The sequence below is a fragment of the Strigops habroptila genome, chromosome 12 (genome assembly GCF_004027225.2).
Source record: "Strigops habroptila isolate Jane chromosome 12, bStrHab1.2.pri, whole genome shotgun sequence".
Classification (NCBI taxonomy): domain Eukaryota; kingdom Metazoa; phylum Chordata; class Aves; order Psittaciformes; family Psittacidae; genus Strigops; species Strigops habroptila.
Genome location: NC_044288.2, coordinates 21,213,209 through 21,427,631, shown reverse-complemented (window position 1 = coordinate 21,427,631; position 214,423 = coordinate 21,213,209). Strand labels below are relative to the sequence as shown.

General features: G+C 47.1%; 5 protein-coding genes across 18 annotated transcripts; all 5 read right to left on the bottom strand.

Moving 5' to 3' along the window:
* Positions 1 to 31,558: 31,558 nt before the first annotated feature.
* Positions 31,559 to 183,168, bottom strand: LOC115615650 (protocadherin alpha-C2-like). 14 transcript variants are annotated; one of them, XM_030504058.1, is made up of 5 exons: positions 120,683 to 128,031; positions 63,702 to 63,760; positions 62,117 to 62,205; positions 35,223 to 35,324; positions 31,559 to 34,783 (listed from the first exon to the last, which is right to left on the bottom strand). In XM_030504058.1, the coding sequence occupies exons 1-5, from the start codon at positions 123,143 to 123,145 to the stop codon at positions 34,713 to 34,715; spliced, it is 2,784 nt and encodes a 927-aa protein (XP_030359918.1). In that variant the 5' UTR covers positions 123,146 to 128,031; the 3' UTR covers positions 31,559 to 34,712. The 14 variants fall into 14 exon arrangements, with proteins under 14 accessions (XP_030359918.1, XP_030359912.1, XP_030359919.1 ...); XM_030504052.1 differs by adding an exon at positions 114,657 to 116,759 and having other exon boundaries at positions 31,559 to 35,324; positions 122,789 to 128,028; XM_030504059.1 differs by lacking the exon at positions 120,683 to 128,031 and adding an exon at positions 114,657 to 117,234.
* On the bottom strand, positions 136,036 to 142,585 carry LOC115616024 (protocadherin alpha-3-like). The gene is given in 2 exon segments (XM_030504833.2): positions 136,036 to 137,212; positions 137,214 to 142,585. Coding segments are annotated over 2 exon segments (2,655 nt in total). The 5' UTR covers positions 138,692 to 142,585.
* LOC115615652 (protocadherin alpha-8-like) lies at positions 143,354 to 148,102 on the bottom strand. The gene is made up of 2 exons (XM_030504064.1): positions 144,116 to 148,102; positions 143,354 to 143,464 (listed from the first exon to the last, which is right to left on the bottom strand). Exons 1-2 carry the CDS (start codon positions 146,561 to 146,563, stop codon positions 143,354 to 143,356), a joined length of 2,559 nt encoding a protein of 852 aa, XP_030359924.1. The 5' UTR covers positions 146,564 to 148,102.
* A 2,449-nt stretch (positions 183,169 to 185,617) lies between the features above and the next one.
* LOC115616065 (protocadherin alpha-13-like) lies at positions 185,618 to 188,161 on the bottom strand. The gene has a single exon (XM_030504879.1). The coding sequence runs from the start codon at positions 188,159 to 188,161 to the stop codon at positions 185,618 to 185,620; it is 2,544 nt and encodes an 847-aa protein (XP_030360739.1).
* A 16,302-nt stretch (positions 188,162 to 204,463) lies between these two features.
* LOC115615642 (protocadherin-10-like) lies at positions 204,464 to 210,961 on the bottom strand. The gene is made up of 4 exons (XM_030504038.1): positions 208,475 to 210,961; positions 207,292 to 207,350; positions 207,099 to 207,187; positions 204,464 to 206,850 (listed from the first exon to the last, which is right to left on the bottom strand). The coding sequence occupies exons 1-4, from the start codon at positions 210,959 to 210,961 to the stop codon at positions 206,591 to 206,593; spliced, it is 2,895 nt and encodes a 964-aa protein (XP_030359898.1). The 3' UTR covers positions 204,464 to 206,590.
* Positions 210,962 to 214,423: the final 3,462 nt, after the last annotated feature.

Below are 214,423 nucleotides of genomic sequence, written 5' to 3'. Positions count from 1 at the left end.
CTGCCAGCAAATGTGCTTAACAAAGATGCAAACTATGGGCAGTTGTAGCAAGTATTGCTCATGTGTTGTGCATCACACTTCCTAGAAGCCAGACACACGATCGAGGCTTTTTCAGGCACAGGCTGGTTGTAGGAAGCTCAGAGTTTTGAATATTTTCTGTTTCACAAGGAGATCTCCAACTGTTGTATGTCCTCTCCTAAAGTAAACTGAAGAATCAATTCAGTATTAATAGTGCACGAACATCCACTGTCCCTTGGATCAACTGCAATGGATTTTCAAATAATATCTTCAAGAAGAGCGTGCAGGTATCACTCTCCAGGCAAAGCCAGATGTCCTCTTGATTCAGCAGCTCCTCTACTGTCAGGACTCCAGTGTTCTGATGGAGGCAGAAATGCTGCTTGTCCTCCTCAGGCAAAACAGGACCCACATTTCTTCCTCAGTAGTAGTACTTCCTTTCTACTAACATCACTTTCTGAGGTTGTCCGCTGTAAAATCTCCTCTGCATACCTTCCACATTTGACAAATAAAGGGAAATTCCCTGCTTCAAAAGTCTGAGTGAATTCATATGCCATTCGGCACTCTCCAGTCTCCAAAAATAATGCTGGACAGAAGATACCTGCCAGATGTCTACCCAAACCTTTTCCATCCTACATCTTCTGCAGACAATGAATTCTTACTCTCTTCTCTCTAGACATGACATTCTCAGTATCTCTCATTTAAAAATAAATCCTCTCAGCTTCAACACTTTGCTACTACAAATGCCTTTTGAAACCATCTCATCTTCATAAACTTTGTGTTTAGTGGGATACAATTTTTTCATCGTCAACCTCACTCCTAGGTCAAATATGCAGCAATTTTCTGCATAAATCCCTAGAACCATGTTTTTTCTTGTGTTATGAGCTCTCAAATGACCCATAAAGAACATTTTAATTTCTAGCTCTAAGATGATGTATTTTGTGGGGGAAAATGTCATCTACCAACCTTTTTATTTTCATGATCTTGTGTCCAATTTCTCTGAGACTCCTTTCCCAGTTCCCTGCAGTGGCTGTTTCAGTTGAGTAGGAGATAGATTCCATTGGAAAGTCACACCAAGAACAGTCAAGCAGCACAAGGTTGTCGGGCAATTCAAGTTCACTGTGTGTATAATCTTTGCTTTCTGTGTGCTTTTCATGAAGTAACAGAGAATAAGATGATTTTCTCAGTGGCATTTGGGTAGCCTTGAAAAAGAGACTTCAGGGTCAGAAGTGCCACACAGGCATTTCATGCATAAGGGCAAGAAACTTTCACCTTGTGAAAAAAAGTTTCTACAATTGGCTACCTGAAGATAATGATTAGAAGTGGTTTAAGGAAAATGGTCGAGTGATAAAACAAGAAAGTGAGAAACAGACAGACTGTATGCTGTTCTGAGCACAGAAATAGCACATTTGGTCTTCAATGGACAGGCCAGGAAAGAAAGGATACAGGGAAAGGTTGGCCTTGCACAGGCTAATGTTGAAAATCTGGCTGGTCACCTGAGGAGAGAAACAGAGATTCAGCTAGGAAGCAGATTTGAAAGGGAAGGAGAGAAAGGAAGAGAAGAAGGAGAGATAGCAATTGTTAGGGGAGGAAAAAAATGCTATGCCAGAGAGGCCAAGAGAGGACAAGCATGCTGTTTAGTTGACAAGGATGATCAGCGAGGGTAAGGACATGTAGGATCCATCCTCAAGGCAACTTAGGATGAGCTTGTTTGGTGTAGCATCTGTAAGAAAAGAATCAAAATGGGCTTTAGTAAATGGAAAGTGGGGTCCCATCGGCCAGAGTGAAAAGGGCAGTAGATGCAGTTTGAAGTCAAAGCATGTATCAAAAAGGAGCCAAAATAGACATAAAGAAGGAAGAAATGGAACACTTAGGCAGGAGAGGAAGCTAAGAGGAAGAAAGGTGGAGATAAAGTTCTTCAAGCATGTGCCTGTTCCTCCCCCATTCTTGGTGTCTGGTTTAGGACCTACATTTCCTCTTTTCCATATTTCTCCCTCAAAATGACTCTCTTTCAACTTGGAGCAATAAAATTATCAGAAGGTAGCAGCAAACCGAGAAAGAACCCTACTACCTCGGACAGTTTAACAGGATGAAGTGCCCAGAGAAAGCAAGCATCAGTGCCCTACTTCCTGTCTTCTGAGGTCAGGCTTGGCCCATCTTCAAACTAAGTTCTCAATCCTGTAACCCTTGGATGGCATGAACATATCGAGAAGGTGGAAACACCTGGCCCAGTGCTACCTTATGGGGAGATCAATGGAGAATTGATTCAAGCACAACTTCACAGCCAGCAAGATCACTGCCTGGAAGGAAAACAGAGCTTCTGAACTGAGGTTTTCACAGGAATCAAAGAGATCAAGGGTGTTGTCATGTTTACTCATGTCATAGGTGAACAGAGGAATAGGTCAAGATGAACGGATCACCCCCCACTTCATTCTTAGTGCTCTGAAGGCACAGTGACCAGTCCAGTGGTTAACTAACTGGACAGCACTGTTCATAAGCCAAATCCACCTAAATGGTAAGGGGTGTATAACCCCAGCATGAGAAATCTGGCCTATGCTTCACAGAAGTTGCAGAGATGTCCTGTTATGGGAGGGTACTTGGGAGAGCAAAGGCTTTTTTTTTTTAACATCCTCTGCCCTCAGCTGCAGATCCCTTCCTCTCACATTTCAGGAGCAACTTCAGACCAGGAACCCTGTGGGATCACAGAATGACCCTTGTGTCTCTGACACAGCTAAACCATTTCCAGAAATACGGGGTGACCAGTGAAATTCCTGGGGCATCTTTTAAACAATGTGGGGAATTCTAGGCTCTCAGTATCCTAACATACCTTTGTATCTTGACTATTTTATTTTTTGTTTACCTGTTTTATCTTGTCAAAGCTGAGCTGTGGAAATGCATCTTTCCATCAAATGATGTTTTGACATGCTTGGTACTGCTGACGAGCTACATGTAGGTACTCTGAAAGACAGGAGACTTAGGACAGAAAACATTCATCCTGTGAGGAGAAATCCAGAAAGGATTTGATCACTGTTTAGGCAACAGGCGTATGCTCATATCAGTATCACATTTACTAACAGACTGGACATGCTTGCTAAGAAGAACTGAACAGCAGCTTAAAAGTAGATGCACACACAGAGTTCCTAGTGAATAATTATAAAGTAAATAGACATGAAAGCAATGTATTTCACAGGTACTGCTGAAGGTGCATGACAGGTAATTTACTTTCCGAAGAGTTTATACCTGGACAGGTACAGCACATCTCTGATGCCAAGATTCTTCTACTGCTGGGTTCATAAATTGGGGGGGTGGGGGGTGGGGGTGGTGGTGGCAGAAAAGAGGGAAGGAAGCAAACCAAACAGGGAAAAAAACCAAACAAAACCTGAACGGTGGAAAAAAACCAAACAGGAAAAAACTATGAAGGAAAAGGGGAAAGAAGGGGAAAGAAAGAAGGGAAAAGAAGGATCAGTGGTGGGGAGGGCTATTAGAAAACGGTCAATGAGCACTGTCACATATGAAAATATTATCTGCTCAAGCCCAACCAACAAGGTGACGAGGCTGGGGCACCACTTGGGATCACTTCAACGCAGTTGTTTTGTCCAGCAGCAAGTCGGCCCCTGCTCAGAGCTCTGCCTAGGTAGGAAGGGGGAGCAGTGGGCGCGGAACCGCTGTGGCAATCCCTGCTCCGCGCCAGCTGAGGGCAGCCGCCGCCACGGAAACAGACCAACGGCGGCTCCGCCAGCCACGGGAAGGAGCCGCAGGAACCGGCTTGGAAACCGCCAGGCAGCTCCCCGGGCTCGGCTGGGCAAGGGACAGGCCCCCGAGAGAGGCAGGTCTCTATTATCTATCTATCTATCTATCTATCTATCTATCTATCTATCTATCTATCTATCTAGTCTACCTATCCATTTATCTATCCACCTATTTACCTACCCACCCATCCGTTATTTGTCTGTTTGTCTGTCTGTCTATCTATCCATCCATCCATCCCCATCAGCATCCTGGGGAGCTGGCTCCCGTTGTGCTTCTCAGTGCACTGGGGAAAGGAGCACACGCTCAGGCCCAGGGAAACAAGCTCAGATCAAGAGAGTTTTAGACTCAAAGCAGACGGCTGGAGGGAAGGGGGAGTTAAGAGGTCATTAGTGAGGTGGTGAGATTGTGAGTTGAACGCGGCAATCTGGACTGAGCTGGGTTTGGGAAGGGATATAGGTCATGGAGCAGCCATGGCGATCGGTTTATCCCTTGGGGTTCCTAGCGCTGGCTTTCTATCCTTCACACAAATCAAAAATGAAATTGCAGTAGTATTGAGCAGTGCACTGGTTTCGCCCAGCACTGGGAGTACAGGGCAAGTGAGGACAGCAGCCAGCTTAAACCCCGGGAATCAGGGATTGCTGGAGGAGACACCAGGGCTGAAGGATTTAACTTCCCTGTCAGGCCAGTGTATCTCCAATACCAAATATATTCATATAACTTTAAATATGCTCAAAGAATAGTGTCCAAATTCATTACTACATGCTTGTCTTGTGTTTTAGTCTTTACAGAAGACAAAGAAAGGGGGATACAGACACCTATTTAGAGAGACAGTTGTCAGGAGTTCATATATATATGCTATTCCTAATCACACATCTCAATTTGAAGCAAAATTCACAGGTTTGTCCATTACTGATTTATTAAAATACCCTAAAGAAAATACACCTTTTAAAGTTTAAGCCAAGATTTTAAAATAAGATTAGCGATGTGCAGGTATTCTATAAAGAAGTTCCAGCCAAGGCACGGTAAGCAAATCTGATTTTCAATAGGCAAGCATGTAATGCGCTGCTGTAAGCAAAATAGGTTTTGTCTCATGTTTACTTCTAAAAATACTTTGTGCAAAACTTTTTTGTGCCAGCACTTCACAGTATTTAATTTCTGCTGAAGATGAATTTATTATTTCATTTTACTTGGCCTATACAGTTTAGACAAGTTCTCTAAGGTATTTGAAATGCAAATGAGCCATGTGTTCTGTATTGTGTTAGAGGAAAATGAATTTGTACATGTCTAATTAGGCAGGTACATAACATTTTCACTGTTGAAAAGAAATACATATATAGAAAATGTGTCTTAACTTCACCAGTTTTTATGCGTGTAGTTAGGACTAGGCCTGAAGGCCCAAATGATTAGACTACTTAACAGGAAATTAAGGACAAAGTTTTTGAAGTGTAATCCTGAAAGCCCTGCTCTCTCTCCTGATCTCAGAGATACACTGCTGAGGAGCATTGGCTCTCTACCTCTAGAGTTCTGTAAGCCCACAATATTCTGCCTCTGCATGTGCAGATGTGTCCTGACATTACCAAGCACCTTGGGTTTTCCTTTGAGCGCCCACATGGGATTCAGAAGTTTGTGATCCCACGTCTGTCTTCCCAAAGGGATTTGGTTCACTTGGCGTTTAAAAGGACAGACTTTGTGCAGAGCCTATGCAAACTGCGGTGCTGCTAGGAAGAGTACAGTGCTTTCTTTTAAAACTCTAAAATGGAAAGGAATACTGTATGATTCCCTTTTTCTTTAATACCAGCTTATGGTTAAGGTTTCAAAGTTGAACTCTGCCTAAAAGGGTTCAAACTCACCTGTGGATATTGGATGACAGGAACTTTGGCATGGGGCTGGCTTGATTCTTAGCCTTCCTCTCAAAACATACATTATATTCATTTGCAGGCAGTAGCTAACAACTAAATCAGTATCTCTTTGCTTCATCATCATTTTCTTTCATCTACCTCATTCTGTTTCTTGATACATTAATTAAAGCAGCTAAAGAGAGAAATGCTCAAAAAAATTTCCCCAAACCTGGTACAACGTCATGGGCGACTCTTGGAGAGATGAAGAATTAATACAGACTGCTTGCGTGAATAAAAAGCATGTCCCTTAAGTTGAAGTTTCTAATTCCAAAACCAAGTTTAAATGTGTATCCTTTTGAACATATGGAAAGCCCCACTCTGTGCCCAATACACAATCATTTGCTACTCTGAGGGTAAAAACAGAATATATTTGGTACAGCAACAGAAACACAGAAATGTTCATTGTATTGTTGTTCAGTAGATGGAGTATGAGTTACTTTTACATAAAAAGCTAAACCAAGACTCCTGGCTATCCAGTCTCTTTGTTTATTGACACTTTCTAATAAAAGCACATAACAGAAAAACATCAGAGAAACTATTTGACAAACACTTTAAGCTGAACAGAATAAACCTGTATAGTGATTCTTGCTTTGTACATAACCTTTACTTATTCATACACATACCTCATGAGCAAAATAACAGAAAAATCAAGACGAATTGCACTGTTGAACTGCTCAGATAATGAAGTTCCAGTATCATGAGGATACAGCAAAAATTATCTTCAAGAAAGTCTTGCCTAACGGTGAACTACAGGAGAAGAATAATTGAAGAAAAGCAAATATGATAATAGTCTTTCAATACTTTTAATTTACATAGCATTCAGACAAGCCAATTGATGTTGCCTCTGTGAATCTGAGAATTTTAACTTGTTTGCTTTCCTCCTTGTCTCACTGATGGCTCAAATGCTCTCCAGCTTCAGAACAGTGAGACACAGCTGGCTGACAATACAGCTTCCACAAGGAAATATCCAGTGTGTCCCAATGTGTTGAAAAGGAGAAAACCAGTGAGGCCTAGTACCAACAATAAAAGGTGGATTATAGCAGCAGCTATGTTTTAAGACTGGGAAACCGATTCATTATCTTTCAAAACAACAAAATTGGCTTGTTTCTAGTTGAGGGAGAAAGTTACAAATCCTGAGGAACACAAAATAATCATACAGATCTATTAATCCTGGCAGCCTCTTCTAGGCAACTTCTGCTTTACATTGTCTTCAAGAACAGATAATTATTTTAGGAAACAGATAACAGATTCTGAAACATACTACTACCTTCTGCTGTTCAGAGGGGCCATCGAACTGTTGTCAAGTTTGTCAATAGTTTGAAATCTAGCTGTAACATTACCACAATGCACATACTGCACATAGCATATGGGAGCAGTTAGCATAATACTGGACATAAATTTTAGGCAGAGATACATGAACTATCACAACCCCGTCACAAGGTCAATACCAGTAAGTACAGTCTACTCAAAGAATCCCCCGAATTGAAGATGAATCGCATAATGCATCTTGCATTTGTTGTAGGAAATTTCTAGACCTTTAAAGAGAGCTTTGCTCTGTACTAAGATGATGATTAAGAGGTATAATGAAATGTTGTCCAGCAAAGAGAAGACACTTATAAATGCCAGGCAGATAACAAGCAATGGGTCCTAAAGAGAAATAAGAAGGAAATGTAAGAGATTGTCAGAACTGTGTTACCATAGGTGAATCAATGAAAACCCTAAAGCTTCCCCTAAGAATAAAATGCTGGAGCTGAAAGCAAACAGTGAAATCAGAAAACCTTTTTCCCAAAAAAGCCTCGAGCAAACAAAAAAACAAACAAACAAGCCAACCCCAAACCCCCAAGCTGGTATACCTACCAATTTACTTGAATATTCAAAAAGACTCGATATGCATGGTCAAATGAATTTCTTTAAAATGCCAAAGTACTGTTCTAACAAAAGCTCTTCATGCATCATTTGAAGTTTCACATCAAATTGGGGTGGGAGGGAAGGAAGAAGAGACCCTTCCTACCAGACAGATGTTTGCACTTGCCTCTGAAATAAAATGTGTGAAATTATACATAGTTAAGAATAAGATCAAGCTTGGAAAGTGATTCTTTTGTCACTAAATGAAACAGTGACAGACACTGAGGACCTTTCGGAGGACTGCAGGTACTGGTTTCCTAGCCCATGGAAACAAAATCCCGAGACTATTCTGAAGATTTCTGAATTGACATTGTAAACATCCCTAAATGTATGCATATCTATAACCAGAGCAGAAAATGCATTCGGAAGACCTTTCTTATGTACTTTTACAGGAAAACTGGAAATATAATTTTTAATGAGGTAGTAATTTCCTAGATTCTGAAGATCCTTTAGCTCCTTAGGACTTCATTTATCTAATTTTTGTTTGTTTCTTTCTTGTTACTTTTGCTATCAAAGTCAGCACACTGAGTGACATTCAGTGCTTCAGTAGAGGTCCCTGGTGCTATTCAAGCTGCAACACAGCACAATGTACCGTGTGTATATATATGCAGCATATAAGACACCTGGCCTTGTCTTCAGTGCCAGAAAGACATGGGTCTTGAACAGAGCTCTGTTACGTCTTTCAGTCATCAGTGGATGTTCTGGTTACTGTTGCATATAGTACTGGCTGCCAACCAGCAAGTAAAGGAATCAACTTGTTATTTCTAAAACACAATTATTGGACTTGGACACTAGGGTAAACACGTAGCAAAAGTCACAAGCAAGGGGAAAGCAGTGCTTTCAGCCAACGGAAAGCAGAAGTGAAAAAGTTAACCCAGCAATTCCTACTTACCTTAATTTCTACTAGAAAGTAGCACAAAAAAAAAAAAAAAAAAAAAAAATAAAGTAGCTACTAGAAAGTAGCAAAAAGTACAACCACCTAGATACTCCTGTCACTGTGTGGCAACAGTTTAAACTCTCATCACAAGTCTAATGAGCAGAGAACAGCTTAATGAAAAGCAGATTATGTCAAAGAGATTTGATATCTTTCTCTGACAAGATTACAAATATGAATGATAATGGAGACTGTAGTGCTGATATATAATCAGACTTTTGTAAGACTTATGGCTTTATGCTTCTAACATTCAGATAAAAAAGTAAAAACGAGCACTATGGAAAATCAGAATGGCACATATTGAACTGAATTTTTCAAGTTGATAGTCTCACTGCAATTAATGTGGGTGCATCAAATAATTGCAATTAGACTAGTAATGTCCTATAAAGACTTTCTTTTGTGCTTTTATATAATCTTTTACAATGATATAGAGATATGATAGTGTAAACATACATTTGTTCTTGCAAAGTTTTCAGATTATGTAAATATTGATAAACAAGAAAGCCAATGAGCAGTTCACAGAGTTGTGGAATGCTTGCTATGGCACACCAAGGCACTTTTTAATATAATAAAACGCAATGTTATTCCTGCAGGACCAAAGAATCATATGCAGAGTCCTGCCTCTAGACAGTGCTTCAGAAAATGTTGGCTGTGGAGAGATTGAAAATTTCTGTAGGCAATGTCTTGAACACCACTGGGAAAGCTAACACAACACATGCATTATTACAGATGAACACTAGATGAAAATACAGCATTTCTTTGATAGAAAAACATTGTTTTCTCCATGTGTGCACTTCAAAACTGTTGGTAGTTCACTGAGGGACAGTGAGAGTGATAACCGGTCTAGAGAACAAGACACAGAGACTGAAAGAACTCCAGTCTCCAACATACTATTGTGAAATTATAGGTGGTTTGATCAGACTCTGATGAACAGCTATCTATTATATGGCTCTTTAACCTAGCAAGGACATATGACATGTCCCTGTTAGGATTCAGAAGTTTAAAGGAATGAAAATACAGAATCAAGCACAATTTATAACAGCAAAAGGAAATGGCCAAGGCATATGGTGTATTACCTGTCATTTGATACCTTCATGTCAATAGGCAGGGTCTTTCTGCCTAAAGAGAGTTTGTAATTCTGTAACAACTCAGCAGTCCTGTTGCAGGAAGCAGTGAATACAAATAAGCAGCGTATGGCATGCACAGAGCACGTTAGTTGATCACAAAATTCATCCTGCATCTGCAAAATATATTCATCAGTATCTAACATGCTCCAGGTCAAAGATCATGTCCTCTGTATTTAGTCTCTCCACATTTGATTCCTAATCTATTAGCTTTCCTAACTATTAGCTTTCAAAATAATCTAATCTTTCAATTAACACTCAGATTCTCCAGGAATTACACTTTTGAACAATAGAATGAACCAAATTCAGCTTTTACTCTTCTTTGTGCCCCTCCTAAAGATAAAGAGAACTAGAGATTTTCACAGACATTACTGAAACAAGAAAGATAAAACAAAGTTCAAACTCTGTACCTTTGGAAACACACACAAGTCCCTTTCCTTCTGGTCAAAACAGCTGTGAGCATCAGATGTTGCTTCCTGTGAGTCCATTTCCCACAGGATTCTTTCAAATGACAGACTGATCTCTGGGCTATCCTTCAGGGACTGCATACATGTGTATTAAGCAGAATAAGTTGGCTTTTTTTTTTTTTGTTTGTTTGTTTTTGTCATTTTGTAAATACCTCTTTTCAATTCCGGTTGTCTTCTGAAGAGTAGACATCTTGCCGATCCCCTAGCTATATTTGGTTCTGCTTATATATATGCATATATTCCCCTTGAGATCTGTAGAGTCAGCTCTGCTCTGCCTGTTCCACAACACAAATATGAACTGAGACGTTAATGAAGATGCATCTGTGGGGCCAGATGCAGGCCTTTGTAATGGCTGTACCCAGCTCCTCCCCTGTCTGCCATTGTATATTCTCAATTTATGATCTTTCAGAAGATAAAAACAATGTGATGTGTTTTATTATCTTCCCTGTTGCACCTATTCACCAGACAGTGCAAACAGTCTGACTTCCACCAGAAATGGTGTTCCTTGGCAATAGAAAACATACATCCTGCTTATATTAGGAACATGTTTGATCTGAGCTCAGTCATAGAATCATATAATCATTTGGGTTGGAAGGGACCTCAAAGTTCATCTAGTTCCAAGCCCTTGCCAGGGGCAGGGACATCTTCCATTAGACCAAGTTGCTCCAAGCCTCATCCAGCCTGGCCTTGAACACTGCCTGGGACGGTGCAGCCACAGCTTCTCTGTGTAACCTGTGCCAGTCAGACAGTAAACACGGGATTCTGAAATTCTGCATTTACATCTTTGCTTTTAAAGTGAAATATGAGTTTAATCTGCCTTAACTGGAATAGGAAAGTCATGTCCTTTGTCACTACACCACCCACTCCCCTGGGCAGTGGGTCCCTATTTTCCTTAGCCTTCTTTTTTGTTGTCAGTGTACTTCTGGGAGCTTTCTTCTTGCCACATCATCATGCACTGGTTCCCACTCCAGCTCAGTGTCAGGTACACTAATGAGACCTCAGCATGGTCAAGCCATGTTTCTACATTCCTTTCAAACAGTCCATTCCCACTTTCACTGTGCAAATCCTGGTCATATTTGAGCTCGGTCAGGACCTTGCTGCACATTCACATTGGCTTCTGCAGTGCCTGCTTGACTTCCCATGGGTTGAAATGATGCTTTCTTGTGTTTTGAGGAGATTGTCCTTGCAAACCTATAGTCTGTCCTGGGTCCTTCTCGCTTCACTGGAGTATAAAGTTGGGTAGAAGTTTCTAGGGAATGTGATAGAGATGTGGGTAAAACTGGCTGGGATGTAGAGTGGTAACAAAACAGATTAAAGTTTGCTCCTTTGAAATGCTGTACAACCACAAATACATAAATCCTACCAAAAGGAAACAGGAGGGAGGATTTAATGTTACCGGTGCAAGCTGAAATATTTTATTACCTGGTCTTCCTCAAGGGTGGTATTTACAACTCCTACAAACTAGCCAGAAAGGATTGTTCTACTTGTAATGTCACCATCTGTATTCCTGTTTTATTCCTGTTCCGTAAGTTAAAGCATTTGTTGTTAAAAGGCATTTTGATAAGTGATAACACAAAAATGGGGGGAAACATGCCACTACGGATAGACAAACTTCAAATGTTGCTAGTTACTAGTTGGAATTTCAGCTGTTTGGACAAATGGTCATATTTTGTTTGTATTTGTAGCCACGGTCTATATGGCATTAACCCCAGAATATGGTTTATGGATAAATTCTGCTACCATAACATAGGTGCTTCTGCTAATAATTACTGCTTTGTCCAGCCCAAAGGAAAAGCAAATTCATAAACCATTTCTCAAAGTAATATAAAATTCATATAATCGTTATTTCTAGTTTAGGCAACACCCTTATTTATCATGTCAGTCCTGTAAATGTTCATTGCGTGAAGCACCTCTGAAATATCCTGATAAGTGGTGTATCATGCAGGCTGTTACCTTGGGTTTAGCTATTATAATCTAAGCTAAAAGGCAATGTACCCTGCAAGTCAACTTTGTCAAATTCTTACATCATTAGATGCTGCTTTGTTCATATATTTCGTTATACAATCCACTATAAATTAAAAAGACAAGAAGTTCAACTACAAGCCTGCAACTCTGTACTCTTTTTAAGTACCATGAACTTCTAGTAAGCTTCATATTTTCTAAGCAGCAGGCATGAAGTTTTTGTAATATTTTTAATTAACTACAGTTCCTAGACTCATCTGGAAATCTGACTAGTTTGTATTCTCTCTGTTTCTATAATATCCGTTTTATAATAAATGGATGGCTACATCACACAGGATAGCTCAAGTGCAACATCTTCATAAACTTAGCCAATTCAAAAAAATATTAACAACTGATAAAAGGGCTGAAGGAAATTAAATGTGAGGAAAGAGAGTTAAAAATATATAGCTTAGGGAGAAACAGATGACGAGGTGAGATATAAGTCTACAAAAATCAAAAGTGTATCAACAACGAAGCAAGAAATAGCAGAAGGACAGGGACACAAAATTAAGCGTGTGCACAAAACGACCGAGGGGAAGATGTAAATTGAATGCTAAGAAACTGTTGGGGTTTATTTACATATAGATCCCTGCAAGTCCAAACATAATGTCCATACAAAAGCACATTCTAAAATTGATTATAGTGGAATTTTTTGTGAATATTCTGGAGTAAAACTGAGAAATAGAGATCATGCAAGAGAACAATCAATCTTCTTGACCTACTCGATCATTTGCCTTCTAATACCTTTTCTCTAACTGCAAATTGTATTAGAAAAATATGAAGTTTACAGGGAAGTACCTAAAATTTAAGAGGATGTGTTGCAGTTACTGAACCAGATGAGCATTCCTAATATAAAAATTCCAGGTTTAGCCTCAGCTTTTGATTTATCCAGCTGTACAAATGTAAGGAAAGAATTATGAAGTTTGATCTGTCTTATAGTTTCACCTTGCATTATATGTGTCACATGTTAAATGGTTATCATAATGCAAAAGGAAGTTTGCACTACTGCCTTATTTTTATCATCAGCAAGTATAAAATATTTTTGAAGAAGTTTGGTTTTGACCAGACTGCAATGCTTTTGACCAAGAGGCCTGACTGTTCAGCAGTAACTACAATATCAGCACAACTGACAGCAGTGTAATGAGAAACAAGAATAGCCATGGGAATTACTAAAAAACATGCAGTCATTAAAACAAGCCACTTTTGCCAGGAACAGATGCTCTTATTTTAGAAAACAAAACCCACTGAAGGAAACTGGTATTTTGCCAGATCTGCTACTTAAAAAGAAAGAATGGAGAAAAAAAAGAATAAAAGGAAAAAATTAGAGCATTGGAAGATTAAGGAACTGTGCAAAATGGGAAAGCCTCCTTTGCAGAATCCCGAGGCAAATACCAAAAGAACTGGGGTAATATTAGCATATGTATTCAGTATGCTTCTGGAAGCAAGGAAATATTTAGAAATATTCAGTTGTAACACCTGTCTTTTATACTAAGGAAAATGTAAGAATAAAAAAGAATGCAGGAAGGGTAACAGAGGACACCACTAAGCCAAGACGGAGCAGGCCAGCTGGACTGTTATGATTTAATTAAGGAGAGTTTGACTCAGTGGGATTCACACATGGGGGATTATTCTTATCAAATCTGACAGAATTTTTCAGAGTGGTAACAAATATCACAGAGGGAAACTGTGGACATAAAAGTGATTTGACACTCTACTGCATCTTGTTAAATTAGGAAGTTAATGATTAGGGTATATACAGCATGAAAAGATTGCAAAAGGAAAAAACTGGCTCTGAAATGAAATATATGAAATAAAAAGATAAAGTGTAAATTAAATTTTAGTTACTCAGTTTCATCAAATTAAATGTATCAGCCTACTCCTAATATCTTTTGGTCAACTAGCCCTAGAGGCATAATATGCTGCTTTCAGCAAAATGTGAATTCCCATCTTCTACTAAAACTGCATGAATCGTACATTATCTCAATGTGACCAATTCCTTCTTTGATCCTGAACTTGTCTTTTCTTCTTAGGAGCTCACTGTCAAGCTGCTTTACTAGGAACGAGTTTTCTTATCCTTCCCAGAGCCACAGAACAGTTGAGATTAGAATGTACCCTCTGGAGATCTAGTTCAACCCACTGCCTAAAGCTGGGTAAGCTAAAGCAGTTGGGTTTTGAATACCTCCAAGAACGGAGACACCACAACCTCTCTGGACAACCTGTTCCAATGGTCAACTACTGTTATAGTATGAAAGTTTTTTCATTATACTTAGAACTGAATTTCATCTATTTCCATTCCTGCCTATTAATCTGTCAGTATCTATCTCTGTCTGCTTTACTCCCTCCAATCAGGTATTTGATTGATAAAATCCCCCCTGATCCTTCTCTCCTCTAGGGTAAGCTCTACCAACATTCTGAGCATCTCCTCATAACTGGTCTCCAGTTGAACTTCCTGCCTCTAGTCACAATGCTGTGGTCAAGCGTGGTAACTATCCCAGCTGTGGGGAAAGGACATACAATGGTGCATAAGTACACTGAGAACACACCAGTAGATATTCAAGTAGACACTATTTCTTCAGTAAAACCAGAGCCAACAGAAAGCCTTTTTACTGCTACATCTTTACAGTGCTGCTGTGTGGTACAGAGAGGAAATTAGTCAGTAGCTTCCATTTATGATTTAGAATGGTCAATATGCCAGGTTTTAACAAGAGGGAGCACACCCTATATTAAGCTGAATGCAAGAACTTAATTATAACCTAAAATACTGGTAATTTTTTCACACAACCCTCTCATGGATTCTATCATCTGAGGCTGTTTTACTACCCAGAAAGTAGTTCTACAGGAACTCCAGGTCACTACTTGTGGAAAAACTTCAGTGAATGCTTCTCAGTTCTAAAACTCATCTACCTGCTTGGCTTAAGAAAAACAAAGTTTCATGACGTTGCGCACAAAACTGTACTTCAGTTAACACTGAAGTAATTTGTGCAAGTACAAAATGTTTCTAGATAAAAGTTTGTTAAGGTTGAAGGCAGTCTCTCTAGATAATATCAACCAAATAACAAAGAATGTTAAAGAATTACTCGTTTATTTTACCAACAGTAATGTTTATAGCAATGTAATCTGTTACAAAGATAATTTTAAAATGAACTAATATTTGGAAGGAAATTAAATGCAGGCTTTGACAGTTATCTGTTCTGAAGATCAAAACTGGGGCCACACATATTGATTCTCTGTAATAACACTGAGTTCAGTTTGCAGAATGTCAGAGCTCAGTCTGGCAGCAAGAAAGCAACACATTCATCTCTGTCAGGCTGATATTGTGGTCATTTCATAGACAAAAAGGAAGATAGTGGGTTCTTCACAAAGAAAATGTAATAACAATGTACATTGTTAAGTAATGTTTGGAAAGTTTAGTCCTGCAGTTTCATAGACACTGTAATATATTTTAAAACTCACATGATAGTGTGACATTTACTCATATACATCGTAAGGTACATGTGTGCAGCACATAGCTGCATCATATAACACTGTGCCATTATTCCTCCTCAGGGAACAAGATTCAGAAATCCTTTTTCTGGAGTGATTTGTGAATGGAGGGAGGAAGCCAGAGGAGGAGTGCTTCCATGCCACAGGATTGTGATGCACCTCTATACCACAAATGCCTTCAGCTCATGATTAGTCCTTGAATATTTATGCATATGGAAGTATAGGTATTGCTCAACAGATCTGAAAAGGGGATTGTGCAGTACTGAGTGAAGGTCAAAAAGCAAATCCTACAGCTGATTAGTGCTGAAGATACCAAAGTAGACGTGTTTTCCTTTATGCCTGTCATGGACCATGTTACCCAATCCATGTGAGGAACCAGTCACAGCTCTCTAGTTGCGCTGGCTCACCCAGCCTAAGTCCTTAGCTCTGAAAGGAACTGGGATTTGGGAAGGAGATATATTAAACATAGGCTGAGAGAATAAAGCAACTAGATTTTATCTTTTTTTTCCCCCATCTCATATCTGGATATTGTGGTACCTCTCAATTCTGCTGGTATATCAGCATCTCTGAGCACTGTAAAAGCTGTGTAAATCTGTCTCACTCAGTATCTCACTGTAGCATATGCTGCTCTCAACCTTTTGGAACATGGACTCAGCCCATTTAACACTGGAATAGTTTTGCCAAGCCAGGCCAGGGCTTCCCTGCAGACCTACCTCAAGCTTATATCTTCAGGAATGTCAAATGAGTCAGCACTACCCCATCCCACAGTTGTACCATTTGACCTTTACTCAGAACTACACAGCTCCTCAGAACTGTACTGTTTCTGGGTCCTCCCCATTACTGCTCATTACATTTGTCTGTGACATATATACCATAGAGTCAAAATGCAGATGTGAAAAAAAACCCAAACCAAACCAAACCAACATTTTAGTCTCTGACTACACTATCTCTCTTTGAATAGCCCTTCTTTTTCCTCAAATCTTATGTCACCCCTCACACTGACCTCTAACACAGTCTGTGCCCAGAAAAGCTTTTCACTTCTCCAAAATGTCTTTATGCCTCAATTGCATATCAAGAACATTTATAAAGCCACCTCTTATTTTCCTTTACTTGAGAAAGCCTGTGTGCCTTTGTGTATGTGACTGAAAAGCATTGACCTTTCTTACTGCTAGTCACTTATCATAGACAGAGACTGAATTTATGCTGACTGGTGCCCCAGAAAGCAGATAAGGACAACCTAAAGGTAGACTTCAGTGAGTTGAAATTAAGATTCAACTCTTTCAGCTCTTAAACATAAATAAACTACAGTGAAACATCAAAAGGAAGGAAGATGTAGGCTTCTTTAAGTAAGAACAGAATGCCCTTGAGCAACAAAACGATGCAGAGTGAAGGAAGCATGAGCAGAAGAGAATGATTCACACGAGAGACATTGTGAACTGTGCAGTAAAAGGTGCTTATTGTGCACAGAAGCATCCAGTTACATGGGCACCAGAGGGCTTGGCTTACCCCACCGGGCTGTCACCCTTGATTACGGGAAACATAAGTGACAGTAAACGTACAGGGAAATCCCAGACTGCTCTGCCACAAAAAGACAGCACATAAAGGAGGGACTTGCATCATGGAAAGTGGTTAACCGGTAAGTTTTCTGTCCTTTGCATAGAAGTACAATTCCTAATACATCTTCTGTTGGCGATGATCCTGATAGGGCTTTTGATATTGACAAAACCCACTAACCACATTATATAGACAAAAATGGGAAAACTAATACAGTCTCTTCAAGGGTTAAACTCCTTAAAATCTCTGTTCTACCAAGCCAGCTTTGAAAATGTCAGAGGGTGTATAATCCAACTAAATTCCCATGTTTGCTACAGTGAGTGACATGGGGTTTTTTTGAGAAGATAAACAGGTATCTAGTATCTCTTACTGCTCTTCACCTTCAACTGGTTTTTCATCTACCTTTCACACTTTCAATCTCCTATTACAAATCCCTCTGTCACAGCATTGAGGTTTCCAGCCTGCTTTCTCTGTTTCCCTTTTGTTCAAAAGGGAGCTGTTTCTCTAAGCAAGAGTTGGCGTCTAGTTCCCGAACATGTTCTGCTGCTTTTGCTCGTGATGTTTCACAATTCTGCAAGATGTCTTTTGGTAGCATTATCTTTCTACTTTCCAAACTAGTTTTGTTCTTCAAATCTGGTCCATTCTGGGCTAAAGAACACAGCACTTCTTTTCGCATTTACTTCCTGGCCTACAGGATGTCTCTGTTAACTGTCTTCTAATATTCCTCTGTTTGTCTTCCTCCAGAAAAACTTTGTGAATCTTTGGCCTGGCCTCATCTTCTTTTATGAGTATGTTTTATTTTCCTGATACCATGTAGATCAAGTCACCTTTTAATGTCCTATTATTCCAGCTCTGACCTCTTCCTTCTCCCCTCCTCAACCTTGAAACTGACACTTAACTTTTCTGTGCTGAATTTGCAGATAAGCTTCAAAAAGCAACCTGGTGACACCCTAGAAATGGTCTAAATTAAATCGCCATAAGGTTCATAAGTAATAGACTCTGAAAAAAAATCAGTGCTTAACTACAGTTTACTGTCAATCTGCGACGACATTTCACGTATACTTCTACAGGAATCTGTCATGTACTCAACTCTACAAAACTGGTTTACTAGCACTTTATGTGCTGTTGTAATGCACAAAAAATCTTAGCTGATGCCAGACAGGGCAAAAGGTGAACCTTTTGGAATTCAAAAGAACTTTGCCAATTTGGGAGGAAGAGTCTGAAATAAGACAGAATTTCACAATGACACATTAAGAAAGGTACAGTCAGGAAGGTCAGAGCAAATACAAGCGAGCGAAATGGGGAATTAAATGAGTGAGTAGTACTGCAGAAAATATCTGGGGTTATAGTGGTTCACAGACTATTGAAATGCTACTTTCAAAAACCAGAAAATCTCATTCTCGGGTATACTGTCAGACACACTGTATGCAAGACAAGGGAGGTAATTATTCTGCTCTATTTGTTACCAGTGAGAGCTTGGTTCCTGCTTTGGGCACTGCAATTAAAGCAGCATGGATATAGAGAATACCTAACAGAGAGCAAGAAAAATAAGGTTTTTACCAAAAATCACTGTCTTTAAAGAAGAGTTCTTTAGATGATAAGGTGATTGAGAGAAGGCAAGAAGCGTCTTCCACTTTATCAAAGGTATTACAATAAGGACACTGATCAGTTGTTCTCCGTGTCCTCTGGAGGAGGGCAAGAAGTAATCTGCTTAATTTGCAGCTAAGAGGATTTAGGTTCCACACGAATTGAATAACTTGCTACTATAAGGATAGTTAAGCTCTGGAACAGGCTATCTGAAGAGGTAGTAGGATCCCCTCGATAAGAAGTTTTAAGAACAGTTTTGAATGATGTGTCAGGGATAAGAGCTGCATGTATTTAATATTCCAAGTAAGGCAGAAGATCATTTGGTCATCTCATATCTTTGATTGTGGTAATTATACCACTGTATGTGCACATATTCTATATGTAATGATACTGGACCAGGCTGTGCATCTGACCTCACATTGTAGAGCATCTTGGTTGCAGAGTTAGCAAGAATTCTTGTGAGAGACTTGCTAAAGTGCTTGGTAAATTATATCACTGAGTATATTCCAGCCATCTTTTATATAACTGGCTATTTACACACATGATGGCAAGGATCATTAGCAGCACTATTTGATGTCAGCTTTCCATTATGAACCAAAAAAGAATATGAAAGTAAATTATTATTTACTCTATGACCTTGTCAGCACATTGCTACAGTATTTGTGACACTGGACTTCTCTAATTTCTTGTATGTCAAAGAAAACTCAGAGAGTATATCATACCTATATTTTGAAGTGCAATGCTTTCACCTATCAATTTTTATCTATAAAGCTCAGTCGCTTGTGTCTTGTTTACCTTGGAAATCCTCTTTCTCCCCACATGACACTAAGAGAATTCTTAGTTACTGAGCTGCTTTAATACATAACAAGCTTTTCAAAGTGGAGGAAACTGTTAACCTGATATTTTCTTTTGGTCACCTGCATGTTGAATTCACCTCTTTCCTAGATAGGACAAGATGCAATGTTAGTCTTTCAACATATAATATGGTTAGTAGGTTTTATTACACTGAGCTTAGGAGCTTTAAACTTTGAAGAGGAATAAGGAATTCTGTAGATTTTTAAGAACACTAGGTTTGCTGGAGTTTTATGTTTCAAAAACGTTATAAAAGTGGCTAATTGTCTAAGACACGTGCTTGGAGTAGATTTAAATAAACAGAAAAAAAATATGCTTACGCTGAGCTGTGATAGTGATTTTATCATCTTTAATTTTCATCATCTTTCACTTGCCCATCTGTGGGACTGTCCTGGGTTCAGCTATAGCAGTCATTTTTCTCCTCCTTAGTAGCTGGTGCAGCGCTCTGTTTTTTAACTTTCAGCCTGGGAACAATGCTGATAACACCGATGTTTTTAGTTGTTGCTAAGTAATGTTTACTCCGACCAAGCCTCATGTCTCATGCTTTGCCAGAGAGGAGGGGAAGCCGGGAGGAAGCAGAGACAGGACACCTGACCCAAACTAGCCAAAGGGGTATTCCATACCACAGCACGTCATGCCCAGTATATAAACCAGGGGGAGTTACCCGGAAGGCCCAGATCACTGCTTGGGTCGCGCTGGGTATCGGTCAGTGGGTGGTGAGCAATTGTATCCTCTCCCCTTGTTATTTCACTAATCATTATTATCATTGGTGGTAGCAGTAGTGGTTTTGTATTATACCTTAGTTGCGGGACTGCTCTTATCTCAGCCCGTGGGAGTTACATTCTTTCAATTCTCATCCCCATCCCTCCGGGAGCAGGGGGAGGAAGAAGGGGGGGGAGTGAGCGAGTGGCTGCGTGGTTCCGAGTTACCGGCTGGGCTCAGACCACGACAAGGACTTTCATTGTGTCATGCCAGTAACATGCAGAGTTGTTAGAATTTAAAAAATATATTGCATGTTTTCTTTCCCAAGGATTAACAACTGCTTCAGCAACTCCTTTCAAAATCCCAGTTCTCACTTTTGTGCATTGCAGGTCCCTTATTTTAACAAGCAACAGTGATGCACGCAGTAAGGTGAGAAAACCGTGCTTCCAGCTAACGCCCGGTCTTGCAACTAGAAGACAAAAGTTGGGAGATAATGGGCAGGACGTAACATCTGCCAAATATTATTACAACAGGATGAAAATGCAAGAAAAGATTGTCCATGCAGACATAAGTAGATAGCTACTTATTGTAGCACAGATCTGTCAAAAAAACAAAACAAAACCGAACAAAAAAACACAGCACAAAAAACCCCCAAACCAAACTAGATCAAGACTTACGAAACAAAGCAGTCTGAACAGAAGCTATGAAAGACATCCCAGAACACCAGGCTGGCCCAAATATAAGCCAGCTTGATTGCTGTAGGAATTAATGACCGAGATACTCAGAAGTTTGTATACTAAACTCCATTGTTTTAAGCTTGTGAAAAGAAGTCTATCCTGTCAGCTGTTCTCACTCAAAGGCCTCAGACACCTAGCAGGAGCAAAGTAAATCAAAGTGCTTTTTCCCTACCACTGTAACAAAAAAACCTGCAAACCACCCTGGTAGCACAAAGACCACCAGCAAGCACGCATTGTCTTTAAACAATGCTAGGAGTCTCTGTGCTTTGCTCTTGGTGTAGATAGAGAAAGGATTCCTTTTAAGGACTAGCCAGTTAACCAACTGCCATTCCCTTTATTACATCAAGGAACAACTGCTTTGTTCTAATCCAAAAGTTTTCAATATTTACCTGGTATTTGAAGTTATTCATTCAGAGAAAAAAACAGCAGCAGCTCAGAAATAACAATGGGGTAAGTTTGAGTGTGTGCTCTTTACTCTTTTCCATAATAATAAGACCTAGTTCCATTGTATGTATATGATAGGACCGGAAGTACACACTAAGGTGTGCACAGGCCACAGTGGATCCACTTCATGAGTCTCGGGAAGGGCAGACTGGGACACTAGGCTTCAGGAGCTCAACTCTTCAGAGAATCCAAAGGTGCGCTACTAACATGGTGACAGACAGGGAGAGGAAAGGGGGCAGAAAATATTCTGACAGTACTTCTACTCTTTCATTAGCTGTACCTTCATGTGATGTTTACCATACACACATACCATTTGGATTTTAAGCCAATGAAGGCATACTGCATCATGTTCCCAAGTTGTCCAACAGGTCACGGAGATGGTGGTGGAGCTGGAATTTATGCAAAAGGAGTGTAACTTTTTTCCTTGAGTCAGCAACACACAGCTGGTGTAAACCACCCGTGTTTACTTCATGCCTTTAAAGGCATAATAATACATGCCTGGAGTCTTTCCTAGTCCTTGAATTCCAGCAACTGTCACCTTAAGTTTATTTATTCCCTTGTCTGGAAGCTATTTTAGTGCAAATGCAAGTATATACGCTCTGAGCAAGGCTCCTAAGAGCAGCCAATGTGACAGGTAAACTCCTACGTATGTGTATTATCTTCTTGCAACAGGCTAGAAACCAGTGCCAAATATTTTTCCTTTTAATGTATTTTTTGTTAATCCACGGCCTGTTGCTGTGTCCTTTAGCCCCACTGCTTCCCAAATCATTCCCTATTGCATAAAGCATTTGCCACAGCAGCTTAGAGTTTTAGGTGGTACTGGACTCACGGCAGCCAAAAGATCATGGGGAAGGAGTAGTACAGGACCTGTGCTAGAGATTCGATCTGTTACGGGTCTCCTTCACCTCAGTCTTTCATGTCTGTGTCTCTTGAGCTCCAGCCTGTTTGGTCAGCAATTGCTTTTGAGATCACACTGCCTCATTTCTGTATTTCTCATTGCTCCCTGAATGCATTGTAGTTTTCTGTCTCCCCTTATTGTGCAGACAATTACCCCTACAACCACTTCTCCAGCACTGTCTCTTTCTGTGCCTATTTGACTTAGATTATGAGCAAATGACCTTGAGAAGAGCCTGAACCTCATTCCATTTTCATCCCCCAGCATAAATTGCATTGCCATCATACCTTGCTCCCCAGAATAACAACCTATTAACCTTTTAATCAAGACAGAAACCTCCATTCCTCCTACACTCAAACAATACTCTGTTGGTATAAAAATTGGGTGTGTGGGTGTGTGAGGTTTAAGCAGGAAGAAGACTGGGAACACTAATTCAAGTAGGTAAAAAAAAAAAAAAAAAAAAATACAAAAAAACCCCACCACAACCCACCATAACATTTACTCTGGACTTATAACTAATCAATATCTACTTGACCTGACAAACCGGATTGCTTGGAGAAGAAAATTAAGAATAATAAATTAACAATCTTGCTGGGCTTTCTTCCTCCAAACCAAGATTTTAGTACCTTCCTATGTGAAGAGACAGAAGAGGAACTTCTGGCCAGACATGTTTCCAGGAGCAGACAACTCTAAAATCCAAAGCGTGAGATTCCTCTGTCAGAATGGAGATGTTTGTGGTGCAGACTGTCACCTTGGAACTCATTGACTGAGCTCTCTTTATAAGGAGACAGAAACAGGCCTTTCAAGGGTCACCTCATCTCACTCAAAGATAGGACAAATGAATAGAATTTCAGAAGAATTTATTTCCCTCCACTGAATATGAAAGGGGACTCAAAGATTAAATCAGATGCAGATATCTATGCTGCAGACTTGTCAGATTAGGTTAGGTGGGTCCCACTAGGTTTTCTAAGTCTTGCCCACATAATTCCCTATTTGTCCTATGTAACTTGAAATATATCAATACTAGATATAGTACTAAATATTAGATATTTGATTCACTACTGAGAATCAAATTTCTTAGTAGACCCCTTAGCATGTTATAATTGAGTACAACGGTACTAGTTAGGGAAACAGACTGCTGTGATGGGAGCATTTAAAAGACAGATAAATAAGAGCAGCTTTAAACTCTAAAATCAACTTCATTTGTTTGATATTAACAATATGCATAGTTAATGGCTGTTGGTACTTGTGATTAATAACCATCACCACATATTCAAATGAGTTATTTTAACAATCTTGTTCCAAATTAGCTGTAAATGTACAATACCACAGAAAAGATGCCATATAGTCAGAGCCAAGGGCTCCTACTCTTGATGATCTCAGTCTGGGTGAAAGTGATCGTTGTGAGAAAGAAGCTGGAATCAAAGGGGGAAAACTTTTCTTTACAACCCTAAATTCAATATTTTCCTCCATTTATATGTGTTTCAGTTTCCATACAGTTCTTAGCTGTTCACATGTGCACTGCAGCATGCTGGAAGGGAGGAGAGATGTACTTTCCCAGGCCTCTACATATGTCTTGGTCTGTTGCTTGGTTTTTGTTTTATGCTGGGATTTTGTGTGTGTTTTCTCTTCTTTAACCTCTTGATAAGCTGCTGCTGTTTCTGCTTCCCCACCACCTTATAGCAAAAGCAGACTTTTCCCAGCTTCCCAGGGTGTACCTTTTTAATCACCAAGGGCTGATCACAACTAGTCAACTCACTGCTCACACAATTCTGGGGACTCTGTTTCAACATGTGCCCATATTTTCCAGGCCTTCACTGCTATCTTATGTTTAAATTGTGTGTATAGCTAAAGACACTAGTTCAAGCTCAAGTTCACACACAAGTTCTTGTAACAAGCTGCTGCCAAACCTAATAGGCAGGGACTAGAGTCTGGCACAGTTAGTATAAAATGTAAGACCTCTTTCTAGCAATAACAATACTACTTTAATTAGGTACACCAGGTGCAAAAATCCTTATACACTGATAATTATATGAGTGTGCTCATGTTTGAATTCCAAACAAGCTGATGTTAATTATATCCTGCATATAGAGCTCCTACTTCCAAGGGTACAAGAGGCCTATGATTTGGCTGCAGCCACCTGCCAGGTCCAGAAGTTTTGAAAATTTAATTTGCTCTGGAAAAAGGGTCTCAAATGCCTTGTCCAAAAATACAGGTACTCATTACACTAATAAAGAAACTGTTGCCTTATTTACAACTTAGATGATTTCATCCTTCAAGCTGCTCTGTTTGAATGAGTGGATTACTCTATCTGTTTTTCAGTGAGACTTCTATGTTTGCTTTTTTAACAGACATAAAAACATAAGCGGTGATTTAAAAAAACATTACAGAAAAGAAGAAACAGACTAACCTGGAAAGTCTGAGAACAGCTAGCTGTGAATACAGCGCTCTTCAGCATAGTTTCACACATATGATTTAGAGTAAATTTATTTAGAACAATCTGTAACACCGGGGACTAAGTAAACCAGCATAATATCTCACATATTCAAATCCAAGGTATTTTCTCTCAGAAATGAATATTCAGAAATAGCCAAGATTTCTTACCTGCTGCTGGTCAGAAAAAAGAGCTTGAAAGGTAGGGTTCAGACTCTAGTCCCATATCCAGCTATGCAAGGTCCCATCTTAGAAAGGCCCTCTTAAAATTTTTCACAGTGAGAGAAAACAACTGATTTCTTGGATGAAATACCTTCCACCCAACAAGGACCATAACCAACACCAAATACTACTTGAAGCTTCTTCCAGAGGTAGTGCTCTCTTGGTAACAATTTCCTGATTCGACTGCAACACTGAATTATCTTCACAACACTTTGTCTTGTGACATCACGTAATTTCTCAGCACTTTTCTGGTGTGGTCTTCTAAAATATATTTTCTTAAATTCAGAATTTATCATCACCATGGTGGAAAGAAGCAGAATTTTTTAAAACATCAAAAGTTAACTGGAAAAGCCTTGTACTGTCTCTCTCTTCCATTTCTGGTATCGTCAGTGAAACCCCATTATGCCATCTAGGCGAGAGAACAAGCAATTTTGTATCTTTCACAAGCTGAATCAAACCGGATGTTTCTCAGCCTAACTGAAACACTTTAACTAATTGGTATCAATTCAAAGCACATGTAGCTCAGCTGTTTATCCTACTGCCTTTGTAGTTATCCTCTCAGCCCACGTGTTTTCTAATGTGATGTGTTTTCTCTGCAATATTGTTACCAGACTTAAAGAGAATAAGCAAAATTAAACAATTCCTTTTCTTTAAATCTAAGATTCTTTAAGGTTAGGTGAAAGCTCTTTCTTCTTCTTTTAAATTCTGCTCCCTTCCTCCTCCCCGACAAAATAGAAACTTCAAATGCAAAAATACTTCTTCCTCGTTGCAGTCAAAACTGCTGCTTGCCTAAAAGCAATTACAAAGGCAGAGATACAACTCCAGCTCACTCCTTGTCCCACAGCATGAAATGCTTGTTTAGGACTCAGCCCAAAGTCTGAGAGTGGCTGATGCTCTAGACATCTATTCAATCTGAACCCTTCCTGAAATCCTGGCCTTCTCTGGCACTGCCAGTCCGGAATGATAACTGGGGAATTGAATATCACAGGGTAACTTCTATTTTCTTCCTTCCCTCTCTTCCAAACAGTGATTTCAGAACCTAAATGGTTACAAGCACTTGTGTCTTATAAGAGGAGCAAACAAATTAATGTAACTTATTTATTTACTGAAAAAAGGGAATGGGGGGAGGAGAGGAAGGAAGACATTTAAGCATCTTCCTAATATTTAAATATTACAGCAAACACTCCCATCCCAGCACTTCACAATAAATTAGGAATTTAGCCTTGTGGCACAGCAAATAAGGAGGCATGCTTATGTGCACAGAGATTTACTCAAAGGATCCACAGCTGACAACACTCAACTCTAACAGACAAAGTCATCACTGGGCGAAAGCGAATTTTAAAAAAGGCAGAAAGAAGAGAAATTGAAAGAGCATATCCTCCAATGCAACAAGGAAACCCGAAAATCTTTTCCAACTGGAACAATACGGTTTCTTCAGGCCCCAACTCAGTGTCCCCATTGTCATTGCTAATAATGTGGGTTGGAGCAGGCTTTGATGAGGTGTAGCTGTTGCAGCGCTAACTGCCCATTAGATTTCGTGCTGCCTATCACTCAGTAATGTTTATTAGTCTTTTAAATGACGCTGCCTCCTATTGTTAGCTACTGAGCAACGTAGTCTCTAGCGCTTAGATGAAAGCTACAGGTGGAAAAGGAAAGCAAATTAACCCATCAGTATCCCACCACAAATCCAGCCTACCAGACCAAAGAGTTATTTACAGTACCCTAGTGCAAGAAGACATTGGGTGCCGAGGTGAGAGCGCTGTTCCAGAGCCTGGTGGTGACTGCAGGGATAAAAAGGATTTAAATAAAGGATTTATATTACGTGGTTTAGGATTGCACGTACCAGGAACTTCCCATTACAGAGATGAAGGCACTGTGAGCAGATATTTGCCATCGTTGCCTATTTTGGAGGACAACAATGTTGGAAGTTCAACCTCCCACTAGTAGAACTACAAATAGCTATTTTGTGGTTCAAGACCGTATTTCTCAGTAGAGAGTGTCTTACCTGTTTATTTATCTTTCAATTTTTAAGTGTTAAAAGTAGATCTTCACAAGCTTGAAAAATCATTCTTCCAGGATTCAAAAATCTAACAAAAAAACTTCAAGTTCATAACCAAAATATTGCTATCCTACACAAAAATGTTCAGATTTAGCTACTAGGTTCTTAAGATGTGGAACCTCTGAACACTGATCAGTAATGGTTTCTTCTCTCTTTTTTTGTAACCAAATTAGTCTTTTACATCTTTGTTAAGAGTATTTTTTCCACCTTCTCTATCCTCAGGGTTTTGACATGGAATAACCTTCTTTCCTAGTCTGAAATATATTGAGCTGTACATTAAAAGAAGTTCAGCTGCCCATTAAATGCCAGAATCTTTTGTAAAACAAGACATTATCTTTTTAAAAATTACATGAGTGAGAAGGGTATTAAATAAAGCATTAAAGGATTGAGTTCTAAAGTCACAGAATGAAAAACCTGGGTTAGTAAAATACATAAGATTTCTAACCTCAATCAAAACAATCAGTGCAGCTGAGCAATTCTTTTGCTCCCAAAGGTATTTGATTTTCAGATCAGCTGGTTAGGACAAAAAATAAACCACCTCAAAACCATCAAATGTGTATAAAATTGTGTTTCATTGTTCAGAATGGGATGTCCCACACAATAAACCCTGGCTGTGTATGGTCAGTGGGACTTCCTAATATTTTCCAACAGTGCTGGATTCTTAAGCAGGCAACTACCTAAAATTGCCAGTTCTGGACCATGTTTCTAACAGCAGCATGTCCTCATGCACTCATTTCTTTGTAGGATCTGGTATGGTAATTGCCTGCAGCAGAAACATACAAAGAACAGATGTTTTGTTATTAACATTGCTTAGGTGGAAAAGAAATAGTGCCTGTTATTGCCTCGAGTCTATGTGTGCCTTTTCTTAGCCATATTCACAGTGAATCACAATGAGCTTATATTGGGGGGAGGGGGGGGGAAGCAGTAATATGATCACAGTGACTTTGAGGGATGTATTTGAGGAAGAAGTTCATTTTTGCAACTGTAGCAGAACATGTCTTGTACTGACTGAGGAAACCAGTGTATGTAATGCTGCACTGCTTTCAAAACATGTCAGCAAAGGCAAATTTGCCCCCAGCTTTTATTGCGGCATGTTTCATTTCATTACTGTGAAAAGCTAGAGGCTGATAAAAGGCTTGGTGCCATTTGCCTACTGTATGATCAAATTCCTATTTTATTTCTGTGATTTCATGCTGGTCCTTGTCATACAGAAGGTGATCTTGACAGCACGTCTACATTTTGAAGGGGTTGTCCTAAGTCACTAGTCAGCCAGAGAAATGTGAACTGCACGTCTCCAAGAGCTGAAAATGGTGAAATGAAACAATTCTGCAGACACTGTGGCAGTGAGTGTTTCACCACAAAACTCTCTTGCTGTGGGGGTTTTGCTTTGTAATTTAATCAATGCAGAACTAACTGCACCATCAATATTGATCAGGCTGTGAAGGCTTTGCGCTATAGCACTGTAATATCCCATTACTTCCAGGTTGATTTGCATTAGCCTATGTGCATACTAATGAATGCCAGCACCTCCATGGCTTGGCAGGTTCACAGGGGAAGCCCAGCAGTGCACCATAAGGGCCTAAGCAAAGATACTTTATAGGAATTTTATTTTATTTTTTTTAGGTACAAGGAATTGGAGCAATCTAACTCACAGGTCAGCAGTTCCTGCAACAGCCAAAGAGCATATTTGACAGCTTTGCAGATGATACGGGCTATTTGTGAAAGCCTGCTCGACCCGGGGGGCCATTAGCAAGATCTATAAGCAGAATAGCCCCTCCGACCGAAAGTGCTTTTAGTGCCCTGGGTTGACCTGTCACACTTGAATCTCTTGTATCTTCTAAAGTTGTGGAAGAATTCACCCACATAACACTCCCAGCACTTTCTGGCTAATAAATGTCTCCTTGCTTGTGCTGCTGGACAGAATATGACCCTTTGTGACTAGCTCAGACCTCCTCTTGTGTGGGTGGAGGGAGCCTGAGGGTGAAAATAAAACTGGTTTCACCTTTTTGAGCCATTTACTCCCTGAAAACAGAGGGAAATACTTGTGCCCACCGGTTCTCAGTGCAGTCACCCTTCAGAGTAAGATGCAGCTTAACCTCAGGTTTGCATTTATATTGCAACTGCACTGTCCTGGGTTCAGCTACAGCAGTCATTTTTCTCCTCCTTAGTAGCTGGTGCAGTGCTGTGTTTTTTAACTTTCAGCCTGGGAACAATGCTGATAACACCGATGTTTTTAGTTGTTGCTAAGTAATGTTTACTCCGACCAAGCCTCATGTCTCATGCTTTGCCAGAGAGGAGGGGAAGCCGGGAGGAAGCAGAGACAGGACAGCTGACCCAAACTAGCCAAAGGGGTATTCCATACCACAGCACGTCATGCCCAGTATATAAACCAGGAGGAGTTACCCGGAAGGCCCAGATCACTGCTTGGGTCAGGCTGGGTATCGGTCAGTGGGTGGTGAGCAATTGTATCCTCTCCCCTTGTTATTTCACTAATCATTATTATCATTGGTGGTAGCAGTAGTGGTTTTGTATTATACCTTAGTTGCGGGACTGCTCTTATCTCAGCCCGTGGGAGTTACATTCTTTTGATTCTCCTCCCCATCCCTCTGGGAGTGGGGGGAGGAAGAAGGGGGGGGAGTGAGCTAGCAGCTGTGTGGTTCTGAGTTACTGGCTGGGCTCAAACCACGACATGCACTGAAGTAGATTAACAAAAGATTTCTACATGTGGCTTTGAGAGATCAAGGTACCTTTTCTGATGGTTGGTGGCGGCTTAAATTCAGTCCTACAGAGAACTTTTGTGAGTCTACAAGCGGCTGATCTAGCGCAATTTATACACCCTTGGGGTTAAGCAGCTCCGCTTTATACAGTAAACACCCATCAGGAGCTCCATGGATCGCTTCCTCAAATGTCAGTACCTAAATGTTGTTCCTTTTAGGCAGATAAACAGAATTTCATGATTTTAGGCTTGTCCCTTATCACCCCAGGTAAATTCCACACTGCAAAGGAGGGAGTTGAGAGCAAGTTCAGCAAAGTTAAGCCCCTTCACCCTGTCGTGATGCAGCCCTGGTGTCAGCTGAACCTGCCCACAGCTGAGGTTCACAGTGCCTAGGGAGGGCCAGGTTGACGTATTTGCTCCGGAGAGGGCCGGAGCCTCCTGTGCCAGCCCATAGGAATGAGCTTTTGGGTCCTCAATGATCCTAAGGTTGTTTATACCATAGCTGATGAAGGGGAAGGTAGACACCAGCCAGTAATGGCTTTGACAGTGTAGATAATCTGGGAGGAGGAATGGTGATACCTGAAAGGCCTTAAGTCCAGGTACAGAACTGATTTGGTTTGTGACTGCTCAGCACACCATTTCACAGATAGAGAGACTTCAGGTAGGATTCTTTAAACACTGATGGAAGGAAGTTCTTCAAGGCAGGGATTGCTTCCTGTTTTCCTAAAGGGGGGCTATAATACACTGAGGGCTTAGTTAGGACATAAGATTATACCTACACACATTTTCAGTCTAGCTTCCCCCAGAATCACACACATTTTTCCCACTGAGGCTGCATGAGTGGAATTTGAGTCCCAGAAAAGCTGAAGGGTTTACCTAACAGGAAAACTATTGCAGGATTAAAAGTCTAGGGTGGCCATGTGATTGATGTGTTTTAACAATTACTATGTCTTGTTGGGCTTCTTGTGCAGTGCCATTCCTGTAATTAATGGGCAAGGACTTCTAATTCTCCTTGATGTTGCTCAAAAGGTGCTGAGACGCTTGAAGCACACAAAATATCACCAAAAGAGCTGGAACAGGGCTGCCAGGGATATGGAAGGAAGACTGTACATGGTTTATTTTACCCAGTCGTTGACACAAACTTGGCTGGGTTAAAGCAAGTGAAGCCAATTGTATAAAAGAGTGACAGTAATTGACTTTACATTTGAAGAATCTAATTCCAGTTTGAGAACAGGTGATTTTACAAACACTGAAAACTCTAACTGAAGTGTTGGATGACATGAAGCAAGAACAATCATGGACTCATTTTGTGCCTAAATATGTTACATATAGATCAGAGAGCTAACATAGAAAAGTTTCCTAGAGGAAACACTATTTATAGGAACCTTGAGACTGTTAAGCCCTAGAACGTGCAGGTCTAACTTTTTGACCGGCCAACATGAATTATATATCCTATAGAAAAAGCACAGTTCTATAAAGGCAGCTTACTCACATTTCTCCCAGGGAGAAAGTCAATTAACCATGTAACAGCTTTTTCCAAAAATGGAAGCAGTTCTTGAAATGCATCAAATGAGTGAAGAAGAAGGGAAAATGAAAGATGAGCCTAAAAGATACCAAAGCTGACTGCAATTAAATCCATAATGGATTTTCATATATAAAATTTGGGAAATGCATTTGGGGTTCTATTTTCTTCCCCTTATGTAAGAACATTGGAAAACTTTAATTGGATCCTCCCCTGTGATGTTCAATGACCCAAATACTGAGCGAAAGAAACCTAATGTAAAGTAAGATATCTTTTTAATGTCAGTATGTAATTAATATACAACATAACTCAGACTTAATTGTTATAAAAGCCCAATAGTTTTGCTCACTGATCTTGTATGCATAAAAACCAGATTTCCAAAGACAATATACTCACAGAAAATACATGGATTCTGAGAGAAATAAATTTTTCAGGTGGTAAAAGGCGCCAGAACTGCAATTTCCTTCTTAACAAATTCTGCAGTGTACTTTGTCTTGCTCCTTTCATTGTCAGCAAGAGGATAAAAGAGACTTTTGTGTCTTAGTTCTTACTGGTCTTGGCCACCTCTGATTCTCAGTTCTCATTGTCACATAGTATTTAAGCAGCACCCCCCAAAACTGTGGCAGAATGTGCAAATTATGCCCCCTTCCTGACATCCAAATGGTTTGTGCCAAGGGTTTCTCCTCCTCTTGGACACCAAAACCAAGGACGTCAATGGTATAATTTATACACTAGTTTTGAAACAGCCAAATTTCACTTAAAACATCTCAGCATTCCAGTTGCACTATAGGGTTCAAATACAGAAAAATCTCTTAAAAATCTGGTGAGGTGCCTGATTCAGTCTTCTGAAAACACAGTGAATCTGTGTAATGTGTATTCTACTAGTGCGATCCAGCCTCCTTTTAAACTATGCCAGTAGGAGCATCTTCTCTCCTCTGAAAGTTTTTTCTCTGCTCTATCAAATCTCCATACTGGATTGCTTCTCTTCAGATATTCTGCTTTTGTCTACCAAGTTATGCAAGCATACAGTCCTCCAGCAGTAAACATTTGCAGCAAAGACAGTGCTGACAAATGCAGTTTTGTGTTAAAACAGGCAAATCAGACATACTGCAGCTCTTGGTTCATTTTGATAGAAACAAACCTTGGAAGATCAGCTGCATCAGGCCACTGATGAAAAATGAATCAGATTAGACTGTAGAGAGGAAAAGGCAAGCACTCAAAAAAAAAAAAAAGATATTCAACTGATGTCTAAAAAAAATAAAATATTAAAGATTCCTGTAAGAATTTAATCTTTGTGTTAGATTTTTGACAGAGGCATTGAGGAGAACTACTTTATGACAAGAACAAACCAAGGCTATCTTTCTGTGTGTTGAAGTTACCACCGTAACTCCAGTTTATGAACATTTTGGGATCAGTTGGATTAGTCGCCAAATAAAAAATTCAGTCTAAATGTACTTGCATAGCACGCTTGCATGAAAGAACAGCTCCCACCCCAAATTTTTTCCTCTTGGTTAGCCTTTAGAACTGAATCAAGGATTCTCTTTCTCAAGTATCATCTTTTTCATTGCCAGTAAACCAAGACTGGTAGCACAAGAAAACTCTAAATAGACCACATGAGGCCATTGGTGGTTCATGCTCTGAGATATGAGTTCTTTTATTAGAGCTTTACCTTCTGTGATGTTTTAAGAGTCGCTGCAGGTTCTTAAAAATGAATAAAAATTGTCCTATTCTGAACTGTCAGCAGTTTGGAAACTTAAAACATTCAGGACATGTCTCAAGAAATCCAGTTGTTCTCTTTGATCCTAGATTAAAGGGCCTATTAGAAATTTTAGAGCTATGTAGTTTCTTACACAGTTCCAATTATTACGACAGTTCAGCTTTATTCTGTGAATATACAATAATGTAGAAAACTCCTTGGAATTCCCTCATCAGCTATATGCTATTTAAAAATACATGTATTGTTTTTATATTAATATCCTCAACCACATTCAGCACTCCATTTATACCCTTAGGTTTAGTAATTCACAGAGCTTAAGCTTCACAGATTCTTACCAATAAATCCTCAAATGCATGCATAGCTTGATTTAAGAAAGATATTTTACTTGTGTTTCATACACAAAAAACTGATAAACAGTGGCTTAAAAAATTAACACTACTCCACTTTTCCACAAGTGTACAAAAAAGAAATAATGAATTTACATTCAACGGTAAAGCTTAATGTCCACTCTAATAATAGTTGCATTGACATTCACATACACAAGCACAGAATAAATATTTCAGGATTCTTATAAGAGCATACAGCATACATACAGTACTTGAATTTTACATAATGAGTGTTAATAGGGTCAGAAATTCATAATCTCATAGAAAAGTTAAACTAAAATCAGAAAAGGTTGTGTAGGAGGTAACACGAAGGTACTGCACAAAGCTAGCAAGTTAGTAAATCCATTTGTGTGAGGAGTTTGCTTCTGCTTCTTCATATTAGGACAGTTTGTTTGCAAAGGTGTATTCAAAGTGCAGATCAATGCAATAAAAAATTAAAAAAAAAAAGAGAAAAGATATTCTTGTATTTATTAATACATGCAAGAGGCAGCCCCCAAGTCACCCGACAGAATAAAGCTGTTATTGGCAAGTGGCCGATATAATACAGATGTTTCAGGCAATTTTTCTAAAGCACTTTAATAGCAGCAATTGTAACTTATAATGGCTCTAGATTGACTTCTGTTTGGGTTAAAGGGCATCATATTTCTTCAACATTTACAGCTATATTTCTTTATAAATAAATATCTCGAATAACAAATAGCATAGTTAACTTTTTTTTTTCCTCTCTCTTTTGCATAAGTGTCATGGAAAAACTCTGACCTTTTCAGAGACATAATGTGCAAAATAATGTTAGAGTGGAAATAGGGACACAGAGCTTCACAGTCAGTTACATTCCTGGGATGTCAGCCCAGCCCTTCTTACACTCTGAGGGCTAGCCATGCCAGGGTAATGCAGGGCTTCAAGGGACAATTGTCCCAATGGCTTCCTTGGTAAGAGATGAAATTTATGGTATCTTAAAGAGCTGTAAATGTGAGGTTTTATTTGCAGGGGTGTGCATAATACATCATGTATAAAACTCAGTATTTCCACACAGTGACTTCTCAAGATTTGAAAAGTCTGGTCATCTCCTTTCTGACATTTCCTCCCCAGCCTGAACATCTTTGAACATTTGTGTTCATTAGGTGTTTCCTCTGTTGCATATTTATCAGCTCTTCTTGCATTTTATAATCTGATCTCATATAATCTAGCTGACATCTGCACACAAATATTTCCAATCAGATAGAGGGTGCACAACATTAAAACTTTTAAACCTGTCCTGTAAGTGTCATCAAGACAGGAGCACAGGAACCACAGTGCAGAGTCCAACCTCTCACTGGCTGTACTGTGAAGATTCTCCTTTTCGGCGTAGGAGAAAGGAAACTTGTGTCTGCTTTTTAGATTCTGAAAACAAGCCAGAGTGGAGAAAAAGAGTTAACACCAGACTTAATAAAGCTTTTAAGACAAAACCTGTTAAGCAATTTAGACAGACACTGTGAAATTCCTGCTGATTTTCTCAAGTCTGTACATACAGGAAATTTGTTAACAGTAGGAAGAAGCTGGGAGTTGCTACATAGGAGAAATATGCCATTATTACAAAAACTGGCTAAATGGTTTCTTTCAGTATAAACCCCTCACTGGTCACTGTTCTCAGTGGTGCTGTTGCCCTTTTCTTTTTTCTCCTGAGTCTTGTTCCCCTTCTTCTTTTTCTTCTTTTTCTTGGTCTCCTCCTTCTTGCCAAAGGTTATGAAGTCACTTTTGTCAATTTGGCTGTTTGGTGGCTCCTGCCGGATGGAGATGATTGCAGGAGATCCTGGGATAATGAATTTGTCTGGCAACTCACCAGGACCACCTTGTTTGGGATTGCCCGGTCCAAATTTAAAGGTCCAGCTGTTGCTGTTCACACCAGCTCCCACTGGGGGGGACACCTCTCCCGCCTCAGGTTCTGAAAAAGTCAAAACAGCAAGAAAACCTTTAAACATCATTAAATACCAGCACTTGGTGAGTATCAGCTTCCTTTTCGAAAGCTATGGCTTTAGCCTGGTTTTAGCCAACTCTTGGTTGCCTGGCTACTCATCTGGATCTTATTGACTGGTTCTTGTCCAGGCTGCTCAATGCTAGCATGCACTGGCTCACTCCACATACTGCTGGGCCCAACACATTCTAGATCCCAAATTGTGCCTTGAAATACAGTTGTTTTCTATTTTTCTTTTGACTTTGAAGTGCATGGAATAAGAGATTGCTGGGATGCAGCCCACTGTAGTGTTTTATAGCGTGAGACACGCACAGGCATTGCATGGCGCAACGGTATGTTTGAGGATGTCTAATTTGTGGCAAGATGTTAAAAATGTCTCAGAAGTAAATCATAGTGCAATGAGTTCTGAAACTGGGAAAGTCTCCCCTATTATATTTATTTTTTCTTGTTGTAGTATCACAACATAAAGGCTGAAAAACACCAGACTGGTGACTAACTCTTGGTTCTTTAAATTGGTAGGTAGAATGGTAGATCACAATATTTTATACAGGCAAATCTAAAGTGAAGTCTGTCCCCAGCTTTAGGCTTGCAGTACAAAGCAAATTTTAATTTCACTCCCACAATTTTGACAAAACTGAGCTAATCAGATTGAAATATTTACGTATGTTGCCCTGACAAGGATAATTTCCTAGCATAATGAGATGCAACACAAATTAGGTTCTTCCATGAGAGAAAGTCTTAGAACCTGGCTGTTTTCTTTCTTCTTAAACTTTGAAAATTCTTTGTAATTTTCATAGCTCCCAATTTTAAATACAAATGGCAATACATTTTGAAGTATTTCAAGTGTTTGAAGACTTGTGATCAGGGGAAAGCTATATGTTTATGCATTGATGCTAAAGCCATCAAATCTGATGAAAATGCTCTTACCTACACTCTAAAAAGTGCAGTATCACAAACATAGGACCTGTCACACTAGTAACACTCCCAGCCACACATAAATTCTTGCAATACCACATAAACAATGCCAGTACCACTGATCTGATTAAATCTCAGCATCGTGTATTCTGCATGAGAGCTTTACAGTTGAAAACGTAAAGATATTTGGGGTAAAGAAGGAGGTGGGATCTGCATTGCTACAAGGAAAGGTTAAAAAACCAGCTGAGAGGGACTCTGTATCCCTTGGAAGAGTAGGCAAGAGCACAGAAAGGAGGAGAAGTCCTAGGTCTCCAACATTTTGCCAGACCAGAAGATGATATCCAGTAAACCTCAACTACTGACTGCTCTGTACCCCTGTAGTAGTAGTGGAGAATCCTGCATTTGCTTTAGCAGCCATTTAATGAAATGAGCAGCACCTCCCGTGCTACTTATTCTTTTATGATTCTTCATCTTCTATAATGTTGTTCATATATTTTATTTCATAACATAGAAAATTGTATGTCATGTTTGCAGAATTTCTTTTTCTTATATGTCAGCCACACAGTGAGGTAGCCCTTTTCTAAATTCAGCCATCAACGAAGTAGGCATCCACTCTGAACTGTCTAATTTAGTTCTTGTTGCAGTCTGTAAAGAGAGACAGAAGGCAGTCCAACCCACTTAGCTTAAAAGCCTGGTTTTAGATGCAGTGAGCTGTCTCTCCCCTCTCTGCTGGAGTTGGATTACCTTTGCTTCTTTACCTACAGATAAAACCCAGACAGCCAATTTAAACTAACCACTTTTGAATGGCTAGTGCGAAAGGAGCTGATTTCCACTCTCAGAAGCAAGCTAAGCAGCATCATGACTTGGGGGATGTTGTATTAATGTCCATGTCAGAGTATGTAAAAAAAAAAGAAGTTTGAAACTAATCTCTTTAATAGTGACAGCCACAAAAATCCTGTGCACCTATTTGCAAGATGAAGCCACTTTCTCAGCCCTAACCCCTTCACAGGATTTTCATTTAGGCAGGCATTTACATCTCCTGTTCAGAAATACCTGAGAAAGCTTAGCTGTATCGTTAAGATCCCACCATTTCCACCCCTTAAAAGGCTACATTTGAGTTATGACAGCACTGACACCAGTACAGTTTAGGTCTTCAGTGATACTCTGCTGCAAAACTCTAAAGCACAGGTCTGTCACTGAGATTCACAGCACTGTCTTTTCAGATGCAGCATTTGCAAATTCACTCAGTTGAAGGGTTGGCTTTTATCAGCTTGTAAAAACCATCCGAGGCAATGTATGATGCTGAGTGATAAGTACAAACAGTCTGAAATTGAGATGTCTTCTAAATTTGGGGCAAAATGCCTGCTCACAGAACACGTCATCAGTCAGTCCACAAATCAATATCTCATCAGGTTTGGGCTAAGTCTGCAGTTTCTACCTCGCTGACATTTTTCTCTCTTTTGGGGAGGCCATGTGTTTTTTCCCTGTCCGTGGCTAGCCCCACAGCTCCAATCTGGTGTTTACTAGGAACAGGTGGTGCTCACTTCCCATAATGTGAGCTGGCTATATATTCTGAGTGTCATGTACATCGTCTTTACCTCCTATGCCTCTGCTGCTTTCTTAAGGAACCTTTGTCAGAAGAAGGCTAACTCATGTTAGAACAGTTGTGTCCCTGCTCAAGGGGGAGAAGAGAAAAGCATTTCTGTGCAGGTCTGTCTCCCTGCAGAGGCATTTTTGACTGTGTGACATGCTTGGCCAAGACAGCAGCTTGCTTTACTCTGTTCCACCCCTCCCCACTCACCACTTTGTCGCTGTCTTTAAAAATTTGGTGGCTCATGGACTCAGTAGATCACTTAGACAAAAGCTTGCAATCAAAGCATCCATTATTATAAAGTTTAAAGGAAATCTTTTTCGATTATTTTTCTAGGCATCAGAACATGCCGACTAAAGCCTCTGTCAGACTATAACTACCTCATCAATAATCTATGACCCTTCTGTCCACAAGTCAGAACAGCAAAACACATTAATGAAATGAATTTATTTAAAACTGAGATTAGGCAATAAGCAGGAAGCAAATTGCAGAGAAAGCTAGTCATTAACCTGATTTCTCTTCCCTGCCTCCTCTGCTGATGCTGTACTGACTGCAGCTTCTGCCTCTGGCAGGCTTAATGAATATGCACCATTATAAAGAGTCTGACATTCTGCACTGATTCTGAAACAGCACATCAAATGCAAATAGTGTGCACTGAAAAAACCTCTGTGTCATTTGGAGGATCTCTGCGAACATTCTGGCTTCACTCATCATCCCTAAGCCTTTTTGGGATTAAAATGCCTACCTAATCTTTAAAAAAAAAAAAAACAACAAAAAAAAAAAAAACCACCAACAAAAAAACTCAACAAAAAAAAAAACACCCCACAAAACAAAACCACAACCAACAGCACAACAAAAAGATCAAATTCCATCATCAGCATGTTAAAATGACAGATACTGGACTGAAAGACAGAGAAATGATTCAGTCAGAACACAGTTGAACCATTTTAACTCTCAGTTTGCCAAACAATCCCAGTCATCTCTAAGGGCTAAGTCAATTTGGAGTCTGAAATTAAAAAATAAGTAAGTAATTCTCACTTTCTGCCCTTCCATCTATTTCACCTGTTCTGCAATAATGATTCAGAGACAGGAGGAATGAACTAAATGAAAACTTCTTCCCACCAAGGAGCCTGCAGCTTTAAACCATCACTTGGATTTAAAGCCAGTAACATTAAACAGGGTAATTATAGCACATATGTTGAGGGATATCCGTAAACCCCCACTACTCCCACATCCAGATACAAAGCAGGTGGCGGGTGTGGAGGTCAGTCTCAGGTTACTGTCTATGCTGATGTCGAAATTTAATTTAAATAGACATTATTTATCTCATTATAAGAAAACAATCTTACTGGGCTGTGTATTAAAGCAATTGTCTCAGCTACCAAATAGCTCTGCCAGCATATTCTGAGACGTGAAAGCAAAAATTGATTTGCTTGCTACCATAGCCTGCTGCAGCCAGAGCACAATGCAGGGGAAATGGCTTCCCACAGCGGCTGAAGAAGCAGAGTACAGTGTCTGCAGCTCCTCTCCTCTCTTTTCACTAAAAGAATGTTTTCCTCCCACAAAAACATCAACCTTCTCAGGTAACATCCTTCTAGTGCTATACTGGTGTCCAGTCCTGCTCCCTCCTCCACAGAATTTGCCTTAGAAAGCACCAGTTGGTACTTGCTCAGCACAAGCTTTAACCTTCTCCTTGCCAAACTGAGGACTAATCTGCTGTATCACTGAGACAGACTGCACAGACATCCAGATGCTCCATATCATTGTTCCAGATCTAATTGGATGCTGGACTCTGATGGATGCAGTATATGAATGTCTGTGTTGCAAACAGAGGTTGTTAGGGACAGACTATCCTGCTATGGACTATCCTGGTAGATGGATTTTTATTTGGGCATTTCACCATGTCTGCAGGCCCACAGTGATCTTTTTTAAGAGTTCATAGTTAGAAACAGACTCCCCCCTCAAAAAAAAAAAACCCCACAAAACAAAACAAAAAAACCCAACAAACCCCAAACAAAAATATCCACAAAATAAACAACAGATTATTTTAATTTTATAAATGCATTGTAAATATAGTGTGGGCAGCCAGAGCAGCAGCCATTCTGCCCTTGTTTTAATGCAAACAGTAAGGCAAAGGGCAGAAAATAGCACAGGAAAACTGCACTTGGTGTTGGTGGGACTGCTGTGCCCCTCAGTTCTTGTGAGGGAGAAAGGAGAGGTGATGTGGCGGGGATAATGTTCCCCTGAGGATATGCGTGGGGTGGATTGGCCTTGCTGGCACCCACCCACATCCACCAAAGACTTTTTTTTCCTTCATGTTAAACCAGGTGCTACTTCAATGCCCCAAACTGAACCAACTGGAGCAGCAAACAGCTGCCCAGGCTTCTGCTGAGGGCTGCTTTCAGGTGACACATTCGAAAAATGTGGACTTTCAGACAAATCTTTAAAACTGGGATGTCTGATTTGTGGCTCAAATTTCCCTCTGGATGTGACCAGGAGGGAGGTGGCATTCTGCTTCCAGCTGACTGGTGCTGTGCACGGGTGCTGCCTCTATTATATAAAGACATGAAATATTGCCAATAGAGCAAAAGACATTGCAGAAGACAAAGCTCTGAATGTCAGGAGGCCAGGAACAGCTCTGTGCACTGCTTAGTCTGTGTTATAGAAAGCCAATTCTGGTTACTGTGTTCTGTCAAATATAAATAAAAAATAATTTAATTCTTAAAGGCAAGCACTTTTATGTGAAAGACAACAGGCTCGCAGACCATCATAAATCCTGCTGTGAAGGTGAAAAGGAGGAAGCATTTCCTGGCTGCTGCTACAGCCTGTAGCAGTGTTCTCCAGGCAGCCAACCCCCCCTCCCCTCGATCTCTGCTGGGTGAGCTGTTGAACCGAGGCCAAGAGCACAGACGCGCTCCCTATCCGTCGCCTCCTGCCACTGGAGGCCACCCTGCTTCCACGGGGTGATCAGGGATCTGCAGCCACTACAGCGACCTTCTGTGTCAGCCCCCAGCTCGGAGGCTGGCTGAGTCTGCTTCCCCGAAGAAAGAAAATTTCAGGCTGGAGATTTCAGGTTACTTGAAGGGAAGACAGAAGGCAGGATTAGATGTTCTCCTAGCACTGGACCTCCTGCATAGTACTAGATTGTTTTTATTTCTGTCCATCTTGCAGAGTGAACACTCCTAAGAGAATTCAGGTGAATTCAGTCCCTTCTGCTCAACAAAACGGTTTACCAAGTACCAGTCTCTACAGCTGTGAAAACCTTCTGCAGGTAAACTTACCTTAGTCCATGTTACTGCTGGTGCATAAAGAGGAAAGAGCCCAGCATGGCTGCCAAAACCCAGCACCGGTAGGCAAAAGAGAATCCCCACTTTTTAACTGAGCACAATAGAAAGACAGTAACTATGGAAACTTGAAGCATCAATTTTAGTCTTTGGAAGCAGAAGCTAATTTTAACGAACTGATCGGATGCTTGAAGTGGTAGTGAAAGAAAAAGGGACATATTTATTTTGGTGCTCTAGAGGCATCTATTTTAAACATGAACGAACATGCGAGCTTCACCACTTTGAAAGAGTAGGATAATAATGGATCATGGACACCTAATGAAGAGTCTAAAGAGATAACTTTTTCTTTCTTTCTTTATCATCTATGTTTAGCTTACAGCTTCAACCATTCCTCTTGTATATGGCTCCCACTCCAGCAGCCCAAACCATTGTAATTTCCAGGCCAGATGACTACAGTGTGAAGCTTTCTAATTGAATTTTCCAAAGCTTCAGAGAGTGGAAAATGTCTCTCATAGGTTGAAGGTGGCTCCCTACTCTGAACTTCAGATCTGGAACCTGTTCTCTGGCTCCTTCTGGCTCTGATCACAAATAGAGAGATAATTTTACTGGTATTTTATGGATGAAAGCTGAAACTGGCTTTTTCTCTGTCTGGACCATAAAGGGGAAGAAAGAGTATTATTACTGTTTGATTTAGTTTGGTTCTGTTATCTTCAAGGCATTTCTTCATTTTAAAAGTAAACTACACCATACAGGTATATAAGTTGAATTTAGACCTACAAAATCCTTTAGCTCACCTACTCTGGCTAGATTATCACTGAAACTCTGCAAAATTCTCACCTTCCAAAAGCCAGTTGACCAAATACTAACTAACATCTATTTTGATTCTTGCCGATATGGCTGTTAGCCAGCAACCTGTCCTAAAAGAGGTGTGTGACTTTAACACCTTCCACAGGAAGGGGCTGCAAAACTGAAGACATCACGGGCCTCAAAACAGAGGCAGTTACAGCTCTCTTTCCCTTCCATAATATGTATGTCACATTAGCAGCTTCCTATCATCTCCTGTTAGGATCACATCCCTTTATTATTCCTTTTTACAGATATGGGATGAATGGAGCTAATGTTTCACATCAGCTAAAAAGGAATCTTAATTAAATGTGATGAGTAACTGCTAATACAATATGATAAGCCCCCTGGATACGCACGCTACACAATTTCTGTGGTTTTCAGAATTTTTTAAACATTCTCCAAGGACAAAATGGAGGTGACCTTGTGAACACTCCCCACATCCATTCCCCTACTACAGAAATAGCTTCACTCTTTCAAGTGGTTGAAGTGTCCACAGTTGGAGGATTTAGGTTGCAGGTAAATCCAGATGTTATGATCACTTAGTCATCTGGGTCTTCAACCCTTTAAAGCAGATTATTTTGGTACTGATGAGATGAACCAGACTGACTGCCCTGGAAGTCTGGACCTACTGTATCATGGTGCCAAGCCTTCTACCTTTTTGCCCTCCCCTGCAGCTAAAGATGACCTCTTTAAATTGAAAGCACAGTGCATGCTTGAACCATACGATGAAAAGTTTGCATTAGGTTTTCAACAGATGAGTAGTTCCTGTGTAGTTCTGCTGCATTTCAGGGATCTGTAGGCAATTCTGGATGGCTGTTAAAAGCCAACTGAAATGAGTTTATGAACATCTTAACTTGTTCAGTGCTTTATTCTACTTGGTTACATAAACTGAAATCACAAACTGATTCATGATGTGCTGCAAAGGCTATATAATGCTGAAATAAAATAAATTCAACAAAGAGATTACTTGAGAAGGGATAATTCTAATTGGACACTAGACGAAATTTTTTTACAATGAGACCAGCTATTGGAATCATCTCCCCGGGGAAGTAGTGGATTCCCCAACACTGGCTACTTTTAAGATTCAGCTGGGCAGCGCACTGGGCCGCCTAGTCTAGGTCATGCTTTGCCAGCAAAGGTTGGACCAGATGATCCTTGAGATCCCTTCCACCTTGTATTCTATGATAATTCACAATTATGGAATATTAAGGAATGGTTATTTGAATAAAGATGAGATCAAAGGTGGCAGTTGCTTGAAATGGGTGGCACCACAATGCAACAGTCATTTTGACAAAGTTACACATGCCTTTTGTGTCTTGTCTCTAGAACTACACTTCCTTAAATATTCATCAGATGGTAAGCATCAAGTCTCGGAGGCTTAACATATATGAAAAACAGGTAGAGCCATCTCTTAATTTTTGATCACTGTAACCTTTTCAAAATAGAGCCCTCAAAATCCCAGTTTAAGAGTTAGTATATGGCCTACTTTACATTTCAATTATTTAATTTTAATTTTATAGCCCCAGTCATGCTTTAAGCCAAGAATTGTTCTCAATGGAACAATTGGAGAAATGTCTCAGGCTCGTCCTTCCATGAAAATGATGCTTTACATTATACTCAGGAACTACTCATTTGCTAATGAACTTTCTTTCAAGAAGGGCATTGCTCAAACAGTTGTAGTAACATATCAGAAAATTATTTCTATAATATGCCTGCCACTTCACTTCTCTGAAGGAAGTATTAAAAATGGAAGAAATGGCTTCAAATGAACAAGAAGATAAAATTTGGGAAATGAATTATTACACATAAAGTGTAATGGATGTAAATGGATGTCTGAAAGCAAAGTAAGGAAAATTAACTTCATTTCTACATTATTGTTTAATGGAGGCTGACTTAGGAAAAAATCCTATCCTAATTAAATTTTAGAAAATTCACATTTCTCATAGCTGTGATTCCCTTAAATGAAAAGGCAGGGAGAAAATCAAGGACAGACTATATCTGGATTGATAGCACAGTTATTTTCCTTCCAGGAAATGTGTCATATGCCCAGGTAAGTAGGACAAGCTGTCAAAGAATAGAGAAACTTAAAAGATCTTAGTCCTTATAAAAGCTAAAAGGTGATGTTACTGCTTCTTAAATCCTTCACTTCAAAAGGAATTTTAAATTACCATCTGGTGGTATCTACATGTAGAATATTTAAAATATTTTAGCACTGAACTTTTCTGCTTTCCCACTGTATTTGTGTATATGTACATACATGTTAATATACAATTGGTTCATTTGTTTTGAATGTCTGTGATTGTTGAGGAGGTGACTGGCTTCTTAACTATTACATACAGGCTTTAGATGTAAGTGCACTCAGAACAATGCATAGAGCAAGTCCTTGCATAGAGCAAGTCACAAGGACCACTGTGAAGTGTCAGCCTCACATACACCAACCCATAATACAGACACTTCTCTGAACTGCTGGAGGCTGGGGCTGCAAGGCTCTTCTTCAGCAGAAAGAAAACCCATGACCAAGGTGTGTGCATTGATACATTCTCTGCATAAACTGTGGCCTGCTGATACCCACAGTAGTCCTTGCACAGAGGTGAAAAGACATAATGTAAAGGCAATATTTCTTTCAGAAACCATAGGCCAAATCAAATGCTTACACCTCAGGAACATTTTAAAGATTGATTTGAGTTGGAAACATGAGGTGAGACCACATTATTTGCAATTCCATGAGAGCCATATCCAACCAGAGCCTCTTGAACGAGTCTTTGTGCTTCTCAGGATAAGCCAGGCCCTCTCATGCCTCAAAACCCACCAGATTTCAGATTCTACTTTCCCAGCATCTTTCCTCAGTCACGTCACTAGCATGTCAGGTCATGGAGGGTTTGTTAGATTATCAATTCTGTATCTGGAATAATATCTTAATGGGTATTATGTCCTGGTCCATTTTAATCCACACAGATCACCCAAGTTCACAGAGTCATAATGTGTGGCGCAGGTCACGTATGTCAGATCACATGATGATTAAGCGCATATTTCTGCTATACCAGGGAACACTGTTCTCCCACTATTCATCCCACCTGGGGATGTGAGGCACCAGGCAAACCAACTCCCCCACCAGCTCTCCATATCTGTCAGCTGACTGCATTTGGTGTCTGACTTGGCAAGATTAGGAACTCTTCATTGCAAAGGTGTGAGACCAGCATGTGTCAGCAGGGGAGCAAAAAGCCAGAAGAACTTAATCCTCAGACTGTCCAACCTGACAGTTCCATAAAGGGGGATTTTTGTCAGCTACTTCAACATGTTCCCTCACTAGAAAGGGAATTCATCTTATGCCTTGTCCCACTAAGCACTAGGTGTAAATGGCTGCAATCCTTAAATTGCTTCATATTCTTTCTGAGATCCACAACCGCAACACTGAACCTAACTTAAACGTATTCCCTTTATACCAGACTTGAAGAAGAAATAGCTTGGGGTAGCCTTCAGAAACATAGTTTGTGACAACAAGGAGAAAAAAAGCTCTATTTATATCTCTTCCTGCTGACACATGGAATACCACACACTTCAGTCAAGCATACACATGCAGCTGCTCAGTGGCTGGAATTTCTGCGGTAGCTTAGAGACTGGAGGAAATGCAGTCAAAGCACATCTACTGTGTACCAAGGAGAAAAGACAGCAAAAGGATGCTTTAAAATGCTGTGCTTGATCTAGTTCGTTCTACTCACTAGAGAGGCACACAATCCTGAATTTTATATTCAAAAACATGGGCATATTTACTGAAACTAGCACTAATATTTAATACCTTTCTGTAAAAACAATATAATCATGCACACAGATCTTCAACGAGAAGCTATGGACAATTTTTGCATCAGCAATTATCCAATTTGCAACTCTAGTGAATCAACTCAGTGAACAGGCAAACAGATTTGTATCTCTGTGAATGAGCAAATATGCCAGTTGCTAAGAGCTGATGTGTCAGTCTTCAGGTGGGGACAATACCTGGACAATTATGCTCAATAGCAAATACTGACATGAGCCATATAGCCTTGGCTATAGCATTTGAGAGAAACAAATAGCAAAAATTAATTATGATGGCTTTACATTTTTTTTTTCCAGGGGCCAGAGCATTACCTTTGGCCCATAAATATTTTTTAGAGATACAAAAACAATTTAAAAAGAAAAAGGTGAGAGGGGAAGCCAACAATAGAGCAACAAAACATCTATTAGTGAATACTGAAAACAATGTGTTCATTGCTCAGCTGCTCTCTTCAGTGTCTCGGTCACTCACCAAAGTATAGCAAATGGTGCCAGGTGGTATGACTTTCCCCTTACTGAAGAAGCTGAGTTAATCTCATTGATCAAAGGCCACACTAGGACCAAAAGTCACCTGTTTGGACAACTGTGTCTGCAACTGCACTCAAACCTGCAGAACTTTCTTAATGCAAAACCCACTCTAAATAACTTAGGAATAAGTTCACACTCCCACAAAAGTCCTTCTCACTCCTGCCTGCAGCTTCGATTTAGTGTTTGTCTTCAAAAGCCAAAGTGAACCACCCATTTCCTGCCTCCTAATCCTCAACTATCACAAGCCTCTCTGCAGTTTCTCTGCTGTTCCTCCAGGTACTTCTGCTTTGGGCTCACTACAAAAGCTGCATTAAGAAAGAAAAACGCTGAGCAGGTGGCACTGCCATAGTTTAAAACACAGAGAATGGAATCAAGCTTTTTGCTTGTGGCTGTTGTCTTTTAATCACAACTAAATAATGAAAGCATAAACTGCAGCCTGAATTTTCTCATGTAGCTTTTTCTACCCATGTAGGACTTCTGTGTCTCTAGTCTTTGCACTGTGGGATCATGTCATGCCCATTCATTCTGCCAATTCTCAGAACATTTGTCACTTTATTCATCATCACTTTACTTATGTGATTTTTGTGAGAATCTCAGGTTTCACAGGGGAAAAACAACAAAATAACTTACTTTTGACTGCTAATGCACCAGAAAGAAAATAAAATGAAATAAATCTTTGGGTTAAAATAAAAAAAAAAGAAAAAAGAAAATATTTTAAAACAACCTCTACTTGAGGCTTAAGTTTTGAGTGTTTTGGATTGACAGCAAAAGACTGACCCAATGCAATATCACGGCCTGTTTCTCTATCCTGTTCTCTACATCATCCTCCTTTTAATAGCAGGTGCTTACCCTTATCCAGGCATCTGTGACCAACAGAATATAGCATGTATGTGCTACTGCTGTAGAGAAAGCAACTGCCTTTATAAATCTAACTCCAGACAACGAAGAGCTTGTGTCTGAGAATCACAGAATTGAGTAATCAATAATCATGGTCTGCAAGACAGAAAAATAGCTTCCGATGGCTGCCTTCAAAGTTGTCCACTAGTTTTTTGATTCTTTTTCAGTATTACAGTATTATGTTGCTTCCCTAAAGGCTGTGGGGACCAACAATGTTATCCTGCATAACTGTATCTGGCACTTGACCTGAATATGTTTCTCCAGATTAGGCAGTGACATTCTCATCTGGAAACTCTGTTTGTACATTCAAACTGTTGTCTCAGCACAAAGGTGTACTTGAGTTATTCCAAAAACCCAGTTGAATGTGTGCTAGGATGTACTGTCTGTAGCTCAAAAACTTTAGTGATTAGAATGATTTGGAAGCTTTCAACCTCCAGATTCCAGAATCGCTGCAACTTGCATCTCCCAGCCTATGTGTTATGAAGTGATGGGTCTCTGTGAAGTGATGGGAGGGACAAACCTCCACACCACAAATAACAATTACAACATCTTTTTCGCTAACTGCCAACCTCTGTAAAGAAGTAAAAGAATGATTAACACAGAAATAAGAAATAGCCAGTGGCTACTGGCTTCAATTCTTCCAGGTCAAAGATGAAACACAAGCAGGCCTGCAAAGGAGGTAGAAATTCCTACCCAGCACCTCTGCTCTGCAGTGAACAGGAGACCTTCCTGCCAGGTGCAACTGTTTGCCTGCTTTCACAAATACTAAATTTATCTCATCAACAAAATGTTCCCCTACCTTAATGCATGCTACATATTTTTCATAATTACCATCAGAATTGCACAGTCTCAGACCATGGGTTCTGTATGAAAAAAACCCTGCAACACTTAGTTGCTTTTGTTCCAAGTGAATAAAGACCATTCAAAACACAGACAATCCTCTCGTCTCCTCAGTTTCCCTGTGAAAGTAGAAGGACTTTGATACAGCCCAGAAGGCAAAAAACTCAGTATCTGCTCTAGAAGAATACCTATTCACCAGTTTCACTGAATATCTGAGCTGACCTTAACTATTAACCCAACATATGAAGTGAGTAATTGTGCACCCAAAAGCCAGGACCAAGGAGATCTAAAAATTCACAGTTCAGCAGCACTATACATTGAACATTGGCTTGACTATCACACCAAAACTGCTGCAGAAAATTATATTTATATGTTCACAAAAATTAATACCATAGAATTAATATAGCTCCACTTTTTAGTAATTACTCTGAAGCACAAAATGGCCAGTTCTCTCATCTTGTGCATGCTACATGATGGCTGCTGGACTTTTGTCAAGGGATTACTCTACATTTCAAGCCCCTTATCAAACGCTTCATTATTCTTGGACATAGCATATCTTTCATTGTTTGTGTTCTTGCTCAGAAAATGAAAGTCCTTATCTTCCTTTTCTCTTCATAATCTGTTACAATCAACTCTACAGCACAAACAGTTCTTGTTTTCTCCTTCTGCCACCATATTTTCACAAGGTTAATTCTCTACAAGCACAACAATCCTTTGATCTGAAGATGCAGTTCCAGGCATGTAGCCTATGTTATTCCTACCCCTTTTGTGCCAGTATTAGTTCCCATCAGCAGCTAACTGACTTGAAAATTAAGTCTATACAAGCCTTTTTCAGGCAGATCAGCTCCTCAAACTAGCTAACTCTCTAATCAGAGGAGAAACAATGCTGATTTGAGGACTGGAATTTGTGGCAAGAACTAAAAGAAGCAAACCCAAAAATCCCAGACTTAGACTAGTATAAACTGATATGGAACTACACAAAGCCCATCCATTTAGCCCACACAGCCTCCCTAAAATGCAGGCAAGCTCTTTCCTGCTACAAGCCCCATGACCTTCCCTGCCAGCTGCCTCCTTTTTCCTCAGAACACAAGCTGGGTAAGAGCATGGACGTGTCCTAAAGTTGAAAACTAACTCTTTTTTAAAATTAAAACTATTTGCAGTAAGTCTGCCACACAAGCAGGACTACAGACATCAGGACAGAGATCAGCTTCCTAGTGCTTCCTTCAAACCATTGCTTTGTGCGGCCTCTCTCCTCCCTCCACAACCTTGCTTAACCATCACCAAAAAAAGAAAAAAAGAAAAGGGAGAAATAGCAGTAAAAATCTGTCATGCTCACGCTATTGCTGTGCTTTACAAAGTAGGGATTTTTATTTTGGTTTCCTAGCAACTCTGCAGGCCAACTTGGCAGTGATTTTGTACAGAGCACTAGTTAACATAGGGTGCTGCAGCTCTTTTCGAAGACGTACTTTAGACTCTATAACTGCCTCTTTCTCTCCTTTAATGCACAAGCGGAGTGTGCACTAAGGCTGCCTGGAAGATTAGTATGAAGCAGGAAGAAACACCTATGTTTTACTTTTACCTACATTCCATCCTTTGATGATTTTTTACTTTACATGAAGAACCCTTAAACTACTACTTGATTAAAATTAATCAGGAGAAATGAACAAATGGAAAGGAGAATCTGCAGATTAGAGTGAAGTTATCATCAAGGATCTCTAACCAGTGCTGACCTCACGTCATAGCTATGAGAGACGCAGATGCAGTTTCTATAATGTCTGTTACAAACACTTGCCATCTGGGAATAGTAAAAAGAGAAATACCAGGCAAGCATAAGGAGGTTAATTATAAAACTTGATGAGGATTAAGCTTTTAAAAATATATTTGACATATAATTTGAAGATGCATAAAAATGCATCAAGAAATAAACACTCATAGCATCAGTACTCAAGGCTGGGAACGTATTTTCCACTGAGAACAGCTAGAAAACCAGCAGAAATGTTCCAAGCTTCCCATCATGCTATCTATCCAAGGAAAGATCAGAAGCTGACCTGCATGGATGTTCTCTGCATGACCCAATGGCCTCCCTGCTAGGGCTGCCAATTAGTTTCAGTTGCGATAGTGTTTTGTCTGATATGGCAAAATGCCAGTGGGGAACTGGATTAGGATCACCAAATTATTTTGCCTGTTAGCCCAGAAGTAAGTAGTTCTCTTTCCCATTAATGGGTCTTCTACAGGTTTAGCTGCAGTTTGGAAGTCTGCATACTGAGATGGATACACTGGTTTACAGTGTAAAACAACAGAAAGGGGCTTTGTTCTGTCTCCAAGCTTCACTGCTGGAAATAGTTTTACTATATAACTGCACCTGCACTCTTCAGAGGGACAAAGACAGGGATCCCAAGGGGACCACAGTGTGTGTGGTCCGTGTGAAACTCTGTAACTTTTTTTGCCCCCTTGGGAAATAAGTTCAATTAAAAGGAAAAGGTGATGTTCATCATGGTGCTTTATTTCTCCCAGCAGGAGTGAAGTCTGGGAATAACTGAGGCAGATAAACTGACGCTAATGTTATTCATTTATTTTAATTCTTCTGTTTCCACCTACACACGTGGGAAACTCTGCTACCTACTTAGCATAAAGTTGCAGCAAGATAATAATCTACAAAGAAAAGGTAATTTTTACTATGAAGAGACGACATTATTCATGACAAGTAGAGAGAACAAATCCCTTGGAAACCTAATGAGCAGTTTGGTGCTAACACACTCCTTCCGCCACAGTTGCCGGTTACTTTTTTGGGCTAGCACATCCTCTATATGTGACTCAATGCATTTGACTCCAGGCATTTGTAAAGGCTGCCTGCTTATACTGGCTGAGACGACAACAAGAGCAGTTAGAAATGGTATGGTGAACACTGAAGATAAAGAATTCAGTTACTGTAGTTATTAATTATGACCACTTAAACACCACTATGGGCATGCAAATTGATTTAGCACTAAAACAACAGCCTCTTGCTCCTGGGAGCATTCAGGATCATGGAAAACTAATACAGCATGAGATAGTGAAAAACTGAGAGCAGGAGTGAGGAGAATGTAATTTGCAACTACAGATCCTAAGATGTGTTTGATGTGTAATGCTCCTTGGTCTGCAAGCAGAGTTTGAAGGAAACCTGGGAGAGAAATTGTTCATTCTGCATTTTCCAGTATTATTATAATATTTTTAACACAGGTTTTGCCATTTTCACTGACTTCCTTTTTTCAAAACCCCTTTGATTTTAGTCTGTCTGACAATGTTCTGTTCTTCCTTTAAGCTCAACTACCATATTCCAATGATTATATGCAACAAAAATATCAGAAAATTGAATCAAGAGAACTAAAGACAACTTTCCTGATTGTTTTTGAGCTCAGTCTATGGTTTCTTGATTTCCAAGTGCCTCCCAATGTATGAAAAACCTGAATGTGGAAAAAATGCTGAAATGACTTGAAGATCAGAGCTTGCCTCTTCAAAACAATTAGATATTTCTTTTTCAAGGCTTGAATAACCTACCTAGAATAATAATGTACCTAGTGCCATAAGACCAGGCACTAGGCCAAGGAGGTGTGATTACAGGATAAGAAGATATAACCTAAGGCAAAATCCCTTGGCCAGCTCTAGTTATCACAGGGACAAACACAGAGAGAGAAGGGCAGAGGACTCTCTTGCCATTAATTGTCTAAGTGAGCCTAAGGAGATTAGCTGCACAATTAGATATTTAATCAGTGCCACTCCCAGCCCAGGCAGCAGCCTATCCTGTGTGTGCTTCATCATTATATGCCTCAGGTCTGACCTTTACACCAAGACTGAACTCACTTTGCAGCCCCCCACTTTGCAATCCCACCCCACTCCATGCAACAGGATAGCATGCACCTCCCAAGAGAGCCTTGGCACAGGACTTGCTTGCCAGTCAACAAATCTTACTTGCTTTTTCCACAGCTCCTTTTCTTAACAGTCAAAAAACAAGTCATGGGAGGCTGGCACAAGACAGAACCGGGCCACTAACAACAGGAAATGAAGCACTTGCTCAGTTCCTAGTAACAAATTCAATTAAAATATAAGCAATTCAATTTTATCATGTTCAAAACACTACCAGTGAATTCTGTTCTAGCTCCAGTCTCCTTAATAGCATTTGTTATGGGATGAACTGCTGCTGTTAACGATTTTACTCTGGTCTCTTGTTGGTATCTGATCCCAGCACTGCTTGCTGAGCTGGGGCGTGCAGCCTCAGGAGGCTGCACCCAGTCCCCCTTCTCTGAACCTGTCCTACCTACCTGTGCAACCAGAAGCAGCACACTATTTTTCTCAGCATAAGCACACAGAAACACTTTCCACAAGACCACAAAGGATTTGTGGTGGGTTTTTTTCCTTCCTGATCAACCCATTTATTTTGCTAGCTCTGTGTGCATGCTAAGAGGGGATGCTTTTAGAGATGGGTGACTGTAATTATACAAGACAAGAGCAGAGAAGCTGCACTCAGATTCATTCCCTCCACAGTCAGAGCCTTGGTTTTCTGAGAATTAAATCCCATAATGAAGGGATGCCTTTGCATGCTGCCATCACTGTTTTACATCTCTCATTACACCCTCTGAGTGCACACAAGTAATGACCGAATGAGTTCAGAGTTTAGCTCTCAAAGTAAATTCAGTATCTCTAGGTCAGTGTTACATAAATAGTCAGAATTGTTTTCCAGCACTGGAAAAACATGCACAGTATTGCAGCATTGCTTTCTCTCCTTTGTGCAGCCCAGTTCTATTCTGGCAGTGCCACTGAAGCAAAGAAAAGGCAAAGAGATCAGAGAGGTGCAAAAGAGAAACAGAATGGCCAAGAGGAATGTGAAGCAGCCTCTGCCTGCCTCTTTAAAAGCTGATAAAGCTCTGACATGGCAGGGAAAGAGCCTGTAAGCACCACAGTGAAACATGAAGGCTGCAACAATAATCCCATAGTGTTTTGGAAGCCCTGACCTAACGGGCTCTCCATGGCTCAGCAGCTGGAGCAGCACAAGGAAGGATGGCCCCCAAACAGGCTCACAGCTCTGTTATTCTTTGCTCACTCCTGCTCAGTGAGAGCATTTTGGGCCAGGCAAATGCTAATCCAGTCCTCAGCATTACCATAAAGCTCTCTGTGATAAGAATAATTCTAATTTTTCTGCACCTTGGTTTTTTTTCCTTTTTCAAACAGGATAATGATCATGTCCTTTCCCTTGTGTTCCCTGACTTTGTCTGCTCTGTTCATGTAAGTGGTAAGTTCCTTAAGGCAAGGCTTGTCTTTTGCTATTTGTATGGGCTTTGTATAGTGCCATTGGAGCTGAGAGGCACTGCCACACTACAACATTGCTAACAGACACTGAAGCAATGCCTGGTTACAAAAATAAACACATGAAAAATACATTCATGACCCTTGTGTACAGCAAAGTGCTACACAGAGGCAGACATCCATTAGGGGAAGATGTAACAACACAGAGTGGTCTGTACTCCCTCAACCTTTCTCCTTCCATGGCTTGCAATATAAATACATTCCAGATAAAAAACGTCTTAGAACTGCTTAGGAACTTCCTTATTTTATGCACCTATTTTCTATCAGATAGTGAATTATATATTGCAAAAGATAACTGGGTTGAAATTTCTCTGGGATCATAAATATCATAGGTTGTTCTGACATTTACTTGAACATATATTCTTTTTTTAAAAAACTAAAAAGAATAAATTTAAGCTCACAGCAGGAGAGAAAGAGAAGGGAAAAAACAAAATAAAAGAACAACAAAATCCACACATACAAAAGGGTGGCACAACATGGAGAAAATAAAGCAGCTGTAATCTCATGTGGAAACAATTTGATTACCACCAATTCCCTGAAGTACTGACCAGATAAACACTTGTTTTACTTGTAAGTTCTGACAAGTTCACAACCCAGGGTAGTACAGCTGCAAGTTGAACGATTTTTCTATTTATTGAAACCTCTGAGAAAATAATAGTGATGGGAATCAAAACCTATGTCTTCTGTGTAGCTACAGAACATTACCAGTAGGCACAAGACAAATTCACCGATAGTGGTACCAAGATCACAGAGGCACATGGCCAGAGCAAGTCTATTTTTTTGGTAAGGAGTGTTGTCCCTGACTGCCCCCTTTTGCTCAGTTACAGCATCATTTGGGGTATGTCTGGCTTCTAGGTGGTAGGTTAATCAGGGTGGGAAACCTGACAAACTAGCTGGAGGTTTTGGTGTTTGATTCAAAAGAGTTAAACTATTGGCGATTACATATGTAACAAAATTACCCATAATCAAAATCAGGTACTTTCTAAGACATGTTACTTTGTTTTTAAAACAAAGACTTAGTAACAGCTATTCAAATAAGAAACATTTTTTGGGTGCAACTGTAACTGCCATTTTGAGGAAGCAAAGAGATTATTCTAGGAAAGGATGAATTAAGCAGACAAGGAGTTACTGTCATTAAACTTTCTCCTAGCACCTAAATATAGAAGTTATAGTCATCTAAATGGCTTGTGTAAAATCTTTATCACTCCTTAAAATGACAAAGTCTTGAGCTGCCGTGGCTTTTATCCACAGTTTGGGAATATCTGCTTCATATTACTCAGTCACAGAAAACCAATAGCCTTTTGTCCCCATTACTCTTATTTTATTCCTGGGTTTGGAAATTTAGCAGGTCTCCTGCGTTATTAGTATCTCAACTGGAGCTATCAGTCTTGCATGAACCTTCAGGAAGTCTGCATTGGAACAATCATCCCATGTGGAGACCAGAATTTGGACTTGGTTATCACCACTTTGGCAAATAAAACAACTGGCTCCAAATAAAACCTGGCTCTAATCTACACAGAAGGCCTGCAAATGCACAGGGACTTGACTAAATGACAAGATGCACAAATGTGCATTTCTGCATTGCCTGGGGCTAATAAGAAAGGTTAATTCCTCTCACAGAGCTTTACAGCAGGTGGAATCAAGAATTCTCCACAGTATATGAAGACATAAACTCTTCCAAGACCATTCTCTTTCATAGTCAAAATGAAAACAAAGTCTTATTCAAATATATCACCACAAACAGACCACACGACTTTGAAGTTTCCAGAGTTAGCCTTTCTCAAATTCTGATGAGTCCTTTTTTCCCCCCCTTACACTGAATCTTCGAGGACTAAGGTTTCACACACTATTAAATCTCTCATCCATGTCATCTAATTTACTTGGTACACTCCACTGGAAAATAATGGACCCTGTGGTAAAGATCACAAATGCTATTTCAGGTCAGCCATGGGTTTTTCTTTTGCAGCCAAGAGGAAAATAACAAAATAACCGAAAGTAAATTTAACATTAGCCAAGTCATGACTGCAGTTTCTGTATAACACCGTATATCTTCCCCTCCTTTCTTTGCCCACTCAGCTGAACAGAAATCTAAACTAACCTATTCTTTTACCTAGTCCTGGCTACAAATATTGAAAGCCCAAACTGCTGGTTCAACTATAGTTTGCATGTGGTGAAGGGGAGGAGCTCCTGGTCAGAACAGTCATTAGCTTTTAAAAAGTAATAATCAGTGTATGTCAAGCTGCATCTCTCATAAAAATACTTCTTTTTTTGACATATTCTTTTGAAAAATCTTTCTGATTTAAAAATTGCTTTTCTTCAGCCCAATCAACATCTGAAATTCTCAGTGCTGTCCAGCTTCCTTCAGGCTGTCAGACATGAGAAACATTTAGCACAGAAAATTTAGTTCAGTATGAAATACTGAAAAGGTGATGTGTGGCCATCTACATTTAGGCATTCCTGGAATAACAATACAGAGGGTTGACAGTGGACAGATGAGCAGGAAGAGACCAGAGGCATTAGATGAAAGGAATAAACAAATTTTGATGATAAACAGAGGAGAGATTCATATTTGACAAACCAGACAAGTAACAGGGAAGAGGTGAAAATGGAGGAAAAAGAAGTGGAAAGCCAAAGAGCAGGAAGTATACAGGGAGTATCCTGGGAATAATGTGTACCGGGAGTATGTGCATTATGTTGAAAGTCTCAGCAAGAAGGAGGAATTAACTTGAGAATTCAATGACCAAGGTCAAAACATGAGATAAAAGAAAAGAGATTTAGCTTTATACAATCCTTGCAGATTATTTCTGCTTCAGCATAGTGTCATTGCTCTGCCTCTGCATGAGAAAGCTGGAACGATTTCCTTCTCTGCTGAGCTGGTAGAGATACTGCAGCTTGACATAATGATTTTAGTATGTTTTATGGGGATGATTTTTTCCATGATTACAAGAGGCTGTGAACCAAATCTCTGTGATACTTTACTAAGGAGGCTAAGGAACTAGTTAAATTGCTTATGACCTTCATTTTGGGGATATATTCAAAGACTAATTTTCATGAGTAACATGAATAATTTGGCTGTTCTGTATTCTCCCTATTTTTTCCTTTAAAATTATTACACATATCATCACAGTGTTTCTTAGATCACTTCAAGTACAGCTCTTAGGGCTGGTATTTTGATATGTAGGTATGTCTGGGTTTGAAAGTTGGAATTATGAAATTCCATTGAAAATTTGTTATTAAAATAAATAGAGAGGATATAGATGTGCACAGCTGCATTTTCTGGCTCCTTCCATCTTACATAGCTGCAGCATACTGCAACAAATCAAGATCACAGTTTTGTATTCTGGGTTGCTAATTACTTATTACCTTTTATAGCTTTAATCAATGAAGTGCTAAAGCTAAGACAGACTAGTGTTCTCTGCTGCTAGCTGTAAATTAACCTTTACCAGTCACTTTCAGCCCCTGCATATTCTTTGCAGTGACTGCTTGATGAGAGTCTATTAAACCATTTTTCTGGGAATAAGGAAGGTCATTTGAAGAAGGTGAATAGAAACTCACTGACATTTAGGAAGAAATTGTTCTCCATTTACAACCACAGCGTAAAGCTTTATCATATGAAATATGTTATACCTCAGGTCCCATAAATCTCAGAGTTATTTTCTTAGGCTCTTTCTCCTTAAACTGATTTTTTAGAAAAATACTTCAGAGGCTAAGAGCCCTGTGACAGTTCTGTGACCCCCTGTGAGCTTTTACTGGACTGTTAGGTCTGCTGAATTTCAAGAACAGTGAAAGAGTCAACCTGGTAAAAATAATAATTTATTCATTCTGTGGTGATGTTAAATGGACTCAAAAATGTGGACAGATCAAATGATTATTCCATGAAAAGAACACCTAACAGCAGTGTGGCTTTCTGTACCCCTCATCACAATCTATAACCCAATCTCAGTGTGCAGATCTTCTTTCCAGGGCCCCAGGCTCAGACACACAAGCATTCCTTTTCTTTTCTTCACAGCTTTCCCACAGTCATTCCATTTACAAGACGTTAACCCAAACCAGCAGTACAAAACTTACTGGGAAGACTGACTTTACTTTTCAGATAACTTTACTTATTTGCCATATTTATAGTTGCTTCTCATTTAATTTTCAGTATTTGTCACTTATTCTACAGCCCATGCCTCTTAACGGACCTCCTCTGCATCCCAGCTCACTGCAGCAGGAACCATCCTCTGAGAGCAATATAAATCTATTCCAGAGCAACTGCAGTTCCCAGCATAAAACCAGGAATGTCTGAGAGTATATGGGCATGGAATATCCCTAGCTAGCAAGACATGGGTAAAAAGGTCACAGCTAGGCTGGAGGAAGGAACAGCAGGAAAAACTGAAGAAGGAGAGGAAAGCTGTGATAGCTACAAACTTCAGAGGACGTTAGTTGAGAGTCAGACTTGGGGTGATGGGATGCAGGGAGCTATGCATCTTCTTATAAAGATTTTATATATACACAAACATATCCACAGAAAACATATATATACATGTACACACACATACAGTCCTCTTCAGACCCAGAGTTGATCTCTGGGTTCCTTGGTTATAATATTCCCCTGCCTTTTCAAGCAGCTATGAAACCCAGAGCTAACTTGTCTCTCCTGCTTATTTCCCTTAAGGAATAGCAGCCAATATTACTACTGCTGTTTACTTGGCCAGTTCAAAGGATAAACATATGCACCATGAATGTCTAGCATGGAGATTTGCCCATGCTGAGGTCAGTAGATTCTCACATGATATAATTGTTTTTTCCTAAGAGTGCTTTAAAAAACAGGGCTACCACGTCCTAATTACCCAGGAAAAGGAAACAAAAATGACAGATGTTACTTAGAAGTATGTTAGCACTGCAAAATCAGAAGCAGCAAATCAGTGTATTTTAGGATGGACTTCGCCTATACAACCTTAATTCAGCCCCTTGTGCATATTTATAAGGCTCAGCACTGAAATCCTAGCTTCCTTGAAGTCAGTGGGCTATTTGCTGTGGTCTTCAGAGATGCCAGTATTTCACCCATGGTCTTCACTTACATGCTTATAAATTTCAGATGTTGATTTTGTCATGAGTTTTTTTCCTCTTTTATTTACAGAGCTGTCTGAATTGCAGTATTTTTTTCCCCTCTTTATATATGGCCAGTGCCTTATTTACTGCACATATATAAAGTCTACACTGAACACAGGGTTTAAAATTCCTCTTGGCCATTTTTTCTCACAAAACCTTATCATTCTCCTGAGTCTTTCCATGTGCTATGAAAGCATCTTTAGATTGTTTTTGCGAAGCACTTACATTACCAGTCCTGCATTGTAAATTGGAATGAGAAGCAGAGTGAAATACACACAGATTTGCCTAATGCCCACAAATTCTAAGCTCTCAATTATGCATAGGTCTGATTTATTCAGAAATCAACAGTGTTGTGTGTTTAGAGCAAAGTTTCCGTTCATTTTAGTTTCTGTTATGAGCTCCCACCATTTCTGCAAATCAAACTCCATTTCTTTTGAAGTAGGCATCCAAAAAAGTAAAGTTCACTCAGATTAGCGGTCACCCACAGAAAGTTTGATCTAATTGCCAAAACTGTCAAAGGACACAGAGCAGAAACCAGAAATCTATCTGCATTTCCTGGACTCACCATATAGCATGAAGGGGACAAATGAGAGCTAAACATAATGCTACCCTCTCCCCAGAGGAAGTTTGAGCCTTCTTGGCCCACCTCACTTGGAAGCATCCTGACTACAAACCTCCAAACTTTTGGACTATTGGAAAATGCAAAGACAACTAAAAAATTCCAGATCAAAACTCACTGTTCCCTGCATGGGTGAAATATGCAATAAAGACAATAGGAGTGCTGTCAGTTAAATGAGGACCAGGTTTTGCTCAGGTAACACATATTTGCTGAAACATCATGTGATGTTCAAGTACAGCTATGCACTAGGAATCAAGGATTTACTGATTTAACACTTGACTTCTTCATCCTTCTTGAAGTTTTCCTATGACATCATCTTTGAATGCTCTCATTGATTAACTCTCTATCTCTGTGAGGCATCCTACCCGTGGCTTTTGTGGATTGTTAAATTAAATGAATGGTTTAGTGACAAACTGGTTGGGATTAATCCACTGACTAAAACAACTGCATGGAGAATGCATGCAGAGAAGGCTTGCAAGTGGTTTCTAGTAATCGGAAGTGGAGACCTCATCAGTATCCTGATGATAAGAGAGATAACAAATAGCTTATCTAGGAGCTGATCTTGACCCAGGTGCACTACTCCATTCATATGTAAGTGATATGTCAGGAGCAAATGCATTTGTTGACTCAGTCAACTGCAATTGACCATAATGAATTGAATCTCTTCTGAAAAGCATCAGTTGTGTATGTTAACCTGATGACAAATATTACAGGTCTTGAACCTAAGCCAGAAAAAGAAAGCAGCATTGAAAGAGATATTCGTGGGAAACTGCAGACAGGATTTTAAATATGATGCATAATGATGTACTTATGTAAATTAACACAATCATTAATCCTAACTGAGATTTCCCTATGAATTGCCTGTTTGCTATTAAGGATCAGGGATGTTTGTAGCTTTTGTTTAGAAACACTAGTTTTTTATCTGAAACTCTCTTAAAAAAGGACTTAAAAATCAGTGTTACGTCAGAGCCACAAATCCCTTGACGATGGGCAAAGACAAAATAAACGAGTCTTTATTGCCCAGGAAAAAAACCCTCAATTATAAGGAACCTGACTCACAAAAATTGGATTTAAAGGTAGCTGTAACTAGAGTGGGTATTCCATAATGCAGTTTTTATTAGTCACATCTTCCGGTATGGCAGAAATATGTCCTGTTGCTGAAGGTATTTCTTACAACCTGCTTGTATACATTACCTAGAAATAAAAACCATAAATACTGATCTGCAATGCTCAGTGCAAGGGCCAGAGTAAACAACCTTGGCATTTGGACTCTCCAGGTGCCCAGCTCCACAGGGCCTCCTGCCAGCTTCTCCTCTCACTATGCCTTACACTTTTCTCTACCCTACATAGCCCCAACATAGCGTGTGTGACAGGGGCGCATTCATCGCACAAGTGCCTCATTGCACGGTCCTGGAGGAGAAGAGCAACAAGAGCCAAGGGCTACTTGGCTCCTTACACAAAGAGATGTTCAGATTCCCAAAGTGAGTCTAAAATGATAAACCAAAAAGAATAGCAGAGAGGAGTCCAGGTAGTGGAACAGGGCTCTGGGACCCAAATGCCAGTGGACCTCCTCAGAAGGCAGGACCATCCTACCCTTGCATTTACATTCAGGTACTTAGAAATCTGCTTTACCAGCAAGCGAACATCTGGGTGAATACTTGCATCCATATTGAATTTGGTATAAGGTAATACACTAAGTGCTCAGTCAAGGATGATTAGTGCAGCTGAAAACCTGAGGGAACCCCTTTATAAAGGTTAAAGTGTACTTGTGGTGACATTTTCAAATGCAAGCTCAACAGTTACACACCCTTCGTAACGTGCACAAGCTGGTTCTTCCTGCAAAGCCTGCAACAGAAAGAAGAGCACACAAACCCCAGGTAATTGTAGCCTAGGGGCCCATTATATATTATATTAATTTCCAAATCTGTTTCTGCAGACAACCCTGCTGCAACACCAGTGCAGATTTTGCTGGGCACCATTAATTCCTGGCTATGCTGTAACTGTGATTGTAAATCCTGAAGTTGCTCCTCAGCCCTTTATCCAGGTAAAAATTCCATTAAAGCCACAAGAAAGTTTTGCACCAAGAAAGATGAAATATAGCAGCTCTCATATCATTTCTGCTGGAGACGCCACTTCTTGGCCTTTGACCTGCCTCTGTGATAGAAGTGTCACTCCTCATTTGAATTTCTGGAGGGCTTGCAATGCTCACAGAGCTGTCATACAGGGCTCACAGCCCTACACAGGACATCCACTAAGATGACAGATTAGTTTGGATGTGACTGAAACCGCTGACCACACCAGCAACTGGCTGCTCCATGATGTCTCTATTACTCCTGCTCCAGCATAAAAAGTGAGAATATTTTATTGCCTTCACTGCAGATTTTCTTAACTCAATGAAGACTTTTTGCCAATTCATGTTGACTGATGTGAAGTCATCAGTGACTGAGTAAATGAAGCTACACTCTAAAATGTGGGTTTGGTCATCTATTTTGACAAGCAAATAATAGTTTAGTTTTCATCATAGTGTATTAGTGAATGAAAATAGCTAGCAAAAAAAGAAAAAAAAAAGGAAAAGGTCTAATTTCACCACAGAAAATGAGAAGAGACATTCAAAAAGACTTAGTGGGTTTGTAAAAATAACAAAGGGAGAACTGAGAAGCTCCTACCCCAGTTTTACTGTTCTTTTGAAATGGAGGACAAACCAATTCTAGACTCAAGCATTTTTAATCTGAATACATACATAAGAACTGAAGCCCTACCATTATTCTATTACACAAACCAATAACTTCCAAAGGCAGAGTGAAAGCTGGGATCAAGGACTCTTATCTCCAGTGTTCATCTGAGACCGAGTACAGAAAAATATGTATTTTGTGCTTTACTATTCCACAGATTAATTTACAAGAACTTCACTGAGAGACACAAAACAGAAGAGAAACTAAGGTGGAAGCATCAGTTAACATTAGTTCCTCACATATGTTCTGAATTGTCATACCCTTACCTGTAGTAGCACTGGACACTGTTGGCCACTGTTGATCAGGCCCTCCTGGTCCTCCACGTAGGATTCCTGCCTCTTCCATATGCACAGCACTGAAGAAGCACATACCATCATTAGGTTATACAGATCCCTTCTGCCCTGGCTTTATAATATCTCCCTTTCTTACTAGTCTTCAAAAGTCATAGCCATTTGTAGTATTGCATGATGACAACAAATTCTGCTGGAGCATGGAGAATTAACTGTTTCGACTTGCACAAGTTATCTTTGATTATTTACTAAAACATAGTTGTGGCATAGTTTGTAAAAACAAACATACCTGCAGGACACTTTGCTTTCACTGACTGGAAATCACTAACAAGGAAGTTACACACCTTTTTTACTGTTACAAGCAAACGATAAAATGTTGGTGGGGTTAGTTCTAAGCTGCTGTCATTGCACTCCCAGACTGTTTATTCATTTTGAATAAAGCAGTCAGAGATTAAAAAAACCCCAACACAATAGCAGAAACATAAAAGAAAGAAACCAGTTTGCCCAACAGGCCACAGAATCAAGCTTGCTCTCACTTCCTTTCCTTCTGGTCCCTGAGGTTTAGGTTCCTTTGCACACAGCAGCCCAAAGTCAGCTGGAAAAGGCACACTGCCCTCACCCACATGAAGCACAGTCTAAGGGATGGACAGTCTGAATCTGAGCTTTGGACTTCAACCTTATTAAGACTCTTCAGCCCTGTGGATAATAGATAAAAGGTGATGACTACAGTCCCATTGCAACAACAATTTTGGGAAAAGCATCCTGCCCTTCATAGTGCTACCAGCAACTCCTGCAGCCCTATAATTGCATCTAGACCGATCAGGCAGTCTTACTAATCACATCAGATTACACCTGAACATAAAACTAGTTTTCCAATCTGCTCAGGCAGGGAGAGCAAAAATATTAACTTATTTAGGCTTTAGAAAAATAACTTTATTATAATTCTATTTTTCCAAGTGTCCTTAGTAGCAAATTACAGCAGAGACTGCTTGCCATGTTAGACAGAGGACACCATCCTCTAAAGAAATTTGGTCTAAAGAAACTCAGACACAGCCTCACTTTTCCTTTTTTGAAAATCCTTCTCATATCTTCAAAATACCCTTTAAACTGCATTAATCATCTTGATTGCACCATGTGGTTAATAAACTGCAGGAGCAGCACACTTTTATGGTAACGAGAAACAAGACAGAAAACACATCAGTGCTGCAGAGAGTCTATTGAAACGTATCAGTACTGGTGACTAAAGGGAGCTTTAAAGTAAACAAAAAGTATATAATCATAGTTAAATAATTCAATATTGTAGCAATTATACCTTGACAGTCAACATATCCAAAGGCAGGAAGAAAACACAAGAAAAGCACAGATCTATAGTAGTACAGTAACAACGCAAGATGCAGTCAGACTGAATCCATATTTGGAGACTGGAAGTGACAGCAGCAGAACTTGGTTGCCTTCCATCTCAGCATACAGCTATCCTCAGACCAGGGCATCAGAGGAGCCAGACAGCTTTGTCCTTTTCACAGAGCAAATTCCCCTTCATGTGGGGAAACACCATACATACCTTTGCATTCCTGCCCTCAGGGACGCAGAGTAGCGCCAGTCAGGATTAGGATGTTTTGGCTGTAGAAACAAAAGCCCAGGAGAACGTCGTTAATGTATGTTAAACATGTTGAAAAGGATATGCATCTGACTAATTTTGTCAGAAGAGTCCATCTGAAGCTAATTTTTGTGAACAATCTTTCTACGAACCTAGAGAAACTTTCAAATGGACACACAGAGAATGTCTCTGTAATAGAGAAACTTGTTTGCATGCCAAGGCCTTTGGCTAGAGATGATCTCTGTGGAATGACATTTAATGCTGGAAACTGGTGGACAGTCACTTCGTACATTTATCAACATTCTGGGCCTAGGAAAAAACCTACATCATAAATCCATAAAACATGTTGTTCGTTTTCCTGATAAGCTGAGGGAACTTGAGCTCCTGCACTGAATAGCATCTGTCTGAGGATATATAAAATGCAGCCCCCCATGAAGGGGACATGCAGGGCGGTCTGTCTGCTGTGAGGTTTCTGCTGGCATTCAGTGTACTGCAGAGGACTGCACTAGATTGTATCAGATTTCCAGACTGCAGCAAGTCTTTTATCAAAGGCAGACACCTCCTTTCATAATACCAAGAACCACTACATTTTCCGTATTCATGGAAGGGGAAAACAGCCAGCAATACCCTTTGACCAACAAACCTCAGCATATGCTGCAGTGCTGCAGAATGGTTTGCTAAATAAGGAGATAATGAAGAAATTCTCAGTTGTTCAAAAATTGCTCCAGAAAATCTTTTTTTTTGCATTGTCATGGGACCATCAAAACAATTTTCAACTCCAGCAAAGGAACGCAAGTTCAGGTCTCTTAAAATTAAGCCCTAAATGCACAACAAGGTTTTTTCTCAGAATTCTCAAGACATTATTCTGTAAGTGATATTGCAGCCACTGCTTAACTTCAGGCTCCTGAATTCAAAGAGAGAAATTATGTCCAGAAAACTAATGGACTACACTCATTCCTGGTGTCTTGTACAGTGCCAAACACACAAATAATATACGACAGTAATGGTTTAATTCTCTTAAGTTATTGGAGGCAGATCAGAAATGAATTTGGTCCCATTACTTGAAAGAGAAAAAGAAAGTGTTGAATGCTCTGAATTATTTAAAGCCAACTCTGTCTTTCCTCTTGAGGTTTGGGGTATGCTTTTCCCTGGATCAATAGGTTTTATTCAAACAAAAATGGAGCGATTACAACTTACACTATTACTCCATCACCATATTTCTTGGGCCCATCACCATTCAAGAGTGAGATGCTCTTGGATGATGTGCATCCTAGTATTCTTTATGGTCCAAGTTATGCAAAAAGGAGGAGGCTGCCATTTGCAACCACACATTAAACGTCTGTGCTAAGCAATTTCCTTCCCATCTAGCCCCCAGTTCCCTGGTACACTCAGGTTCTGCTGAGTTTAGCAGAAAGCGGCTTGACAAGGAGCCCGTTATGCATGGTTCCAGTATTTTCTGACTCATTCCATTTTGGGCCCAGTCCCGGAGATGTCAGAGCAACTCTGAAGTCAACCATGTAGTAATAGTCAATGAATGAGGATAGAAAATAATACACTGATCAGACCCACTTCCGAGTTTGACTTTCTTGACATATGAAGGGTGCTGACACCAGAAGATTTGGCTTTTCCTCTGCTGGGGTTTTTCTCACAGCAAAGGAATTGCTGGACTGAGGGTGGGAGGTTGTGCATTGTCTTTTTGCAATGGGACAGGTGCAGGTTAGTGATTTATACAGGTCTATAGGCACTGTGAGGAGGAGGAATCTTACCATGGTCCCAGGCAAAACACAGATGAAGTGAGATTACATGAAAGAGCTGGAAAAGTCTAACATGAGTTGGGTAGAAGTGAGAAAAGAGGAAAATGGTCACTTGCTCAAAGTATATAGATTTTTTTTGTTTTCAGCTGAGAGCTTTCCAGTTCTTGGCTAGAAGACAAAAATCTATGGGTTTTTTTGCAGTGGGAACTTTCAGACACCAGATCATAAATGGCTGATGATGGCAGGAGAAACTCATCAGTTAGGAATTCATCATTTCTTCACTTCACATGCATGGACCAACATTCATCATGTCAATATAACAGAAACAGCAGCAATTAGGAGATTGTGGTATTTTCAAGGGTTACTATCCACAAGCTGTGGCATCTTGTGGCTACTCACAGTTCTCTGCTTGCTACTACTCTTCAAGCAGGGCTGTAGTGCTGCTCCCAGAGGAGCAGAAGAAGGAAGGAGGAGACAGGATCATAAAAATATACTCTGGAGATGGAAAGATCTATTGTCACAGTTGACTTTTAGACCTTTGAGGGGCTGAGTTTTTGCTGTTGTTGTTTTTGGTTTTAACTGTGAAAAATTCAGTGTCTGGGACTTCTCTAATTTTTAAAGCCCTCACAGGAAGAACAGGAGGAACAGGAAGTTGGGTAGCAGCCTGCCTTTGTCCAGACCTATTCACATCCAGTTTTACCATGTGCACACTGCTTGACTGGGGACTTTTAGACCTCAGCCAGAGACACATGTATATCCCAGACTTGTGTTACAACAGGCTGACGTCCTGCGACTGGCAAAACTGGTGGAATTCCAATTTTGTCAGTGTAACTGGCTTCTCCTTTTGCTCTACTGTAGGCTGTAATTCTTTAAGATGTCTGTCATAAGATAACAGTTGTTTCAATACATCTTTAAATAACATTGGGCAATTAGGATCACGAAAGACAAAAAACCAGGACCAATAATAGAAGTGACAGCATAGCAGAGGCAGCAAACCTGCTCAGCAATATCTTTCCCCAGACCAGACACAGCAGTGTTGCTTTTTATACCCCCATCAGGCATTCACGGTCTGCCTGGTTGGGTTGGCTTATATATCTCTGGCTAAGAATAGTCCACCTTTACCAGACTACCCACTGAAACCTGCCAAATGAACATGTGCTGTCACCCAGTGCCATGACATGATATGGCCCATCTCAAAGTAGAAATGTGTCTTCAGCGCAGTCCCAAGTGACAGGAGTCTGCCCAGGAGCTGTCAATAGGCTCCTCTGCAAAGCCCTGTCACAGACTTTGCTGTGAGAAGTGTAGCTGTGTCATAAATCGACACCACCAGGACAAGGCACAGCTGGCCAGGAAGCATGAGTACAGAAAGGAAACCCAGAGAGGAACACAGACTTTGAAGTGTTCCAGACACTTCCCAGTTGCACTTTTCACACTCTATGTTACATCATGTTGATGAAAATATTATTGTTCCTTTTAGCTCCTTAGCTCCCAATTCACTACAAGACCCTGTTTATCATATGCCAATCCATTCTACTAACTTCAAGGTAATCTTAGCCTGCCATTTCCCTCAGAGACTTTTTGAGGCCATGTATTAAGTCCAGCGGTCCTGTTCTTACCACTCATCAGTTGAGGTGAGAAAAATCACACAATCCAGCACAGAAGTAATCAATCATTTCCTCTTTCTCCCATCACCTGCTTTTTCTGATTTTGTAACAGCTTATCATACTTGTGAGATAAGTCAAAATCTATCCAGGCACCTACAGAAGTGGCTGTCACCACACCAGGTGAACACCTCATGCCAACATTCCAGTCACCAAGGTTACATTCTGCCACCCACACAACCAGAAGCATTATGTAACTAGTAAGAAACAACCAACCCTACCACAAAATCTGATAAGCAAAGTGAATGTAATATAAAACGGAGCCACCTTAGTAGCAAACAAGCTCATGCAAAATTTCACACAGTTGTTTTCAAATGGCACAGAATGGGTTAATTTAAGAATCATTGCATTGGCTCATGGAGAATAAATTTAGTTTAAAGTACATTGTTACAAACATTTTGCTCAGTTCTCTTTTTTAGCTGACACTTCAACACAGTGAGGATTTGTCCCTGGAACAGAAGGAATTTCTAAAATTTGTTAATGTTGTCCTGTCATGAAAATCAATACAAAGGCTACCATTCACTTTAGCAGCTGCTAGAACAGGGCCTGCTAGAGGTAGAGAAGTGTGAACCGAATATTTGCAAACAGTTACCAGATGATAAGACTGCTAAAAACACCCCACTCCATTCCTATTTCCACACAAATGCACAACAGAATGATATAAGGTATATTTATCAAATACATCCGCTTTGAAGCAATAATAAAGGGCCTTTTAGAACCCCTGACCGCACGCAGCTCTGCTTGTTTTCCAATGAGTCACTACTAACAGATGTGGGGAAACAGAGCCTTCTGTTCCTGATTTCCTTCTGTAAATGTTTAGAATTAATTTGTTGTGGGGAACAAACTATTTATAGACTTAACATGTATTTATCATACAAGAAACCAGAATGGAAACTGGAAAAGGGTGTAATTCAGAAATCCAAATATTTTATCCCCAGCAGTGTTCATTTCCATTCCTAACTGAGACAACAAAGGTGAAGGGAAAAGGCAAGTGCTCCTGTAAAATATCTTTAATGAGAGCCAAGAGAAGAAAAACGCCTCTGCTAAAGATTGGATGCAAATTTCTGCTGGCACAGCAGAAAGCATCGAACCAAGAGCGTGACTGCACTGAACCACAGAGCGCTGTCCCTGCTTAGCAGAACAGGTTCAGATGCTGCTACTAAACAAAAGAACATACATTTATAGTTAACCTTTACAATGTCAGGAGGCTGGAGAATTTCTTAAAGGCTTAAGTTCTTGAACTGAGATTGTAAGATATTCCACCTTTAATACCTTTAAAGCCTCTGTGAGAAATCTCTTGGAAAGACTGCTCCAGACAATACTGTGGGTTTACTGGATTTAGACACTTAAAAATATGCGTGCATTTTAAAGCACTATCAAGATGTGCTCACCTCAAGTGTTGTTTTTTCCTGTATGTTCAGCAAGCTGGTTTTGAAGTGCAAAATACAAAGAAAGAGGCAGGAGCAGAGCAAACAGCCGTAAAACTCCAGTGAACCCAAGTGTTACTGTCACTAATGTGTAGCTTTTGTTTCACTTTCTGAAAAGTGCCTGTAGAACACCATGCAAATTTATCCCTGAACATCACATGAAACATCATATTTGTCAGCCAGATGTGCCACCACACAAAAAAGGGTACAAGGGAAGGTATAATAAGAAGAGTTTATATCTAGTTCTATGAAGTATCCAGGCTGCCCACTCATCATTAGCAATGTGCCAGGCTGCCTCCTGGGACAGAAAACTCCTGTTAAAACCTGTTGGCTTCATTGTTATTCCCTGCATTGAAGGGAAAAGCTTGTCATAAGATGCAAGACATAATGGGCAAGCTTAGCTGTAGAGTACATAAGAACAAGGCGGGAGAGTTGAAAAGACAAAGCAAGGACCAGGAACTACCCAGACATCGCTCAGCATCTTCACAGGCATATGAGAAAAAGGACTCCAGACTAAAGCACCAAAACCTTTCCTGAAAATGACAAATCACTGCTGCAGCAGTGCCCAGCAACAAAATCACATCTTCACACACCCTCTTCATAGCTGAGTGCACCCCCCTTTCAAAAGGCAGGAATCCAGGCTGCCCAAAACCTCACATGCACCAGCAACAAAGCCACAGTATTTTGCTCTCTCTATATGTTGCGTGACTGCTCAGCTGCAGCAGTTACCCAGCTGATGAGAGAATGATACCCATTAACCCTGTGTTCTCACCCTATCACCAGGCTCCTGCCAGCAATAACCATTTCTAAGGTTTTGAGTGCAGCTGTAAGCATCAGTACACTTCTTTTACAAAACACACTTGGTTTGAGAGATCCTTATAAACCTATAACTGACTGTACAGGCAGTACAGGATGTCTGCAGAAGCACAGGCCGTTTTGCATAAACAAGCTCCCATTCCACCTCCACAACACCAGCAGTACAAGTCAGAACACAAGAATCAGTGCTTCAACAGGTACAAAGAATTCCCCACCTAACCTTAATACACTGGGTTTCCCCTTCCACTGCTTCATTCTAATGACCCAATGAAGTCAGTCATGACTTAGTGTGAAGTAACTATTAACATCTTTGACTTTACTGGTAAATATGAAAAGGACTAAGACCTTATTGCACTGAGTGTTACTGAGATTAATTCCAAATAACTTTGAAATATTTTCTCTCTCACTCTACAAACAACATTTACACAATACTAGCCTTTGTGAAACTCTGCATACAATATGCAGGCATAGAAAGCCCATTCACCTTGTCCCACCCTCATCACTGATCAACTAATAGAAGATCAATTTCCAAAAACGGGAATAAAAAGGACCTATTCACATTATCCAAAAGTAACACATCTGCAATGAACTTTGTAAATCAATGTGAGGACAATGATGCTTGCTCTTATGGTTCACAGGTAAAGACATGAGCTTTTAAAGCCTGATTAAAAGTTCACTGTAACTAAAAGAAAAACAGTTCTCTAAAGATCTGCTAATACAAAGATCATTATTCTTAAAAAGTATCATTCAGTGTTGCTAAGCAATGGATGGCAGCTTCAGCACACATGCTAAGCTTGAAATAAGAGAAAGACATGATTTTATAGTATGTAATTAACTAGGAACTAGTAATTTGTGAATGCCATTACATTCACCCATTTTCTCATGTACTCCTGCTTTACATCTTCATAGTATATGCTACCACAGGACAACTTAAGAAGCAGAGACCTAAGAAAACAACTTGTGACGAGTAGAACTTGTCAGAAATTCACCTCTGTTTCAATCATGCAGATCTATTTGAATAATTGATTCCTCTTTTTGCTTCTAACCCCACACAGACAGGTATTCATTAGTTTGTCCTATATATCTCTTTACTTTCACACTTCAAGTTTGGGCTAGCTTTGCTGCTGCTGTACTGGTGTTCAAAACTTGCTAATTCATTGCATTCAATTGAGTGATTCCCAAAATGCAATAAGAATCTGTCTGTTAAATTACTTTCCTATTGGTCTTGCATACAAAGTGAAGCTATTTTCAACTATTGCTTCTCTTTTTTCCCCAGAAAAAGCAGATTCGGGGTGTGTGTTTCACTCTTCGATTCTTCAGCAGATATGCTTACACAGTATGTCTCACATTCCCTCCTATATCAAACAGATTCCAGGCATTTTGTCATACTCAGAAAGATTTTAAGGTACAAAACCTGTACTTTAAAAAAAAGAAAAATACTCCCCCCATACCCTGCCACTGTGACTTACAGAAAAACACTGCATGAATTTTAGATGGATTAATGTTGAATGGATGATCACTACTCTCTAAAAGCATGTTTATGGAAGACTTGCTAGTCCTTAAGATTTGTGCATGTTTGTGTAACTAAACAAGAGCTGCAAAAGATGCTAACATCTTCACAGGTAAAGAAATATAAAGAAATAAATGATATTTCTGTGGCAGAATACACAAGTCAGGCTCCTTTCTATCCCACCACAGTAACTCCCCTAGATTTCCCACGTCTGGAAACACAGCACACATTAGTGCACGAACCAATCTTATGCCTGCCACAATCATAGGACACAAACACACAGTAATCACACAATTTTCCTTTTGTGAACCAGAATTAGTCTCTTTTGTGAGTGCTTCTGGGTTTAGTTCCCATATATGTAAAAAGGAAACTATACAGAGCATGCAAACCACACACTGACTGCAGACTGCCTGTATGCTAGCATAACACAACCATTAATTCTTCACTGTGGGAAAATATTGAAAAGGTTAATATGCTGCTGGTCAAACCATAGGTATTTAAGAATTTTCAGTAGCAACCCAGCAGCTTAGAAGTTGTCACACTGTAACATAATGACAGGAACTTGCCATAATTCTCTACAAAGATGCCACTGCCCAGGAAGCATGAAATGCGGCATTGGGTAGAACAAACATTATCAAAGGAGGGACTGCAGTTTTCAGATAACTAAAACATGCCCATATTAGCATGCAAATCATATGTTATTGCAATGATCTAAATTCAACAGCTTTGTCTAGTTACAAAACCAGTGAAGTAGAAAACATCCATAACTGCCATAATCTATTGATTTCCAGCCTAATCACTTTTTCTTAATTTATATTTTCCTGCAACATTAGTTTCAGCATCCAAAATTTAAGACCACGTGTTATTCCCTAGAACGCTGTGGCAGCAGGCAATTTTAGATCTGTAAGAGAAAAGGGAAGGAGGCAACACTGCGTACAGCATACACTGCAAAAATGAAGTGAATCTCAAACAACACATACTGAACTTACCAAACAGACCTGAAAGCCCCAGTATTTACCTAGAAACAAAATGCATTGCACAGATTAGATTCATTAGAACCATGTTTCATAGCTCTGTGTGAGTGAGCCCGGAAGGGAATACACTTTAACCTGAGTTTTCCAATTTGAACCTCTGCTTACACACAGATTTGTTCAGAGCACTATGCTGACCATTTATCAATGTAGCCTCACCTCGTTAGGCGTAATGGAGTCATTTTTAAGTATGATCAGGTTTTGTGCGCTCTGCCCACTCTGTCCTGTCAGATGCCTCTCAGTCATGACTGCAGAGGGACCAGTAGTTCCTGTTGGGCCACAGGTATTGTAAAACATAAAAGTGTCACTTCCCGAGCCCGCTGTTAGGCATGCCTTATAACAGTAGGTCTTTGTGAGAGACCCATTGCCCCTCACTTCAATAAAATGGGGTTGTACTTTTAAACCATGAGGCAACCTAGCATCGATGTTGTTGTTGGCCTGCTTGTATAATTCAGCAGGGGACCGTTCTCTGACCCCACAGAACCCTCCACAGCATGAGTCCCCATACAGACTGTATCTGTAGCACTTGATAACAGTAAGCCCAATGATTGTGAAAAGGAAAACAAAGGAGATGGCGCTCAAAGCGATAATGAGATAAATAGTGATCTCTGAGTAATTGCTTGGACTTTTTAAGTGCCTTCTTTTATCAGGGATGATTTTGGAAACTCTATCCACCACAGCAACAGTGATGGCTACTGATGAGGACATCGGTGGTTCTCCATTGTCTCTCACCTCCACCGTCAGGTTGAAAGTAGGTGTGCTGTCCTCCCCCAGTTTGCGAGTAGTCCTAATCTCCCCAGTATGGAGCTCTACCCTGAACAAACCTGGATCTGAGGTTTGCACCAGGTGGAAGAACAACCAGGCATTTTGTCCTGAGTCCCCATCAATGGCTATAATTTTGGTTACCAAATATCCAGCATATGCCGAGCGTGGGATCATCTCCAGGGCTGCTGAAGTGTTGGTTGAGGTAGGATACAGAATCTGTGGAGCATGGTCATTCTCATCCACCACATAGATGTAGACAGTGACAGTGCTGCTCAGTGATGGAATCCCGGCATCCTGAGCCTGGACAACCACCTGGAATTCCCTTAGTGTCTCATAGTCAAAGGACCTGACAGCATACATGTTGCCACTATCAGATTTAATGGAAACATAGGAAGTTACAGGTAGCCCTTCAATCTCCCCATCTAGTAGAGAATAGGACACATAGGCATTTTCGGCAACATCTGGGTCAGTGGCTTTGATAGTGCACATAAAGGCTCCAAGGGGGTTGTTCTCAGGGATGTAAACTGAGTACACAGGTTCCTCAAAGCGTGGAGGATTATCATTGATGTCTGAGATCTCCACATAGATCACCTTCTGGGAGGAGAGAGGGGGGCTCCCAGAGTCAGTAGCTGTAACTGTGATGTTGTAGGCTGCTGCTTTCTCGTGGTCCAGATTGCCCTGGGTCACCAAGGTGTAGGAGTTCTTGAAAGAGTTCAGTGTGAAGGGGAGGCCTGGGGGAATACGTAGGCTCACCTGCTTGTTCAGCCCTGAGTCCTGATCAGTAACACTCATCAGGGCCACCACAGTTCCGGCCTTTGCATCCTCTGGAACTGGGCTGTACAGGGAGGTCAGGACCACCTCAGGAGCATTATCATTGGCATCCACAATGTTGACCAGCACCTTGCAGTGTCCAGCCATAGAGACAGGGCCCTGATCAGCAGCTTGCACATAGATCTCATAAGAGGATGCTTCTTCGTAGTCCAAAGTACCATTAACCCGCACCTCCCCTGAGTGTGGGTCCACACTAAAGAGCTGCCTCACCTTCTGTGGGGTGTAGCTGCCAAAGGAGTAGACCACTTCCCCATTAGAGCCCTCATCAGGGTCTGAGGCATTGAGTTTGACCACTAGCGTGCCAGGCAGGGCATTCTCCAGAAGGCTCACGGTGTAGGTGGAGCGGTCAAAGGTAGGTGGGTTGTCATTGGTATCCACAACACGCACAGAGATCTGGGCTGTACCGGACTTAGGGGGGTCCCCACCATCCACGGCAGTGAGCACCAGCTGCTCCAGGGCACTCTGCTCCCGGTCCAGTGGCTGCTGCAGCACAAGCTCCAGGAGCTTGCTGCCACTCTGGAAGCCTTTAAGGTCCAGGGCAAAGTGGCGGCTGGGGCTGAGCTGGTAGCTCTGCACAGAGTTGGTGCCCACATCAGGGTCCTGGGCACTCTCGATGTGGAAGCGGGCCCCAGGCATGGCAGACTCACTGATCTCCAGCCGGTAATCCTGGCGGGGGAAGCACGGTGCGTTGTCATTGATGTCCAGCACCTCCACCTCCACGTTGTGTACCTCAATGGGCTGCTCGATGACCAGCTCCAGGCTGAGGAAGCAGGTGGGGCTCAGCTCGCAGAGCGCCTCGCGGTCCATGCGCTCCCTCACCAACAGTGCCCCGCGGCCCAGCTCCAGCTCCAGGTACTGCCGGCCGGTGCCCGAAGTAAGCCTCGCTCCCCTCGCCGCCAGTCGCCGCGGATCCACGCCCAGGTCGCTCGCCACGCTGCCCACGAAGGCGCCGTGCGGCAGTTCCTCCCGCACCGAGTAGCGGAGCGGCCCGCCTGCCGCCCCCCCGGCGCACAGCCCCAGCAGCAGCAGGCCCAGCACCACCGCCCCGCCGCGGCTCCGCCGAGCAGCCGCCGCCATGGCCGGGGCGGGAGGGTGCCAGGGGGGAGCTGCCGGAGCCGCCTCGCTCCCTGGCCCGGCCTCACTCCCCGCCACCGCCCGGTCGCCTCATGCAAGCGGCGAGCAGTAGCCGCCGGCCGCCTCCGGCCCCGCCGCCACCCGGTCCATGCTCTCCAGCTGCCTGAGACGGCGGCTCCCAGGAGGAGGAAGAAGAGAAGGAGGAGAAGGAAGAAGGAGGAGGGACCGGGACTCGCCGGATCCGCTTTTTCCTGCTCCAGCTGCTGCGCGGGAGGAGGCGGGGGAGGCCGCTAAGCCGCGGCTGGCTCCGGTTCAGCACCTGAGTAGGGAACAGCGACACGGCTGCGGGCGGACCCGCCCCTCGCCCCGATGCCTGCCCCGGGCTCCCCGCTGCCGGCCCCGCCGCACCCCCTCACCCACGTGTTGCTGCCCCTCGGTGAGCCGGGCCCGTCGCTCCCGGCGGCCGCGGAATGTCGCCGCCGAACCGGGAGGGGGGCGGCTCCCGTGCCGCCGCCGCCGCTCGTCTCCGCCTCGGTTTCGCTGCTGAAGCTTCGGGGGCGCGGGGAGGAGCGGGGGAAGAGCCGCAAACCGCCTGCACTTCTGGACCTGCTGCTGCAGCGCTAAAGTACATCCGCTTGGGAGGGTTAAATCAGCGCAGGGCTCCGAAAAAAAACGGGCCTCCAGCCAGGTTTGGTGCCGTCTGTGTGTTGCTGCAGTATGTTTGACGACCTCTTTCTTGGAGACCTGCCCCTCTGCTCCCTCGGAGATTCATCCTTGCTGCCGCACCGTCCCTCTGCTCAACCTCTGCATGCCCCACGCCCCACTTCCACCTCCTGCCCCACTCGCCTGGTAGAATTCTGCAAGTCACACCCACGAGTTATGAGCATTTAAGGTGGGCTTCAGTTGCTCACCCAATGCAATACATGGGCTCAAGGGGATCAAGTGCAGCTGGAGAGAAGATACAACATGGTCTGTTTTCCAGTTACAGTTTTTTCCTTCTCTGCCCTTGTGATGGAGGATTGGCAAAAACCAGGGCCACACAGTTGAACAAACTCAGCGGCAAGGTGAGGGTGCTGCAGCTGCAATGAGTTTACCCCAATGCCACAAATCCCAGCAAAGACAATAAACTTAAGCATTCATTAATTTATACAACATCTAAGTCACTAAGCTGACATATTTAGTAAGACAAACCACAGAACAGAGTCTTCCAGGGGTGCAAAGATGTTGTACCTCTTATCCAGTGCAGAAAATGCTCCTCTGCTTAGTATTTCTTTCCCTGTTGGTTTTTTCCTTGCTGAACCCATAAAGTCTTTTGGAACGTCCAGTGAATCCTCTCTGGATTGGGCTGGTCTATCAATGGAGGAGGTGATCCCAACATTCAGCTAAAACCTCTTTCATTGCCCTTTGTGAGCCTGGGCACCCCTCACCATGTGGAATGACTTTTCAGAGCACAATCTTACACTACAAATCCCCAAACTTCTTATTATAACGTACCTGATGTACAAGCTCCAGAGAAAAACTGCCCTAATCCTCACTCAGCACTGCTGAGAATGATTACCAGTCTATCAGCATTTATCAGTGGCCACCATTATCAGAAGAGACAACAGTAAGAAAAGGATTACACCACTTATGTTTTGGCTGATAGGTTTATTTACTCCTCATCCCATTTTTGCATTCTAAATGTTTGCCCTCATATCAATTCTAATGCATCCAGTACTCCAGTGTCTGCAAATACTGCTGTGGAACCACCCAACCCTGTTTATCTTTTCAGCTAAGATGAATGTAGATCTGCACAGACCAAGAAGGACAGATAGAGATGCCAAGTGCCTAGAACACCTGGAAAACTGCCCATTTCATCCAGTTATCTAAACTGGAGCCAAACACTTTTTAAAAGAAATCAGCTTAAAAATTTTGGCTAGCTACAGAAATCAGCTAAAAATTTTGGCTTCAGATCACAATATTCACAGATTCAGAACAAAACACCCTGATAGCCTCACAAACCAACCAACCAACCCATCAAAAGCTACCCTGCTATAAAAAAGCACATATAGCAGCACTAATATACATGGACTATGCAGCTGTGTGTCAAAAAACCTTGCAGCTACCATGTGAAACAGAAGCCAGAAGGGGCACACCCTCAGTTTTCCAGACAATCAAATAGTTGTTTCATTCAGACAGTCCACAGGTCATCTCTGCCCCACACCTCCCATGTGCACAGCCAGAGAGTCCTCTAACAAACACACAACACACCAATAAAGGGCCAAAACCACAGCAACATTGGCAACACGTGTTGGTAGAGACCCTTCTGGAAACAGACAATGCCCACTCTAAGAGGTGGTGAGAAAACAAAGCTTGTCTCTGTAGGCAACACCTTTCTAGCCACAAGTTGATTTTACTTACAGTGTGGGAATGACAGCAATATCACATCCAGGGTTTTTTATTACCAGTGAGGAATCTTTCCCACTGTTCCTAGACCCCAATGAGTTACTTCTGGTCCAGGCTGTGCTCTAGAGCATTCCAGCTGGGTCCCCCAGTAAGGAAGGGCTGATGAACACTCAAATCCTGGCCCACCTCACTATTCACATGCTACCTAGGTTCGTCTTCCTCACTGTCTCTCTGTGGACAGCTAAGACTGTGCACATCCGAAGTTTTGCAAAGCACCACAAAATGTAAAACTGAAGAGATAACACACACATAAGTAACTGAGCCATTCTTGAGCATATTCCATAATATTTTCATTCCCATCAAACATGTTTCTAAAACTCAGCTTCTTAGAAAACTTGTCTCCTAATTTCAGAATCGTAAATCCCAGGATTGTCAGCTTCTTGCTTTTGTGTAAGTTTTAGAGCACCAACCAAATAAATAAGTGCTCTGATTTTCCTTTTACAAATTAATGCTGTAGCTTGGCTTTTTTACAGTAACACTGTACAAATGTAAAAGTCTTTCTCAAAACATTAGCTTTATACAATTTATGCTGACTACACTGGTTGTAAGTGATATACTGAAACTTGTTCTGTTCTGAGCAAATGTTCCCCGAGTCCCTTTAAATCTCTATAAAATTCATCCATGGCCACAATAATTTAGTTATTTCCTTCAGCTTCAGCGGTAATGCTGAGTCAGTCCTGCAGGCCTTGATTTTTAATTTGGGAAAAACTTCCATTGAGAAAACACTTCAGGATCTGGGCTGTAGTAATATTGATTTTTCTAGTGAAAGGCAAAAATTGAAACACAGAAAAACATAATTTCAGTTTTAACTGAATTGAGGCTTCAGGGCTTTCTTGTTTTCTTCTTTCACCAGTTTTGTTTTCCAGTAATTTCATCTAAGCATCAAATTTGAAACACCTTCAAAGCTCACTAAATAAAAAGGTACCGAATGGGTTCAGATCAATGCATATGAGCAGGAGAATCAGAATCTATCCCTGCTGCAAAACCAGCTGATAAAACATACCAGGCCCAAGTATCCATTTGCTGATAAACCTGATAACTCCTGAAGAGATTGAATACTGCCTGTACAGAGCATCCATATACACAGGCCTACTGGGCTTTGCTGACATATAAAAATTGCACCACTTTAATCAGCTTGGTTAGATTAAACAGTATGAGTCCTTTAATACGAGTACAAACATACTGGTGTAGCAAAGAATACACTGATTTTATCAAGTCCTGCAGAAGAAAATTAAGAATATATCATGAAACTGATACATGTCTATGCTAGAGATTGTAGTAACATAACTACTTTAGTATGAAAAGTCCTCACATTCCTATGCAAGTCTTCCTTGAAACAGTTCTACATATAGATATGCCTGAATTAGTAGCAGTTTCATGCAGTGCCACAGAAATATTTCTGTGCAGATATTTCTCTTGGCAGTGATACAATTACACACAGATATAGTTCTGTAGGTATTTAAGGTCTTGAAAAGTTCATTCATTTCAAATCACAACTGTACAAGGAATGGTTTTATATAACATTGTAACCAGAATCACCTAAATTTGCTTGAACAGCAATAAACCTGTGTTCAATTTGCTTTATTGCAGAACACTGCAGAGTCCTTCCTCTGGCTATTTCTGAGTCTCGGACAGCAAAAGGAGGAAGAAAGACATATTAGAGAACAGGAAGAAGTGAAAATACAACGCGTTAACTGAAGAACTCCAAGGTATTTCAACATATGAAGACATTTCGCTTCTTTGTAACTAATTTCACCTTCGGTAACTCACATCCCTTAAACATGATACCCAGCAACTCAGTGTCACAATGTAGCACCTCTCTGAGCTGGTAAGAAGTCACCAGCTCCAAGGATCAGGCTCTAGGTTTTTGCATGTATTCTTATCAGCATGTAGGTTTTTAGCAATAACGAGATTGCTGGTATACCATATAAATGCACACACCATTTCTGCCTACTGATAAAAGTGTGCAAAAAAATATGGAGACAAGTCTAGAGAATCCATATAGTTTAGCTGTTAACAAGCAGGTAAGCAGTGTCATTCTCTAGAAAAAACTAGATTTTCTCTATGTGCCTGCTTGCATGTGGTGCCTACAATTTGTCTGCCTTACTTAGAATTAAATCAAGTCCAGAGAAAAGGAACATCCATCAGTCACAGACCTGATTACCTCAACCCCAGTGGAAAACAATACCCGTAAACTCTAAGGGAATGACTCAAATTTGTGGAGTTTCTTATATACAGGTTTTTTTTCCAGTGAAATGGTGGACTGTAGCACCATCTTCTAGTCCATGGGTACTCATGAGACCTATAGTTAAAACATCTTGGTAATTGCAGGTCATGCTTACACTACTTTTTCATTCCAACCCCACCCATCTTTCACTTCACTCTTGGGATTGCTGCATTCTTTTGCACCCTACTTACTTCAGTCATGACCCCCTCTCCACTCTCTGAAGAGCATGTTCAGGATTGATTCTGGTGACTTGCCATGTCTCATGTACTATCTGATCAGGAAGATGTGACCTAGAGATGATAAGGCAACGTAAAGGCAGTAGTGAAAGTGATTCATACCCGCTAGCAGCTCCCTGCCTGACAAGCTTCCACCAGTCTTGATTTAGCAATACGAGGGCAGAGATCCCAAAATATGAGACGGGGGGCTCTGCAGTCAGAAGAGAGCCACTGAGCAACCCCTTAAACACAGTCCTGCAGCTGCTGAACCAGATCTCTTTCAGTGTATGGTCTGCACTCTCTGTATGGGATTTTCTGAGGATGTGCAATTCTCCCTCTTCCTAAAAATACTGCAAAATGCCTCCCTGAGGTCATGCAAACTTCTTGTGTCTACATTCAACTTCTTTGCTCCTATGTTCAAGTCGTCTTCCACGCTCGAATTACTTGTTGACAAGTCATCTTTTCACATGCAACTTGTCTGTCATAAATAGGTCTCGTGCCAAATTGCTCAGTTGGATTGGCTCCATTCTTTCACATCTTTTCCTAAATCCATTTTTCACATTGGTATGAACCTAACTGATGAGATTTTCTTTTTGTAACTCAAACATACGAAGCCAGACTATTTAAAACATTGCTGTTATGGGAACCAAGGCTGCTAAACAGCCAGAAAAAATCCTGTTAGTATTTAGGTCACATTTTCTTTGCAGTTCTGTGTTTCCTGTTATTCTAGAAAATAGCATGTAAAGAAAAAGAGGTGGTGGGTTGGGGTATGGTGAGTGTTGCAAATCTGAATTCACACAAACCATCTATACAAAGATACATAGAAAATACATTTCTTTTCTTCTCCTGATCATCAGTGTACATTTGTTTCTCACTTCCAGTCTAAAATTTAAGGACAGATCTCTCTCTGACTCATTCTATTAGTCTTCTGCTGTATTTTTCTGATGACTTAAAAATCCTTTCAATTATTTATTGACCATAATGTCACAGTGTGCCATTCTAAATGAAAGTACATTAACAAATTGGACATCAACAAAATAACTTTCACCTTTCTAAAGTCATCACAAAGCCTCTCAGTGCTACTTCTACTGCCAAATATTTTCTTGAAGGTTTTGGTCAGTGTGTTTTCCTTTATCATTACTGTCTCTCTTCAGAGCCACAGTCTTTTGTCTCTCTGTGATCCTGCAGGCTGTGATTCTTCAGCACGTGCCATTGCCACTAGATTTCAGCCCAATGAAGTGGTTGTGAGACATGCTAGTCTCACAACCGCTTTCAGATGATACCTCTGGAACCTCTTCATTTGTTTCTCTGGCTACTGCCTTACCCCATGCTTATATTCAGACGTGTTGCATCCCCCTCTGTAGAGTCTGAGGACTGGGATAAAGTTACAAGGTAGCTGTCCCTCTCCTGCAACTGTATATGAATGTGTCAGAGCAGTTACCCAGAAATTGAAGACTTAATTTCACTTTATGCTTTGAGGAGTTCAAACTTCCTTCCTCACCTTCCTGAAAGTGTCTTCATCATAAGCCACAGGATGTCTTCTACCTCCTTATTCAAAGGCAGCAAAAACTTGTGACATTTTTGGTTAAAGAGAACAGCAATATGAGGTGTCATTCTGTATCCTAACACCTGAGGTACTCACTTGGAAAGGAGGAGGAGATGGTAGAAACCTCTTTGTGCTCCAAGAAGTTTTATTAACTTCACACTAAACCACCTTGGGATATAATTCACAGTAGAAGTAGTTCCAATGTTTTATAACTTTTGTGTTACTACTTATACACATACATAAGTGTTAGTGATACTAAACTATTTTCACAGCAGGAGTCCTGCTATTTCATGCTCTTTGTAGCACAATTAGATGATCCTGTGTCATAGAAAATGCACAACCAGTATCATTACATGTGCAATAGCACCTTTTATTCTTTGCTGTATTTTTAATATATATTTTTAATACATAAATGCTGAGCTCTATGGTTGTAATTTAATTTTACTTATACCACCTTTTTTCTAACCAACCTACAAAATTTAACTATTCATCAGGTAGTCCTTGACCTGTTTTTTGGGGAGCCCTATTCATACCTTTATGTGAAGCTTTTCATACTATTATCCTCATGTTTAGGCATATTAGTAATTTGTTAATTTAACAGTTCCTATGAGAAGATCTCAAAACTGAAGGATCTATTTTCCACCTCTTTCTTTTGAAACCAGTTCTCCTGGAAGATTTTCTGACTTGTCCAATGTCATACATATACCTGCCAGTAAGTCTTATTTCTGAAAAATAGGTACATTCTGGCACAAAGTTACTCAAAGTTTGCTTTATTTATCCTATTAAACAAGATCTTCTACTAGACTTGGATGGTCCTATCAGTCCAAGTCACTATTAATGGCTCCTGAGGTCTCCTCAATGGACATCCAAGTTGGACTTGCCAGTCCAGCTCTAAATAGCTCTAAATTCACAGTTTGACTCTTAAAGCCATCCTTTTCTTCTTTTCCACCTTATCTATTCTCTTTCTTAACTATTTGTTCCATATGTGTGTAGGTTCCCCTCCCCCCCCCCCCCCCCCCCCCCCCTTACTAGCCACGGCTTAACTTCAGCTTTCCATCTTTTGTTTATACTATTCTCTCTTCTCCCATTCTCCACCCACCCCCCCCCCCCCGCCTCCCCTCTCACTTTTTTTTTTTTTCCATTTTGGTTTCTATACTTTTTGCCATCTTGTCTTTTTCCACTGAATATTCTCCTCTTTCCTTTCCATCTTCAACCTCTAGTCCATTCAGTTATTTCCTACTCCATTTCCAGTCAGTCCTCCTGCCTCTTTCATTTTTGTTTTGGTCATCCACTTATTTCTTTATGTTGATTTTCCATATTTCTTTCCCCTCAACATCCTAGGACTTCTGCATTTGTCCTCTGGATATACAAGAAATTTACTGTGTTCCAAAATGATGCTGATTAGGGATGCTGATGTCTCCTTTTCCCTTCATTTTTGTCTACACAACACAGATAAAAGTAGGAAGCTAAGCACCCAACAGTGGCATGGAACCAATAGAAATAGAGATCTAGGTATAAAAATAGATAGTGGGAATCAAAAGTACAGGAAAGGAGTAATATGAGGAACAGTCACCTTCTTCACTGCTGAGAAAGACTGACAGCATTCTCATTAGAGCTTGCCAGTGCTTCTCTTTAAACAGGCAAAAGAGGTCCGGTTTGCATTGTAAAAGACTATACAAGTACCCAACTACTGTGTATTCACTCTCTTGAACACATGTACTGAGAGTTACATCTAATAATTTTATTTCTGCTCCCTACTTACTCTGAAGTATCTCTTAGGAGTTAACCGCCTAAATCTGAAACTGCTCAGTTTGGATCTGAAAGGGAACTGGCAATCACACAGGTTGTTTATCACACGGTTTTAATGACGACCTAAGTTTGCCTTTGAGCATGTTTGAAGTATTGACTGTCAATGCTCTAACTATAACCTGTACATCTTGTGCTAGATCAGATTTTGCCTTTTGGAAGGTCAGTGCTTTTTGCTCCTTCATTTGCCCTTTCTTTTTTGTTCTGCTGTTCACCTAATGACTTTTCCAGGTTTGATGCAATTCCTAATAGCATCTCCACGAACTCTCTCAATTTGTGAAAGTACATCAAGTTAGAAAATTATAAATTCAAGACATAAAAGCATATTTTAAGCTTTAATGTCAATGCTTAGTTTATTGAGCCCTGTATCTGCACAACCATATTCAATTCAGAGCCACAAAATGTCACAAAAAGACACTGTGAAGATCTCCTTTCGCCAGCAGAGTTGCCCTGCTAACTACTAACAGGATTACCACTTGTACTGAATGGTTAACTCATGGTGTTGTTATTTGAAGATTCTTTCACTGCAACTTTCTTTTGCAAGCCTGCCCAATCCATCCTTTACACACCTTTAAGTCACCTAAAATGTTGCAGACCTTCCACTGACTAAATAAAAAATTTAGAAAAATAAATTAAAGAAAAAGAAAAAATGAAATACGAGAAAACCTGGGCCTGCTGATCTCACACCTGCTGCCACTCTGCTTCCTGGTATATTCAAAACATATACACCACCAGCTGAAGCATGCATCAACATGTCACACTGGATTGCTACTACCAAGTGCATTTTCTCAACAAAACAGACCTGTGTGCAACTTCAGTCCCATGACTTCTTAAATATGACTTAAGTGTTTTGTGTTTATTCCCTAGACAGAAATTAGAGTATACATTCGACATTCTGCCTGCAGCCACTCCAGACAGCCCAAGGTACAAGAAGTCTAAGATGCGTAATGTGAAGATGGATGGATTATCCACTAGTTATAGCTGAGCCATTTTCAGGTTGCTCTATATTTCTTCCAGCAGCTGAGAGCCCCAGTTCTGTCCTTTCCTCCTCCCTGGCTCATCTCCTCTCAAAGCTGTATGGAAGCTTAGCACTGAGCTACAAGTGTCTGTTCAAAACCACCGTGACATTCTTACACAGCAGCAAGCTACAACTTGCTCCTGAGACTAAATATTTAAAGCAGCACAAAAATCATGGACAGTTTTTCCCAGCCTAAAAATCAGACCCAAAATGCTGCTGAACTGAGCTGTACAGAGCTGCCCTAAATTTCAGCAATTTCTCAGATTAATAGAACAAATTATACTTCATCAGAGTTAAAAGTGTAGAGATGACTTTCCTTTTCAAGGATATATTTTAGAACTAACAGCTTAATTGCTGTTTTCTCGATGCTGGAAAAAGTCAATGTCAAATTCGCCAGGAAATTAAATCACTAGAGCTATGCTTTTTAAAACACAGAAGTGAGGCAAATCATCACCTCTACCTCCGGCTGTTGCGCTTGGACACAAATCCCATGCTTTCTGCAGCCAGAGGCGCAAGCGACCACTACGGTACCATCTCCAAGCCAGAGTAGCCAGAACTGTTGAGATATCATGTAAGTTCCTTGCTGCAGAATGGATGACCCTCCAAAGGAACAATGGAAGTGTGGCTCTGGGCTTCCAGAGCTCACCAAAACAAACCCAGGTAGGGCACAGGATGTATTCAGCATACATCTGCCATGACAGAAAAGCCAGACATGGTGTGGAGTGAACCTCTGCGGCCTTTCAGAGCATTCTCAGGATTAGCCATTGTTCAGACTTGAAGTTCTCTACATCGGGGAAGGAGGAAACTTCACCCCAACCATAAATGATGGAGGAAAATCTCCATCACAGAATCTACCCAGCTTTTAGCACAAATGGGAAAGACTTTGCTCAGCAACATAGCCAAATACTTAACAACCCTCTACTCTTACCACCCTTGCCACTGCACTTTCAGTTGCAGGTCTTTGCCTACAGTTCCGATACACATACCACAATCCCAATTATACTGACAGAAAATGAAAACCCTTCAACTATTTTAAAGAGCAGCTGAGAGCCACAAAGGAGGAAGGAGTGGATTGGAGCACAGGCCCCATAAAAAACACTGAGGCTGTGAGGATCTTTTTATGAGACCAGTATGCTGTTCCAGGGCTTTCTGTATTTCACGTGTCTGCACAGGAATGGCTGAGCAGTGAAAATAGGGCAGGAAAATATTTTGGTTTGTTTGCTAATTCTCAGCAGGCATTTCTGTGCTTAGAAGATTTTTTCCTCAAATCCTATTTAAAAAGGAAAAATCCATCTGCCCAAACTGTGCTGTGCTTGGACTATTTTTAACCTATAACTACATATACATATGATGGGCAAAATGTTAATACTGCAGATTCTGCTGATATTACCTGAACTCAGAACAAGTCCCATTGATTTTCCTACTCAGCAGAACAAGGAACAGCATTTGACCCTGACTCACACTCTCTGTCAACGATTTTGTTATATATTTGTGTTTCTCTTCAGGGTTCTGGCACTCAGTAGGAGCCCACACCCTCCTTGACCCCAACGCTCTCCTAAGTAGACATGCAAAAGCTTGTTCTTTTTTTCTCTGTTGACTTGTAATCTATGTTCCAGCCATTTTATGCCCTTTTGTGTACTTCTACAATATCAGTCCTGTTTTCCCTTTAATAAGGTTATCAAAACAGCACTGAGAATTGGATTCTAACTGTGCACTTACAAGTAGTACCTGGTAACATGCCAAAACACTGTCTGCCAACTCTATGCAAACACCCAGCAACAATTTTGCTTTCTCACTGCTTGTGACTACTTTATCAATAGTTTGAGTTCTTTACCGTAACTAATCTGTCAGTTCTGTAATCCATGATATGAATGTGTGTGCACATGTGAAAGCACACAAAGAAAATACAAAATAGGAATTAACAGGAAAAGCATGCATTAATTGCTGTAGAGCACCCTATATGGGGCTTTAATCCAAGTGAATGAAGAGGAACAAAATGACCTAAAATAAGGTGTTGAGAAGATGGAGAAGTGGAGCCTTAAAATGTACAGCTGATGAATGTAAGAGAACTGTGAAATTAAAGAATTTTACCTAATACTGATAAAGGGGTGAGACAAAATAATGACACAAAAGACCCCAAACAGCACCCATTCCTAAAGGGAATCAAGTGCAAGTCTCAGACCAGTCTACTGTCAGCAGTGAATGAGAACATATGAGCTGTGATAGCCAGTGTCCTTTGTCTTCTGCATTGTATACAAGTGACCCTGGTCACCAGTGACTATCAGGCAGATGAGCTGATGCTTGTATATGGGTGTGAGTGAGCAAAATCTGTAAGAGAATGAGTGACAGTGGGAAACTAGAGATTTTGCAGAAGAAAATGACTTTTCCTTTCCACAGGATCTTGCATTCAGTTCTGTTATACTAATTTCCTAATGACAATTCTAGATTCTTCTGTATGAGACAGTATTTGTACAGAGGTCAGAGCCTGAGAGGGTAAGGGTTCAGTCAGAAAGGATCAGACATAGCAATAGCCAGAAGATGCTGTGAGGAACCAATTAAAAACAAAACCAGACAACGCTACAGGGAAGGACCCAGAGAAGAACAAGAAATAATAACTTTTGCAACCAGGCGAGACTTTAAGAAAGGGTTGAAGGCACAGCTGTCTTAACTCTTTGCTTCAGGTGCACTTCCCCCCCTACATACGGATATGAGCACCAGCTTCTGCATCCTTCTTTATGGTTCCTTACAGCCTCTAGCACTCACTGTTGCTATTGCTACTGGAGAAGAGGACTAGCTCTAGGTAGTAGCTGGAGGGGCTGCAAGGAGTAAAGCAGGAGGGAGATGAGATGGAAGCAGTCATCAGCATCTTTCAGATCACTGTCTGGATGGGAACAGAAGCAGAGAATGAAGCAGTGGTAAACAGACCTTAGAATATACAGGAACTGTAAAGTCACATGCAGTATTAGAACAGGATTTGGCACCATGGCATGATAGCAATCCTGTGTCGCACAGGCTGATGGGCACACCTCTGGGTGAAACAGTGCTCAAGTCGTTAAGAAGACGAGAAAAAGCCACTGGTCACAGCTGCCTGGTTCTGGGCCTGTATGCCCAGCTTCAGCGCTACTGAGATACCTCTGTTCAGATTCACCAGTGCAACAAGTTCACCCTGATTTACAGCATGTAAGAGCATCTGAGAGCACTTGAAAGGGAAAGCAAAGAAAAGGGGAGATGCAATGTATGTGGTGGAGCAGATTTTGACCAGAAGCCCAGAGGAACGCCTGAGAAGCAATAGCTCTCACGCAGTAACAAGAAGGGGATGGGTGGGGGGAAAGTCCCCTGGAGCTGAGTTAGGGTTTTTGATAATGGGGCAAGACAAAAGCGAGGTGGTGACAGCAGCAGCTTGCCATAAAAGCAAGAAGTCAAGAGACCTTGGTTGTCTCCACTATTGCACCAAGGGCTTCATGATTTTTGGCAAGTATCTTAATTGGTTCCTAAAATGTCAGCAATATCTGGGCTGAAATGGCCACTGCAAGGTTTAAAGCACTTCAGTAAAGGATAATTGAATATTCTCAAGGAAGAAGATACATATGTATAATTTATTATTTGTAATGGGTGCTGAAGGGAGAGAAATGCTTGGCTTTTTTGAAGTATACATTAAGCAAATCTCTTTTCAAACTTATCTTCAGAATTCTTAAAACCTCAGCAACACAAAATATTTATGTTTTGAATTTAGTAAGAGTTCAATATTTCTTTCCTGGAGCACAAGAGTTCTTACTGAATATGTCAGTGGTTGACCTAATACAATATTCTTTTAAAAGCCGGACTGTATCCTAGTTAGTACTGTATTATTAATGCAGATTTACCTTATGCATTTTGCATGGATCATATATGTAGCAAACTCATTCTTTGGCACTCAAGGAAACCCACATTGTATATACCTGTTCCTGCAACAGCACACAATGGTTCTGTGATGCAGAGGGCAGGATATCCTGCCTGGTCCTCAGCTGCTCTTCCAGAAGGGCACAGATCTCCCCCAGGTCATATCTGCCAACCTTACAGAGATACATCTGTTAGCTCCGGTATAGCTCAAATGACACTGCACTTCTAGCTTTTAAGAACTCAGCTGAGCTCAGAGTATTTCTTCCATCCTTGAACAGAGAAACCACAGCAGGACATGTTAGACTGAGTGATAAGCAGTGATGATGATATCAAATGTACCCACTGAAATCAATCCTCACTCCTTGTACTAACCAAAACATTGTCCTCCACAACCAGATAGATTTGCAGTATCTCATTATGATTCTTCTCATTTGACACTCTTTTTAAGCTCTCCTGTTTGGAGACAGATATCAGGATTCAGCATTTGAAATACAAACTACTACTGGCCACATGGCTAGGAAAAAGTTAAAATAATACCCCGCAGCAGCACCGGTGTTCCTCCTGGGTTTCTTTATCATACAGAACAGTGGCAGAAGGCACAAAGTTTAGAGGCTTTCAAGTCCAGTCCACTAAGGCGGCAGCCATATCCCCCAAAACCATTACTACAGTGGCTGGGGAGGCATTTCTGTGGAAACAGGCTCAGTCTCCAGCCAACAAAGTCAAGGTTCATGAGATCAAAAAAGGCAGCCTGGTTCTGTGTCCTTGAAAGGACGCAAAAGACTGAGTCTGGTCCCTCTCTCAGGGGTTGATATATTTTAAATCAGAGTACAATCTGAAAATATTTCTAGGATTAGGAACTAGATCTCAGGAGAAGGTGAGGAAAGAGGGACAAGCACTGGGGAGAACAAAATGAATGCAGAAAGAGCCAGAAACAGGTTTCGAAAGACAGGAAGGCACAACCCAATCAGTATTCCTGTTCTATGGGCAATTGGTCCTGCAACCACAACACTATAGTTATCTTCCTGCCATACATCCACTAGGAGCAATCTTGACATTGTATTTTCATCAAAGACTTTCAGTTCTTTTTAGTCCTTCATTCAAGAATTCTAGCACATAAACCCACCCACAATGGGAACTCTGCCAAATGTCAATATTGCTGACTTATTTTCTGGGGTTTATACTGCTGCAATACAACAGCCTTTACAGTTATCAGTCTTGCTAGAACCTCTCTGAAACAAAGCATCTTCAGGTAAAAGTATTAAAAGAAAGAAGCTATTAGATTTCTGAGCTATAAAACATTTTATCATCTTCCATTGTAATATTTCTGTTTAATTACTATAGTGTTGCATCATGCAATTACTTAAGCTGCTTATTTATTCTCCTCTTTGATACTTCTGGCTTGTTCTGGCTTCTCTATTCTTAGTTTCTTACATTCCTTTAGTATGTTTTTAGTGATACTGTGAAATTAGTGCCCCACATGAAGCTTCATATGACCTATTTGTTCAAGAAGTAATGTTGCATTTTCTACTGATGGACCCCCACTATGTGGCAACTGCCTCTCCAGACTTGCAGGCCTCTAAAGTTCTGAGCCAAATTTCCTCTTAAAACAGATTAAAAAGAAGTCCTTGTCCAGCCAAAAAGACATATCCAGTCATTGGAAGACACAAATAGAGGGCAATGGTATGGTAAATATTCAGTTAATCTAATTAAATATTCATTACACCACTGTCCTCCATTTGTATTTTCGTAAGGATTGGATTTTTGGTGAGCAACTGGTCTAAAATTCAAGCACTAGAGTGTTAAGACTGGAGGAAAAGGTTGGTCCTTTCAATTCCATCTCCTGAGATACCAGGTACCACTTTGTACAACACCTTTGTACACCACCTCCTACCGAATTCAAGTCTTAAAAGCTGGTAGGTGCTGAACCCCAGTGGAAGGCTCTAATTATGATCCTTCTCTTACCAGTGTACGTGTAGCATGGCTATTTATGCCCATTTGTAGTTAAGAAGCACTGCTTTTTCTCATAAATAGCTAAAGGAGTTTCTCTTAGACAATAAAACGCTTCTTGCTAAACATTCCAAGCCCTTCTAGTTCATTCTCATTTGACAGACACTTCTTTCCTCAGTCATGCATACAATCCTTTGGAACATCTCTTACAATTTCTGGTTGTCCTATTTGAATATGGGTGGCAAAAATCAGAATTTGCCATTCCATGTTGTCAGTACTCCCCCAAAACCACTACAACTACCTTGACTAATGCACTCTCTGATCATTTTCTTATTGATGGAGACATATGGGCAGCTTGAGTGATGCTGTAATCTATGTGTTATTCTCCTCAGTCACAGCCCATTTATGAAACCTCACTTGTATTAAAATAAACTATTTTAGTGCTACCCCAAAATTTTATTGCATTTTGTTAAGGGATATCAGGACCTCACCTGCTTGACTGCTGGAACCCAGCCCAATGCCTTGGGAAACAGGGTCTCTTGGGAACCTGGGAAACTTGGGAAACTGAGATACAGCTGCTGCTCTCACATTTGCAGGTTCAACCAGTAGCAAAGCTGAGCATGTACCCCAGAGATACAGGCGGACACGCACATATACACTGACACAGCTGGTCACACCAACTGCCACAGCCGAAGTGCTGCCTTCAACACCACCCACATACACAACTCACATAAGGCACAGGCACAGACAGCGAAGTTCCTTTCTCTTCAGCTGGCAGACAGGAGGGCACTTGTGGAAGTGCACACCCATACACACACCACTCTCTGGATTCACAGCTTTCTGGGATGGCACATTCATGGATCCCTCAAGTACTGCTATAGCCCCTCAAACCAATGCTACTAGAACCTCAGGTTTACCTCCTCACCAGTTGCAAAGGCCCAGTTTGCCTGCAATTTCTTGATAGCCCATCGGTTAATGGGACTCACTAGATTTGTTTCTGTTATTACCTTTGTTATGCTGATTGGTCAGGTTTTATGCCTCCATATGCTTGCTTTTCACCTTTTTCTCATCATCCTAATCTGGCAAGGTCCTTAGTCACATAATCATACTGGAAAAAATAAACATTCTTATACTCCACATCTCTTTACCAATCAGAATTACTGACCAAATCTGTTCTTACCAGTATCTCCCTTATTTGTCCACCAGGTTTGCCTCTGTATGTTTTTGTTATGGTTCCTTTGACCAGCTACCTTTAAAAGAGCAGACACTCTCCTTCCACATACCCTTCCCACATTTCACTTGAACCCTCAGACCGTGTACTCCTTCCTCTATGACATTCCAGCCTTCCTCTATAGCAACTGCATCTTTTGCATTTCTGTATTGAACAAACCATATTTTTACTTGTTCTGTTGTGAACTTTCATAACAATCTGCTTCAGAAAAATCCTTCTGGATAGTTTTTCCTCTAGTACAAGTCTCTGGCATTTAAAGTCAGTTATTTATTTCTCTGTTAATCATCATCAGCTCTAGCTTCTCCAATATTTTCCCATGTGGCACTTGATGCTCTTCACTGATGTCCGTAATAAACAGCCCTTCTTCTAAAGTTCACACTACTGTAGTCAGACAATGAAACCTTCATAAAGCCTCCTTCCTTCCACTCCATAAGATGACTACATATATATATAACAACTTTCCAAATACACATGCTACTTTTGATTTGATGAAACTTTTAATGTAACTTGTTATGGGATTTGGATTCCTATGTGTAAATTTTAACTTTTTTCCACTTGTTCCACATCTTTCTTTTCTCCCTTCAGTAGTTTCTTTGTTGGCATCTCCAAGTCACCTCCCAGCTTTCTCTCTTCCTCCTGCCAGTTCTCATCCATCTTCCCTGAAACATGCAATATACACCAACACTTAGCTTATATTTAGTACTTCATTTTGGAACATCCCAAAGTACTTCACAAAGGAGCAGTCAGCACAACTGGCATAAATTTACAGCTGGAAAATGACTCACAACAGCAAAAGGACATGTCAAGACCATGCAGGAGAACCAAGAATAGATCCTGTCTGTCTCCAAAGCCCACTTCAGTGCTCTGCTCATGGGATCACTTGGTTTCCACCTGTGCAATGCATTTCTACACCTTTTCTGATGAAATTAGAGATCCTCCCCTTCCCTGCACCCTGTTTCTTTCTGGGCATTGAGGTGGGGTTTTTTTGCTTTTGGTCTTCCTGTTCTGAGCACCAGCCCCAACTTTTGTCTGGGTCACAATCATACAACCACAATTAAAGAAAGGTCCTGTCAGCCCTTGGCTGAAGCAGGGCTCGATGCTGGCAAGACTTGGAGCTGAGCTTTCCAGCCTTTGCAAGTATCTACACCAAGTACAGCGAACAAGAATTTCTCAAAAGCTTGTAACTCAGCCAACCTTAACAGACCTTAACGGCTATCAAACATGACACAAAGCCCACTTCATAACAGATAGCAAGTCCTTTCTCCAAAATATACTCCAGCAAGACTTTTAAAGGGAAGATGAGACACATTTTTATTATAGGCGAAAAGAATATTTTTCACTACCCTCAGTCTGAGGAACGACCAAACTGTTCAGTGGAACTTGTCTAACAGGTAACCCCTGGCTCACACATACCAACACCCTGAGAGACTAGACGGGTTTTATACTGAATAGTTTCAGACCAGTTTTATAGTAACCAGTGGTATGAACACAGCCTGAAACACTGAAATGTTTTCATTCATTCAATAATGGATAGAGCTGGAAATATAGAAGCAAGATAACCAACTGCAATTGCTTTCATTAAACAGAAAAAAGGAACAATTTGAAAGTTGCTCATACTGCTAGAATTTCCTTCCATCAGTGATTGAGGTGACAGAGTTCTCTTTAGGTGGCACATTAACCTATCTTTTGGTTTAAACAACATATTATCCCCCATTTAAGCACTATAGAAGCAAATTCAGTTTGAACACCAGATGCTACTATACACAGTAATATATATACCATCTAGTTTCTCTGTGTATTTTGAAAAACGTTTTTTTTCTGAACAATTAATAATGTCATGCATTTTTAATGTAACAAATGACTCAACGCTATTTATAATAGTAAATAAAAAGTGTCTTTCAGGCAGAATGCTTTTATATATAAAATTCTCCCAGCTTGATTGGAAGCAGACTGGGCTTGAGCATTAGCAGAAGCCAAGCATACACTTGGAACAGTCTAACTGTAGAGCATCAAGGCTGATAAAATGGATAGTTCTTTGTGGAGACAGCTGGAAGCCCTTGGAATAGAGATAAAATATATTATGAGACAATGTAATCTACATTTGTTTGGGATTTTTAATGTGTTTTAAATGGCCACAAGTTGTGGAGATTTTCCAGAGTGCACATGAAAAAGGCTATGCCAAGACTACGATTTATCTAGTGTCAATATGGGAGGTTTGTGGGTTTTTTGTGGGTTTTGTTTGTGTTTTGTTTGGTTTTTTGTTTGGTGTTTTTTTTTTTTTTTTTTTTTACAAATGAGAAAAAATTTGGCAATGTTTTCACAGGAAAAGACAACCAACCAAATAAAAAGCCACACACTACAAAATTACAGCTCTTGCAACAACATTCTTCTGCTACTTCTATTTTAACGTGACATCTATTCTACAGAATCAGTAGGGGGGAATAGAGACATTTAAAGGCATCTTTGGCTATTTTGATGTTTTAGACTGCCATTGGATGAATCCAAAACTCCCTAAAATCCCCCAAGTCCAGAAGTAACTGCTATCTCATTAAACAAACGACCATCTCCCCTCTGTACTGGCAGAATAGCACCAACGGTAGTCCTGAAAATCTGCAAGTGGTCTAATCTTGAATACAGTGTAAAAGTTAAATTTCTCCATGAGCCTTAAAATAGCGTAATCTCAGGTAAGAACCCCCTGGGAGGGGGGGATAATAAGGCTGTGAAGTGTGGTGAAATCTGGTTGCATGTTTGTTTCTTCCCCAATGTATAATTTGCACTACTGACCACAAAATTGCTAAAAGCACAATGAATGAATAAATTCTGATAAAATCTGTTTTAATCTTGACTGCAAGTAGGTAAGTAAGCATTCAAAAGGCTATTACAAAGGAAATTTACGGATGGCATTATCATTTCATATTTTAAAGGAAATGATTTATGAATTATTCCAAAAACCTCCTTGCTGTCTGGCAGAAGGGAAAGGGAATGAAAACTCCTTACAGGACTTCAGTTTGGAAGGATTGCTGCAGCTGCCACCATCACAGGTAGTTAGCTTTCAGCTGGTATCAGTGATACAGCACAGGCACAGGTCTAGGCTCATTTTAGAATCATAGAATCATAGAATACTTAGGGTTGGAAAGGACCTTAAGATCATCTAGTTCCAACCCCCCTGCCATGGGCAGGGACACCTCGCACTAAACCGGGTCACCCAAGACTCCATCCAACCTGGCCTTGAAAACTGCCAGGGATGGAGCATTCACAACTTCCTTGGGCAACCCACTCCAGCGCCTCACCACCCTCACAGGAAAGAACTTCTTCCTTATAGCTAACCCAAACTTCACCTGTTAAAGTTTGAACCCATTACCCCTTGTACTATCATTACAGTCCCTGACGAAGAGTCCCTCCTCAACATCCTTGTAGACCCAAACCGATCTTACTCTTCCTCAGTTATGGTTGTTCCTGTCCCTGAATATATAATTGGGATTGATACTTTAAAGGGACTGACTTTAAATCTTCCTCATGGTTTATACCTATTTGGAAGGTTTTTTGAAGTATTAACAATGATTTCCAGTAAACTGAATTTTACATTAAATCAGAATGATACTTAATCTAAGTGCACTAGAAAAACAAACCAAAACACTTCTTTTATTCTTTTATCTTACTGATATTTTTAAGGTAGCAGGTACCTCTACCCCATTAATTTGTCTGCTTCTTTAACAGATTCCTTTCAAATCAAATATGTAGCAGATTAAATTATTCAGTATGTACCATACATGAAACTGACATTTCCTTTAATCAACTTCCTGATGACAGCCATCATTGCTTCTGTCAAACAGTGAACCAGACTACAATGATTTTGTATAATCCTTTCATCAAATTTGCTGGAGGACTAGAGTTACCAACAGGTTTGAGACAGTAACAGAACCTGGGAATTCCACAGCAGAGAGTAAGATCTCCTTGCAAAAGGTAATATATGAGCTACAGATTCTTACATAGTATACCACAAACTAACAGCTGCAGTAAAGCCACAGCTTCCCCCTGAATCATGACACTACAACCATGGAGTACCTCTCCTCTTTCCTGTTTACAGTTATCCTAGAACACTGAGTGCACATGATCAGCAAGCTGTTTTCACTCTGTCACCAGGCTCATCATTTATATAGTACTGTTTTACCTAGGAGCTCTCATTTTATAAGGGGGGAGAGAGAGACTAAAATAAGTTTTCTTAGTTATATGTAGCTGAGGATAAAGGTAAGATCTAGGCTTCCTGTAGAAGATGAATTATTAGCATAAATGCTTTCTAGAAAAGGAAAATAGCTATTCTATTGGAAAAAGAGATTCTCTCAGAAGAGAACTCAACTACAATTAAAAGTGCAAAACTGATTTCAGATGCCAAAATTATCCCCAAAGCTAGGTATGTGTGGTTTCAATCTCCTGTTTGTGTGGTAAGGCAGAGCTTCCTAAACTTGTATTACTTGGGTGGGATCATCACTGTAGTTACAGCTGGAGACAGCTGGGTACAACCCAGCATTAGGATCCACAGCAGGGGATGACACCAGCTGTGCATCTGACAAGGAAGGAATCCAGATGTTTTGGCATGATTTTCATATCTTTCACAGTGGGATTTGAGAACCTTTTGGGAAATGTACAGTAGTTTCGGAACCCCCGTAAACACTTCAGTATAGCTTTTGAAAATGGAATGAAGCATTTCGGTTTTGGAAAGATTAGAACAACTTTTAAACATTTACATTTGGCCACATTTCAAAGGAAAAAAATTAGGTTGGAAAGGACCTCAGAAGGTCTCTACTTCAACCTCCTATTCAAAGGAAGGAAGGTTAAACTGACAGGTGGATTAGGTTGCTCAGGACCACTGTCCAGCCAAGTTTTGCGTATTTCCAAGGATGGAGATCCCGACACCTCTCTGGGTCCTGTCCCTGGGTTGCAACTTTCCTTGCTGCAATTTGTAACAACTTCCTCTCTTCCTCTCACTGCAATGTCCATTATTAAGTGGAAAACTACTGCTAATTCCCCTGTCCAGGCTATTTGGGTTTTGTTTTCGGTTGGGTTTTTTGGTTTTGTGGGGGTTTTTGGGGGAAGGATGGGGTGGTTGTTTTTTGGTTGGTTGTTTGGCTTGTTTGTATTTTTCCTATCAAGTTTAACTAATATTGGCTGTTTTCCAAGTTTTCCAGGAACCTAAATTACCTATATTGAAGAACATTGGCCCCATATCCTAGATGATAATACAAACAACACAAAACTTGGTGATGAACTATTAATTCATACAATGGTGACTTACAGCTCAAGGGCTTGATGGTTCAATTTAGATTTTATCCAAAACTATCTGGGTCCAATCTGAGCAGCTTGAATGAAGAATAGCTTTTTCATGAAACGTAACATTGAGATAGTAAAAAGACTCACCACATTAAGAGCTCCAGAATAATAATATTTTTCAGTGCAGATTTGTATTCTACAGCTAGATTCTGACCACAAACTGGCATCTTTCCATGTGCTGCATTAGCTCAGGTTAATTTTTCTTGTAGTGTTTCAAATAAGGTTAGATGCATTAAAGAGATTGAATGCCTTATAGAGAAGCATGACGTTGTAAAAGAGAAGACAGGAACTTCCTAATTCTAATCCCTAGACAAATATATAAGAAGATTAAAACAAAGATGAAAGTGCAAATAGCAGTCCTAAACCAACAACCCAAAATCCTTTGAACCTATTCCAGCTGGCAACTCAGATTAGACAAGTCATTTGCTAAGGTGATTTTACTTTGCCAGCCCAAAAACGGCAAGAGAAGGTGCCAGTTTTATCTCCTCTGACTGGAAGGAAGAAATCACTTCCTTTTTCCACCAGGTATCCTTCCTAACAATGTTGTATTGAAAACAAATAGCTTTAGAGTTCAATTATCTTCAGGGTATTCATGATTGCTGAACCAAAAAAACCCACCCACCTCCCCCCTCCCCCAAAACACATGAATACAAAAAAAAACCCCAAACACGACAACAAAAAGCCCCCAAAAAGTGAAGGAATCACTTGAAGGAATAAAGGGATATACATATATAGACAACAGAATTGATATTGGCTATACTCCATGAGACTAAGATTCTACAAGGGAGAAAACAGAGTCAACAGAAGAAAACAGGTTCACAACATCACATTTTAATGATTCCTGAAATATTATAAATATTCTTATTATGTAAATCTATTGGAGATATATAGCAGGCTGACATATAGAGCAGAATTATGATTGTTTGAATAAATTTGGCTACTAATTTTTTGGTTTTCTTTTTTAGGGACTGGGGGTGTGAAGAGTACAGGAAGAATGGGATTCTAGCTACAAATCCAAAAACACACACACAAAAAAAAGCCTCAAACACCTCAGCCTGCACTGTTGCAGGGGTTTTGGTTTTTACAATATAAGTCAGTCCTATTTCAGCACCTTTAGCATTCTTGTGCTCTCTGCAACACCTATGCTCTTTTACAAGATTTAGTCACTGAACGTTCAAGTTATCAACGAGTCTGAGCAGTGCTTTCATTGGAGTTTATCAGTATTCCTAAATTTCCCATTTTCTACCAGAAAAAGCCCTCCTTGAGTTCTGCAGTTCTTTTAGGCCTAGCCAAATGCCAAATCTTCTGAGTTCTTGGTATCTCTGGTATCTTAAAACAAGTGAAAATGAAAAACCCAGAAAAGGTCTCCCTGAGAAAACATGTAATTGAAAGTTTAGGTTGTTATTTCGGTTTGGGTTTTTTTTTTGGGGGGGAGAGGTGAGGGGATGTTTTTGCTCCAAAAAGATTCCCTGAAGTACATACAAAAAAACCCCCAAACCCTCAAAGTCTATGGAGTGTGATGTTTCAGATAGAAATTCCTTAGCACCACAGATCTTACAGATAGATCATCCTCTCATAGAGTACCAACTTGCTAAAAACTGCCCTAACAGCTATCGAAAATAAACTCCCAAGACAGATAGCAAACAGCTATGTAGTTCAAAAGATGAAGAGACCATTCAGCTGTAAAACTTCCTTGCTCAGCTCCTGTCCCCTACAAGGGAATTGAAAAAGGTTAAGGAACAACAGCACAGAACTTTTTGAACCGTCTCAGCTTTTGTGAACGAACATCATAAACTTTGATTTTTGCAGACCAGTCATGCAAAGATGTTTGACAAGGCAGCTTGTACAGAATAAGAAAGAAATTAAAAGCCACTAAATGTGGTGTCAGGACCCATCAGGCTGGGACAAGCCCAGAGGGAGATGGAAGAACTAACAGACCAAAATATAAAAACCAAACCTTTAAAGAAGAAAGAAACCAAAGAACAAAAATGTGTAAATTTTCCTTAGAACAACTGCTCAAGGATTAGAGACTACTGACCTCTGATTTATTTCTTAATGTACCTTCTTTATCTGATATTTAATTTCCACTTGCCCTATTTGTCAAATTGCTTTCATTCTCCAAATACCTCTGATAACATCAAATCTTTAAGCTGTTGCCCTACCCTTTTCTTTGCCTTACAAATCTGAACTGAATATCTGAATTCTCTTTTCCATTCCCTTTTCAGTTCTGGTGTTGGACTTTGTTGCTATTCTTTTGATTAATTGTGACTTTAAAAGTCCACAGCAAGTCACACTTTTGGCAGAATTCCTTTTGTTACACTGAAACAAGTCCACTGTAATCCTCAAAATACATAGCATGAGTGCAGTTATATGGGGCCATACTAGAAATCTCGGAGCCTCTCTCCAACAGAACACAATGCAGAGACCAACAGTACAAAAACATGGCACACATTTGACCAATCATCCCCTTGAGACACCATCTCATCTTATGACAATAAATCTATATTTTCCTCTATTTTCAATATCTTGAGTGTGATGTTGACTATGTGACAAATTACTCTGAGGGAACAGAAATTGCTTTCACCAAGGCAGAATTAAAATGCTGGGAGTTCAGCATCCTCAAATCCCCACTAGCTGATTTCCATTACAGATTCTTAAAAGAACTGACAAATGGAAGTGTAGGATTTAGGAGGGTTTGTTTTGTTTTTAAAGATAAACCAGTCAAGGCTGGAGCAGAATAATCAGATTGGAGAAAAGCAACTGCAGTGCCAGTAATTTAGGTTGGTAAAATCCAGCTTGTGTGACCACAAGCCCACTACCCTGCCTGTTTAGATAAAAAAATTGCAGGAAGGAATAAATAATATATGAAAGTACACAGAAAAGGAAGGAAAATTCTCATAGATATATCGAAGACAACTATTTGCTAGACTGGTCTTCAATTCTCTTCACTGAAAACACAAACTGAAATTCATCTATTCTGATTTCAGTAAAACATTCTATACAACGCTACATTGAAAAGTTTAACAATGGCATGAGAAGTTGGGCTATTCTAATGACAGCTGGGGAAGACAACCATATGACATCACTCACTGCTGGAACAACTTCACACTTGTCACAGAAATGGATGATGTCCAATTACCCAAAGTACAGACTCCCATAAGGTACTACTTATATCAACTAGTTCCAGTTATTTAAAAATTGTGTGTCTAGTCTCAGCAGTGTTTTTAGACTGTCTAAACTCTCAAGTCTAACCAAGCTGAACAGGATGAGTTTCTCTCAGCAGGTAGTTATGACTTTTTAACATCTAAGGTTCAAACCTCGAGATGGGTGGACGGGTGGGTGAAGTTAGGCAGAACCACCATCTTGGCAACCAACCTTCCCTCATCCACCTCTACCCCAAAGGAGTTCTGCAATAATACTTACATGACTGATCAATGTATTGCAACTATGGAGAAAGTAACTGTCATCCCAAGAAGTATTCGCTATCCCCTGGTCAGGGAAGTATTCCTATCACTGTGTAGGAGGCCCTTTGTCTGAAATATTATATATAATTCTGGTAATATTTTTGCAAGAAATACATATCCACAAAGAACAGATGCAGAGAAGGGATAGTAGCCTGATCAGACAAGTGTAGAGGTGACTGTAGAAAAAAAAGACTGAAAGAGATACACTTGTTTAGCTCAGTCAAACAAAGCCTAAGAAAAGATGTGGCTGCTCTCTAAACTATGAGGAAGAAAAAGCCCCAAAGAGGGAAAAGAACTATGTATCCTAAAAGGACACTGCTGTCACAAGAACAAATGCCAGAAGAGGGTTTCAAAGCCTTAGAGGAATAACTTTCCAATAGGAATAATGGGCACAACTTAATGAATTTTTAAATTAAAATTGATATTTTTACAAAGAGAATTTGAATCTTTGAATTTGAAGATTTAAGATTAAATGGAGGCTGATATAAGAAAGGACTGGACTTTATCCAAATTGTGTTTTCTTGTTCTATGCTTTCATACAAGAATTACCACTCACATCTACCCTTCCTCGGCGCAGGTCACAATCCAATCTCATCCTCCCCATCATTGCCTTACGCATCTCCAAATGCAGCCACATTACTCTTCACATCCCCTCAAGTCTTTTGTCTCAAGCTACTCCTCTGTAACTCTCCCTTCCACTACCTCTAAAAATACTACTCCAAGGCAGACATCACACAAGCAAAGTTTCAGCCCAGGCATTTGGAGCTTTTCCTGGACCCAGTGTTCTTCTGTTGAACACCGGAGCTTCATCTTTCTTTGCAAAAGGTAATTGGAGTGGTCAGAAAGAGGGAAATCTACAGCAGTTTTCCTTGCTGAATTTATTTTGATCACTCCTTCCAGGATTTTCTTGGTCTGACCCCAAGAATAACTTCTGCAGCCAAGAAATCTGCCTATACAACAATTCTTACCATGTACACATAAGACTCCTGGTCCTAGGCAGGTTGTTAGCAGCACAGACAGAAAAAATTAGGAAGGTGTTTCACCCTTACATTTCGCTGTGTTAGGGGGCATGCTCTCAACAGAACAAGACACAGGGAGGGCTTATTCACATGGCTGGTCTTTACTTCTGCGAGTAAGACACCGATGCTTAGCCTGCAGCAGTTCAACCTAGATTGCATGCCACTGTCTCAATGCAAGTGCATTCATTTTTGTCACTGAAAAAGCATGCCACGTTGCGCAAAATTATTCCACTCCTATTACAGTTTAGCAAGAAATATTCTCCATTGCTAGGTTTGTGTCTATTTTTGGACATAACCCAAATGTTGAATGTCAAGTCACAGAGAGGTCACTACACTCTGAATGTAGAAACACCTTAAAGGCCTTTTGTGTAGCACAATGGACAACACAAGCAAATGAAAGAACTGTAACAATACATGGCCACATCATGACCCTAGAAATACTCAGCTCTACGACCTCAGAAATACTCAGTGAACTACTGCTTACTTTAGTAACCCTACTAGTGTTTTTGTCTCTAACAAAGCACAGTAGTAGAGCACTGTAACATGCTACTCACTTATCTGTCACTTGTGCTGCATTACAGAAAGACATAGCAACATACTGAGATACAATTACAGTTTACTATACTGCTATTATGGCCATACATAACTATTTTTAGCTCTATCCTAAATGGAAGATGTAAAAGCACAAAAGGGTCTCATGCGTCTACACATGTAAAAATCATTCAAGCCTATCATTTAATTCAGTAGCAAAAGTTAACCTAAATTTTGAAAATACATTTAATTTCTGGAATTTCAATTAACTTTTGATATACATAAACTTTTTTATCTTTCAGGTACTAAAAACTGTAATCTCCTCCCAGTTAAAAAAATAGTAACAATCAGAGATCATAGAATCATAGAATAGTTAGGGTTGGAAAGGACCTTAAGATCATCTAGTTCCAAGCCCCCTGCCATGGGCAGGGACACCTCACACTAGACCGTGTCACCCAAGGTTCTGTCCAACCTGGCCTTGAACACTGACAGGGATGGAGCATTCACCACTTCTCTGGCCAATCTGTGCCAGGGTCTCACCACCCTCACAGTAAAGAGCTTCCATATTTAAGTTCTGTTAAAAGTGTAATTTTGGAGTAATTTCCAGTGCCTTAAATTACAACTATGGGGGTGCTCCCAGTGCTTTTTAAATACTCGATGCTTTATTTTTGTTACGTTTATATTCTTAGGGAGGAATACAATGAACCCTGGTCAGAAGTTCCATGGGTCACTTATGTTTGTATTTTTAATTCCAAATGAGTCGGTCTGAAAGCACCTAAAGACAAAATTCAGTCAACATCCAAACTTACATTTTTTACTGAAATTCCTATTGGTAAATGCTGAAAAATTATAACTCTGATTTTAATATGAGTAAAAATATTCCTAATAAAGTGACAGTGATCTTTCTGCACAGCAAGCATGTTTAAGTCCACAGGGATTTGGATGAAGGAACACTTTTCAAGAACAAGTGACAGTTCTCTTTCTCACCTCAGATGACTGGAAACTATTTTCCAAGCATCTCTAACATAATTATACTTTCTTTTAAATCTTTATGAATCTAAAGCATGTACAGACATGAAAGTGCAAAAACTGCAGCTTCTGCCTACTCCTGATTATTTGAATACTACTGCCTTTTTAATAACTTGAAAATTTTGCTAGAAATATGCAAATGGTATATATACACATATACACACATGTGTGTTGATTTTCCAGTATACTAGCCATGGAAATCATCAGCATAAAATTAATAATAACTGGCATCATTTTGTTTCTAAGGGTAGATGCGTTTTCACAGTCTCTGCCTCTGCTCCTTTCCTCAGCTCAATTCATGAAGAGCCTTTGGGCTTTCCACATAGGCCACATCTGTGGTTACCCATCTCTGCATATTAGGAGCTAAGGAAATAAAATTGCCAATGATGACACCTGGGATTTATTTTGCCCATTATCAAAAGCTCCTATCTCATCTCATATTTCAAGGTTAAAAATTCACCCAAGTGATCAAAATACAGCAAGATGTGACAAGATACATTTTGGGTGTTCTCATTGCAGACAGCAGGGATACTTTTGCATTTTAATTATTATTCACTCCATTAATGTGTTGGTAACCTGAATTTCAAGATCTTGCTCAATACGAACACAGAAATTAGTTGTGCCAGGCTTTTTGTTTATATTAAATTAATATTACATATTCAAGTTTTGCAATTATTAACTACTTTCCAGCCAAGGATACACCCCCAAGACACTATCAGGGTTCTTGCAGACACCTCCAGAGTTAAGAGATTGCCAAAAAGGTTTTTAACTTCTCATTGCAAATACCCTAACTCAGCCTTTTTTCAGATCCTCAGAATAATCAATGATATTCCCAAAAGTACACTGATGCATTAGGCACAAATTCTTCTTTATATACTGCCAACTGTTATTTTCCTGGATGCTATAATTTCTCACTGAAAGACACTGATGCTTCTGTTTCTTCAAGATTTAGTTACTCCACACACATCCCTTTGCATAGTGAGAGACCCAGGATGCGCAACCCTCTACCACTATAGAGAACAGAATATAAAACTGATTATGACTTTGATTAAACACTAGGTAAACCATTATGAATAAATCATATCATAAATATTTGAGAAAAGATCTTTCCTTGTCAGTAGGATTTATGCGGAAAAAGTATTCACTCATTTTGTGAAGGAGAGGGGAAACAACCAAAACCAAAAACCTGCAACCCACAAACCTATTTCACAGTGCCAACAGATAAATAAAAGAAAGCAAGATAAATCGATTGCATAGTTAAAAGCAAATCAGGAACCTTTTCTTGAACAAAGGAACGCTTACTAAAAATCACTACTTGGAAATTCAAGGCTTATAAAATGAAGTGCTATATATCTGAGTACGTATTTGATTATCTAAAGAAGTTGCTGAACCTACCCTTACATCAGGGTTCAGAAAGAGGCTGGCCATTTACATGTATTTAAAGGTACAATAATGATTTCAAAAACGAAAACAAACATAACCGTTACAGACTTAGAACAACCTCTAATAATTGCAAACTAGGATAAAAACAACCGCACAAAGCAGATTACACCACGTCTGTCTAAACATGGGTTCATACATTTTCCTTAGAAACATTTGGAGTAGCTCTTACCACAGAGTACTGGCCTGGACGGAGCCAACAGTGGTTAGTTGCTGTTACACACACCAAGAAAATTTGACAGTCTGCAGGCAAAACATCTTAAAATTTGACAACAGTATAAAGACAACTCACAGCACCTACTAAAATGCAATTGGTGTTATTTTGCATATAACAAAACTGAATCTTGGACAAGTGATACAGCAACACCCAACAGATCAGACCTGCAGACGTATCCCACCTTGTAGCCCTACACTGTAATCAAAGGAAGATATTTTCTCCTGGAAAGTCACCCATTCACACTACTGAGAAGAAACCAGAGGCTCACAAGAGTATTCTTTCAGATATACAAAACCTGTGGATTGCTTGGGAAGGGAGATGAACACTACAAACTACGTGTCCTAAAGAGGTGCTGGATATTGATTTCCTGCTATTCTACCATTGGGCATTGTAAACCAGCATCCTGGCTCAGCAAACTACTCACCCCTCAATGAAAAAATATCAGGAATCACAGGCTCCATACAGTGTAGATCAGAAGAACACATAAATTAGAAACTAGCATGGACCTTTATCACGCCCCTACATAGCTATCTGAAGACAACAGCTCAGTATTTAAGGTACTGCAAGGTATTTAGTTTTCACTTACATCTTCTTTACCTTCAGTTATGTCTGAATGTGGGGCAAAAAGATCTCTTTTGTCATCCAATGACCATATTTCACCCAAAGACATTTTGGCTTTAGGGAAGTTATAAGAGGAACTGAAGTTTCTTCCAGGTGCCATGAAACGACACTTGCTCTCCTGCAAATACCCTCAGTACCTTCTTCTGCACTGAGAGCAACCCAGTGTAGGTGCAAGGCCACATGACTGGGAGAAAAAAGGGGAAAGGAAGAAGTACTTACCATGAGGACAGCACTCAACCGATCACTTTGGACCTTCTGCACTTGGATGCAGGGTCCTGGCACTTGTAACCTTGAACTGCTGGGAATGTTCCCAGCACCACCATTTGGGATGCTGCCGTTACTAAGCCCAAGACCCACAGATGCCCTGTACAGGTAGGTATGAGTCAGTTTACCCACACCAGTGACCTCCAACACATCTGGTGGGAGATGGGAACTAGGAAGCATGCGTATGCTATAGCAATACTTTTCATACTCATCAGCTGGGCAGCAGCAGCCAGTGCAGCAGCAAGTCTGGCAGCGGCACAGCCACACAATGGCAAGAAAGAGGAGGAATGCCGCAAAGATGAAGGAGACACAGGCAAGGGAAACAATCAAGTAGATGTTTGTAGCACTGAGCAGTGGTGGTGGCTCCCCATTGTCATCAAAATCTGGCAGTGCCTGGGGCAGGGTGTCAGCCAGCAGGATGCCCACAGTCACAGTAGAGGAGAGTGGTGGATCCCCATGATCCCGCACCACCACAACCACCTTATGCTTGAGAAAGTCAGTGGACCGCAAGGAGCGTGTGGTGCGCAGCTCACCAGAGTGTGGTGCCAAGTGGAACAGGGTGGAGTCAGAGGAGTGGGCAATGTGATAGGAAAGCCAGGCATTCTGCGCATTGTCTTCATCATCAGCTACCACTTTGGTCACCAAGTAATCCTCATCAGCCAGGCGGGGCACAACTTCCACTGCTATTGAACCATTCTGGCTGGTGGGGTACAGGATGGCTGGGGCATTGTCATTCTGGTCTGAGATGTAAACATGCACAGTTATGGCAGCACTCAAGGGTGGTGACCCATTGTCCTTGGCTTCCACTTGGAAAAAGAAGCTCCTAAGCTGCTCAAAGTCAAAGGCACGTTTTGCATAGATGCTCCCGTTGGCCAAGCTCACAGACAAAAAGCTGGCCAGGGCACTGCCTGCAACTGTGGAATTCCTGAGTACATAAGTGACTCGTCCGTTCTCGCCCATATCAGGGTCAGATGCTGAGACCTGGCAGAGAAAAGCACCAAGTGGATTGTTCTCCTCCACAAACACATCAAATGTGTCAGCACTGAAGACAGGGGGGTTATCATTCACATCAGAAATCTGCACCCAAAGGGTCTTCTGAGTGGTGATGGGTGGTGAGCCCAAGTCTGCGGCAGTGATAGTGATGTTGTACCCACTGATCAGCTCTCGATCCAGCAGCTCACTGGTGACCAGGCTGTAGTAGTTTTCAAGGGAAGGTTTTAACTGGAAGGGAAGGTTATCAGGGATCTGGCAGGTTACTTTCCCATTCTCTCCAGGATCCTTATCCAAAATACTCAGCAGAGCTATCACTGTGCCAGGAACAGCATCCTCAGGAATGGGATTGGAAAGGGATGTAACTGTTATCTCTGGGCCATGATTGTTCACATCAGTGATCTCCACCAGCAGCTTAGCTGTGCTGGACATGCCAAACGCCCCATTATCCCTTGCCTCAATAAGCATCTCAAGGAGAGGTCTCTGAACAGCTAAAATGCCATTGACTGTCACCTCCCCACTGTGTGGGTGAATTACGAACATTCGCTGTAGATCAGCAGAAGTAGTATTGCTAAAGGAATACCTGATTTCTCCATTTGGACCTTCATCTAAGTCCGTGGCATGCACTTGGGCTACCAAAGTGCCACTGGGGGAGTTCTCCAAGATACTCGCCCTGTAGACTGAGTGCTCAAATTCTGGTGCGTTGTCATTGGTATCCAGCACTGTCACAATGACTGGGACATCACCAGACTTCGGAGGATTCCCACCGTCTTTGGCTGTAAGGACAAGTCTGTGAATGGCTTGCTGCTCCCTGTCTAAGGCTTTCTTCAGCACCAATTCAGGATATTTACTCCCATCCCCGCGTGTCTGCATTTCCAAATGGAAATGTTCATCAGGGCTCAGCGTGTAATTCTGGACACTGTTGGTACCTTCATCAAGATCTTGGGCATTGGGGAGTGTAAACCGTGCCCCGGGTGGCAGGAACTCAGGCACATTTATATGATGTTCACTTAAGGAAAAGCTAGGGGAGTTGTCATTTATGTCCAAGACTTTAAATTCCAACCTATAAAGCTCTAGAGGGTTTTCTAACACGAGTTCATAATTCAGAAGACAGGGAGACTTTAATTCACAAAGCTGCTCTCTGTCTATGGACTCGCTAACAGCCAAAGCTCCCGTGCTGGCATTTATATTAAAATATTGCTTACTTGAACCGGCGATCATGCGAAATTTCCGAGATAAAAGTGTAGCTGCATCTATTCCGAAATCCTTTGCTATGTTCCCAACAGACACTCCACGCTCTGTTTCCTCAGCGATGGAATACACTACTTGCCCGTTCGCGGTGCAGCAAATAAGGCAGAAAAGCATTAGATAGACCCGCATTCTTCCTCCCCGGCTCAGCTCCCCGCAGACCGGCACAGCAGGAACATCATCCAGAATTCAGCAAACACCCCAAGTTCCAAGCGCGAAGTGAACGGGCACCGGGGCGCACCAATGGCAAGGCGAGAAGTTCGCTGCAAGCGCGGGAGGCGCCCCGGCTCCGCGGCGGCTCCGCGGCAGCTCCGCGGTTCCCACCCTCCCCAAGCCGCCGGTTACCGTGAGGGCAAAGGCGGCAGCTCCGCTGCGCTGCGCCCGCCGCTCGCTGTGCCCGGCGCGGCAGCTCCGCGCGTCCCTTAGACGCCACCCAGAGGCCGCGGTGTCACCTGCGCCGCCGGGGCGGGGTGTGTGTGTGTTGGTCGAAGGGGGGGGTCTGCGCTCCCCCAGCCGTCGCTTCTCCCCCTCTCATTTTCTTCTTGCTTTTTAACGAGGAGATCCGAGGGGGCTCCGTGCCCCCTGAGTCCGCGCATGGATGTGTTTCCGTGAAGGAGAGATGCCCCCCCCGCGTCCTCCGTCCTCCTCTCCCTCCGCTCCTTGCGGGAGAAGCGGCGAGAGGGTGCGGGGCCGCACGCTGTCAGCGCACCGCGGTGGAAGAGAAACGCGTATGAGAAGTGACAGGCATCGGCTAAACACGGGGCAGCGCAGCCCAGGCAGGCTCCGGCTAGGCACAGCGTTTCCCAGAGGGGTTTTAAGAGCACAATTACAGGAGGCAGTCGGTTCTACCCCTGTGAAACTTATAAAAAAAGGGAAAAGGGTTGGACAAAAGAAAAAGTAAAAAGAAAGAGAGAAGGAAATAAAAAGGAAGAGAGAAGGAAAGGGGGAAAAAAAGCTTCTTTCCTGCTTCGTCTTCTGGACAAGGTAAATTAACACCGATTATTAGAGAGAGGGATCTCTCTTCCGACAGTCCCCAGTGGGGTGACTCAGCCACAGATGAACTCCCATCCAGCCCGCCAAAGCAGGATGGGGATGGCTCGGGTGGGCTGCTGCAGTGAAATTACTTGTAAAGAAGTAAATGTCGGCAGCAGAGAGATACTGGATTTAGGACATGCCCAGAACTGTGAGGAAAGATGATCTGATAGCACACAGAGACAGCAGATCACAACTGAAAAAAAATAAAATCAGATCTCTCTGCTCCCCTGACTTTTTGCACCACGGGCACAGTTTGCAAATGTGGTTGAGGGCAGAAAGCATTTCCAAATATCGTCCTGGAAAACCTTCCTGGAATGACCTTCAGCAGCAGTTTACACAGATGGTCCTCAAGCCCTGACAACCCCTGCAGTCTCCTCCACTTTCAGCTTCCTTCTGTGAGAGCTTGTTACCATGAGATCCTGATTGCTCAAAAGCAAGAGGCTATAAATGGGCGACAAGGACAAATCTCAACTCTTCTTGCATTCATTGTGTTTCTTTATGCAGCTGAGAATTTCCAGGCAAGTGAAAAAGAACATTTCAATTATACATAATATCAGGGCTTTTCAAAACAGGAGAGAATTGGGAGCACAGTCAGAAGTTGTACATTAAATAATAATACCAAAAAAATCAATACATCTGTTTACATCCTCACAACTCAGCAAAACCTCACGGTGAGGTTCCCATCCTACCTGCACCGGAGTGGGTCTTCATCAGTACCTGCAGATAGTATTACTTTTTCATTCCAGGCACCCCTGGCAGTACCTGAGTGTTGTATTTTACTTCTACTGTGTTGACGTTCCAATAGCTGTTAGAGCTACAGGAGCTGGGAGTGCACCCCCCTTAATTCACACACTACGTAAGCTTGTTCAGTGCACTGTTGTACACAATATACGTCAAGTATTTACTGTACATTTACTTTGGTGGGTTTTTACTCAATTGCTAACTGCAGAAATCCCCAATTCCCACCTAATCACCATAAAACCGTCATTCAGACTCCCCCGTCCCAAATTTGCCCTGGACTCCTCTTCTGCCAAGATACAATGTCATCTACAATATATGAAAGAGCTGCTAACGTTACTGCTCTGCGGTGATGCACAGTCATAAACACCCTGAACCAATGCAGTAACACCTATCAAAGCCACGGGAAAGACTGATGAATTTCCCTTAACATTGGCCTGCAGTGAAGATAAATCCACTCTCCTGGGAAGGCTGGGGCAGCTGGGTGTTGGTGCCCCAGGGACAAACACAGGTAAAACACACAACCTCTGCTCGCCCATCTGTTACTGGATTTGCAGTGAAGAAACCCAAGAATTCTGGGCCCAAGGTCTTCCTGTGGAACACATAAACCCTCTCAAAGGCAGATTTTCTATAAATCTTAGTATTGTAATAACAAGCTGTGGTTGTGCATTCCAGAGCCTGAAATACCAGCAGCGTTAGCAGAAACTGCTCAATGCTCGATGGCCAAAATAATCACACATTTGCCTCTTTCCAAGATCTACTCACGTTCTGAGAAGCATCTGGCAGCCTACACTAAATCTGTCTTTAATTCACTCCTTTACTACTCATTTAGCATCGAAATAACTTCTTCAGCCTTCTGCTACTTTTAATTTTGTAGCATTGCCTAATGCTTGTTTAGAGGGCTCTAAGGGAACATGCCATCGATTCTTTTTAAACGTTTTTAAACCTTACAAACCTGCTTTAGTATTTGGGCATTCCTTGTCCTGTTGTCTCAGTTCCTCCACTCTCACGCTTATTTGGCCGCCCTTCCACCTAATCCCTCTTTTCAGGCTCTCCAGTCTCAAAGTTTTCTCCATCTTAAGTCGCTTACCCTAATGACGTTATTTGCACATCAGTCACATTAAACACCATCAATGTAGACACTTCCCTTGTTATCACAGCTGATAATGGTTAAATCCCCTTATCTTTGATGTCACCTTTGCCTTCACTTTGCCATCTCCAAACCGCTTCCTATTCCCTTTCTAGGGCTTGACCCATTCTTAAGGCCGGTTTGAACCGAGAAATTCAACGCTTGGGCATGGGCCAGAGCTCTGAGGTCCCCCTCACCACCGCACAACCCTTCTCACGCCGTGCCGCTCCCAGAACACTTCTTCCACGCCCCTCCGCCCGACAATACTGCATTTACACCGCCTCAGAACCTCCCCGTGCTCTTCCTCCCGCCCCGTCTTATATTTTTAGCCTATCATTCCCTGGGATAATAATATGTAATAAGACGTCATGAGTCCGGCCGTGCACAGTGTGCTCAGAACAATGGCAGCAGGAAAAAGGGACTGTTAAGCCAACAAAGGAGGTGAGGGGAGGGAAGGCGAATAGAGCGACTAGTAAACCCGGGTTATCTTGGGGCTGCAGAGCACACAGCTGCAACACACGAAGGACCACGCGTGTTTGAAGGCGCCATTTCCGCGGAGGCGGTGCGGGCGCGGAGCGGAGCCCTCGGCGGCAGTTTGTAGGATACTTCCCTCTCGTAGAGGCGTGGAAAAATCCTAGGGCGCGCACTGGTGCTAAACTAGGACACAGAGCTTCAGCGGGAGACAGCAGGAGGGGCTGAATCCGCCCGGCAGAGCGACAACGGCGACAGCTGCCCTCGGACCCGCCAGGAGCCCCAGTCCTTATCTCCGCCTGGATGGACTCGTCCGCTGACGGGAGCCCGGCAGTAAACAGGACCTGCCTGCGGACGGAGGAAAGCGGAGCTCCTCTTTGGAACGAGGACAATTAGCCAGCGCGGAGCCGCGGACGGAGGTGGAAGATCCTCGCTACCGCTTTCCAGGAGGGCTCCCCCGGGCGGGGAGCAGCGCAGGGACGGCGGTGCCCCAAGCAGCCCGAAAAACTGTGCTCCTCCCTCTCGGGGTCCCGCCTGACAGGCAGCTCGCAACGCCTCCGTGAGAGCCGTCACCCGTGGGAGCGGAGCAGCTCCGCTGTTGCTCCAGAAGCTCCGACCGCCCCTCCGCGGGGATTGGCAGAGCGGGCGGCAATGTCAGGATGCCCTTCAACAAGCCACGGGAGCTCGCATCTCCTGCGTAGGGACAGTGGGAGACAAGATGACTAAAAGCAGCCCGGAAGAACAATCTCGTCCACAGAGGATTTCTAGAGTTCAGCGAAGCCCACGAAAATCCTCATTACCCACATCGTGCCACAGGAATACGGACCCAGAACGTGCCACTGAGTATGTCGCAGGCAAGAACTCGTCTCCTGAAAGCGAGGGCACACATCGGTCTATGTACTCCCAGTGAGAACCCACCGGGCTTGAAGGAAGCTGCCGCGGGGGAAGACAGCAGAGACAGCGGGCTCGGGGGACCAGACTCGCTCGTGCTCCGGAGCAGCTCCGAGCCGAACATCCGACGTCTCCAGCAGCTTCTCCGAGCATCTCCCTGCCTGTAAATCCCCCAGTTACGAGGCTGCAATACAGCCACCGGCCACCTCAGCGGGGTGGGCGCTGTAGCCGCCGCTCCGCTCCCGGAGCTCCCGCGGAAGCGCTGCCCAGCGGCCGCCCGCACGTTACGCCGACAGCAGAGCTGTTCACCAGCGTCATCCTCCAAACCAACATGGGGAGGGATGAGATGAGAGCCTGGGCTTTCAGCGACCGAAAAACCCTGCGCGAACTCAGTATCTTCTATTCAAGGCACTGACTGAATATTCTAGCGCCTTCTGTTAACGATTCCTGCCCAGACCACGCCAAGAAGTAAATGCATGCACGAGCTTCGTTTCTAAAGTCAAGATTGCTTTATGTTTCTGAAAGAAACATGAAAATACTTCCTGACAGTGTATGTCTATAGTAAATCCCTTTCAGATCTTCAATTCATTACTGCAGTCAGAGAAACCAAGAGAAAACATACGGAACCCAAAGCCTGTCCTGCCCCAAACGATCGGCATTAAGAAACTCCACATCACCCTTAATCATCGTCCAAGGAAAAGAGGTGCTTCCTACCCCCGTGTTTTTTGATCCACTTCTAAAAAATTAGTTAAACTTTCTTATAAATGGAACCAGAAGCTTCGCGGTTTGCTGTTTCTGCCTTCCATCCCATCCATGTGAACTAAGGGAAGAAAGCGACAGATCTACAACTCTGGGATAAGCCTTGCTACTCCCAAGGGAAGGTAATTCGCGCATACTGAAGAGGTGATGACTCACTCCCCTCAAGCACATCAGCAATCAGACATGATCAAAGGAGAGGAGAAAAACAATCCCCAGCAAATACACAAAGAACTCAAAGGAAAAGCCATCTAAAGTAGATGCAGAAAGGAAAGAGGAATTTGTAGGACACGCTCCCGTTTTTCTGTGGATGAGCAGGAGACAACCCACTCTTACGTCTTTTCCAAGACGGACATAGAATCATAAAATCCCAGGTTGGAAGAGACCTCAAGGATCATCTGGTCCAGCTTTTCTTGGCAAAACATGACCCAAACTAGATGGCCCAGCACCTTGTCCAGCCGAATCTTAAAAGCGTTCAACACTGGGGAATCCACCACTTCCCTGAGAATATTCCAATGGATGGTTGTTCTCATTGTGAAAAATTTTCCTCTACTGTCCAACCTGAATCTCCCCGGCAGTGTCTTGTCTCAATACCCCTCGTCTTCTCCACGTAACTCCTTGTAAAAAGGGAGTCTCCATCTTCTTTGTACCCACCCTTTAAATACTGGAACCTGGTGATAAGATCTCCCTGAGCCCTCTTTTCTCAAGGCTGAACAAGCCCATCTCTCTCAGCCTTTCCTCATACGGCTTCTCAGTCCTTAGATCATCTTTCTGGCCAATCTCTGGACCCTTTCCAACCTGTCCACATCTATTTTGTATAACAGGGATCAAAACTGGACACAGTATTCCAGGTGTGGCCTGACAAGCACTGAGCGGGATAACGACTTCTTTATCTCTGCTGGTGTTGCCTTTGTTGATGAGCATCCTAATGGTTTTCTTTGCTACAGCTGCACACTGCTCGCTTCTATTGAACTTGTGTCCACCAGGACTTAGAGGTCCCTTACCACAGGGCTGCCTCCCAGCCAGGCAGGTTCCAGCTTGTGCTGTACACTCGTGAGCACCATCCTTGTCATCTTGGAAACAAGGATATGCAAGTTTATTTTTTTTTAGTCCATGTTTTTCATCTAACACATTTCTATTAGTATAAAACCCAACAAAATGTACATTCACTAAAAAAAACAAAAAAAAGCTGCATTACAGATACATCACTTTGCAATAAAACTATGGTCGTTCTCCAAACAAGTGTCCTTGGTGAATTGAGCGTGTAACATGAAAGAATGATACACAAGTACTCCTTGTTTTTACTACTCCGGCAGCCCTACGGGCATTGTTTTTATGTTATAACACAAATTAAATCAGAGAGACCTGCGCTTTTCCCTGTAGAAGTTCTATCCAGTTCCTAACATCAAACAAGGAACACTAAACATGACCCTGGACATTTCATCTGAAAGAGTTGATTCAGGGCATGACCAGGATCACCTCTTTCTATAACGGTATTAAAACAACCCGGTAATTAAGCAATCACACTCCACAGAGAGAAATCGATGTGGAAATCAGTACAGAAAATATCCTTCTCGCTGAATCTGTGTTTCCCTGCTACTTCCGCTGGGAGAACCAAACGTTTTCTAACCACCATCTCCAGCTTACTCAGTATATAGACGCTCCAGCTTCCACTTTTCCCTTAACCACACCTCCTCCCTTTCTCGACTTCCACCGACTTTCAATTGTCCTCCCCACAGCACGTTACTGGGGCGGATGGGGTAGAACGGATGCCAGAACAACACGAGGACGGCGGGACAGCGTCGCAAAAGGAGACCGGAGAGTAACCCCTCCTCAAACAGATCTCCACAGAATTCTCTATCTCGCTCCACTTCCCCCCACGTTTTAAATGGACTTCCAGAAGCAGAAGAGTACTCAGAACCTCCACCAAAATTTCTGACGCTCCCTGCACCCCATACCTGGCACTTAACATAGTTCAGCTTGTTAAAATTTCAAAACACGAACCAAGGCACTTCAGAAGCAATAAAAAACCAAGCGAGCCCTTGTACAGCTGAACACAATGTTCATCAAACCAAGTGTAATCACAGCTGGTTTCAAAGATAACTAGTGCTCTAATTGCAGTCAGCTTGAGGGAGCAACCAAACACCTGGACAACTCTCGGGTGTTGAAAAACACTAAAAAAGGTAAATGAAAGATCTGCTAAAGCCACTACTGTCATTTGACGCCAAGTAGTGGGGAAAAAACCCCACAACTTACAGCCATAAGAATATGGGTAAACATAATGTCCTAGGGAAGAGAAATAAAAGAAATGGTGATATGGAATTATTGTGAAAAGAACAGATAGCCAAACAGTGAGTTTTCAAAAGGGGAACACGCGCGTCTAACAAGGATAACTATGGCTAGATCAAGAACAAAAAAAAGTCTAAAACTCACATCGTAAAAATACTACCACAGGAAAAGGTGTGTTGATACATCAATTATCCATTGAAAGTGACGAATAAACACAACTATCTGAGAGAAAGGGAAAAAAAAACAACAAACCAACCAACTTGCGAATACACTTACCTCGCCTGAAGCAAATGGGGAGAGAGACGGCCCCTTCCCAGCAGAACCGTTCTCTGCCGCGGGGCCGGGCGGCGGAGGGAAGTTGGGGCTGAAAACCATCAGGTCGCTCTTGCCCGCGCCGTCCGCCACGCACAGGCTCCGGCTCTGGCGCTGCGAGTACGACCAGCTCCCCACTTCGCTGGCGCACACCAGCGTGGCCGGCCCGGGCCCCGACAGCACGGCCGCCCGCGGCGCCCAGCGCGCCGCCCCGTACAGCACCACCGCCAGCAGGAATAGGCTCGACACCGCGCAGATCGCCACCACCAGCCACACGTTCGTCGTCGTCGCCGATGGCGCCGCGCCACCCTCCGCGGCCGCCGCCGGCCGCAGCCTCGTCCCCGACGAGCCCGCGGCCGCCAGCGCCGCCTCGGCGCCCTCCACCAGCGACACGCTCAGCGTGGCCGTGGCCGAGCGCGCCGGCTCGCCGTGGTCCCGCACCACGATGACCAGGCGCTGCCGCGGGCCGTCCGCCTCCTCCAGCGCCCGCGCCGTGCTCACCTCGCCGCTGTACAGCCCCACGCGGAACGGGCCCTTGCCCCGCGGCTCCCACAGCTCGTAGCGCAGCCACGCGTTGTAGCCCGAGTCCGCGTCCACCGCGCGGATCTTCGCCACCACCTGCCCCGCCGGCGCCCCCCACGACGCCCACGCCCACAGCGCTCCCGGCACCGCCGAGCCCGACGCCCCGACGCCCGGCCCGCCGCCGGCAGGCGGCAGCAGCGCCGGCGCGTTGTCGTTCTCGTCCAGCACGAAGAGCTGCACCGTGGCGTTGCCGCACAGCGCCGGCTCCCCCGCGTCCACCGCCCGCACCTCGAACTGCAGCATCTGCAGTTCCTCGTAGTCCAGCGGCTGCAGCGCCCACAGACGCCCGCTCTCCGCGTCCACCGACACGTAGCTCGACGCCGGACGCCACCCGCCGCCCGACACCGACGCCCCGCCGCCGCCCTCTGACACCGAGTAGCTCACGCGACCGTTGCCCGCCTCGTCCGGGTCCCGCGCCCACAGCCGCGCCAGCTCCGCGCCCGCCGCGTTGTTCTCCCGCGCCAGCACCGTGTACACGGCCTGCGCGAACGCCGGCGCGTTGTCGTTCACGTCCGACACCGGCACCCGCAGACCGCGGCTGGCGCGCAGCGGCGGCGCCCCGCCGTCCTCCGCCCGCACCTCCACCTCGTACTCCGACACCCGCTCCCGGTCCAGCGCCTCCCGCAGCACCAGCGAGTACGACCCCGCGAATGTCGACACCAGACCGAACGGCGCCGCCGGCCACACCGAGCAGCGCACGCGCCCGTTCGCCCCCGAGTCCCGGTCCGACACGCTCAGCAGAGCCACCACCGTCCCCACCGCCGCGTCCTCCGGCACCGGCAACGACAGCGACGTCACCCACACCTCCGGCGCGTTGTCGTTCACGTCCAGCACCTCCACCACCACCTTGCAGTGACCTGACAGCGGTGGGAAGCCTTTGTCTCTTGCTTCTATCTGGATCTCGTAACTATCCATTACTTCGTAGTCTAAATTCCCCCGAAGTCTGATTTCTCCTTTGTTTTCGTCGATGGAGAACATTTCTTTAACTCCTGCAGTGACATGCCTACTAAATAAATATATAACATTACTACTAATGCCTTCGTCCAAATCTGTAGCACTGAGCGCGATTAACTGAGTCCCTGGCTCTGAACCCTCCAAAATTTTCACTTTATACACCGACTGGTTGAACTGGGGTGCGTTGTCGTTGGCGTCCATCACCGAGATCACCAGCTCTACAGTGCCTGTAAGCTGCGGACGGCCTCCGTCACTCGCCATCAGCACCAGACGGTGAACCGGAATCGTCTCGCGGTCCAGAGGTTTCCTGAGTACCAGGAATAAGGACTCATCCTCCTTCTCGTTTTTTTGTATATCCAAACCAAAGTGCTCGCTGGGGCTGAGGCTATAGGAGAGCTGCGCGTTGGCTCCGACATCTGCATCCGATGCGCCCTCCAGCGGGAACCGAGACCCCGGCAGAGACAATTCCGCGATGTTAAGGGCTTCCTCTTTTACACGGAAGACCGGGGCGTTGTCGTTGATGTCGGTAACCTCCAGCTCCACGTGGAAGACGCGCAGCGGCCGCTCCACCAGCACCTCCAGGCGCAGGGCGCACGGCGCGCTCTTCCCGCACAGCTCCTCCCGGTCCAGCCGCGAGCTCACCACCAGCGCCCCGCTCGCCCCGCTCACCTCCACGCTCGCCCGCCGGCCCTGCGCCACCAGCCGCAGCCGACGCGCCTCCGGCTCGCCCGCCTCCAGGCCCAGGTCCTGCGCCAGCCGGCCCACCACCGTCCCGGCCTTCGCTTCCTCCGGCACCGAGTACCGCACCTGCCCGCCGACCAGCGCCCAGGCCGCCTGCAGCACCAGCATCCGCGCCGCGGCACCCCGACACACGCTGCCCATCGTCGCCGCCAGCACCCACCCGGGCAGGCACGGTTCCCCGCCGCCGCTCGGTCGCTCGCCTTAGGGATTCCCCGGCAGACGCGGGCCGCCGCTCCTCCCGGGCCGCCGCATCCTGCCTCCCGCTTCGCTGACGACGGCTGTGACAGCAGTTCAGGGAGGAGCTGCCGCCCCTCGCAAGCTTCCGGCGTCTTCACGGCCAACAGCGGCACCTGGTGTCTGACCGCGTCTGCTTCCGCAAGCAGCCGCCTGTGACCGCCGCGCTCTGCTCCTGAAAGAACGCGCCCTTGGCTCGCCCGCTCGGCCACCAAACTCAGCGCTTTCCCTTCGGAAAATTTCCCTTCTTCGAAAACAATAAAAAGTGGAGGGTTTCTCTCCTCTCTTGTCCTCATCTCTCTGCTTTTCTCCTCTTTTCCTCTTCTCTTTTCCTCTTCTCTTTTGTTCTCTGCTCTCTTCCCTTTTCTTCTCGCTTTTCTTCGCTCTTCTCTCCTCTTCCCTCTTCTCTTTTCTCTTTCTTTTCCTAAAGGCATTTTAAATGATGGATACTTGCCAAAATGTTTCCTCAAACACCTCCATTAACCCAGGAATGACACCTGGGAAGGTCTTCATCGAAAAGAGGCTACTCCACTTCTGATCTTCCGGCTTTGTCTCCCCTACACTTTGCTGAGGAAGTATAACTCAGTTTCCTCATTTCTTTCTTTCTTTCTTTGCGAAGAAAGTTCAGTTGTTTCCTCTCCAGAAGACTGTATCCTTGATCTTCCATCTGTGGAAATTACTCAGGTCTCCAGAAGACATAGATTCACACGGAATTTATTTTTGTCTAGTGCAGCAATGCTAAAAGCAAGCAGAAATTGCTTCCTTTTTCATGGCTTTGTAACAGTGATGTAGCGGTACAACTCCCCTTGGTTTTCATACAGTAAATAGTAGTATGAGGCCATCATGCTACAAAGAATAACTGTCTGTCTGTAACAGAATGGGTTTGCCTTTTGAAGTATAGGTCCAACATAAGAAACCATAGATGCATACAAATTCCAAAGGCTTTCAACTCCACCAGTGACTCCCTAACTCTATATGTCAATCTATCTAAGCACAACCCACATAGCACAAATCCTCTTGGAAAGGTGAAATAGCTCAGGGAACATCTTTAATAGACTTTATGTGTCACAGTGATGTTTTTCCTGTAAGTTTTATTCCCCACTTGTAGGTGCACAATGAATGACAAGTTCTTTCTTACCTTTTTTGGCAGGCAGTCACTCAGAGTGCAAGACAATGCACTCATTACTGATGGAGATGAGCCACTGCAGGATATAGAGTACAGCCACCCACCCATGATGTAATTAAACACTACACAAAAGGGTCACATCACTGCTCTGGCAAGGTTCAGTTTGTCTTACACCATGTTTCCAGACTCCCACCTTATCCACTGATGTAAACACATCATGGCTCCTTCTCTACACAACCACAGACCCTGGCTGCTAACCTGCCATGCAGGCCAGGCAGCAATAAGAAATGGATTTCACAGGGTAGTGAGTTGCTGGTTCCACCACAGAAGAAAAATGATGCAACAGGAGGTCAAACTCAAATGAAGATACCAAATGCTAAAACAATCCAAGTAGGTCTGTCAATAGGTCATCTTTAATTACACTGTTGCTATTCTAACAGTTGTCTGGATTTATTTCCAGGTCTCCATTGTCAGGGCAGAGTTCAAGGATCAATGTTAATGATTTCAGGAGAGCAGGGCTAGAAAAACAAACAGGTTTTGTCAAGACTCTGAAATCCCTGCTTTATCGCCAGCATTCCTGTACCCACTGCCATGAAGGCAAATACAGAAATGAAACCTGAAGGCTCACATCATTCTCTCGCGGTAAAGCTCATCTTAAGAGGCTACAAGACAGTGAACTACAGTGATGGCAAAGGACACAAATTCTGAAATCAAAGAGAGAACACTACCTGGCAGCATGGTTCTCAATCGCAATTACTGACACATCTCCTGAGGAAAACAAGCTAAACCATGCAGGCTATAGGGAACACAGGAGTTTCAAAGTGTCATCCCAGTTCATATTCACATGATCATCATAAGACACACACACAATAAGACATAAGTTTATTTTATGGGGTATTCAAAGCCTATCACTGCAGGGTACATGGAACTAGCACAGTCAGGAACCATAGCTGAGGTGCTTCTACAGATATATTCGCCCACCAAAACCAAGCCCTCTAGCAATACATCTTGTCTAACACAGCTGTGTGTTTTTCACCCCTACCTTAGTTCATGCTCTTCCATCATTAAGTATTTTACATTAGAAACTGCATTTACATCATACTTCGAAAAGGGCAATGTTAAATGCTTCTATCTTGCCCATGTCCATAATAATTCTGTAGTACTTCACAAACTATGCAATGCAAGATGAAGAGAGAATGTGGAGTTCTGTGATCCAACTGTGGTCACCTTGCATCATCTCTCTTCCAGAGAGGAATCAAAAAGGAGAAGAGACTTCTGTGTAAGAAAAGATTGGAGACCAGCACCACAAAGCAGACAGAACTGAAAAAGCTGCCCTACCTGCAAGACAGGAAAAAGTACACAACTAAAGACACTCTGTATAAAATGAAATAAGGCTGGAAGAGACGCTCGAGCCATGATAGCAGATGGCAGGAAAACAAACCTGGTCACTTCAGCGAAATACGAAGGTCAACAACAGCAGTCGGGCAGAGACCATTGTCAAAAACAGTGCTATTTAATAGATCATCAAAGGATCTCAAAAAGCCATGCAGAGTGATGTAATAAAGATTATAGGAGCTATTACCCTGCAGAGCAGTGTAAAAACTGCAGTTTTTATGGCAGAGACGGCAGTGTAAAAACACAGCTCTGCTGAGAAGAACAACTGAAGAAAGACTTGATGACCCTGAAGACCTAGGTGGGAAAATGGCAAAAGATTTTCCAGGTAGGACACCACAAAGCTGAGCAGTTGAGTTAAAATGTGGCTTCACCAGAACTGTGCTTGACTCTGGAACGATGATGCCAGGTTCTGAAATTATACCTTTGGCATTGAGAAGTTGTAATTCGCGAATTACATCAGCTAAGTTCTCAGTGCCAATCAAAAAGGTAAAACTTCAGAGACTGTGCAAGTAAACAATGAATTTAATTTATTTTGCAGAAATGTAAGGTTCACCAACACTTTGAATATTTGTGTAGGTCCTCCCCTCTTAGCACGGTGAAGAGATGACCAGAAAGAGTTTCCGAGAAGGCCAGTGGAATGACCAAAGTTTTACAGTAAATTCTCCTTGAGGAACATTGCCTCATGTTAAAAAATAAAAGACCAAAAGGCAATACAATTGAGGTCTTAAGATCAGAAAAACCATCACAAATAATAATAAGCAAAACCATGAAACACCTAAATTAAGCAACACTACAACAAAACGCAGCCAACTTCAACATGTCTGCCGTTCAGGACGGATTTAGACTGTATATTTCCACAAATCTTTTCAATACAAAACATGATCTTATTCTTCTAATTCAGGAGTAAATAAAACAACCCAAGAGAAAGAAAAAAAAGGTGATTTGTGAATACACTTACCGCGCCTGAAGCAAATGGGGAGAGAGACGGCCCCTTCCCAGCAGAACCGTTCTCTGCCGCGGGGCCGGGCGGCGGAGGGAAGTTGGGGCTGAAAACCATCAGGTCGCTCTTGCCCGCGCCGTCCGCCACGCACAGGCTCCGGCTCTGGCGCTGCGAGTACGACCAGCTCCCCACTTCGCTGGCGCACACCAGCGTGGCCGGCCCGGGCCCCGACAGCACGGCCGCCCGCGGCGCCCAGCGCGCCGCCCCGTACAGCACCACCGCCAGCAGGAACAGGCTCGACACCGCGCAGATCGCCACCACCAGCCACACGTTCGTCGTCGTCGTCGTCGTCGACTCCGCCGACGCGCCACCCTCCGCCGGCCGCAGCCCCGACCCCGACGAGCCCGCGGCCGCCAGCGCCGCCTCGGCGCCCTCCACCAGCGACACGCTCAGCGTGGCCGTGGCCGAGCGCGCCGGCTCGCCGTGGTCCCGCACCACGATGACCAGGCGCTGCCGCGGGCCGTCCGCCTCCTCCAGCGCCCGCGCCGTGCTCACCTCGCCGCTGTACAGCCCCACGCGGAACGGGCCCTTGCCCCGCGGCTCCCACAGCTCGTAGCGCAGCCACGCGTTGTAGCCCGAGTCCGCGTCCACCGCGCGGATCTTCGCCACCACCTGCCCCGCCGGCGCCCCCCACGACGCCCACGCCCACAGCGCCCCCGGCACCGCCGAGCCCGACGCCCCGACGCCCGGCCCGCCGCCGACAGGCGGCAGCAGCGCCGGCGCGTTGTCGTTCTCGTCCAGCACGAAGAGCTGCACCGTGGCGTTGCCGCACAGCGCCGGCTCCCCCGCGTCCACTGCCCGCACCTCGAACTGCAGCACCTGCAGCTCCTCGTAGTCCAGCGGCTGCAGCGCCCACAGACGCCCGCTCTCCGCGTCCACCGACACGTAGCTCGACGCCGGACGCCACCCGCCGCCCGACACCGACGCCCCGCCGCCGCCCTCCGACACCGAGTAGCTCACGCGACCGTTGCCCGCCTCGTCCGGGTCCCGCGCCCACAGCCGCGCCAGCTCCGCGCCCGCCGCGTTGTTCTCCCGCGCCAGCACCGTGTACACGGCCTGCGCGAACGCCGGCGCGTTGTCGTTCACGTCCGACACCGGCACCCGCAGACCGCGGCTGGCGCGCAGCGGCGGCGCCCCGCCGTCCTCCGCCCGCACCTCCACCTCGTACTCCGACACCCGCTCCCGGTCCAGCGCCTCCCGCAGCACCAGCGAGTACGACCCCGCGAACGTCGACACCAGACCGAACGGCGCCGCCGGCCACACCGAGCAGCGCACGCGCCCGTTCGCCCCCGAGTCCCGGTCCGACACGCTCAGCAGAGCCACCACCGTCCCCACCGCCGCGTCCTCCGGCACCGGCACCGACAGCGACGTCACCCACACCTCCGGCGCGTTGTCGTTCACGTCCAGCACCTCCACCACGACTTTGCAGTGTCCAGACAGAGGTGGGTTTCCCTCATCTACAGCATCCACCTGCAGGCGGTAGACACCAACGTCCTCAAAGTCTAAGTCTCCCTGGAGTTGGATCTCTCCGCTATTTCTGTCGATCCCGAAAACGTCTCTTCCATCCTGAGGGAACAAGTTCTGCAGAGAGTACGAGACATTCCCGTTGGTACCCTCATCCAAATCCGACGCTGTTACTATGAACACTATAGTACCGCGTTCAGAATTTTCCGGAAGCTGCACTTTATACACAGACTGGTTGAACTGGGGAGCGTTGTCATTGGCGTCCAGCACCGAGATCACCAGCTCCACCGTGTCCGTTAGCGGCGGACGGCCCCCGTCACTCGCCGTCAGCACCAAATGGTGAAACGGCATCGTCTCTCGATCCAGAGGCTTTCTGAGCACAAGAAATAAGGACTCACCCTCTTCCTCGGTTTTTTGTAAATCCAAAGCGAAATGCTCGCTGGGGCTGAGGCTATAGGAGAGCTGCGCGTTCGCTCCGACATCTGCATCCGACGCGCCCTCCAGCGGGAACCGAGATCCCGGTAGCGTAGATAATTCCGCGATGCTGAGGTTTTTACGAGCGGCGGGGAAGACCGGGGCGTTGTCGTTGATGTCGGTGACCTCCAGCTCCACGTGGAAGACGCGCAGCGGCCGCTCCACCAGCACCTCCAGGCGCAGGGCGCACGGCGCGCTCTTCCCGCACAGCTCCTCCCGATCCAGCCGCGAGCTCACCACCAGCGCCCCGCTCGCCCCGCTCACCTCCACGCTCGCCCGCCGGCCCTGCGCCACCAGCCGCAGACGACGCGCCTCCGCCTCGCCCGCCTCCAGGCCCAGGTCCTGCGCCAGCCGGCCCACCACCGTCCCGGCCTTCGCTTCCTCCGGCACCGAGTACCGCACCTGCCCGCCGACCAACGCCCAGGACGCCTGCAGCAACAGCACCCATATCAAAGCATCCCGATACACGCCGCACATCGCCATCGCCACCGACCCCGCCGGCACCGGCCCGGATCCCGCACGGCTCCCCGCCGCCGCCCGGATGCACCGGCTCTCCTGCCCGGCCCGCGCCGCCCCCCCGCACTCACAGCCGGGCTCTCCGCCGCTCTCACCGGGGCGGAGCCTCCGACACGCCGTTTCTGAGCCTGCAGCGACACCGTGTGCTGCTCCAACGCCTCACACGCTCCCCGACACCGCCCAATCCTCTGGATCCGGGCTGCTGAGCTCTCGCTTTCCTCTTCCTCCCCTTCTCTTCTTTCACTGCTTTCTTATTCCGTGTTCTTCGCTTGCATAGGTTTCTTGATTTCCTTCTTCCTATTTCATCACGCGCTTCTTATCTTTTTTTTTCTTTTCCCTTACTCAAATTCTTAGGGTTTTTTCGGTTCTCCATTCTCCCTTTTCATTCTTGCTCAGCCCTACCCTGCTCTTTACGCCCCTTTCGCGTCACTCCTTACCTCTCTCTCCTCTTCCCTCGATGACAGCTCCCAGTCTGCGCCGGCGCCGCGGCGGATACCGTCACAGACGGACCCACCCCCGCTAATGACGGGGCAGCAGCACCGGAGCGCAGTGCTCTGCCCACGCGAGGAGCAGCTACGGACCAGTTCCGCTCCGCGGCCAGAAGTGAATTCGGTGCGGGCTCGTCATCACCCCTTCGCTTCCTCTTTTCTCTGCTTCCTTTCTCACCTTCCTTTTTCCTTTCCTTCTTTATTTCCTTCTGCTAGTCTCTCTTTCCGTTTCTCTTCATATTCTTTCTTTTCTTTGTCTTCCATTCTCTTCCCCTGCCTATGTTTCCTACACTCCTCTTCCACTTCCATCTTTGTCTGTTCTGTTCTTTACTTTCTTTAATAAAATATATTCCCAAACCACACACCACGCTCACAAAGAAGGATGGACAGGCCCTCTGGCATGAACTCTTACTCCTCTTACTCCCCACTCTTCATCGAGCATTGCAGAGTGTCCCTGAGTTCTGAGGATGCTCAGTTCCTCATCTCCATTCAGTGTCTCAAGATAACATGAGAGCATGCTGGTTATGTCTTCAAGCATCTCTTCTTTCCTCCTTAATTTTTTTCTCCGATCGAGTCTTTCCTTTTCTTCTTTTGTTTTGCTCCTCCTTTCTCTTTCTCTTTTCTTTCTCTTCCTTTCTCCACCACTTTGCTCCCTTCCTCTCTTTCATCCTCTCTTTTTCTTTCTTGCCACGCTGTGCTGTCTTTTCCTCCATTTCTCCTCTGCTTCCATCCTTGTCTCTTGTGTTCTTTTTGTCCATTACCAAAATGTTCTTAAAACAGTGCCAGCACGCTTGATATGAAGCATCATCATGCCTTTTGGCAAGAGCTCTCATTCGTCTTCCATACCACCTTCCATACCTCTGGTCACAGAAAAGCCTTCCTGCTTTCACCCCATCCATGCATTTCCAACTTACCCTCTCTTCACGATGAAAGCCACGCTCTTCAGCCTCCAGTCCTCTCAAGCACCCAGCAAATAACAGAGCAAGGCACTCATATGGCAAAGAAAAGCTCTGCTGCAGCAGAACAGAATCCATCACCCTTCTCAACAGAAGCCCAAGCACCAGGTATGGAAACCTCTAATGAAAAAGGCTCCAAAGACTCCAAACTACGCAGCAGAATCTCTCATTCAGAAACCCAAACCCATCACAGCCCAGCAAGACAACTCTCCTCGATGGCTAAAAAAGCACGAGGAACCACAGCTCCTGAGCACGTCCCACACATCTCGATGAACAGCCATTCTTCCACCCTCCTCTTCCACCTGGAGAATGAACTTGAAGATCATACTTCTTTTTGTCAGGCAGCAATGCTCTGCCAGAACAACACAGCAAGAACCTCTCTTCCCAGGGACTTAGTCCCCATGCCATACACAGTTCCCAGTCATTAGCATGATCCACTCATCATACAGCCAAACTAAAGCCACCAAGGTAACACCACAGCATTTTCAGTGAGAACATCCCCTCAATGCCCAATGCATCCACTCCAAGGAACGCATCAAGGTCCCTCTTTCACTAGTCCTTACTTCCACCTTCTCAACCTCTGCCACGCAGTAGCAGGAGGGGAACAAGAGCAGGCAGTGGTGCTTTGCTGCTACAGACATTTCAATCCAGGCAACATTCAGTTAATCCAACAGAAAGAAACCACAACTGAATGACAACAAAGGATATCAGCCTCTCAAACACATTCTCTATAATAAGTGACTTACCTGTAGCATCACTGCTATCTTCAGAAAAAGAAACACTTTCAGGACAGCAGAATTAGTTTTGAGAGACTTTGTCCCTTAACATTATCTGAAATCTCAGGGGATGCTGGACAGAAAAAAATACTCATGTTCTCCAAAAGCTTTGAAAATGCTGGAACTCCATGGTGCTCCCTCATGCATCTCTATCAAAGGGGAAGCAGGTAGGAAACCTGAAAGCTACAGACATTCTCTTTAACAACATCCTCAGCTCAGGAGAGTGGAAAAACTTTCCCATACACTCATGAATATTCCCCAAACTCCTGTTACCTGGCAGGTGCCAAAATTCAACAATCTCCATCTCATCCCCTCTTTCCAACACACTCACAGCATGACAGAAGAAAAAAAAATAAGGGATGGACACTTTCACTATAGAGAAGAAAACAGAAGGAACCCATTCCATCTACTGCAACAGAAGGCTTGCTGACATCTCGATTACAAAGAGCACTTCTTCCCCTCCCTCACAAGACTAAGACCAGAAAGATGATACAAATTTTGAAAAGATTCTGTTTGATCAACAACGTTCCATGTCAAAACCAAATGATTGCAGGCATGCACAGAAGTTATCTTCAAAAGCAGTAATGCCACAGCTAACATCAGGCTGCAACGATATGTAGAACTCCTGTAGCGCCTGAGTGGATCCCAAGAGAGAAGCCCTGTGCACCAGGCTTCTTCTCAAGGTTATCTACTTGCATCTTCTATCCTCTGCCATGGGAAATGTGACCTCCACAGCTAACAGAAATTCTCCAGTTCTTCCCCAATGACACAGACTGCATTCTCCCCAGCAGATCCATTTCTCTCAGGCAACACTTATCCCTGCTTAAGGTCACACACCATGTGACGCAGACACAGGCCCTACTCAGTGTCATCACTGCCACAACACCCAGACGTTGCTCCACCACAAAAACATGCCTCAGCTCTAAAACCCTCTCACGTCATGACCCAGGTCTTCACACATACTCATCTTCCCTCATGTTTGGCACCACAACATATGGAGTGATGTCTTTTCTGCACACTAAGGTTCAAATTGAAATGGAGCTCTTAAAAACGTTTTGATTGGAGCTCTGGCACCTCTGACCCCAGGCCACATGGATCTTATTCTTCAGGAGAACTACACCAAATTCTAGAAAACCAGAGCTGAGCATGTATGTCCAGACATCAGAATGAGCCACATGTGACAACAGGACACACCATCCCTACCAAGGCTGATGGTGCAAGTCCATAAATAGGGGAAGCCGAGCACACAGAGATTACACCCACCTCCTCATGTGTCCTGAGAAATCCTGCCTCAGTAGGACCAACTAACCATCATGGCAACTTCAACACCAGTGGAAATGCTGTAGATGGCCACCACTACACAAGGACAGCAGGTTGAAACACTGCCTTCCCACAACAACTTTCCCAGAACAGCAGCGAAAAGGTTCACCAGACAGTATTCAGTAGGCAGCATCCCACCAGCTCTTACCCAACACATTTCCTACAGCAGCCAGCAACAACACAAGGGACTATCCCTGGTGGGAGATATTCTCAAACTCAAAAGACATTCTTGGCATTTTACTATCACACACTATCTCAAGATCCAGAAGGCCTCCAACTCCAGACATGCTGGGAGCCTGGGAAAGGACCCTGGGCAGGAACAGTCTGTGCCCTTCCTGTTTCATGCTTTTCTTTGGGTAGCTCCCACTTCTCTCTGGGAGATGTGTTCTGAGGACAAGAAAGTCATCCGCCACTACTGCCTTACCACATGGCCCATGGTCTTCCCAAAGATTTCCAGTTCAGGCAAGTCTTCCCACTGCTCAAGGTCACCCTTCATCCCATCAGGTGCACAGGCCCTATTCAAGGCCACTGCCACATTCACCTCCTTGACATGCCTCTGTTTTACTGCACAAATCAGAGCTCACTCCAGCATTTGGGGACCCTTCCAAACAGTGAGACCGCTTTAAAAAAACTACATGCCAATTGTATCACACAGACTGTGCGCAGTGCACTTTCATGTTCAAAAGGTGATAACTGAAAAGCTCTAAATTGCGATGGAATTCATTATGTTCTTGACAAAACAACCCAAATGTTGGCAATCCCCCCAGTGTTAACAGATTATATTGGTTCTGTAGGACAATTTGGATTTAGGGTTTGTTATCCGGGGGTTCTGTTTGATTTTTCCCTTTGTAAGTGTGTGGCTGCTGATGCAAATATTGAAAGAACATCAAAGTGGCCCAGTGTATGTCACGCCACTTCACTGGTCAGGAGTAGAAATCAATAACTGTTGCCATTAATGAGACCCTCATAAAAACCATGCAGATAATGTCATACATGCTGTGTTCGGCAGACTCTCTTTAATTGACCTTTCAAGTTTTGTTATCTCTGATGGAACTGATCCACATTTTGGAACTCATGAGCACAGCACAACATTACAATGCTACCTAATGTTCAGGAGAATTTGGGGTCCTTATAAGAGAAGGTTTCCAGTTCTTCCCTGAGCCTGTCAATGCTGATAACACACATAGTGAAAGACCATCCAAAATGCCAGGAATGGAAATCTACAGCATGATTCAGGGATGCAGAAATACAAAAGGAAACTTGCCATATCTAACAAGTACAGTGCATCGCAGTCCGCTGCCTGAAAACTTTACCCTACTGAACAGAGTTAGAATATCCTTGCAAAAGCACATGGAAGAAGTCTAAAACGCCTCCATCACTTTCATTATAGCTCTGATGAGGGAATTAAAATGGACAAAATCCACCACAGGTAGGGAAACTCCTGAAATCCCACGTCACCTAGCATCACTGCTCTTGCACATGAGAATCAGAGAAGATGGTAAGACACTCCACATAACACCAGAGATTGCCTTTAGGGGAGATCATTCCCTTCACCCCCATCAAAAAGAGCTGGGGTACTACAGCCAGGACACAAAGGCAGATGCCAAGATGCCCACACAGCACCCACAGCCTTGAGTCCCGGGGACTGAGACCGGCTCACACCAGCGCCTGCCCAGCGGCCGGACGGGCGAGAAGGGCAAAAGGAGCAGAGAGCGTCGGGGGAAGGGAAGAGAAACGAGGAAAAGAGGAAGAGAGCGCCACTGACCGTCTGCAGCAGAGTGGGAGCCTCCGGCTGCGTCTCCTTCGCCGCGGGGCCGGGCGGCGGAGGGAAGTTGGGGCTGAAAACCATCAGGTCGCTCTTGCCCGCGCCGTCCGCCAGGCACAGGCTCCGGCTCTGGCGCTGCGAGTACGACCAGCTCCCCACTTCGCTGGCGCACACCAGCGTGGCCGGCCCGGGCCCCGACAGCACGGCCGCCCGCGGCGCCCAGCGCGCCGCCCCGTACAGCACCACCGCCAGCAGGAACAGGCTCGACACCGCGCAGATCGCCACCACCAGCCACACGTTCGTCGTCGTCGTCGTCGTCGACTCCGCCGACGCGCCACCCTCCGCCGGCCGCAGCCCCGACCCCGACGAGCCCGCGGCCGCCAGCGCCGCCTCGGCGCCCTCCACCAGCGACACGCTCAGCGTGGCCGTGGCCGAGCGCGCCGGCTCGCCGTGGTCCCGCACCACGATGACCAGGCGCTGCCGCGGGCCGTCCGCCTCCTCCAGCGCCCGCGCCGTGCTCACCTCGCCGCTGTACAGCCCCACGCGGAACGGGCCCTTGCCCCGCGGCTCCCACAGCTCGTAGCGCAGCCACGCGTTGTAGCCCGAGTCCGCGTCCACCGCGCGGATCTTCGCCACCACCTGCCCCGCCGGCGCCCCCCACGACGCCCACGCCCACAGCGCCCCCGGCACCGCCGAGCCCGACGCCCCGACGCCCGGCCCGCCGCCGACAGGCGGCAGCAGCGCCGGCGCGTTGTCGTTCTCGTCCAGCACGAAGAGCTGCACCGTGGCGTTGCCGCACAGCGCCGGCTCCCCCGCGTCCACTGCCCGCACCTCGAACTGCAGCACCTGCAGCTCCTCGTAGTCCAGCGGCTGCAGCGCCCACAGACGCCCGCTCTCCGCGTCCACCGACACGTAGCTCGACGCCGGACGCCACCCGCCGCCCGACACCGACGCCCCGCCGCCGCCCTCCGACACCGAGTAGCTCACGCGACCGTTGCCCGCCTCGTCCGGGTCCCGCGCCCACAGCCGCGCCAGCTCCGCGCCCGCCGCGTTGTTCTCCCGCGCCAGCACCGTGTACACGGCCTGCGCGAACGCCGGCGCGTTGTCGTTCACGTCCGACACCGGCACCCGCAGACCGCGGCTGGCGCGCAGCGGCGGCGCCCCGCCGTCCTCCGCCCGCACCTCCACCTCGTACTCCGACACCCGCTCCCGGTCCAGCGCCTCCCGCAGCACCAGCGAGTACGACCCCGCGAACGTCGACACCAGACCGAACGGCGCCGCCGGCCACACCGAGCAGCGCACGCGCCCGTTCGCCCCCGAGTCCCGGTCCGACACGCTCAGCAGAGCCACCACCGTCCCCACCGCCGCGTCCTCCGGCACCGGCACCGACAGCGACGTCACCCACACCTCCGGCGCGTTGTCGTTCACGTCCAGCACCTCCACCACGACTTTGCAGTGTCCAGACAGAGGTGGGTTTCCCTCATCTACAGCATCCACCTGCAGGCGGTAGACACCAACGTCCTCAAAGTCTAAGTCTCCCTGGAGTTGGATCTCTCCGCTATTTCTGTCGATCCCGAAAACGTCTCTTCCATCCTGAGGGAACAAGTTCTGCAGAGAGTACGAGACATTCCCGTTGGTACCCTCATCCAAATCCGACGCTGTTACTATGAACACTATAGTACCGCGTTCAGAATTTTCCGGAAGCTGCACTTTATACACAGACTGGTTGAACTGGGGAGCGTTGTCATTGGCGTCCAGCACCGAGATCACCAGCTCCACCGTGTCCGTTAGCGGCGGACGGCCCCCGTCACTCGCCGTCAGCACCAAATGGTGAAACGGCATCGTCTCTCGATCCAGAGGCTTTCTGAGCACAAGAAATAAGGACTCACCCTCTTCCTCGGTTTTTTGTAAATCCAAAGCGAAATGCTCGCTGGGGCTGAGGCTATAGGAGAGCTGCGCGTTCGCTCCGACATCTGCATCCGACGCGCCCTCCAGCGGGAACCGAGATCCCGGTAGCGTAGATAATTCCGCGATGCTGAGGTTTTTACGAGCGGCGGGGAAGACCGGGGCGTTGTCGTTGATGTCGGTGACCTCCAGCTCCACGTGGAAGACGCGCAGCGGCCGCTCCACCAGCACCTCCAGGCGCAGGGCGCACGGCGCGCTCTTCCCGCACAGCTCCTCCCGATCCAGCCGCGAGCTCACCACCAGCGCCCCGCTCGCCCCGCTCACCTCCACGCTCGCCCGCCGGCCCTGCGCCACCAGCCGCAGACGACGCGCCTCCGCCTCGCCCGCCTCCAGGCCCAGGTCCTGCGCCAGCCGGCCCACCACCGTCCCGGCCTTCGCTTCCTCCGGCACCGAGTACCGCACCTGCCCGCCGACCAACGCCCAGGACGCCTGCAGCAACAGCACCCATATCAAAGCATCCCGATACACGCCGCACATCGCCATCGCCACCGACCCCGCCGGCACCGGCCCGGATCCCGCACGGCTCCCCGCCGCCGCCCGGATGCACCGGCTCTCCTGCCCGGCCCGCGCCGCCCCCCCGCACTCACAGCCGGGCTCTCCGCCGCTCTCACCGGGGCGGAGCCGCCGACACGCCGTTTCTGAGCCTGCAGCGACACCGTGTGCTGCTCCAACGCCTCACACGCTCCCCGACACCGCCCAATCCTCTGGATCCGGGCTGCTGAGCTCTCGCTTTCCTCTTCCTCCCCTTCTCTTCTTTCACTGCTTTCTTATTCCGTGTTCTTCGCTTGCATAGGTTTCTTGATTTCCTTCTTCCTATTTCATCACGCGCTTCTTATCTTTTTTTTTCTTTTCCCTTACTCAAATTCTTAGGGTTTTTTCGGTTCTCCATTCTCCCTTTTCATTCTTGCTCAGCCCTACCCTGCTCTTTACGCCCCTTTCGCGTCACTCCTTACCTCTCTCTCCTCTTCCCTCGATGACAGCTCCCAGTCTGCGCCGGCGCCGCGGCGGATACCGTCACAGACGGACCCACCCCCGCTAATGACGGGGCAGCAGCACCGGAGCGCAGTGCTCTGCCCACGCGAGGAGCAGCTACGGACCAGTTCCGCTCCGCGGCCAGAAGTGAATTCGGTGCGGGCTCGTCATCACCCCTTCGCTTCCTCTTTTCTCTGCTTCCTTTCTCACCTTCCTTTTTCCTTTCCTTCTTTATTTCCTTCTGCTAGTCTCTCTTTCCGTTTCTCTTCATATTCTTTCTTTTCTTTGTCTTCCATTCTCTTCCCCTGCCTATGTTTCCTACACTGCTCTTCCACTTCCATCTTTGTCTGTTCTGTTCTTTACTTTCTTTAATAAAATATATTCCCAAACCACACACCACGCTCACAAAGAAGGATGGACAGGCCCTCTGGCATGAACTCTTACTCCTCTTACTCCCCACTCTTCATCGAGCATTGCAGAGTGTCCCTGAGTTCTGAGGATGCTCAGTTCCTCATCTCCATTCAGTGTCTCAAGATAACATGAGAGCATGCTGGTTATGTCTTCAAGCATCTCTTCTTTCCTCCTTAATTTTTTTCTCCGATCGAGTCTTTCCTTTTCTTCTTTTGTTTTGCTCCTCCTTTCTCTTTCTCTTTTCTTTCTCTTCCTTTCTCCACCACTTTGCTCCCTTCCTCTCTTTCATCCTCTCTTTTTCTTTCTTGCCACGCTGTGCTGTCTTTTCCTCCATTTCTCCTCTGCTTCCATCCTTGTCTCTTGTGTTCTTTTTGTCCATTACCAAAATGTTCTTAAAACAGTGCCAGCACGCTTGATATGAAGCATCATCATGCCTTTTGGCAAGAGCTCTCATTCGTCTTCCATACCACCTTCCATACCTCTGGTCACAGAAAAGCCTTCCTGCTTTCACCCCATCCATGCATTTCCAACTTACCCTCTCTTCACGATGAAAGCCACGCTCTTCAGCCTCCAGTCCTCTCAAGCACCCAGCAAATAACAGAGCAAGGCACTCATATGGCAAAGAAAAGCTCTGCTGCAGCAGAACAGAATCCATCACCCTTCTCAACAGAAGCCCAAGCACCAGGTATGGAAACCTCTAATGAAAAAGGCTCCAAAGACTCCAAACTACGCAGCAGAATCTCTCATTCAGAAACCCAAACCCATCACAGCCCAGCAAGACAACTCTCCTCGATGGCTAAAAAAGCACGAGGAACCACAGCTCCTGAGCACGTCCCACACATCTCGATGAACAGCCATTCTTCCACCCTCCTCTTCCACCTGGAGAATGAACTTGAAGATCATACTTCTTTTTGTCAGGCAGCAATGCTCTGCCAGAACAACACAGCAAGAACCTGTCTTCCCATGGACTTAGTCCCCATGCCATACACAGTTCCCAGTCATTAGCATGATCCACTCATCATACAGCCAAACTAAAGCCACCAAGGTAACACCACAGCATTTTCAGTGAGAACATCCCCTCAATGCCCAATGCATCCACTCCAAGGAACGCATCAAGGTCCCTCTTTCACTAGTCCTTACTTCCACCTTCTCAACCTCTGCCACGCAGTAGCAGGAGGGGAACAAGAGCAGGCAGTGGTGCTTTGCTGCTACAGACATTTCAATCCAGGCAACATTCAGTTAATCCAACAGAAAGAAACCACAACTGAATGACAACAAAGGATATCAGCCTCTCAAACACATTCTCTATAATAAGTGACTTACCTGTAGCATCACTGCTATCTTCAGAAAAAGAAACACTTTCAGGACAGCAGAATTAGTTTTGAGAGACTTTGTCCCTTAACATTATCTGAAATCTCAGGGGATGCTGGACAGAAAAAAATACTCATGTTCTCCAAAAGCTTTGAAAATGCTGGAACTCCATGGTGCTCCCTCATGCATCTCTATCAAAGGGGAAGCAGGTAGGAAACCTGAAAGCTACAGACATTCTCTTTAACAACATCCTCAGCTCAGGAGAGTGGAAAAACTTTCCCATACACTCATGAATATTCCCCAAACTCCTGTTACCTGGCAGGTGCCAAAATTCAACAATCTCCATCTCATCCCCTCTTTCCAACACACTCACAGCATGACAGAAGAAAAAAAAATAAGGGATGGACACTTTCACTATAGAGAAGAAAACAGAAGGAACCCATTCCATCTACTGCAACAGAAGGCTTGCTGACATCTCGATTACAAAGAGCACTTCTTCCCCTCCCTCACAAGACTAAGACCAGAAAGATGATACAAATTTTGAAAAGATTCTGTTTGATCAACAACGTTCCATGTCAAAACCAAATGATTGCAGGCATGCACAGAAGTTATCTTCAAAAGCAGTAATGCCACAGCTAACATCAGGCTGCAACGATATGTAGAACTCCTGTAGCGCCTGAGTGGATCCCAAGAGAGAAGCCCTGTGCACCAGGCTTCTTCTCAAGGTTATCTACTTGCATCTTCTATCCTCTGCCATGGGAAATGTGACCTCCACAGCTAACAGAAATTCTCCAGTTCTTCCCCAATGACACAGACTGCATTCTCCCCAGCAGATCCATTTCTCTCAGGCAACACTTATCCCTGCTTAAGGTCACACACCATGTGACGCAGACACAGGCCCTACTCAGTGTCATCACTGCCACAACACCCAGACGTTGCTCCACCACAAAAACATGCCTCAGCTCTAAAACCCTCTCACGTCATGACCCAGGTCTTCACACATACTCATCTTCCCTCATGTTTGGCACCACAACATATGGAGTGATGTCTTTTCTGCACACTAAGGTTCAAATTGAAATGGAGCTCTTAAAAACGTTTTGATTGGAGCTCTGGCACCTCTGACCCCAGGCCACATGGATCTTATTCTTCAGGAGAACTACACCAAATTCTAGAAAACCAGAGCTGAGCATGTATGTCCAGACATCAGAATGAGCCACATGTGACAACAGGACACACCATCCCTACCAAGGCTGATGGTGCAAGTCCATAAATAGGGGAAGCCGAGCACACAGAGATTACACCCACCTCCTCATGTGTCCTGAGAAATCCTGCCTCAGTAGGACCAACTAACCATCATGGCAACTTCAACACCAGTGGAAATGCTGTAGATGGCCACCACTACACAAGGACAGCAGGTTGAAACACTGCCTTCCCACAACAACTTTCCCAGAACAGCAGCGAAAAGGTTCACCAGACAGTATTCAGTAGGCAGCATCCCACCAGCTCTTACCCAACACATTTCCTACAGCAGCCAGCAACAACACAAGGGACTATCCCTGGTGGGAGATATTCTCAAACTCAAAAGACATTCTTGGCATTTTACTATCACACACTATCTCAAGATCCAGAAGGCCTCCAACTCCAGACATGCTGGGAGCCTGGGAAAGGACCCTGGGCAGGAACAGTCTGTGCCCTTCCTGTTTCATGCTTTTCTTTGGGTAGCTCCCACTTCTCTCTGGGAGATGTGTTCTGAGGACAAGAAAGTCATCCGCCACTACTGCCTTACCACATGGCCCATGGTCTTCCCAAAGATTTCCAGTTCAGGCAAGTCTTCCCACTGCTCAAGGTCACCCTTCATCCCATCAGGTGCACAGGCCCTATTCAAGGCCACTGCCACATTCACCTCCTTGACATGCCTCTGTTTTACTGCACAAATCAGAGCTCACTCCAGCATTTGGGGACCCTTCCAAACAGTGAGACCGCTTTAAAAAAACTACATGCCAATTGTATCACACAGACTGTGCGCAGTGCACTTTCATGTTCAAAAGGTGATAACTGAAAAGCTCTAAATTGCGATGGAATTCATTATGTTCTTGACAAAACAACCCAAATGTTGGCAATCCCCCCAGTGTTAACAGATTATATTGGTTCTGTAGGACAATTTGGATTTAGGGTTTGTTATCCGGGGGTTCTGTTTGATTTTTCCCTTTGTAAGTGTGTGGCTGCTGATGCAAATATTGAAAGAACATCAAAGTGGCCCAGTGTATGTCACGCCACTTCACTGGTCAGGAGTAGAAATCAATAACTGTTGCCATTAATGAGACCCTCATAAAAACCATGCAGATAATGTCATACATGCTGTGTTCGGCAGACTCTCTTTAATTGACCTTTCAAGTTTTGTTATCTCTGATGGAACTGATCCACATTTTGGAACTCATGAGCACAGCACAACATTACAATGCTACCTAATGTTCAGGAGAATTTGGGGTCCTTATAAGAGAAGGTTTCCAGTTCTTCCCTGAGCCTGTCAATGCTGATAACACACATAGTGAAAGACCATCCAAAATGCCAGGAATGGAAATCTACAGCATGATTCAGGGATGCAGAAATACAAAAGGAAACTTGCCATATCTAACAAGTACAGTGCATCGCAGTCCGCTGCCTGAAAACTTTACCCTACTGAACAGAGTTAGAATATCCTTGCAAAAGCACATGGAAGAAGTCTAAAACGCCTCCATCACTTTCATTATAGCTCTGATGAGGGAATTAAAATGGACAAAATCCACCACAGGTAGGGAAACTCCTGAAATCCCACGTCACCTAGCATCACTGCTCTTGCACATGAGAATCAGAGAAGATGGTAAGACACTCCACATAACACCAGAGATTGCCTTTAGGGGAGATCATTCCCTTCACCCCCATCAAAAAGAGCTGGGGTACTACAGCCAGGACACAAAGGCAGATGCCAAGATGCCCACACAGCACCCACAGCCTTGAGTCCCGGGGACTGAGACCGGCTCACACCAGCGCCTGCCCAGCGGCCGGACGGGCGAGAAGGGCAAAAGGAGCAGAGAGCGTCGGGGGAAGGGAAGAGAAACGAGGAAAAGAGGAAGAGAGCGCCACTGACCGTCTGCAGCAGAGTGGGAGCCTCCGGCTGCGTCTCCTTCGCCGCGGGGCCGGGCGGCGGAGGGAAGTTGGGGCTGAAAACCATCAGGTCGCTCTTGCCCGCGCCGTCCGCCAGGCACAGGCTCCGGCTCTGGCGCTGCGAGTACGACCAGCTCCCCACTTCGCTGGCGCACACCAGCGTGGCCGGCCCGGGCCCCGACAGCACGGCCGCCCGCGGCGCCCAGCGCGCCGCCCCGTACAGCACCACCGCCAGCAGGAACAGGCTCGACACCGCGCAGATCGCCACCACCAGCCACACGTTCGTCGTCGTCGTCGTCGTCGACTCCGCCGACGCGCCACCCTCCGCCGGCCGCAGCCCCGACCCCGACGAGCCCGCGGCCGCCAGCGCCGCCTCGGCGCCCTCCACCAGCGACACGCTCAGCGTGGCCGTGGCCGAGCGCGCCGGCTCGCCGTGGTCCCGCACCACGATGACCAGGCGCTGCCGCGGGCCGTCCGCCTCCTCCAGCGCCCGCGCCGTGCTCACCTCGCCGCTGTACAGCCCCACGCGGAACGGGCCCTTGCCCCGCGGCTCCCACAGCTCGTAGCGCAGCCACGCGTTGTAGCCCGAGTCCGCGTCCACCGCGCGGATCTTCGCCACCACCTGCCCCGCCGGCGCCCCCCACGACGCCCACGCCCACAGCGCCCCCGGCACCGCCGAGCCCGACGCCCCGACGCCCGGCCCGCCGCCGACAGGCGGCAGCAGCGCCGGCGCGTTGTCGTTCTCGTCCAGCACGAAGAGCTGCACCGTGGCGTTGCCGCACAGCGCCGGCTCCCCCGCGTCCACTGCCCGCACCTCGAACTGCAGCACCTGCAGCTCCTCGTAGTCCAGCGGCTGCAGCGCCCACAGACGCCCGCTCTCCGCGTCCACCGACACGTAGCTCGACGCCGGACGCCCCGCCGCCGCCCTCCGACACCGAGTAGCTCACGCGACCGTTGCCCGCCTCGTCCGGGTCCCGCGCCCACAGCCGCGCCAGCTCCGCGCCCGCCGCGTTGTTCTCCCGCGCCAGCACCGTGTACACGGCCTGCGCGAACGCCGGCGCGTTGTCGTTCACGTCCGACACCGGCACCCGCAGACCGCGGCTGGCGCGCAGCGGCGGCGCCCCGCCGTCCTCCGCCCGCACCTCCACCTCGTACTCCGACACCCGCTCCCGGTCCAGCGCCTCCCGCAGCACCAGCGAGTACGACCCCGCGAACGTCGACACCAGACCGAACGGCGCCGCCGGCCACACCGAGCAGCGCACGCGCCCGTTCGCCCCCGAGTCCCGGTCCGACACGCTCAGCAGAGCCACCACCGTCCCCACCGCCGCGTCCTCCGGCACCGGCACCGACAGCGACGTCACCCACACCTCCGGCGCGTTGTCGTTCACGTCCAGCACCTCCACCACCATCTTGCAGTGACCCGACAGAGGGGGAGTCCCCTGATCTGTCGCTTCGATTTGTATCTCGTATGAACGAACGTCTTCAAAGTCCAAGGCGCCCGTCAGACCGATCTCCCCCGTTTTCGGGTTCAAAAGAAAAAGATTTAATCCCTTTTGGGGAAAAGTATTGCTCGCTGCGAAGGTCACTTCAGCATTGCTCCCCGCATCCGGATCCGTGGCGTTCAACCGCGCCACTAACGTCCCTTCCTCAGCGTCTTCCCGCAGCTGCACTTTATACACCGACTGCTTGAACTGAGGAGCATTGTCGTTGGCGTCCAGCACCGAGATCACCAGCTCCACTGTTCCCGTTAGCGGCTGCCGGCCCCCGTCACTCGCCGTCAGTACCAGATGGTGAACCGGCACCGTCTCTCGATCCAGAGGCTTCCTAAGCACCAAGAAAAGAGATTCTCGGTATTCTTCACTCCGCTGTAAATCCAAAGCGAAATGCTCGCTGGGGCTGAGGCTATAGGACAGCTGCGCGTTCGCTCCGACATCTGCATCTGACGCGCCCTCAAGCGGGAACCGAGACCCCGGCATCGTAGATAATTCCGCGATGCTGAGATTTTTGCGGGCGGCGGGGAAGACCGGGGCGTTGTCGTTGATGTCGGTAACCTCCAGCTCCACGTGGAAGACGCGCAGCGGCCGCTCCACCAGCACCTCCAGGCGCAGGGCGCACGGCGCGCTCTTCCCGCACAGCTCCTCCCGGTCCAGCCGCGAGCTCACCACCAGCGCCCCGCTCGCCCCGCTCACCTCCACGCTCGCCCGCCGGCCCTGCGCCACCAGCCGCAGACGACGCGCCTCCGGCTCGCCCGCCTCCAGGCCCAGGTCCTGCGCCAGCCGGCCCACCACCGTCCCGGCCTTCGCTTCCTCCGGCACCGAGTACCGCACCTGCCCGCCGACCAACGCCCAGTACGCCTGCAGCAACAGCAGCCGCACCAACACACCACGATACACGCCCAGCTCCATAGCCTCCGCCGCCGGCGGCACCGTTCCGGGCCCCTCACGGCTCCCCGCCGCCGCCCGGATGCACCGGCTCTCCTGCCCGGCCCGCGCCGCCCCCCCGCGCTCACAGCCGGGCTCTCCGCCGCTCTCACCGGGGCGGAGCCTCCGACACGCCGTTTCTGAGCCTGCAGCGACACCGTGTGCTGCTCCAACGCCTCACACGCTCCCCGACACTGCCCAAGCCTCCGGACCCGGGCTGCTCCGCTCTAGTTTGCCTGTTTCTCCCTTTCTCCTCTTTCGTTGTCTTCTTCTTTTCCATATTCCTTTTTCTTTGCTTGCACACATTCCTTTCTTTTCTTCTTCCTATTTCATCTCTTCCTTCTTCTCTTTTTTTTTTTGTTCTTACTTAAATTACCAAGTTTTCATCAGTTCTCCATTCTCCCTTTTCATTCTTGCTCAGCGCTACCCTGCTCTTTCCGCTTTTTATATTTCTTCCCGACTCTTCTCTCTCCTTTACCCTGCTGACATCTCCTCAGTCTCCTCCGGTGCTGCGGGGGACATCGTCAAAGACGGACCCAACTCCTCTAACGACAGGGCAGCAACGCCGGAGCGCGGTGCTCTTCCCACGGGAGGAGCTGCTACAGATCAGCTCCGCTCCGCGACCTCAAGTGACGTCGGTGCTGGTTCGCCACCACCCATACCGTGTCTTCCCGTTTTCTTCCTTTCATTCTTCTTTTCTTTCTCTCTTCATCTCTCCTTTTCTTCTTCAGTTCCTCACTGCTTTTCTACTTCCTCCCTGCTTTGTACTTTCTTCCTTGCTTGCTGCCTTTCCTTCTTCAGTTCCTTCTGCTACCCTTTTTAATTCCCTTTTTCTCTATCTTCTTATTACCTGTCTTCTACCTTCTCTTCACGTGCCTATTTTTACCTCTCTTTCTCTTCTGTTTCAACCTTTGACTCTTATGTTTGCTTCTTCCTTTACTAAATTATTTTCCCAAAGTCCACACCATGCTTGCAGTAAGGACAGACAGGCCTTCTCAGGGACTCTTACACCCCTTCCTCACCACTCCTCATCAAGCTTGACACTGTCCATGAGTACCTAGGATGTTAAGTTCCTCAACTTCATTCTGCAACTCCAGGTAGCATCAGTTCATGCTGTTAATCTCAATCATCTCTTCTTCCTTTTTTCTTTTCTCCTTTCAGCGATTCCTTCCTTTCCTTCTTTTGTTTTGCTGCTACTTTCTCTTTCTGTCTTTCACTCTTTTCTCACTTCCTCTCTTCCTTTTCCTTTCTTGCCCTGCTTTGCTCGATCTTTGCCTCCACTTCTCTTCTGCATCCATCCTTGTCTCTTCTCTTCATTTTGTCCTTTACCAAAATGTTCTTAAAATAGGTACACCACACTCATCATGAAGCACAGACATACACTTTGGAAAGAGCTCTCATACCTTTTCCCTACCATCTCTCATTCCAGTGGACATGGAATAGCATTCCTGCCTTTGTGCCATCCATGCACCTCCAACTTCCCCTCTCTTCAGGATGAGGTCCATACTCTTCAGCCCTCTCAAGGACCCAGCACAGAACAGAGCAAGGCAATCATATGGCAAAGAACAGCTATTCTACAGCAGAACAGAATCCACCACCCTCAGAAACACAATCCCAAGTACCAGCTATGGGCACCTCTAACGAAACAGGTTCCAAACAGTCCAAACTTCATCAAGGAGTAGTAGTTCAGGAATTCAAACCCATCGCAGCCCAGCAAGACAACCCTTCCCAAAAGCTCAAAAAGCACAGGGGAACCAGAGCTCCTGAGTACTGCTCTTACACCTCGATGAAGAGCCTTTCTTCCACCCTCCTCTTCCACCTGCAGAATGAACATGAAGCTCTTGCTACTTTTTTCAGGCACACATGCTCTGCCAGAAAAACGCAGCAAGAACCTCTCTTCTCAGGGACTTAGTCCCATGGAATACTTAGTCCCCTTAGTCTCACTCCTTAGCATGATCCACTCATCACACAGCCAAGCTAAAGCTACCAAGGTAACAACACAGCGTTTTCACTGAGAACATCCCCTCAATGCCCAATGCATCCAATCCAAGGCATGCATCAAGGTCCCTCCTCCATCTGTTCTTGCTTCCACCTGCAAAACCACAGCCAGGCAGCAGCAGGAAGGGAACAAGAGCAGGTAAAGGTGCTTTGCTGCTCCAAACCTACAGGCGTTTAAATCCAAGCAAAATTAATTCGATTCAATGTGAAGAAACTGAGTGACAACAAAGCATATCAGCCTCTCAAACACATTCTCTATATTAAGTGACTTAACTCTAGTTTCACTGGTGTCATCTTCAGAAAAAGAAACACTTTCAAGAAAGCATGACTGGTTTTGAGAGACATTGTCCCTTAACATTATCTGCAATCTCAGGGGATGCTGGACAGAAAAAATTACTGATGATCTCCAAAAGCTTTGAAAATGCTCAACATTGTATGGTGCTCCCTCATGCACCTCTATCAAAGAGGAAGAAGGAGGGAGACCTGAAAGCTACAGACATTCTCTTAACAACATCCTCAGCTCAGGAGAATGGAAAAACCTTCCTGCACACTCATGAATAGTGCCAAAAATCCTGCTACCTGACAGCTGCCAACATTCAGCAGTCTCCACCTCATCCCCTGTTTCCAACACACTGCCAATGTAAGACAAGAAATAAACAAAGCATGGGCATTTTCGCTATAGACAAGAGAAGAAAACAGAAAGAATCCATGCGAATCAACAACTGCAACAGCAGGTTTGGTGACATCTTGATCACAAAGAGCACTTCTTCCCCTCCCTCACAGAACTAAGAACAGAAAAATGATACGAATTTTGCAAAGCTTCTGTTTGACCAACGGCATTCCACACCAAAACGAAATTATTAAAGACACATATAGCAGTTATCTTCAAAAGCAGTGACAGCAGTGAGAACACCAGGCTGCAAAGATATGTAGAACTTCTGGAGGCCCTGAGAGGAGCCCAGGAGAGTAGCCCTGCATGCCAGACCTCTTCTCAACGTTATCTATTGGCATTCTCTATCCTCTGCCATGGGAAATGCGATCTCCACAGCTAAGCAGACATTCTCCCGTTCTTCCCCAATGACATAGAATGCATTCTCCCCAGCAGCTCCATTTCTCTCAGGCAACACTCTTCCCTGCTTAAGGTCATGCTCCCCATGATGCTGACACAAGCGCTACTCAGTGTCATCACTGCCACAACACCCAGACATTGCTCCACCACAAAAACATGCCCCAGCTCTAAAACCCTCTCACATCATGACCCAGGTCTTTGCACATACTCATCTTCCCTCAGGATTGGCACCACAACATACGGAGTGATGCCTTTTCTGCACACTAAGGTTCAAATTGAAATGGAGTTCTTAAAAATGTTTTGATTGGAGCTCTGACACCTCTGATCCCAAGCCACACGGATCTTTTTCTTCATGAGAACCATGAGAACTGAATGCTAGAAAACCAGAGCTGGGCATGTATGTCCAGATGTCAGAATTAGCCACGTGTGACAACAGGATACACCATCTCTACCAAGGCTGATGGTGCAGGTACGTAAGGAGAGGAAGTCGATCACACAGAGATTACACCCACCTCCACATGTGTCCTGAGAAATCCTGCCTGAGCAGGACCAACTAACCATCATGGCAACTTCAACACCAGTTGAAATGCTGTAGACACCCACCACTACACATGGACAGCAGGTTGAAACATTAACTTCCTGAAACAACCATTCCAAAACAGGAGCAAAAAGATTTATCAGACAGTATTTAGCAGTCAGCATCCCACCAACTCTTATCCAACACATTCCCTGTGTCAAGCAGGAGCAGTACAAGGGACTGTCCCTGGTTGGAGATACTCATAAACTCAAAAGACATTGTTGGCAATTCAATACCACATATTGTCACAAGATCCAGGCAGCTTCCAACACCAGACATGCTGGGAGCCTGAGAAAGGATCCTGGGCAGGAACAGTCTGTGCCTTTTCTGCTTCATGCTTTCCTTTGGGCATGTTCCACTCCCCAGTCTGGGATATGCATTCTCAGGACAAGTACGTCATCTCCCATTACTGCCTGATCCTCCCAGAGATTTCCAATTTGGGCAAGTCTTCCCACTGCTCAAGGTCACTCTTCATATCATGAAGTGCTAAGGCCCTACTCAGGGCCATTGCCACATTCACCTCCCTGACAGTTTTCTCTTCCCCAGCTCAGGGTTGTCTCCAGCATTTGTGGACCCTTCCAAACAAAGACAGTACTTCAAAAGAAACCCAAACCAGTTGTATCATACAGACCGTGTGAAGGGCACAAAAGGTGATGACAGAACACTCTACATTGCAATGGAATTCATTATGTTCTGTGACAAAACAACCCAAATGTTGGCAATCCCCCCAATGTAAAAGATTATATTGGTTCTATAGGGCAGTTTGGATTTAGGGGTTTGTTATCAGTGGGGTTCTATTTGGTTTTTTCCTTTGTAAGGGTGTGCCTCCTGATGTAAATATTGAAAGAACATCAAAGAGGCCCAGTGTATGTCACGCCACTTCATTGGTCAGGAGCACAAATAAGCAACTCTTGCCATGAATGAGAGCCCCATTAAAAATATACTGGTCATATCACATGTGTTTAGCAGACTCTCTGTAGTTGACCCTTCATGTTCTGTTATCTCAGATGGAACTGAACCACCTGGAAGCTCTGTTACACCTCTGAAATGTTACACATGTATTTCGAGAGACGATGATGGCATAGCTCTGATGGAAGTAGGCATTGATTTCCTTCTGTAAGATAACAACCCGAATTATCATAAGCACAGAGGCTATCAATGCCGATGATACAAATACTGAAAGACCACCCAAGCAGGCCAGGAATGGAAATCTACAGCATGATGGTGGGAAGGATCGGAGGGGAGGCAGAAATATATATGAAAACTTGTCGCTTCTCACACCAATGGTTCACAGTCCTCTGCCTGAATACTTTATGGTACTGAGCAGCAACGACATCCTTGCAAAAGAACACTGGAAAAGTCTAAAATGCCTACCCTAATTTCATTAGGAATCTGATGAGGAAATTACAATGGAAAAAATCCACCACAGGTAGGGAAACTCCTGAAATCCCAAATATAACCTGGTGTCACCTCTCTTGCAGAGGAGAATCAGAGAAGACGGTAAGACACCCAACATAACACCAGGGATTATGTTCTCGGGGAGATCTTTCTGTTCACCCCCATCAAAAAGAGCTGGGGTACTACAGCTAGCAAACAAAGGCAGACGCCAAGATTGCTGCCCAGCACCCACAGCCTTCAGTCCCGGGGACTGAGCCCGGCTCACACCAGGGCCTGCCCAGCGGGCGGATGGGAGAAAAAGGCTAAAAGGAGCAGAGGGTGTCGGGGGAAGGGGTGAGAGGCGAGGAAGGGAAGGAGCGCCACTGACCGTCTGCAGCAGAGTGGGAGCATCTGGCTGCGTCTCCTTCGCCGCGGGGCCGGGCGGCGGAGGGAAGTTGGGGCTGAAAACCATCAGGTCGCTCTTGCCCGCGCCGTCCGCCACGCACAGGCTCCGGCTCTGGCGCTGCGAGTACGACCAGCTCCCCACTTCGCTGGCGCACACCAGCGTGGCCGGCCCGGGCCCCGACAGCACGGCCGCCCGCGGCGCCCAGCGCGCCGCCCCGTACAGCACCACCGCCAGCAAGAACAGGCTCGACACCGCGCAGATCGCCACCACCAGCCACACGTTCGTCGTCGTCGTCGATGCCGCCGCCGATGCACCGTCCTCCGCCGCCGGCCGCAGCCCCACCCCCGACGAGCCAGAGCCCGCGGCCGCCAGCGCCGCCTCGGCGCCCTCCACCAGCGACACGCTCAGCGTGGCCGTAGCCGAGCGCGCCGGCTCGCCGTGGTCCCGCACCACGATGACCAGGCGCTGCCGCGGGCCGTCCGCCTCCTCCAGCGCCCGCGCCGTGCTCACCTCGCCGCTGTACAGCCCCACGCGGAACGGGCCCTTGCCCCGCGGCTCCCACAGCTCGTAGCGCAGCCACGCGTTGTAGCCCGAGTCCGCGTCCACCGCGCGGATCTTCGCCACCACCTGCCCCGCCGGCGCCCCCCACGACGCCCACGCCCACAGCGCCCCCGGCACCGCCGAGCCCGACGCCCCGACGCCCGGCCCGCCGCCGACAGGCGGCAGCAGCGCCGGCGCGTTGTCGTTCTCGTCCAGCACGAAGAGCTGCACCGTGGCGTTGCCGCACAGCGCCGGCTCCCCCGCGTCCACTGCCCGCACCTCGAACTGCAGCACCTGCAGCTCCTCGTAGTCCAGCGGCTGCAGCGCCCACAGACGCCCGCTCTCCGCGTCCACCGACACGTAGCTCGACGCCGGACGCCACCCGCCGCCCGACACCGACGCCCCGCCGCCGCCCTCCGACACCGAGTAGCTCACGCGACCGTTGCCCGCCTCGTCCGGGTCCCGCGCCCACAGCCGCGCCAGCTCCGCGCCCGCCGCGTTGTTCTCCCGCGCCAGCACCGTGTACACGGCCTGCGCGAACGCCGGCGCGTTGTCGTTCACGTCCGACACCGGCACCCGCAGACCGCGGCTGGCGCGCAGCGGCGGCGCCCCGCCGTCCTCCGCCCGCACCTCCACCTCGTACTCCGACACCCGCTCCCGGTCCAGCGCCTCCCGCAGCACCAGCGAGTACGACCCCGCGAACGTCGACACCAGACCGAACGGCGCCGCCGGCCACACCGAGCAGCGCACGCGCCCGTTCGCCCCCGAGTCCCGGTCCGACACGCTCAGCAGAGCCACCACCGTCCCCACCGCCGCGTCCTCCGGCACCGGCACCGACAGCGACGTCACCCACACCTCCGGCGCGTTGTCGTTCACGTCCAGCACCTCCAGTTCCACGCTACAGTGTCCCGATAGCGGAGGCGTCCCCTTGTCTCTCGCTTCAATACGAAAATCAAATACATTGACATCTTCGAAGTCCAGGGCGCCGGTCAGACGAATCTCTCCCGTCTTCGGATTGACAGTAATTACATCTTTTCCACTGAGAGGAAAGAAGTTAGTCGCCGAGTAGGTCATCTCACTGTTAATTCCCTCATCGGCATCCGTGGCGTTCACCCGCGCCACCAATGTCCCTTCCTCAGCGTTCTCCAGCAGCCGCACTTTATACACCGATTGGTTAAACTCGGGTGCGTTGTCGTTGGCATCCAGCACCGAGATCACTAGTTCCACAGTGCCCGTCAGCGGAGGCCGGCCCCCGTCCGTCGCCGTCAGCACCAGACGATGAATCGGCATCGTCTCGCGGTCCAGAGGTTTTCTTAAAACAAGATCAGGTACAATATTTCGCTCATTAGATTTTTGTAAATCCAAAGCGAAATGCTCGCTGGGGCTGAGGCCATAGGACAGCTGCGCGTTGGCTCCGACATCTGCATCTGACGCGCCCTCCAGCGGGAACCGAGACCCCGGCAGAGACGATTCCGCGATGCTGAGGTTTTTGCGGGCGGCGGGGAAGACCGGGGCGTTGTCGTTGATGTCGGTGACCTCCAGCTCCACGTGGAAGACGCGCAGCGGCCGCTCCACCAGCACCTCCAGGCGCAGGGCGCACGGCGCGCTCTTCCCGCACAGCTCCTCCCGGTCCAGCCGCGAGCTCACCACCAGCGCCCCGCTCGCCCCGCTCACCTCCACGCTCGCCCGCCGGCCCTGCGCCACCAGCCGCAGACGACGCGCCTCCGGCTCGCCCGCCTCCAGGCCCAGGTCCTGCGCCAGCCGGCCCACCACCGTCCCGGCCTTCGCTTCCTCCGGCACCGAGTACCGCACCTGCCCGCCGACCAACGCCCAGGACGCCTGCAGCAACAGCAGCCGCACCAACGCACCACGATACACGCCCAGCTCCATAGCCTCCGCCGCCGGCGGCACCGTTCCGGGCCCCTCACGGCTCCCCGCAGCCGCCCGGATGCACCGGCTCTCCTGCCCGGCCCGCGCCGCCCCCCCGCGCTCACAGCCGGGCTCTCCGCCGCTCCCACCGGGGCGGAGCCGCCGACACGCCGTTTCTGAGCCTGCAGCGACACCGTGTGCTGCTCCAACGCCTTACACGCTCCCCGACATCGCCCAAGCCTCTGGATCCGGGCTGCTCCGCTCTCGCTCGCCTCTTCTTACCTTTCTTTTCATCGTTCTCTTTTTTCCTTAATCCGTGTTCTTTGCTTGCACACATTCTTTTCTTTCCTTCTTTTTTTCTCTTCCGTCTTCTTTTTTTGTTTTCTTAGTTAATTTCTCGGGTTTTCATCTGCCCTGCCCTGCCCTGCTCTTTATACCTCCTCTTTTTTCTCCTCCCACCCTTCTCTCTCCTTTTCCTCCGATTATAGCTCCCAGTGGCCCCCGGCGCTGCGGCAGACACCGGCAACGACGGACCTATCCCCGCTAATGACGGGGTAGCAGCGCCGGAACGTGCTGCTCTGCCCACGGGACCAGTTCCGCTCCGTGACTACACGTGACGTCGGTGAGGGCTCGTCATCACCTCTTCGCTCCTTCCTTTCTCTGCTTCTTTTCTCACCTTCCTTTTTCTTTCCTTCTTTAATTTCCTTCTGCTATTCTCTCTTTCCTCTTCCTGTTTCTCTTTCCATATTCGCTTTCCTTCTTTTCTTACTTTACGTCTTCTTTTTCATTCTCTTCCCACGCCTACGTTTCCCTCTGCTCCTTTTCCACTTCCATCTTTCTCTCTTCTGTTTTTCACTTCTTTTATCAAAACATATTCCCAACGCCCACACCACGCTCACGAGGAAGAATGGACAGGCAGTCTGGCAGCAACTCTTATTCCTCTTCTTCACCAATCTTCAGCACCCTTGCAGGCTGTCCATGAGTAATGAGGATGCTGAGTTCCTCATCTGCATTCAGCGTCTCGAGATAACATCAGAGCATGCTGGTTATCTCTTCAATCATCTCTTCCTTCCTCCTTAATTTTTTTATACCACCAAGTCCTTCCTTTCCTTGTTTTGTTTTGCTCCTCCTTTCTCTTCTTCCTTTCTTTTCACACTTCCTCTCTTTCATCCTTTCTCTCTTGCCATGCTGTGCTCTATCTTTGCCTCCATTTCTCTTTTGCTTCCATCCTTGTCTCTTCTCTTCATTTTGTCCAATACCAAAATGTTCTTCAAATAGTTCCACCATGGTTTCTATGAAACAGCATCATGCCCTTTGGCAAGAGCTCTCATTCATCTTCCATACGACCTTCCATCCCTCTGGTCATGGAATAGCCTTCCTGCTTTCATCCCATTCATGCATCTCCAACTTCCCCTCTCTTCACAATGAGGGCCACGCTCTTCAGTCTCCAGGCTTCTTAAATAACAAATTATAGGAAATAACAGAGCAAGAAAATAATCTAGAAAAGAACAGCTCTTCTACAGCAGAACAGAATCCATCACCCTCGGTAACAGAAACCCAAGCACCAGGTACAGGGACCTCTAATGAAACACGCTCCAAAGACTCCAAACTACACAGGGGTGTCTCTGATTCAGGAACTGAAACCCATCACAGCCCCGCAAGACAACCCTTCCCAAAGGCTCAAAAAGCACAGGAAAACCACAGCTCCCAGGTGCTCCCCTTGTAACTCAATGAACAGCTGCTCTTCTGGCCTCATCTTCCACCTGGAGAATGAACTTAAAGAACATACTTCTTTTTTCAGGCACATATGCTCTGCCAGAATAACACAGCAAGAACATCCATTCCTAGGAATACTTAGTCCCTCTGGAATACTTAGCCTCCTTAGTCTAACTTATTAGCACGATCCACTCGTCACACAGCCAAACAAAAGCCACCAATGTAATATCAGAGCGTTTTGACTGAGAACATCCTTTGTGCCTAACGCATCCACTCCAAGGAAAGCATCAAGGTCCCTCCTCCATCTGCCCTTGCTTCATCTGCTCAACCTCCGCCAGGCAGCAGCAAGAATGGAACAAGAGAAAGCAGTGGTTCTTTGCTGCTCCAAGTCTACAGACATTTCAATCCAGGCAACATTCAGTTAATCCAACAGAAAGAAACCACAACTGAATGACAACAAAGCATATCAGCCTCTCAAACACATTCTCTATAATAAGTGACTTACCTGTAGCATCACTGCTATCTTCAGAAAAAGAAACACTTTCAGGACAGCAGAATTAGTTTTGAGAGACTTCGTCCCTTAACATGAGTTGCAATTGCAGGGGATGCTGGACAGAAAAAAATACTCATGTTCTTCAAAAGCTTTAAAAACACTGGCCACTGTATGGTGCTCCCTCATGCACCTCTATCAAAGGGGAAGAAGGAGGGAGACCTGAAAGCTAGTGACATTTTCCTAACAACATCCTCAGCTCAGGAAAGTCGAAAAACCTTCCCACACACTCATGAATATTCTCCAAAAGCCTGCCACCTGAGAGCTGCCAAAATTCAACAGTCTCCATCTCATGCCCTCTTTCCAACACACTGACAGCGTGAGAGAAGAAAAAAAAACCAAGGGATGGACATTTTCACTATATATGAGAGTAAACAACAGAAGGAACCCATGCTACTCTACTGCAACATGAGGTCTGGTGACATCTTGATTACAAAGAACACTTCTTCCCCTCTCACGCAAGACTAAGACCAGAAAGATGATAGAAATTTTGAAATTATTCTGTTTGATCAACAACATTCAATGTCAAAACCAAATGATTAAAGGCATGTACAGAAGTTATCTTCAAAAGCAGTAATGCCACAGGTAACATCAGGCTGCAACGATATGTAGAACTCCTGTAGCGCCTGAGTGGATCCCAGGAGAGCAGCCCTGTGCATCGGGGCTCTTCTCAAGGTTATCTATTGGCATCCTGTATCCTGTACATTGAAAATGTAATCTCCACAGAGAAGAGGATATTCTCCAGTTCTTCCCCAGTGACACAGACTGCATTCTCCCCAGCAGATCCATTTCTCTCAGACAACACTTATCCCTGCTCAAGGTCACACACCACGTGATGCAGACACAGGCCCTACTCAGTGTCATCACTGCCACAACACCCAGACATTGCTCCACCACAAAAACATGCCCCAGCTCTAAACCCCTCTCATATCATGACCCAGGTCTTTACACATACTCATCTTCCCTCAGGATTGGCACCACAACATATGGAGTGATGCCTTTTCTAGATACTAAGGTTCGAACTGAAATTGAGCTCTTAAAAATGTTTGGATTAGAGCTCTGACACCTCTGATCCCAGGCCACACAGATGTTATTACTCAAAAGAACCACACCAAATGCTAGAAAACCAGAGCTGGACTCGTATGTCCAGACACCAGAATGAGCCACATGTGACAACAGTACACACCATCTCTACCAAGGCTGATGGTGAAGTGCATAAATAGGGGAAGCCGAGCACACAGAGATTACACCCACCTCCTCATGTGTCCTGAGAAATCCTGCCTGAGCAGGACCGATGACCCATCACAGCAACATCAACACCTGTGGAAAAGCTGTAACTGCCCACCACTACACAAGGACAGCAGGTTGAAACACTGCCTTCCCACAACAACTTTCCCAGAACAGCAGTGAAAAGGTTCATCAGGCAGTATTCAGCAGGCAGCGTCCCAACTCTTACCCAATACATTCTGTACATCAGCCAGCAGCAGCACAATGGACTCTCCTGGGCGGTAGATATTCACAAACTTAAAGAGACATTGTTGGCATTTCAGTACGAAACCCTGCCTCAAGATCCAGAAGGCTTCTAAGCTACAGACATGCTGGGAGCCTGGGAAAGGATCTGGGCAAGAACAGTCTGTGCCCTTCCAGAGTTTTTTTGGGTATCTCACACTTTTTTTTAGGTATCTCACACTCCCCAGTCTGGGACATACGGTCTCAGGACAAACATGCCAACTCCCATTATTGCCTTACTACACAGCCCATGGTCTTCCCAAAGTTTTCCACTTCTGGCAAGTCTACTCAAGGTCACCCTTCATATCATGAGGTTCCCAGGCCCCAGTCAGGGCCGTTGCCATATTCACCTCCCTGACATGCCACTGTTTTATTCCCCAAATCAGGGCTCACTCCAGGATTTGTGGACGCTTCCACACAGTGAGAGCACTTTAAGAAAACCCACACCAATTGTATCATACAGACTCTGTGCAGCGCACTTGGCACGTTCAAAAGGTGATGTTAGAGCAGTTCCAAACTGCAATAGCATTGATGTAACGCTGTGTTAAAACAACCCAAACGTTGACAAGGCTCCCAATGTAACAGATGATATCAGTTCTGTCGGACAATTTGGATTTAGGGATTTGTTACTGGGGAGGTTCTGTTTGTTTTTTCCTTTGTAAGGGTGTGGCTGCTGATGAAAATATTGAAAGAACATCAAAGAAGTCCACTGTATGTCACATCACTCCCCTGGTCAGGAGCACAAATCCACAACTCTTGCCATCAATGAGAGCCCCATAAAAACAACACAGACGGTATCACTGTATTCAGCAGACTCTCTGTAGTTGATCCTTCAAGTTCTGTTACCCCAGATGGAACTGATCCACACCTGGGAGCTCTGTTACACCTCTGAAATGTTAAACATATATTTGCAGAGATGGTGTCAGGATAGCTCTGATGGTAAGTGATTTTGTTCTGTGACACAACAACCCAAACGCTGACAATCACAACACTGCAATGGATGCCACGATGTACAAAAGAAATTGTTTGGTTTTTTTGAAGAGAATGTTTTCAGTTATTCCATGAGGCTGTCAATGCTGATGATACAAGTATCAAAAGACTACCCTAACAGGACAATGACACTTCCCAGCCAGAAATGGAAATCTACAGCATGATTATGGGGTACAGAAATACAAACAAAACTTGCCGGTTTTAACACCTACGATGGTTCACAGTACTCTGTCTGAAAACTAAAACGCCTCCCCTAACTTCCTTATGACTCTGGTGAGGGAATTTAATGGGAGAAAATCCATCACAGAAAGAGAAATACCTGAAGTCCAAAATGTCACCTGGCAACACTTCTCTTGTAGAAAAGAACTACAGAACATGAAAACAAGATAAGATACCTCACATAACACCAGGGATTTAATCCTACAGGAGATCTTTCTTTTCCCAGCAGCAAGAGTCGGGGTGTTCCGGCAAGGACGAGAAGGCAAATGCCAAAGGGCACAGAAAATACTCAAGCACCCGCCCAGCACCCACCACTCTCAGTCGCCAGTGGTTGAGCCGGGATCACACCACCACCTGCCCCGTGGGAGGGCGAGCTAAAAGAGCAACAGGGAGCAAGGGTCGTCGGGGGAAGGGACGAGAAACGAGGAAAAGAGGGAGGGAGAAAGGGAGCGCCACTGACCGTCTGCAGCAGAGCGGGAGCATCCGGCTGCGTCTCCTTCGCCGCGGGGCCGGGCGGCGGAGGGAAGTTGGGGCTGAAAACCATCAGGTCGCTCTTGCCCACGCCGTCCGCCACGCACAGGCTCCGGCTCTGGCGCTGCGAGTACGACCAGCTCCCCACTTCGCTGGCGCACACCAGCGTGGCCGGCCCGGGACTCGACAGCACGGCCGCCCGCGGCGCCCAGCGCGCCGCCCCGTACAGCACCACCGCCAGCAGGAACAGGCTCGACACCGCGCAGATCGCCACCACCAGCCACACGTTCGTCGTCGTCGTCGTCGTCGTCGTCGACTCCGCCGACGCGCCACCCTCCGCCGGCCGCAGCCCCACCCCCGACGAGCCCGCGGCCGCCAGCGCCGCCTCGGCGCCCTCCACCAGCGACACGCTCAGCGTGGCCGTGGCCGAGCGCGCCGGCTCGCCGTGGTCCCGCACCACGATGACCAGGCGCTGCCGCGGGCCGTCCGCCTCCTCCAGCGCCCGCGCCGTGCTCACCTCGCCGCTGTACAGCCCCACGCGGAACGGGCCCTTGCCCCGCGGCTCCCACAGCTCGTAGCGCAGCCACGCGTTGTAGCCCGAGTCCGCGTCCACCGCGCGGATCTTCGCCACCACCTGCCCCGCCGGCGCCCCCCACGAAGCCCACGCCCACAGCGCCCCCGGCACCGCCGAGCCCGACGCCGCCGAGCCCGACGCCCCGACGCCCGGCCCTCCGCCGGCAGGCGGCAGCAGCGCCGGCGCGTTGTCGTTCTCGTCCAGCACGAAGAGCTGCACCGTGGCGTTGCCGCACAGCGCCGGCTCCCCCGCGTCCACTGCCCGCACCTCGAACTGCAGCACCTGCAGCTCCTCGTAGTCCAGCGGCTGCAGCGCCCACAGACGCCCGCTCTCCGCGTCCACCGACACGTAGCTCGACGCCGGACGCCACCCGCCGCCCGACACCGACGCCCCGCCGCCGCCCTCCGACACCGAGTAGCTCACGCGACCGTTGCCCGCCTCGTCCGGGTCCCGCGCCCACAGCCGCGCCAGCTCCGCGCCCGCCGCGTTGTTCTCCCGCGCCAGCACCGTGTACACGGCCTGCGCGAACGCCGGCGCGTTGTCGTTCACGTCCGACACCGGCACCCGCAGACCGCGGCTGGCGCGCAGCGGCGGCGCCCCGCCGTCCTCCGCCCGCACCTCCACCTCGTACTCCGACACCCGCTCCCGGTCCAGCGCCTCCCGCAGCACCAGCGAGTACGACCCCGCGAACGTCGACACCAGACCGAACGGCGCCGCCGGCCACACCGAGCAGCGCACGCGCCCGTTCGCCCCCGAGTCCCGGTCCGACACGCTCAGCAGAGCCACCACCGTCCCCACCGCCGCGTCCTCCGGCACCGGCACCGACAGCGACGTCACCCACACCTCCGGCGCGTTGTCGTTCACGTCCAGCACCTCCACCACGACTTTGCAGTGTCCCGTCAGGGGTGGGTTTCCCTGATCTGTCGCATCCACTTGCAGGCGATAGACACCAACATCCTCAAAGTCTAAATCTCCTCGGAGACGGATCTCTCCGCTGTCCCTGTTGATCCCGAAAACGTCTCTTTCATCCTGAGGGAACAAGTTAAGCAGAGAGTACGAGACATTCCTGTTCGTCCCCTCATCCAAATCCGTGGCTGTTACTCTGAACACTATAGTACCGCGTTCAGAATTTTCCGGCAGCCGCACTTTATACACAGACTGGTTGAACTGGGGCGTGTTGTCGTTGGCGTCTAGCACCGAGATCATCAGCTCCACTGTGCCTGTCAGCAGCGGACGGCCCCCGTCACTCGCCGTCAGTACCAGACGGTGAATCGGCATCGTCTCGCGGTCCAGAGGTTTTCTGAGCACCAGGAATAAGGACTCACCCTCCTCCTCGGTTTTTTGTAAATCCAAAGCGAAATGCTCGCTGGGGCTAAGGCTGTACGACAGCTGCGCGTTGGCTCCGACATCTGCATCCGACGCGCCCTCCAGAGGGAACCGAGACCCGGCAGGGGAGTTCTCCGATACACTGAGGTTTTTGCGGGCGGCGGGGAAGACCGGGGCGTTGTCGTTGATGTCGGTAACCTCCAGCTCCACGTGGAAGACGCGCAGCGGCCGCTCCACCAGCACCTCCAGGCGCAGGGCGCACGGCGCGCTCTTCCCGCACAGCTCCTCCCGGTCCAGCCGCGAGCTCACCACCAGCGCCCCGCTCGCCCCGCTCACCTCCACGCTCGCCCGCCGGCCCTGCGCCACCAGCCGCAGCCGACGCGCCTCCGGCTCGCCCGCCTCCAGGCCCAGGTCCTGCGCCAGCCGGCCCACCACCGTCCCGGCCTTCGCTTCCTCCGGCACCGAGTACCGCACCTGCCCGCCGACCAACGCCCAGGTCACCTGCAGCACCAGCAGCCGCAACAACGCACCACGACACACGCCGCCCATCGCCATCGCCACCGACCCTGCCGGCACCGGCCCGGGTCCTGCACAGCTCCCCGCCGCCGCACGGCTGCACCGGCTCTCCTGCCCGGCCCGCGCCGCCCCCCCGCGCTCACAGCCGGGCTCTCCGCCGCTCGCACCGAGGCGGAGCCGCCGACACGCCGTTTCTGAGCCTGCAGCGACACCGTGTGCTGCTCCAACGTCTCACACGCTCCCCGACACCGCCCAATCCTCTGGATCCGGGCCGCTTCGCTCTCGCTTGCCTCTTCCTCCCCTTCTCATTCCTTTGAGTCTTTCTTTATTTTTCCATGCTTCCTCTTTGCTTGCGAACATTTATTTCTTCTTGTCTTCGCCTTTATTTCTTCATTCCGTCCGCTTTCTTCATCCTTTTTCCCCCTGTTCTCTCTTTGTTTGCCTTCCTATTTCTTCTTTCCTTTTCGTCGTCATTTTCCTTTTTTTCCTTGCTTGCTCTTTCCTTCTTCCTCTTTCTTACTTCTTTTTTTACATCTGTCTGCCCGCATTTATCTCCTTTTATTCATGTCTCTTCCTTTCTTCCCTGCATTTTTCTTCTCTTTCACTATTCTATTTCCCCTTTTTCCATCTTATTTCTCATTTCTTTTCCTCCGTCTTCCTTTTCTCCTCCTGGCAGGCATGCTCTGCCAGAGCAACACACTAAGAACCTTGGTACCCCAAGCATTACTCCCCACAGAATACTGCTCACTCATTAGCATGAGCCACTCGTCACACAGCCGATCAGAAGTTAGCAAGGTAACACTGTGGCTTTTTCATTGAGAATGATCATCGCCGCCCAACATGTTAACTCCATGCAACACATGGTCCCTCCTCCACCCGTGCTTCCTGCCACCTGATCACACTGTGCCTGAAGTAGCAGGAAAGGAACGAAAGCAGGTAGTGGTGCTTTGCTGCTCCAAACCTATAGGCATTACAGTGTGGCAACATTCTGTCAGTCCAACATGAAGATACAACCACCACGAAGAGAAACAAAAGTTCATCTGTTTCTCAAAATACATCTTTTTCTGGTATGAGTAAATTACCAGTATTATCACTCGTTGGTTCTTCAAAATAAATCAAAAGAAAAAAAAAAAAAAAAGTCGGGATGGAAGGACTGGATTTAAGTGACATTTTCACATAATGTTATAAAAGGTTCCTGGAGGAGCTGGAGAGAAAAAAGAAATTACTCATTTTCTGCAAGAACCTGGAGAACACTGGAGAGTCCACTGTGCTCCCTTTAGCATTTCTATCACAGGGGAAGCAGGTGGGATACATGAAAGCTACGAGCATTCTCTCAACATCAATCTCAGCTCATGAGAATGGAAAAACCATGCACAACACAAGCTCAACATGTCTCCTTCTTGTCATCACCCAATACTTGGGAAATCCTTCCCAAAAATTTCCACTTCTCTCAGACAAGTTTTCCCACTGCTCAAGTTAGCCCTTCACATAAAGAGATGCCCAGGCCCCAGGAGACACCACCGAGAACAGTCTGGCCCTCTCTTGACACCCTCTATGAACATGCCATATTTTTCTTTCAGTCCAGCTTGTGCAGACCCTTTCACCAGTGAGAGCACAATGGAAAAACATACAGATGGGATCACATACACAGTCCTCAGCAGATTCTCTGCAGCTTACCCTTCATATTTGACAATGCTTCAGCAATCTCAGATGGACATTTTACACATCTGGCGGCAATACTGTTTCCAAAGATAATCATAGAATCATTTACGCTGGAAAAGACCCTTGAGATCATTGAGTCCAATCACTAACTTGACACTGCTAAGTCCACCACTAAACCATGTCCCTAAGCACCATGTCTTTTAAATACCTCCAGGAATGGTGACCCAACCACTTCCCTGGGCAGCCTCTTCCAATGCTTGACAACCCTTCAGTGAAGAATTTTTTTCTAATACCCAGTCTAAACCTCCCCTGGTGCAACTTGGTGCAATTTCCTTTTATGCTATCGCTTTTACCTTGGGAGAAGAGATCAACACCCACCTTGCTACAACCTCCTTTCAAGTAGTTGTAGAGAATGACAAGGCCTCTTCTCAGCATCCTTTTCTCCAGATCAAACAACCCCAGTTCCCTCAGCCGCTTCTTGTAAGACTTGTGCTCTAGATCCTTCAACAGTTTTGTTGTCCTTCTTTGGACATGCTCTAGCAACTCAATATTATTCTTCTAGTGAGGGGCCAAAAACTGAACACAGTATCTGAGGTGCAGTCACTTCATTGCTAAGTAAAGGGGGGAAATCACTCCCAAGTCCTGCTGGACACACTATTTCTGATACAGGCCAGGATACTACTGGCCTTTTTAGCAACCTGGGCACACTGATGGCTCATGTTCAGCCAGGTGTTGTCTAACACCCCCAGGTCCTTTTCCACTGGACATTTGTCCAGCCACTATTCCCCAAGCCTGTAGCATTGCATAGGGTTGTTGTGACCCAAGTGCAGGACCTGGCACTTGGCCTTGTTGAGCCTCATACAATTGTCTCGGCCCATCAATCCAGCCTGTCCATATCACTGGGTAGAGCCTCTTTAACTTGAAACAGAACAATATACCAGCCCAACTTGGTGTCATCTGCAAACTTACTGAAGGTGCAGTCAATCCCCTTGTACAGATCATTGATAAGCATTATAGAACTGGACCCATACTAAGCCTTGGGGAACAGCACTTGTGACTGACCACCAATTGGATTTAACTCCATTCACCACCACTCTTCGGGTCTGGCCATCCAGCCAGTTTTTTATCGAGCAAAGAGCACTCCCTTACAAGCCATGAGCAGCCAGTTTCTCCAGGAAAACACTGTGGGAAACAGTGTAAGAGACTTTACTAAAGTGCAGGTAAACAACGTCCACAGCCTTTCCCTCATCCACTAAGCAGGTTATATTGTTCTAGAAGGAGATCAGGTTAGTCAAGCAGGACTAGCCTTTCATAAACCCATGATGTCACAACAGCTCTAATGGCAACAGGTATTGATTTCATGCAGTGAGACAGCAATCTAAATGCTGACGAGCACAGCACTGTAATGGGTGATATCTAAAGTGTAGGGCAATTTGGGGATGTGTTTTCTTTTGTTTCTATTTGGTTTGGTCTGTTGACAAGAAGGCTTACATGGATTCTTTAAGGTTGTTGCTGCTGATCCAAATACTGAAAGAACATCAAAAAGTCTGTGTACATCACAACACTTCACTGGCCAGAAATGCAGTCCACAACCTGGGAGAAATGGGGAGCAGGAAAATAGAATTCCCATTTCTAACACCTGCCCTCGGTACACTCCTCTCTCTGAACACTTTATACCACCAACTACAGTAACAACATACTTGGAAAAAGAACATAGAAAAAGTCCACAGCACCTTCCCTATTTTTATAATTACTTTGATGAGCTCACCAGAGTGGACAAATTATACCACAGGGAGAGAAAACCCTCAAGTCCCAAATGTCACTTTCCATCACATACATTCCAGAGGAGAACCAAAGAGGAGGACGACAAAGTTTTAGACAAGAAACCATATTGAATACAAGCACAGACAATGATCAACAACAGAAATGGCAGTCAACAGTGCCTGGGGGATGGCCACCACCACAGCCTGCGTGTCTTGCAGTTCCTCATAAAACTCATGTAGAAATGCTACACCCCAGCAAGCAAGAGGGTCTGCAAAGTTGGTGGTGCTGCACCTCTCATCAGAATCAGGACTGATTTTATTCTACAGAAAAACCGGTCACACCTGAAAAAGAAAACCTCATCTGGGACAATGAACTACTCCCCACTGTAGGAGAAGGTCAGGTTGCAGATCATGTAAGAAGCATCAATGGGCATCACAAGTCCATGAGACCTGAGTCTATGCACTTAAGGGTTCCAAGGCAACTCGCAGGTAAAGTTGCTAAGCCACTGTCCTTCATATCTGAAAAGTCTTGTCAAACTGGTGAAGTTCCCAGTGACTGGAAAAGGGGAAGCATAACACCCACTTTTAAAAAGGGAATAAAGAAAGGCAGGGGAACTACAGGCAAGTCAGTTCCACCTCTGGTCCTGGCAAGATCATGGAGCACACAACGGTTGAGTCTGGAAGGGACCACAGGCATTCATCTAGTCCAAGCTCCCTGCTCAAGCAGGATGACCTGAAGACCATTGCTCAGGATTGTGTCCAGATGGCTCTGGAATATCTCCAGGGAAGGAGACTCTGAAACCTCTTTGGGTAACCTGTTCCAAGGGTCAGTCACCCTCACAGTAAAGATATTCTTCCTCATGTTCAGGCAGAACTTCCTGTGGCTTAGTTTATGCCTGGTTTCTGTTGTCCTACCACTTGGCACAAACGAGAAGAGTCTGGCCCCATACTCTTGACACCCTCCTTTCAGATACTTACACACATTGATCAGATCCCCCCCGAGCCTTCTCTAGGCTGAACAGGCCCAGCTCCCTCTGACTTTCCTCATAGGAGAGATGCTCCAGAACCTTAATCATCCGGTAGCCCTTTTCCAGACTTGCTCCATGTCTCTCTTGTACCGGGGAGCCCAGAACTGGACACAGTACTTCAGGTGAAGCCTCACCAGGGCTGAGTAAAGAGGGAGGATCACCTCCCTTAACCTGCCAGCAATACTCTTCCTAATGCAGCCCAGGACACCACTGGCCTTCTTGGCCACAAGAAGAATTTGCTGTCCACCAGGACCCCCAGGTCCTTCTCTGTAGAGCTACTTTAAGCAGCTCAGCCACCAGCCTGTAGTGCTGCATGGAGTTATTCCTCCCCAGGTGCAGGATTCTGCAATTGCCATTGTGGAATTTCAAAAGGTTCTTCTCTGCCCATCTCTCCAGCCTGTCTAGATGCTTCTGAATAACAGCACAGCACTCTAGGGTATCAGCCATTCCTCCCAGTTTCGTATTGTCAGTAAACTTAGTGAGGAAACACTCTGGCCCTTCATCCAAGTCATTCATGAATAAGTTAAACAATACCGGACACAGTAGGCCCTTGGGAGACACCACTAGTTACAGGTCTGCAACTATGCTCTGTGACACTGACCACAACCCCCTGAGTCATGCCATTCAGCTAGTTCTCAGCCCACATAACCATTCACTCATCCAGCCTGCACAGCCTAAAAGGATGCTCCTGGAACCTGTGCTAAGGCACATGGAAGACAGAGACTGAGTGTCACAGTCAACATGGCTTCTCTAAAGACAAACTGTGCCTGACAAATGTGATGGCCTTCTATGGCAGGGTTATATAAGCAGTGGAAAAGGAGAGAGACTGACATTTACTTGGATTTGTGCAGAGCATTTACAATTTGCCGCAAGACATCCTTGTCTCTAAAATGCAGAGACATGGATTTGATGGGTAGATCATTTAGAGGATAATGAATTGGCTGGGTGGTCACACTCAAACAGTTGTGATCAAAGACTTGATGTCTGGGTAGAGACCAGTGACAAGTGGTTTGCCTCAGGGGCTCGTAGCAGGACCAGTACTACTGAATATGTTTGTTGGGACATGGACAGTGGGATTGAGTGAACCCTCAGCAAGTTTGTGGATGACACCAAACTGAGTGTTATCCACATACAAGGATGCTGGGCAGGAACACTGTGACAATCTTGCCTCATGCTCACTTTTAGGAATTCTCTGTTCCCCACTTGAGTGCTTGCACCCTCAAGAAAAGCACATCATCTCCCATTCTTGTCTTACAACATGCTTAAGGTCACCCCTCACATCAGAAAATGGCCCAGCCCTACTCATGGCCACTGCTACATTCACCTCCTAGACACACCAGTTTCCCATCTCATGGCTCACTCTGATTTGTTCTTTCCATTCTCATCAAGAACATTACCACAAATAAAATTATATATATATACTGAATGGCAGGTATAAACCATATACACAGTGTCCAGAAGACTCTCTGCTGCAGTCCCATAACGTTTGGCAATGCTTCAGCTATTTCCAAATGAAATGTTGCAGACTTGGGAGCAGTACTCTTTCTAAAGGTGATGTCTGAACAGCTCTAAATGAAAATGGCATTGATTTTGTTCACTGATGGAACAACCCAAACAGTGCTGAGCACCCCACTGTACAGATGATATTACTACATAGGAGAATTTGATTTGGGATTTGCATTACTGTTTGTTTTAATTGGGTTTGGTTTGCTTGTGTTCTGCTTCTCTGAAATGTTTACCATACTGATAGCTCATTCAAATCTCAGAAGAACATCAAAAGAGGGCAGCATCTGTCATGCCACTTCTCTGGACAGGAATAAGAGACCAGAACCTGGGACATGGTGCACACAGGAAAACAAAAATAAAATTCCCATTTCCAACACCTACCTTGGGTGATACTCCTCTGCCTGATTACCTTCTACAACTAAACAGAGTTGCAACATACTTTGGGGAAAAAAGAGTCCATAATGCCCTCCCTACTTTCATGGTGACTCTGGTGGGCAAATAGAAACTCAGAAAATCCACCAAGATAGAGAAGTCCCTGAAGTCCCAATTGTCACCTGGCACCACCTCCCTTTCAGAGGAGAATCAGAAAAGACGATGACAGGGATTAGATAAGAAATCTCAACAACTAGCAGGGATTTCCTTGTAGGGAAGAACTCACCTCTGTAATAGCAAAGCTCAGCTACCAATGCTAATTGCTGCAGGGCAAGGCCAGACCTTTCTCTTTGCTCACATCAGCAAGAGCCGTGGTGCTCCGGCCAGGACGCAAAGGCCCATGCCAAGGTGCCAAGAACAGCAATTGCCCAGAACCCACCGCCCTCAGGATCCGGGGGCTTAACCGGGCTCACACAAGCGCCTGCCCATGGGGCAGGCGGATGGACGAGAAGGGCAGCAGGGGGCAAGGGGCGTCGGGGGAAGGGGAGAGAGGCGACAAAAGGGAGAGAGGGAGTGCCACTGACCGTCTGCAGCAGAGCGGGAGCCTCCGGCTGCATCTCCTTCGCCGCGGGGCCGGGAGGCGGAGGGAAGTTGGGGCTGAAAACCATCAGGTCGCTCTTGCCCACGCCGTCCGCCACGCACAGGCTCCGGCTCTGGCGCTGCGAGTACGACCAGCTCCCCACTTCGCTGGCGCACACCAGCGTGGCCGGCCCGGGCCCCGACAGCACGGCCGCCCGCGGCGCCCAGCGCGCCGCCCCGTACAGCATCACCGCCAGCAGGAACAGGCTCGACACCGCGCAGATCGCCACCACCAGCCACACGTTCGTCGTCGTCGTCGATGCCGCCGATGCACCGTCCTCCGCCGGCCGCAGCCCCGTCCCCGACGAGCCCGCGGCCGCCAGCGCCGCCTCGGCGCCCTCCACCAGCGACACGCTCAGCGTGGCCGTGGCCGAGCGCGCCGGCTCGCCGTGGTCCCGCACCACGATGACCAGGCGCTGCCGCGGGCCGTCCGCCTCCTCCAGCGCCCGCGCCGTGCTCACCTCGCCGCTGTACAGCCCCACGCGGAACGGGCCCTTGCCCCGCGGCTCCCACAGCTCGTAGCGCAGCCACGCGTTGTAGCCCGAGTCCGCGTCCACCGCGCGGATCTTCGCCACCACCTGCCCCGCCGGCGCCCCCCACGACGCCCACGCCCACAGCGCCCCCGGCACCGCCGAGCCCGACGCCCCGACGCCCGGCCCGCCGCCGACAGGCGGCAGCAGCGCCGGCGCGTTGTCGTTCTCGTCCAGCACGAAGAGCTGCACCGTGGCGTTGCCGCACAGCGCCGGCTCCCCCGCGTCCACCGCCCGCACCTCGAACTGCAGCACCTGCAGCTCCTCGTAGTCCAGCGGCTGCAGCGCCCACAGACGCCCGCTCTCCGCGTCCACCGACACGTAGCTCGACGCCGGATGCCACCCGCCGCCCGACACCGACGCCCCGCCGCCGCCCTCCGACACCGAGTAGCTCACGCGACCGTTGCCCGCCTCGTCCGGGTCCCGCGCCCACAGCCGCGCCAGCTCCGCGCCCGCCGCGTTGTTCTCCCGCGCCAGCACCGTGTACACGGCCTGCGCGAACGCCGGCGCGTTGTCGTTCACGTCCGACACCGGCACCCGCAGACCGCGGCTGGCGCGCAGCGGCGGCGCCCCGCCGTCCTCCGCCCGCACCTCCACCTCGTACTCCGACACCCGCTCCCGGTCCAGCGCCTCCCGCAGCACCAGCGAGTACGACTCCGCGAACGTCGACACCAGACCGAACGGCGCCGCCGGCCACACCGAGCAGCGCACGCGCCCGTTCGCCCCCGAGTCCCGGTCCGACACGCTCAGCAGAGCCACCACCGTCCCCACCGCCGCGTCCTCCGGCACTGGCACCGACAGCGACGTCACCCACACCTCCGGCGCGTTGTCGTTCACGTCCAGCACCTGCAGCTCCACGCTGCAGTGACCCGAAAGCGGAGGCGTCCCTTTATCTCTCGCTTCGATCTCCAAGTCATAGGATCGAACGTCCTCGAAATCCAATTCACCCGCAGTCCTTAATTCCCCGGATTCTCCGTCAATAAGGAAAAGGTCCTGAACTTTGGCGGAAACCGTATCACTAAACGAGTAATATATCTCCCGATTAATTCCCTCATCTTTGTCTGTCGCTAACAGCTGGAAAAACACAGTTCCCGGGGCAGCGTTCTCCGGCAGCTGCACTTTATACAGCGACTGGTTGAACTGAGGTGCGTTGTCGTTCACGTCTGCTACCGAGATTACAAGCTCCATCGTGCCCGTTAGAGGCGGACGGCCCCCGTCATTCGCTGTCAACACCAGACGGTGAATCGGCATCGTCTCGCGGTCCAGAGATTTCATTAATATGAGAACTACGGAGATTTTGTTATCGTCCTTGGATTTCGCTTCCAAAGCGAAGTTTTCGCTGGGACTGAGGCTATAGGAGAGCTGTGCGTTGGCTCCGACATCTGCATCTGACGCGCCCTCAAGCGGGAACCGAGACCCGGCAGGGGAGTTCTCCGATACACTGAGGTTTTTGCGGGCGGCGGGGAAGACCGGGGCGTTGTCGTTGATGTCGGTGACCTCCAGCTCCACGTGGAAGACGCGCAGCGGCCGCTCCACCAGCACCTCCAGGCGCAGGGCGCACGGCGCGCTCTTCCCGCACAGCTCCTCCCGATCCAGCCGCGAGCTCACCACCAGCGCCCCGCTCGCCCCGCTCACCTCCACACTCTCCCGCCGGCCCTGCGCCACCAGCCGCAGACGACGCGCCTCCGGCTCGCCCGCCTCCAGGCCCAGGTCCTGCGCCAGCCGGCCCACCACCGTCCCGGCCTTCGCTTCCTCCAGCACCGAGTACCGCACCTGCCCGCCGACCAACGCCCAGGACGCCTGCAGCAACAGCAGCCGCAACAACGCACCACGACACACGCCGCCCATCGCCATCGCTGCGTCCGGCAGAGGCCCGAGCCCCGCACGGCTCCCCGCCGCCGCCGCCCGGATGCACCGGCTCTCCTGCCCGGCCCGCGCCGCCCCCCCGCGCTCACAGCCGGGCTCTCCGCCGCTCGCACCGGGGCGGAGCCGCCGACACGCCGTTTCTGAGCCTGCAGCGACACCGTGTGCTGCTCCAATGCCTCACACGCTTCCCGACATCGCCCAAGCCTGCGGAGCCGGGATACTCCGCTCCAACTCGCCTCCTCCTCGCGTTCTCTTCTTTCCTTCCAGTCTTTCTTTTCCTTTCTCCTTCGTTGTTTGTTCTTTATCTCTTCCTTTCTTCTTTTCACCTGTCTTCCCGCAGTTACCTCTTTTTATTCGTATCTCTCGTTTTTCTTTTTTTCCTACACTTTCTTTTCTTCTGCTCTTCCTTTTTCTTTTCCCTTACCCCATCTTCTTTCTGCATTATTTTCATTCGTCCTTCTCTTCTTTCTTCTCTTCCTTCCCCTTTACGTTCTTACCCTGCCCTGCCCATTACGCCCCTTTCCCTTCTCTCTCCTTTCCCCTGATGACAGCTCCCCGCCGCCTGCGGCGCCGCGCGGACACCAAAGACTGACCCATCCCCGCGGTTACAGCCGACGTCGGTGCGGGCTTGCCATCTCCACTATTGCTTCTTGCTTTCTTTTCTTTGTCAGCTTCTTTCCGTAATTGTTTGCTTCCTTCTTTCCTTCACACTTCCCTCTATCAGTTCTTCGCTCCTTCCCTTCTATACTTGCTTTCTTCTTTTCTTGCTTTCTTATTTGCATATATTCATTGTCTTTTTCCTTTCCTCTTGGATTCTTCTGCAAGTAACATTCGTGCACCCTGCTCATCATCTTTATACATTCTTGCTTTTTCTTTTCTTTTCCATCTTCCTTCATCCCTTCCTCCCTTTTTTCCTCAGCACATTTCTATCTACAGTGATACTGTCATTTACATGCTAGTAAACATGTTCATTGTTGCTTCCCTTCTTTCTCCCTATTGCTTTTGTCGTGCACGTTTGCTCTTCTTTCTCTACCCTGTTCCTTTCTTCCTTCACTTCTTTCACCAATTTCTCCTCATCTTCTCCTGCCTGTGCTGCACCCCCACCCCCACCCCTTCTTCTTCTCTGCTTTTTCTCCTAAACCAACACGTTTTCTCTATGATTACATCACTCTCGCCATGGAGCACAGACATACCCTCTGGCAATCACTCTTCCCTGCTGCCTTGAATCTCTTCAAAAACAAACATTCCTACTTTCCTCCCTCTGTGAAGACAGACAGATTGTTCAGCCACCTCCCCTGCTGGAAGAAGTCCACAATTTTCTATCACCGAAGAAAATCCACCACCCTATTAAAAACAATCCCAACACTGACATCTGAGCCAACAAGCTGCAGTGACTCTAAATAATTCAGGGGAGTCTCTCAATACAGGGACTCAAATCCATTACAGCCAAGTAATCCTCCAAGAAGGCTGAAAAAGCACGGGGTCATCCCAGCTCCCAGCCACATTTCATGTACCTCAATGAAAAGCCATTCTTCTGGTCTCATTTTCGACCTGCACAATGAATGTGATGCTCTTGATTCTCCTTTCTGGCAGCCATGCTCTGTCAAAACAACACAGCAGGAACCTCCATACCCATGAACGTTAGAATACCTGTCACTCATTAGCATGATCCACTCATCACACAGCCAAACAAAAGCCACCAAGGCAACACCACAGCATTTTCACTGAGAACATCCCCTCAATGCCCAACATAGCTACTCCAAGAAATCCATCAAGGTCCCTCCTTCATTTGTCCTTTGCTTCCACCTGCTCACCTTCTGCCAGGCAGCAGCAGGAAAGGAACAAGAGTAGGCAGTGGTGCTTTGCTGCTCCGAACCTACAGGCGTTTCAATCCAGTCAACATTCATTTAATCTAACAGGAAGAATCCACAACTGAATGACAACAAAGGTATATCAGTCTCTCAAACACATCCTCTTTAAAGAATTACTTACCTGTAACGTCAACTCCAACTTTGCGGGATGCTGGACATTAAAAAAAAAAAATCAAACTCATGTTCTTCAAAAGCTTTGAAAATGCTGGACACTCTGTGGTGCTCCCTCATGCACCTTTATCAAAGTAGAAGCAGGAGTGAGTCCTGAAGCTGGTGACATTCTCTCAACACCAACTTCAGGTCAGGATTGTGGAAAATTCTTCCTACACACTCATGGAATACTGCCCAAAATCCTGCCAACTCACAGCTGCCAACATTCAGCAGTCTGCATCTCATCCCCTGTTCCAAACCATGGCCAGCATGAGAGAAGAAAGAAACAAGAGGTGGGCCTTTCCACTATAGATAGGAAAGAAAACCAAAGGAACCCATGCCACTCTAGTGTGACACCGGCTTTGCTGACATCTTTAATATAGAGAGCACTTCTTTCCCCTCCCTCGCAAGACTGAGGAGACGTTCTAAGAAGGCTGACAGAATGATTCAAATAAAAGTGATTAAAGGCACATATAGCAGTTATCTTCAAAAACAATAATACCACAGAGAAAACCAGGCTGCTAGGATATGTAGAACTTCTGAAGGCCCTGAGAGGATCCCAGGAGAAGGCCCTGTGCACTGGGCCTCTTCTCAGCGTTTTTTATTGGTATCCTCAAAACCTTGCCATGGGAAACATGATCTCCACAGCTAAGCAGACATTCAGCTCTTCCCCAGTGATGCAATGTTCTACCCATCACCTCCTTTTCCCACAGGGAAGACTCCTTCCCACTAAAAGTCACCCTCACCATGACATATGGCCAGGCCATAGTGTGTGCCACTTGGAGAATCACTCCCAAAATACCTTTCACATCAGGACACTGACGGGTCCAACTCACTGCCACTGCCACATTCACCTCCCCAACACGCCCCTGTTTCCTTTCACACCTCAGGGCTCACTCCAGCTTTTATTGACCTTTCCCATCATGGAAAGCACATAGAAAACCACACAGATGCTATCATAGACACAGTGTCCTCCAGACTCTCTGCAGCAGACCCTTCAATTTTGCAGTGCTTCAGCTATCTCAGATGGGGATGTTATACATCAATAAGCAACACCTTTCTAAAGGGGATGATGGAAAAGCTCTAAATGGCAATGGCACTGATTTAGTTCTTGAAGGTAATAACCCAAACTTTGATAAACACAGCACTGTAATGGGCGATATCTACTGTGTAGTACAATTTGGTTTGTGTTTGTGTTTTATTGGTTAGTGGTTTTTTTAATCCAGCTGAAGACATCTGTGTTTTCATATACCCTGATGTAGAGCTACTCTTCCTGCCTCATTTTCCACCCCCATAATGAATGGCGAGCTCTTGCTTTTCCTTTCAGGAAGGCAGGCACTGCCAGAACACCACATCAAGAACCTATGTACCATGGCGCATTAATTCCCATGGAATACACCTCTTGCCTTAGGGTGATCCACTCGTCACACAGCCAAACAAAAGCCATCAAGGTAATGCTACGGCATTTTCACTGAGAACATTCCCAGAGTCCTGAGAGAATTCACTGATGTGGTTGCCAAACCCCTCTCCATGATATTTCAAATGTCATGGCAGGCAGGTGAAGTCCCTGATGACTGGAGGAAAGGAAACTTTGCACCTCCTTCTAAAAAGAGCTGAAAGGAGGAACCTGCGATCGAGCAACCTGTCAGCCTCACCCTTGTGCCTGGGAAGATCATGAAACACCTCCTCCTAGAAGCTATGCTAAGGTGCATAGAGGGTAGAGAGGTGATTCAAGATGGCCAGCACAGCTTCCTCAAATGCAAGTCTTGTCTGACCAGTCTAGTGGCCTTCTATGAGGGAGTGACTGCATCAGTGGACAAGGAAAGAGCTATGGATGTCATTTACCTGGTCTTCTGTAAGGCCTTTGACACAGTCCCCTACAACTTCCTTCTCTCTAAATAAGACAGGTACAGATATGACGGATGGACTGTTCAGTGGATGAGGAATTGGCTGAATGATCCCATCCAGAAGGTAGAGGTCAACGGCTCCATGTCCAGATGGACTAGTGAAAAGTGGTATCCCTCGGGAGTCTGTATGGGGACCAGTGCTGTTTGATAACTTCATCAACAAGGTAGACAGTGGGACCAAGGGCACCCTCAGCAACCTGGCAGCCAATGCGAAGCTCAGTGATGCAGTTCATATGCCTGAAGGACAGGATGCCATTCAGAGGGATGTGGACAAGTCTGAGAAGTGGGCCTACATGAATCACATGGGGATCAGTAAGACCAAGTATAAGGCCTCGCCAAAATTCCACTGTCTGCATCTTATCCCCTTTTACCAACACATTGCCACTATGGGAAACAAAAACAAAGGAACTGAGATTTTTCTAAATGGACGGAAGAAAACCAAAAGATCTCATGCCACTGTATTGAAAGGCCAGGTTTGCCAATGTCTCAGACCAACACCAGAGAGGCAGGGGTGAGAGAATATACAGAACTTCTGGAGGCCTAAGAGGATCACAGACAAGTAGCACTGTGCATGGGGACACTTCTTGAGGTTTTCTGCTGGCATCATCCATTTCCTGCCATGGGAAATGAGATCAGCTAAGCAGACATGCTCCAGTTCCTCCCCAGTGGCACAGGCCATGTTCTACACAGCATCTCCATTTCCCTCTGGAAACTCTTCCCTGCTCAAGGACGCACTCCCTGGGATGCATGCCCATGCAACAGTCAGTGCCACTTGGAGGATCACTGCCACAGTACCCAGACACTGCTCCACCACTCAGTGTTTCCTAGCAACAAAGCCCACACTAAGCATGACCCAGGCCTTTGCACATCCTCACCTACCTTTATGATTGGCACAAAGAATATATGGAATGCTGCAAAGCCACTCTGGGACTCAGACTCTTCTCAGCTGCCTGGATGCTTTGTGCCTTTTCAGCACTTTCAAATAAAAACTGAGTTCTTACAGATTCTGTGATTAGAGCTCAGACAGCTCTGATCCAAGTCCGTACAGATCTTCAAGAAGACCACAGCAAATGCTGAAGCACAATTGCACCAGCAATGTCAATTACATGAGAGAATTTGTGCCATAGAAAACCAGAGCTGGGCTCCTGTGCAGGGTTTGACATGCACACCCAGACATAAGAATGAGCCACGTGTCTGAACAGGACACACCATCTCTACTGAGGCTGACTTGGCAATTCCACAACGCCCTTCCCAAGCCAAGACAGAAAGGTTCCATGAGACATTATTAAGCAGTCAGCATCTCAGCAACTCTTACCCAACACATTCCCTATGTTAGGCAGCAGCAGCATGAGATGTCTCTCGTGAGACATCTTCATACTCTCAATGAACATTGTAGGCATTTTAATACCATGTAACTATCTCAACATCAGGAAGCCCTCCAACTCTTGGAGCCTGGAAAGCATCCTGGAAGGAGCACTATGTTCTCATTGTGCCTCTTGCTCTCATCTGAGCATCCTCCATTCCCCACTCTGGAACATGCATTCTCAAGACAAACAGTGTTTTTTCTTCTTGTTTTGTTTGTTTGTTTTTCCTGAATAGAGGATTTCCAGCACTTTAGTAACAGCATGGCTGCTGATGCAAACATTGAAAGAACACCAGAACCGGGCAGCAGACATCCCATGACTTCTCTAGCCAAGAATGCAAGTCCACAACCTGGGAGACGAGGTGACCAAGACCAGAAATATTCCAGTTTCCAACACCTACCTTGGATGGCACTCCTCTGCCTGAGTATCTTCTTCAACTAAACACAGTTAAAACATATTGGGAATTAAAATGTCTGTAATGCCCTCCCTACTTTCATAATGACTCCGGTGGGCAAATTAAAATGGAGAAGATCCACCACAGATACATAAACCCCCAAAGACCCAGTTATCCCAGCAACATCACATCACCTCTCCTTCAAAAAAGAATCAAAGAGCAGGAGCATCGCACTTAAGATATGAAACTGCACTTAAAAAAAGCCTGGACTGCAAAGGTAACAAGGAGGAAAATACTACCTGCATGTCTTGCAATCCTTTAGCAAGTTCTGGTGAAAATGCAGAGGAGAATCAAAGAAAGTGAGGACAGGGATTCAAGCGCAGAACAACAAACTTCAGATGAGGATGGTAACGGCTGCATAGTGAGGCCAGACCTTTCCTTATGGACCCCAAGAGCAAAAGCCGAGGTGCTCCGGCCACGACACAGAGGCAGATGCCACGGTGCCCAAAAAAGCCTCAAGCACCCGGCCAGAACCCACCTCCCTCAGGACCAGGGAGCTAAGCCCGGCTCACACCAGCGCCTGCCCAGCGGCCGGACGGGCGAGAAGGGCGACAGGGGGCGTCGAACGAAAGTACGAGACGTGAGAAAGGGAGGAAGCGCCACTGACCGTGTTCAGCAGAGCGGGAGCCTCCGGCTGCGTCTCCTTCGCCGCGGGGCCGGGAGGCGGAGGGAAGTTGGGGCTGAAAACCATCAGGTCGCTCTTGCCCGCGCCGTCCGCCACGCACAGGCTCCGGCTCTGGCGCTGCGAGTACGACCAGCTCCCCACTTCGCTGGCGCACACCAGCGTGGCCGGCCCGGGACTCGACAGCATGGCCGCCCGCGGCGCCCAGCGCGCCGCCCCGTACAGCACCACCGCCAGCAGGAACAGGCTCGACACCGCGCAGATCGCCACCACCAGCCACACGTTCGTCGTCGTCGTCGTCGTCGACTCTGCTGCCGCGCCACCCTTCGCCGGCCGCAGCCCCGACCCCGACGAGCCCGCGGCCGCCAGCGCCGCCTCGGCGCCCTCCACCAGCGACACGCTCAGCGTGGCCGTGGCCGAGCGCGCCGGCTCGCCGTGGTCCCGCACCACGATGACCAGGCGCTGCCGCGGGCCGTCCGCCTCCTCCAGCGCCCGCGCCGTGCTCACCTCGCCGCTGTACAGCCCCACGCGGAACGGGCCCTTGCCCCGCGGCTCCCACAGCTCGTAGCGCAGCCACGCGTTGTAGCCCGAGTCCGCGTCCACCGCGCGGATCTTCGCCACCACCTGCCCCGCCGGCGCCCCCCACGACGCCCACGCCCACAGCGCCCCCGGCACCGCCGAGCCCGATGCCGCCGAACCCGGCGCCCCGACGCCCGGCCCGCCGCCGACAGGCGGCAGCAGCGCCGGCGCGTTGTCGTTCTCGTCCAGCACGAAGAGCTGCACCGTGGCGTTGCCGCACAGCGCCGGCTCCCCCGCGTCCACCGCCCGCACCTCGAACTGCAGCACCTGCAGCTCCTCGTAGTCCAGCGGCTGCAGCGCCCACAGACGCCCGCTCTCCGCGTCCACCGACACGTAGCTCGACGCCGGACGCCACCCGCCGCCCGACACCGACGCCCCGCCGCCGCCCTCCGACACCGAGTAGCTCACGCGACCGTTGCCCGCCTCGTCCGGGTCCCGCGCCCACAGCCGCGCCAGCTCCGCGCCCGCCGCGTTGTTCTCCCGCGCCAGCACCGTGTACACGGCCTGCGAGAACGCCGGCGCGTTGTCGTTCACGTCCGACACCGGCACCCGCAGACCGCGGCTGGCGCGCAGCGGCGGCGCCCCGCCGTCCTCCGCCCGCACCTTCACCTCGTACTCCGACACCCGCTCCCGGTCCAGCGCCTCCCGCAGCACCAGCGAGTACGACCCCGCGAACGTCGACACCAGACCGAACGGCGCCGCCGGCCACACCGAGCAGCGCACGCGCCCGTTCGCCCCCGAGTCCCGGTCCGACACGCTCAGCAGAGCCACCACCGTCCCCACCGCCGCGTCCTCCGGCACCGGCACCGACAGCGACGTCACCCACACCTCCGGCGCGTTGTCGTTCACGTCCAGCACCTCCAGTTCCACGCTGCAGTGACCTGACAGCGGAGGCGTCCCTTTGTCTCTCGCTTCGATTTGCAACTCGTATAAGCTGATGTCTTCGAAGTCCAGATCACCGGTTAGTCTGATCTCGCCCGTCTCTGGATCAATGGAGAACAGATCTCGCTTACCAACAGGAACCGAACTGACGAGACTGTAAGTAAACTCCTTATTCACACCTTCGTCTGAATCCGTGGCGTTCACCCGTGCCACCAGCGTCCCCTCTGCAGCGCTCTCCGGCAGCTGCACTTTATACACTGACTGGTTGAACTGAGGAGCGTTGTCGTTTGCGTCCAGCACCGAGATCAGGAGCTCTACATTGCCCGTTAGCGGCGGACGGCCCCCATCAGTCGCCGTTAGCATCAGACGGTGAATCGGCATCGTCTCGCGGTCCAGAGGCTTTGTGAGCACCAGGAAGAGAGATTTTCTGTGTTCATCAGAGGATTTAATATCGACCGTAAAATGCTCGCTAGGGCTGAGGCTATAGGAGAGCTGCGCGTTAGCTCCGACATCTGCATCCGATGCGCCCTCAAGCGGGAACCGAGACCCCGGCATCGTAGATAATTCCGCGATGCTGAGGTTTTTGCGGGCGGCGGGGAAGACCGGGGCGTTGTCGTTGATGTCGGTGACCTCCAGCTCCACGTGGAAGACGCGCAGCGGCCGCTCCACCAGCACCTCCAGGCGCAGGGCGCACGGCGCGCTCTTCCCGCACAGCTCCTCCCGGTCCAGCCGCGAGCTCACCACCAGCGCCCCGCTCGCCCCGCTCACCTCCACGCTCGCCCGCCGGCCCTGCGCCACCAGCCGCAGACGACGCGCCTCCGGCTCGCCCGCCTCCAGGCCCAGGTCCTGCGCCAGCCGGCCCACCACCGTCCCGGCCTTCGCTTCCTCCGGCACCGAGTACCGCACCTGCCCGCCGACCAACGCCCAGGACGCCTGCAGCACCAGCAGCCGCACCAACGCACCACGATACACGCCGCCCATCGCCATCTGTGCCGCCGCTGGCATCCGCCCGGGCCCCGCACGGCTCCCCGCCGCCGCCCGGATGCACCGGCTCTCCTGCCCGGCCCGCGCCGCCCCCCCGCGCTGACAGCCGGGCTCTCCGCCGCTCGCACCGGGGCGGAGCCGCCGACACGCCGTTTCTGAGCCTGCAGCGACACCGTGTGCTGCTCCAACGTCTCACACGCTCCCCGACATCGCCCAAGCCTCCGGACCCGGGCTGCTCCGCTCACGCTCGCCTCTTCCTCTCCTTCTCTTCATTCGTTCTCTTTTTTCTTCCTTATTCCACGTTCTTAGCTTCCCCACATTCTTTCCTTCTTCCTCTTTCATCACCTCCTTCTTATCTATTTCCTACTTAAACTCTCAGGTTTTTATCGTTTCTTTATTCCCCACCCTACCTTTCCTCTTGCCCATTTTTATTGTCTTTTTTTTTATCCTCTATCTTCTTTTTCCTCTCCTTCTTCTGTCAATTCTCCGTTTTCGTTCTTGTCCTGCCCTGTTCTTTATGCCCCTTTCCCTTGTCTTCCCACCCTTCTCTCTCCTTTACTCCTGATCACAGCTCTCCAGTCGTCTCTGGCGCCGCGGCGGACACCGTCAAACCCGGACTCCTCCTCGGTAATGACAGGGCGGCAGCACCGGAGCGCGGTGCTCTGCCCACGGGAGGGGCTTCTACGAACCACCTCCGCTCCATGACTAGAGGTGACGTCGCTGCGGGCTCGTCTTGCCCTGTATCATCTCCTTTTCTTCCTTTGTTTCTTCCTTTCTTTCTTCCTCTCTTCATCCCTCCTTCTACTCTTCCCTTTCTCACTGCTTTTCTGTCTTCCTTCCTGCTTTGTGCTTCCTTCCTTGCTTGCTTCCTTTCCTTCTGCTATTCTTTTTAAATACCTTTTTCTCTATCTCCTCACTACTTGTGTCTTCTCTTCCCTTCTCCTCACGTGTGTATCTTACCTTCTCCTCCTCGTTTCAATGTTTCACTCTCCACGACCAGAAGTGACTTCGGTGGCGGCACGTCATCACCTCTTTTCTCCTCCTTTCTCACCTTCCTTTTTCCTTTCCTTCGTCATTCTCTTCTACTAGTCTCTCTCTATTTCTCTTTTCGTCTTCTCTTCCCTTCTGTTCTTTTGTCTTCTCTTTCCTCCTCTTCCTTTGCTTATGTCCCCTCTCTTCCACTTCCATCCTTGTCTCTTCTGTTGTTTTTTTCCTTTACCAAAATATTTTCCCAAAGTCCACACCACGCTCAAAATAAAGTCGGACATGGCTTCTGCAGGAGCTCTTATTCCTCTAACCTCACCGCTCTTCATCAAGCCTTGCAGAGTGCCCATGAGTCCCGAGGATGTCGACTTACTCCTCTCTATTCAGCATCTCGAGATAACATCAGAGCATGCTGATAATATCTTCAATCCTTCATCCTTTTTTTGTTGTTGTTGTTGTTGTTGTTGGGGGTTTTTTTGTTTGTTTTCTCCCAGCGATTCCATCATTTCCTATTTTTGCTTTGCTCCTCCTTTGTCTTTCCTTATTTTCTTTTCACCCTTCTTCATCCTCTCTGTTTCTTTCTTGCGATGCTCTGCTCTATCTTTGCTTCCGTTTCACTTCTTCTTGTATCCTTGTCTCTTCTGATAATTTAGTCTTTTACCAAAATGTTCTTAAAATAGCTCCACCATGCTCACTAGGAAGCACCGACATGCCTTTGTGCAAGAGCTCTCATTTGTCTTCAATACCGTCTTCCATTCCTCTGGTCACAGAAGAGCCTTCCTGCTTTCATCCCATCCACGCATCTCCAACTTACCCTCTCTTCACGAGGAAGGCCATGCTCTGCAGCCACCAGTCCTCTTAAGGACCCAGCAAACAACAGAGCAAGGCAATCATATGGCAAAGAACAGCTCTGTTACAGCACAAAGGAATACACCACCCTTGGTAAAACAAGCCCAAGCACCAGGTACTGGGACCGCTAATGAAACAGGTTCCAAAGACTCCAAACTACACAGGGATGTCTCTGATTTGGGAACTCAAACCCATCACAGTCCAGCAAGACAACCCTCCCAATGGATCAAAAAGCACACGGGAACCACAGCTTCCGAGTACTCCCCATGCACCTCGATGGACAGCTGTTCTTCTGCCCTCATCTTCTACCTCCAAAATGATCGTGAAGACCTTGCTTCTTTTTTCTGGCACACATGCTCTGCCAGAACAACACAGCAAGAACCTCCATTCCCAGGGCCTTAGTTCCCATGGAATACCTCTCACCCATTAGCATGATCCACTCATCACACAGCCAAACAAAACAGAAGCCACCAAAGTAACAGCACAGCATTTTCACTAAAACATCCCCTCAATGCCCAATGCATCTACTCCAAGGAACACATCAAGGTCCCTTCTCCACCTGTCCTGGCTTCCACCTGCTCAACTTCTGCCACAAAGCAGCAGGAAAGGAACGAGGGCAGTAGTGGTGCTTTCTTCTCTAAACCTACAGGCATTTCAATCCAGGCAACATTCAGTTAATCCAACAGAAAGAAACCACAACTGAACGACAACAAAAGTACATCAGCCCCTCAAACACATTCTCTATAATAAGTGACTTACCTCTAGCGTCACTGGTGTAGACTTCAGAAAAGTAAACACTTTCAGGACAGCAGAATTGGTTTTGAGGGACACTGTCCCCTAACATGAGCTGGAATTTCAGGAGATGCTGGACAGAAAAAATATTCATGTTCTCTAAAAGCTTTAAAAATGCTGGAAACTGCATGGTGCTCCCTCATGCACCTCTATCAAAGGGGAAGAAGGAGGGAGGCCTGAAAGCTAGAGACATTCTCCTAAAAACATCCTCAGGTCAGGTGGGATGGAAAAAACTTCCCACACACTCACGAATGCTGCCCAAAAACCTGCCACCTGGCAGCTGCTAAAATTCAGCATCTCCGTCTCATCCCCTGTTTCCAACACGCTGACAGCGTGAGAGAAGAAATAAACAAAGGGTGGGCATCTTCACTATAGACAAGAGTAGAAGACAGAAGGCACCCATGCCACTCTACTGCAACAGCAGGTTTGCTGACATCTTGATTACAACAAGCATCTTTTCCCTTCCCTTTCAAGACTATGACCAGAAAGATGATACAAATTTTGAAAAGATTCTGTTTGATCAACAACGTTCAATGTCGAAACTGAACGATTAAAGGCATGTACAGAAGTTATCTTCAAAAGCAGTAATGCCACAGAGAACACCAGGCTGCAAAGAATGTAGAACTTCTGGAGGCCCTGAGAGGAGCCCAGGAGAGCAGCTCTGTGTACCGGGCCTCTTCTCAAGGTCATCTGTTGGCATATGCAAACCCGTGCCATAGGAAATGTGATCTCCACAGCTAAGCAGATGTTCTCCAGTTCTTTCCCAACGACACAGACTGCATTCTCCCCAGCATCTCCATTTCCCTCAGTTAATGCACTTCCCTGCTCAGTGTCATACTCCCTGTGATGCAGACACAGGCCCTACTCAGTGCCATCACTGCCACAATACACAGACATTGCTCCAACACAGAGACATGCCCCAGCTCTAAACCCCTCTCAGCGCATGACCCAGCTCTTTGCACATACTCATCTTCCCCCATCAGGCAGCAGCACCACAGGACACTGTGGCTCGTGGGAGACATTCACAAATTCAAAAGACATTGTTGGCATTTCAATATCACACACTGTCTCAAGATCCAGAAGGCCTCCAACTCCAGACATGCTGGGAGCCTGGGAAAGGATCCTGGGCAGGAACAATCTGTGCCCTTCCTGCTTCATGCTTTACTCTGGTTATTCCCCACTCCCCAGTCTGAGACGTGTTCTCCAGACAAGCATGCCGTCTCCCGTTATTGCCTTACTACATGGCCCATGGGCTTCCCAAGGATTTTCAATTCAGGCAAGTCTTCCCACTGCTCAAGATCACCCTTCATGTTATGAGGTGCCAAGTTCCTAGTCCAGAGGTCCACTGCCACATTCACCTCCCTGACATGCCACTGTTTTGTTCCCCAAATCAAGGCTCACGCCAGGATTTGTGGCCCCTTCCAAACAATGAGCACTCTCAAAAACACCCATATCAATCGTATCATACAGACTATGTGCAGTGCACTTTACACATTCAAAAGATAATGACAAAAGAGCTTTAAATTGCAATGGCTTTGATTTTATGAGGTTCCTAGGCCCTGCTCAGGGCCATTGCCACATTCACCTCCTTGACACGCCTCTGTTCTCTTCCCCAAACCAGGGCTCACTCCAGCATTTCTGGACCCTTCCAAACAATGAGAGCACTTTAAAAGACCATACCAGTTGTACTATACAGACGGCGTGTTGCACATTACATGTTCAAAAGCTGATGTCAGAGCAGCTCTAAATTTGTAATGGCATTAATTTCACTCTGTGACAGAAGAACCTAAATGTTGACAAGCCCCCAGTGTAACAGATGATACGGGCAGGGCAATCTGGATTTACGGGGGTGTTACTGGGGGAAGCTCAGTTTGGTTTTTAATTTTGTGAGGGTGTGGCTGCTGAAGCAAATATTGAAAGAACATCGAAGCCATCCAGTGTTTGTCACGCCACTTCACTGGTCAGGAGCACAAATCCGCAACTGTTGCAATCAAGAGCCCCATAATAAACAGGCAGCCGGTATCACTGTATTCAGCAGACTATCTGTATTTGACCCTTCATGTTCCGTTATCCCAGATGAAACTGATCCACACCTGGGAGTTCTGTTACACCTCTGAAATGTAACACATATATTTGTAGAGATGGTGTCACAATAACAATAATGGCAATAGCCATTGATTTCTTTCTGTGAGAGAAGAACTCGAATGCTGACGAGCATAACACTACAATGGATGATCTACAATGTAGAGGAGTTTGGGGTTTTTTTTAAATACAAGGTTTTTTGTTCTTCCCTGAGGCTGTCAATTCTGATTATACACATCTATATCATGATTCAGGGTTGCAGAACTACAACAAGAAATTTGCTATTTCGGACATCCATGCTGGATCAAAGTCCTCTGCCTGAACACTTTACGCTACTGATAGAGTAACAACATCCTTGCAAAAGAACATGGAAAAAAGTCTACCACGCATCCCCTAATTTCATTATGAGCATGGTGCACGAACAGAAATGGAGAATATCCACCACAGGCAGAGAAACCCCTGAAATCCCAAGTATAATCAGGTAACATCTCTCCTGCAGTGGAGAATCAGAGAACACAAGAATAGAGTTTCTGATAAAATACTGCACATATCAACAGGAATTTACTACAAGGGAAGAACAACTCACACGTGTAGCAGCAAAGCTCAGCTAAGGACCGTACCTGCTGCAGAGTGCAGCCAGACCTTTCCCTTCACCAGAAGAGCAAGAGCTACAGTGCACCTTCCAGGATGCGGAGGCAGATCCCAAGGTGCCCGGAGGAGCTTCAAGCAACAGCCCAGCACCCACTGCCCCAGGACCTGAGCCCGGCTCACACCAGCACCTGCCAGTTGGCGGGCGGGCTAAAAGGGTGACAGGGGACAAGGGGCGAGAAACGATAAAGGAAGGGAGGGAAAGCAACTGACCGTGTCCAACAGAGCAGGAGCCTCCGGCTTCGTCTCCTTCGCCGCGGGGCCGGGAGGCGGAGGGAAGTTGGGGCTGAAAACCATCAGGTCGCTCTTGCCCGCGCCGTCCGCCACGCACAGGCTCCGGCTCTGGCGCTGCGAGTACGACCAGCTCCCCACTTCGCTGGCGCACACCAGCGTGGCCGGCCCGGGCCCCGACAGCACGGCCGCCCGCGGCGCCCAGCGCGCCGCCCCGTACAGCACCACCGCCAGCAGGAACAGGCTCGACACCGCGCAGATCGCCACCACCAGCCACACGTTCGTCGTCGTCGTCGCCGATTCCGCCGACGCGCCACCCTCCGCCGGCCGCAGCCCCGTCCCCGACGAGCCCGCGGCCGCCAGCGCCGCCTCGGCGCCCTCCACCAGCGACACGCTCAGCGTGGCCGTGGCCGAGCGCGCCGGCTCGCCGTGGTCCCGCACCACGATGACCAGGCGCTGCCGCGGGCCGTCCGCCTCCTCCAGCGCCCGCGCCGTGCTCACCTCGCCGCTGTACAGCCCCACGCGGAACGGGCCCTTGCCCCGCGGCTCCCACAGCTCGTAGCGCAGCCACGCGTTGTAGCCCGAGTCCGCGTCCACCGCGCGGATCTTCGCCACCACCTGCCCCGCCGGCGCCCCCCACGACGCCCACGCCCACAGCGCCCCCGGCACCGCCGAGCCCGACGCCCCGACGCCCGGCCCGCCGCCGGCAGGAGGCAGCAGCGCCGGCGCGTTGTCGTTCTCGTCCAGCACGAAGAGCTGCACCGTGGCGTTGCCGCACTTCGCCGGCTCCCCCGCGTCCACCGCCCGCACCTCGAACTGCAGCACCTGCAGCTCCTCGTAGTCCAGCGGCTGCAGCGCCCACAGACGCCCGCTCTCCGCGTCCACCGACACGTAGCTCGACGCCGGACGCCACCCGCCGCCCGACACCGACGCCCCGCCGCCGCCCTCCGACACCGAGTAGCTCACGCGACCGTTGCCCGCCTCGTCCGGGTCCCGCGCCCACAGCCGCGCCAGCTCCGCGCCCGCCGCGTTGTTCTCCCGCGCCAGCACCGTGTACACGGCCTGCGCGAACGCCGGCGCGTTGTCGTTCACGTCCGACACCGGCACCCGCAGACCGCGGCTGGCGCGCAGCGGCGGCGCCCCGCCGTCCTCCGCCCGCACCTCCACCTCGTACTCCGACACCCGCTCCCGGTCCAGCGCCTCCCGCAGCACCAGCGAGTACGACCCCGCGAACGTCGACACCAGACCGAACGGCGCCGCCGGCCACACCGAGCAGCGCACGCGCCCGTTCGCCCCCGAGTCCCGGTCCGACACGCTCAGCAGAGCCACCACCGTCCCCACCGCCGCGTCCTCCGGCACCGGCACCGACAGCGACGTCACCCACACCTCCGGCGCGTTGTCGTTCACGTCCAGCACCTCCACCACCACCTTGCAGTGACCCGACAGAGGGGGAGTCCCCTGATCTCTGGCTTTAACGTGTAGGTCATATAAAGCAACTGTTTCAAAGTCCAGGGGGCCCGTCAGCCTGATCTCTCCACTCTTCCGATCGATGTTGAATGCAGCTGACGCCGAGGGATGAACAACAGTATCTATTTCATAAATCACTTCTCGATTACTTCCCTCGTCTGGATCCGTGGCGTTCACCCGTGCCACCAGCGTGCCCTCTAAGGCGTCTTCGGGCAAAACTACGCTGTACACCGACTGATTGAACTGGGGCGCATTGTCGTTAGCGTCCAGTACCGAGATCACCAGCTCCACAGTGCCCGTCAGCGGCGGGCGGCCCCCGTCAGTCGCCGTCAGCACCAGACGGTGAATCGGCATCGTCTCGCGGTCCAGAGGTTTCGCGAGCACCAGAAACAGGGATTTACTGCGCGAATTACTATTTTCTTCCTCTACTCTGAAATGCTCGCTAGGGCTGAGGCTATAGGACAGCTGCGCGTTGGCTCCGACATCTGCATCCGACGCGTCCTCCAGAGGCAACCGAGTCCCCGGCAGCGACGATTCCGCGATGCTGAGGTTTTTGCGGGCGATGGGGAAGACCGGGGCGTTGTCGTTGATGTCGGTGACCTCCAGCTCCACGTGGAAGACGCGCAGCGGCCGCTCCACCAGCACCTCCAGGCGCAGGGCGCACGGCGCGCTCTTCCCGCACAGCTCCTCCCGGTCCAGCCGCGAGCTCACCACCAGCGCCCCGCTCGCCCCGCTCACCTCCACGCTCGCCCGCCGGCCCTGCGCCACCAGCCGCAGCCGACGCGCCTCCGGCTCGCCCGCCTCCAGGCCCAGGTCCTGCGCCAGCCGGCCCACCACCGTCCCGGCCTTCGCTTCCTCCGGCACCGAGTACCGCACCTGCCCGCCGACCAACGCCCAGGACGCCTGCAGCACCAGCAGCCGCAACAACGCACCACGACACACGCTCATCACCATCGTCGCCGCCAGCACCGGCTCGGGTCCCGCTCGGCTCCCCGCCGCCGCCCGGATGCACCGGCTCTCCTGCCCGGCCCGCGCCGCCCCCCCGCGCTGACAGCCGGGCTCTCCGCCGCTCGCACCGGGGCAGAGCCGCCGACACGCCGTTTCTGAGCCTGCAGCGACACCGTGTGCTGCTCCAACGCCTCACACGCTCCCCGATACTGCCCAAGCCTCCGGACCCGGGCTGCTTCGTTCTAGCTTGCCTCTTCCTCCCCTTCTCCTCTTTCATTCTCTTCATTCCCTGTTTTTCGCATTCCTTTTTTCTCCTTGCTTGTTCCGTGTTTGCATGCATAGACGCTTTTCTTTCCTCCCTCCTTTTCTATTCTTTCCTTTAGTTCTCTACCGTTCATCTTCTTTTTTTCCTTATTCCCTCCCTCTCTCACTCGGTCTTTCTTTCTAATTCCTACTTCTCTCTCCCCTCTTCCTTCTTTGCTTCCTCTTCTTGCTTCCTTTTTTTCCTTTTTCTTCTTCCTTCCATTTCTGCTTTTCCTCCATTCTTTCTTCCCTCCTCTTCCTTCCTTTTCTCCTTCCTTTCTTCCTTAGTTTCTTTCCTTCTTTTCTTCCTCCTTTCTTTTTCTTCCTTTCTTCATTTCTTTCCTTCTTTCCTTCCTCCTTTCTTTTTCTTCCTTTCTTCATTTCTTTCCTTCTTTCCTTCCTCCTTTCTTTTTCTTCCTTTCTTCATTTCTTTCCTTCTTTCCTTCCTCCTTTCTTTTTCTTCCTTTCTTCATTTCTTTCCTTCTTTCCTTCCTCCTTTCTTTTTCTTCCTTTCTTCATTTCTTTCCTTCTTTCCTTCCTCCTTTCTTTTTCTTCCTTTCTTCATTTCTTTCCTTCTTTCCTTCCTCCTGTCTTTTTTCTTCCTTTCTTCCTTTCCTTCCTCCTTTCTTCCCTTTTTTCTTTTTCTTTTTTCCTTCTTTTTTCTTTCTTTTTTCTGTTTCTTTTTCTTTCTTTCTCTCTCTCATTTTCATTCTATTTGACTCTTTTTACTCTATTTTTCTTAAATATATTTCATTCTTCATTCGCCTTTTTTCCTCCCCTCCTCTCTGTTTCCATCCTTGTCTCTTCTGTTCTTTTTTTCCTTTACAAGAATATTTTCCCAATGTCTCCACCATGCTCGCAAGGATGGAGAGACATGGCCTCTGGCAGGAGCTCTCATTCCTCTTCCTCACTACTCTTTGTCAAGCCTTGCAGGGCGTTCCTGAGTACTGAATATACTGAGTTCCTCATCTCCATTAAGAGTCTTGAGATAGTATCAGAGCATGCTGGTAATCTCCTCAATCATCTCCTCCATCCTTCTTTCTACCTTTTTTCTTTCTTCCTTGCCTACTTATTTCTTACAAAGGTTCCCTTTCCCCCCTCCTTTCTTTTTCCCCACTCCTTTTTTTTTCTCTTCTTCCTTTCACTTCTTCCTTTTTCTCTTCCTTTTCTTTTCTTGACCCACTCTGCCATATCTTTGCCTCGGCTTGTCTTCTCGTTCCATCCTTGTATCTTCTGCTCATTTTGTCCTTTACCAAAGTGTTTTAAATTAGCCACACCACACTTGCCATGAAGCACTGACATGTCCTTTGGCAAGAGCTCTCATTCCACTTCTCTGTCACCTTCCATCCCTCTAGATACAGAAGAACCTTCCTGCTCTTCCGCTCTCCATGCACCTCCAACTTCCCCTCCTCTCAGGACGAAGGCCACACTCTTCAGCCTCCAGTACTCTCAAGAACCCAGCAAATAAGAGAGCAAGGCAATCATGTGGCAAAGAAAAGCTCTGCTACAGCAGAACAGAATCCATTACCCTCAGAAATGCAAGCCCAAGCACCAGGTACTATGATATTTCTGCAAACAGGCTCTGATGAGTCCAAACAACCCAGGGGAGTCTCTCATTCAGGAACTCAAACCTGTCACAGCCCAGGATGACAATTACTCAGGTGAGGCTCATAAAACACAAGGCCACGACAGCATCCAAGCACTCTTTATGTACCACCATGAAAAGCCATTCTTCTGGTCTCATTCTCCACCTCCACACTGAAAGTCAGGCTCTTGCTTCTCCCTCTGTGGCATGCATGCTCTGCCAGAACATCACAGAAAGAACCTCCATACCCAGGGCCATTAGCGCCCACGTAATAGCTCGCAATCATTAGCATGATCACTTGTCATACAGCCAAACAAAAGCCACCAAGGTAACACCACGATATTTTCACTGAGAACATCCCCTCATGGAATGAATGTGTTGGTTGATGAAATTCATTGGGTCCTTTTTCCATCCATGCTACCTGATCACACTGTGCCTGGAAGCAGCAGGAAAGGAATGAGAGCAGGCACTGGTGCTTTGCTGCTCCAAACCTATAGGCATTTCAGTCAAGGTGGCATTCACTCAATCCAACACGAAGATACCACAACTGAACAGGAATCTAATTTCTCAAAATGCATCTTTTTCATGTATGAGTAACTTACATGTAGAATCATTGGTGTAATCTTCAGAAAAAGAACAAGAGAACTGTTTTTGAGGGACATTGTCCTTTAACATTATCTGCAATTTCATGGAATGCCAAACAGAAAAAAGATTATTCATGTTCTCCAAAAGCTTTCAAAACACTGGACACTGTGTGGTGCTCCCTCATGCACCTGTATCAAAGTGGAATAGGGAGAGAGACCTGAATGATAGTGATATTATCTCAACACCAACCTCAGGACACGAGAGCGGAAAAACCTTCCCACACACTCATGGAACACTGCCCAAAACCTGCCACCTGCCAACATTCAGCAGTCTGCATCTCATCCCCTGTTCCCAAAACATGGGAAGAAATGTTTTGGGAACAGAGAATGTGAGAGAAGAAAACCAGCCACACGAGGTTTGCAACATCTTGAATATGGAAAGCACATCTTCCCCTAACTCACAAGACTAAGACCAGAGAGATGAGTGAGGAGATGTTCTGAGAAGGCTGCCAGAATGATTCCAATTTCAAAAAGCTTCTGCTTGACTAAAAATATTCCACTCCAAAACCAAGTGATCAAAGGCACGTACAGCAGTTATCTTCAAAAGCAGTGATACCCCAGAGAACATCAGACCGCGACAATATGTAGAACTTCTGGAAGCCCTGAGGGGATCCCAGGAGAGCAGCCCTGTGTGCCAGGCCTCTTCTGAGGGTTTTCTATTTGCATCCTCTATGTGCCATGGGAATTGTCATCTCCACAGCTCAGCAGACATTCTCCAGTCCTTCCCCACTAACACTGACCATGTTCTACCCAGCATCTCCTTTTCCCACAGGGAAGACACTTCCCCTCTAAAACTACCCTTCCCCACGACATAGGCCAGGCCATGTCAGTGCCACTTGGAGGATCAGTGCCAAAATACTCAGACTTTGAATTGCCCTGCCCACAGACAAGTCTTCCCACTGCTCACAGTCACCTTTCACATGAGGAAATGGCCAGGCTCTACTCACTGCCACATTAACCTCCCAGACATGCCACCATTTCCTTTCATACCTCAAGGGCTCACTCCAGCTTTTGTTAATCCTTCCATCAAGAAGGTAGGACTGGGCTTAGGGCAATGCGGATATAGTTAAAGACATCCCTGCTCATTGCAGGGGGCTTGGATTAGATGACCTATAAAAGTCCCTTCCAACACAAACTATTCTGATTCTAGCATTCCTTGTACACCCAACTCCAAGAAAAGTATTAGGGTCCTTTCTCTACTCATGCTTGCTTCCACCTGGCCAGCTGTGCCTGGCAACAGCAGGAAAGGTACGAGACCAGGCAGTGGTGCTTTGCTGATCCAATACAGTCAACATTCATTCGATCCAACATAAAGATACTTCAGCTAAGACATGAACAAAAGTAGACTTGTCTCTTCAAACACAGCCTTTTCTGGTAGAAGCAACTTACCTGTAGCATTAACAGTTGGTTCTTACAAAAAGAAAGGACAGTTTCTTCTAAGGGACATAATTTTTTGATGTTATCAGCGCTTTCTGGGGAGCCTGAACAGAAAAATTATGACCGAAGTTCTCCAAAAGCTGTGAAATTATTGATCAGTGCCTTGTGCTCACACACTTGTGTTACAGGGGCCTCAGGTGGGGCTCCTGAGAGCTAACGATATTCTTGCAATGTCAATCTCACTTCAGGATAGTGGGGAAAATCATCCCCCACACTGATGGCCAACCAGCCAAACCCTCTGCAACCCGAGAGCTGCCAAAATTCCACCATCTGCACCTCATTCCCTAGAGCCTACACATTGCCAGGGTGAGAAATAAAAACAAAAGAACAGAGGTTTTGCTAAAAGGAAAGCAGAAAACCAGAGGATCCCATGCCACTGTATTGAAAGGTCAGGTTTGCCAGTGTCTTAGACCAACAACAAAGACAGGGGGGCGGAGAATACACAAAACTTCTGGAGATCCTGAGAGGATCCTGGACAAGCAGCACTGTGCATGGGGACACTTCCTGAGGTTTTCTGCTGGCATAATCTATTTCCTGCCATGGGAAATGTGATCATCTAAGCAGACATGCTCCAGTTCCTCCCCAGTGGCACAGGCCATGTTGTACACAGCACCTCCATTTCCCTCGGGAAACTTTTCCCTGCTCAAGGACACACTCCCTGGGATGCGTGCCCAGGCAACAGTCAGTGACACTCGGAGGATCGCTGCCACAGTACTCAGAGACTGCTCCACCACTCAGTGTGTCGCAGCAATAAAGCCTACATTGAGCAAGACTCAAACCATTGTACATCCTCACCTTTCTTTATGATTGGAACAAAGAATACATGGAATGCTGCAAAGCCACTCTGGAACTCTTAGATGCTATACAGCTGCCTGGATGCTTTGTGCTTCTTCAGCACTTTCAAATAGAAATTGAGTTCTTAAAGATTCTGTGATTAGGCCAGACCTTTCTTTACAGACTCCCCTAGCAAGGGCCAGGGTGCTCCGATCAGGATGTGGAGGCTGATGACAAGGTGCCCAGAAGAGCCATAAAGACACGCCCAACACCCATAGCCCTCAGGACCTGGGGTCTGAGCCTGGCTCACATCCGTGACTGCCCAAGGAGCGGGCGAACGAGAACGGCGACAGGGGAAAAAGAGCGTAGGGGGAAAGGGAGAGAGGCGTGAAAGGGAGGGAGGAAGCGCCACTGACCGTGTCCAGCAGAGCGGGAGCCTCCGGCTGCGTCTCCTTCGCCGCGGGGCCGGGCGGCGGAGGGAAGTTGGGGCTGAAAACCATCAGGTCGCTCTTGCCCGCGCCGTCCGCCACGCACAGGCTCCGGCTCTGGCGCTGCGAGTACGACCAGCTCCCCACTTCGCTGGCGCACACCAGCGTGGCCGGCCCGGGCCCCGACAGCACGGCCGCCCGCGGCGCCCAGCGCGCCGCCCCGTACAGCACCACCGCCAGCAGGAACAGGCTCGACACCGCGCAGATCGCCACCACCAGCCACACGTTCGTCGTCGTCGCCGATGCCGACGTCGCCGATGCACCGCCCTCCGCCGCCGGCCGCAGCCCCGACCCCGACGAGCCCGCGGCCGCCAGCGCCGCCTCGGCGCCCTCCACCAGCGACACGCTCAGCGTGGCCGTGGCCGAGCGCGCCGGCTCGCCGTGGTCCCGCACCACGATGACCAGGCGCTGCCGCGGGCCGTCCGCCTCCTCCAGCGCCCGCGCCGTGCTCACCTCGCCGCTGTACAGCCCCACGCGGAACGGGCCCTTGCCCCGCGGCTCCCACAGCTCGTAGCGCAGCCACGCGTTGTAGCCCGAGTCCGCGTCCACCGCGCGGATCTTCGCCACCACCTGCCCCGCCGGCGCCCCCCACGACGCCCACGCCCACAGCGCCCCCGGCACCGCCGAGCCCGGCGCCCCGACGCCCGGCCCGCCGCCGGCAGGCGGCAGCAGCGCCGGCGCGTTGTCGTTCTCGTCCAGCACGAAGAGCTGCACCGTGGCGTTGCCGCACTTCGCCGGCTCCCCCGCGTCCACCGCCCGCACCTCGAACTGCAGCACCTGCAGTTCCTCGTAGTCCAGCGGCTGCAGCGCCCACAGACGCCCGCTCTCCGCGTCCACCGACACGTAGCTCGACACCGACGCCCCGCCGCCGCCCTCCGACACCGAGTAGCTCACGCGACCGTTGCCCGCCTCGTCCGGGTCCCGCGCCCACAGCCGCGCCAGCTCCGCGCCCGCCGCGTTGTTCTCCCGCACCAGCACCGTGTACACGGCCTGCGCGAACGCCGGCGCGTTGTCGTTCACGTCCGACACCGGCACCCGCAGACCGCGGCTGGCGCGCAGCGGCGGCGCCCCGCCGTCCTCCGCCCGCACCTCCACCTCGTACTCCGACACCCGCTCCCGGTCCAGCGCCTCCCGCAGCACCAGCGAGTACGACCCCGCGAACGTCGACACCAGACCGAACGGCGCCGCCGGCCACACCGAGCAGCGCACGCGCCCGTTCGCCCCCGAGTCCCGGTCCGACACGCTCAGCAGAGCCACCACCGTCCCCACCGCCGCGTCCTCCGGCACCGGCAACGACAGCGACGTCACCCACACCTCCGGCGCGTTGTCGTTCACGTCCAGCACCTCCACCACCACCTTGCAGTGACCCGACAGCGGGGGAGTCCCTTCATCTCTAGCTTTAACGTGTAGGTTGTATAAAGTAACGGTCTCAAAATCCAGGGCGCCCGTCAGTCTAATCTCCCCTCTCTTCGGATCGATGCTGAATGCAGCTGACGCCAAGGGAGGAACAACTGTATCCATTTCGTAAATCACTTCACCATATACTCCAAAGTCCGGATCCGTGGCGTTCACCCGTGCCACCAGCGTGCCCTCTAAGGCGTCTTCGGGCAAAAGTACGCTGTACACCGACTGATTGAACTGGGGCGCATTGTCGTTCACGTCCAGCACCGAGATCACCAGCTCCACAGTGCCCGCCAGCGGCGGGCGGCCCCCATCGCTCGCCGTCAGCAACAGACGGTGAATCGGCATCGTCTCGCGGTCCAGAGGTTTCGCGAGCACCAGAAACAGGGATTTACTGCGCGAATTACTATTTTCTTCCTCTACTCTGAAATGCTCGCTGGGGCTGAGGCTATAGGACAGCTGCGCGTTGGCTCCGACATCTGCATCCGACGCGTCCTCCAGAGGGAACCGAGTCCCCGGCAGCGACGATTCCGCGATGCTGAGGTTTTTGCGGGCGGCGGGGAAGACCGGGGCGTTGTCGTTGATGTCGGTGACCTCCAGCTCCACGTGGAAGACGCGCAGCGGCCGCTCCACCAGCACCTCCAGGCGCAGGGCGCACGGCGCGCTCTTCCCGCACAGCTCCTCCCGGTCCAGCCGCGAGCTCACCACCAGCGCCCCGCTCACCTCCACGCTCGCCCGCCGGCCCTGCGCCACCAGCCGCAGCCGACGCGCCTCCGGCTCGCCCGCCTCCAGGCCCAGGTCCTGCGCCAGCCGGCCCACCACCGTCCCGGCCTTCGCTTCCTCCGGCACCGAGTACCGCACCTGCCCGCCGATCAACGCCCAGGACGCCTGCAGCACCAGCAGCCGCAACAACGCACCCCGACACACGCCGCCCATCGCTATCGCCACCTCCGGCAGAGGTCCGAGACTCGCACGGCTCCCCGCCGCCGCACGGCTGCACCGGCTCTCCTGCCCGGCCCGCGCCGCCCCCCCGCGCTCACAGCCGGGCTCTCCGCCGCTCGCACCGGGGCGGAGCCGCCCACACGCCGTTTCTGAGCCTGCAGCGACACCGTGTGCTGCTCCAACGCCTCACACGCTTCCCGACATCGCCCAAGCCTGCGGCCCTGGGCTGCTCCGCTCTCCGCTCGCCTTTTTCTCCCCTTCTCTTTCCTTCGACTGTTTTTTTTCCCTATTCCTTTTCTTTGCTTGCATAGCTTCCCTTCTTTTCTCCTCTTCCTTTATTAATTTCGTTCTGATTTCCTTCCTATCTTCTTACTTCAAATCTCAGGTTTTCATTGCTTCTTTCTTCCTCTTCCTCCCCTCTTTTCTTCTCGCTTCTTCCCCCCTCCCCGCCCTTTCTTGCTCCTTTGTTCTGTCTTCCGTCTCCTTCTTCCATCCGTTCTTCTTTCCTTTGTTGCTCTGCCCTGCTCTTTACGCCCCTTTCCCTTCTCTTCCTACCCTTCTCTCTCCTTTACTCCCGCTGACAGCTCCCCCGACTTCTCCGGCGCCGCGGCGGACACTGTCAAAGACGGACCCATTCCCGCTACTGACGGGGCAGCAGCGCCGGAGCGCAGTGCTCTACCCACGGGGGAGGCTGCTAGGGACTAGCTCCGGTTCGCGGCTAGAGGGCACATCAGTACGGGCTCGTCATCTCCCCTATCGCCTCTTCGCTCCTTCCCTTCTATGCTTTCTTTCTTACTGCCTTTTTTTCCCTTTCCTCCTGGATGCTTTTGCAAGGTGAACCCTGGTCATGTCCTGTATGGTTTTTCCTTTTTTTTTTCCTCCCCCTCTTCTTTATAATCTTACTTCTTTCCTTATTTTTAACTTATCTCTTTCCTTTCGTCTTTCATTTTTTCTTTTCTCTCCCTCACCACATTTCTGTGTACAATGGCAGTGTTGGTCCGTGCTTGTAAATTCCTTTATTGTTTCTTCCTTTCTTCCTCTTCTCTCTTTTGCTTGATTCATTCTTTTTCACTTTCTCTGCATTGTTCTTTCCTTACTTCCTTTTCCTTCGTTTCTCTTCGTCTTCTTTTCCCTGTCCTGCCTTCCTTCCCACCCGGACCGTTTCTTCTTTTGTGCTTTCTCTCCTTAACCAACACGTTTTATGTACGATTACATCACTCTCTCTCTGCAGCACGGACATGCACTTTGGCAAGAGTTCTTTCCTTCCACAAGGACCAACCTTCCTGCTTTCCTCCGATCTATGCAACAGACTCCCCCTTCACCTCCACTTCTGAAAGAACACTCTCGAACTCTCAGTAAAGAAAATCCATCACCCTCTGAAACAAAAGACTAAGCAACAGGTTCTTCGACATTTGTGCAAACAGGCTCCGATGATCCCAAACAACCCAGGGGGAATCTTTCATTTAAGAACTCAAACCCGTCACAGCCCAGCACACCAATCCTCCAAGAAAGCTAAAAAAGCACGGGGCCATCACACTCCTAAGCACTCCTCCTGTACCTCGATGAAGAACCATTCTTCCAGCCTCATTTTCTACCTTCACATTCTATGTCAGGACCTTGCTTCTTTTTAACTCCATACCCAGAGGCACTAATTCCCACAGAATACTTCTCCTTCACTAGCACAAGCCATCCGTCAAAAGCTACCAAGAGAACACCGTGATATCCCCTCGATGCCAAACATATCCACTCTGAGAAACAGATTAGGGTTCCTCCTCCGTCCGTGCTGGCTGTCACTTGCTCACATTCTGCCTGGAAGCAGCAAGAAAGCAATGAGAGCAGGCAGTGGTGCTTTGCGCCAATCATAGAATCATGGAATATCTCCACTTGGAAGGGCCCCATAAGGATCATTGAGTCCAACACACAATCCAGGCTATGTTCAGTCAATCCATCATGAAGGTATCACAACGAAACAGGAACAAAAGTACATCTGTCTCTCAGACTCATCTTTTTCAGGCAGGAGCCACTTACAGAAAACATGACCCACATCTGCAAAAGCCTTGAAATAGCATCACTGGTTACTTCTTCAGAAAAGGAAGATTTTCAGGGGAGGGGAATTGGTTCTTAAGGACGTTTTCCCTTAACTTTATCAGAGATTTCTGGGGGAGACAGAAAACATGACCCACATCTGCAAAAGCCTTGAAATCACTGGACACTGCACAGGGCTCCCTTATGCACTTCTATCACACGGGAAGCAGGAAGGACACCAGAAAGCTAAGGACATTCTCTAAACATTAGGCTCAGCTCGGGACACTGGAAAAGCCATCCCCAGCTATCCCCACACTGACAGCCAACAGCCTCAAACTTTGCCACCCAGTAATTGCCAAAATTCTGCCAGCTGCATTTCATCCACTGTTAACAACTCATTGCCAATGTGAGTCTCCAGTTCTTCCCCAATGACACAGTCCATTTTCTACACAGCATCTCCATTTCTTCAGGGAAGACTCTTCCCCAGTCAGCCACTCTCCCCATAATGGATGCCTCAAGCCTTACTCCGTGCCACTTGGAAGATTACTGCCATAGTATCCAGACACTGCCCCACCACAACAGCATGTCCCAGCAATAAAGATAATAACGATCAAAAAATATTATCGTCCCCAACTCCCCCATCCAGGCAAAGGTGGCTGCGTGGCTGTGGGAGGATTTTTAACCACCATTTGAAGTTTGAACGCAGGCAAAATCTGCCCTCGTTCACATTCACCATGAGCTCTCTGGGCCCTCGCAGGCAGCCGAGCTGCTGCACTTCCCACAGCTGGACCAAGGGTGAGACCGACTTCTGCCGTTACCTCTGCAGCTCATGTACACAGACCACAGTTCAAAACATTATGGAATACAAACGTGCCTACTGACCTTTCTGTATTCCTGCCTGACTGATCTTCACAGTGCTGCTGGTTCATACAAAAATCAGTGCTTACCTGCTGCTGAAGGTAGTCAGGCTTTTCGTGGACAGCAATAATGTCTTGATTACAGATGTATCCTTGATGCCAATTTTGTATGGTCTATGCCATCAAAACACAAACTCTTCCTACATCGTCTTTGTAACTTACCTGAATTTCCTTATCCCGACCGTGACAGGGTTTTCTCCCCTTCGAAGACGTTCAGGCAGATCACGTTTAATTTCTCCAAAATCCCTGCGGAAGTTCAGCCTTTCAAGATGAAGAGCGGTCTTTCCCTCCAGCACCACTCTCGAGCAAAGCAGCCCACGGTAAACAGCAAAAGGGACCTTCGGCAGACACTGCTCCTGCCGGGGACTCAGACTTACGAAGCCCATTAGCACATCGTTATCACATTCATAACGTCCATACAGGTTTTATCCTTCTCTTCCACTGTTTAGGTCTTCACACGGATTTTCTGCACTCTCCGTCATTACTACACCACAGGTAAGCAGAGAGAGACAAATCTATCCTACCAAGCAGAACAGCATTTATTAACTTCTTCCAGGAGCAGACGACGGAGTTGATCTTTTTGATAACAGAGAACCGACGAACAAGATTCTACAAGGCACGATTTTTGCCAGGTTAATTTGGAGACACATTCCCAACCTTCGAGTTTCCTGGAGTTTTCCAGCAGTTTGTTTAATTCGTGTAGCAAAAGGAAATAAAGGTTTGGATAGAGATCCCTTGTCTTGACTCGTGGATAGGGAGAGGTGCCATCACAGATCTTCTATAAACACATTCATCATGCTCGCCCCATTTGAGTCCAGGACCAGAGGTGTTTAAGCAGGATAGGTTTGGGGATTTGTGGTTTTGTTGTTTGTTTGTTTCGGTGAGGTTTTGTTTGTTTCGGTGGGGTTTCGTTTCGTTGTTGCTGATTTGGGGGTGGTGGTGTTCAGTTTGCTGTTTTTTTGTTTCGTGCTCGTTTGTTTTCCCTACTTACCTGCTTGCCGAGCTAATCCACTTACCTGGAATAAGTAGATTTTTTTTTTGAGCAATATTTCATGCCATATTCATAGGGATGAATATATAATGCCGATGTCACCAAGAGCAGCATCGCTTTATTTTCAAGTATCTTAAGAGCCGTGCTAGGACCCAAGTTAAGCTCATTGTAAAATGTTGGAGGAGGTTTTAAATCAGTAGAACAGCTTTTAATGAGATGAGGAGCACTAACATCGAGAATATAGGACATGGTGTCCCTTCTCCTGTGGTCTGAACACTTGTCTGCACCATTTCTATATCCACCAAGCAGCAACTTGAATAAATGATCCCACGACGTCAGAGATCTGAGCTTAGCAATGGATAAAAGTATTTCTATATGCAAAGAAACAGGTAAAGAATCCAGGATAACTGCTGGAAGAGTCACAAGGGCACACATTGGAAGAGCTGATTCTTGTTTAGTCACATCCAGTCCATGCCAGATTCTCACATTCTGATGAAATCCAGCTGCTAGCTGAGCAGCAGTAGGGAAGCTGGTAGCATTGGCAAATCCTTAAGCATTATAGCATTGTGCTACTACTACAGATCTATAATGAGAAGCAACAAAGGTCATCAGAAAAAGCTGAGATGATCCTGTAAAAGCACCCGATTTGGTGGGAGGCTTAGTTTAGCTGCTGCAAGTTTAGTCAGTCTCCATATGGAGTATGCCCTGTGCCCCTGACTAAGCAGCAAGATGTGAGGAGTGGTGATCCACATCAAGAAAGAATCTGTACAGAAAAATTACTGAAAGCTACTCACCTTTACACCCCAAAAGCCCATCAAGTGCCCAGGCATTACTCCAAGCCTCCTTCATTAGAAGGGGTGAAAGCTTAGTTAAGCTGTTGTAAAAAATAACCACGGTGAGTTTCAACATCCCCACACCAGTTCGTCCATCAGAGCTCAAAGAGTAAACGCTGGATTCTTAGAAAAGCAAGTACAGCCCAATGGCAAACACCAGCCGAAACGTTCGTCTCCTGTCGTTCTTTAGACAGGGGGAGACAGACGGACTTCTCCAGGGATATTCGGAAAGCTCCAGTTCGACCCCCGCCGGACTCAAAGCAGGACTCCCGTGACACAGAACGCTTCCAGCCTTACCATCCTGAGACGGAAAGAAGAGCCCGTCCCCTCCCGAAGGGCTAGCGAGCCCCGAGCACACACTGTCGGATTTGTCCTCTTGGAAAGGGGGTCCTTGACGCCTCTTTGACGCCGTTGAGCTGTTAGAGCACGGCACAGAAAAGCCGATATCTGATTTCAAAGCCCTTTTGAGACCGAAAGCTCTTAAAACATCTCCTACCCTAAACACTAAGAGTGCCCTAAACACTGAGCGAGTGACCGCCCGTGGGAAAGCCGGGGAAAGGGGTGACCTCAGCGGCTGGAGCACTCACCGCCGCGGGGTTCAGCCCTTCCTTCTGCACCATCACCTTCAGCATCGAACATAAGAGGGGCAGGTTCAGAGAGCGGGCAAAGGACACCAAACCCTTCCCTTTCCACCGCTGTCTTCAGAGAGCTGGTAGAGCTGAAACCTACCTGCCTCCCTCCCCCGGCGATGGCCGGTGCCGATCAGCCCGCCGCTGCCGGCCCCCAGCCGCTCAGCTCCCTCCGACAAGCCCAGCGCCTGCCTCCGAGCCCGGGGAGCGGCCCAGTGAGCCCGGAAAATGCATTTAAAGTAATTAATTCATTAACGAAGAATATCCTCCCCACCACCCCTACCCCGCTCCCCCCCCGCCACAGCGACTTCCAAGCCAGAGCAGAGCCGCGTCCCGCAACCCAAACCCCTCCGGGGAGCAGGCGGAGCTCGGCTCCGCTTCCTCCCGTCGCCGGAAGGTCCCGGCAGCCTTTGCTCCGCCGCCGGGTGACAGCGGAGCGGTAGCGTTTGTCAGCGCTCCGTCTGGGCGGTCGCTGCGGGGCCGGGGTTCCCGGTTATCCTTCTCGAAGGGGAAGCAGCGAGTTTGCCCGCCCGCAGCTCCATCTGCACAGCTCCGCCCAGCGGCGCCTGCGCTCCTTCCTTTTCTGCCTCTCTTCCCTTTCGCTGTAGGTTATATCCTCCCATGGCCTGGATTTAGGCTGGAGTTCTTCCTAGTGGGGTGTATGGGAACCCAGGTTTTCTCACGTGTTTCGGGGACACCGTCCTGGGTTCTTCCTAAGGGAATGCATGTCCACTGACAGAGCTTCGCATCCCCGCGATCAGGCAGAGATGTCTGCCAGCAATGAGCATTTTGGCTATTCACTCTGCACTCATATGATAACCCTTCCATGCCCCAGCATTCTGCAGTTGGCACCGTTAAAGGATAAAAGGTGGAAAATAGTATTTATGAGCAGCAATAAGCACTGACCGAGAGGAAAGGGGGGAGGGAATAAATGTGTCCTTGCATCCCCCAGGACTGGGGACACAAGGCAGCCCCTGGGAGCGGGGCTCTCCCTGGCCCAAGACCCTTTGGTTTCTGGAAGGGATCTCGAAAGAAAGCACAAGTTCCCCGAGAGCTGGCCGAGCCTGTGAGGCCGGAGAGATGATGCCCACGTTCGGCCTGAATCCCAGTTCTCTGCGCATCCGTGCGGGGTCCTGTTCCGGGGGTGGGGGAACCCCCGCGTTGTCCCTCCCTGGGAAAGCTGTGCCCAGAGCAGCGCTCCGGGAACCCGCCTGGCCGATCCCATTGCCTTTCATCCACTAAGTTCATTCCCCAGACCCCATTAAAGCTACCGCTCGGGAGCAGATGGTTCCTCTCCATCCCGAGGTTCATCCCGGACAGATTGCATACAATTTATTAATAACCCAACAGATGCTCGGGCACTTTCCAGCTCAGACTATATTTCCTGATTGCTCAAATCCCGGCGTGGAGGAGCTGTTCATTTATCTTCCACCGCTCCTTTTTGTGCCTTACCAGAACCGACCTCACGACAAGGAGGGAAAGGATGAAATTCGTCTCCGTTCCCCCAAGCCCCGATCCTGCCTTTGAGCGTCTGGGACTGAACAAGGTCTGGTTCAGCCTTGGTTCGCTCCCCTCCAGCCCCCGTGTCCGGGGAGAACCACCGCCGGGGCTCCCCGGGGGCACAGCACGGACGAGCCGTCGGGGCTCTCCGGTGCTACTCTCCGCGGCGGGGCTGGAAGCCGAGGGCCCCGTTAGCAGCCGGCCTCGCCGGTGCCTCGCAGGGAGCGACATGCCGTGACTGCTGATAAAACAACAGGAGTCAGGACTTAAGCCCTTTACTTCCAGGGATTATGCTAATTGTGTCGCGGAGAGCCAGGTTTCCCCTCCTGGAGCTGTTTTTTGAACCGTGGGGATCGCTGTATTGAAGTGAAATGAAAATAACCCCGTGGAGAAAACCGATACTGCTCTCGGCAGGAACTCCCCCAGCCTTGGACAGTGAGACAGGCAGAGCTGGGGGCCGGTGACCCCATATCCCCCACCGGAGCCCGGGTCTTAAGAGAGGAGGGGGATGTACGGCGAGAAATTGCTTATGCCCTGTAAGACCCCGCTCAGAATTAGATAAGGTGCTCTGAGCTCCAGAAAAAGCCATCACAGACCTTTCAGCAACTCTATGTTCAATTTTAATGTATAAAATGGGTTTTTCTTTGCTCTGTAGGGAGAAGCACAAAAGCAGCAGTTTGTTTATACTACTGAATAAACTAAATGCGGGTCTCTGAGGGGTCTTATGCAAACCACTTACCTTGAAACACACCCCCACGGGAAAGTGAGCTATGGAGAGATGCATCGTTAATGTTTTACATCTTCAGAGCAGCATCCAACTGGCTGGCTCAGCACCAGCTAGGTATCACGGAAGGCAGGGGCTGTAGTTATAATTTGGAACATAGAAGTCACTCATAAGGTATAAGTAGCAGGATACTGGGGCTGAAATTTAAGGGAGCATGATAGAAGGATTAACCCTCATGGTTGAGGGTTTAAATGAAGTCTTGAAGCTGAAAGCTAATTACTAATTTAATTAAAATTAACCCACCTGGATACATTCCTATGTAATCTGCTCTGGGTGGCCCTGCCTTGGCAGGGGGGGTTGGACTACATCATTTCTAGAAGTCCCTTCCAACCCAAACCATTCTGTGATTCTGTTACAACGAGAGTTTAGAGGGAAAGTGCATTTATTATTAGGACGCAATCCATAGTGCAGTGTTAAAATACAAATAGGAATCCTGGCAATTTCTTCTGCTCAGTGGCCTCTGGGCTTGGTAAAAGGCACTTCACTTTATGTGAATGCAGGTGAGAGACACTCAGCAATAACAGCAGAAGAATATGAAAGTCTGTTACATTTTTCATAGCTCCTGACATTTGCAATATAATTCCACTTCCGTGCCTCCACCACGCTCCCCATGCCCAACAGATTTAGCACAAGGGTGAGTTTTCTTCATTTCAGCCTCTGTAAACAAAGCGAGAGAATGATGCAGTTGCAGGAGAAAGAATTCCTCCCTCCTTGCTCTGCAGCAATAGGGAAAACTGCATGAAATGATGCCGCAGAAAGGAGAATCAGGATGTAAAAGCTGGGGATGTTGTCCTAAGGTGGCCAGTGAGCATGATGTGAAGGGGGGCTGTGGGCTGCCAGAGACTGAGCTCTTTGCAGTTTCAGGTGGAAACCATATAATACCTTGCACCCTGCTTCCATTGCAATTTTCTTTCCTATCCCTAATACCACAGATTCCCTTAAATGTCCACCAGAAAGGGAATTGAGGGAAATTCCAACAGTGGTACAGGGTTCCTGGTCAGATAGTGGTTATTTTATCCAGTTTTCAGTGCTCTGCCTATCTTTCTTTCTTCTTTCTGTAACAACAACTACAAATATTATTCCATGGCAGAAATTTTTATATATAAGGCTGTTAAATCCGACAGATTTCCCACCATGGTGCTTTTTCTTTCACTTTCCTTTGCTGCACACCAGCTGTGCAGGTCCAGAATGTCACCTACTTTTCTCTTTCACAGACTTCCCAAGCACATAATATCCCCGATGAGTTTCCTAGGCCAGGTCACAGAATAAAGCAGAGAATAAGCAAAACCTGCAACAGCAACAAAATTGCTTTCTGGGTGGGTAAATCTTCTTCAATCACCACTTTGTGCCTTTGACAAATTGTTGCCACAGTGAATAAATCTTTTTAAATAGCACCCACATTTTAAAGGAATGTGCAATGTGTGAGCTGTTGCTATTCTTCAGTCCCAACCTCCTCATTAATAAACTCAAAAAACGGAAATACAAGGCGTATGCAAAAGAACAAAGTTGCAAAGTAAAACAGACAAAAAAAGTCAGAAGGATTCACTTCCTGCATTTTCCCCCTTATTTCCACCCTTGAGAGTGAAAGGCTCAGCTGCACTGTTCATCACTTGGAGGACAGACACATCCATAAAGACAAAATGGGAGCGTGCTCAGAAAGATCAGCCAGATACACGTGCAGAAGAGAACTCAGCTGGGGACTTCAGCTCTCTGCAGAGCAAGGGCATGCGGGATTGTTTGGGGAAGACAGAAGGAGGTGGGGAACCAGCTATTCAAAGTAGGAAAGGAAGTTCATTACCTGCAGACTCCGCTTCTGCCTGTATAGGTTTTAGAGATGAGGTACCAGTAGAGGTGAGGGTGCAGGGCCAGGCCATGGGGGTTGTGCTTGCACAGTTTGACAGGAAGGCACAAGTTCTCTCTTCTTGTACAAACCTCTGCCCACATTGCAGGCAGAAGGGGATGAATTATCATTAATGATTCCAGAGGCTTGGGCAGTTTGGAAAACTGCTGGGATCAGCTGTTCCTGTTCCACCTCTCCTATGTCACATCACAGTTAACGAAAACCTCTTCACTTCTCAATGCCTTATATCCCCCTAACTTCCAGTGTTTAAGCCTAGGTGAGTGATCCTGGGCTTTGTCATGGAAAGACACTTGCTTCTGCTGAAGTAGTACCAAAATGACAAGGTTTCCTCATGTTTGAGGTAGGAGGCCAAAAAGCCAGGGCAGTCAACAGAGTCTGGCTGGTGTGTGACCAATAACAAGGCACAGTTAGTACGGGCTTTATGAGGCTCCCGGAAAGCTTGGCTCCAAATGGGAGAAACAGAAACTGGTTTGCTTGATAAGTGTGCAGAATATTGCACTGAGCTGTATGTTGTAAGTAAATGTGATGCAAATATTGAAATGTCCAAATTGTCTCCTTTCTTCCTGTGGCTGCAGCAACAGGTCCTTATTTTGGGGGGTTAAGGGAAGGAAAAAGCTGTGATCACAGAATCATTGTGTTTGGAACATATGTCTGGACAACATCTGGTCCGTTCCCCTCTGCTCAAACCAGGTTGCTCAGGGCTGAGTCCAATCTGTGGATTTTACTCCACATTGGTTTCCTTGGGATCAGCTTTCATCATTTGGAAGCTGAAAAAGCGGATTTGTTTGAAGAGTTTTGCTTGGTTTGTTTTGTTAGAGATATGTCTTCCTCATTCTTGTTTTGGAAGCTTTTCTGTGTACATGAGCTTAAAAATATTCAGTCTTTGTCAAGCCTGCTGTTCTCTACTCATCTATAAGGCAACAACCAGCTGCATGTGTGCCAAAAGATTAACTGAGAAAAAAACCTCCCATAAAACAGCAAGCAATCCAGTTAAGCCAATGAATGGCAGCCCCACAACCTCAACCTAGAAACCATTGGAAGCTGCATCTACATTGATACTTAATTTGCCTCCAAAATAAATAAATAAATCAAGCCTTAAGCACCGTGACGTTCATCAGGGAAACAAAAGCTGGTGCAGATGAGCAGCCTTCTCACTTGGAACTGGGGAATAAAAAGAGAACTGGAGCCTGACTCACAGTCTCAGCCCTTGTACAAATCCAGATAACATGGTCCACTACATTTTGCAAGCTGCAGGGTACAAGGGATCGCAAATTTCCATTAGCCACTCTGGTTAGACTTGCAGCATAGACAACTGCCCCTGGTGTCTTAGGTTTTTGTTTCTTTCCTCAACATTTTGATTTCTGCTAGACAGAAACACACTCAGGCTGCCCCACATGAAAACACATGCTTGTGAGAAGATTTGCCATTTCTGGTGCCTGCCCAAGGCCTTAGTTTGGCCAAATGGCTCCCTAGAAAGCTGTAGCTTGAGGAATTCTGCAGCTGCTTTATTTCTTCCCAAGGGCATTGGACAATGCTCTTCTTCCAGTTTTGTGTTAATACAAACTCCTTGTCAGGCTTAGCCCACTGCCTTGTTTACCACTTCTTGGTTTTTCCACTAAATCCCAGAAAGAAACCAGCACACAATCCTAATGAAAAGCTCAGCATGTAAAGGGAGAATTTATATTTTACTTCTTGCCTTTGCTATTGGTTTTACAAGTGATTGCTCATCAGAAACCAATTACCCCAGAAAGGCTTGGGTTTGGGTCCCTACTGGTGTTAGCAGGATGAATGGCCTAATTTACAATCTCTCAACTGGAAAACAAAAAGGAATGATAATAATAATAATAATAAAAAAGTCTTTTCTAATTCTCTTTGCCTCTGTTGTAATTCACAAGAAAATTAAACTAATAACTCTCTCTGTGAGCGTGTTATGCAGATGTCAGGAGTCAGGGATAAATGAATGAAACTATCCCAGGCAAAGTCCCTGGGGAAGGAACCTCTGAGCAGACAATTGTTCTGCCTTGCAAGATTCAGAGCTTCCCCAGCAACGCAATCTATGCAGAGAGGAGGCTGTTTCATTTTTCTCTCCCCCCACCCTCCTTCCCCTTGTTTTTCACTTGAATTTCACCTGCAGGCAGCAAAAAACTTCCATGATTTTTTTGCTGGGCTCATTTCCCACTCCATCTCCATTTCCCATTTGCATATAGAGGTCCTTTGTGAAGAAAATTCTCCATGCCAACAGCATCAAGCTTTTCACAAGTGGCTTTCGGAGTGGTCTTTCTTCCTCATTCCTTCAGCAGACAGACAGTGTTTTACTAGACAGAAAGGCTTGGGGAAAGACATGAAGGTCGCCCTTGTGTACTCAAGCTCTGTGCTGTGATTTGTCCCTTCAGACCCAAGTTTTTGGTTTATTTGTTATCTTTTTAAAGAAGGTATAACATTCAAATAGCCTGTAACTTGCCCCTGCTGGTCTCCACGATAGGAGGACCAGAAATTATCTTCTAACCGCTCCCTTGTAAGATTGGAAGTGTCTTGCTGGTCAGCCGTGGTACCCTGCATAGATCCACCCTGGTTTTCAGACACCACAAGGCTGCACGCAAGATGGCTCAGTAGACACAAGCACAGCAGATAGGATGGTTTTGTCCTGCTGGTATTGTGCATCATGTGGGTAACATGGAGGGGCCACACTGCACCAGTGATTTGAAGGTTGCAGTATGGGATCTTCATGGATTCACATGATGACTGAGGCTGAAAGAGATACCTGGAAGTGATTGGGCCAACTTTCTGCTCCAAGCAAGGTCAGATTTGATCCAGCCTCACTAGGAAACTATAGCAGATGATATAAAACTTGAGCCAAAAGAGAGGCAGAAAAGAGGGCATGAGGGTGAAGCCTACAGCAACAGGATGGGCATGATGAAGGCTGTTCAGATATGAGAGGAACATGACCATCATGGTAAATACCATCAGATAGGCATTAAGGCAGTGAAATGGCTCATGTCATGTGGCACAACCAACCAAGAAGACTCCTGGGTAACATGGGAAAAGGATTCAATCCCACCTGTAGATCTCCTCACATAGTGGGGCAGCTACCAGATTAGTTTGCAGGGGAAATGAAAAGGAAGAAAAGATGGTTTAGGTAAGCAAACTGAATATAACATTACATTTCCTGGCAACAGAAAAAATCCACTTTAGATTTAAGAATGGATTTCAGGATTTTCAGGATTACATTACTGAAATTTGGCCTTCTAGGGGAGACTCAAAACAAATAGCAAATCTGTTCCTCTGGTCTCTGATAAAAAGCCACTGACAGACAGGTGCTGGGCACAGAGGGCTTTATCTCCACTTCTGGTAAATGATATTAAAGGAAGGCCAAGGAGGAAACTGGGGACAACAGGGATCCTCCAGGTGGGATTCAGCCCCTGGTCAAAGCCCTTACATTTATATACTGGTGTGAATATGCTCCATCTGTACTGGGGGGGATTTGGAGATTTAGGCAATACAGACTGAACAACTGCAGAACAAGTGCAGTGATAAACTGGCTGCAAAAGAGCAGCAGCTCTCTGACAGAAATATTAAGCCCTCAGCCCTCACCATTGTCAGTATGAACCCTCCTTCCTCCCCCCCCCCCCCATTCTGTTAGTTAAAATACCAAGAAATATGGACGTGGACTTCAGAGCAGACTCGTCAAACTAGCCAGGCTTCCTTCTGATGCTGAATTCTAAACTAACCTCTGAATTTCAAATAGACTTGGGCTGCAAAAAATCCTTGTGTAGAGATCCGCTTTATTGTTTGCATCATGATGAACTCCAGTGCTTTTTAAAGGAAGATTTGGACACAAAATTCAGTGACTCATTGCAATAGAACAGAACGTATTCAGACAGCTCATCTTTTCTCTGGGTTCACATAGCAATTTAACCCCAATTTTTCTAGTTCACATGCAGCCTGCTATCACAGAGTCTCTGCATCCTGGCCTATTAGAAACCCTGCTAATGCTCATAATCATTTTCTTGCTTTTCCTGCTTCTCTTTCCTTTGTATGATTTATTTTCTGTGCAGGCAAAATGCATGATAAGACATTTCTGGAGCTATTTAATGGTATTTTCTGTTGTAGACATTACTGAAATGTACGGATTTGATTTGACAACATTAGCAACTCTTCTGGAAATCTTTGCTCTCTCTTCATGTCTTCCGATGCATTTTTTCACCTGTTGTTGTAGATATCCCTAGCAATGAATTGAAATAAATATCACAAATGCCTGCAGATCCTCTGCATGTCTTTCTGATAGCTCACTGCACAAATGCTTAATTTTTCAACTCGTTTACCATGAACTTGTTTGCCCTGCTTCCTGGCATCAGAGAAACACTTGGAATTCCAAATGCTGAAATTAAAGTCGCTGCTATTGTTTAAAAAATGCAAGAAATATATCACTTATTCAAATGTAAGGTTTGTAAATCATTGAATTTCATGGGAGACGAATCGTTCGTCAAAGTGCAGACTGCACTAGGGGTCATATTTAATTTATTTTCCAAGCCTTCATTCGTGCTTTTTGGTCCAGTAGGTCATAAGTTATTCAATACACAAAGGTGTCTACTTATGTCTCACCATAATTAAGCTGATTAAGTCATATTATCACTAACAAGAAGCATCAATTCCGCTCGAGAGAATGCTGCAAACAGAGTCAGTGACATTTCCACCACTTAGATTAAAACACATTACAGGCAAAGTGGTGAGGCAAAAGCTTCACTTAGCCCAGGCCTGTTTTTTCATCTGATCTCTGTGGAGGAGCTGGCAGCTGAGGTTTTCAGAGCAGTAAAAACCAGAAAAGGTGCAAAAGAGCAGAGAAAATCAGCACATGACGATCATGCAGACTGTTTGTCAGTGTGGCAGAGGCTAAACTATTATGAGAAAACCTAAAGGATATTTATTTCTACAAAACATTTGCTGAGATCAAAAAGGAGGCAGGAGGAGGGGGTCCAGCCAAGAACAGGAGGCTGCTCTGCAGGGTCAGGCCAGGGAGATATTTAAGATGCTGAGGCAATTTGAAAAGAAACCAGGATGGATCTTGACCCAGTCTTGGCTAAATTAAGGTGTGTTCATTCCAGCATCAGCTTCAAGTGAGAAGAGAAGAGAAGAAAAGAAAACAAAGTTCTCGCATCTTTGGAGACTGTAATTAGCTGCTGAGAGTCACAGACTCTGGGCTGGGTACGGAACCCTCCAAAGTCAGTGTACAGACTCCAACTGGTCCCCCATAGCTCTGTCCTGCTGACACCAACCCCTCTGGGGAGCTGAGATCGCCTGTATCCGTGGCTCTACCCAGTCTAACCTGACTACATGCAGGGTGCTGTGTCCCCACTAAGGTTTTCTGAGGGTTTCACTTGACTCCATGGCAGACCAGAGTAGAGCTGAGCACCAGCCCCTCCTCTCTGGCCTCTTTCCTCTCTACCTCTGCATTCATTCTGCCTCTCTGGTATATACTTTCAAGTCATTACAGAGCTACAAATAATGTTTCCATCCAAAGAATCTATTCAGCAATAGGAAGAGCACAAAAAAGCCTTCTTTGTGCTGGTGCCCAGAAGCACTGTGTGCTTCCCTAGCATGGCCTGCAGCGTTTTGCAGCCAACTGCACCACATGGCAGCTTTCCCACTGTTGCAGAAGCAAATCTCAAGCTGGCTGGCAGGTCCCTGAAAGCCAGATTTGCCTCTGGATCTCTGAGAGAGCTGGAATGTATAAGAGGGGCATATAGAGAGCATTCTGTTGAGTACATCTCCAAAGCAGCCCTCATGCCCAGTGCATTACCACACTACAGAAACCATGAGCTAATGCTCATGAACTGTATAGGAGTGTAAGCAGAGAAAGAGTTGTAAAAATAACTGGTTGTAGGGCAAAGACTTTGCATTTTTAATGACACCCTGTCCCTGTGGGAGATCTTCAAAGGAGATCTCGTCTATTAGACGGATGATTCTGACCAGGCGTGCCCTTTGAAGAAGGGATAGTAGTGTGGTTGAATTAGGTTTAAGCAAGTGCTCTCTTCCCAGAGGCAAGTCCCTTCTTATTGTCTTTTTTATCAATATGTTGGTAGAGAAGAAAGATCGAAACTGAGCTCTTGCCAGTGCAGGATTTCCTTCAACTAAGCAAAAGAAGATCCTTGGGGAATGTGGGGTGCTGGGACATGGGCTGGGTGCTCTGTTGACCCTGAAATCCCTTTTGGAAGAGGCCTGCCCTGGACATGCGAACCTGGGGATCAGCAAGAGGCACAGACGTGTATATATCTATCTCATCCCCTGTGCTGAGGATGGCCAGGAGTAATGGAGAGGGAGCAATTTACTGGATGTCAGTTGAGTCTTAGTAGTAGGGGTTAAAAAATACCAAGAAAATACATTGGAGAGTGACACACTCACAGGGAGGTAGCAAAAGCTGGGCATTTGGTTGTTCAACCCCATGAATTTCCAAAGACAGGGATGTAAAGCATCATTTTCAAATGCCTGTTGCTGAGCCTTTGTGGGCTCGCTGGAGGGGCCACAGTCCTCCACCAATGCCTGACCAGCACCACCTGAAAATGGCAGGGAAGATACTGCCGGAGCTGAGCTGGGAGAGGGAGATGCTTGCTGCCCCGCAGGGAGTCAGGTCCATTTGATGCTTTTATTACTTCTTGAGGCTGTTATTAATTTTATTGTATCACTTTACATAATTCTTTTGTTCTTTTGAAGCAGTGAAGCAGGCTAATGCTATACAAAGGTCTGTTTGGGGTTCTTTTCTTACCCTTAACACTCTGTAAAGACCATTGAAGAATGAACTCAGCAGCATAAAATCCTTCATCCTCCTGTCTAATTGGAACAGGGATATTTCATCTACTTGCAGTCAGGCAGATGTGAGCTGGGACTGAAGTCACCAGAAGCAGCCAGGTCCCTTTCATGTCCAAAGCACTGTCCTCCAGGGTCCATGACTCTCATGGGGCCCCTTTGAGCGTTCCCTGCCCCCTGCTTCCACTAAAGAGCATCTTACCCACTTGAAGACAAGGACTTTTCTGGGTTAATCCCAAAAGCTGCATTGCAGCTTCCCGAAGCCAGCCACTGAGTAAGCAGGGGGGACAAGAAGGACAGACATGGCATGGCTGTCTCAGGACTTCATCCAAAGGTGAACTGCTTCCCACATCAAGAGTCATCCCACCAGCAGATCCAGGCTTACCTATTCCCAGGCAGTTGGTCCATGCATCTGGCATGCATTCAGGTTATCTTTGTGACTCCTGAGGCAAGCTGGTGGGTGGTGAGCATCCATGGGAAAGCATAAATGAACCATGGAAAGCAATGCACGATAACAACACCAGCCATTACTGCCAGATCCAGCCCCTCTCCCCAGCAGTTCAGAGCCCTCTATGCTCACTCCTTGGTGCAAATCCCTGCAGTGTCTCTTCCCAAGCTGGAGCATGCAGCAAGGAGCTGTGTGACATCTCCAGCACATGGCTCCTCCTGGCTGTAACCCCAAAGCATTCCCGAGTCCAGGAAAAGGTGACCTTGAGCTCCCAGGATCCGGGCAAAATGAATAAAATGAGCTCTCCTGAGCTGCTCCAGCAACTAAGGAGGCCAGAAGAACACATGTGTCTCCTGGAGCCAAGAGCTCTGCTCCATGAGCTGAGCAGCAATTCCTGCTGTCATGTGCAGCTCAGGGACAGCCAGGAGCCAGGGTGAGCTATTAAAATACAATTTATTGGTACAAATCAGACATTGTGAAGCAAACTTGGTTGAGAAAGAGCTGTCATGTTCTGCACAGATTGGAAATGAACTGTCCCGTGACAGGAGCGATTGGCAATGGTGGCAGACAGACTGGGTGGACAGGTGTAGGGTGGTCAGGGCAGGGGAGAGACTGTTCTGGGGCTGGATTCCTGCCCTTGAGAGCTTCTGACAGCCAACTTAGAGTCCTTAAAGAGAAGCAGGGCACAGTAGGAGATGTCTGTCCTATGCAGGTGGGGCCCCCAGTGCAGGGGGTCCCCCAGACGATGAGGACTTGGGGAGAACAGAGACCCCGTTGAAGGTGAGGGCAAAAGGGAGGAGGGAAGAGGATGTCACCTGTGCTGGGCTCCTCCGATGGTTTTGTTCAGATGATGTTGTCTTGGTGTAGAGAGTTACCCATCAGGGCCTCACCTTGTGTATCTCTCAGCTGCTTAGCTAACAGTTCTTCTGGCCATCCCACCTGCGTGTGCTCCAGCCCCTGCTGCTCCTGGAGCAAAGACTGGCTGTGTCCTGGACCCTGGCTGTGCCCTGGACTTTGGGTCTCCAGCCCAGAAAGAGTTGGGTCAGGGTTTGAAGAGAGGCACCCGTAATGGCTGGGGTTTGCATTCACTTCCCACAGAAGACAGACACCAAAAGCTGCTCTGGACATGCAACACATCCCACTGGATCTCAGGGACAAAGCAATGGTTGCTGCCCCAGTATTTATGGTCAGGCTTGACTAAACCAGGCTTAGTCTGCATACATTTTCCATGCCTACTGGGACAGAAATACAGGCATGCAGCTCAGTACATTCACACAGCCAGACAAGACAAAGAAGTGACAATGTTTACAGAGATGGACAGTCCCTAAGGGGCCATGGGAATGGGTAAACTCAAGGCAGATTTGCTCAGATCTGGTCATATGGACCCCGAATAGCACCTGCTGCCAACACAGCACTGCAGGATGAGATGGGACAAATACCCTCCCTCCATCACTTTTTAGTCTCTTGCTCCTTAAACACTTTCCGCACACTCTGGTGAGCTCTATCCCAGCAACCCCACAGGGTCCTGAGTGTTGCATACATGGAGCTGTGTGCTGTGGGTAGACCTGGCAGCTGAAATAATGCCAGTGGTGCCCAGGGCCTTGGGCAGAGCCACCCAGGCCCAGCTCTGGTCACTATTTCAGGTCGTTGTTGATAACCACGTTGTCATGCATGTCACAGTAAGTTGTCATCTTCTTCCTCTTGCCAAAGGTGGAGAAGCTGTTCTTGTTCTCCCGGCCCAGGAAGAGAGGCCCGTCCTTGCTGGAAAGCAGAGTGGGGGTGCCAGGGATGTAGACATTGTGCTGGTAATCCAGGGGTGGGATGTGTCCTGGGTACAAGGGGCTGTACTGGGGTGTCCAGATGCTGTTGGTCCCTGCCGAAGCCTTCTGAAACTCTGGAGGAAAGATGAGTGTAAGACAGCTCAGGCGAGGTCACTTCCATAGCTCGACGGTACAGTCACATCCATGTCCCAGGGTGCAAGCCCGTGGCCATGTGTCACCAACCTCCCTTCTGGAAGCTGGCCACCCCTTCCACCCCGCAAAACTCTACTACTGCGGAACAGGGATGTCCCCCCCTCTCTCTGCACCTCCACCAAGCTACAAGACAGTCTGGTCTTCCCAGCCCGAATGCCCCAATACTAACCAGAGACAGGGGTAACCAGAGTGCACAGCCTCTCATGCTCCTTCTGGAGGGCTTTACGAATTTCCCCCACATCCTCCAGGCTCTGGGAGCTAAAAAGAAGAGACCGATTCAAAGCTGTGTTAGAGACAACCTCCCTGTTCCCATATCCCCCTTCCACCCACTCCCTCTGTTCCCACAGCGCTGGATTTGGTACCTCTTCAGGGCAGGTCTCTGTGTGCTTGGAGGCAGCCAGTCCATGTTGGGCTGCTTGATCTGGAAAACACAGGGAAAATCAAGGCTGGTTGCTGGGACCCTCTTAATCAGCCCAGCCCTGCCAGCACAAGGCTGCAGTAGGCAGGGATGCAGGACCCCATCTCCTCTTTCCCCATGCACTTTGTGAAGAAATAAGCAGCACATTCCCATTTTAGGGAAACTGAGGCAGTGTTGAACCAGCCTATTCCCTTCTGGACCTTCCTGAGGCATTGGGGTTGCCTGGGGCTTGCTCTCTGTTTAAGTGCTAAAGTCTGTCCTTCCAGGACAGAAAGGGGCTTTTCCTATTCCTGTTCATATTAAAAAGCCTCTTTTGCTGGTGCAATGGAAGCTTAGCCCAGGACTCAGGCACTAAATGGTGAGAGGTGCAGAAATTGGCTGTATACCAAATTTCCCAGGAGGGGGTTGCAAGGAACAACGGGAAAATCCCATTAATGTATTAGAGAAAGGTGTCCAGCGGTGCAGGGAGACGTGTGGGGAGAGCCTTTTGGCAGCCAGTCCTGGGCTCTCCTTGGAAGGGCTGTTTTATTAAAACTCAAATGTAAGTGGATTAGATGCCTCATCACTCTCCAGCCTTGTAATCGTGTTTCAGAAAGAGTCTTTCATCGGGAAAATTAGACATTCCTCATTTCACTACCTAACAAATGTTGACACCAAAATCCTGCCCTGAAGTGCCCACTCCCTCCCTGCCAGTACAGCCCGGTGCAGCACAGCTGCCTGGGTGCCAGAGCTGGGGACACGAGTGGTGATGCTGGGGCCAGGACCAGCCCTGGATGCAGCAGTGGGACCCTGCAGATCCCCACTGGCTCGGGGGAAGCAGTAATGCTCAGGCTGTCCCACCGTGAATTGCCCACCCACATGATGCCACCCCCACCATCCTACATCCCCCAGGGCACTGGAGCATCTCCGTTGCCTCTAATGGGTGCAAAAGGTGGTGGGAAGGGATTTTTCCCCAGTAATTAGACCTGTCAGGAAGCTCAGTGGAGAGTTTCCCATTGCCTGACAGCTCCTAATTCCTGCACTGATCAAAAGCATCTGTTATTCTCTGGGAAAGGCACGGCAGAGGCTGAAGAAGAGAGCTGGGGGACCTGTCAAGTGCCAGTGAGCACTGATGGGCACAGTGTTACCTGCTTTGAGACCTGGAGATGCTGGCCTGGCTGGGAGCACTTCCCAGAGTCCTTCTCATTGTTCCGGGGTGGGCTGCAGGGCTTGAGGAACATGAAGTCACTCTGTGCAGACTCAGGACCAAGGCAGACCTTGTAGCAGTAGCCCGGGGGGCCACCTCCAGGCATGTCGAGGCAGGTGGCAGCCGTGGTCCCTGCAGGGGCCTGTGCCATCAGGTTGGATGTCTTCAGGCCATCAGAGGAGGGTCTGGAGCCAGGGCAGCAGCGGCAGCAGAGTGGTGAGCAACCATCACCTTCACGGGAGCACCGCTCTCCACGACATCGAATGGCTGTGAGGATGAGGATGGCAAGGAGGAAGGTGAAGGAGATGGAGCCCAGGGAGACAAGAAGGTAGAGGGTGAGTGGGGAGGATGAGGAAGGCTCCGCGGGGAGGCTGAACTCGCTGAAGTCAGAGAGAGTCTGAGGCATGGTCTCCACCACTGAAAGCAGGAGGGACATGGTGGCAGAGAGGGCTGGCTGCCCCCCATCCCGCACCTGCACCACCAGCCGCTGCCGGGTCGCATCCTGCTCCAGAAAGGAGCGGAGGGTGCGCAGCTCACCCGTGTCTGGTGCCATGCTGAAGAGGGTGAAGTCAGTGGCCTGGAGGAGTTGGTAGGAGAGGTGGGAGTTCAGCCCTGCATCTGCATCCACTGCTGACACTGTGCCCACAAGGTAGCCAGGCCTGGCTGAACGTGGCACCAGCTCTGTGGCCACGGAGCCATTGCGTGGCATGGGGGAAACTATGACTGGAGCGTTGTCATTCTGGTCCAGCACGAAGATGTGGACTGTGACGTTAGCACTGAGGGGAGGGAAACCTGCATCCTGTGCTTGCACCTGGATCTGGAAGCTGCGGATCTGCTCATAATCAAGGGAGCGCAGGGCATACATGTGCCCACTGTCTGAGTTGATAGACACATAGGTGCCCACAGGCATGCCATGGATGTGCCCATCAACAATGGAGTAGGACAGGTAGGCGTTTTGTTGGCAGTCAGGGTCCAATGCACTGACAGAGCAGATGGAGGCACCTGGTGCATTGTTCTCCATCACAGAGACGCTGTAGGAGGGCTGAAGGAAGCGTGGGGCGTTGTCGTTCACATCAGACACTGGGACGGTGAGGGTGCTGTGGGTCAGCAGGGCAGGGGAGCCCATGTCCCGGGCAGTGATGCTTATGTTATACTCGGGCACAACTTCCCGGTCCAGTGCCCGCGTGGTGACCAGCGTGTAGTAGTTGTGGAAGGAGGAGTGGAGCTCGAAGGGTACATCGGGGCTGACCTCACAGCTCACACGCCCGTTGTCTCCAGAGTCCCGGTCCAGAACGCTGATGACAGCAATGACAGTGCCTGGTGGGGCATCCTCCAGCACGGGTGTGGACACAGAGGTGAGGGTCACCTCTGGTGCGTTGTCATTCACATCAAGGAGGTGCACAAGCACCCGGCAGTGCACAGCCACAGCTGAGGGTCCGCGGTCCTTGGCTTGCACGTAGAGCTCATGGAGGCTTGCCCGCTCATAGTCCAGAGGGCCCTTCAGCAGTACCTGCCCGCTCCAGGGCTCTATGTGGAAGAGCTCCCGGACACGCGGTGGTGCGTGCCCACTGAAGGAGTACTCGATCTCCCCATTGGGACCCTCATCCAAGTCAGTGGCATTGAGCTGGATGACCAGCGTGCCGGCAGGGGCATCCTCAGGAAGGCTGATGCCATACGAAGGCTGGTCAAAGACAGGCACGTTGTCGTTGGCATCCAGCACCGTGATGAGGATGTGAGCTGTGCCTGAGCGCTCGGGGACGCCGCCATCAAGAGCAGTGAGCAGCAGCCGGTGCACGCGTTGCTGCTCACGGTCGAGGGCGCGCTCCAGCACCAGCTCCGCAAACTTGCTGGTGTCACTGCGCGTCTGCACCTCAAGTGAGAAGAAACCATTGGGGCTGAGGCGGTAGGTGCGCACCGAATTGGTGCCCACATCAGGATCCTGGGCACTCTCCAGTGGGAAGCGGGCACCGAGCACGGCAGACTCGGCCACCTCCAGCACATACTCTTGCCAGGGGAAGGTGGGTGCGTGGTCGTTGATGTCCAGCACCTCCACCTCGACACGGTAGAGCTCCAGCGGGCTCTCAACGAGGAGCTGCAGGTGGAGCAGGCAGGTGCCTCCCGCCTCGCACACCTCCTCCCGGTCAATCCGCTCGTTCACGAAGAGGATCCCGTTCTCCAGGTTCACCTCCAGGTACTGCCTGGCCCCGGCCCGTGACACGATGCGGAACCGCCGCGCTGACAGGGTGGACACGTCCAGCCCCAGGTCCTCACCCAGGTTGGCCACGAAGGCTCCGTGCTCCAGCTCCTCCGGCACGGCATAGTGCAGCTGCCCGCCCGCCGGGCGCGGTGCCGGGGGCCCGGCCAGCAAGAGGAAGAGGAGGGAGCGGAGGAAGAGCTGCCCCAGCCCGGAGCGGTCCCCGGCCCCCATGGCCCCGCCGTCCTCCCGGGGGCGCGGGGTCCCCCCTCGCCTTTGCTCCCTCCTGCACTTCCAGCGAGTTTCGGGCTCCCGGGGCCGGGGGGGGAGGGCCCTGCCCGGAGCTGGGGGGGGGCCGAGCCGCGACCACCGGCTCCTGCTTAACCCGTTCCCTGCCGGCCCCAGGGCGGGGATGCAATCCGCGCCCCGGAGCCACAGCAGAACCGGTTTACAGGAGCTGAACGCACCTGGGGAGGGGGCTAGCCCCGGGGAGGTCCCATTGAGAGCCGTGGGAGCCCCAGCGAGACTGATCGCTGCTCGGGGCACCGGTATTAACCCGCAGATACTGCGCTTGTCCCCGCGGTAGATTAAGAGGAGCCCGGATCGCAACGGCTGCCAAATCCCCCAGCCGCGTCCCCCGCCGTGCCGGTCCTAACCTTTACCAGATGGTTAAGCCCCTCCAGACTTGATTACATTTCCCTGCACACCGTTTTCCTTGTAATGCGGAGTTTTTAATTACCGGAGCAGGGGGGATTACAGCCCTGGATAAAGCTGAGCCCATCAGCGCGGAGGCACAGAGAGACCCCCCCCGACACCCCGGCTGCCACAGCCCCGCGCCCCTAATCCTGGCCCCCCCGGGCACCCCAGCTTCAGCCCTCGGGCTCCCGGGGCACGAACCCACCGCAGACCAGAGGACCTGCCCCGCCTGTGGGCACAAACTTTCCGCCGAGCCTCGGTCCCCACCGGCCCCCGGAGGGCGACAGACGGACCCCTGAGACCCCCGGTCCCCTCCCTGCCCCGGTACCGATCGCGGTCCCTCCGCTAGTCGCTCCGCTCTCCCCGTAGACCCGTCTCCAGCAGCCGCCGCGCCCGGGCAGCTTCGCGCGTCGCCTCCCACCGGCGCCGTCCCCCGGGGCGCTCGGTAACGGGACGGAGCGGCCGCAACACCCCCTCGTCCACGCCTGCTTCGGGTGCGGATAATTCCCTAACGATCTAGTTAAGGGCTCCGCGGGGCTCGGAGCGGCTTTAGCCGTGCACTGATATTTCACCGCCTTTGTCTCTGCCTCCCGGTCCCCGGTGGGAGCGGAACCGCCGGCTCCAGCCCCCCCCCCCACACCTCCCGGGTCTCCACGGGGACCCGCGTGGGAAGCAGCATCAAGGGGAGAGCGGGAGACCAGAGGAAGCAGAAGGCGGCGGGGTCCGAGGGGTTTGTGGGGCTGGGGAAAAGGGATTTGGCCCCTGGGAGCACAGCGCGACCCACGCGGAACGCGCCTCTGCCGTGGGGCCGCCGGCTGGGGAGACGGGTAGGCTCGGGGCGCTCACGGGTGGGCTCGGGGTGGCTCCCGGTAAGCGAAGCTCGGGCTCCACCGAAGCGCTGGTCACAGCCGGCCCGTCTCCCGCTCCATTCCCACGGAAACCGCCACGATTTGTTTCTCCCCCCTTATCCCCGCTCCGCCCGGGGCTGGGACCCCGGAGGCGAGATGGCCCCGGGATCCCCCGAGGGCTGCTTAGGACGGACGGGGATCTGGGGGGACACTGAGATTTTCGGGGGTCTCGTTTCCCTCCCTCCAGCCCTTCCCCGTCTCCGGCAAATGCTCGGAGCGGCTCTCGCGCTTTTGTTCGATTCACATTAAAATATTCATCACACACACCCCCACCCGCCGCCCCATTGCAACCTGCTCTCGACAGGATCAGTGCCCCCCCCCCCCGCTCCCGGCCCGGTCCTGCCCTTTTCCAGCTCTGCTCGGCGATGCCCCTCCACGGCTCTCCACCGCTGCTTCTTTGGGGGAGAATTTGTCCCTCCCCCCCTTTCCCTCCCCGAAGAGAGATCACAGGATAGTCCCACCCTGTTCCTTGTCCTCAGCCTCCCAAACATTGGGGTCCCTTCCTTCCCCCCTTCCAGCCCCCACGATTCCAGCAGGACAAGGTCAAAAGTGGAGGGCTTGAGAGGGGGCTCAGTTTGTCCAAGAATCCCTTTCCTGAAGGAAATGGCACAGGCTGGGGGTGGTTGGAGATGCTGCAGAGGGATAGGGGATCCCATCCCCAGAAGAGCCTTGTTTTGGGCGGGCATAGCAGAGGAGGGTGAACAGCAGGATGACGGAGGTGGCATGGGGGCAGTCCAGCACCCCAGCTGACACCCCACTTCATGCCCTCTGGGCTTTAAGTCCCCTCTTCTCTCAGGGGTTCAGCCCTGTTCTCTCGGGGTAAGGAATCAGGACACGGATAGAAGCTTGGATTTGGAAGGCGTTGGAAGCTGGAAGGGAGGGGTGTCTCTCTGAGATGTCTTGGCGCAGGCAGGCGGGTGGCCAGTTGCCGCAGGTCAGCACTGATGTGCCTTGGCAAGGCCAGGCAGAGGGATCAGGGTGGGATGTAGCAGGAGATGCTGCAGGTTGAGCCGCCTTGGAAACGCCATGCAGTGAACGAAAGGTTGTGGGACTGTCACCCAGCTGCCTGCAGGCACCAATCCCTGCCCGGCCACCCCCGTTGCTCCATTTCCCTGCCCGCTGCGTTCTGGGGCAGCAGAAAGGTCTGCAAGAGAAGCTGTCCCTGCCAGACCACACATCCCTTCCCCCAGCTGCCCAAGGCGGCCGTCTGCCCAGCTGTGCATGTGGCTTTGCTGCTCCCTTCTTGCTCCAAGCGAGAGCAGTTATAGTTTGCAGTGCCCAAGAGGGAAACTGCAGCGGGAGGGGGGTCTCCTGGGAGAAGCAGAGAGCAGCAGTGCTGGCCCCATGGCTGGTAAAGTCAGTCCTGGGTTGCCTGTGCAGGGTCAGGTGCTAGAGGCTGTCTTTGAAGCCACAAAGCTCTGTGCAGCAGGATGCTCCTTCTCTGAAGCTTTGGATCCCTGAAGGGGACAGTGGCCATCTCGGTGTGTTTATCAGGGCTGGTGGGGCGCCCTGCCTGCCCTTGGTGCTGGAATGCAAAACACGAAACATGCCCAATCTCCTTTCAGAGGCACATGGGGATAGGATGAGAGGCTACGAGCATGAGCTGGAGAAGGGAAATTCTCATTAGGGAAAAAAATTTTCACTGTGAGGGTGGTAAAACACTGGCACAGGGACCAGACTGGGATGGGAATTGCGATCCTTCAAGATCCTCCTGAGCAACCTCATCTACCAGCTGTGCTGTGAGCAGGGATGCACGATGGACCTCCAGAGATCCCCACTGATCGAAACCATGGTGTGATTTGGAAAGCCCCAGCCTGTAAGCAGAGGTGAGGTGGTCACCAAAGCGAGGCAGACCACTGCCCAGAGAGTCTTGGCTTCAAGAGGTCCTGTATTTGTCAAGGTTTCTTTTCACAGACATCTTGTCCAGAGGTTGGGAATGGAGCAGTGAAGGATGCTGGGCTCCATTCCCACTGGAAGTCTAGTTCACGGGCTCTGTCCTGTGAGGTGCTTGAGTTGCTCAGCACCATCATCTTCTCTGGCAGTGATGCAGACAGACCTTTCACACCAGGCAGGTTTGCACCCAGGATGTGTC

Coding starts and splice junctions, on each gene's coding strand:
- LOC115615650 (XM_030504049.1), bottom strand. CDS start 74,609: ATGGCGGCGGCTGCTCGGCGGAGCCGCGGCGGGGCGGTGGTGCTGGGC. Junction 63,761..72,095: donor ACTCCATTACGCCTAACGAG/GTGAGGCTACAT, acceptor TTGTTTCTACAG/CCAAAACATCCTAATCCTGA. Junction 35,325..62,116: donor AGTGTCCAGTGCTACTACAG/GTAAGGGTATGA, acceptor TGACTTTTTCAG/AACCTGAGGCGGGAGAGGTG.
- LOC115615652 (XM_030504064.1), bottom strand. CDS start 146,563: ATGGAGCTGGGCGTGTATCGTGGTGCGTTGGTGCGGCTGCTGTTGCTG. Junction 143,465..144,115: donor CTCCCACTCTGCTGCAGACG/GTCAGTGGCGCT, acceptor GTTATCTTACAG/AAGGAAATCAATGCCTACTT.
- LOC115616065 (XM_030504879.1), bottom strand. CDS start 188,161: ATGGGCGGCGTGTGTCGGGGTGCGTTGTTGCGGCTGCTGGTGCTGCAG.
- LOC115615642 (XM_030504038.1), bottom strand. CDS start 210,961: ATGGGGGCCGGGGACCGCTCCGGGCTGGGGCAGCTCTTCCTCCGCTCC. Junction 207,351..208,474: donor ATCTCCAGGTCTCAAAGCAG/GTAACACTGTGC, acceptor TGTGTTTTCCAG/ATCAAGCAGCCCAACATGGA. Junction 206,851..207,098: donor TCTGGTTACCCCTGTCTCTG/GTTAGTATTGGG, acceptor TCTTTCCTCCAG/AGTTTCAGAAGGCTTCGGCA.